This window comes from Monomorium pharaonis, chromosome 5 (genome assembly GCF_013373865.1).
Source record: "Monomorium pharaonis isolate MP-MQ-018 chromosome 5, ASM1337386v2, whole genome shotgun sequence".
In the NCBI taxonomy this organism is placed as follows: Eukaryota; Metazoa; Arthropoda; class Insecta; order Hymenoptera; family Formicidae; genus Monomorium; species Monomorium pharaonis.
The window spans coordinates 24,210,134-24,448,492 of record NC_050471.1 but is presented as its reverse complement, the minus strand read 5'-3'; the positions used below and the strand labels follow the sequence as shown (position 1 = coordinate 24,448,492).

General features: G+C 34.1%; 9 protein-coding genes across 15 annotated transcripts; 4 read left to right on the top strand and 5 right to left on the bottom strand.

Annotated features, from left to right (window-relative positions):
* Positions 1-3,135: 3,135 nt before the first annotated feature.
* LOC114254067 lies at positions 3,136-21,316 on the bottom strand. The gene is made up of 9 exons (XM_036287520.1): positions 19,202-21,316; positions 18,433-18,552; positions 18,202-18,319; positions 10,755-11,016; positions 8,622-8,735; positions 8,463-8,553; positions 6,238-6,383; positions 3,276-3,408; positions 3,136-3,189 (listed from the first exon to the last, which is right to left on the bottom strand). Exons 1-9 carry the CDS (start codon positions 19,343-19,345, stop codon positions 3,136-3,138), a joined length of 1,182 nt encoding a protein of 393 aa, XP_036143413.1. The 5' UTR covers positions 19,346-21,316.
* Positions 21,317-32,301: 10,985 nt separating this feature from the next.
* LOC105840656 (fatty acid synthase) lies at positions 32,302-54,611 on the bottom strand. 3 transcript variants are annotated; one of them, XM_028194842.2, is made up of 22 exons: positions 54,578-54,611; positions 54,306-54,493; positions 52,413-52,666; positions 52,071-52,302; positions 51,390-51,805; positions 49,506-49,799; positions 49,226-49,427; positions 48,994-49,151; positions 48,068-48,385; positions 47,427-47,926; positions 46,613-46,914; positions 46,141-46,536; positions 44,991-46,015; positions 44,486-44,730; positions 43,715-44,408; positions 42,772-43,603; positions 42,154-42,632; positions 41,791-42,057; positions 41,362-41,616; positions 37,095-41,275; positions 35,115-35,306; positions 32,302-33,179 (listed from the first exon to the last, which is right to left on the bottom strand). In XM_028194842.2, exons 2-20 carry the CDS (start codon positions 54,472-54,474, stop codon positions 41,165-41,167), a joined length of 7,149 nt encoding a protein of 2,382 aa, XP_028050643.2. In that variant the 5' UTR covers positions 54,475-54,493; positions 54,578-54,611; the 3' UTR covers positions 32,302-33,179; positions 35,115-35,306; positions 37,095-41,164. The 3 variants fall into 3 exon arrangements, with proteins under 3 accessions (XP_028050643.2, XP_012543113.2, XP_012543114.2); XM_012687659.3 differs by lacking the exon at positions 32,302-33,179 and having other exon boundaries at positions 37,193-41,275; XM_012687660.3 differs by lacking the exons at positions 32,302-33,179; positions 35,115-35,306; positions 37,095-41,275; positions 41,362-41,616 and having other exon boundaries at positions 42,043-42,057; positions 42,154-42,350; positions 42,457-42,632.
* Positions 54,612-62,316: 7,705 nt separating this feature from the next.
* On the bottom strand, positions 62,317-93,850 carry LOC105834668 (adenylosuccinate lyase). Of its 3 annotated transcripts, none has more exons than XM_012677327.3 (6): positions 92,395-92,647; positions 65,466-65,669; positions 64,697-64,979; positions 63,573-63,724; positions 63,022-63,420; positions 62,317-62,771 (listed from the first exon to the last, which is right to left on the bottom strand). In XM_012677327.3, the coding sequence occupies exons 1-6, from the start codon at positions 92,548-92,550 to the stop codon at positions 62,508-62,510; spliced, it is 1,458 nt and encodes a 485-aa protein (XP_012532781.1). In that variant the 5' UTR covers positions 92,551-92,647; the 3' UTR covers positions 62,317-62,507. The 3 variants fall into 3 exon arrangements, with proteins under 3 accessions (XP_012532781.1, XP_012532783.1, XP_012532782.1); XM_012677329.3 differs by lacking the exon at positions 92,395-92,647 and adding an exon at positions 75,010-75,144; XM_012677328.3 differs by lacking the exons at positions 62,317-62,771; positions 63,022-63,420; positions 63,573-63,724; positions 64,697-64,979; positions 65,466-65,669 and adding an exon at positions 87,806-90,386 and having other exon boundaries at positions 92,395-93,850.
* Positions 65,850-70,301, top strand: LOC105834670 (protein snakeskin). Its single transcript, XM_012677333.3, has 4 exons — positions 65,850-66,012; positions 68,395-68,601; positions 69,285-69,404; positions 69,653-70,301. Exons 1-4 carry the CDS (start codon positions 65,962-65,964, stop codon positions 69,752-69,754), a joined length of 480 nt encoding a protein of 159 aa, XP_012532787.1. The 5' UTR covers positions 65,850-65,961; the 3' UTR covers positions 69,755-70,301.
* On the top strand, positions 75,281-81,155 carry LOC105834669. 2 transcript variants are annotated; one of them, XM_012677331.3, is made up of 4 exons: positions 75,281-75,617; positions 76,346-76,552; positions 77,255-77,443; positions 80,010-81,155. In XM_012677331.3, the coding sequence occupies exons 2-4, from the start codon at positions 76,460-76,462 to the stop codon at positions 80,229-80,231; spliced, it is 504 nt and encodes a 167-aa protein (XP_012532785.2). In that variant the 5' UTR covers positions 75,281-75,617; positions 76,346-76,459; the 3' UTR covers positions 80,232-81,155. The 2 variants fall into 2 exon arrangements, with proteins under 2 accessions (XP_012532785.2, XP_012532786.2); XM_012677332.3 differs by lacking the exon at positions 75,281-75,617 and adding an exon at positions 75,634-75,725.
* Positions 83,354-87,471, top strand: LOC118645537. The gene is made up of 3 exons (XM_036286814.1): positions 83,354-83,714; positions 84,286-84,491; positions 84,555-87,471. Exons 1-3 carry the CDS (start codon positions 83,694-83,696, stop codon positions 84,793-84,795), a joined length of 468 nt encoding a protein of 155 aa, XP_036142707.1. The 5' UTR covers positions 83,354-83,693; the 3' UTR covers positions 84,796-87,471.
* A 123-nt stretch (positions 93,851-93,973) lies between the features above and the next one.
* Positions 93,974-96,568, bottom strand: LOC105834667 (RNA-binding protein 47). Its single transcript, XM_036287519.1, has 4 exons — positions 96,355-96,568; positions 95,848-95,881; positions 95,091-95,604; positions 93,974-94,255 (listed from the first exon to the last, which is right to left on the bottom strand). Exons 1-4 carry the CDS (start codon positions 96,566-96,568, stop codon positions 93,974-93,976), a joined length of 1,044 nt encoding a protein of 347 aa, XP_036143412.1.
* A 4,051-nt stretch (positions 96,569-100,619) lies between these two features.
* On the top strand, positions 100,620-111,115 carry LOC105832788. 2 transcript variants are annotated; one of them, XM_012674039.3, is made up of 7 exons: positions 100,620-100,865; positions 101,512-101,668; positions 103,269-103,395; positions 103,508-103,605; positions 106,073-106,292; positions 106,833-107,319; positions 109,180-111,115. In XM_012674039.3, exons 2-7 carry the CDS (start codon positions 101,630-101,632, stop codon positions 109,490-109,492), a joined length of 1,284 nt encoding a protein of 427 aa, XP_012529493.1. In that variant the 5' UTR covers positions 100,620-100,865; positions 101,512-101,629; the 3' UTR covers positions 109,493-111,115. The 2 variants fall into 2 exon arrangements, with proteins under 2 accessions (XP_012529493.1, XP_012529495.1); XM_012674041.3 differs by lacking the exons at positions 100,620-100,865; positions 101,512-101,668; positions 103,269-103,395; positions 103,508-103,605 and adding an exon at positions 103,906-105,201.
* On the bottom strand, positions 110,792-171,242 carry LOC105832786 (unconventional myosin-XV). Its single transcript, XM_036286925.1, has 33 exons — positions 170,793-171,242; positions 163,075-163,160; positions 156,348-156,458; positions 153,208-153,296; positions 153,068-153,131; positions 152,875-152,984; positions 151,232-151,516; positions 150,950-151,127; positions 150,570-150,848; positions 146,834-147,163; positions 146,451-146,738; positions 146,219-146,376; positions 145,585-145,962; positions 144,675-145,018; positions 144,080-144,548; positions 143,816-144,018; positions 143,449-143,720; positions 142,968-143,144; positions 142,124-142,571; positions 141,062-141,858; positions 139,723-140,198; positions 139,364-139,642; positions 139,034-139,245; positions 138,744-138,939; positions 137,591-138,572; positions 136,749-136,991; positions 122,889-123,259; positions 121,669-121,972; positions 113,340-113,920; positions 112,684-112,816; positions 112,399-112,603; positions 111,803-111,939; positions 110,792-111,714 (listed from the first exon to the last, which is right to left on the bottom strand). The coding sequence occupies exons 2-33, from the start codon at positions 163,093-163,095 to the stop codon at positions 111,487-111,489; spliced, it is 9,348 nt and encodes a 3,115-aa protein (XP_036142818.1). The 5' UTR covers positions 163,096-163,160; positions 170,793-171,242; the 3' UTR covers positions 110,792-111,486.
* Between the last annotated feature and the right edge of the window lie 67,117 nt (positions 171,243-238,359).

Sequence of the window (238,359 nt, the reverse complement as noted above, 5' to 3'; positions counted from 1 at the left end):
GACGTATAACCCTACAATAAATACTGCATTTTTATTTACGTTGCGACCCACAATTATGCTTTCTGCGTTTTCCATTATAAAAGCTCAAGGTGGTTCTTACAGTACTTTGAAGTCACAAAGTACAAGACAGCTATTGTTATTACTGAAAAATATAAATAATTTAGTATATAAAAATCAACATACATTTTAGTTAATTATTCCGTAAGGTTTTTTCTTATTTGGACTTATCTATTTTGTAAGTGTAAAAAATATTATTGCAAAGAATGCTTTTCCAAGATTCACTTAAACTGAATAAGTTTTTAAATATTTTGATTTAAAAATTTTGATATTAGTAAAAAATAAAAATTAAAAAATTTTTTTTAAATATTACAATAAAAAAATAAACATAAAAGCTCTCTATCCCACGTCCAGCTTCTCGCGGTGAGAGTCAAACAACGACAAATTTTGTTACTTGCTTTGTCGGCTAAGAGACATGATTTTTCAACACTCAATCAGATCTACAATGCTTAACTGTGGAATTCATCAAATTCAATGTTTATTTAATTTATTATTCTGGAATTAAAACGCCTTTTTTATAATTGTATTTGATATGTATATGAATGCTTGTAAATGCAAGTGTGCATGCGTGCGCGCGCGCGTGTGTGTGTGTATATGTGTGTGTATAAATGTTACACAATCACCAGTAGTCTGTTTTTATACATTAATTTTGGAGAAACTTCGAATTTCTATGAATTAAAGTTACGCGACGGAACCAAATCAATTGCCATATTGGATTTTTATTTTTTTATTAACCACACATGGTCTAAAAATGCATAATCTGACGCTTAGATATGCAAAAGATCAGTTTAATAAATATTGGAAAACATTCTTACCGCTTTTTAACGCTATAAAGAAAATTTTCATCTTTTGGCAGCCATTTTAGAGCCGCCATCTTAAATTTTTGATAAACTAAAATTACTATCTTAAAGTTCAGACATTTTTGACGCGATATTTTTACTTCTTAAAGCTTCTTTGAAGGTCTATCCGTTCAGAAATAACAGATTTACAAAATTTAAAACCAAAAAATTCGGTTTTTTTGCAAATATTTGCTCATATCTTTTTTTGATTAAATTTTTGATTAATTTACGCTACGGCATTTAAAAGAGCGACCTCAAAAACATAAGGAATGATCTTAGCAAAATTTTTAAAATTAATTTTTGATTTTGAGATACTGAGTTGAAGATAATGGAAAAGTGTCCATCCCAGCGTTAAAGGGTTAACGGCTCGTGTTTCTGGCTCTATTCCGAGCATATCACACTTTTAAGCTTCTGCAGCCTTGGGCTCCATCGGGAGGTTTTCCTGGCATTTCTTACCGTTTTTTCTGGGCAGTTGTTCTCAAAGCTGTCAACAAAAATCCTCTGCAGATGTTCAATGCTCTATTTTCTATAAGATCCAATGTCTTTTAAAAAATCCTCCGAGACTGACAGCCAGGTTTTCACGAAGTGAGTCCTAACTTATGCAGATATGTCAATATTATAGGAAAATGTTATAGATAAGGGTTATAAGAGCCATATTGTATTGAATTTATGTACTAGACAACTGTACAACATTTTTGAGAGCAATAACGTTTCTTAAATAAAAAATTCATATTTTGGACTTTGCATTATGATATTTTCCCTCGTAAGCATGTAAAGAAAAAATAAAAACAGTGTTTTTATACTGGTCAACAAAATTAGCGCATACGAAAATTTGTGTCGAAATTTTACATAATTTCAAATAAGTATAACATTTTAAAGCGTGAACTCTCTACTTTCAAATAAATTTTGGCGATATTAATTTTTTTTTTCACGAAATAACACAATGATAAAACTTAACGTCAAAATAAAAATTGCATATTATAGCGGAATTTTTTCCTTTATTTTGAGTAATCGTTCATTGTTGTGTGATTTTTTTCGACCAAGTTATCAATGTTTGAATAAAAAGTGGTCACTTTGACTTTGATCGCTTACAACTCGTAAAAAAATCAACGTACAGCATTCAACAAAAAAGCAATAGAAAGCTGAAAGTTTATACTTTCGAATATTATTATTGTTTTTTTCATAGATTTACTTTTTCTGACAACAAATCGCGTTCAAAGATTACATAAAAAATCGCGCATTTTACGGTTTTTATTTAATTCAATACATTGCTGCGAAGAAAGATCCATCACATCGCTAAAGCAAAGTTTTACAATACGATTACTCCCCAATAATAAACACTAACGTTCTTTGATTAATTACTGCTTGTAAACGTTCTCATATGTTTATGCAACTTTCAATAATGTTCTGTGGAATTTCGTGGCAAATTTGCCTAAAGGCTTTTCTCAACTTACAATTAACATTAGAAAGTGCAAACTTTTAGTTTTCTATTGTTTTTTTTTGCGGAGCGCTGTATGTTAATCTATTCACGAGTAATATGCGCTGAAAATCAAAATAACCTTTTTTTTTTTAATTTCAATAACTGGATTCAAAAAAGTCGCGATGAACAACCACTCAAAATAAAGGGAAAAGATACCGCTATAAGATGCAAATAACAAAAAATCTTTGCCATTTTTTCCACAGCAGATATAATGCAGCAAAGTTACATAAAAATTTGTATTTTGACGGGTCAAACTTTATCGTTGTGCCGTTTCGTGAAAAAAAAGATAATTAAAATAGCCAAAATTCATCCGAAAGTAGAGAGTTCAAGCTTTAAAATGTTCTTTTTTTTTTATGAAAATGTGATGATTTTTCGCGATATTATATTAACTTAAAATTATGCAAAATTTCGACACAAATTTTTGTATGCGCTAATTTTGTTGACTAGTATATACAAATCAAACCCACACTTTCGATTGAGTTAGATCTCGATTAATTTAATTGTTATTGATCTCTAATAATCTCGGGTGCTCGCAAATCGTGTAGTCGCGTATAATACACAGTGTGGTTTCGCGCTGTGCGTTCACTTGATGCAAGACACTACTGTTGATATATTACTGTTGATATACATTTGTATATTAATTTACATAATTATATATTTATTATATGTTTATTACATTCTATTTAATTAAACACAAAATATATTATTCTTTACCCACTTTACATTTTAATAATTTATATTAATTGATCGTAACTTCCATCAATTTTTAATAGAATTCATGGCAATAAAATAAGACAAAGACGCATTTGTTAACTATAACACAAAGCAACGGATTTATTTTCTTATCTTAAAATATCTTAAAATATATTATATTATGACATAAGTAAAATGTTTTATACCGTAGCAAAACATTGTAAGGACCCCTCGAACATTTTACCAACTTTCAAGCCAAAAGATTTGTTACCTCTTAATAACAAAAACTGTATCAATTTTTGGACACATAGAGGAGTTGTGTACCACCGGACTTCGTATCTACATGTAATAACATAGTATCAAATAATTTGAAAAAAAAAGAAATATTTATAAATAATTTTAATTTCTTATCAGGGACCCAGATCGAATCGAAACAGGAATTGATAACCAGTTTGTAACCGGTTTTTTAGCCGGACCAAAACCGTAATCGTGTTCTGCTAAATTTACAACACCATTAAATTATTTTTGTTTTACGGTTTTTTTTGGTATACTCTTTCGGTTCTTGCAATTTATTTTTACATAATATTTTTATATTTCTAATGCCAAAATTTCTTGCCAAACATAATTATTTTTTGCCAATAAACATCTATTACTGTAGTAAATTCATCCTTGAATAATTAAAGCAATAATAATTGTCAGACAATCAAATTATTAATGATTATATTCGACATCCTATGTGACCAAAATTAATAATTAAACTGTTACAATTAATCATAATAAAAAGAAAGAAAATATCGTACTATTAATAAGTAAATTTTTATTATTTTTATATTTTAAAGGACTCCTAGAGTCGTTTGTTTTACCGACATTCTGTTCAACCATTTAGTTTTGAATTGAATTTACAGAATTAAAAATCCTTTTACACGTTTAAAGTACATACACAAATAAACCCGAAGACGATTAGATCAAGTCCAAAAAGGCAAAAAAATTTTTTTAATTTATTTGTTTATAAAAATATTTGCTTCAAAATACAAGTTATGTAGCTTATACGTACAAATAAATCATCCGCAGTTTGAAATAGATTTAGGAATAAGACTATATTCGTCAAATTACAATTACGAGCCGTAAAAAAAAAATTACTTATTGGATCAAATTTTGTTCAATTAAGCCTAATTCAAATTGATTCCTTTCTCCATACTTAATTCTTTATAAATTATAATGATTATTATTAAACACTTAAATATTATTAAATACTAATAATTAATTACTATTACATAAATACTTATTAAATAACGGAATTAAATTAGAATCAAGAACCGAAACTGTAACCGGAAAAAATCGGAATTTAAGTGATTTTAGGTTCTTGTATTTGCGAAGTAACCAAAACTGAAACCGGAACTGATTTTCAAATACTTTTATTAAACCGTAATTGAAATCAAACAGTAATTTGATTCGATCCGAGTTCTTGGTCCATATATATAAACTGAGCAACAAAATTAACGCAACAAAAATTTTTATCAAAATTTTACTCAACTTTAAATAATCGTAACTTCGCGAAAACTTATCGTATTGGAAAGTTTTTTTTTTTCATTTTAAAGCTTAAAGTTTCTACTTCAAAGAGCATTTGTCAGATTTTGATCCTCTCCGTTTCCCTTTTCGGCATCTCTTCAAAAGTAAGAACGTGTTTTGTCTTCAAAAATTTTCATACTTTGACGCGCTCCACGGGATGCAGTAAATATTTTTGTAAATTTTATAAAAATTATCGTAAAATGAACTTTTCCCTACAAACTGAAAAAAAATTTGAAGTTTGTACGATTTTTTTGGCGGAATTATTAAGATTTTAAGAAAAAATGGTCATTTTGACTTTTATCGCTTGTTACTCGTGAACAGATCAATGTACATACAGCGCTCAGCAAAAAAGCATTGGAAAGCTAAAAGTTTGCACTTTCAAATGCTGTTATTAATTTTTTCATAGATTTATTTTTTCTAACAACAAATCGCGTTCAAAAATTACGTAAAAAATCGCATATTTTACGGTTTTTATTTAGTTCAATGTACTGTCGTGAAGAAAGATCCAATCACATCCCTAAAGCAAAGTTTTATAGTACAGTTACACCCCAGTAATAAACACTAAGGTTCTTTGATTAATTACTGCTTGTAAACGTTCTCATATGTTTATGCACCTCTCAATAATTTCCTGCGGAATTTTGTGCCAAATTTACCTAAACGCTTTTCCCAAGTTATCAATTAATATTTAAAAGTTTTCATTTTTCCATTGTTTTTTTGCGGAGCGCTGTACGTTGATCTATTCACGAGTAATAAGCAATGAAAATTAAAATGACCATTTTTTCTTAAAATCTTAATAATTCCGCCAAAAAAATCGTACAAACTTTAAATTTTTTTTCAATTTGTAGGGAAAAGTTCATTTTACGATAATTTTTATAAAATTTACAAAAAAAATTTACTGCACCCCGTGGAGCGCGTCAAAGTATGAAAATTTTTGAAGACAAAATACATTCTTACTTTTGAAAAGATGCCGAAAAGAGAAACGGAGAGGATCAAAATCTAACAAATGCTTTTTAAAGTATAGACTTCAAGCTTTAAAATGAAAAAAAAACCTTTCCAATACGGTAAGTTTTGCGAAGTTACAATTATTTGAAGTTGAGTGATTTTAGTAAAGTTGTTGTTGCGTTAATTTTGTTGCTCAGTGTTTATATATATAGACAGGGTGTTTGGTAAAGATTTATGCAATCTTTATAAATAGGTAGAGCGCATTAAACTAAACAGAAAAGTCCTTTACTGTTTTTCCATTTTTGCAATAGTTAATAAGTTGTTGATTACACAGGCACACAGTGGTTGGTTCGGCGGACCAAACTAATTAATCCTTATGTATTTTGACTCGCTGAATTCAAATCCAAGGTTAGAATTGCTGAATTGGCTTATTTTTTCCTAATTTCTAAAAGAAACACCACTTTTTGTGTACCTGTGTAATCAATAACTCGTTAACTATTGCAAAAATAGAAAAACGGTAAAGAACTTTTCTGTTTAATGCGCTCTACCTGCTTATAAAGATTGCATAAATCTTTACCAAACACCTTGTATATAATATTAATTTTTACATTTACTAAAGTCTATAAAACAATTATAGTAAACTACAATATTCCTTACGCAGTGGCAAATATAAGATTATAATGATCTGTAATTTCTTGTCCGATAAAATTTGAAAAGAACATGTATGTAAAAAAAGTTAATAATATTATAAAATGTATTAGAAGTTCCTCAGCGTTAAGTTTAGATGATAAGATCTGAAAAACCTAATGTACAAGTATGAATGTTAAAATCAGTTTTTAAATCATAATTTAAATTAGATAACTAAGATAGATAGAAATCTAACAATCTATTGTACAAAATATAGTTTTAAAATTTTCAATATTTAGAATTTTTAACTACATATTTTTAGAACTAAATAAATCCTTATTTATCTTAATTTTAAACACATCCGACACTATATAAGATTTGCTTCTAAATTGTAACTAGCAAATTGGTCTGTTCAGTTCTTTTCTTTAGAAAAAAATAAATAGAAGAAGGAATTCGAAAGGCGTTCTTATTATAACAAACCAAGATAAATGTCGCGTTAAATGCTGAATATGTAAACTTTTGCATGTGGTTTTTTTATATAAGTAAGTCTTTTCTATATAAGTTATATAAGTTTAATATAAATAATAATTTTTCGTGCGTCAAAAGTAGTCCCTTTTGTGTCACTTCTCTATAAAATCACAGATTTCAATACTTTAACATTATGCACAGTTTATGTTTTTTAATAGATGGCGTAAAAAAAAAATTCAGAACAACTTTTTCAGCACTTTTGATCATTATAACACATGTAGAAATGTCATCTCGTGACAAGCATATAATAATTTTTGCAGACATTCATCGACGCTTCGTCGTTTTCACGATTCTAATAACTTTGACTAAATTGTTAATTTATGAAAACCCAAGACACTTAAGGGATTATATCCATGCACAGGCAACAAAATATACGGTGTGAGCACCGGGTATAACGGTTTTTTGCATTCTTACAGGTAAACGTACTTGTGCAAAAAAGGCCGATTATACGCCTTTGTTACATAATGTAACTATTGCTAAATCTTTATTGCTGAATACCGGACAGTAGTCAAAATTTGTTACTTTAAAGTATATTAAAAATAAAATATTTATTAAACATTGTGTTAATAAAGTTTATTAACACAAAAAACTTGAAAAAGTCATAAAACATCTATTAATATTATTGTTTATTAAATAAACAGTAATATTGATAGATGTTTGGTAATTTTTTAAACTTTTTGATTACTTTAAAAAAAAGTAACATTAGACGCAACAGATTCATGTATTCAAGAAAAAAAAGTGTCAAAAAACCGTGTTAAAGTTAAGTTTATTGTAAGCTTAAATTATAAAAAAAAGAGAAAGATAATATCATCTATATCGGTCTACAGCGAATCTTGATACCAAATAATTTTTGTGTAATTTTTATTCTCTTCAACTCATAAACGCGCCGCATTTTTGTCGGTCTTAAAACACAGTCATTACATAAAGTCAGACTGTATAATTTCACAAATTAAATTGACAAATAATTTAATAATATTGATGTTCAAAAGCATCTTATATAAGGTTCCCTTACCACAAAAAATTGTAAACGATTTATTACAAAAAATAATACTTAACTCTCAGTAACTACACTTCAATTTAATATACATACTAACCATCACACTAATGCGATTTAGAATTTTGCATGTTTAAAGTTGAATATATGATAAAAAAAGAAAATTAAATTTATAACCTATGGTTTCTGGAGTAAAATTTCTTTATAAATGTAATAAATATATTTATTAAAGCAAAAAGTAATTATTTATTTAACTATAAACATAAACAAAGTCAAAATAAAATAGAAATTTTTTAAAATTCAAAAGGAAAAAGTTTTGGGCGATGCAAACTCGCACTAGTATGATTACTGCAGGCTAGAATTCTTGATCTCTATGTAGGCATTTTTTTAAATCGACTATCAAGTATGATATTACGTTTTACAATAACTGATATAAGTTAGAAACTTATTTTTTCAAGCAACGTAATATCAAAGATAACAATTAAAATAGAATTAATAAATAATTTAAAAAATCTAAATATAAATTTAAAATTTAGATAATTCGAAACATAGTCATCAATAACATTACAAAAGTAGAATAAAAAATTTTCTTCTATAAATGTCACTAAAATTTTTAATCTAAGTTGTCAAAATCATTATTCAAAATATCATAAAAATTATTAAACAAATATAAAACAACATAAAAACATGATGTAAAATATTTATTAAATATAAATTTATAAATAAAACTTACTTGGAAAATATTAAGACTTATAGCGAATATTCCAAATATTATTGAAAACATAAATGACATCTGAAAGTTAGATACTAAATATTCGGAAAACCTTTAAAAAATGAATTGTTATTACATATATAACAGAGATATTGTATTATAGAATGTAAATATACTCACATTATTGCCTTTCTATGAATAAGTACACCATAAATAAGACCATTATAAACCAAATTTTTGTTTTTGAGATTAATACTTTGAATGTAAATTTCTATTGCCTTCTTGATGCGATAACTGCAAATAATTTAGCGATGAATATTTAAAAATGTCGCTGTCTCGAAAACAGAAGTTGATAGCAACAAAATTAATATTAAAAATAGTACATTACGTAACAAGGACGGAAAATTGGTCTTTCCGGCATGAATTTCAAAGAACAATCTATATTACACACTATAGTTTTTGTAAAAACTATAGTGTGTAATAACTTTAAAAAACTTTATTATAATTTACAAATTAAAATTTTTTTTCGTTTTTTATATAAAATTCTTACGTGCATATTATGTTACCGTCTGTAATTTAATTGTGGAAAAAGATTTTTAATTCTGTAAATACAATTAAAAGATTAGTGAATTGAAAATAATCCAAATAATCAGGTAAAACAGGACAGCTTTAGCATTTCCTTTGCTGAACCTGTTCCGTTTTACCGATTATTTTGATTATTTCCAATTCATTAATCTTTTAATTGTATTTACAGAATTAAAAATCCTTTGGCTGTAATTCCGAAAACGACCAATCTCATAGTTCATTCATGGTTTATGCATATATAAATATGTGTATGGTAACGGTGTTAACACCTACTCATTTTACGAGTACACCCATAAAAAATGTAAACAAAGACATTTCTTTGCTATAGTTACACACACACACACACACACACACACACGCGCGCGCGCGCGCGCGCGCGCGCCAAATAATTTATATGCGTGTCGCCAAATAACGTGATTATGAACCAATGTTGAAATTATCAAACATGCTGAAAAAAGTCGTCTTACAATGTTTCACTACAACCGATGTCTATTAGAGAACAAGAATTATGTAATAATTTTAAAAGACTGAAATTGACTTCACCGACAAAAAAGTAACACAAAAAAGACCACTTTTGACGCACATGTAACAAAAAATATATTAGTTTTTAAGAAAGGGCATACTTTTATTAAACAGTTATTAACAAAAAGAAATATCTTTACGGGATCAATAACACGTGAATAAAAATAAAATATAAAAAAACATCAATAAAGCGATAAAATGAAAAATTTAGTAAAATCAAAATTGTAGTAAAAACTTCTGTTAAAAACAGTCAAAAAGAGTTTAAATTTAACAGTTTTTAACATAATCTTATCCGTTATATCTGCAAATTTAAAGAAAAGACTCAATTCCGATCCGTTTCTATAAGCAACATTATATATTGCATTTGCAAATGCAGACAGAAATTATAACAGTGTGTAACTGTATGTATGCAGGGTTGTTATGTTTTAAACATATATGTTTATAATGTATGTTTAAAACATAATTTTTTAAATGTGTGTTTTTTATAAATATATTTATAAATTTTAAAATATTTGATTAAAATATTCAATAATTTTTACTTGTGTATTAATGTATCGCCCTTATGGAATAGTGGAAGATCTGAACCTCGAGGTATTATTTTTCGCAACAAATTATTTTCGGGTAAAGAGGGGGGGATTCTAAAATGCCAATAAACATTTAACTGTGTTTTATGTTAACAAATTCGTCGGCGCGCAGTTTATATGACCTGTAATTATTAAATTAATATATTAAAAAATTATAATCACCAAGATTTAGCTGCTAACGTTTAGCCTTTCTCAACCGTTTTTACCGACATGTTAATATTATATAAATTTATATGTAAACAGTATAATTAATAAAGACTTAAAGTAATACGTAATATTTAATTATTAAATATGATTAAAAAGAAAAATGTAATCTTGTTGAATTAAAAAAAAAGTAATACTAAATAAGAATCCAATTAATGTCCAATATGAAAAATCAATTGGTTTAATATTGGACCAATGCTGAACTTTGCTTAGACAAATTGACTAAATAAGACATAGCGTCTACTTTACAATATTAGACCAATATTGGGAATATATTGTCTTTATATTACTTTCTAATATTGCATCAATGTTTTTTACTATTAGGATTAGAAAAAAAAACTAATTTATTTACTTAATTTTACTATTTTAATAATTTTGATTATTACACACATATATTTGAATATTTACAGTTTCTCACCTAGCAATTTTAAACATTCCGCATGCATGTTGATGACATGTAAAGTGCATTGATCCTGTTGTTGCAAATGCAATGAGTCCTATGCAAAAAGCTGCATTTATTTGGAATTGCTGTATATAGTAATATCTTTCTTGATCAATGAAGTATTCAGTAAAGATTTGCAGGCGACGTGATCGAGACTCATTTGTAGTTAAAATAATATTAATAAACTCTGGCCAGAATTGGATACTAACAAAAATAAGTATATCGCAAACGACAGCTACTAAACAACATTAAAACAAATAATTACTCATGTAAAGTAATCTTTTTATAATGTAAATTTAAGGGAATGTTGGAAACGTTTGTTTTACCGACAGAAAGACAGTATTTTTTGTACCGTAATATCTTTTTATTTCTTTTATAGATTTGAAAATCCTTCTCAAGAAAAAAAGTGTATATATTACTACCAGTCTATGGAGTGGAGTTTGAACTAAAAATTGAAAAAATTGTTAATTTATGATCACATCGTAACAATGTTTGCTTAATATAAAAGATCTACAGTTTGTACTTAAAAAATTTGTATTCATAGATTGGTAGATGACAGGAACAAAGTTTTGAAAATTAGATTTTGATTGAAAATTGTGCTACAAAAATTTAGGTTACATACGCGTGAAAAGTCGATAAATAGAACAATATGAAAAAAATTTTTTTTTGTTTTCAATATAAAGTTTAATTCACAAAGTGATATTAATATATGCATTTTAATTCTGGATTTCCAAGTCTATAAAAGAATACATATAAAAGCTTATTAATGATGTGCACGAATGACTCTACATTATCAACCCCGAGCAAGTTTAAGAGGCTGTCCAGCATTCCCTTAATTTATCTATAATTAAACACAGGACTACGATTTCTGACGCCAGAGCAGCATAAGTACACAAGTAACACACCGTGTTATATGTATACAATAAATGCACATATTAGATGTGATGCGTTACAGATACATCGCAAGCTGCTCGGGTGCCAAAATAGGCAATCCTATAGATAAACGCAATATTAATATATTATAACGCCTATGTAATCCTTCATTATAATTTATATCTGATAGCATATCAAAAATAAATGATTAAACTAGTAGACTTTCTAGAAAAAATGTTTCATATAAAAATATATAAAAACATATATGTTTTTATACGAAACATTTTTTCCCGGGTTGTCATGTACAAAACAGAAAAGAAAAATTCTAAATTAATAAGCAATAAATATTTAATTATTATAAACAATTACGGATAAATAATTACTTGAGAATAATAAATAGTAATTACATTAAATCTCAACTAGATAATAAACATAAAAAGTGTTTAATTGATATATATATATATATATATATATATATATATATATAATAGAGTAAAAAAAGTAGCAAAAAATTTAATGTAGGAAAAAGAGAGATTAAAAAGAGTAAAATAGATAGAAAATAATCGGATAGAAGTAGCAAAGATAGTCATTCTAAGGGAGTTGTAGTTACTGGAGTTTAAAAATAAGTTTAAACAAAAGAGTGATAAGGAAATGGATAAGATTAAGAGAATAATAATAGATAAAAAGGAAAGTGAGAAAAAAAATGTAGTAATTGAAGAAGCGAAATTAGAAGGAAAGCTCACTAGGAAATGGAAGAAATTTTGATGAAACATTAGGTACGTCTTTACTATTTAAACTTTAAAATAAGGCAATTTTTAAGTTTTTTATTACTTAATTCTGATACTTATATTGTAATATACTTATTTATATCGCTTCTACAACATTATTTTCTGTATTCGAACAGAATAATTTTTGGTTTATTGTCTGAATAAATAACGATTTTCTCGCTCACGTATGTATATTTTAAATTGTCTTATTTCTTATTATCTTTTTGTAAAGAAGAATAACTGTCAATGAGCGGGAAAATAGTTATTCAATAAGACAATAAAATTATTTAGTTCAAGTACAGAAAATAATGTTGTTTAAATTTTATAATTTTCAAAAATTGTAATTATAAGGTCAAATGTGCGCAAATTCAATATAACGCACGGGCAGCGAGCCGCATCGCTTTCTCCACTCCATCGCCATACGCCGTTTTGCTCGTACGTTGCAACTTTATAACATTGTATAAACAAAACTTTTAAAGATATTTACTTGAAAATTTAAAGACAGTAAATTCAACTCTTCTCCTAGACTTGGTGCAAGTTTCAAGTCTTAATGTTAACAATTAGAGCTACAATAAATTTTAATACGAAAAAGTTATTTCGATTATAAACTGAGATAAAGCAAATTTTCTTTTTTCTTAAATTTGTATAAAAATAAAAACTATTGATTAGTTTTTGCGCCTCTATGATAAAAATTAAAAGAATTACTCCATTTGTTAGCAAGAAAAGAACCTACTTTTTAGAGACATTTTTCGATAGTTTAAGTTATAAAATTCTTATAAAGTTTTAAATTGTAGTGATAGTGCAACTCTTAAAAAATAAAAAGCACCCAAGTTGGTTACTGTGTAACTTGCCAAAGCTGAAGAAATTGATTTTTTTGGAGACGATTTTGTAATAAACAAATAGTTTCTTGCAAAAACCAATAAAGATTTTGGGCTAAAATTTTACACACTTTTTTATCATATTGTACCACATTTTAAAGCCATATCTTCAAATCTTTATGAATAATAAGTAAGTGAAAGAAAGGCCTGTTTTAACGGTTTTAATTTTTTTGCAACTAAACGTGTGAATTTTAACTTGTTGCAGCTTATTTTGCAGGTCTTTTCAAAACTTAGATTTTTTTAAAACCTTTTTTTGTAAAATATTTATGTTTTGTTGCACATGCAAAAATCTGTTTTTCACACCTTTATGCCTTTTTTGTACAACTTTCCAAAACAAGTTATGCGAGTCTCAAACGCACACATTTTATTTCTAATTACCTTTCGAACATTTTGTTGAAGAGAAAGTGCCACTTAATTATTGTACAATTAGTTCATTTTCAAAATCTAATTTAACTGGATACTGGCCATATGAAGTTAATTGTATTCCAGAATTTCTATAGTGCATGTAACGTATTCTATATACAAATCGAAATATAGCTAACTTCATATATGGCTAGGCATTCCTGTCCGCGTGTGTACGTTTCATCTAAAGGATATTGCACGAACGTTACAATATCTCAACAATATCATATAGATTTTAGATATTCTGTTCTTGCAATGTCCTTCAGTAAGAGTGTGCTATATGAGATTTGATTACATACATTTTATTGTAATGACAATATAAAAATAAATAAGTATGTAACGCTCGTATAAATTATAAAAACAATATATCAAAAAAGGTCAGAGTAAGCAAATTAAATGTAGCGAGAGAATAGTTTTATTAGAAACAAAATAACAAAATAGTTTTGAAATCGTGAAACGTTTCGACTTTACAAAATCATCCTCAGTCGCTTATAAAACAATTTTAAGATAGTAAAAAACAGTTACTGAATAGTAGTACGTACTAAACTCTGAATAACATAATGTAGAAAGTTTAGAATATTAAAAAATATAAAAATAAAATTAACAAAGATTAAAAAGTAAACAAAAAAGCAAAGTAAAAGATAATTAGGATTACCATTCGAAATTAAAGTCTGATTCGGAAAAAAACATTGTTTTTGAAAAAATAAAAATAACGGATAGAGAAACAGTCCAAGAGTAGTCCGTTGTATCAAATGATCAGAAGAATGAACGGAAAAAAAATTATATCACATGTGCGTCGCAAAATGCCCCTTTTTTAACAGTTTTCCGTATCAAAAGTAACCAATCGCATACAGTAGGCTAATTTCGGCACGGAAATATTATTCGTACGCAACGTGACGTCATCAGTGCCGAAAGTGACGGTAAGGGCCGAAGCACAAAACGTGGCGTAATGATTAAGACAGTCGTAGTCGTAGACGTAGACAACGCACAAGCTTGTCGCACTACGACTGTTTTAATCATTACGCCATGTTTTGTGCTTTGGCCCTAAGGCTTTCAGCCCACCGAAAAAACGGTGTTGCACGGATTTTAATGCCATCTCTGAGCACAACAATATGCCATCAATCTCTTTCGCATTAGAGTCCCTAGAAATAAGAGTCTGAACAATGTGTGGTTTTGAAGCAAAATGGCGTCGATAGTATACAACAGCAGCTAGTTGTACACATTATATAAAATTGTATTATATCAAATATAAAACATTTGGTTTTTTTTATTTGTCTACTGCAAAAGTATGTCTATACATTATGATTCAAAATTATTTCTCAAATTTAAATCTTACCGCGCGCTTTGTACTCAAAGAAGGGATCTGATTGGTTCCGCCATTTTGCTTCAAGCCAATAAAAATCTAGACAAGACTGTCCAGACTCTTATTTCTAGGGACTCTATTTCGCATATGTGTTTAACGCCATCTCTCACCCAGTGAGAAATAGTACATCAAATCGACATCGATTCGACGTCGAAATCATCGAATCGACATCGATTCGACGTCGAAATCATCATTTCGATGTCGATTCGACGTCAAATTGATGTCGAATTCATTATCGTTTCTCACTGGGCAGAGCACATAAAAAAGTTGTTGGAAATACTTCAACACCTTCACAAAGCTAAACTTTCACAATAGTCTTTGTGAAATGTCAGTTTTCTTGGTAGAATAAAAAAACTTCTACGCACAAGTTTATTAAAGACCTTGAGAATTATAATAAACATATGGATCTGAACACTATATCTAACAATAAGATCAGAAGCGCAACTATCTCAAAGTTACATAAGTTTTTAACAAAAACTTCAAAGTTAGATCTAAATGATAGTTGCATTATCAACTTATACAATAATACTTCTGATTTCGTAAAAAAACATCCAGAGGTCATATTTACAAGAGTTGACGAAGGCAATGTCACTGTGGCCCTTGATAAAAATGATTACATAAAAAAATGACAGTAATATTAAATGATCAAACTACTTACATGCAAATAACAAAAAATCCCATTTCCTGCTTGGAAAAAAACCTCAACCAAATGTGTAAAAAAAATGGCTCAATAATAATTCTATCTCCAATAAAACTTACTTCCGATTACATTCAAGTGACTATTTTATCGAAAGCATATGGTTTACCCGAAATACATAAGGAAAACATTCCTCTAAGAGTTATTGTTTCCTCCATAAATACGGCCTTGTATTCGTTGGCTAATTTTTTGCACAACATCATTTATTAAGGATAGTTTACCTAAAAACAGCAAAGTAACTGATAATAGCTTTGAATTATATAAAGCACTCACAGGTACCACTATTCCATCTTCGCATTTACTTTTTTCTTTGGACGCAGTCTCTTGTTCACCGACGTTCCTCAGGATCTTGCAATACTCAGCATAATAGGCAGATAGACATACACAAAAAAAATACGCCTATCTCTCGTGATAAATTTATATCAGCAATAAAATTTGTCTTGTCTACATATTTTACATTTAACAACAAAATTTACAAGTAGATTTTTGGTACCCCCATGGGACCACCGTTATCTCCCATTATTGGTAATTTGGTGTTGCAGGATATTGAGAAAAAAGCTTTAAAAAAGATTAACTTAGAGATACCGTTTTACAGATATATCGATGATATTATTTTATGCGCTCCGTCGAACAAAATCAATGACATTATGAACATATTTATAATAGTTTCCATGAAAAATTGCAGTTCACCATTGAATTAGAAAATAAAAAAAAATTAGTTTCTTGGATCTTTTATTAATTGTACAGGACAACACAATCTATATTGATTGGTTTCAGAAAAGGACATGCTCAGGTAGATACTTGTCATTTTACTCTCATCATCTCTTATGTCAGAAAATTGGGACTATTTACAGCATGATTAACAGAGCTTTATTACTATCTCACCCTATATACCACCAAGAAAGTCTTGAATATTGTATTCAAACTCTCAGAAAGAATGGGTATATTCTGGACTTAATCTTTAAAGAAACGAATAAAAAAATTAAGAAAATCATTAATAATAAATCGTTACCGTTACAAGAAAAAGCTCTGGTTAATAATAATAATAATAATAATAAGAAAAATTTGCACAAAAAAAGAAATATTTTATATTGCCTTTTATTAAAAATATCTCTGAATTAACCTCATCAATGGTGAACAAAAATCTGTTTACAGTAGGATTTAGAATTATTAATAAATTAAGTATGTTCATAAAAGTTCAAAAAGATAAAACGAATCACAATTCTACTAATCATATTATATAATAATTTATAAAATTGATTGCTTGAATTGCGACGCCACATATGTAGAACAAACTACTAAAAAAAAAAACCGGCGACCAGAATTAAAGAACATGCCAATGATTTAAAACTTGAGCTCTCTAGACACTCTGTAATCACTAAACTAGAATAGAAACGTGTCATAATTTTGATTGGGGAAATGTTACAATTCTTGACTACGAACCCAATTACAACAAAAGATTGGTCTCTGAAATGATTTATATAAAGAAACAAAAAAAATAGTATTAATTTACAGACCGACACAGAATGTCTCGATGACTCATATGCTTGTTTATTTTATTATCTTTCAAACAATAATTATGTACATACATAGAGTCTCTCTTGTACCAGATACTCATTTTACTTTTGATTTCTGCTTCATACATATCTAGCACGTTTTTAAATTTAAACATTTTTTCTCTTTTTATCGGTTTTAACTTTAAGTCTAAAATCTAATATTTCAATAGTTTTGAATTTTTTTCAATACATCAAAAGGCATATGTAAGTTGTTTTTTAATTTATTAACATTAATTTTAAATTAATTCTCAACATTTACATATAACTTCAATCTTCCGTTTTTATTCAGATACTTGAATATTCATACTTTCACAATTTTACAACAATAACGGCTTTTGACTATTTTCTTTTCATTTTTACTCTCAAAAGAAAAATTTTTTTCCGTTTTTTTTTCTGACTATTTGATACACTCTTGGATTGCTTCTTTATCCGTTATTTTTTTTATTTTTTTTTTGACGAATGACGTTTTTTCCAAATCAGAATTGAATTTCAAATGTTAATCTTAATTATATATTTTATATCCTAATATCCTCACTATTTTACATTATTTTGTTTCTAATAAAACTCCGTATTCTCTTGCTACATCTTAAATTGTTCGTTTCTCCAACAACATATAAATATTTTTATCTTTTAATAACTTTACTTGTACGAATTTATTCATCGTAATTATTAAAACGTATTAAAAGATATATTTAAGAAACAAAATGTGTAAAATATTTTAATTTTGAGTATTTTTTAATTTTTTGTGCTTTTAATTTTTTTATTTTTTTAATATATCTAAATTTAAAGAATAAAACATTTTGCAATTCAAAACATTAAAAAAAATTATTAAAATTTCATACTTGTTAATATGTTATAAATACAATAAATAAAAAGTATTGCCTTACTTATAAACACAGCCGTATAACGTTTTGAAATGTTTCCATATTTTTCAAAGATGGCAATTTCCTGAATATCCTTTAAGTCATCATAAATAAGCTGAAGTTGTTCTATTGAATACCTTAACTATTTGTAAAAAAAATTTTCTTATTTTCTATATATTTTTAATAAAAAGAAAAGAACTCTAAACGTTGCAAAATTATTTTATGTGAATATTAAAATAAATTTAATTAACTTACTTTGTCGCTGTTAACATAAAACGAATTGTATATAACGGCTAAAGTAATAATACCAAATGACAAAGAACAAAACTTTGCAACATAATCTGCAGTACATTTTGAGGTCACAAAGGTTGCAAACTGTAATTAAAAATTTTTTTTTATGTTAAAAGGATGTTAGAAGCATTATATATGTCTTTATTATGTACCCTTTTAAACATAAACCTGATCATACATTATGTTAATGTTCTATTTACCAAAACTCAGTTCTTAAAACAATTTCTGGTGTTAAAATTTTTGGTTAATAATAAATTATTCTATTTTTTAATAATATTATACAAAAATAAATTGAACTTATTTAGAAATAGTGCTTTATTTAAAAATCAATCTAGACATATTAATATTATTTAAAAATTAAGCAAGATATCATTAAAACAATGATATTTTATAACGTGTAACGTTTTCAAATATGTAGTTCTTATTGTTGTATACAATGTTATTATAACAAAATATTTCAGTAAAACATTACAAATAATGTTCAAAAGAAACATATATTGAAAAGATTGTATGAGGCCTTAAAGTAAAAAATAGAAATTTGTTAATGTAAGAGCATACTCAAAATTGTCTTTTTGTGTGTAATACGAGATTCGCAACAAGTATTTGATTATTTTTAATTCATGAGACATAAATTTAATAAAACAGTTTTATTTTAAGTAAAATATATAAAACAAAAGTCCTTAAATATTAAAATAATGTTCTACATTATGTAATATAAATGTAGTCAACATACCTGAAATATAATGGTAGTTGCAATAATACTGTAGCAACAAAATAAATAAAAGCGAGAAAATTTCGAATATTGATAAGGCCATAGACCAACTATCAGCAAAAAAGTACGGTTAAGACTAAAATATTTGTCTACGATACTGGTCATCTTTTTTCTAACATTAAATGTGGTTAATGGGAGATAAAAGAAACGAAAGTCCGTTATTCCTAACTATTATGTATAAAAGAAATATAAATATCTTTATCTTTTACATTTTCTTTTTTTGTAAAAACAGTTAAGTGCTATAATGCATTTTCTATAATTTAATCTAATCGTGCAGTTATAAGATAATATAAAATATTTCTACATGCAATTGAAACACTCGCAATTGAACACTATGGCGTGTATGTGATAGTCGCTGCCGATTACATCGATCCAATGCCGAAAGAACATCAGATGTTTCTTTCTCATGGAATATTGAGAAAAATTTTGAAATAAAAGTTACGCATATACATATGTGTATATTGTTACGCGGGCCGCTCGGTATACTTCTCGACCGCGAGTCAGCTGTCCGATTATGATTATCGATCGGCGGCAGCGGTGCCAAGAACTAACTAGTGCCAAGAAAAATATACAACTATAGTTAAAGAGAAATCGCGCGCATCTTATTCAGATGCTTATCACAGCATTATTCTGTACTTATTCTGAATAAAACTCTTTGGTTCATTTAGAAAAGTAAATGTTTCTTCTTCAATTTAAAAATCGGCAGAAAATAATATTCAAAGTCAAGGCGAAGAGATATAGTCATCAAGCGTAAAGAGAAAAAAAGAGGAGCCGGATATACGCGATTGTGAGTAGAGAGAACGCGAACATATTCTGTAACATTTGGCAAATATAATAAATTCGAGAGTTTACTCATACAATCAAGAGTATTCCTTAAATTTTTTTTGTCCCAGAAGCTCTGATTACCAACACACTAAAGATATAAAAACAGCTTTTGACAATATAACAAAAAATTACGAAGTATTTTAAAAGAAATAGAAATAGAGATGCAAGTGATAGAAAAATAATTTACGAGAACATGATGAGGATGATAATATGAATAGAGGAAGGTTTGACAAAAGTTTTCAGGGATGTGTGATAAATTGTCTACTTTAATTTTAATCTGTATATAACGGACCTATAATAGATGGATACATGGGAGAAAGAGGAATAAAAGGTCTTTTAAAATTAGAAAATAAGAGGATTTAGTCATTAACGCAGATGATATGACTATTTTAGAAAAATAGAAAGGTTTAAAAAATACAATGGACATGTTTAGAAAATGTTTTAAAGAATAAAGAATTAGAGCTAAATTCCAAAAAAAGAAAAGTAACAGTATTCAATAGAAATGGGAAAAAGAAAAAAAAGTGGAAGTGGAAAAATAAGAAGTTAAAAGAAAGAACACTCGAATATCTTGACTTTATATCCAATAGGAAAGATGTAACAGCAAATTAACAATTTTTCCCGTTTTTAGTAGAAACTCTACTCCACAGACTGGTAGTAATGCGTATTCTTTTATTCTGGAGAAGGATTTCTAAATCTATATACCAATGTGTCGTGATTACTTTGCGAAAATATGTTGCAATTGCAGCATTACAAATTAAAAATTTTTTCTATAACAAATATAATTTTTTCTAATAAATATTTTTTGTATTAAGAATTATGATTTTGTGTATTAATAATTATGTTTTTTAAATAAATATTACTATGTTCTTTTACTATTGTGTTTGGACTACATACATTTTCTACTAAATTCACATTACGAAATTTTTTGAACAGAATAAAAAAACTTATCGTAAATTCTTAAAGTACAATTCTTCCCTTTTCCATTGATCACTATTTTAATTACTTTATCTTTTTTTTCTAATAAATACGTTGAAAAGAAAGCAAATTTTTACAAAAATTTTTTGTTCCTTTCTCATTTTTTTCAAAAAATCTTTTTTCTTTTAATATCTTCAACATTTTAGCGAAGACCACATTATTCTGAGATTTTTCCTTTCAATTAAAAAAAAGAAGTTAAAATTGATTAAATACATTTAAAAATATAAGTCAACGAAATTTTGGGGTTAGCGTAACTCCTACAAAAAAGTTAAAAACAAAATAATTTTAACAACTACAAATATTCTGAAAAATAAAATTAAAGATAAGATAACACTAAAAAATTGTTTTTAAATAAAGATATAAATTACCAAAGAAAATTAAAATAGTATAGAAATAAAAGCTCTAAAAAGTTTAAAATAATTAATATAAATAAATTAATTATTATATATTATAATATATAATAAATTATTATAATTACATAAAAATTATTTTTAATATAGTAAATAAAATATAATTAATAATAATAAAAGGTATTAATCAAAAATACATAAAATACTTTGAAATAATGTATAATAATTAAATTATTTATATTAATTATTTTAAAGTTTTTGATGCTTCTATTTCTATACTTTTTTATTTCTTTGATAATTTATATCTTTATTTAAAAAGATTTTTTCAGTATTATTTTAGCTTTAATTTTATTTTTCAGAATATTTGTACTTGTTAAAATTACTTTATTTTTAACTGTTTGGTAACTTTTTTATTTTGTGTTTAAATTTTATATTTTTTTACATACTATCTTTAATTTCATTTTCTTATCGTAATTTTTTAAGTGCATTTTTAAAAATATATTCTTTATTTTACTTTTTAAAATATTTTTTAACTTTTTTTAGACTAATTTTTAGCCACAGTCGAGAGTTTTTTTTAAACTTTTTTATTTCAAACTTTTAGAAGTTAAACAATGTAATACTATGGATAAATTATAATGTGTATTAAATCAACTTAAAATATTTATAAGATGTTTTAATAAATAAAATTAATGATTAAAGATGCATTTTTAAAGAGTCAACAGTCGAAGATTTATTTCTCGAGAGGCGGTTTGTTGCTAACAAATAAATACTTGGATAAGTTGAATTAATATAAATTTTTTTATTAAATTAAAATTAATAGTTTGTTAAAATTAGGTTATATTAAAAATTGCATAAATTATTAAATACTTACCATTAAAAATTGTATTAAAATTAAGTACCCATACAGCACATGTAGACTAAGAATGTTCTTTTTTATTTTAATAGTGCATTTTATATTAAAAAATTAATATTTTTTTACAATTTTAAAATAAAATTTAAAAAATTAATTGTTTTTAATCTTTACTTCTTTTTTCTTAAGACGTCGTTTTTTTTAATCTTTATTTGTCAAAATAATTGTACTTTTTAAACAATATTAAAAATACATTTTATCGAAGAATATTGCAGCAGTACATTGCGTATGTTCTGAGAACATTCGAGATACGTATTGAGAACATACTGAGTACATTTCTATTTCCGCTTTCTTCTGCTTCGTAGAATATACTGAGAATATTTTGCAGTAAATATCAAGAATATCATTAGTATCAACATAGAACCAATGATAAAATGTGCACGGTATATTATGTTAACTGGGCATCGGGTGATAACGACGATGACAATGACAATACCCGCGTGGAAATTTCGCCTTGCATATAGCTAGGTTTTGAAGTTTTTCTAGATTCTGTCTAGCATCTATCTAGAAAAAACGGCTAGTACCAAGCTGTATATGTAACTTTCTGAATCTTAGCCTCTAAACATATAATCTATCTAGAAAGTAGCTATAGTGTTTCTCGCTCCTTTCTGGCCACTGCATAAGACCAAAGATCAAGGGCTAAAATTTTATTTTTATATTTTCTCAATTCTCTGAAGCTCTATTCAAGGCCCAAGGGACTCTCTTCAAGTGGCAAAAATGATACTACACTTTGCTGTTAGATAAACCTATTGAGCTCACTATACACATCGAGAGATAACTTGTTGCTGTGGGTGGTTTTCTTTTATAAGCCTTTTGGTGTAAATTTTCTCACGAGAAGGAGAAGCGCCCTCGCCTAGCAGCGATCTCGCAAACTACTCGCGGCTGCTGCGGAATAATGATATACATATACATATATATAAAATAGAAGATCTTATTACAATATTCTCACTATATTATGTACGGTATATATATTTACAGTACAGTAATCAAAATAAAGAAATTATTTCGTCATTTTTGGTAACGTTACATTTTTTGACACTAAAAATAAACTTTAAACATTAAAAGATATTTAGATTGCAAAAGTAAATTCTAAGAATGTACGAGAAATAATATACTAATTTAGATATAACAGGTCCGTTCTAATAATATACGAATAATAATATATTATAGAAAATATTATAAGAATATTCTCAGTACATTATATACGGTACGTATGTTCATAGTATGAGTACAGGATATTCTAATGATATCATGTGCTATGTGGGTAAACATAATATTTTGAGTGGAATAAATAATTTACCTCAATAAATTACTTTTTTCTTTAATACGATGATTGTTCAAGTCAAGTAGGGATTGTTGAGTTTATAAAATAAAAAAACAAATATCAAAGAGTGGAAACTGCATTTATTGTTTGATATACTCTTTTACTACATTTACACATTTATCCCAGTGTTTAACTAATGTCTGGAAAACTTTGGCATAGAAAGATTTGTCATTACGTCTGAACCATTCTAGGACAGCCAACTTCTCTTCGTCATCAATGCTAAAATGGTGACCCCTGAGGAACTCCTTTAGAGGTCCAAACAGGTGGAAATCATTCGGAAAGGAGAAAAATACAAAATTTATAATAAGAAATCAGAGGAACATATAATTAATACAAAAGAACATCTCCCAAAAAGACAGAATATCCATATATCATCTGTTTGTTCTAGTTTTCTAGAAATGCAGTATTAAATTGTTTGATGGTATACATACACTTGTAAGTCCTTTTTTAGACAAAAAAGCACATTTTTGTCTTAAATATCTTTATTTTTTATTATTATAAAATTATATAACAAAGTATTTTTTAAGAGAATATAATATAATAGTTCTAAATCATTATTGTTACGTTAGTATTTAGTTTGACTCTATATAGTATAATATTTTTTTGTCGCATTTATTATTTCTATAAAATCTTTTGTAAAGAATTGGATAATTATACATAAATTTTAGCAAAATATTATATTTTTATTTTACGTATACGGAAAAGAATATTACATAAGATGAAAAAGTCAAAGGGGTCGAGATGAACAAAAAAGTCTTCTACCATTTTGCAATAAAATAGTTAGATCTGACTAAACTGTGCTACAACTTAGGCGGCCCGAGCTTGCCTCTCTGCGCGCTTTTATTAGTATGAGTTTAGCATTTTATAACTGAATAATTTTTGCAAATATCGCAAAATAGTAGATTTTTACTGTTTTGTTTATCTCGATCCCTTCTACCTTTTTACGAGCGTACCCACATGTTTTAAGACATCCTGTATAAAAAAGAAACTTACCAAATGTATGTATGCCATTAATTGACAATTTAATACTACATTTCTAGAAAATTAGAAAAAACAGATATCTTGTTTCTCTGGGAGACGTTCTTTTGTATTATATGTTTCTCAGATTTTTTATTCAAAATTGTATATATCTCTCTGTACATGATTTAAATTCTATAGGTTTATACTGCTGCTTCTTTTGATGAATTTGAGGTTTGGTAATCATTTTGATGGGTAATTCATGACATGCGTTATTAGAAGTACCACAACTGGTATCAATACCTTGGTATTTCTATCAAATGTAATCTTGTTCTGTTTCTACTTTGTAACATCATGATTGTTGCCAAGATCATTATTCATAGTTTCCTCTGATGAATTAAGACTTGCAATTTTACATTTTTGTACAGTTAACTTTTCTGTAAATGGATCAGCAACGTTTGAATAAAGTCTAGATTGCATAGTAAAAGATATTAGATTAAACTGGCAAAAATTTAAAAATTATTAAATTTTAATTTAGCCCTTTGATTTCTAAACAAAACAAGAACTGTAGTATTTAATATAATATAAATATACTAATAATAATATAATATAATTATAGTTTTAAACGATCTATATTAATGTAAATAAAATACATATAATGCTGTACTATATTTATGTATTCAGTTTATTTTAATATCATTTTTAATTTAAATGTATTAAAGAATAAAAAATTTATTGAAATGAATTATTTATTTCACTTAAAATATTATGTCTACTTAATTTTGATAAAATTTTTAAGAAAGAGTTTTTAAATTATATATTAATAATTAGCTATTATCAAAATAACTTAAAAATTATTAATTTTAATTTAATTAAAAAATATATATTAACTCACCCGGCTTTTCCAAGGGTTTATTTGTCATTGACAAACCGCCTCTCGATAAATAAATCTTTTCCTGTTAGCTCTTTAAAGATGTATCCAATAATTGACTATTATACTGCTTTGACATCGAGATTAATTTCAATACTTTCGAAACAACGAATCATCCACCGAAACATCAATTTCAGTCTCGCAAACATTTCTTTTCTTACTCTTACCGGAGGAATCGGTATTTTCCTCCAAATAAATGTTTAAGGATTACACATTAATGATAACAACACGTTGAACAGTATTTACCTGTGTTGGCTAATCATATAAGGGAGCTTTTCAGTAAGAGACACAAATTAACACAGCAGTAATTTTGTCCTTGTCTCTCACTGAATATCAAACAAAGACAGAAATACTGCTGTGTCAATTTGTGTCACTTGCTGAAAAGCTCTAAATATTAGCGCGCGTTGAAACATAAATACTAAGGTGCATTCCGTTTCACGCGTGATACGCATAAAGATAAAGCATTGTTCATTTTTGTTGCGTGTCAAACATTAAACGAGGATGAACAATACATTATGCGCATCACGCGTGAAATGGAGCATACCCCTACTCATTATAGTTGGACATGTCTTATAACTCTAAGGCCGGTATTCATTGTCGAGTCTTATTTGGTAATTATTTATATTAACGATTTCTCACCGATTTTGATGACCTTTACATATCATGTCAGGATCATTATTCTGAACAACTTTTCCTTATACATGTTACCGCCGCGCCGCTCGGCCTTAGTTTCCGAGTTATACATAACAAAAGTTTTTTTTAATTTCTTACTTCAATTTTATTAGTTTTAAAGCGAGAGGGAGGGTAGGGTGCAAAAAACGTGTGGACATGTGGTAAAATAATAAAATATAATAATAATAGTAAACATTGACAGTCTACGTCTACATGATCGAGAAATACACTTAACCGACACTTCTTTGCAGTGGTCACACACACACACACACACACACACACGCGCGCGCGCGCGCGCGCGCGCGCGCGTATAAATATCGGACTAACAATAAGTCACTAAAATTCCCCATACATATCATTGCTCTGCATAAAACATCGGATTAAAAAGAATTAAAAAATATTTACATTTTGCAAAAAGCAGAAAATTCAGAAGATATTTAATTGAATATCTTCTGAATTTTGCTTGAAAGGATACAATTCATTTTAAATATTAACTCTTGGATTTAAAAAAATTCACTTGACTCTAAATATTTATTCAATCGAAATAAGAGGCATTCAAATGAATACTTGTATTAAAAAAGATTCACTTCTTCTGCTAATTGTTATTAGATTCAGAGGCATACAAGATTTTATTGTTCTATTCTCAATGTCACACTGAAAGGTATTGGCCAATCCGAGATTTTGGAAAGCAGAATTCACTATAAAATTTCGTGAATGTGAAACACTATTATTAAATAAGACATTTTATGCAGAATGGTTAATTAAACTGTTATGTAACAGTGTAATATACAATACCTAATGAGATAACGTATAAACATACTAATATCATTTTTCCGCTTCTTATTTATAGAATAATTAATGATAATTATTTGCTTTAAACCTAGCTTAAGTTATAAAAAGCTAACGTGCAAAAGTTAATTTCAATTTATGTTGTTACTGAAAAGTAACAGTAACCTTTGGTTGGCAGCAGTCGGGAATAAAATTGAAGATAAGATGAGGATTTAGAGCAAGAAGATTTAGATAAGAACAAAATAAAAAGTTTGAAGGATAATAGATAGGTAAAGTAATGTTAAAAAGAAACAGAAAAGAAAGGATGGAGAAACCAGTATAAAATAGAAAGGAAGAAATACTATATTAGGAATGGTTGGAAGAGCAATAGAACTGTTAAAAAATATGTGGAAAGGAATATAATAAAAGAATTGGAAAAAGACACATACAAAACAAGAGAAGAAAAGTAAATTAAGAAATGCGAGATACAATATAAGATATAAAGAAATAAATACAGTAGTAATAAAATCCAGATATTTAAGTAGGAAGAGTTTAGAAAAAGAAATAAAAGATACAAAGAACAACGGTACGAGCGTTTATTGAGATGTGAGAATTTGGAAGAAAACAATAAATATTGATTGAAGGAAAAAAGAAAAGTACGTGTATTTTGTAGGAAAGGAGAAGATGAGTTAATGCATTTTATTTATTCAGAGATGTAAGAAAAATGGGATGAAAAAATTAAAAAAAGTATAGGATAGTAAGTCAGATAAAAGAGAAGAGAAAGTATTAAAGAATTTTAGAGAAAGGAGAAATGATTAGGACAAGAAAAAAAAGAAAGAAAAGAGAGAATACAGTAGTAGAAACTGTAAGGAAAGAGAAATAAGTAGGAAGTTTAATAAGTACAATAAATAACAGATAAGATTAAGTTTAGGTTAAAAAAAGAAGACTGTAAATAGAAAAGAAGACTACAAGAATATTTGTGCAACATAAAATATAGTAGTTATGTTTAGGTTATTGTGTTATTAGGTTTATTAAGTTCATATATTACAATGTAAGTATCTATAGGTATTCAAAAGATAATTAAGATTACTAGAGAAAATTAGAGAGAATTTGTAAAAAGCTTAGAAAAATAAAAAAAATTAAAATAGAGATATTAGATTAGATAGATAGAATAAAGAATTGGATAGATAAATGTGTTAGAAATTGTAAACTAAGTTCCCTTCTTGGCTATTGTAATGCTGAAGAAAATAAAGATTATTATATACAAACTTAATATTTATTGCTAATGTAATATTGAAACTAGAAAGATACTTCATACACCTAAGTATTAACAATACCATATTACATATTATTTATATATCTAATAATATAATATTTAATTGTATTCAAAATAGTACACACGCGGACAGGAATGCCTGGCCATATGAAATGGGTTGTATTTTAGAATTTCTATAATGCATGTAACGTATTCTATAAAAAAATCGAAACACAGCTAACTTCATATAGCCATTCCTGTATATGTTTCATCTGAAGGAGATTGCATGAACGTTACAATATCTCAACAATATCATATAAATTTTGTATGAGTATTCTGTTTTTGCAACGTCCATCAGTAAGAATGTGTTGTATAAGATTTAATTACATACATTTTATTATAATGATAAAATAAAAACATTTTTATACTTTAATAACTTTATTTGTATGAATTCGTTAATCATAATTATTAAAACGTATTGAAAAATATATTTAAGAAACAAAATGTATAAAATATTTTAATTTTTAGTATTGTGTAATTTTTTGTGTTTTTATTTTTTTTATTTTTTAATATATCTAAATTTAAAAATATAAAACATGTTGCAATTCAAGAAATTTAAAAAAATATTTTGTTATTGAAATTTCACTTGTTAATATGTTATAAATACAACGAATAAAAAGTATTGTCTTACTTATAAACGCAGCCGTATAACGTTTTGAAATGTTTCCATATCTTTCAAAGATGGCAATTTCATTATTATCCTTTAAGTCATCGTAAATGAGCTGAAGTTGTTCCATTAAATACCTTAACTATTTGTTTTAAAAATTTTATTTTAATTTTTATATATTTTTTATAAAAAGAGAAGAAAACTCAAAAAGTTGCAAAATTATACCATGTAAATATTTATGAAAATAGATATAGGGAGTTTTCCAGCAAGAGACACAAATCAACACAGCAGTAATTCTGTCTTTGTCTCTAACTGAATATCAAACAGAGACAGAAATACTGCTGTGTCGATTTGTGTCTCTTGCTGGAAAACTCCCATAATTAACTTACTTTGTCGCTGTTAACGTAAAACGATTTGTATATAACGGCTAAAGTAATGATACCAAATGACAAAGAACAAAACTTTGCAACATAATCTGCAGTACATTTTGAGGTCACAAGTGTTGCAAACTGTAATTAAAAACTTTTTTAAAGAAGTTAGAAGCATTATGTATGTCTTTAACATTTACCCTTTTAAACATAAACCTAATCATACATTATGTTAATGTTTTCTGAGAAAAAATGGACATTAATATGATCCGATGTAAATGTGCATAATTAGATATGAAAAGATCTAATAATATATGATCGTATAATCAAATTCGAAAATTGGTGTGATATAATCATATATAATCATAAAAATACATAATTAGGTATAAAATGATCTAATAATATGTATTTTATATGATCATATACATATAACACCTATTATATAATTGTATGATTATATAATAGATATTATATGTATATGATCATATAAAAAACATATATTATTAGATCTTTTCATATCTAATTATATCTTTTTATAATTATATGTGATCATATCGCGCCAAATTTCGGATTAGATTATATATAAATATATATTATTAGATCTTTTCGTATCTATAATAATTATATATTTTTACATCTGATCATACAAATATCCATTTTTTCTCGGGTTTATTTACTGAAACTCAGTTTTTGAAACAATTTCTGTTGTTAAAATATTGCTAATAATAAATTATTCATTTTTTATTATACAAAAATTGAATAATTTATTATAATTATTATAATTATTAATATTATAAGAGAATACTCAAAATTGTATTTGTGTGTAAATACTAAGATTAGCAACAAGTATTATTTAATTTGTAAGACATAAATTTAATAAAACAGTTTTATTTTAAGTGAAATATATAAAACAAAAGTCCTTAAATATTAAAATAATGTTCTACATTATGTAATATAAATGTAGTCAACATACCTAAAATATAATGGTAATTGCAATAATACTGTAGCAACAAAATAAATAAAAACGAGAAAATTTCGAATATTGATAAGGCTATAGACCAACTATCAGCAAAAAAATACAGTTAAAACTAAAATATTTGTCTACGATACTGGTCATCTTTCTTCTAACATTAAATGTGTTTAATGGGAGATAAAAGAAACGAAAGTCCGTTATTCCTAACTATTAAGTATAAAAGAAATATAAATATCTTCATTTTTTACATTTTCTTTTTTTGTAAAAAAAGTTAAGTTATAATGCATTTTCTATACTTTAGTCTAATCGTGCAGTTATAAGATAATACAAAATATTTCTACGTGCAATTGAAACACTCGCAATTGAACACTATGACGTGTATATGATAGTCGCTGCCGATTATATCGATCCAACGCCGAAAGAACATCAGATGTTTCTTTCTCATGGAATAATGAAAAAAATTTTGAAATAAAAGTTACGTATATATATGTGTGTGTATTGTTACGCGGGCCGCTCGGTATACTCCTCGACCGCGAGTCAGCTATCCGATTATGATTATCAATTGGCGGCAGCGAGTAACAAGTGCCAAGCAACAAAAATATATATACAACTAGTTAAAAAGAGATCGCATGCTTATTCAAACGTGTCACGACATTTTATTCTATATTTATTCTGAATAAAGTTCTTTGGTTAGTTCAGAAAAGTAAAAGTGTGTTTTCTTTCCGTCCGTGGACACGCGTAACATTTTGATGCTCGTTCGGAATTGTATGATCGGATTCCGCAAAACGCGTGCGCGCTCGTGCTCCTTGTGCGAAGTCTAGTATGTGAAAAAGTGAAAACATGAAGAATGGAAAAGGCGGCTTCCACGGTGTCTGCAACGGAGGAGACAGTGACATCGGAGAAGAGGAGACGCGCTAACTGTAAGAGGAGGATAACTGAGACACTCGAACCTACGTCGAAGGTGATAGTTTTATGTGCCGTTCTCGAGGAAATGCAGCTTTTTCGGGAGAAACAGGGGCAACGGGAGACGGAGTTTGCCGCCGTATTTCGCGGGTAGTATGAGAAGCTGCGCCTCCAAAAAAAAAGCTTTGCTACAGAAGAATAAAAAATTCGTTTTCGAAATCAATATTCTGAAATGGATAATATTAATTGTTGCATTAACTTTAAAATATATTCTAGAAAACCTAAACTTTTTGTCATATGAACAAATTAATGTTATTTAAAAAAGTTTAACATATACTTGGTACAAGAAAAAGTGCAAGTAATATTCATCTTCTTTGAAATTTATGAAAAAATCAAAAGAATCGTAATTTTTTTGTGTCGACAAACAGCGCTCGGGCCCCTAGTTCGTGCGCGCGACGAAACCCTTCTGATACGACGACTCGGGGGCGTAGGCAGCAGATGCACACGAACGCTTTTGCGTGAGCGGATATTTAAATAAAACTGTAATTTTAGAATAGATAGGGGGTCAGATGTGTCGGTTTGAGCGCCAAAATGGCCACTTTTCTTAACTCTGCGTCTGTACACTTATTTTCACCAACACACGCTCTGTACACTGACCCCTTTTTATCCTGTCCATTTTTTTATGTTAAAAACATGTAAAAAATCTGAAAAAAATTCTAATCACTCTTGAGTGACTACATTTTAAATTTCAATAGTTGTTTTAGTCATTTATTAAAGAGGAATCAAGCTCCGATTATCACTAGTCTTGTGACTATACAAATAAAAATTTCGCTTGTTCCCTTTTGAGGTCAGTGTACGGAGAACTAAATAGCAGAGTATTAAATCTTGCAATTTGAAATATCCTACTGGAGAAAATGTTCCTGTAGTTTCATATGTTTATGCCTCAATTTCTCTGAGCAAATTTTATGTTGTTTTGCTATTCTATGTCACAAATATTGGCGACGATTGCGTATTCGAAGAAGACGAGAATTTTAGATGAGTTATTTGAGAGCGCTCTTGGTTTGACGAGGAGCACGGGCTAATTTGTTCTCGAATAGAAAACTGTCCTCCGGCTCTCTTTCGTGGATTTTTTTTAGGAGAGTTTTTGCAAGCTAGAAACTTTTCAAAAACAAATTTTCTTTAATTTCTTGATTGAATTTGGTGATGTCTTTTCTGATAATATTATTGCTGGAAATTGGAATGTTTTATGGTATAATATACCCACATAGCACATGATATCATTAGAATATCTTGTACTCATACTGTGAACGTACGTATATAATGTACTGAGAATATTCTTATAATATCTTATATAATATATCATTATTCGTATATTATTAGAACGGACCTGTTATATCTAGATTAGTATATTATTTCTCGTACATTCTTAGAATTTACTTTGCAATCTAAATATTTTTTTATGTTTAAAGTTTATTTTTAGCGTCAAAAAATGTGACGTCACCAAAAATGATGAAACACAAGATCAAGAAAAACAGGATTGCAATCAGCGATGTAAAAAACCTCAAATCGCCATTTTAAGTTTGAATATTTTGATGCCAGATTCGTAATCAGCGACCTAAAAAAATCCCATACAGTAATTTTCATTAAATTTGATTAACTTCAAACATTTTCACCCGCCATATTAGATCTGCCATCTTAAATTCAAATATTATGCCAGATTTGTAATTAACAACCCAAAAAACCTTTATATAATAAATTTCAGTAAATTTGATTGACTTAAAACATTTTTGACCGCCGTATTAGATCCACCATCTTAAATTTGACATATCTGATAACAGAATTGCAATCAGTGATCTAAAATATCTCTAAAAACCAATTTGGATGATAAAGCAATTGAAATAAATATTTACAAAAGGAGAAATCAAAGATTTCATAAATTTTCTTTCTTCCACCATATTGAATGTCGCTATTTTGAATTGAAATATACTTACATGTACATTTAAAAGTTCATGGTTTATGGACGCAAGATTTTTATTTCTCACAGATATATCCATTTGTTTTCTGTGTAAATATTAATTAAAAAAAACTTTTAGTAAAAAATTAGCTTATTTACAAATAAATTAATATAACTTGTTCAAATCGCATTTTTGAAAAATTCTGACGACGGATTTTGAAAGTTCAAGAAATTTACATAAGAAAAAGTTGGTGTAAAATTTTTTAAGGATTAGCTTAATAGTGTAAAATACCACTAAAAGAAGTCACAGAAAACTGTCCGCTTGGAACTTAATAGTTTAAGAAACACGTATTCCTGACGTAATTTTAAGACACTTTCTTCTTTACCAAAATTTTATTTATAGCATAATTTTATGTTAAAAGATAAAATAGTTAGCAATTTACGCGGTGGTAATCACACGCCAAAATTGTGTCAAAAATACGTCATTTTACGGACATAAAGTTGTTCTAAATGACTCTGTATAATCATATATCCGGAATATATATGATTATATATAGACAATTATATATGAATTATATATGGATAATTTTTTATACTTAGCTTTTTTAAAAGATGCAATGCAAAAATTATTTTTTAAATTAGTTTTTATCTTTTTAGTATGACTATTATTTTTCTATATCAAACAGAAATTTTACAAAAGAAAGAAGACTGATATAAACATATATGAACATATTTTATATATACTTATATATGTTTTTATATGAAAGATTTTTTCCCGGATATGTAAAATTATTTACACATATTGTGTAAATACACATGTGATATTGGTAGTATATTAATATTTATTGTGTAATTAATATTCGATTTTTATTAAGAAATCTTGACCAATACATTTTGTATGTAAATGCAATACCATATAATTATTGGTATATAATATTGGAAGTTTAATATAATAAGAATACATTAGCATTTATTTATTGGTATATAATATTGGCAGTAAATTTGCATTTATTGTATGACCATGCAATATTGAAAATATATTGGGAAATCTTGGCCAAAACTGTTCCAATATAAACCCAATATTAAAATGCAATTAATGTACAATATTGACAATATATTTGTATTTATTGTATGACCAATATTAGCACTATTGGGAAAAGATTTAGTGCATTCCCAAGAAAACCAATATTTAACCAACATTTGCCAATATTCCGCCAATGTATTGTTACTAGAGTAATTAATAATAGTAATATGTTAAAAATAATACCAAGATTGGTAAATAGTGGATTAATAATTGGACTAAAACGTAGATTTGTGGTCCTAATTATCGCGTCTTTGCATACTCTTGACATAATACAATTATGACCAAGTACCATGGCATAAAGGCTCGAATTGCACGCTGTATCAACTACATGTGATGGTCCTTTTACATTCAAATAATATGAAATCATGTTTGCTGTTGTAGTTTTGCTACATTCAATAATATTCAGATCACTTAACTAATTATAAAATAACGCATTACAAAATACTAGCGCACACATAAAAATAAGTTTAATTTTTTCTTACTACATTTATGTATTAATCATAACTTTCTTCTCTACCTATTCTTTCTTATATAATATAAAGACTGTTTTGGCGTTTCAATAAAATATGTCCCTATAATTTCATTAGTGTTTTTTCCTCGTAATTGCTTTGAATTAATTCCCGCATCGACAATTGCTTCGTAATAATGTTCCATTAACAGTCTCGCTTCAAGCGAGAGTGTCTGAGTTTGATCGAAAGATAATTTGAAGAAATTAGTAACAAATTTTTTTATATTATAACTGTTCTCATACGACTTGACATATCCGAGATATCTAATAAAAAATAATTTGTAACAATAAAAATGTTACATATTTATCGTTTTTGTAAAATTGTAGTTTAGAATGTACTCGATATACAAATATATAATTATAATTATTACAGAAAAAGTAGTACATTTTATTAATTAATTAATGATAAATCTAAGGTTATAATAGAATTATGAATAATAAAATGATTACCTGTTTTCCATTGGTCATGATTTGCTCTAACAAGATCAATTTTATTAAATAAATTTTTTCATAACTGATTTATATTGTCCGAATCAGGAAATCTGCCAGCAATACCAGAAATAACGATTTCTTCGCCGGAGTCAATTCCACAATCCACTTGTTTTCTTATTATCCATGGTTTTAATTATTATTTTTGATAATCTAAGAAAAGAAGCTATGCTTACATTACATACTTTTTGTTTACAGTTAAAGTATTAACTATATCTGGTTTAAGGGGGGCGTCTTCATTAGGAGGCCGAAATTAAGCACTTCTTTATAATTTTTTTCTAACAAAAGTAAGCAATGAATATTTTTACGATTTTTATTACTTATTGTGCATGTCTTTAGGTACTCAAAACAATTTTTATTACAAAATTTTATTAATTTAATTATAAGTTGTAAGCAAACAGGCACAACTGCCTTGAAAAATTTCTTCTACACTGCGTACATGATAACATCCAGTATAAAGAAAAAAACCACAATTTTTTGTAAAGTTTATGAGTATAGCTTCTAAGCGAATCTAAGAAAGCTATACATTTATTATAAAAAATTTATAAAATGACGCTTTGAAAAAAAAATCGGTTTTTTGTAAAAAATTTTCAACTTTTTTTTTTAAATAACTTTTTTTACATAACTTTTAATTTAAATTTTGGTTCACACAGAAGCTATACTCATAAACTTTATAAAAAACTTTGGTTTTTTCCTTTTAGCCGATTTCACCGAATGTTATCATGCACGCAGTGTGGAAGAAATTTTTCCAGGCAGTTGTGCATTTTTGCTTACAACTTATAATTAAATGAATAAAATTTTGTAATAAAAATTGTTTTGAGTACCTGAAGACGTGCACAATAAGTGATAAAAATTGCAAAAAGATCCATTGCTTAGTTTCATTAAAAAAAAGATCATAAAAAAGTGCTTAATTTTGGCTTCCTAATGTAGACGCCCCCTTAATATAAAATTTGAAATTTTACCGTGATATTTTTAAGCCATAAACAAAAAATGATTCTGACCTCTTTTACTGTTTATGTAAACATCAGATCAAATAATTATTGTAATATATGCTGATGTTATGTACCTAAGCTCTAGACTTATAACTATTTTTAATGTTATGTATAAGTAACTTCTTTAAACTTTTACTTTTATAACTCAAAATATTTCTTTTTAAAAGGATGAATGAGGGAAAAGAAAAGAAAAGGAAAAAAAGAGTTTTTCAAATTTTATGTAAAAGAGACTAATTATGAAAAATAACAATAATATATATGTAAGATCGCGTATGTACATAACACAATTCAAATTGATACGTGAATAAATTATAATAGATCTTGATGCTTCTTATGTGATTTGTACACTTATATATAAAAAGATTTTAACATAATAATTTTAAATTCAAAATTTTTCTTAAAATGTATTCAGCAATATGATTGGTTTATGACATGTTAAAACTATATTTAAAATAGTTTTAAACGTAAGAATAAATTATAAATACTAACTAAAGATAATAACAATATTAGAGTTACTGTTAACCCTTTAAGGATCGACCGGACACTTTTTCAGAATTTTGAAAATTCCATTTGTTTAAAAATTACAGCACGCTTTTCAACAAAGAAATCGAAATTTTCACGAATTGTTTTTCATAAATCTTTAATTTATACTATTATTTATGGTTTTTAAAAATCACAAAAACGTGGATATATCGCATCCTATATGTCTAAGCTTTCGAAAGGCATGCAGTATTTTTTTCAGAAAACAAAATGGAGGCAAATGGACCTTTCTCGAATTTCTCTATTTTTGCTGAATTTTAATGCTATAAGTTATAAGTGAAAAATATAGAACTTTGTAGATTTCTTGAATCAAAATTATTTTTAAAAAATGGCTGATCCAAAATGGCGACTCAAAAGTCATATCATGGTAGTAAACAAGCAATATTTGCTTAGAAAACCTGACTAATACCGTTAAACGCAATCAAAAAGTAGTTGCTTTTTACAAATATATATATATATATATTGTTGCGTCGAGACGCTCCTTCTCTCACTCATACGCGCACTCACTCGCGAAAAAGAAGGCGAGATTTCACAGGAACACCAACTTTATTTCGAAAATGGAAACAAATTTACAGAGCGTCTTCCACGGCAGGAGTCCGGCACAAAACTGACTATCACATTTTAGTTTACCCGGCAATATTTCCCGGCAACCGGCCGATCGATATTATTGACCGGTTCCACAACTGACTGGCAGTGCGCAATATACCGAGCGACGCGCGGCGCGCAACACTATTTATGCAAGAATATTTCTATGTATACGTGCGTACAAATGCTTGTGCGTTTGCAATTATGCACTCACGGATACATCTATTTTTTTACGTTTCTTAGCCGTCTACTGGTTTTTTATTTTTTATTTGTTGGTTTTAAATTTTTATTTTTTTATTTATTGAATACTTATCTTTGTCTCACTTATATATTTATACTTCTTTCCTTTTTTTTCTTTATTTTAAGTTATGCAAATCGTCAAAACAAGTTTTGCAAAAATATTATTTAGTGCACCTATCATAGTATGCCTAAATTCGGATTTAACATTTTGTATTCGAACAATATCTCTTCTTATCAACTTTACTCAATTTGTGAAATCGTACATTATTTTCTTTAATTTTTTTTAGATAATAATCAGTTATATTTATAGTAAAATTCTTTGCAGTATGTTTTTCCCAAACTACGTATTTTATAAACAAAAACTAAGTATGCAATACATAAAAAGTACAAAAAAAATAAAAATTTAAATATAAAAAATACAAAGAATAAAAGAACAAAAACACAAGTGAATCTTATTCACGTTCACCTCTTCGTAGTAACCTGTACGGAAAAAAACTATTAAAAACTATTGAAAAATAACTATTCGAAACTATTGAGAGAACTATTTGAAATTTCAAGTAGTAAATTCGGACATTACTATTGGAATCGTCAATAGTTTATTATTGAAATGAATAGTAACTATAGGCATTTACTATTTATTACTAATGGAATCTTTAATAGTTTACTATTGGTGTGAATAGTAACTGTAGATATTTACTATTCGTTACTAATAGACATGAAATTATAAATGTATTTTTTACACGCATAAAAAAAGTCTTTAAAAAACCATTAATTCGATTTCTGTTTTATACGTTTTTTCTTGGGCATAAAAACTTAATTCTAAGACACATAGGTCACAAATGCGGATGCGATTACTTATATAATTATACCATTAATCGCTTGTATTTAATCCTTAAGTTATATAGCACCGATTATTGAGGAAAATTTTTAAAAAGATTTCAACTTTTTACAATTTTATGTACAATAATTCTAAAAAGATTTTACAAAATGTCATATAAAATATAATAAAATGTAACAAAAATGTTTTTAAAATTTTAATTTTAGGTAATGGGAAATATAAGTACAAGAGAACCTATACTTTATACAGATTTTATATCCAAGGAGAAAACGTATTCTATATAGATTCTTGTACTTATATTTCCAATTACTTAAAAATAGCAAATAAAATATTATGTGTGTGTGTCTCATACAAAGATGTAAATTTGACCGTGCAATCTTCACGCGGTATATTTTAGGTTAGGCTAATGCTAATGCCGGCGTAACTTTCATACATTATAACTTACAAAGAACTTAATAAAAAAACACTCAAAAAAACACTTTACTACAGTATTTTAAAAAGCTTTCAAAGTAAGCTGCAAGAATATTTCAATGAAAATAGAAATCTTTATTCAAAAAATTAAAGTTTTACTTGACTATGATATTTAAGGTCATAATAATATTGCTATGTAATGCGTCATATAAAAACGTACAACTTTTGTATAACATTTTTTTTTTTTTTCAAAATTTTATCTCTGAAAATTTAAACTTTTCATATAACTTGTATATAAAAAATTTGTACGCGAGTATTCACCTGCATTAATTGTGAAGATGGAAAAGAAAAAATTAATATATTACACTGTTGAATATTCCGCATGTAATTTTATTATTGTTTAACCTTTCCTTATTTACGAAACTTTATTTGACGTAATATGTATTAGTTAATATGAAAGTTTATTAAAAAATGCATATATTCCTAAGTTTGTGAAAAGAAATCACATGTTAAAATAATTTATTTTAACACATGTACTAAATTATCTATATAAGTAAACTCAATTACGTAAAAAACTTAAAAAAAATTAAACATGTGTTAACTCTTAATAATTTATTAAATTTGACATTTAAAGCACCAATGAGATTTATTCCTACAAAAAATTATTTATATTTAAATATTGAAATGCTTTTAGAGAAGACTTCTAATTATGTATATACATGTAAATATGTATCAAATCAATGCTAATAATATTTATTAAAGTAACAAAAAGCTACTTATTGCAACAAAAATAAATAAATTGCATGCATTATTTGCAGAAAGTATACAAATTGTAAAATACATATATTTGACCAAATTTTATCAATATCCTTTTGTTAAGTTACTAAACAAAATTTTAAATATTTCGAGAATTATTTCGATCGCGAATCACAATTATATCACAATAACTGTGCAAACAGTATTTATTGATAGCTGTAATAATATTAAATAATCCTTGTTTTAAAATTTCCAACGTTTTTTTCCATGATTGTTTAATATTAATTCGACATCAATTCGACATATGAGGTGAGAACTCATTTTAGATAAGTACGCTGTATAAGATGCTAATTTACATTTGCACAAAAATTAAACTTATAAATATTTGTACGCATGAGTATTTTGAACTCAATAATAGAATAGTGTCAGTATTTAATTTTTAATTATTGATTTTTTTAACATTGCTTTTAGACATTGTCTTCACACATGTACATTATAGCACAAAACGTAGAAGCAATCATTAAGAATTCTTTATCTTAAGTATTCAAGTGCGTTTGAATACTTTGGAATAAAACGAGTGCTTCCGGACTTCAACTGTTAATAATTTATTTTTTCTAACTTTATTTATCTTAGACATTGTTCTTACACTTACATTTTAGCACAAAACGCAGAAGCAGTTGTTAAATATTTTTTATTTTATATATTCATGTTTAGTCCTTTTCTCACATATCACTTTATACTCAAGGACCAACATTTCGATAACAAAAAATATTGTGTGCAACATGCAATAATTATTTTCTAATGTCATTGATCTCCTAAAGATTGTCCTTGTACTTGTACATTTTTGTATAAAACGCAGAAGCAGTCGGTAAAAAAGTTTTCATCCTGTTATATTCAGGTACGCATAGATATCTCAAAATAAACGGAGCGCTTTTACGATTTGATTGTTAATATATTTTCTTTTAACATTATTTGTCTTAAACATTATTTTTGCACTTGTACATTTTGACAGAAAAGTCAAAATTAGTTGTTAAAAATTCTTTATTTTACATATTTATGTTTGTGCAGGAAGTTTGGAGTTGCTTGCAATTGTGCATATTGACGCAAAACGTTGAATGAGTTGTTATAAATTTTTATTTTACTTATACAAGTACTTATACGCACGTGTATAAAATAAAAAATTTTACTTACTTAATACTCATATAATTAATATTATAAATTATTCTTTCTAATTGTTTTTTGTAATTATTCATCAAAATGTCACAATTGTCAAACTGATATATTAATAATAATCATAATTTATTTCTATGTTTAATTTTTAAACAGCTACTTTAACAATACGAAGTAAACCGAGCAAGAAAACTAATCAACATAGAGACTTTATTACATATCTTTTTTAAAAAATGATGATTGTATTACAGTAAGCTTTACAAAGTTACAGATATTTAACAGTTAAAAAAGATATTTAGGTATGCATAATTTAGGAATTTTCCATTAAAAAGCACCATTTATTTAATGTAATAAAATAATTATTATAATATTAATATGTAACACAATATATAACATAATATTTGTATTATATAAATTTATATTAAAATTATGATAATAAACTTAAATTTAAATTATAAAATTATAAATAAATTAAGATTTTAAATTATAAATGGTGGCTCGCCGTTAATTGCATCTAAAACTTTCATGTTCTTTAAGATCGTCACATGATTACCCTCTATGTAATGTACCTTTACTATATTTTGAGTTACCTTAAATAATTATAAACATTATTAACAAAAAATTTTTTTTTAATTTAAGTAACAAAATACATTAGTATAATATTGTTTTAAAATACCTTTTGCAAACCGTAATCCTCTTCAAGTGCAGGAATAGTAAATGAGTATGTAGACTTTAATAACATTATTGGAGACTGAATGGGCGGCGATGAAAAAAGATTATATTGTTGAAGAGAAGACAAAAGATTGTAAACCGTCGAGGACAACGTTTTTAAATTTACAGGCGAAAGTAACGTTGACAAAGCTAAGAATTGATTGGCAAAAATACTATATCTCTCTTCCCAGGTTTTACATTTTTTTAATTTTGTTACAATCTATTAAAAAAATTAAATATTTTTTTAATAAAAGATTTACTTTAAAACACAAATCTATTAAAATGCTAAACTATAAAAAAATTAATAATAATGATTTTTACTAAAAAAACAAAAACATATAAATATAGTAATATATTATAAATTAATTTTGATAGATAATCGAGAAAAAGTTACCTCTCCAATAGTTTCCTCTTTAATAGATAAATAAACTTTCATAATTATAGTTAAAACATTAATCTGAAGATCTGTATCATTGTTAAAATCTGATACAAAATGTTTACTTATCATTTGTATTTGTTCAGGAGCGCCGTCGATAAGAACCAAACGGCCTTTAAAATTCAAGGATTCCAATCTTCTTGTCAACTCAATTGCAATAATAGACCCAAAAGAGTATCCTACCATTACAAAGTCTTTTCCGTCTCTTAGTTTTGTTAATACATGCTGTAAAAATATTAAATATTAGTAAAATTGTATGTCTTATAAAATAATAAAAATTCTTTGTAAATATAATATAAAATTATTAGTATGTTTGCGTACATTGGTGAGACAATCAATTATCCCTAATATGAAGTTTGCAGCGTTGATGTTATTTGTATTATAATGTAAAGACGTTGCTGAAAAATTAATCTCTGATACCAAATGATCGAATACTGTCCCACATCCGTCAATTCCCGGTACAAGAAAAACTTCAGTCGTAGTATTCTGTCTTTTAGTCGAGAAATTAATATAATTTTCTGTAATGAAGTCTTTATCACTTACAAAACCAACAAAACCAAGTTTTGAGATATCTATATTTTCTATATCAAAATCTTTTTTATTTTTTATCTTATCGTCACTGACGTTCATATTGAATGCATTATTAAGCTTTGTAAAGTTGAGATTGCGGATTTCTTGAACAGTTAGAAAAATATCGAATTCTCGTTCCAAAGTTTGTTTAATTTCCATGGTCGTCATGGAATCCATTCCAAGTTCGGCCAGAGATGTATTTTGACTTACAACTTTCATATCTTTTATGTCTATAATATAAACAGAAAATTATTTTGACTTTTATTCAGCTATAATGTATTGATGTGTTAAGTAATAAATTAATATAAAATGTATAAAAAGAATAAAAAATATAGCAAGTATAAAGAAAAAATAAATATCTGTACCTACCTAAAATACTGGCGATAGTTTCTACTAGACTTCCTTGTCCAAAAGATCCTATTTCCTTTTCAGCTACCACCATACTACTCACAATAGGGTGGCTTTGAAGTAAGAACTTATCAAGTTCATTAAGGCAACAGGAAATTTTTTGTTGTAAGGTGCCACCAATAATCAATTCCTTATCGTTCTCCTGCATGTCAGCGACGAGACCCACATCACCAACAGCTCCCCACTGAATGGCCAATCCGGGTAATCCTTCTTCCGCCCTCTTTTCGCAAACCCTTTCCATAACAGAGTTAGCCATGCCATAATTCGTTTGTCCACCGTTGCCTCTGCCACAGGAAACGGAAGAGAACACTACAAAATGTCTCAGGTTAGAGCAAAATTTTCTGGAAAGTTTGTCCAAAATTTGCGTCGCTCGAGCCTTTGACTGAAATGACTCTGCAAATGTCTCCTCAGTTTGATTCTTTAGTACATTATCCTTCAATACCACACCGAGGTTGAATATCGCGTCTATTGGTGCTATGTTTTCAGCAGTTCGCAAGAGGTATGCACAATCATCGGGATCAGCAACATTGATGTTCTTGATAATTAGCACATTTACACCATACGATTTCCATAATCGAATCTTCATTCGCTGGTAACCGTTTTTCATTCCATTTCGTGAAACCAATGTTATGTTTCTGGCACCACGAAATATTAGCCAGTCTGTTAACTCTAATCCGAATCCACCCAAACCTCCCAATATAATATAACTTTTGTTTCTGAGACAATAATAGCGACGATATGCGATAATGGACTCATCTAAATCTTTATTTCTTTCCCGAATATTTATAATAATCTATAAACATTTATATATATTAAAAATAAATATAAATTATCTATGAAATATTTATGTGCAACATTATAACAAAAAATTAAATTTCTATGTTATTAATAATCACAAACTTACCTTTCCCATGTGTTTTCCACTCGCCATGTATCTAAAAGCTTCTTCAATATTTGTTTTCGGGAAAACTTTTACTTGAATAGGTTTGATGATTCCGTTCTTAAGACCATCGGTTATCATTTTGCGTAATATGGATTTATACTTGTGATCACCAATAAACATATTATCTAATAAAATTCCATGAAAGCTAATACCTTTCTGAAACGCAGAAATACAAAGAGGATTGTTAGAAACAAGATCAAACTTTCCGATCTCCAAAAAACGGCCGTTTTGAGCCAAACAACGAACGGAAGTGATTAGCTTTTCTTCTGCTAACGAATTCAGCACGATATCAACGCCTCGACCGTTTGTTTGTCGCATTATCATTTGTTCAAAGCTAGTATCTCGAGAATTTCCAATATGTTCATCCAAAATTGAAGGAAACATTTTTTTAATAAAATCTCGTTTCTCGCTCGTGCCTACAGTAGTGAACACTTCGCATCCTTCTTGGAGAGCGAGGTGAATAGCTGCCTGTCCAATGCCGCCAGTGCCAGAGTGTATAAGAACTTTATCGCCTTTTCTCATTTTTCCATAAATGTATAAGGCGAAATAAACTGTACTGTATACGCATGGGATTGTCGCAGCTTCTTCAAATGTCCACGCATCCGGTATACTCCAACATAAATCTTTATTCTTTACAACAACGTTTGCTATACAACTAAAAAAAATTATTTTAAGTTATTTTTAATTTTTTTTATATTAAAAAATATAACTGCTTTTAAAATAGTTATTTACTTAGTATCATTAATCCCCATTACTCTTTGACCGTTGACATCGAATCCAACGTATTCCAATCCAAGAGGAATATGCTCAAATAACCGTCCTCGAGAAAGTGCCATATTATGTACTAATTTACCAGTAGCAAGCATTACATCTCTAAAATTAAGGGATGAATATACAACATGTACTAAATCTTCACGACGATAGCGGACAGATATGTCACTCTCTGTCCAACAAAATGTACTCAGATCACCACAAATCTATCAAAAAAGAGTCAATTATTTTACATAACAGTACATCATACACACACACACACACACACACACACACACACACACACACACACACACACACACACACACACATATATATATATATATATATATATATATTGTATATATACTTACATTTTTAATAAAAAAATAATAAATGAAAATCAAAAAATTTAAAATATAAAAGTACATAATGTTATTGCGCATCAACACATTATCGATGTGCTTTAAAAAGATCTTGTACGTACCGTTTGGCTAACGTGAGCGGTAGGAACAGGTTCGGTTTCCCGTCGTGGTAATCGTAAATGTCTGTACGATCCCCAAATTTTATTAGTCCGTAATACATTAATAGTCATGTCTTTTTCCAATTGCTGTAAATAGAATGGGTCTTGAAGGGAAAATTTAGGAGCCTCTTTGTCTTGAATAAACACACCCCTAACAAGTTCTCCACCTGGTTCCTTTCTCAAGCAGTTAACAAAACCCAACAGACCACATTCAAAGTCTCCTTCTCCAACAATTATAATTCTACTATTCTCCTCGAGTTTGTTTTTGTCGCTTACAAGTGGCTTTAAATCATCTAACCAGTTAAAGTTATTATTACTTATATGAACAACAATTCGTTCTTTTATATAAACTTTTTTCTTTATAAGAACAATTATTTCGTTATCAGTGCGCTTTTTAAGAATAACATTTAATTCGTATTGTTGCTGATACTTGCTATAGTCATACATGTCGCACTTTTCACGCGTCAACAGATAGCCACCCTCTTTTAGAAATGGCAAAAGTCCCTCTAAAGAAGTTTGCTGTTTAGACAAAAGATTGAATCCGGCAACTATTAAAACTTTATCGTTTATGATTGGTTTGTTTATATCAGTAATTAAGATATTTTGTGATAAATCTACTGAACTGAATCGATTCGGCGATGTTAATAGAGTAACAGTCGTTTGTATCAATGGTACATCCTTAAAAGCTTCAATTAACAATGAAGATGAAAGGTATTCTAATGTAACATCATCGACGTCTTCTACCAGTTCAATAGCTTTTACTTTAGTAATTTGATTGTCTTCCAGCGCGAGTTGTGCTGATATCCGAATCGCTTCATTTAAAGAAATATAAGCACTATCTTGATGAGCTGTAAATATATGTTGCTCGATAACGGCCTCTTGGGTTAATTTCCGACGAGAAATCTGAATAGCTTTAAGGCCTTGTATCTCTATTCCGCCTGATATAATCGTGTCTATCTCTCTGTATATATGTACCGGTAATATAGTATCTAAAATGTACGCTTATATGTATAATTCCACACAGATTTTTTACTGTATTTTAGAAGCTATACTTGTATTGTAAATAAAACAGCATTTACTAATTGACACCTACGGTTAACCATGTTTGACATACCTTTCACGTAATCTGCATTATCTCGTAGCTTTGAAATATGAAGTTTAGGATTAATCAGCAGTTTTTGAATACTCGTAGGAATATACAAATCCCTAGTATCGTATCCAATAAGACGCATTTGTAGCATGGCATCCATAAACGTTACCCAATTTTTCCAAATAATATGTCCTTTATTGCCTGAAACAGATGCACTCTTTAATCCACGAAACCATCCACTGTATTGATAACCGCGGAGTTTCAACTCCTTGTAGATATCTCGGGTCATCATTTGTTCTTCTTCATCATAATTCTCTGATAATGAATCTGTCGAAGTCATTTCTTGTTCTGGATTCGGTGTACCGTACACTGTGCCTGTTACCACAACGCTATTATCTTCGGTTATTTCAAATTTTCCATCTATAATAATTTAATTTTTTTTATATTACATACATTCTCCACGACTATGTTTTAAAATTATTTATTCAATGAATACCTTTCTGTATTGCAATTTTTAATATTATAGTATTATTTTTTGTCAAATAAGTAGCACGATTAAACTTTACATCTCGAAATATTATTGGTACTGTTGGGTACATTAATCCTTTCATCATGCCAATAGTTTGCCATACAATTGTAAGATAACCTGTCGCGGGCAAAAAATTTCTTCCATCTATTACATGTCCGGCCATATAATCGTAATCTATATCATTGAGTGAAATTTCAATGTACATTTCTCTTTCTGTATGTTTTTCTATTTTATGGTCCATTATAAACCAATCTTCAGAATGATTCCATCTAAAATTACAAGCCTTATTCATATACTATAAAATCATATGTATACTAACTATTAAGCGTAATAGTAAACTATTAAACATTTTTAATGACTGACTCAATCTTCAAAGGTAATTCAAAAGGCGAGGAATTTTCGAAAAATTCGTGAGATTTTCCGCAAGTTTAGAAGTTACATTGGAATTGCCATCTTGTTTTCTTTAAAGTGCCAGGTGATTGTTAAAAATATTTGAAAAGACAATTTTTTTTATCCGTCACACATCTCTGTATGTAAAGTGATAAAATTATTTATATTAATAATAATTTTATCATTTTACTTTTTTTGTTTTTTCTTTACGTTTATAATAAACGTTTATCTAATTTTTATATTAACTTTAAAAAACTAATTTTTTTAACAACTGATATCTTCATTATATCTGCATATAACTTAGCTAAGAACAATTTTTCGAGCAATAAGTATTTTATATGTAGACAACATTTAGATCATAATATCTAAATTATTGTAATATATTTTGTACCTAATCGATGGAGAGATCATCGGAGTTCCTCGACTAACTGGAAATTCCACTGGTGGGTATAGATTGGCGATTTGCGGTTGTAAACCATAATTGTAGAGTCTCCCAATTCCTTGTAAAAATACTTCAATATTTTGTTCAATCCGTCTGTTTAGTACAATGTTTGCTACTTTCGGATGCAAGGATTCTTTCAAAACGTTTTGCAAAACGCTGTCTGGTGCAATTTCGACAATCACAGCGTTACTTGGAATTAGCTGCGTTGTTTGCTCAAAGAGAACGGTGCTCAATATACTACGCGTATGATAGTCCGCCGATGATAAACTTGATGCTGAAGTAAACCATTCCGTATAAGGTATTGAGGAACTGATCCATTTTGAACTCCGTTTCTTCGGCCGTGGTATTATATTGTTTAAATTTGACAGAAGTTGAATTTTTACGGATGCGAGATAAGAACTATGATATGGTACATTGCAGTAGATTTCTTTCACATGAATATTATTATTCTAATAACATAAAAATATAAAATTTATCAGTTTCAAGTGGAATAAATAATTGTACCTTAAATTGAAGAGTTTGACATTTTGAAAATTATTAGATTTAAGTTTTTTATTTCTTTATAAAATACAAGAACTATATAATGCTACCTGCAATTTTTTAATAAATTTTTGTATGGATTCTGTGGGACCACACACAACGCTGCTATTTCCGCTATTGCGGCATATTATTTCAATATCCGTTAAACACATATTTTTTAGGCTTTCATAATTAAGATTGACAAGTGCCATCGAGCTACGAATTACTTTTCCTTCGACACATGCCAAACCTATAAAGTATGCTGACAAAATGGTTTGTTCAGTGGTGAGACATTTATCAGCATAGGCGCAACCGAGTTCACCAGCAGAATGACTAATCATGTAATCCGGAATAATTCCTAAGGATGTCAAGAGATCCACTAAGCCAATCTACAAATATGTACAAATCATTCCACAACCGGACAATATATGTATTTATTATAAAATATTACTTAAATTTTTTATATATTCAATATTTATATATATTAATTATATATGTATATATATTAATTTAATCAATATTAATATATATTAATTATATATATATATATATATTTAATAATAATAAAATGTTTATTAATAACCTGAATTTTTTAATAATAAAATAAAAATTAAAGTTTACCAAATTAAAATTTTTTAAATTATATATTCTATTTTATTAAATAAATTATTTCATTTATAATTAAATAACATAATAATTAATAAGCATCATGTATTAATTTCTTTTAAAATTATTTTATTGTAAATAAAATAATTTAATTTTAACACCTTCCTATGTATTCTTATTTTTTCAATAAAAATATTTTTAATTAAATTTTAAATTACATTTTTTATTTATACTAATAATTTGAATTTTATAATATAAATAAAATTAATTATGAAAGAGTAAAATATAATTTAAGATATGTTCTTATAAATCGACATAAACTTTTATAAAATTAAAGTATAATTTTTATAGCTTTGTAATTATAGCTTTGTGACATAATATAATATCTTACCTGAATAGCGACGATACCAAGAAACACACATAAAGCATTTTCGCACATTTTTTCTGTTTTTGTTAAGATGTCAGTAACACTTATACCGTATGGTTTTAAAGTACTATCGCATATTTTTATTGTATTTGCAAAAACTTCAAATTTCAGTAAATTTTGTCCTGATTTTAATTTAAAAATTATATGTATTATTCTATTAATTCAATGTGTATAACATAAAATATGAAGTATATACCCATTTCTGGCCATTGAGTGCCCAGAGCAGAAAATATAAACCAAATAGGTCTTTTCATGCTTTCACAGTTTCGAATTTCCTTTGTTAATTCTTGCTTACTATTAAGTATAATAAATCCTCTCCATGGGTGACCCTCTATCTTGTCTGCATGGATGTCGTGTAGCAAACGCATGTATTCTACATCTTTTGAATAACTAATAACCTAAAATAATAAATTTCTTAAAACAAAAATTATAATATAAAATAAGATTAAAATTAATTTCAAAATATCTATACTAACGTCGTTTAAAAAAGACTTTACTGATTCTTCAGTACGTCCAGATAATGTCACAAGATTGGGCAAGTTATCATTGTTTGCTCCATTGCTAACTTTCTGTTTGTTATTCCACTTTAACAATATATGAGCATTAGCTCCTCCGAAACCAAAAGAATTGATACCTACGTAACCGTTTTTAAGTGGCATCGGTTTTTCGGTGACACAAACAGTTTTATTTATTAGGGCATCTATATCATTCCGTGGTGTTGTATAATTAATATTTGGAGGAACAAAACCGCTTTCAAATGCTATTATTGTCTTCGAAAATCAATAACAAATTTGAATTAACAGTAATATTTTGTAAGAACTTTTAATATAAAAAATCATAACAAGGCATTAAATTATTTCAATCTTCAGAATTTGCAAATTACAATTTGTGAATTACAAACATCACTGAGAATCATAAAACTAAAAAAAAATCTTATTTTAAACCTGTAAAATTACTATTAGATAAATTACCATATCAAGGGACAGAAATATATTTTTCCAAAAGATTGAAGAAGAACGTAGTATATATGATCTCGCAAGAATTGTAAAACTTCTTGATATGTTGGGAAATAAGTAGACGATTAAAAACAAATTTTTAAATTTATGTCATTATATTAATTGAAATATCAACACTCATTCAGTAATTAACAATAATCGAACGTAGTATAGAATCACAATCACGATTTCAAATGGGATAAAAAAAATGATTACGAAACAAACTTTAGAAAAAAGATTAATATCGGGAATAATCAAATTTGCAATCAGATATTACTGATTCGTTACATCACTCATAAATTTTGACTTTAAACAAATTATAATATCAAATGCTGTCCTTGTTTATTATTTAGTGTGCAAGAAAATTATGAGGAATTATTACAAAAGTGACAGTCGTAATAACAACTTGTATTTAAAATAAGGACAGTTTTGGATATTAATTATTACATTTATTATAGTATTACACGCAAATGTATTTCTTAAATTTGTAATATTCATTCTTAATGTTTTTCTTAATATTTATTCTATGATTTATTCTTTGGAATCTTCGACTATGATATCCATATTTCTCTTCATATTCTCATCATGACTTAACTTGGTGAGTTTAAGAGATTTTAATACTATTTGTATTTATAAAAAAGTACAAGCCTATTATAGCCATCACAGTATACTTTTCAATGCCATTTAGCTTTACAATCAAAGTGGACAATACACATAGTCTCCAGAATTTTTTGTTAGACTGGAGATATCGATTGGAGATCATAAATCAGTAACGATAAATACTCATACATGATACTGTACATGGAAAACGATTAATAAGAAATGAGTCAAAAGGTTTGTAATTCGTAAATGTATTACTCTGAAGTTTGAAGTAATTAAACGGTTTACAAGCAGCACTTGACAATATTTTCTCTTATAAGTTTTAAATTAAAAATTTGAATTAATTTATTAATAATAAGTTATTAATTAATTGTACATTACTTATGTCTTATTATCTTAATTGTAATAAATTTTATGAAAGTTTAATAAATCTTTATATTCTAACTTTCTAACAGATAAAGTGACTGATTAAACTATTTTCATTAAAATAAATTTCTTTGCACTGATGTGTATGCATATGTGCAAATAATTTTATATGTGTATATATATACATATACATGTAACTGCGCGCAAACGCACGCACGCACACACGCACACGCGCGCACACACACACACGCACACACGCACACGCGCGCACACACACACACACACACACACACACACACACACACGCGCGCGCACGCACGCACGCACGCACGCACATACACACACACAATAAAAATTATTTAAGAAATAATAAATAATAACAAAAATTATTTCTTTTACCTTAGCAATCTGAACCATGCCACTCGCTTGTTCAGAATGACCGAGATTAGATTTCACGGAACCAATCATTAAAGGAGTTTCTCTATTTTTATACAAAACATTCATTGCATTAATTTCCTGAGGATCACCAACTTTCGTACCGGTACCATGTGTTTCAATATAATCCAAGCAAGATGTCGGTATTCCGCACTCATTGTAAAATTCCGTTAATAGAGTACTCTGCATAAAAGACGATGGGAATGTTATTCCTTCTTCTTTATAACCATCGTTATTTACTTTAATATGTGGACATGTAGCATAAATCCTTTTTGCATTCTTTGCTTTTTGAAGATATATCACTGCTACTGTTTCGCTCCGTACAAAACCATTTGCAGCGCTGTCAAAAGGTCTGCAATGACCATTAGGTGATAAAACACCTGTAAGATAAAAATTTATTTAAAAAGGCGTGCTTTAGTTTATATTGGCTAAGCTTATTTACTTTAAAAAAATTAAAGACCTAACTGTTTCGTCCATTTTAAATGTTACCCAACTTAATCAGAAATCTTATTATAATTTTTACTTAAAACTTATAGAAGATATTTCATAGAATTTTATTTTTTTGTGAATAGAAAAATAAGACTTTAATTCCTATACATTGAGTTATTTATATATATAGTAACTAATAATAAATTTTAAAAATACCAAGTCGTGTAAATAAAAGATTAATAGTTGGACTAAAACATAGATTTGCAGTCCCAACTATCGCGTCTTCGCATAATCCTGACATAATGTAATTGCTACCAAGTGCCACGGCATAAAGGCTAGAACTGCAGGCTGTATCGATTATATGTGATGGTCCTTTCAGATCCAAGTAATATGATATCATGTTCGCTGTTGTAGATTTGCTACATCCAATAATATTCAGACCGCTTAACTAATGATAAAAATATTTCCATGTTACAAAATACTAATACACACATGATTGTAAGTTTAATCTTTTTTGTTATACATTTACATATTAATTAGAATACTTTTTTTCTTTACCTGAGCTTTCTCATATAAAAATTTGTTTTGCGTTTCAATTAAATATGACCCCATAATTACAGCAGTATTTTTTCCTCGTAATTGTTTTGGGTTAACTCCCGCATCGATAATTGCTTCATAAGAATGTTCCATTAACAATCTCACTTCAGGCGTAAGTATGTGAGCTTGATTGAAAGGTAATTGAAAAAAACGTGTATCAAATTTTTTGATGTTATTGATTGTTCCCATACGGCTTGTTATATCCGGAAGACAATCTAATAAGAGATAGAGTCCAATAAAGATATTAAGCGTCTTAATGTTTATCTTTTTTTTGTAAAATTTTAGTTTAAGATACACTTTCTCGATAAATGTGTATTTATAGTAATTGCCATAGGAGTAACATAATTTATTTATTAATCAGAAACACCTTGGTGGAAATTCATGTAGTTTGACCATAGAGCTTATATTAATGGAGGGGCCTTGGTGCATTGTGACGCGCGCGGGGATAACCGACAGAGAGGTGGATATATTCTGTCATTTTTCGTGTAGGAACAGGTCCAAATTATACAATCTGAGGCCCGATTTTCAAACTCGTACGAGAAAAAATTGCTTACAAAGATAACACTGTGCGTTCATCAAATGGTACATAATTTAAGATTTAAAAGATGCATGCCAATTAATAAATGCACAGTATGTAATTTTCAAAAATATTAAAGTAAATATTTAAGAAATATAAATTAAAACTAAAGAAAGGTTATAAAACTTTAGAAAGATGAAATTAAATAACACGTTTTATTAAATGTTTATTAAATTTATTAAATTAAATGTTTATTAAAACTTGGCAAAAGTTTTCCCCAGAATTTCCCGTTTTTTGAGCTTTATTTTTGCATTGTATATGGGTCTAAGAATCATATGGAATAGGTTTTTTCCATTTGCAAATGGGGCCGAAAATCGACGATTTCTAACATTGTCCTTTTTGAAAGATATGAATATACCATTGTAAAGAGTATAAAATGCTATAAAACTTTTGTATAGAACATTTTTTCATAAATCTTATATTTTCAAAGATATTTGCCAAAAACGAAAAAAATGCGTTATTTTCGAGGGGTGGTTTCAACTCTTAAACGTCGAGATACGCCGCTAAAAAAAATATGGGTGTAATATTTTTTTGTTTTACAACATATCGAAAGCGCATTAAAATTGGTGAGAGACACTTTCGTCAGTTCCCTTGTAAGACAACTAAAGGCCATCACACAATACCAGGCAATAGGCAATAGGAATAGGAAATAAAGAAAGAAAAAAAGAGAGAAGAAGATCCTTTCTCTCTTTCTCTCTTTCATTATTTCTCTTTCTATTGCCAGTTGCCTGGCATTGTGTTTAGGCCCTAAGGTTCGGGCAGACCAACGATTTTGCGATGCACGATATCTAATAAGAGCTCTGCTTTTTCGAAAAAACAGCTCTCATTGGATATCGCGCGTCGTACGTCACAAAATTGCACTAATCTGCCGGGCCCTCAAAGATGTCTAATATCAGACGTCTTTTAGTCATCGACAGCTGTCAAATTCGTATGAATGGTTATCTATACAATTATTATTGTAATTTATTTTTGAAAAATAAAAAGTTAAGTACTGCGCGCGAAGCGCGCGTCTGTGGTGTCTAGTACTATTAAATAACTATTTAGATGTATTATAGTTTTTCTACATTGTTCTACAGTTCTACACAATAGTGTACACAAAATTCTATATAATAACTACGAAAAAATTGTTATGTCTTGATTAACGTAAAAAATTTTACTGGTTAATTACTAAACAACTGATGTAACTGTCCAACAGCCAATCAAAAGTTGCACTAAATTTTTACGAGAGTAAATGCGTAAAAAACTATATAATAAAATTATGAATAATAAAATTTTACCTATTTCCCATCGATCATGATTTGCTCTAACAAGATCGACTTTATTAAATAGATTTTCTCGCAACTGATTCATGTTGTCTGAATCTGGAAATCTGCCACTAATACCAGAAATAACGATATCTTCGGGGTTAATACCGTCCAACAATTTATATGTTTTTTTATCATCCATGACTAATTAGTGTTTTAATCTTAAAAAAAGTATGATTATATGTATATTATATACAAATTTTTTTTTTTAATGTAAAGTCTACAGTAAAACTATTGATACTCACAATGTCACCGTGATTGTTGTTTAAGTCATACGCAAAAACGGACTCTGGTGTTATTTTCCCAAGCCTCTATTTATAAAACCGTGGTTTTATACATATATACCAGTGTCTATATTTATAAGAAAAAATGAGATGCAGTGGAATAATCCGCATTGTAAGTTAACATTGTTTGACATTTAAAATGTTAATGTTATATTTCAGGCATTTACGTTTAAATAAGATGTAAAACAATTCATTCTTTATTTACATTTTTATTGACTAAAGGTAGTTTGATGTTCTTTTCTTAGGTTCTATAATATTCTTCTCTTAAGATTTGTACCTCAAATAAATCTGTATAATTTTGTTCCTTCAAAATTTCATAATATTAAAATGTTATTAAAAAGTTGAATTTTTTATCTTTTAAGTCCTTATATGTAATATTTAATTATATCCTTGTTTATTTGTAACTTTTTTTTATATCCTTTTTATTTATATCCTTGTTTATTTATATCGAGTTATAATAATTAAAAATTTTTTTTTAAGTACGTAGAGATAACGCAGCGCAAAGACTATTTGAAATAAAACCGCTAAAAAAGCGTTTTTCAATAACGCTGTTAAAATGTATGTCTAACATAAGTCTACTATGTTTGTAATTGACTCTATTAATTAAAGAATACCAAATTATTACAACTTTTTGTTCATCTCCAATTTACAACTCTATTTTAATAATCTATAAAAGAAAATTTTACAACTGTGGTCGTTTTTCTTAAGCTTTATACTCAATAATAATTATACACTTTTTGAATGTGTTTCAATGTTCCGAATTCGATCGGAAGTGGTTGTCGGGGCTCGCGCTGTGTAGGGCGATGCCCTCGCCATATCACGATCCGCCAGGCATCATCGGATGCGAGATCAGGCGAAGCGAAACAACTTCGCCTCCGCCATCACGCGTTTGCCCATTCAGCCTCCACTCGAGGGACGCTGAGAAATCGAAGGGAACACGCGCGGATCGCCTGCCCTTCTTCTCCTTTCGGAGTCTTTCGGAGGAAGTGGGGAAAGGGACGAGGCGGGGAGACTCGGGCACGGCGCGTCTCTCTTCGCGACTTCGTGAAAAAGCCCCGAGCCGATCACACAGCCAGTTTCGCGCCTCCGTAGTTTTAGGACAATTGTTTAATTGAATAAATTGTGAAAGAAAATTTCGCACTGTGTCGAACGTCTTTATTTCCGACCCTTCCCGACTACAATATTCGCGGAGTGGAAAGGAAGTCGCGCGGTTCTGCTCTTGTCGTTAACATTCAACTCAATATAAAATAAAAAAGCAGTATCTATCTTAATGATATTTTAATGTAGAAACCGTAGTGCGTAACGTTACACGAAGCGTCGAATAATACTACGCGCATCAAATAGACACTTCTTTTTTAATGCAAGAATTTTATCTTATGCTGTAAAAATGTTATTAAACCCTTAAAAAAACCTTAAAAAGGTAAAAAAATACGCCAAGTTCATAAACGCGTGCTTTCCAAAATTAATTTGAGATCAATACAGTTAGTCAAGTATATTTTAAAAGACTTAAAAAAGTTTAATAAACATCTATTTAATTAAAAAATTGCTTAAACGGGATTGATGATTAAATGATTAAAATCAACCAACGGGATTATAGTAAAGCAAAAACTTAACGTGCTCGGCTCGTATTTTTTCTGAATTTCCAAGGCTTTATGTTATTGATATTGATAAATATATATACAAGAATGCAACTAATGTGACTCGGATATTGCTTTACTGTCAGTTTCTGCTTTATTATATGTTATCACTTATATTCCCATTTTTTAAATAATTTTTGAATAGAACCATTTTTGAATGCGTTTGTATACTTGACATATCTTTTTTAAGTTTGTGAAGTTTTTCATAAGTTATTATTTTTTTATTATTTTATTTGTACAAATAATTTTTATATTGTATAACATTGATGGATTATTTTAAGTCGGGCGTTTTAAGCCGGGCACGCCAAGTTTTTGCTTTACAATAATCCCATTGGTTGATTTTAATCATTTAATCATCAATCCCGTTTAAGCAATTTTTTAATTAAATAGATGTTTATTAAACTTCTTTAAGTCTTTTAAAATATACTTGACTAACTGTATTGATCTCAAATTTATTTTGGAAAGCACGCGTTTATGAACTTGGCGTATTTTTTTTACCTTTTTAAGGTTTTTTTAAGGGTATCAATGTACAACTGATAAAAGACGACGAAGAGACGTCTTTTTTAAGTTGCAGTCTTTTAGAAAAGATTAAAAGATAACTGTAAGACATCTTTTATAGTATTGTCGAAAAGACAACTTAAAAAAGACGTCTTTTCATTAACTTTTTATAGTTGTCTTTACGGCAAAGCAAAAAATAAACTAAAAGATATCTTTCCGCTCATCCACTTGGCAAAAGTACGTCATGTGCGGATTTGTCATGTAGTGGAATATTACAGTTGCCACGTCATTACTAATTAACCTTTTCTTGTGTCAAAAGCCACGCAAATATTGCATTGTAATAGCCTCATAAATTGATAAGAATTTCAAATAATTGCAATAAAAAATGATATACCATAACGCAACAGTTTTTTTAAATAAAATTTTTTAATCATATTTGTTTAAAATTATACAAATCTAAACTTAAGGTATTAATATTTCACAATTATTGAAAAAACCGAGGGATTCTTTACTTCTTAAATTTTTGGGTAATTATTTCATTTAGGGGAGGCAAACTTGACCTTGACATATGTTATCAAGATTACTCTCTTGAGTGACCTTCAAAAGATTTTAGCCGTCGCTCGTGATTCCTTAAAAAGTTATTAACAAAAAAAGTTTCATAAATACGACACGTGGCAATTATTCAGTATAGGAGTACATCACATGGGTTTGCGACCTATGCAACACAAAGTCCACCCCTCCTGCTTACAAAGGAAAACGACGTCCATGCTTGTACTTTATCACAAGAGTTTGCGACTTCAGATTTGAAATTGTGGTCAAATAGCGACTTTAAAATTTGGGTTAAGTTAGAAAGAATACCGGAAGAGGGTGCAGGGGGAGGGGCGGAGCTTCTCTCCCATTCACACGTTCTTTGCACCACACTTTGCATATGGATTAGCAAACTTGCAAATTACGCATTTCATATATTATTAAGTAATATAAAATATATATATTCTTGAAATTAGAATAGATAACAGTGATTGCGATTTAATTCTTTCTACATCAATAATGAAGACTTAATAATTATAAAAGTCAATTCATTCTTTGCATTCAAAAGACATTTATCCTCTATACCAGAGTATTTATGTGTTATAATTAAATGGATTCGTTGACCTTTGTACAGGATATTTTAAAATGCTGTCATATTCTTTTTACGGCAGATTCTTTAGAATTTTCTAAAATAAAAATTTTAATACAAAAATAAAGTTGTACAGTTTTTAAATAAGAAATATTTATAATATAAATGATTAATATAAACACGACATAAATCGATATAACACGATAATTGAAAACTATATAGATTAATGAAAATTTTACATATTAATTAAAAATAATCCGATTTGTGTAAGGTTTGGTGTCATAGTTTAATCGCAAAAATGTCATTAATCTATAAAAATTATTTTTAAATCGATAAAATATGAAATAAAAGTTTTAGATTTTATATTATTCGATTTTATAGATAAGGAAGTTCTTTAAATATCTTCGACTATTTGCTAGACAGTCGCCGAGAGCGTGAGCGAGAACGAGTAGTCCAGTTAAATTAGACTTTGAACTAATTGTAAGTGGCACTTTTTTTTCACAAAATGTTCGGAAGGTGATTAGAAATAAAATGTATGTGTTTGAGACTCGCAACTAGTTTTAGAAAATTGTAGAAAACAGGTATAAAGTGCGAAAAACAGGTTTTTTGCATGTGCAACGAAATGTAAACATTTTACAAAAAAAGTTTCAAATAAAAAATGTAGGTTTTAAAAAGACCTACAAAATGAGCCGCGACAAGTTAAAATTCATGCGTTTAATTGCAAAAAAATTAAAATTGTTGATATAGGCTTTTTTTTACTTATTTATTATTCATAAAGATTTGAAGATATGGCTTTAAAAATGTGGTACAATATGCCCCTCGTGATAAAAAAGTTTGTAAAATTTTAACCCGAAATCTTCATTAGTTTTTGCAAGAAGCTATTTATTTATTACAAACTCGTGTCCGAAGAAATTAATTTCTTCAGCTTTGGCAAGTCACACAACCACCATCTTGGGTGCTTTTTATTCTTTAAGAGTTGTACTATCATGTACAATTTGGAACAAAACGATTTTTATAATTTAAACTATCGAAAAATGGCTCCAAATAGTAGCTATGTTTTTTTTTTGCTAACAAATAACTCTTTTAATTTTTGTCATAGAAAATTGGTGCAAAAACTAGTCAATAATTTTCATTTTTATACTAATTTTAAAAAAAGAAAATTGACTATCTCAATTTACAACCAAAATAACTTTTTTTTAATTAAAATTCATTGTAACTCTAATTGTTAACATTAAGAGCCGAAACTTTCACCAAGTCTGGAAAAAAACTTGAATTTACTGTCTTTAAATTTTCAAATAAATATCTTTAAAAGTTTGGTTTATACGTTATAAAGTTGTAACGTACAAGCAAGACGGCGTATGACGATGGAGTGGAGGAAGCGACGCTCGACGCGGCCCGCTGCCCGTGCACGTGCGTGATATTGAATTTGCGCCTTCAAATTGCTGAAACTTATTGTATCTCAGCAATAAATTAACGTAGAGCAATGATTTTTTTTTAAATCTGGATAGCTTGTCGAACTCTTTACAAATAACACAATCATTTTTTTCTAAAACCACATAGAAGCTCCAAATAGAGCATAAATTATTGAGTACATGTGTAACAATATGTGGAAATATGTACAGCTTATTCTACAATATAGATGCAAAATGCAGATGGCAGATCGCGAGTGCAAATGCGGCAACCTGTTAAAAGTGTCAGTGCCATGACATTATTAACGCTTTTGTAACGCGCGCAGGTGTTACATATTGAGTCTACGCGAAACGTAAAACGCTAAGTCGCAACGCTACGCAATGCGTAGACCGCGGACGCAATGACGCAAAAAAACACTGTCTATATAGAGACGCAAAGCATATGTCAAACAACGCCCTTATGAAAAAAAACTATTGAGATCCAATAATAACTGTTCAGAAAAACTATTGGCAAATTTCCAGTAGTTTTTTGGCAGACTACTAAGGAAACTATTTGAAACTAAATAGTATTTTCCAATAGTAACTATTCATAAAACTATTAACAAATAGTTTTCTATGAAAAAATACTATTGAGATTCAATAGTAACTATTCGTGAAACTATTGACGAATAGTTACTATTCAGATGTGAATAGTTATTATTGAAAAATTATTGACTTGAAGAGTAATAACCTTAATCATAACTTTTGCCAGACTGTAAATGTCGACGAACAGTTTTGCCATTCAGTTCAAAATTAATTATTTAGCAATTGTACATTTTTACATCAATGTTTTTCACAAATGAATAATTATGAATATTTTAAGTACAGGAAACGTACGTATTTGTAAAAATAAATAATTACTGAATATATATAATATATAACTTGTCGTTTTCTAATAATTATCAAATCTCTATTGTTCAATAGTTCTATTGAAATTAATGTTTCATTAATATACTAATTATCAATAATAACACCAATAGTATGCTGTATAGTTTGTACAGCATACTATTCCTCCAATAGTAACACCAGTAGTAGTCACAGTTGTATGAAACTGATGGTCCAATAGTGTAGCATTTGTCAGTAATAACACCCACCACTAGTCAGACTTTATGAAACTATTGGGCCAATAGTATATTATTTGTCAATAGTAACACCACTAGTAGTCATATTTTATAAAACCAATGGATCAATAGTATACTATTTATCAGTGGTAACTCTCTCAATAGTTACAGTTTATGAAACTATTGGATCAATAGTATACTATTCGTCGTATAGCAACACCGCTAAAAGTGTACTCTTCGTTAGTAGTAAATTGTCAAAAGTTACTATTAATGTACTATTCAAATCTAATAGTTACTATTGAAAGCTCAATAGTTACTATTAGATTTCAATAGTTTTTTTTCATAAGGGCGTATTTACAATAAAGAAATGTGATCAAAAATTATTAATTTAGGTTCAATTTTAAATGCAGTGGCTGTGAAAACAAAATTACATTTACCTCAAAGAAATCGTTGAAACAGAGGAAAATTACAATGTACTCGTTTGATATAACCTTGCAATAATTTTTATCTACGTTTGCGATCTATGATTACTCTTTCTTTCTTTTTCATTGTAGAACAAGCTTAAATGAATTATATATGAGATGTGAAAACGGAAGAAAAAAAGAAATGATACATCGATTATTCCTCATTAAATTCACATTATACTTTATATGAATATTTCGCATGCTACTTTAATATTTAGCCTTCCTTGTTTCAAATATTTTTAATCTTTAACGTAACATGTCAATGTTATTGAAAAATTTATATATTCTTACAATTGTAGAAAAAATCACATTTTAAAAGTAATTCATTAACACATTATGTCAAATATGTCAAATCATCTACATAATTATTAAATTTAATTTCATAGAAAACTAAAAAAAAGCAAATATGTATTTTTTCAGCAGTTGCCAAAGATAAGTTTTTATTTCACTATATGTTATTATTAGTAACATGTCTATTTTTCAAATAATTTCAAACTAAGAAAAATCTAAGTAGTGAAATCTGTAGTAAAAACGCTTAAATAAACAAAATTTGATCCAATAAATAACTTTTTTTTACGGCTTGTAATCGTAATTTGACGAATATAGTTTTAGTCCTCAATTCTATTCCAAACTGCGGTGTATCGTTTATTTGTATGTATAAGCTTGTATGTACAGAACTTGTATTTTAAAGCAAATATTTTTATGAACAAGGATAAACGAATGACTCTACATTATCAACCTCGATCAAGTTTGACGAATTGTTTAGCATCTTCTTAATGCATCCTTTTTCTGTATATTTCTTTAATGAGCTTAACATTGTTAATATATTTTAAATTTTTCTTATGTTTTTTGCTATGCAATCTTCCTTTTTCGTAATATAATTTTTGCACTTATCTTGTGCCATTATCTCTTTGCTAGTTTCGTCTTTATTATTATTTTTATCATTTCTTTATCTGAATTAGAATTCTATATTCCTATTTCACATATTCCTCTCTTTGACAATTTTTGTTCGTTCTATTCTTTTTTATTCCTTTTAGAGTTATTTCTATTATTGTATCGATATTAAACTTTTACTTTGTCAACTTCTAATTGTCACTTCAACTCTTGCTTCGTTGTACCACGCTTTAATTATTTTCAAAAACATTTACGTCATTTTTGTTCTTATTATCTTCCTGTTATGCGTCTTATACTTTTATTCCTTCATTCAAATCTTTTTATGCTTTATCGAAGTTATACTGTCATTACATTTATAATAATTTTACCGTTTCTATTAATCTTATGTACTTATATAATTTTAAATACTTTTTACTTCATCATTTATGTCATTGTTTTCTTTCTTAAATTTATTATTTATTTATTAGTATTGTTCTACTTCTTTTACACTTCTTTTATACTTCTTCATTTTTGTAATTTCCTTTTTTTTCTAGAAAAAAAAGAGATAAATTGCGGTAATAAAATAAAACAGTAATGCAATGTACTTTTCTGTAACTTTATAAAATTTAATATAAGAATATAAGAAATGTTAACAAAATGCATAAAGTTATACGCATAAATATTTCTTATCGTTGACAAAATTTCGACTGAAAGTCAATCACATCCTGAATAGCCACCTACGATCACACACAGACTTCTTTGGAAAAAACATGAAAACATTTCTATAATTTAATCAAATGTCCAATTCGACTTTTCCGCTTTCTAAGCCTTTGTAGTTTTCGAGCACGGAATACACCTCCTCTTCGAGAAACTCGACAACTTGTTGGGGTGCTCTACCAATGAAGGTTGACGGGTTCAGCAGAGCATCTAATTGAGATAAAATCGGCGTGAAATACGGATCTTTCTTGATCCTGTCAACCAGATCGTTATCCAAGCCGTGTTGCTTCACTTGCGCTCCAGCTTCTTGCGATAACACACGAATTTTCTCATGGCACACCTAAAGAAGATGCATATTTTATATACATACACGCAAGATCAATTATCTCTACAACATTCAGTTTCTATATTTCTATTCTTTATATTATTAAACTTTTAAGTTACAGAGAATCACGTAATTAACTAATTAATTGCAAAATAAAAATTAATTAAGGAATTAGATTTTACTCTTTAATCATTTGAATTAATCGGTCTTGTTGAAAGAACAATAAAAATTATTCATAAAATATCTAATAAAAAGCATTTAGTACTTGTCTATCGCCACCGGCCTTCACCATGGCCATGATTACATTCTCCGCGGACATGAAGGGCAGTTCCTGTGCCACGTGTCTGGCAACAACCTTGGGATAAACGACTAATCCCTCCGTGATGTTCTGAAGAGTCATTAAAATCGAGTCGGCCGACAGATAAGCTTCCGCCAGGGTAAGCCGGCGGTTTGCTGAGTCGTCCAACGTTCGTTCCATCCACTGGGTCGCCGCGGTGTGGAGAGTGTTGTTGACGAGAACCATCAGATGACGTGCCACGCTACAACATCTCTCGGAGCGCATTGGGTTCCGCTTGTAGGGCATTGCGCTGGAACCTATCTGTGTGCTCTCAAAGGGCTCCTCGATCTCTTTCATGTTAGCGAGAAGACGAATGTCCGTGCAAATCTGGAGGAAGATTAGAAAAGAAATAATTAATTCGAAACCAAGTGACTTCTTAATGACTTAATTTCTCAAAGAAAAAAATGATGGATATTTAGAAATCCTTAAAAGAAAAGTGCATGCCTGCCATGGATACAAATGTATCAATTCGAACTTACTTTGTGAACGGTTGCACCAAGTGAACTCAAAACATTCAAACATTCAATGTCAACTTTTCTGCTATAGGTCTGTCCGGTGACGCCATAATACTTTTCGAAACCGGCCATCTTAGTTACGAGAGCGTCCAGTTGCTTCACCTTTTCTGCATCACCTGTTAATATAAATTTTAAGTTATTATTTAAAATCTAAATTACATCTATATGCATATACGCTAATTATGCTTATTTCTGATAATTTCTCATTATCTTATTTCACATCTAATTACCATATTTGCTTTATTTTTCTCTTAAAAGTCAAAATAAGACAACATAATTATAATTATTTTTTTAAATTATCCTAATAAAAACGTTCTTCTAATATCTCATAATATTTAAACATTTGTGATATTTTAAATTTATCAAAAATTTTTGAAAAAATACCTTAAACATTGTCAGAAGTTATAAGTTCTTCTAAATATGTTAGAAGGAGATATTTAAAACAAAACAAGAGAAGTTCGGTAGGACTCTAAAAAACGTGAAATAGATAAATGTGTGTGGAAATATTAGATAATTAAGTAAAGAGATAGGTGAATTTTTTTATGACTGTGTTAGTTAAACATGTTGAAGGCAACAAGTCTTAAGTAAGCATTTAGGCTTATTTAGCGACATAAGTTATTTAGTATTCTAATTAACATGGATGAATAAGTATGGTAGACTAATTGTAAACCAAGTTTTTTCTTGGTTTTGTATGCTGAAGTGAATAAAATTATTTTACTCTAATCTATATAAGTTTTTTTTTTTTTTTTTTTTTTTTTTTTTTTTTAATTAGAATAAAAAATAGTAGAAATTTTAGAATATGCTAGAATTCATATATATGGTATATAAAACTTTAGAAAAGATAGACTTTTTTTTAGTATTTCTGAAAAGTGTTCCAATTTATATTTAAAAATTTGAGAAGTTTTCTACAAAATTATAAAATTTTGAAAAATTTTGAAAAATTATACAAAGAATTCTCAGAAAAATTTTCACCAAAATAGATCACCTTTAATTAAAATTATCTAAAAAATTTTGACATTAAGCTTCATGAAACATTTTCCAATTTCTTTCTTGTAAAAGCCGAAGAATTGCAGATTGAATAGACCGACCATTAAAAAGCTGAAGAAAAGACGCTTGGGTGCCCGTTGTGCCTTTAACTCCGCGGAATCTCAGATCGTTCCTGGCACGACGAATAGCTCTTTCGTCCATCAGCAAGTCTTGCAGCCACAGCGTCGCTCTTTTACCGACTGTCGTCAGTTGTGCGGGTTGAAGATGAGTGAAACCCAAGGTGGGCAGATCACGGTTTTCGTAAGCAAATTTCGCGAGCCGTTTAATTACGCTGGCTAACTTTGGCAGCAGTATGTCGAAACCTTGGCGGAGTATCAAGAGGTCCTATAACAAGAAACAATATCAACAAGTTAATTTCAATAAGTTAGTTCCACCAAAACACGTAGAAAATCTAATGGCACAACCATTGATTATCAGTAACTGAAAATATAATTGTGTTTTATTACCAAGGTAAAAGATACATGATAAAATATACGTAATAAAATTTTTTTTTAAGTAATTGTACAGAAATTATTTTTTTACAAAAAGAATATATTGTTTTTAATCGACGCACTTTAAAGATTTCTTTTCTTCAAATATGTATTACTTTGATTGAGTGTCAGATAACATAATTTTGTGATATTCATAATTCGAATTAGGAGAATTAAAGCTGCTCAGATTGAAATAAGAAGACCTTTCAACATAAATAGAAAGATGCTTAGCGCTTTTTCGTATCTCGTTTTAAAAAGATAATAAGAAGTTTTATAATAACCTTTTATTTTTAAGATAAATAAAAAAAAACTTTTATAATACGGTTAACGGAAAATATACCGTGTTGTCGCCCACATAACAGCTGGTCGCACCAAGGTGGATGATAGGTGCAGCCAAAGGACACTGTTGACCGAATACATGAACATGCGCCATCACATCGTGCCTCGTCGCTTTTTCTTCCCTGGCGACAGCTTCGAAGTCGATGTCATTCACGTGAGCCTCCATTTCGGCGATCTGTTCTGGCTTGATCGCCAGACCGAGCTCCTATAAAAGAATACTTGTTAATAAATGCGCTATTTCAGTTGCAAAAATGAAGAAGTACGACATGATAATTTTACGATGTGCGGCTGAAGTTTAAATTATCGTTATTAGATAAGATCGCGCATGTGCGATTGTCCTCCCCAGTTCTTATCCCCATTTTAACGTACTCTCTGTATCATCTGATTAGATAAAGAGGGCTTGGTTCTACTTCGGCATCACCTGAATCTCGGCGCAAGTTTCATTTCGTTACGTACGTTTTCACGGTGAAAAGGCAGGTGCCTAAAAGTCTGCAAACATGGTGTCCTTGCAGACTATTGCGAGTATAGTGATCAAAGTGCTAAAGTTGGTGAGGAGATTGTATTTTAGTTCTCATATTATATATCGTGAAAAGTGTGAGAATATATAATACCTATAGAGAGAAAGAAGGAGAGAAGAAAGGACAATTCCACGGAATATCCCATAACAAGCATATCTTATCAATTTGAAATAAATTCTTTTTAAATACGCTCAATCAATGCATACAATTTTCAGCAAGATCTAAGAATTTTCAGTAATTATTTTGAGATAAATAACATTATCTCATTTTTTTTAATTAATTTTCAACAAAAAGAATTTCTTAACGGAATTATATCTCTTAATTTATTTGCAAGCATTCTTAAAATTATTAATCAGATAATTATTTTAAAAATTTTACGACTAATTTGACAAATTTCTTTTTGGCTACATGAAGTGTTTTTTTTCTTTTTTTCGTGTAATTTATATAAATAGTAACGATAATGGATTGAGCTTAAAAAGAGATTAAATTTAATAAAATATCAAAGAGAATATTAAAATACTAACAATATAATAAGACTTCAATATAGGAAAACTAATTCAAATCTAACGCTAGTCGTAAATAAATTAGTAAATTGCTTAATTAACGCAAATTCAATAAATTCAATGATTGTGGATGGTTATAAAAAGGCGTAGTCATTATCATTACACACTCATTCAAGGGACATTCTTATACGACATATGAATCATTTCTACTGCCCTTATCGGCCTGCGATAACGCACGTTGTTTAGCAAGCGATACGCTACGCTGCCGTCGCTTGTAATGCTACAAAACTATAGAATGTCCCAGAAAATCGCTCTATGATAGATAACAAAATTCTATCATACTTTGAAACCTTCTCAACTTTTCATAAAATTAAAAATTTTCAGTATTAATCTTTTTGTTTCAAAATAAAAGCTTTTTGTTCATATACAGATCAACGTTTCGATCTTGCGACATGGGTGTACCTATGTGTGAAATCAGTTCCATTAATAAATAATCTTACTTTATACGATTTACTTACATTTTTATCAGTGCTACTAACTTTTCTCCTACAAAAACTATAATAAAAAGTGGATAAACATATATTTTAATAAAAATAATTATTGTTCAACAATAGATTCCTAAAATAAATTTTAAAAAAATTTGTGCAAATGGTTGAATAACAATTTCTTTCTTTTTTTCACATAAACCCTTTCAAAGTAAAACCAATTTATTAAAGATAAGTTTTTACACAAAAAATTCGACATCATTGATTTACCAAAAATCATTATTAATTTCTTTCAAAAAGCATTTTAAATCTTGAGAAGCCTCTTCAAAATATTCTGTTAAACTTTGTTCAATAATATTTTATAAAATTGCAGCGCTTCAAAGTAAAACAAAAATATTGCAAAAATATTAATTTTGATCTTATATATAATAATCTAAGAACAAAATTTCACAAATTGAACTTTATTTTTGTTTTTTAAAATGCAGGGTCGAAAATTTTTCTACGATCTTTTCCATCAAGATATTTAACCTTTCATTAGATGCGAGAAAAATAAAAATTTTCAAACTCTTCACCAGCATTGTAAACATAAAATTACTTTCACTTAAGAAACGAATTTTTATTGCTCATTTATCTTCCTAAAATTTACCGTAAATATTTCAAAGTTTTTAACTTGTTCAAAAACGTTAATATTATTAAAAAAGAAACTTTATTCTAAATTTTAACATTGCTTCACTATCATTACATAAGATTCCAACCCAGAAAAAAATGTTTCATATAAAAACATATATAAATATACATATATAAAATATGTCCATGTAATGTCCATATAAAATATATTTATATTAGTTTCCTTTCTTTTGTAAAATTTCTGTTTAATATAAAAAATAATAGTCATACTAAAAAGATAGAAACTAATTAAAAAAATAATTTTCGCATTCTATATATATAATAAGATTTTTAAGTTTTTCAGAAATTTTTTAAAATTGTTATTAACAATTTTTAATTTCTTACATTTATTACATAAATTAGAACACTTTTCAAAAATATATACCAAGGACCATGTCTTTTCCAAATTCTTTGTATATATGGTTTCTGAAATATTCTAAGATTTATAAAATTTTTTAACTTATAAAATCTGAAAAGATTTAAGATATTCTTTTAGAAATCCTTCATAAATTTAAAATATTAAAAATCTTAAAAATATAAAAGATTTAAATATATAAGAATTTTTTTTGCCAGTAATTAATTTTCTACTTATCCATAAAATAGCAGAGATTTTAATCAATTTCTTTAATCTATTATTTAATTAATAAGTTCTGTTACTTTTACTGTCCTTAAAATGAGCAAAAGACACTTTGCAAAATTATTTTACGATAGATAAAATATATATGTAAGTACTTTTTAAATTTACTGATTTATTGCAGGTTATCAACCTCATTGTATTAATCCTGTATCGTACGGGATATGGTGGCGAGTTTCTAGGAGTTGGTGGCACTTGGAATTTGAACGAAGACAAGAATCCCGATGCCGAAATTGTTGCTTCCGGTGTATTTGTCGGATTCTTCATTTACACAAGCGTTGTCCTTATCAGCTACTGTTTTGGAAGTACTGACCATAAAAAAACTCTTGTAGTAAGTGTTTGTTCTTCTTATTTGACGGTCTTCGAGTGAATAGTTCAGGTTAAACATAGTAAAAATGAATAGAATTGCATCGTGTTCCGCAAAACGACATTTAATCTCAAAAGTTCAAATTGAATAATATTTAGTAATATTTTAAATATCCAAAACGTGTCAAAAATCAGTAATTTGTTTCTACAACTTACAAGTTTTTTGATAAATACTGTTAAAAGAAATATTGTTCTAAAATTATGATTTCTAAAAAAAATAGCTTAAAAACTGTTCTTTTAACTTTATCAACTTTCTTAAAAATTATAAAATGAGAATTTACTTAAAATTATTATATTTATTTAAAATTATATAATAAATTTTAGAAAAGATATAGACCTTCTCAGCACTTCTAAAAAATATTTTAATTCGTGTAAAATATTTGAAAAATGTTCTCAAATATAATATTATAAAATTATACAAAAATTGTAACAAAATTCTAAAATTTATATAAAAACTCTGAAAAATTATATATGAAAAACTTTGTAGAAAAGTTTCCAGAGGATGCACATTTCCTATTTAAAAAATATTTAAATAAAAACTGAAGACAAACAAATTAACAATCTTAAAAGATTTTGGAAGCATTAAAGATGCAGCTCAGCATTTAAGATTTGGAAGCATTTAATGAAAACTTATTATCCTTTTTAAAGGAAATCATCATGAATTTCGTTGGAACTTTTATGTTCGTGGCTGTGGGTGGAACAGCTCTACATTACTGGCATGGTTACCAACCTGAGCAAAAATTCCTATACGATGCGCCAGAGAGACAGGTAAGTCGAATCCTTAACTTAAAGTTAAAATAAAGTTACACAAAAACTACTGAAAAATTAAAAGCTATAGGTATAAGTTTCTAAATATTTATAGTAACTGCATTTTTTCTAAATATTTATTTAAAAAATAAAATATAAATGTTTAATTTATCAATAAAATATGTATAAATGTTCTACTTCAATTTTTATGCTGACAATAAACGCAATGATTAATCTCGTGTTAAACAAAAAAAAATTAACAATTTCAGATTGGACTGGCCGTGGGCTCGTTGTGCGTTTTGGAAGGCGCAGCGTACCTGATAGATTTAATATTAAGCTTTCTCCATTACGCCAAGGATGAATTTCAATAGAAGGGAAAGTATTACAAGATAAAATAGATAAACATTATTTTAATAGCGACAATATGCTCTCTAAATTTCCTAGAGTTCACTCTTATAGAGAGCATTTTTACTCTAATTAAAGTGACAAATCACTCGAACTTAGATATATTTGATTTTCACTCTTTTAGAGTAATGTTTCACTCTAGGAAATTTAGAGAGTGTACAAAAACTTCCGTTTGATTTCATCAAGATCAGCTCATGCTGTAACTAACAATACGTACTAATTCAAATTTCATATATTAAACTCTGTTACGATTACGTTCCATGGAGAGATTACGTTCAATGTGTCTCTGGGTATATTGTTAGTTTCTGCACGTTTCTTTATGTATAAAAGTTTCTCTCTTCGTGGAAAATGCAAGTAACCTTGTTCTTCTTTGAAGAGAGACAAAGTTTCCTCATTGTACGCGTTTTTATACATATTTATTTATACAAATGTGTACTTTCCATTTGAAAATATCTGTAATGTATATGAAATAAAGTTTATTAGAAAGTTTGTAATAAAACGGCTTCTAATATATTTCGTGCTTACTTAAATCGTCCTAGTAATGTTTACTTTACTTGTTATACAGAAAAATGCTATAAATTACTTGAGTTAAGTAAATATTACTTGCAACAAGTATTTCTCACGAGTTCATGTATTCGCAAAAATGTGTTACAAGTCATCACAAAAATATTAAGTTTATTCAAAACATATTATAAATTCTAGTATATTTAATTTTTCTATCAAAAATATTAAGACTAAAATTTAATTTACTCATCGTTATTCTGACTCTTGTTCAATAAAATATTATAATATTCCTTAAAACAGTACACATAAATTCTTTTTTGTACAATAATGAGTTCTTCTAAAATTTGTGACAAATATCTTTTAAGATTATTGTCAAGCAAATATTCTTTATTAAAGATAACCGTTATTGAAAAGAAGAAAGTAAATTGAGTAATCACTATTTTAGCAGTAGAATTGATATCTTTTTATATGTATCACTCATGTCTCCGTCTTTTTACAAATAAACATTTGCCAATTTTTTCTTTTTTTTTTTTAAGGAAAAATCAACATTTTTAGATATTTTTACGTCGCGGCGCCTATGAAAATTTATTTCTCCTTGACATGTCTGGGACTTTTTTCCGCGTCTAACGACCGATAACTCATATCGCGGTCGACAATTATGCGCGATGTCCCCTTTGTTTAACGAAGCTCAATTGTGAAAACTTAAAGAAAACTACACCAGGACGAATATGGAAAGTGCAACTATACAAAATATGACTCACGCCCTTTTTGAAACAAACGACTCCGTGACGTTCCACCGGATGATTTCATCATGGGCCCTTTAAGATCCAGTCGTGCGCACCAATTAATCTACTTGACCTGGCGATCGTCGCGGATGACCGGCACGATTACGCACCCACCCACGAGCCGAGTACGTAATCACGTTAATTACGGAGGTCACGCCTAATTTGACTAAGTTACAAACCAGTATGTAACAAGACAAATATCCCTTAAATAAATATAAATCATTTACATAGGAAGAGAAAAAGAGAAGAGGTGCTAAAAATTGACTGTAATTCAAGACTGGGACTTTCCCTTCATATTTTGCTCCCTGAAATTATGTTCCGCATAATTAATGGACGTAATAAACGTAAACATGCGTCTTAAACATTTTAAATAAAAGTTTACGATGACCCATGTCGAATTAAAATATATTAAATTATATATATAAATAGACACAAAAATCCAACAATTTGAAAAGAAAATGACAAGTAATTTTTATGCTAATTTTGCATAATTCTTTAGTGTACATAATGCAGCATTTCTCATGTAAATAGTCAGAATTCTTTAGTTGTCCTGCTGTTAATCTAAGACATAGGTCTATAGACTTTTTCCTTCTCTTCCGGTTTTCATATCCTATGCCACTGCAATTCTTATGTCTTAAAGAACAAGTTAATACGATAAAAAAGTAATATTTTACGTATCGTCGCCAAGTAAATTGCTACCTAAGCACTTGTACAACCATCGAAAAGTAACTACAATCGTATACGTTTTATAAATGTTTCATTGAGGACGAGTTGACATAGATACCCAATAATCGCGATATATGGAAAGTAAAAGATCGCAGTCTGCTCGTCGTGCAACTTGCGGATCGATATCACGACGATTCGTTTCTGGCAATGTTGCTAGAACGAGTATAGCCTATATAAAGGATAGCCTATAAGTCGCAGTTCGCTTATTCTCTTTGTAATAACTTTTTCTTTTGTAACAACGCAAAACCAAAGCCAGTTGAAGTAGAAGCCAGTTTACGAAAGTACGCGCAATAGTTTCTCAAATCTATAAAAATAAAAAGTTTTAATCATTGATTTAGATAAATTCTAAATTAATCATTTCCTTTGACATTTTTATCTTTATTAGCAAAAATTAATACAATCTTTTAAATAAATTAACTTTTTATATGCGAAAAGTTGATAAAATGTGACAATCAAATAATACAATAGTATCATGATCATTTGGATATTTGTTAATTTAAATATTTAATTAATCAAACTTTGACGTTATTAAACTGCACGTTATTAAACTGCACATTAAAAACTATAATAATATTATCGTTTCTTAAAAGTGTTTTAAGTATGCTAATTAAATATTAGCTAAAAGTTATCAAAATTGAAAAACTTGTATTTGTTGTTTTTTCCTAATTAACGACAAACTTTGTCATAAATATTCGAATGGCCTTGAAAAACAGCTGCAAAGATCAAAACAACAAGTAATTTTGCTTACAATGGATTATACAACGCAAATAATACCATAGTTTGCTGCAGTTAGGTAAATAACTTTTAAACAAGTAAATCCAAATAAACTTTTGCACAAATATTTATTAAAGTTTTGTTAGTACTTTCATTAGTAGTGTAAAAAAGTTTAATTTAATTCGTAATATTACTTTCTCATCAAACTTGCAAATAAATATTAAATACAGAATGCAATAAAACATGAGAATCAAGAGTAAACAGAAACTTGAATAATTTTTCAAGCAATCTGCAGAGAGAATCATACACAAATTTTATACAAATATTCTAATTCAATATTATATATTTTAATAATGTTTTGAGATATGACACGTATGTACGTCCTTAATTATCATATACAATTGAAACTCAGCGCTCGGAATTACGAGTCAATTACAATCTGGCGGAGCATCTAGTAATCCGGATATCTGGTAATCTGGTAATCTAATGAGTTAAAAATAACCGCGTCGCCATAATTAATACCGCGAGACGGTAATAAGCGCGCGTTTGCGTGTAATGCGATAGCGAGGCTTTTTTTCGATACGCACGCCAAGCAGCAGGCAGGCAGGTAGCCAGGCAGCCTGCAGAATTACGATGTGTGTCCTTGCACCGCTGCAACGTCAAAATAACGTCATGAAATAGGATCGAGTGCGTTTCCAGCGAGGGAAGTCGCTCTCGCGGAAATTCATTGTGAATTTCAATTTAATTCCCGCTGCATTTGCCGTCGCGTGCAGCAGCTTTTCGATAGCAGCGTATGGTCAGGCGAAGCAAAAAATATACGAGATAAAACTATAAAAAATTGAAAGTATTGATATGAAGAATACTTCGATAATCTAGCAAAAGAAGAAGCGAAGCAGAAGATCATTTAGAAATTGTTTCTTGCTTACTGGATATTTAAAGCTGCAGCAAAATATATTAAGGATATTATAAAGATATAATGTGGCAATTATGCTTCATAAAAACGATTCTACATAAGATACAAAACACGGGTCGCAGGTCGTAAACGTGAGTGTACCAGCCAAACAAAAACATTAATATACTATCATTGACGCTTGTGATAGGTAGTCGCTTCCGCATTCGTGATCTGCGATCTGTGTTCTGTAGAATGATTTTAAGTCAATGTAATATAAATTATTTATTATTTTAATCTTTACGACTAATTTTAGGAGCAAAATTCGAGCATTTACGACCAAAATATATTGTCGTAATGTTGATTAGGAAGAAAAAAATAAAACCTAAGAAACCTATATGGTTTTCAAATTTCGGTAATTTTTAGTTGATATTAAAATCAAAACAGCTTTAATTAAAGAGTTTATTCTTTATTTAGTTTTAATCCTATAAAAATGATACTTATATATTCTGGTAAAAAACTTCTATTCAAAGTTTTTATTTTGAAATACATTCTGGTCAACAAAGCAAGATCAGCTGAAGAATGGTTCGCTGGTTAGAGATTTGTCAAGAAATCACAAAAAAAAGTTTTTTCTTCTTTTTTAAAATATAAATTTGTAATAAAAAAATATGTTTTTATCGAAAAATCACCCAAAGTGGGTCTCAGACTCAAAAGTCATCTGATAGTCTTCAAATCTTACAACTTTTATTTCAAATATTTAGCAATTTTTTGTTTAAGATATTTGAGATATTCGAGATGTTTAAATTAAAATGGAATACTCTATATATTTGACTTCACATTTTATAATTTTTGAAGAAAATTTATAAAATTAAAAAAAGTTTAATATCAAGATATCTTTTTAAAATAATCATTTTAACTTAAATAATAATTTTTTTAGTAAAAAAACTTAAAAATATATAGACACAAAAACTTTATCAAGATGTACTCGAAAAAGTACTGATATAGTCTGTGGTCAGTGCCTATAATGTAACTCGTAACATTTCCATACTGAGCTTCACACTAAATGCGTTTTATCCTACAAGAGCTCCGTCTACTTCTAACAACTCAGAAGTTTATAACGTATTTTTGACATTTCTGTATGACACAAAGACTTATTTCAAGTCATTGAAGAGAATATAATCTTCGCCGTTTTTTGTGTCGTAATTAAGTCGGCTTACTAACAGGAAGCTGGAACGAAAGTTCCTTGTCGTGCGACGTACGTCTGACTTCTGATACATCGCCGTACGCACGGTCATTCGCAATCGGTGACGTAACAGGGCGTGCACAACAGAAGAAAATACTTCGCGCGCGCGTCCGTGACACATTCGTGATACAGTGCAAATATTTAGACAAGCAAAAACGCGGCCGGAAACCTGGCCTGGCGTTGCCAAACGCTACCATGCGTAAAAGAGCCCGACCTCGTTACGTTTCTTGTTGCCAAAACGCCTTTAAAGAGGTGTGACATTTTTTCTCTCTCTTTCTCTCTCTCTTTCTGAAATCTACTCCGCAATAAAACTCGGAATTAAAACCGAGCTAGGAGAGAAAGAGAAGAGAAAGGACCTACCGTTGACAGCAACGTGACGACATCTTTGCCGATTTCGCCGGCGCGGAGAGCAAGCGAAAGCTAAGCTGAGCCAAACTAAGCGCGCGCTACCGCCCGGTGCGGCTCTTTAGGCACCGAAACGTCGATTCTGTCGAAGCACCGCACGCCCAAGGCGCGTGCGACCTGCTCGTAAGCGTGGGACTCGTGAAGCGTGCGCATACTTCGCGCGCGCGCGCAGGGAGAACTCGTAAGCTCGTACGTAAAGTGTCGCGTATCGTGCCGCGTATACGTTCTCTGCGTTTCAGTTCGGGCTGCACCGCTGCACGGCGCGGATAAACATTTCTCTTCCTCCTCACGACGCACGCGTCGCGACGCGCAGCGTCGTAACTGCGCGCATTAAACTCGCCTCGGCAGTCGCGCTCGCGAGTAAGAGTGTCTCTCTGATAGCAGAGAGAAAAAAAGAAGAAGAAAAGAGAGGAAAGGAAGTAGCACTCCCTGACGAAGATCCGGGGCTTCGCTTTACGAGCTCGTCGCGTTTCTCCCGTGGCGAACTCGAGGAGCGAAGAACTCGGAGAGGTGAAATCGACGGTAGGAGAAGGTGACGGTACACGTGGACGGGCGCGTGTCAGGTGAATCAATGGATCGAGTATTTGTTATTCAGCGTGTATCGCTCGAGGCCTATTTAGATACAACCAGTTTCAGCCGCGACAGCACGGCCACAACTCTCGTGACGTAACGTACGCGTATTCAGTCCTGTAAAGAGAAAAAAAAATAGACGAGCGGAATTCATTTTCCGAAGTTACGAAACACGCGTCGAAAGGAATGAATGTACCGCATTAACGTGGTGCATTTGCTTCTTTACTTATTAGCAGAAGTAGTGATTAATTTAAGGAGAATTCCTTTCTCATCTTAATTAATTCAAGGAAGAGATCTCGTCGTTCTTCCTTTTTGTTTACACTCGTAAAACTTAAAATTATAAATTTGACCAGAAATATATATCTTACTGTTATCCTTGTCGCGTTCACTTCTAAAGATATTTCATGTTTGTTAATGTTTGTTCCTGCTGTAAACATATAATCAGTTACTTTAATTGAACTTTAACTAAAATTCCATCAGCGCCATCTAAGGCGCGAAATACTAAAGTAGCTTCAATGATTTACGACATTTAAATGTAATTTACGACGCATTTAGTCAAGGAAAATCGATGTAGAATGTACGGAAAGTACAGTGAAATATCTTATCGTTCGAATAATCCGCTCTATAGTCCTTTATTTGCGTCGTACACCTCGACTTCAACCCCTCCGATTTACGTGCGCGGCTCCCCTACAGGCGATGTATATCGCGTTTCTCGTTTTAGGGTCGCCAAGACTGAGCAAAGGGTGGCACGCACAGGGAACAATCGATCGTCATCAAGTAGAACTGAAAATCCTTCAAACTGGGCGACGGAAGAGGAAAACATCGACGGGTAAGAATGGCGGACGAAGCCCAGCAGAGTCAACAGCCGACTACTAAGAGACATAAGGTTCTAAGTCATCTGCCCATCGCCATCAAAGTGCTCGAAGTGGCGAGTATCTTTTTTAATTTAATCGAATGGAAGGTAGCGTGGGCTTCGTGTCGCGTTATCGAAATTTTCTTCCTGCAAACCTCATGAAAAAGGTTTTCAAATTTCTCTATCCTTGCGTCTTGCACTACTTAAAAAAAATTCCTTCAGTTATTGCACATAAATTATTATTTCTTACAGAATTTATATTTTTACATTTATGAAGATTTCTGAAAAGGATCTTAAAATTCTTCAAACTTTATAAGTTCTCTTTGAAACGGAAAATCGTAGAAATTTTAGAATGTTTCAGAATTTACATTTATAAAACATTCTAAAAAAGTTATAGATTTTTTCAAGATTTCTAAAAGGTGTTCCAATTTATATAAAAAAATCAAAAATCCTGAATTTTATCCAAAAAGTTATAAAATTATATTAAAATTCTAAAACATTTCGAAAAATTCTACAGAGAATTTTGAAAAATTATTAAAAAATATTTCAAGAAATATAATGCAATTGATTTAATAATTAAATAATCTTAATCTTCGATCAGTTTTTCCCATATTTTAATTTTGAATCTCGCGTTTCTTAATCTGCACAACGATGCATTTTCCATCCTTTACTCCCATCTTTATTTGCTACACTTTACTCGCTTTTCATTTGTTACGATTGTCATGCGTTCAGTTGTAGATAGCATACATTTAATTTTTAACACGTCCCGATATGCAGATACTATCTATCTTTGCAACTGGACTGGTGGTCGATCCGATGAACTCGTTCCAGCGCATCTTCAATAATAGGCCGCGATTTAAATTGGACGACGCTGCCACTATATACGTCACGATCGCCGGCTATATTCTCATCAATGCGCTCTTCATCATCAGCCACGCACTGGGCGATCGCGTGCCGAAAAGAACGGTAATGCTACTTTCTTCTATAAGACACATTAAAATTTAAACAACAGTTACCTTCGAGCCTCACTCTGGATGGCGCATTTATCATCCGTGGCCTCTTCACGAAGGAAGAGTATCCATGAACAAGTTTATACTCTGTACATCCCAGGGTATAAAAGTCAAAGAGACTATAAGATGATTCCAAGGGTAATCTTTACAATTCTGAATATTTCAACGGTTTTTTTTTTACGAGAAAAGCGGAGATTAATTTCGAATTAATTACGGAATTTCCGTAGATGAAATTTGGAAATTTTTCAACTGCTTCACATTTGTGTAATTTTGTTTCCTTCATAAAGAATAATTTTCGAAATAAGTTTCAACAGAGAAATATGTAACCATCAAAATGCTCAAGGCGACAAGTACCTTTTTGATTTAATCAAATAGAGAGTAGCGCGACTGCAGCGCACTTCGTATCCCGTTATCGAAACTTTCTTCTCGCGTGGTTATACTAAAAAAAAAATTCTCCCAGCATTTCATAATATTTTTACGAACGTCTTTAAAAAGAATTTATATATTTCAAATTTCTGAATATGAATTCTGAAGAGTACGTTAAACGCCAGACTTTGTAAGTCTTCTTTGAAAATTATAAAATGGGAAATCGCAAAAATCCTAAAATATTTCAAAATTTACGTATAAGAAGAATTTTAGAAAAGATGAAAAATTCCGAAAAATATGCCGAGCATATTTGTACAGAAGCAACATTTTCTCAATTCCCTCTCGTCAGGCGCATTTGCACTCGGAAATTGACGAGCAGCAATGTTGCAAACATATCCTTGTTGTATCACCACTCTAAACATGTCCTTGTTACGTTATGTCCATAGCGAAGAACGCCATAGGCTGCGACTAGATACACCTAGTTATTCATTTGTACAGCTGAGTCATTACGGCGGCGGCGTGCGACGACGGCGTGTGTGCGTTAATTAGCGGACGCATCAAGGCCTCGTTGCACGATGGCACGGTACACACACTTCGAATGTCTCTTTACACGCCGTTTACGAATGTGTCACCGAATGTGAAAAATCACGCGACACACGTCGGATCGGACACATCAGGGAGCGCGCGAGATATCATCGCTCGTGAATCATTAAAAACTTTTCAACTGTGCAAATCTCTTGAACTACGAGCGCCGCGCCGTGCCGGCGGCGATGTGTCGTGTTACGAAGCATGCATAATCGATGGCACATTTGCGACTGTGTTATCTCGATAAACAACGGAAAAATATCTTCGTAACCGAGTGTGAAAGCAAATATAATAACAAGACTTCTCGCACGTAATTCGATTTCAAGTAAACGATCAAATCGCGATATTATAAATCTTCAACGTATTAAGGAGGCTTCCAGTTTAAGAAAGATGGAAGAGGGTCACGTGACCTTTCGCTCATGTATAAGTGTATCTTTTAATAACGGGACTTTTAGCATTGCCATTTTCACAATAGTAAATTATAAATTAAACCATTTAAACGATAAAAACAATATTTTGTTGCGATATTGGTAAATGATGTGGAAAAACATTGTTTATAATAGGTAATCAGTTATCAACTAACTTTTAACTTAACTGAATTAATTTTAAGTGAGTTAATTTCAATTAGTTATTTTTAAAATACAAGAACATTAACTTATTCATTTTTTCTTGAGTTAAAAATTTATCTAAGAAAAATTTCCCAAAATTATTTCTTTGTTATTTCATACAAAATTCAATTTACAAATAAAATATCAATTCACAATTCATAATGTAATTGTTTGTTATTTAGATAGAATAATCTCATTTTGACAAATTACATTTTATTTATAAATAATGTTTTTTAGAATTAAATTAATTTAATGGTAATTTAAAATTAATTTAATATTAACCCAACTTTTTTATCCGTTCTTGATGATGATTTAATAAGGATGTACAATTGTCATATTTTCACTAATTGTACATATTTAGAATAGTATAATTCATAAACATTTTATACTCTTAGAAAAAAGTGATAGAAAAACTTAATTTTTTACTAATTTCAAAATGTTCTTTAAACTCCATTTTTCCGTGAAGACAATTTAAAAAAATTTTTATTTTTTGTTAGCGATTAAATTATATATATATATATTTAAAACACTTTTTTTCCATATAAGATTCAATATTATTTTAAATAATTAGTTAAAGGAAACTATTATACTGTCAAAGAAATTTGAAATATTCAGGAATACCAACATATTAATCATAAACTTAACGCAAGCGAAAAACATATTTAAAAAACTGACACGAAAAGTAATGTGTCTTCCAGAGTTTGACTAAGATAAAGTTTCTTGTCGAAAAGCTACTAAAAATAAAGTTTCCTAAACCGCCGAGAACCGTCAGGCTTCGTGATTGATTGCGAAATTGAACGTCAAGCGCCACGCCATGCTGGCGCGTCGTCTGCGTGCGTCCTCCGCCTTGTTTCCGTCGGTGATTAAAAATTAAACGTAAAGCCCCATCGTGAGTTTCTCATCACGCTAGCATCACCTAATGCCGAGTGTGTGTTTAACTCACGATCAATTGACATGTTACAGTTGCTGATGTTCGCGTCCGTGGGCGGATTTATGCACGTCGTGGCCGGAAGTCTAATAGTCCACAATTGGCGGCACATGAACGGCCATTACTATTACGTGCACAACAATGAGATCCATCCCAGCAAGATGTACATGGACATGCTTATATCGTCGGCCGTGTTTACATTCGTCAACGCAGTGGCATTTGTCGCGGAAATTATCGCCATTGTGAGATACTCGTGAATACCTGCGTTTTCGCAAGAAAGTCCGTCGATCCGTACGAGTCGAAGAACTCGCCGGTATCACCAAAGCTATGGATAGTTTGTTTAAAAGAAAGAAGGAAGAAACATACGAAAGATTTTAATCGTTAGACCTTATTATAAGCAGTTTCACCGAACTTTTTGAAATTTACGTTATAATTTGACACCTCAATATTTTATGAGTTAAGAAATTTGAGAAATTAAAAATAGAAAGAATATATTTGGTGATGTGAATCGTCACAATTTTAATATCTCTTTCCCGGAGGAAGAATTCGAGTTGTACAATCTTTTGTACAACTCGTAAATGAATTGTACAATCTTTTAAAAATATTAATTCTGTAAAATTATCAAACATATGCATATAAAGTCGTATTAGAAATAGTAAGAATATTATATAATATTTGTTATCACAACGTAGTAGCGTATAAGGCCGTACAATATATACATGTAATTATCGTTAGAAAAGATTTAGTAATTAGTAGAGTTAGCATAGTTATAGTAATTGTCTAATAACGAGACCAAACGCGAAATTACAATCTCCTCGCACAACAGCCGCGATTACCGAAATATTCTTTGCTATTCGGATGAAAGAAAGATATTCATTCGCGTACAAATCCGTCCATTTTTGTACCTAAAGCGTTTATTTCTACAGAATATTGCAAATAAACAAATTTTATGCTACTTTTAAGTGCAATGAAAAGATCTCTTTCTATTTTAGCTTATCTACTTGTCTTTATTCATCTTTTTAAATAAAAAGTATTCGCCAGATTGCAGCTGATAAATTTACAGCATTGATAAAGTACACAAAAATTTGTTCATTAATGTTTCATACTCTATATGTTTTTTTTTTTTCAGCTAATGCTTGTATTTTGTATAAAAAAATAAATGTAAAGATGCAAAAATTAAAGTATATACTTATTGAATATTTTATCGAAACTTGGCATAATTTTTCGAGGATCCTGAATTTTTTTTATATACGAGCGGTATAAAGAAATTGATAAAATCAAAAAACACAAAATATCACAATTTTCTAATAAAATATATATATATATATATACGTTTTAAAATATATAAAAAATTTTAAAAATTAAAATAAATTTGCGATTATTAATTTTAATTTTTCTCAAATTAAATTCAATAAATTAAATTCAATAAAAATGAAGAAAACAAATTTATATCATATTTTCTTTAATGTTCTTCTTGGAACAAATAATAATTTTTTTAGATATCCTAAATATTGCGTTTCATATGCGAGTGGTACACATAAAAAAAAATAAGTAAGACTAAAATATAAAATATTGTTTTGTAATAAAATATTCAAAAACGCTTTTTAATGAAAAATAAGCTTTAAAGAAAAATGTATTAAAATGTAAATTTGTGGCAAATAAAGATGGAAAATTAAATATACATGAAGTTAGTAATTTTACGACACGACGATGATTTCAAATCAGGGAAACAAAAATGCGCACATGTCCTTGCAAACGTCAAAAGTATCGAAAGGTTGCAGATAGAATTTTTTTACTGGTATGTGTGTTTTGCATTCGCTTTATGTTGTAATATGATGTATCACAATATTATACGTTACAACATTATCACATCAAATATTGGTAAATAGCACGAAGTAAAACAGTGAGGATAAAAATGCCGAAAATAAAGAAGCGTTCGGATCAGCAGAAACTGTTGCAGTCCAAAGCCAGCAAATGTGTATCGATACTAATCAAACCACTAAGAATATTTCAATTTGTGCGTATTAGACACTTTGTTATTTCGTTCGATTGCATCTTACAATATCAAAAAAAGAAATCAGTTAGAATAAACCTATCGTCTATAAAATTTTCTCCCGCGACAGCTTGCGATACTGCTACTATTTGCGTTTACGGTTTACATGATCATTATGGATCCTATGCCGATAAGCGCCCTCGCCTGCATTCTCTTGATTGTTCTGTCAGGCGTATACGTTTTCGTCTTGGCCGTCGAGCTGATCAGCCACTTTGCAGAGAGCGCCTTGCACATTATTCCGGTAATTTACGCCGCACTGTGTGCTCTACTGTTCAGTAAAATCAGAGTCACGTGAAAAAAACACCGAAATTTGATATCTTTAAAATTTTAAGCGTCTTTCACGACGCAATGCGGATCATTAACGTTGTTATATTAACAAACAAAAAGAAAGGAATAATCGTACACGTTGCACGCATTATTAACAAAATATTAATGACCGTCAAGTGCAAAGTGTTTCTTGGTTCCAGATAAAAAAATACGTATATTAATATTAATTACAAATATAAATATTTTTCTACACTAGGAATAAAGTAATTAATTTGATTCAATTTTTCAATTTGACTAAATTTCTTCAGCTAAAATATTTATGTATTCAATTTAAATACCAAAAATATTTGAAATTTAATTCAAATATTTATATATTAAATTTAAAAAATAGAAATAAAATTGAAAAGTTTAGTCAACTACTTTTTTCTCAGTGTATAAAAAATTATTACAGATGACCATATTCTCCTTTCTCGGTCTCATATTTTTCGGGGTTGCCGGAATTTTATTCATTTTGAATGTCTATATACAATTTGTGATACAAATAGTGGCGACGACGCTGTGTCTGGTGGTAGCGTTGTTATTCTTAATTGACATCACGATGGTACTCGCGTGAGTCTTGATCTCAAAATAAAGACGAGCAGATCCAATCAATGGAATTATAATAAAAATATCTGTTTCTCTAGATTTTGGAAAAGAAAATGTACGGTCTGTAAACGATGTTGCAATAATAGTGTGGCGGAACTTTTACCACACAAAGTCGAGGAACTGAATGTATCAGAATGTATCAGAGTGAGTACTGAATAGAGAAAGATTCCAGCAAACGCAAAATTATAGTATTCAGTTATACAAACCACTGAGATTTATAATTTAAATTTAATTTAATAAATTTTTTTATTAATTTCAAATAAGTTCATTTGATGCGCAAAAGTTATCTCTACAAATTTAAATTATTTCTTAATATTTTTTAAAAAATTATATGAAATTTAAGCAAATCGATATTAATTAAATTTTATTAACTAAACCAATAAAACGTATATTAATTTAATTCAATAATTTTGTATATGCGTAAAAAATATTAGGAAATAAGTTTATTTCTGAGAGAAAATAAAACTCGCGAATTTGATAAACTTATTTAAATTATACAGTATCCGTTTTAAAATCAATGTGTTTTACATTCTAATTTCATAACTCTCGAGCATAAACGCAGATAACGAGGCACGATGCAACAACTAGCTTGAGTGACATCAGAATACCCCGCGAATTGGAGGATGTTGCAGCTCCCGATCACTCCTATCGTAAGATCGAATACCCTCGACGACGGCAGTACGTCGATTGTCCTACCTGCGTACCATCGTTATGCAATCTTCACGTTGCCGAAATTCAAACGGAACCGAAAGAGATGTCCGTCGTAGAGAGTCAAGTGAGTCAGATTCAAGTCCAATTCTCGCCGACAGATCTATTTTAATTTATACTTATAAAAACAAATCTTCCTATGGATATTTTAATCAATACTAGAAGTATCGATGTTTTTTTTTATTGAAAGAACAAAATGAATAAATGGCTACGAAAATAAAGAATATAATTAAAACCAAATTTATTTAAAGTCTTAAATATTTGTACCTAAAAATTAACTTTAATATAAATAAAAGAAAACAAAAATTCAAAAAAAAACTTTTTAAATTGTAAATTTTATAAAATTTGGAGATTTAGATTTATAAAATATCTTGATAAAAAATTTGAGTTACAAAATATATAAATAACAGTAATGACATTGTTAAATAATTTGACTCAATATAAGTCTTAAAAAAAATTTAGCCAGATGACATTATATCTTATAAAAGAAATTTTCCGTCCATGGTCGCAAAATGCGTAAATTTACTTTATATTTGTTGTAATTCGGCGGGAAATCTGTGCGTTTGTTGTATACATTTTAAACTAAAAATGAAATTATTTTGAAATTCTTACATATACATATTTCCGGACGAAATTAGACTCCGAGGGCAATCAGAACAGAGACGCCAATGCAGACGTTGAGTAAATGCGAGTTTTGTTATCAACAAATACCCCTCGTGTCTCCCATCGAAAGAGCACGCGTATCCAATGCTCATTGTTTCCAACATACGCCACAATGGGGTTACCCCGCTATCGTGCAGTTCGTTCATGGAGAAGGGGTCGGCGGCGTGCCATGTTGCCCTGGGTAACTTTCTAGTTTTTGTATCTAGGAAATTTCCCAGAGAGTGACATGGTTTTTTTTCCGCAGGTGCAAATGCACAACGAATACGACGAAGACCCAAAAGCAACAATCACAGCAACAGCGATCTCGGCAATTGACGCAGCAACATACCGAACCGCTAAGTCCAAATAGAATGAAGTCGAATTCTAACGAAACGATGACGAGTGAGGCAACACAGCAGGTTGCGAGTAAATCTAATATTATACGGAATTGTGAAATTCTCTTATATTTCAGAGTCATAGATTGGAAATGTTGCTTCAAAGAATGAAGCGATTTTCTTTTCAGTAGATGTTTGTCTCGTCAGCGATTTCCAGCCCAGATTATTCTAAGCGTTTCATTCGCAATAACTCAGATCTGACTCTAAATTTCGCGCGATGACATTACCATCGTTTATGAGTAATAATAATTCCTCCCCAAAGGTACTAAAAGCGGAAACGACGTTACAAGAGTAACACAACCTATCACTACCGTCACAACATCTTATAAAACAGACCAGAGAAAGCACACTATACCGGATATTGCGTACGTATGTCATAAATTTATACAATCGTTAGAAAATGATTATTTCATTCCACAATAATTAATCTCTGGATATAATACATTTTTTAAACCTTTAATACTCTGAAAAAAGTATGCAATTATAATTGCATGGTAAAAATAATTACAGTTGGGAATATCATGTTTAGTCATTATTTTAGTACAACTTACTGTATTAAAATCTCCATTTTTGGCAACCATATCATATGTTACGTAGACCAATATTATGATTATGAGAACTTGAGTATAATTCACACAAATTATAATTTATATTATTCAATAACTGTAAAAATATAAGTATATAAAAAGTTAGGTCCAAAAATGACTATAAATTATGATATTACTGCAACTATTTTTTTCTTTCGGTGTAGATCTGTTTTTACTGCTGAATTAGTGTGAGTTTAAAATGAAATATTGGGTTGAAATCAAACGAAAGTGAGAAGAAAGTTTTAATATAGTAAAATTTTACAAAATTCTAATAAGTTTTATTAAATTTCTTTAAAATTTATTAAAATTTTACTAAATTGCATACTAAATTGTACTAAAATTATAAAGTTCTTCAAAGTCCAAGTATCTCACAATATACCATAATTTCTCACAATATACCATGAAAGTGGATCGCCTTCGAGAATGAACTCTAAGAAAAAAGAAACTCTCATACAGTCTTCTAATTATATTGTCTCAAATTAGAAGTTGAGAATTAGTTTATATATTGCGGTTCAATCATAGCAACAAACAAACAAAACTGATAAGCGAAGACGTCGATCAGAAGTTGACGAAAACCAAGAGGCCCGAAGTAGTCGGAGAAACGATCCTAGATCACGTCGCCAATGTAGAAAAAAGAAGAGATAATACGGAAGAAAGTGAGAAAGAGAAGACGATCAAAGAGAATACAATGGAAAGGGGTAGAGGAGGAGGAGAAGAACACTACACTAGAATCTATCAAGAAATTATACGCGCGACGGAACGAAGAAACATGACAGACCCGGAGGAGTCGACGCACATGCAAATGTAAGCGGTATCATTTTACATAACGCAATACGGATAATCGAGTTCAGCCACACGTCTCGTTTATGTATAGTTAAATCGACTGCTGCCGTTGCACGGTTCGATGAAACGGACGATTCAATATACCAAGAAATAAAATCCGTTTTAGGAGCGGAACGTTAACCACGCCATCGAGTAGCAGAACGATACCTCGAGCGTTGTTGCACTTGAAGTCAAACAAAGTGGATCCAATTAAAAATGTGTAAACAATCATAAATATACAATAAGTCAAATTGATAATCTTGACGAGAATTTATAATTATTTATAAATTCACGAACTTTGTTCATCATTTAGAAATGTGTTCAATGAAGAGCATGTCCCCGAAAGGATAGCATCGAAGACGAGACTTGATCATCCAGCTGCTCAAGAAGTAAGACGTTTTGCATTATCAACATCTTGGAAAATAAATTTCGTTGTTTCTTAAATGTTTGTTGCCGTTCTAGAACGAGCGTCCAGCAAGAATTAGCTCGCCGACTCCTGCAATTGAACAGCTGAATGAAGTTTGTTTGCTCTGCAAACAACAGAAGGTGACTCTATGGAATATCATGAATATCACATAAGACGATTGACCTGTTCTTTTTCGCTGCACTGCTGCACTAGTGCGATAAGTTAGAATGAGAAAAAATATATTTGTCTTAATCTAACTTGTTGTTATAGTGCAGCGAAAAAGAACAAGCCAAATGTCACAGGAATATCAGAATAGAGTATAACTCTAATAAAGTACTCTTTTAGATGAGAGAGAGTTGATCTGAGAGGTGTAGAAAAATCTCATTGTTAATATCGGTGGTCATATTGAACAATATGATATATATATATATATATATATATATATAAAACATGATAAAACAATCAGAAAATTCTCAGTGTTAAAAAGGAAATAACAAAATTCTTTCGCAAAGAGAGCGTCCCAGATGCGCTCATTGTAAAACAAACACCATCGATCAGATTGCCGAGTTAGTTAGGAGTAGGATGAATTTATAAAATTTGATTGGCGTCCATTTTACACTGTGTGCGCATCTAAACTTTCTTGATCAGTCTACTTTCGTCCTGCGTCTCGGGTCCATATTTATCCCACATATAACATATGTTCCATCCTGATATTCTTCATCCATAATGGTAATTTCGTTGTCTGAAAATCTAAAAATCTACTAAATCTCGGGCCTCCCCTTCTTCTTCTTGCCCGCTCATATTATTTCATGTTACTGCATGCTTTTCAGACTTTAACGCCAACCTCGGACAATTCCAGATGCTACACCATCTTCAAGGACACAAAAGGAAAATACTTCTGTAAATTTTGCGCTCCAGCGAATAGTGAAAAAGTAAATAATCTGTATGTCTATTATCTTTTACTTTATTAAATTATATATAATCCCTTTTCTATTTGTTTTAATATTCACCAATGAAAGAAGAGATTAAAATTTCACGGAGAAAATTTAGTTCTTTTAATGAGATTTATCGATTAGAAAACTTATCAAAATATAATTGTTTGATAATAATGCAAGAAACGAAAACTGATTCTAATCAGGGATTGATTTTACTCCTTTGCAGTAAATTTGGACAGCAAAATCTTACGTAGGAAGATTATTATAAACTATTTTTTTCGAGTAGGAATCTTTTCTTGATAGATTAAAATGATTACATGATCTGTTTTCGAAAATATACTTGTTAACGTGCAGTGTGAAAGAAAATCATATTTTTATCTAATAAAAACACACTTTTATTTAATTAATTTGTTAACAAAAAATACTGATTTCAGATAACGAGGCTCATAGGCACGGATATAAAAAAAGTACGGTGTACCGATTGTCAATTACTTCTTCGTGATCAAGTCAGAACTGTAAGTAATAAAATAACGATCCATAAATTGTTAGAATTAAGTAATGAAAAATGATTTCTATTCGCAGAATATTAAACGAAAATCGGACACTTGCCCGAAATGCGGTCGATCACAGGGACACACTTCTCCGTCTCCCACGTAAACAGTTGCGCTTACAATTGCAACAGATCCCTCGCGTCGATAGTGCGCGTATCAGCGTAAAAAACAAAACGGAAACGTCAATCGTAGATTGCCTCGTTAAAAATCTATATTCCTTACAATAATAGTCATTAGGAACAGCGATTAAAGGAACAACACACAGTCTCTTATACTCGTCTTCGCGCGGACATGATTAAAAAAAAAAAGAGAGTAGCGCCAATCACGGATTGTTAATTATATTATAGTTGTAACTTAGTATAAGATAAAACTATCGAAGGAACATGATTATTTCTTTGCGACATTCCAAAATAAAAAAAAAAAAAAAATTTTAATGCCGCCAAAAGTGTGATATGCGTCACGTAATCTGCTTGTAATAATAATCTAGCTTAATCTAACTTATTGTCGATTTTACATTTGACTTGTCGAGTCTTCAGTCTTGTAAAATTCTTGAAATATAGCGTGATTTCTGAAGAAGAGGTCGGCGCTTAATTTCCGTCGCAAATCTCTGAAGTTTCCGATCGGGCGACGATAACAAAAAATATAACGATAAAAAATCTAAAACCCGTTAAAAGCTGTACGATTAGAAAATATACGGGTGCGTGATTCACTTGGCCTTTAAAACAAATATAATAGTAAATAATGTCGGCGCGAGACTTAATTCAATATAAATTCGCGGTCCCGCCAATGTATCCTGCAAGCGAGCCGCTATTAACTATAGACAGTTAAAAAATACATGCCAACGATTACATACGCAGTTTTTTTTAAAAAACAGTAACATGGCATTTACTGATAAAATACTTAAAAAAAAAACGCAAATTACATTAAACTGTAAATCAAAGAAATCGCATTAGCCACGCTTTATCACTTAAAAAAAAATCTTTGTGCCACTTACATGCAAATCTTTGGCAACAACGTCAATAGTTAAAATAATAGTCTTAATGATCGTCCCATTAGAGCGAAAAATAAACGTAAAAATCGCCTCTAATCTGATATAAAATATCAAAAGAGAGAGGGGGGAGCAAGAGATAGGAGAGGAAGGAATAAGCGTCCACTAAACGCGGACGGTTTCCTGTTTCAAGATCGGTCTGGGGCGCTTGTCGTCGTAGTCGTTCACCAGGTCGGACAAAACAAAACCAGGTGCCGAGGCGGACGTGCGGATCGGCGTGAAATTCAATACGAGATTCGGCGCGTAATTCTGAACGTAGTACGATGACGACGGTGACGTGGTGATGGCGAACGGATCGGCCGGTGGACGCGGCATCCCATTGCCGTTTTCCATCACTTTCGTCAAAACTCCAGGACCGCCGCCGCGCCAAATCTCGTAGTCGCTGTAAAGTTTCTCACCATCGATCTGAACGGAACATGATGACGAGTAGGGTTCGCGGATCTCGATCTGCTCGTTGCATTGCCCGTACAATCGATAGTCGTGATGAGCGGCGAGCGACAACGGCTTCGACGGACAGGTGATGTCCTTCGCGGGGTAAAGACAGGCTGGCGACGATTGCACCAGCACGTAACACGCCGGATAATTCTGTTCACAGCGGACGGCGGCGATCGGTCGACTCTGATTGACGGTCTTTCTGGCGGAGAAACTACAATTTGCAGGATGAAGACTCGCGACATTGTTGCCGCTAGCGTATCCATTGACAAACGTGGATAGCCGCGACGGTCGACACTCGGCTCCCGTCTCCCAGCGTTCGCGCAGCGATTTCTTCGGCAGTTTATCCAGCGGCTCGTACCTCGTCACTCGTCGGCTGTCGGAATCCTTAGGGGGCGACTGAGGTAGCGCGGGCATCAGATTGGAGTTCCACATGTCGAAGTTGGGAAAAACGTCCGCGCCTTCTTTCTTCGGCTGCATCTTGTCCCGGAAGTGGCAATGCCCGTCGTGCAGCGGCTGCACGTTGTCGTTAATGTCTGTGAGCACCACCTGCGGAAGCAGTGGTGGTGGTGGTTTCGTGAACTCGCTACCATCCACGAACAGAACCTCGTCCATGGCCGACATGGCCAGCATGGTGGAATAACGAGTGGCGTTGCGGCTACGACTGGAGGATTTGACGACCGGTGGTGATGGATCGTTGACCTGACCGTTATCGGAGGATTTGCCACCATTCGGCGGGCAAATCGGTGGGATTTGCTTCCGGTCATCCTTAGAATCGTTTGGTGCGATCGGCGATTCTGGCATGGTGATGGAGGTATTGGAGGTGGTGGTAGTAGTCGTGGACGAGGTCTTCTTGGGCTGCAGATACCTTCGAGTGATCTGTACGTCACCTTTGTCGTCGACCGTACCACGATCTTCGTACTGACGACGCGAATATGCGAAGAGAAAATTAGATGTCGTACATATTGGCAGCATAGGCCTGATTACACCGATTCGTTGTGTGATCGACTTTTGAGAATTGATTCCAAAATAATAGAAAAATATCCTAAGGAGAATTTTCTGAATTTTCTATAGACGTTTGGAAGACTAGATTTATCCTTTTTCTTCCTCTTTTTAACAATTTCAGAATAACAGAAATAAGCACAATACAAAGAAAAGTACAAATCTTTAATTGATAGCTACTATCGGTACAATCCAGGCGTAATGTAAAATAGTATATCATCAGAATAACACGAAGAGAGATCAAGTGTCGTGAGAATTGTCTGTAAAATATTTTTATGTCTTTCTCATTAAAAAATATTTTGCAATAATTGTAAAATAACGTCATATTGGAACGTTGCTTGAATACTATTCAACGTATAATAAATTTTTTTTCAAGCACAAGATGAATAAAAAAAATTATTTCTCGTTTCAATTTTTTAAATACTGAATACAATTCCATTTATTGTACTATGTATTATAATTTTGCAGCCAAATTTTGCAAAAGAACTATTTTGACATATTATAATAATATTTAACGTTTTGGAAAAATTTTATTACAATCAAAATTAAGTATATCGTTAAGCCTTTCAAGTCAACTATGGTTAAAAAATCATTTACGATTATTATAGGGTTTATTACATTAACGTTTATCAAATATTTTTTAAATATTATTCATGCACAGAGGCTACATCTTTTAAAGGAATTGAGGTTTAATATAACTCCATCTGCTCTCTAAACTTGTAATTATCAATTTAATTGGTATATTCGTAAAAAGTAAGACCACATAAAGTGATACTAATACACATAATTCCAGAAGTTTTATATTATTAAAACTAAGGAGTTAGTTTTAAAAAGTAATTTTCCAACCCTGTAAAGATATCTCAAATAACCTTTGTGGATAACAACAAGATAATCATGTTTTTGAAATGTTACACATTGCACGTCAATCGATAAGATGTGTGGCAACATAAGTAATGCGTGTTAAAAATAGTTTCACAATCTTCGTAGAACTTATTGCTGTACACTTGTTTATCGTTCACAATCGAAACTTTTCCACCCAGAAATACTCTCGCGCAAATCTCTTATTCATAAAAGTTATAGGAGTTTCAAATGCAATCCCTAAACTACATTTTTCTTTCATAAAATGTAACCTAACATATCTAATTTCAATTCATTGCTCAATTAAATATAAATTCCATCATTTAATCATTCTAAAATACTATTCACACTTTTCTGATGTAATAGTGTAAAACTCAAATAACACTTCGAGTAAAAATTCACATAATTATAAAAATTCTTTCTAAAAGATTTTTTAAACTCTTAGATTTTAAATTCTCTATGGGTGTTCGAATAACTGAACTGGCATTATTTTAATGTAAAAATAATCTTATTTAAAATTACTTTAAACTATAAAAATTTGAATATCAAAAACTGTACTAAACTTGAATTAGCACTTGGATGAAAATTCACCCTCAGTGAGCACAAAGGCTTGACAATGATTTAATAAGGCTGAATTCCAACGCATAACATAACTGTTAAGATTCCAATACATGCCTCATTTTTTTACTATAAATTTTTTACTATAAAAAATATTGCGCCATATATATATTTCTTATACTTATTTGGTTAGAGGGCAACTCCTTGTCAAAACTGATCAATATAATCATAACGTGTGTGAAATGCAAATTATTAAAAGTTACTTCGATGTTGTATTCTTCACGACGCATGCGATGAAAAGTTAAGAAAAGTTCATTCGCGAATGTACTGTCAACAATATATGACTGACTGTGTAGTGACTAGCACACTCCGTTTGCTCTTAAGGTCATCACACAATGCCAGGCAACAGAATAGAAACAGGAAATAAAGAAAAAGAGAAGATCCTTTCTCTCTTTCATTATTTCTATTGCCTGTTATTGTGTTCAGGCCCTTATCGTTCGAAAGCACATACCATTTCGGCCTTGGCCAGGTAAATCCAGAGCTTGCGCCATGTGCTGAACTTATTCTGGTCGCTGAAATTGTAGCGCATCTCCTTCGAGGCATACCGGGTCGACAGAGGAGAACGGTAATCGCAATAATCGTTGCTTGGCACTTTCGAGACACTCATTGCTAATCGAGAATAGAAAATTTAAAGCGAAAGGAACCGTCCGACGCGACCGCTTAAACGAAACTACATGCAATCAGCTGATACCCGGTCGCCCGACGCCCTATCGAGAACCGCGTGATCAAGACCACGAGCGCCTCGCCTCGGAAAAAACCTGAATCTCTATTTCAAACGCTGCTCAACTCTGCTAATGCTACGAGCAAGTGAGCAAACATGGCGACGAATGAATACCAGACGAATAAACTGTTAAACATGGGGAGCTTTCAACTAGAAAATCGTTCAGTCTTCGTTTGATGTTCAGTGAGAGACAAAGAATGTCTTCTGTGTGAAATTGTGTTACTTATTTCCACGAAGAATATAAGAGCTTAGTATTATTGTAATTTACTATTATTGTTAAGAACATGGGAGCTTTTCAGCAAGTGACATAAATCAACATTTAATATCACTCAGTCTTTGTTTCATACTCGGAAACTGAGGCAAAAATGACTTCTATGTCGATTCATGTCACTTGCTAAACAACTTGTTCTTTGAAAATAACACAAATCCACACAGAAGAATTTTGTCTTTTTGTCTCTCATTGAATGTCAAACGAAGAATTTCTATGTCAATTTGTCTTTTTCTGAAAAGCTTCTCCTTAGAAACTTTCCAGTATAAGTGACACAATTTGACACAGGAGACTTTTATCTGTCTCTCACTGAATATCAAATAAAGACAAAATAATTTTCGTGTTGACTTGATTCTTGAGCTCTAGAAAGCTTCTTAGATGAACTTCTTGCACAGTTTACCTTTTTCCCTTTTCTTTTCCTGTTGAAGAGAAAAAGAAAAAAAGATAAGATGTTCAAAAAGTAAAAAGAATAAATCTAATGTCGTGAATAAACGCAGCAGTAAAGCAACAATAAAATTATACATAATATGTATATGTATATACATAATATATATTACAATGCCAATTTCTAAGTAAGAAATTTTTTATAATTTCTTTAATATAAATTTTTTTCTCCAAATAGCCCAGCAAAATAGTACAACACAAAAACTTACAGCAAAACAGAAATTTTATAGTATTTCATAGAATTATTTTTAATTTTTGCGTGTTAATTAATAAATCTTATTTTACTGCAATTTATAGTTTCTAATCCAATACTGTAACTAAATAAATAATAATAAGTTTATTCCAATATGACGTTTAATTTAATGAAAAAGTACAATTTCAAAAATCTTATAAATTTATTATATCTCTCTTCGTTCACACACATATTTTCAACTTAAATTGAAGCAATAAAATGTAAAAGAATTTAAATTATACTTTTAGAAATAATATTATTTGTTTAATTTTTAATAAATTACTTTAACTAAAATATTTTATTTAAATTTAAATAAAATTAAAAACTAATTGAAAAAGTGGAATTGGAGTAAAACAAAGTAAAATTTAGTGCTTCAATTGTTGAAATCCAATATTATTTTTGTTTTCTGAAAAAATAAAAGTAAAAATTATAATTTTGTTGCTCACCACGTTAGAAGGATTCCAATCAACACGTGCCCATTCAACGTGTACTTCATTACATTTAAAGAGCCTTTCTGGTCTCAATTTTCGTCTCGCCAAAGCTGCATTACGATGTGATTTGAAAGAAATTATAGCATAGGCTGCATCGTGATTCGGAAATCGATAAATGGACACGTACTCAATATCCCATGCTGATGCATAAATCACCTAAATGTGGACAAAAATGAACACTTTTTAGGATAGAATTAAGATAAGAATTAATATCGAATAAACATGAAATATGTATATTCATTTAGAAATTATGATATTACATAATAATATGCTAAAAAGGTATACAATAAAGCAATTAAAATGTTAATAAAATCCATTTTTCAAAACAATCTTTACTTATTTGGATTAATTAACAACTTAATTTGGAAAAATAAAAATGTTCAAGTTTCACAAAGACCTTCAATTACTTTTAAATCATTTTAGATTACCTATAATTTACATTAGATTGAATATTCTATTTATAATTTTATTGTATCAATCCTGTTTGTGAATGTTTTTAGAATTTTTTGCATATATTTTTCAAATTTTCAATATAAATTTAAGCATTTTTCAGAATTTCTCTACAATTTTATAACCTTTAAACAAATTTTCTTTAATTTTTTAATAAAAATTAAACTACTGTACAAATTTTGGAAATTCTATGAACGTTTACATCTTTTTTCATATATTCATGTACAATTATGTAAATTATAAAATATTTTAAGATTTCTAAGATTTCTTACTCTGTACGTAGATATATTTTGTCAGAAATCTTCATGATTTTAAGATATAAACAAAAATCTAAGCTATAAGAATTTCTTTCATCAGGGACACAATATAGAAAGCATTTGAAATAATAAAAATACACAATATACACGACATCAAAACAACATGTAAAATTATAAACAGAATTCTATTCTGACATTGATGTAAATTATAACAGATTTATCTGTTTAGGATTTTATAAGAGTATTTATAAGAGTATGTAGAAAATAAATAACCAAAGAATTACCCTGACGACTTCTTCTGACGCAATGTGACGCGGCAGAAGGCCAACATAGAGCTTGCACTTGTTCACACTCGCTAATACACGTATTTTCCTACCAGGTGAGATCTCGTACTGGTCCAATTGGACAATAGCGCGAGCCGCGTCTTCTGGATTTGTGTACATAATAAAACAATAACCCCGCGTGAGCTCCGCCATGTCTACCATTAGCCGAATCTGAAAGACCTCGCCGACCGTGTTGAACAGCGGGTACAGGACATCCTCGTAGATCGTTTTTGGGATGCGGCCTACGAAGATCTCACAATTTATGCCCGGGGTTGGCCCGCTCCAACGGACCGGCTGGATGCTGAGAATCCTCTGCCCATTGATTTGAGTGGAGGCCAGCTTATACTCGTGCAACATCCTAAGGACATTCTTGTGTGTTTGTAGTTGCCGACGTAGATTGGGACACATGAGCGATGACTTAATCTTCTCATTTCCTGCGCAAGTGTTAAAAATATAATAGCACTTATGAGATAAACTTTATTAAAAACAAAATTTATAGTTGAAAAAATTTGTTATAAATTCAGATTTCTTTTATGTAATATACTGTTATTTTTTAATATTAATTAGAAATTTCTATATTCTTTAATATTAAAATTTCAAGTAAATTTGAATATCTTAAAAATACATCATTAATAACAGCGTTATAAAAGAGATAAAGATGACAAAATTGTTTTTCATAACTCTATAGATTTAATTAGATAAGAAACAACTTGTATACAACATAAGAAACAGCAACTCTCTTGTATTACATGCTGGTGTTACATCCAATAACAAATACAAACAATAAATATTGGGCTACTGTGGAGACCTAATGTATACTATTTGTACTTGCTTATAAAATCTCTATTACAAAACATACATATAAATTCGATCCAGTTTGCAATGTAAAAGAGAAGAAATCGAAAACAATGTAAAGACAAGTATATCAAAAAGTTCATTACCTTTTCTATCCTTTTCATTACTTTTTGACTTTGCACTTGACAATTGCAATAGTTTTAAGATCGGTACTTGTAGATTAATTTATATAAAACACAGTTCGTTCGAGAAAATAATCCCTTTCATTAACGAACGCTAATAGCGATCATCGAAGCGTCGTGCGTTCAGATATTTCGTGCAAATAAAAAGTGCAAAAAAAAAGCACGCGTCTGTTCTCTTCCTCTCTCTCCTTCACCCCTCTTTCCCTCGCTTATTAAAATAAAGTGAAAGAAAAGCATCTTCGACTTACCGTTGTCGAAATTTTCCAGGTTCAAGGATTTTTCTTGTTCCACGATGCTCACAGTACTTTCGATATCGTCGGCGTCCAGAAATGGTGGCCAGGGGCTTGCGATTTCCTCACTCTTCGAGTTCTTCGTTCTTCGAAGTTCGCGCTTCTCCTCCTTCCTGCCGCCTCTTCGCCGATTATTCCCCTTGCGATTCTCCTTTGATTTATTACCTTCCATTATAACGTTCGCGCAGCGTTTTCGATCAACAAATCGATATCAGCTGATTCAATTTCGATCAATCGTGGAGAAAATAATGTATGTAATGCATATCATACGTGTACACACATCCTGTGAAATGTCTCACGTATAAACGCACATATGCATAATATATATTTCTCCGCGTTGACGCCGGAGAGCCGATTTCGTGATGATCGCAAACTAAATCGAATGCGACGAGGGACCGATCGGGACTGATCTAAATCCTGGAAACCGAGTGAGATCGGTACAGTACGGTACGGGGTATGGAGCGCGACGGAGATCGACGATAGGACAATGCAAATTCAGACGTATCAGGATTCAGGATTGGCGGATTTAGCATGGAAGGGATAATCCCTATTCCCTCCACCCGCGGCACCTCTTTCTTCCCAGACGGCGACAGCCACCGGCGACACCGGCTCGACTTTCGTCTGTCAATTTTGCCGCCGGGCGCCGATACATCCTTGCCGTCGGCGGCGGCGGGAGGGGGAGAAAGGGAGAAAGGGAGAAAAAGAGATATCGCTCGGGCACACGCACGATCGCCACGATCGGCTACTATTTTTTGCCCATCATGTGCCCGTGTGTATGTACATGCACGCGCATCGGCGACATGCACGTGCAAGCTATATACGCTTTTCAAAACAAATTTGAAAATTTTGTTATTCGCGGATGCGAAAGGTCAGGAAATTCTCATTTAGGACGAGATGTCACGTAATTGCGCCCTCCGATGGTTATTGCGTATGCGAAAAAAAAAGTTTTTGTATTCGAGGAAAATCGTACATGTGATTTGTGATCATCTGAAGTACCGAAGATTCTATTCATTTATTTATGAACTGTAAATGCTAATAAATATTTTTTATACGCTATTTATATGGAATATATTTCATTTAAAAAGAATTGCACATAATAAAGGAAGCAACTATTTTGTTATTAGATTAATAATTTTCTTTATTAATTATACGATTACATACACCGAGAGAAATATTTCTTTAGATTTAATAAACGTTAATAAAATGTTATTAAACAAAGAAGTGTACGTTTTGGAACAGGTGAGCAAAACTGTTTATTTGAAGAAACATATACGATTATTTAATTATTTGTTAATAATACGGTTTGATTTTCAATGAAACAATACTTTTTCCAATCAATAATGTTCCGTATAATATTATGTTGTTGAATAAAATAAATAAAATAAGTAAGTAAATAAGAAACAAATGGAGAAAAAGTTATTCAAAGTTGTTCTCTCTGTGTAATTATACAACATGTGTTATTTTCATATTTTATATATAAATTTTATTTAATTTTTAATTAATCTATTATTTATCAAAAATTAAAAAAAATAATATTATGACAGAAATGAAAGATTAAATAAAAAATGTTATAAAATTATATAAAAGAAATAAATTAAACTATATGTTATATAATCATTTTATTCATATTTCTTTATGCAAAATCTTATTTAATTTTTTATCTCTATTATAATTTTATTTATACTATTATATACCTTATATCGTTTACTTTATAGAAATTTGTGAATAAATCAACTTCTAATTATAAAGCGTATTGCATTTTAATTTACATATCTGTGTCCAAAATTATCACTTTTAGATATACATCTATATAAATAAAAATGTAAATGTTTGTTCCTCATCTAAGATCTCCGTAAGTTTTTCACCGATTGAAACAACGTTGCATTCGTAACCGGGAGTGTTGTTATGGGGTCTAATTTTGGATATAATTGGTGTTTCCAAAATGATGGCCATAATTTAATTTTAAACAATATTTTTTAAATATTTTTTTGTAATTTTGCCACAACGTTATATTGAATTTAATTAGAAGTACGTGAATAAATGAATATTAGATTTATTACTGGTCGTTTCATAAATGCAGGCCTTTAATTTGAGAATGTTTCTTTTAACGTGTATATGACAATTTAGAATTAATGGCAAGATTTGAAATTTCGACACAATGTTGCATTCGAAAACGGGAGTATTCTTATGGGGTTTGATTTTGGATATACCGGTGTTTTAAAAATAATGGCCATAATTTAAGTGTAAAAAATAGTTTTTCATTAATATTATTAAAATTTTGACACATTGAGACGGGGAGAAACGGGGAGAGACCGTGAGAGACGAGGAGAGACTGTGAGAGACGGGGAGAGACCAAGAGAGACGGGGAGAGACCGGGAGAGACGGGGAGAGACGGGAAGAGACGGGGAGAAACCGGGAGAGACCGGGAGAGACGGGGAGAGACTGAGAGAGACGAAGAGAGACCGGGAGAGACAGAGAGAAACGGGGAGAGACCGGGAGAGACGGGGAGAGACCGGGAGAGACCGGGAGAGACGGGGAGAGACGGGTAGAGATGGGGAGAGACGAGGAGAGACCGGGAGAGACGGGGAGAGACGGGGAGAGACGGGGAGAGGCGAAGAATGTTTCTATTGTGTTTAAATTAAGGTAATAAGAAAAATATAGATGGCTGTTATTTTATTGAAAAAATGGAACTTATTTAAAACAGTCTTTTGAATGGATTTCTAAATCCATGGCAGCTTTTAGAAAAAAAAGTTAGAAGTACGTGAATAAATAAATATTAGATTTATTAAAGATAGATAAATGCTTTTTCAAAAATAAAATAAAAAGAGCAACAGTAAAGCAAGGCTCTTGAAAGTTAAACAACGAAAGCAAAAAAAATTTGAAAAAAACATAGTATAAGAATAGAGAGCCACAGCAACGCGTGGCAGAGCATAACTAGTATATAAATAAAATTCAAGTTCGAATATCCGTGCTTACTTCGTTAATTCTGTTGAAACTGTTCAAATTAAAGTGAAACGCATATGCGCAAATTCCATGCTACGCTGTTTAGAAAACAGTCAATCTCGAACAATTCAATCGTGTCTTGTCGATTCTGAGTACCCGGGTTAGCGACGTTTTTCGAACGACTCTTTATTTGCCCAGATGGTGACACTCGAGGCTGTCAAAAAGATTTATACGACTACGATTTATGCGCGTGCATGTTTTGACATAAGAACAAAAAGAGGGATACTTTCTTACAAATTCTCCAAGACCGTTCGAGGGGGTCATCTCCCTGCCTGGGAAAAGGCAACGTCCCAAACAAAGCAGGTATCTTATTGGTCTTGGCCCTTCCGCGGTACTTACTGGTGACACCGAAGCTGCGTTCGAAAACATCACGTGATTGCTATCGGGTATCATTCTATCATTGTTATTCGTTGAATGTGAGACAAGGATAGAATGCCCAAGAGCACTCGGGTGACGTTCCCGAACTCAGCCCGAATCAGTTACGTCGCGCGAGATATCCCTTTGACCAATAAACTATTGGAAAGAGACGAGCATTAACGATTTGAGTGGGGACACCGGTCGCGAAAGGAAATTCGGCAGACAATTGCTACTATCCATTTTATCTGAAAGTGAAACTGAGTCACTCAGGGTCGGTTGTTCCAACTTCTTGGTAAACTTACCTATCAAATAAATATATATTTGTCTTTATTTATTTAAGAAAAGAAATGGAGATAGACCCCTGCTTACTTGGTAGGTAAAGTTTACCAAGAAGTTCGTAGAGATATACAAAAATTACTGAGATTTGTCGCCAGAATTGTCATAACTATCCAGCACGACACATTTTTTAGAATGTCGTGCTGATTTCGCACATTTAAAATTATGTGCACAATTTTAATCGCTAGAACTCTGTTTAAAAATAAAATTAAAGCAGAGGACTGTTCGAGAACTACCGAGATTTGTCGCCAGAATTGTCATAACTATCCAGCACGACACATTTTTTCGGGTGTCGTGCTGATTTTGTGCATTTATAATTATATATCTATTTCTTTTTGTTTTGCTAACTAATATATCCATAGTTATTTTCAAATTTGATACACATTTACACGGAATAGTAATCCAAAACAGAAACTATTGAGAATCGTCGAGAGATTCAAATCGCTTTTCTCGCGAGGTGTAAATTAAAGTGGTCGAAAGGAGTGCCGAAGACAGTAGCGAGATTTAGCGTGTTGCGAACGGGTTCAAGGTGCGCGGTGCGCGACGAGCCTTTCCGTGACACATATCCGCGGATTCGCATCGTCCTGCGCCATTGCACCGTGTGATAATAGCATTGTTACTTGTGTCGTTCGCATGCAGACAGTCCTTATTACATGACACACGGTGCCGCCAACCTGGACAACAACTGCGCCTTCGATATATCTTCTCAGTCGTCGCTCGAGCGCGTCGCGATGCGAAGCCTCGTTTTCCGTGTTACACAGTGACTCTTACAGGTGATAATATACTAGTTTCCATTATCGAACGGTCAACTAGAACGTTTAGCGATAGTGATAGAACATTCAAGACAACTATAACAATTTACTAAAAAAATATATTACTTTAATGCAAAACGCGATTACAGATAATTTCAAAATAAGTGAAAAAAAATTGAGTTTATATTTTTAAAGTGCAGCGTTTTTAATACATGGATTTTTTCCAACAAAATTAATTTTTCGGCAAAATATAGTCTTTGAGTTTCTGTTTCATTCGCATTAACTTCATGCGTGAAAAATGTTTTCCTTAAAGTTCGTATTTGTAATTAAAAGCATTTTACTTCATGCAAGAAGAGGCGATTTAAATAAACTTTTTTTTGTAAACAATTTTCTCTTTACAAATTTTTATTTATAATATTAACGGATTATACAAATGCTTAAAATAACTGTTTACTTTTTTCTTTGATCGTAAATTTTTTTATAGTAAGACTTTGAAATTAATTTATATACATACTTTATCATGAAATGTTTCGAAATTTTTATTCCGTTTCCACCAGGAAATTTCTTTTGATTTCTATATCAATGATATATCCTTTTGACAAACTATAGTTGTTAACGCGAATAGTGGCATTTCAAAAGAAAATGAGAACTGTTTGTGTGTTAATAGCCTGAGAAATCACGTAATGCTTCGCCGAAAAGAGACGACACTTTCGCAAACGGCTGCCGCTTGTTCCTCATTTCTTTAGTTTTTTGCCTGGTAGCGAGTCTTTAGAGATCGCGTTAGGATGTGGAATCGCAAAGTATTCATCAGAATCATCGAAGTGGTACGTAAATACATCTTCAATTTAATTTAAGTGCGAAAAAAAAGATTTCGTGATTGTAGCATTTGAGGTTTATTAATCAGCGTTTGCCAAGAGAGATCAATGAAAATTCAGTGTATGCGTTAAATTTCATTCATTTGTTGTAGAATCTTCGGTAAGTTAAAAAGCATTATTTTCATTAATTTTTTGTTTATTTTTACTTTTAGAAAGATAACTAAGTCTAAAGTTAGTTAAGTCTAATAATAACATTTGTATACATAATAATAACTATGCTAAGACAATCGACTTGTGCAATGATTCGTGACGATAATAAGACAGTAACAAGCATATTTTTAACACAGAAAAAAATATTAAGAAAATTTTTATTTGTGATATATAAATATTAAAATAAAATTATGTAGCATTAAACAAATATAACTTATATGATTGATAAAAATTGTATGCGGCTTTATAAAAAAATCCTTTATTTAACTTCATTTAACAATAATAACTTTTATGACAAAAGAGAAAGCAAAGAAATATCGGATAGAAAGTACAATATCTTTAATAATTTTAGGCTTATTTAATTATTATCAAAACAAATGTAGGTATTAGATCCCGTTTTAGATGACTATTATATTGAAATAAAAATTAATATTGTTGAAATTTACGATTATCAAATTCTTTAAAGAAGATATAATATATTATTACTTATGTATGTATAAAATCATTGTATAAGCATTTACTAAATAGAAAATAGCATTTGTGTCAAATTGAAACTAATATATAACTAATTATTATTAATAATATACTTAGTAATATTTCTATATCAATTATTATATATATTTTTTATTTTTATAAACTACATTGACTTTTTAAAATTAAAAAATGTATTTAATAATGGAAAAAAAATATTAAACACTAAGATCCTTTTTGATTAAATATGGCACTTTTTATTCTGCTATTATTCTTGTATTACATACTGATCTAAGTTTAACTTATTATACTAGAATCATTACTAAATAATAAGAATATTTTTCTTGATGTTATGATGAAACTATAAAAGTTTTCTTCGTGTAAGCAAATTATATTTGTTTAACGCTATATAATGTTATCTCAATATTTAACATTTTGACAATAAAGATATTCTCAAAACAAGAACATTTTTTTTATGTACTTATTTTTATAGTAAAGCTTAAGCTTTTTTATTGCTAAATAATTATTGAAACGTTATTGATTCAAAACCCTCAATGTCGGCTACATTTTTTTCCGATCCCGTTTGCGAAATTATAAAATTAGGCAGGTCTGTGCGTGCAGACGTTAAATATTCTGAACATAAAGTTAAGTTTGCCTATTTTATTTTGCCGCGAATTTTGGTGTGCTGAATATAACTTTTCTATTAATTCAATATTCTTAGCTCATACTAAACTGAGCTTAATATAACACGTATCAAACAATTAACTTAGTTTGTGTTAAGCTTAGTTAAATATTTTATTTCCTCGAAATGATATATAATATCTCGGTTCGAAATCCCCTCGATGTGCCGGGTAACACAATTCTCCGGTATCAATTGCCGAATTATAATAAGATTAGATGAAAACCGTGCGTTCCTCTCGGATTGCAGCTCCTGTGCGTCGCCTGCGTTGTGGCGCTTAGGGTGACGGACGATGAGAGCCGAAGGGTGTTCCATTACCTGAGAAATCGCAGCAGGGAGTGGTCGTTGTTGAACAACGTGACGTGGGGCAGCATAGGTAAAAACACTTTGATTCTTGAATGATTCAGACACCCGGCATCATGACTCTCTCGCGTGCCGCGCTGGTTTGTCTCGCACACTCATCTCCCCGTTTTTTCCGTGTATTTCAGGCGCTGCCCTCGCGACGGCGACCTGTGGCGGGTACACCATCGTAACGACAGGTCTCTTGATCGCCGCGGCTACCGGGGAGCTCCACGGCCGAAAGACGGTAATTGCTTTTCCTTTTCCTCTTTCCTTTTCTCATGCGGCGCGGCGTGCGGAATGCGTCGTAACCTGCGTTTCGTAACACCGACAATGGAACCATAGCGGCACGACAGCCTCTTGATTGTACGGAGAGATTGAAAGAATAATATTTTTTATTATTCAAATGATCGAAAAAAAAGTTGCATATTTTTAAAAAGACATACACCTATTTTATACGAAAAATTTCTTTAGATTTAGTAAACAGTTTTGTTCAACTATTCCAAAGCATTTATTTCTTTGGTTTTAATAAATTTCATACACATTTTTGCAGATTGAATAAAATTTATTAGAAACAAAGAAATATATGCTTTGGAGTAGTCGAACATAATTGTTTACTAAATTCAAAAAAATCTTTCTCTCTGTATAGAAAGTTGCAGGGGTATACTTGAGAAAATAGCAACAGAGATATTTATTTAAAGGATGTGTCTATAAAAATACTATTTAAAATAATTTTGTATAATAAATATAATAAAATAGTTACTATTTGACATATACAAGCGCGAAACAAAATATACATCCCTTGTAAAAATGTAATACTGAGCAGTATATTGACCAGTAATTATTACTTATTTTGAATATTAAAAGTACTAATACCAGTGATTTTAATACTTAAAATAAGTATTACTTACTGGTCAATTTAATACTGCTCAGTATTGTACGTTTTTATAAGAGATTTACATACAGAAAATTGAAAACATTAATATATATATATATATCTGTTCATCTCCATGAATTTTTACAAAATGAAAAATAAATATAAGTTTAAACGTCGACGAAAAAGAGAGCGAAGATACCAAGCGCAAAAAATGCAAGCAAGCACAGATTTAATATATCTCCCTCGATGTCACACAATCTTGAAAACAAAAAACAGAACTTCGATATAGTTTCGAAGAAATTCAAGTCGACTAAAATGGGACAAACTGAATATTCAATAAACATATATCTAAAAGAGAGGAAACGAAGATGTTGAATGCAATAATTGCAAGCAACGCAGACACATCATGACATATCGAAATGTAAAATATCTTATTTCAGGTAAATATATTACATAAATGTTAAATAGTATTTGCTTTTTCTCATGTTTATTACACCAAATACTTATTTTAAATAGTACTTTATATAAATACATCTTTTAAATAAATATTTCTGTTAAATTTATTCAAATTTTTTTCTCAGCTGTTTTTTTTGTATACTGATAGGACGTCAAAAAAAAAGAAGAATGTTGACGTAAGCGCTTCTGGAGACAAACTTTTCGCATTTGTACATTTTTAGCTTAGAAGTTGTGAATAAAGTGTAAAACTAAAGATATTTATGTAACTAAGATTCGAGATACGATTTCTTTCGCTTCCTCGTCAGTTTCTTTTTTATTATCGGTAATATGTACATGTGAGTTACGCGTCATCCGGTCGACAAGAGCAAAAACATTTCGTCACGAGGATAGCCCCGACAGAATCTCCTGCACGTGTAGCGCAGAAGAGCGAGCTACACGATGATGAAGGCAGGACTCGTTTGGATGGCGCACCGACGAGATCCTTCCCAGGCGTTTTTAATTTATTCCGAGGTTGGTGTGTGTGTATGTCGGCAAGTGAAAATATTCCGTATAAATCGCGGTGGGGCGATATGTATGTATAGCGTGGTGGCGTGAGAAAATCGGTAGCGCGACGCGAAGGTGCCATTGAGGAGGCCAAGGATAAGTCTCCTCCTAGTAGTGCGTCGCCATCGCCGTGTGCACGTAATCGCAGCCTTGGTCAATCACGACACGTAACGTAATTCATTTAATGACTCATAACTGAGGCTGGGGCTGGTCGATCTTGAGCGGACTGCACAATGCGTGGATTTCCTGTATGCCCTGCCTGTCTTCCAATAAATCCAGCGAAAACTGGCACGCGTACGCGGAGTGAATTTTCGCTTAAGATTCACTTTCGAAATCGTGATGAGTGAAACCTGGACTTTAAAATTATGACAGACCTTATACTATGATTTTAGTAAAATTGTAATAAAATTATATAATAAATGATATAAAATATAAAATTGATTTATTAAAATTTTACTACAATTTTATTAAAATCATAGGATATGGTCTATCATAATTTTAAAATCCAGGTTTTGTACTCATCATGATTTCAATTAAAATTTGTAAAATTGTAGTAAAATTCTTCCAAAACCACTACTACTATCCCATTACTACTGTAACTTTAAAGTTAAAATTCTAAGAGAAAATTCTCTCCGTGTGTCGAACAGCCATGAGTCCGCGATACACGCACTTTGCAATGATTATTTTCTTTTTTTCCTCTTTTTTTCCTTCGACTCCAAGGTTACTGGGGTAATAAGTTTTCATGCATAATTGATCGACCGCGCCGAGCGTAAGTAGATCGCGTCGCCGCTAAGCTCACGCAGGTGTAACGGATTTAACAAGCCCGATTGAATCACAGGAATTTTTCTTGCTCGGACTGGGTGTGATCCTCTTTGGAATAGTCGGCGCCTTGTCGCTCGCGTCCATCGACAGCGTCCCCGAGGATCTCGTCGACAATGCCGCGGTCTTGGGAGCGCTCTGCCTGTTCACGGCGTTGGTATTCATCGGGGACCTGCTGATGAGTCCACCCCGTAGGAAGGACAGGCAAGACGAGGCACGAATCCTCGAGAAAGATAAGGGTATGATTGTTAATTATATATTTCAATCAAATTTATATAGAAATATTAGTAAATTAGATTTATAGAGAATAGAATTATGGATGGATGGATGGAGGAATAAATGGATAGTTCCTTATGTAAGCTAAGTCGTCTTCTTGGCGATCTGTATTGCTGAAGTAAATAAAAAATTATATTATATTATTAAATTAGATTTTATGTATATAGTATGACAAAAAAATTTTTTTGCCAGTTAAGTTACACACGAAAATTATTTATTCTACTGCTAAGAAAGGCGATTATCAAATTTATTCTTTCCGTTGTAATAAGAACGATTGTCTTTAATAAAGAATATTTTCTTGATAATAATCTTAAAATACATTTATCACAAATTTTAGAAAATTTAATAAACATAAAATTTTTTTTACGATATTCTCATTTGTGATATATTAAATATTATTGCAATTACTTTGTTAATCCTCATTAACTTATCTACTTTACTTACACTTTTATCAGATTTTTTAATGAGTTCATCTTTAAAAAAAACGACGTGTTCCAAAATAGGGAAGCGCCAGGTGACGCCGGTGGTGACCGCCGAGGACACGAAAAAGCCGAAGCCAACCATTGTGAAGATCCCCGCCGAGGAGGAGAACGGTCGCGTGAACGATGCTTTCCAGAAGGCGGGCGACGATCGTCGCCACGATCCCGCGCAGGAGTCGCCGCGTACACGTCCGCGGGACGATCGGGACGATCGCGAGCTACGCGGCGATCAGGAGCCGAGGGAGAACCTGGAGAACGGCCGTGCCTTACGTGACTCGCAGCGGTACCGAGAGATCACGGTCGCGCGCGATCCCGATCGCAGGATCGACGAGTCCAGGATAATGTACAAGAGCCGGGACATCTATCAGCGGCCGATCGACGAGATCGACACGCCGCGCTTCCCGACGGAGTACGAGAAGGGCGATCCGATCTTCGCGAGGATTGTCAATCCGAGCGTGAAGATCATGAAGGTCGAGCGAGACGTGGAGGAGGCTATCGATAACTATAACAGGTGATTTCTTACGTCTCCGAAGACTTATTTCGTTGCGCGCGTACTCTGGAAATTTCATTTAATGGTCTATGTTAACCACCTTGTATCACAATATTAAGAACGCGTATTACGCGTTTTTTCAAATAGTGAAAAAAAATTGGAAATAATTATTGACTGGTTTACATTGCATTTGAAAGTAATATAAAGAATTTTGTGACAATTTTCTAGCTGGATTAAACATTATTTCTAATACAGAAAGTAGAAATGTGTTTTAATGGAAATGTAATTAAGAAATAATAGAAAAAAAATCTAAATTTGTATATAAGTATGTTAAGCATGTTTTTATGATGATTTATACAAAGTTTTATTGCGATGTAGATATTAGTAAATAAATAAAATTAATTAATCTCTGCATTGCAATAAAACTTATTTAAACTACGTTCACCAATGCATAAAGCATCAAAAGTATAAATAAAAGATAACAAGATCAAAAACAATAAAAGACGATGGCCAAGGAGTAATCAGTTGTAGGCAGAGCGACGAAAGAATAAAAATATAATTTGAGAGCATCTAATATATAGAATCCAATAAACTAAAAAAGTGTAAACTTTTGTATCTTTTATATTATACGAATTATTAAATTTATTTTATAAATTTGATACCGTGTGTTCTCAAGCATCTATGCCGACTAAACGAAATTAAAGTACAATGTCAGTCCCTAGAAACTGGCGCCGATCAAACGGAAAGTTCAGTGTCAGTCCCCAGGGACTGACACCGCACCCAATGTGTTAAGTAACATTGCCGGTGGCTGACAAAAGGATAGGTGATCGCTTTTCCGATTACGAAGTTAAACAATGCGATAATAGATGTAACTATGGTTTAAGTGACCGCGCTTACAAGGTTATCGCATAAATTAAGCGACACTAGATTTGTGAGTTTAGATGATCGCACGTAGGGAAACAGTGCAAAATTTTTTCAATTTTTTACTGGATTTATTGTCCTAAATAAATTAGATAAGTTTCGGATCGACTGACTGAACAACGTTTTTTGGTAGTAGACAATATTTAAACAATATGTAGGCAGATATTTAATTAAAAAAAAAAATAAAAATGAAACTAGTGGACGTGTTCTGACATCCAAAACGCATCGAAAACAAGTCTATAAATCAAATTTCTATCTATCGTTAGTCAAATTGAATCGTCAGGGTTTCGCCAATTATAAGTATGAATTTTCAAACTTTCAAACAAAGGAATTAAAAAATTATTATTACTAATTTTTAATTTCTTTAAATAATTCCTTTATTTGATTCCTTTAAATAAGGGAATTGAATAAAGAAATTAAAAGATCCTGAACTTTTGTTTTTATCATCTCAGGAAATCTCTATTGATCGAAAGTAATTTTCAAAAAAATAACTATTCACAAACTGTAAACAAAAACTTCTCTTTCATATATACTTTCTAAATTACGATCAGTGAAAAATCACTGACATTAGTGAAAATATACTGATTCCAGTGATATACTCATAATTTGTCAATTAGTGAAATAAATACATTGATATTTGATCCGTGGATACTCGCTAATTACCACAGTTATAAGTGTACCACTCCAAATCAACAAAAATACATTGATTGCAATTTAAACTGTGAAAGATACTTGTCTTTTTAGTTTCTCGTGCTATCTCTCCGATATTCACGAATTAATTAGAAACGGAAACCTCGAGATTATCTTACTCAGAATCGAGATACGTCAAAATGCAGAGTCACTTGCGCACACGGACATGAGTCGTTGGAATCGTTGGCTTCCGCGTTTCCGGTGTTATGATTCAAGATACATGACGCACCGAATGTGTCAGTTTTTAAATATAATTTTTTTTTCAAGTAGATATTCAGATAACAGCCAGTACGACAACGTGCCCATTAAGATGCGCGGTTCATCCGGGATTCTCAGGGGCCATCATCGCGACGTGTCCTTCAACGTGCCACCACCGCCCAAGGACTACCGATCCAGAAGGTCCAAGGATGACATCGAGATGCTGGAGGAGTACTTCGGCGTATTGAAAAGCACTGGCACGCAAACCGCGCGGTCACCGTCCTCACCGACCGATCCAGGATACGTTCGGCATACTGCAAGTAACTGGCCGCAGGACGTTAAGTCGAGCACACCGAGACCTAGCCCGGAACATTCGAGAATTTAACCCTTTCATGCGCTGGCATTTTCTCTCAGTCTCCTTTCTCTAATTACAAGATCATTGGTCAATTATAGTTCAGTAAGAACATCAATATAATTTTTTTCTTTAATTAGTATTATGAAATTAAGAATTGAAATTTTTCCGAGAGATTTTTTTTCTCTGCTAATCTTATAAATATTGTCTATATTCCGTTATTTCCCTGTAATGTTTCAGACTTGTTAAATATTTCCACAATTTAGCCATGAAAGGATTAAGGAAAAATGACGATCGTTGATATTATAGACTCTTCGATATTTTTTGTAAGATTTTTGTATATGGTAGAGATATAACAATTAGGAAACAAAATTCGTTAAGTCCAAAAATTCCTCTTTAAAAAAAGAAAAAGAAATAAGGAAATGTTTCACTTCAAATTGAAGTTGAATAGAAAATTTATGTGATTTTCCTAATTTTTCTATTATTCTATGTAATTAACTTAATTCGATTCAAATTTTATAACAATAAGACAGAGCATGGATTTTGGACTTAATTATTATTATTGCGCACCAGACACGCGCGCGAGATACCACAACGCATTTATACTTAAATAGTATTAGTTATAATAAATAAATTAAGAGGATAGAGAGAGCTACATACGTATATATCACAGGACTGTAATTTCTTAAGGCCCTTCACTGCAGCTATCTTGGATTGATGACAGAGGCGAGAAAATAAAACAGGAAAATTCTTGCAACGTACATTAAAATAGAAATTTTTCAAAACATTCATCATAACATAGCATTTTTAATCGATAGACTAAACTTGTAAAATATATCGAAAACTCAACCTTCGCATTTATATAAATGCAATAAATGTGTATCAAATTGAATTTCACGTAATCAAGGAAGAAAGCGAGCTATCGAATTTAAATAAATGTTTGCTTTTATATTATATATAATCTTATGACGAAATGGAAGTCGTCGGTATATTTTTTAGCACTACGATTAATTATTTTAAAATATTGCACTAAAATGAAAAATACATTGCAAGAATAATTTAGTTTTTTAACATGTCACTTTTCACGCATACACTATACTGAATGTATTTATATGTGTATATTTTATGTCGAGAGATATGGAATGTGAGTTTTTTTTCACCGCTTCGATTTAAACCAAGCTACCATCAACGCGAATTTGGCAAGCGGAAGTTTTAAACGCCTTTTAATGACTTTTTTTAGTTTATATGTCTATTGGTTTTGGAAGTTTTACTTTGCAGACCTGTGCGACAGTCGGGATAGATAAAGGGTCGGAAAGAAATAACACATCTTTCTTTTACTCGTAAAAATTTCAATATAAAGTTAATATCTTCGTTCACATCTCGTACTCCTATATGCATATACGTACAATTATTATTAATAATCTGATGATAACATATATAATCGCTGCATGGTTAGTCACACCTTCCACACTCATCAGGACGCGTGTTAACATTAATGTTAATATTACACTGCCATGATAGATGTAATTTCTATATTTGCGTTTATTCGTCACAGTCAATGTCAAAACCGTTAAAAGTACCAATTATATTCCTTGTCTGTTGTTTTCTTTATGAATGAATTTCTTAAAATGTATAAATAAATGCTATACAAGTCCATCAAGTTTAAAGTCATCCGATATGGACTATTTAGATACTTGAGCATTCGTGCTTCTGTTTCACGATTCCTCCTTCCAGCGAGCTATACGAATATTCCCGATGACGAATTAGCCGCGCCGTCGTCCGTTGGAATGCGAGCCGGTACGTTGGAGCGGACTTATCCTACTTGGTACCCGATGTAGCTCAAACCTCACAAGGTTGGTCATTACGCAGGTTATTAAGAATAATATCGTGATTTGTATTTGCCTATACTCGCGGTTTCGTGCTACATTAATTGAGTAGATTAATCGAGGGTTGATTGCCCTGCAGATTGATCAGTTGTGGATATTAAATATCGGTCGCGAAGGAGGAACATCGCGTCGCGAGGAAGCTTATCTCATGCCGAGCCCGATGCCGGCTTGACCGTTGGTCGTCCTCTGCTCCATAGTGATGTACTGCCTGATCAGGCGTGAGATTTCATGGGCCTGCTCCGTCTGCAGCCTAGTGATGCGCTGCTGCATCAGATTGCCGCACTTCATGTCGAGGTAGAGCGTGCCCTCTTCGGACTTGACCTTCCTGGTGGAGATCACTTCGGAGTAGGGGTAATGGTACAGTGTCTCCTGAAAGACCCGAGACGACATTAAGTTATGCATTAAAAGGAAGACATTACGTTACGGTGAAGAAGAAACAAGAAGCGGAGCTACTTACGTGCGTGATCAGATCTATGAAGTGCACTCCGTGTCGATTGAGAGCAAGAATGTGATCGGCGCCCTTCTCCTTGCCCTCGGGCACCCTCTTTACCGCGAAGAAACTCGAGCCGAAAAGCGGCCACTTAGACAATATTTCTTAAAAAAAAGAAAGAGGAACTAAACATGCTATACTTATTCGTTTAATCCATTTAGCGACAATTTTTTAAACTGTTATTGTTTGAATTTTTGCTTGTATATTAGACATATTACATACAGTTAATTTTTAGGAGAATACCTCCTTTCATCGTACAAGACAAAGATAATTTTTTCTTAGAATTTACTTTCAAAATCATGATAATCGTAGGAAAACATAGACTTCGAAGATTTTATTATAATTTTAGTAAAATTCTACTAAATTTATGATAAAATTCTTCAAAGTTCATGTTCCTGCCGAGATTTCTAAGAAAAAATGTTCTTCTCTTTATGTATAACAGAAACAGTTTTTAAAATGTAAAATAATGTTACTTTATTGGTATTATTTGTTACAATAAAATACGTTAAAGGAGATAGTTTCTTTACGAAATGTAGTCAATTTGCAGTGTCGAGTCAACTCACCGAGCACCTGCGCTTTGCAGAGAGCCGCCGAGGAGTGCTGAACGTTGTTCCAGGCTTGCTGGACCATGTTCGACCACTGTTGCGGCCTGGGCTCCCTCAGGCTGAGCGCTGGTTTCGGCAACAAATATTTAATCTCCTTCGTCGCGGGTTCGTGCGTCATATCAGCCGCTCTGTGCAACAGCGCCGCAATTTGCGCCATGTCATACTGCAAAGCACGCGTGCCGTTAATTGATCGTTCAGTTTTATTCGCTCGAGAGCTCCCGGGCACCACACGTTAGTACTCACAATTATTTCCTGAGGTAAATGTTCGCCAGGTAGGACTAGTAATAGTCCCTCCAGGTAATCGGGAGCAATTTGGTTAAATACGACTTCTATGTACAACGGTGCGTCCAACCGCAGAGGATAGTACCACACGGATCTAAAAAGATTTTAGAATGTGTTATTTTCATCGAAGTCACGTAAAAGATGACGCGTTAAAAATGTCTGTACTTTTTCAGAATGATTTCACAGCGATAAAGATTATTCAATTCAAATCGTATTTATATCATATTTTTATCAGATTTTCCTATAAATTCTCTGATTATTTAATTTACTTTATTTTTCTAAAAACGTTCTTTTCTAAAGAACTCTCTCTTTTTACTTTTAAAATATTAAGTAAACTTGTTGTTTAGTCCAAATACCTTATTTATTCCATAATGATACGATGCTATATGTCTAATATTATTCTCTATAATTTTATATTTTAGACACATTGTCTTGTATCACAATAAATTCATCTTTACTTTTTTCGTAGTGATAATTTTATCAGTTTGAAAAACTATTATTATATATATAGGTCAATCTAAATCCGGCAAAAAAAATTTTTATGAATTTTTGTTTATCACAAATACTCGACAGTTTTAAACTTGTAGCGGCTAAACGTACTATGGAATCTGCTGTACCTGCAAAATATCAGGTAGAACATTTGATGATTTTTTTGGAGCTCCGTAGTCACGTCCAGGACATACTCGTCCCTAGCCAGCGGCATGGTGAACGCGTCGCCGTCAACGATGCAGTACAACGAGAACTCGTCCATCTCGTGCGGATTTCTCACGGAGATGACGTTGCACATCTCCTCAATGACGTCCTGCACGACAGTCGTGCATTTCGTGTTAATGACCCGCTCGGTGCCGCCGGGCAGCCGGTAGATCTGCCTCTTCGCGTTCCTGCCCGCGCTGATCGCCATGATCTCCTCCACGCTGGGTACGTTCTTGCGCCCGCCGTATTTCACGGTCTTCCGCAGGTTCTGCAGGCACACCATCGCGGTGCCGTGGTAGGCGCGACGCTTGTCGTACGCCGCCGTTTCTAGGTACTTCATCAGGTAGGGCCTGAGGCCCTCGCTGCACGTGAAGTAGGCGGCGATGATGCTGAAGATCCGCCAACCGCGCTGGCAGCTCTCCGGATTCGGGCTCTTGTTGTTGGTAGTCTGTTTCATCAGCTGGCAGTAAACCTCGTCGCGCAGCTGTTCGTATTTGTGACAGTGCTGTAAACAGGCGCGAAGGCATGGCGTTCTGTTAGAAAAACCGCGTCCTTCAGAACGGAGGAAAGAATGGACGTGACGATCGCTAAAATTAGCTTGCGAGAAGACGGATTATAATTACAGATAATAGCAGATAATCGACACGTTCCGCTTCTTAGCCGAGATTTCGAAGGTAAATCCACGAGGAGACAACAATATGCAAAAGTGACACAACTCTCAGAAAAATACGGAATACTTTTCCTTTCGTATATTCACGTTTTTAAAGACAGTTATGAGGAAGCAGTATGATTGAAAAAATTCTATGGCAAATCAAATCCAGCTGATACAAGCTACAAGCAGAGATGCTTCGTGTCATATTGACAAATTGACATCTTACGGATGTAAATGATGTCCCGTTCTTCATGCATAGACGTCCATTTGACGTATTGAATATAACTGGAGACGTATTGAATATAAATGTCCGGCAGATATCTTTTTTTTATGTAGAATGTATCTCTTAAAGACATTCAATAGACATCTTTAGGATGTAGAAATGTAAAATCCAAAAATATCGTAAATAATGTAGCTGAAGCTAGCAGCCAAAGCCAGCAGCCAAACGCCAGGCAGCCAGAACCGAACGTTATATAGGCGTTTCCAGGATTCCAGGGGACACCATTCAGTCAAACGTTAAAAATTCCCTGGATATGAGATTTTCATTCGCGAACGTTATTAATTGTTCAGTTGTTTTTTAAATTGTTAATAACATTAGTCAGACAAATACAAGAAATGCTGTCCTCAAATTTCTACAAAAATATATTTTGAAGTCTAGAACGACTTAATTAACCGTACATAAGAAATTTTTATAAAAATACATTTTTGCTAAACACAGTTGATTATCAGAATAATGCAGCGATTTTTTTTTGTAAAGTACATTACCGCTTTTTGCCGCACCCAAAGCCAACGACGAAAACGTAGCAGTTTCACGGCTTCAAACAATAAAAATTAATTTAAATAAGATTTATAACAATTAAGAAAATGCACGTGCTCCCGCGAATGATCGATCAGTCGATTGTATGTTACGGAAAGATATTACCAAGCAAATTTGAAGAAAATCGTACATTGCGTTTAGGCGTGAGGGGCACAAAACGATAAAAATCATTTTTTTAATTATTTATAGCAATTAGGAAAATGCACGTCCTCTCGCGAATAATCGATCAGTTGATTATACGTTACGAAAAAATACTTCCAGCCAAATTTGGTGGAAATTGTATTCTGCGTTTAGGCGTGAGGCGCACAAAACGATAAAAATTAATTATTTAATTATTTATAACTATTAGGAAAATGCACGTCCTCTGGCGAATGATCGATCAGTTGATTGTGCGTTAAGACAAGATATTTTCAGCCAAATTTGGTGGAAATTGTATTCTGCGTTTAGGCGTGAGGCGCACAAAACGATAAAAATCAATTTTTTAATTATTTATAACAATTAGGAAAATGCACATCTTCTCGCGAATGATCGATCAGTCGATTCTATGTTACGGAAAGATATTTCCTGGCAAATTTGAAGAAAATCGTACATTGCGTTTAGGCGTGAGGCGCACAAAACGATAAAAATCAATTTTTTAATTATTTATAACAATTAGGAAAATGCACGTCCTCTCGCGAATGATCGATCAGTTGATTGTGCGTTAAGACAAGATACTTTCAGCCAAATTTGGTGGAAATCGTATTCTGCATTTAGGCTTGAGGCACACAAGAAAATACAAATTAATTTTTTAAATGTTTATAACAATTACGAAAATGCACGTCCTCTCGCGAATTATTGATCAGTCGATTGTGCGTTAAGACAAGATACTTTCAGCCAAATTTGGTGGAAATTGTATTCTGCGTTTAGGCGTGAGACGCACAAAACGATAAAAATCAATTTTTCAATTATTTATAACAATTAGGAAAATGCACATCTTCTCGCAAATGATTGATCAGTCGATTGTGCGTTAGGACAAGATATTTCCAGCCAAATTTGGTGGAAATCGTATTCTGCATTTAGGCTTGAGGCACACAAGAAAATACAAATTAATTTTTTAAATGTTTATAACAATTACGAAAATGCACGTCCTCTCGCGAATTATTGATCAGTCGATTGTACATTACGGAAAGATATTTCCAGGCAAATTTAAAAAAAATCGTACATTGCGTTTAGACGTGAGGTGCACAAAACAATAAAAATCAATTTTTTAATTATTTATAACAATTAGGAAAATGCACATCTTCTCGCGAATGATCGATCAGTCGATTGTATGTTACGGAAAGATATTTCCTGGCAAATTTGAAGAAAATTGTACATTGCGTTTAGGCGTGAGGCGCACAAAACGATAAAAATCAATTTTTTAATTATTTATAACAATTAGGAAAATGCACGTCCTCTCGCGAATGATCGATCAGTCGATTGTACGTTACGGAAAGATATTTCCAGGCAAATTTAAAGAAAATCGTACATTGCGTTTAGACGTGAAGCGCACAAAACGATAAAAATCAATTTTTTAATTATTTATAACAATTAGGAAAATGCACGTCCTCTCGCGAATGATCGATCAGTCGATTGTACGTTACGAAAAGATATTTCCTGGCAAATTTGAAGAAAATTGTACATTGCGTTTAGGCGTGAGGCGCACAAAACGATAAAAATCAATTTTTTAATTATTTATAACAATTAGGAAAATGCACGTCCTCTCGCGAATGATCGATCAGTTGATTGTGCGTTAAGACAAGATACTTTCAGCCAAATTTGGTGGAAATTGTATTCTGCGTTTAGGCGTGAAGCGCACAAAATAATAAAAATTAATTATTTAATTATTTATAACTATTAGGAAAATGCACGTCTTCTCACGAATGATCTATCAGTCGATTGTACGTTACGGAAAGATATTTCCAGCCAAATTTGGAGGAAATCGTACATTGCGTTTAGGCGTGAGGCGCACAAAACGATAAAAATCAATTTTTTAATTATTTATAACAATTAGGAAAATGCACATCTTCTCGCGAATGATCGATCAGTCGATTGTGCGTTAGGACAAGATATTTCCAGCCAAATTTGGTGGAAATCGTATTCTGCATTTAGGCTTGAGGCACACAAGAAAATACAAATTAATTTTTTAATTATTTATAACAATTAGGAAAATGCACATCTTCTCGCGAATGATCGATCAGTCGATTGTATGTTACGGAAAAATATTTCCAGGCAAATTTGAAGAAAATCGTACATTGCGTTTAGACGTGAAGCGCACAAAACAATAAAAATCAATTTTTTAATTATTTATAACAATTAGGAAAATGCACGTCCTCTCGCGAATGATCGATCAGTTGATTGTGCGTTAAGACAAGATACTTTCAGCCAAATTTGGTGGAAATTGTATTCTGCGTTTAGGCGTGAAGCGCACAAAATAATAAAAATTAATTATTTAATTATTTATAACTATTAGGAAAATGCACGTCTTCTCACGAATGATCTATCAGTCGATTGTACGTTACGGAAAGATATTTCCAGCCAAATTTGGAGGAAATCGTACATTGCGTTTAGGCGTGAGGCGCACAAAACGATAAAAATCAATTTTTTAATTATTTATAACAATTAGGAAAATGCACATCTTCTCGCGAATGATCGATCAGTCGATTGTGCGTTAGGACAAGATATTTCCAGCCAAATTTGGTGGAAATCGTATTCTGCATTTAGGCTTGAGGCACACAAGAAAATACAAATTAATTTTTTAATTATTTATAACAATTAGGAAAATGCACATCTTCTCGCGAATGATCGATCAGTCGATTGTATGTTACGGAAAAATATTTCCAGGCAAATTTGAAGAAAATCGTACATTGCGTTTAGACGTGAAGCGCACAAAACAATAAAAATCAATTTTTTAATTATTTATAACAATTAGGAAAATGCACGTCCTCTCGCGAATGATCAATCAGTCGATTGTACGTTACGGAAAGATATTTCCAGCAAAATTTGGAGAAAATCGTACATTGCGTTTAGGCGTGAGGCGCACAAAACGATAAAAATCAATTCTTTAATTATTTATAACAATTAGGAAAATGCACATCTTCTCGCGAATGATCGATCAGTCGATTGTGCGTTAGGACAAGATATTTCCAGCCAAATTTGGTGGAAATCGTATTCTGCATTTAGGCTTGAGGCACACAAAAAAATACAAATTAATTTTTTAAATGTTTATAACAATTACGAAAATGCACGTCCTCTCGCGAATTATTGATCAGTCGATTGTACGTTACGGAAAGATATTTCCAGGCAAATTTAAAGAAAATCGTACATTGCGTTTAGACGTGAGGCGCACAAAACGATAAAAATCAATTTTTTAATTATTTATAACAATTAGGGAAATGCACGTCCTCTCGCGAATGATCGATCAGTCGATTGTACGTTACGGAAAGATATTTCCAGCCAAATTTGGAAAAAATCGTACATTGCGTTTAGGCGTGAGGCGCACAAAACGATAAAAATCAATTTTTTAATTATTTATAACAATTAGGAAAATGCACATCTTCTCGCGAATGATCGATCAGTCGATTGTGCGTTAGGACAAGATATTTCCAGCCAAATTTGGTGGAAATCGTATTCTGCATTTAGGCTTGAGGCACACAAGAAAATACAAATTAATTTTTTAAATGTTTATAACAATTACGAAAATGCACGTCCTCTCGCGAATTATTGATCAGTCGATTGTACGTTACGGAAAGATATTTCCAGGCAAATTTAAAGAAAATCGTACATTGCGTTTAGACATGAGGTGCACAAAACAATAAAAATCAATTTTTTAATTATTTATAACAATTAGGAAAATGCACGTCCTCTCGCGAATGATCGATCAGTCGATTGTACGTTACGGAAAGATATTTCCAGCCAAATTTGGAAAAAATCGTACATTGCGTTTAGGCGTGAGGCGCACAAAACGATAAAAATCAATTTTTTAATTATTTATAACAATTAGGAAAATGCACATCTTCTCGCGAATGATCGATCAGTCGATTGTGCGTTAGGACAAGATATTTCCAGCCAAATTTGGTGGAAATCGTATTTTGCATTTAGGCTTGAGGCACACAAGAAAATACAAATTAATTTTTTAATTATTTATAACAATTAGGAAAATGCACGTCCTCTCGCGAATGATCGATCAGTCGATTGTACGTTACGGAAAGATATTTCCAGCCAAATTTGGAAAAAATCGTACATTGCGTTTAGGCGTGAGGCGCACAAAACGATAAAAATCAATTTTTTAATTATTTATAACAATTAGGAAAATGCACATCTTCTCGCGAATGATCGATCAGTCGATTGTGCGTTAGGACAAGATATTTCCAGCCAAATTTGGTGGAAATCGTATTCTGCATTTAGGCTTGAGGCACACAAGAAAATACAAATTAATTTTTTAAATGTTTATAACAATTACGAAAATGCACGTCCTCTCGCGAATTATTGATCAGTCGATTGTACGTTACGGAAAGATATTTCCAGGCAAATTTAAAGAAAATCGTACATTGCGTTTAGACATGAGGTGCACAAAACAATAAAAATCAATTTTTTAATTATTTATAACAATTAGGAAAATGCACGTCCTCTCGCGAATGATCGATCAGTCGATTGTACGTTACGGAAAGATATTTCCAGCCAAATTTGGAAAAAATCGTACATTGCGTTTAGGCGTGAGGCGCACAAAACGATAAAAATCAATTCTTTAATTATTTATAACAATTAGGAAAATGCACATCTTCTCGCGAATGATCGATCAGTCGATTGTGCGTTAGGACAAGATATTTCCAGCCAAATTTGGTGGAAATCGTATTCTGCATTTAGGCTTGAGGCACACAAGAAAATACAAATTAATTTTTTAAATGTTTATAACAATTACGAAAATGCACGTCCTCTCGCGAATTATTGATCAGTCGATTGTACGTTACGGAAAGATATTTCCAGGCAAATTTAAAGAAAATCGTACATTGCGTTTAGACGTGAGGCGCACAAAACGATAAAAATCAATTTTTTAATTATTTATAACAATTAGGAAAATGCACGTCCTCTTGCGAATGATCGATCAGTCGATTGTACGTTACGGAAAGATATTTCCAGCCAAATTTGGAAAAAATCGTACATTGCGTTTAGGCGTGAGGCGCACAAAACGATAAAAATCAATTTTTTAATTATTTATAACAATTAGGAAAATGCACATCTTCTCGCGAATGATCGATCAGTCGATTGTGCGTTAGGACAAGATATTTCCAGCCAAATTTGGTGGAAATCGTATTCTGCATTTAGGCTTGAGGCACACAAGAAAATACAAATTAATTTTTTAAATGTTTATAACAATTACGAAAATGCACGTCCTCTCGCGAATTATTGATCAGTCGATTGTACGTTACGGAAAGATATTTCCAGGCAAATTTAAAGAAAATCGTACATTGCGTTTAGACATGAGGTGCACAAAACAATAAAAATCAATTTTTTAATTATTTATAACAATTAGGAAAATGCACGTCCTCTCGCGAATGATCGATCAGTTGATTGTGCGTTAAGACAAGATACTTTCAGCCAAATTTGGTGGAAATTGTATTCTGAGTTTAGGCGTGAAGCGCACAAAATAATAAAAATTAATTATTTAATTATTTATAACTATTAGGAAAATGCACGTCTTCTCACGAATGATCTATCAGTCGATTGTACGTTACGGAAAGATATTTCCAGCCAAATTTGGAGGAAATCGTATTTTGCGTTTAGGCGTCAGGCACGGAAATCAATAAAAATCAGTTTAAAAAATTATAACAATTGATAAATTACAAGTCTTGTCGCAAATGATCGATTATGTATTATAATGACTAAACTCTATGCAAATTTTTCAAAGTTTGTTAAAAATCTCATAACCAGGGTATTTTTAACGTTCGATTGAATGGTGCCCTCTGGAAACGTCTATATGACGTTTGTCCCTGGCCCCTCGACGTTTGGCTGCTGCCTTTGACTGCTAGCTTCAGTTACATCCGTAAATATGTCTTTATGACATATCTTTTAGACATGTTTGTTGCCATTATTGCAGTAAAAAAGATGTTGACATATTTATCTTTAAGAATACTAATTTTCTGCATTAATTTTCCATACAAAAGTGAAAAATTACATATATATGAATTTTATTTACGAGAAATGCAACTACGCCGCAGTCTTCTCTTTCGTAGATCAAATATATAAACTAAGTTTATTTGTTGTTATTTGACAAAATTAAAATTAAAAAAAAATAAATTTAACGAGTTAAAAATCTGATATATTGATAATGTCCCTAAAACACGTCTATGTAAATGTCCTATTATAGGATCTATAATGACATTTATAGAATGTTATTACAGGACGTTCAAACAACGTCTTTAGGATGTGTTGGAGACGTTGAATTGTTTAATGTCATAAACAGGTTGTTTGGATAACACAATTTTTTATGCGACTCTTTTAGTTAAAAGGCTAGTGCGACAGGATTATTTCATATTTTGTAAAATCGGTGATAATGTTAATCTCTAAAGTTAAGGTAATTAATTTTAGAATTTATTTTTCTCATTTTTACAAAATGTATATATTAACTTATTGTTGCAGCAAGCTCTTTAATTAAACTTCTTATATTTTTCTAATATCCGATTGATAATAATCTACTTTTACTTATCAGTTAACATTCAACAGTAAACTAGAAATAATTTTGACTGTGTTTAAAGTATAATCTTACCATAAGGACGGTGTAGACGCATTTGACCTCGCTGGTCTCGGGTGGCAATGGCTGATCTCCCATGTATCTCATCAGGCACAGGAAGCACTCCACGGCTAGAAGACTCAGATCGGCGTCCAGCCTGAGCAAACTCTGCTCGATGGGGACGGTAGAGTACTTGACGAGGTCCACCTGTTCCTTCCAGGTCCACTCGGTGCCGTCCTGCTGGCCTTTGCCCTTCTTGTTCTTCTTCTTGTTCTTCAACGACTCGATCACCTTGAGGGACCCGCTGATCGATCCGTCCGCGGTCTTCAACATTTCGAATCTGTCGGATGTGAACGACATGTTTTTGTTAAATCCACCCATTTGTGCCGGTCGCAATAAACCGACTGTCAGTTTCCTCAGAAATACGGAACCCAAAACGATACAGGAACAAGAGACACCGCGGTGCACGATCGAAATGATATCGCACAGCGGGCTGCGTTATGCTTTCTCAACACGACTCGCTTGCGTAACACCGTAAATAGTTGCTTCGCATTAATTTCCATACGATCAACGAGTTTGCACATGCACTTGGTACCAGAATTTAGAAAGGAGAGATCCACATTTTTTATTGGATGCCTCGTTTCGTCGCGATTTTATTGGTATTAGATTTTTATCATTTTTCTCTTGATTAACAATTGTAATATGATTATAACAGTTTGAATTACAATATTAATTACGATATACAGGAAATGGATAAAATAATGTAAATACTTAGGAAATACACCATTTTTTATTAATTAAAGATTAATTTATCATTTGCATTTAATACTACAGGTTTTATCTTTGGAATAAAGTTTGAATGTAACGTTTGAATAATCACCAATAAAATATACTATTTTTTTAACTTTCTCTTCAACAAAAAAAGTTATGCATAAGTCTATATAGAGTCTACGCTAAATCTTCCTGAATTTCGTACCTCGCTTCCTATGCAATAGGAGCATCATTGAGGAAAATTTGGGACGTGAAAGACTTCAATCTCTAAAATAATTCAAGGAAGATAGTTGTACAACTTTTTTCACTAAATTATAACAGTTTAAAGTACAATTCTAAATTTATGCGTAACTTTCTTCTTTTGTCAACGAGTGTGTTTACAGATTTTATTTATTTAATTTTTTTACAACCTTTATTTCTTATGTCTGCTCATCACTTTACAAACGCGCCGCGATAAATATCACATTAAAGAAACATAGACTCACTTTTCTGTGCTTTGACGGAAGTTCAGCATGGCGTACTGCAGGAGGGAATGTTTGCCGTCGTTGATCACCGGTCCGGTCTCGTAGACGCCGTCCTCTTGGTGTCGAACATTGTCATCTGGCTGCCGCCACTCCTGGCTCGGGCTCAGCCGTTGGTTTTGCAGGTTCTTCTGATGGTTCGCCTGGTTGACGGCCGACACGTGGTTCGGCACCCGACCGATTGGTACATGATTCTCGTGGTCGGAGATTACGTGATTCGAATGATTGTGGGACTGAATATGATTCGTGTGATTTGCCTGCGACTGAATCGTCTTCGTGATTTGGGACACGTGATTCTCGTGATGATTGATCCTATGATGTGCTTTCTGATCAATCTGCAAATGAAACAACCAATTCGCACATTTTATTTTCAAAATCAGCGATGAAAAAATAACTATCCACATACCACGTAATATTACAGTAATACCACAGTAATATTGCAATTTTACAGTAATATTACGTAGGTATTGTGTTAAATCAATTTAAGAACAAAAATTAAAAATATTTTTGGTGATTTAAAAAGATTAGCGCATCGCTAAAAAATGCAATAAAGTAAAGGCTAATTATTTGGAAAAATTGCTTCATTTAATCAGCCTCTTTACATCGTTGAGAATCGGAAATTTTTTAAACTTACATTGCCTACGCTTATTTCTTCATATTTATTGTTTATCATTTATAAATATTTGTCATTAGCGGTGGATTACGTTCCTTTCCAAGTCTACGAGGGATGCAATTTTAAGCCTGTTCGGTCGCGGTGCATCAGATAATCGCGATGTTATTTACGAGCTGGCGAGGGAATACATTTTTTTTCCGCGCTTCTCTATTTCTCCGTTTCCTTCTTTTTCCTCCCAGATGCCATCGCGCGATAAACGTACGAAACGCGATCGAAACGGCGATCAACACGCGAGTAAACGGGTTCCTTTCCGTTTACTTGCGCAGCGTCGCACCCCGGTCGCGTTACCGCAACCTGGTACAGGAATGCGGCGCGACACGACCATCGAGTGTAGGCGTTTCTTTCCTTTCAAGTCGCACGAAAAGGTAGGGAAAAAGACGCTCGTGACGCCTGTGTGTAAATTAACGGCGCGCCGCGGCTTCCGCGCTACGCGTGATTTCTCTCATGCATTTTCCGCGAGGGAGGGATACGTACGGTCGACGACGCGACGCCTCGGCGAAAGAGGCGCCGGGCCGCTCTTTTTTAGCTCCTCTCGGCTTTCGTTGATTATTCAAAGATACGCGACGGAAAGTAGGTGATTGCATCCTGCGTTTCTTAATATCCTCGCGAGTGTAACAAGTAGATGACGGACGGCTCCTTCGATACCTCGGTAGAAACCCGACGCCTCGCGTGTTAGACGAGGTTTATTTCTTCCCCCCTCCTCGCTCAATCTTTCTTGTATAGGTAGAAAAGATCGATCATGCTGACGGATATTGAATGTAAATGGTCCACTAACGTGATAGCTAACGGATATAGAGTCACTCATATTATAATACGTATAGAAGAAAATGGAGAAATATCAATGCTAAACGGCTATCGCGAGAGAAATCAGGTTCGACAATTACGCGAAAAAAATGGTTCTTTGCTAAAGTGTCTGAAAATTTAGTTTTATACAGATCTGAGAAAATAATTTTATTAGGTCGTCAAAAATAATTAAGAGACGCTTGCCGAAATCATTTTTCACATAAAGACTTATGACTCATTGTGAAGAAAATTTTCAACCTCTTTACATCGTACGAAGTTTAATATTGTCCTTTTTTTTATATAATTTTTTTGCATTATAATTTTTTAGATAAGGAACTTTTATAAGCCCGTAAATAATGTGATTTAGGAAACGGATCTTTAAAATTGCACCACAGATTGCCAAATTGCACTATCATTTCTATCATGGTTTTCTACCAGTCCTCTACCATGAAGTCTACCACTAATTCGTTCCATTTGACCTAAAACTTCACTTCGATAATGTCACAAAAATGTTTTCTTTTTACAGAAATGCCGTATTTCCTTTCTACCTCAATTAATCTATTTTATAGGTTTTATATACTTTGAGAGCACAACTCACAGATGCCGGATGTTACACTATTTCATCTTTTTGGCCATTTCCTATTCATCGTAAAAGAACAATCATTTATATCACGATAGCCGAAATCTTGATCTAGGCAATATTGCGACTTAGGAAACAAGAACATTTTGTAAAACTATTTATTTTATAAAGTATCAAAAACTTAGGCTATTTATCTTATTTTTTTATAAATAAAAAATATCGCGCGAAAAATAGCTACAATAGATTTTCAGGATTTTTTAAGATTGTAGCAACAAAAATTCTTACACTGAAAAAAATGTTTGTTTGATTTAATTTAAATATTTAATTTAAATACATAAAATACCTTAATTTCAATTCAAGTATTTATACATACCTATATTTGATTAAAATAATTGAACTGAAGAAATTTAATCAAGTTGAAAAATTTAGTTAAGTTTACACATTTTTTTCTCAGTGCATTATGCCTAATTTTGCGTGTATACAAAATATGGTGGAAATAATATAATTTTCAAATAATTTCAAATAATAAATAATAGAAATTGTACAAGTATAAGTTGAATTCCCACGTGACAGTGCGATTTAGTCGGTGTGATTTCAGCAATGTTTTTCAATGTAGAACGCTTAAATTGGTTGTCAAAATGTCAAAACTTATTGCAGCATTGTTCATTATATTTGAACGTCCTATATAATTATTTTATTTGTCCAACAAAAACATTTCCAGATCTCTAGCTAACTAGAATTTTAAATACTTCAGCAAAAACCGTTCTTTTCTTGCAATAACTTGACAAGAGTTTGCGACAAGCCCTGAAATGTGTTAATTTTTGTGATGTACGTCACAATGTTTTAGGTATACGAAAGTATGTGAGCCAGCATTCGATAACATAATTTTAAAAGAAACGTCACAACGAAAGTCATTTTCTGTAACTGTTTGGACATTGAATACGAATCTGGTTTTCAAAGTGCTCCATCATAATTTGAAAAATTTGCAGTTAAAATTACAAAAAATTTTCACATATTTTGTCATATTACAATAACGATATGGATAACGTGCTGGAGAAGTTTTATTGTAAAATTAAGTATGTTTTGTCAAGTATGACTTTCTTAAAAGAAACTTATTGGCTATGATTAATAAAATATTTATGAAATATGAAGTTGAATGCAAAAAACTATGAATTAGTTTATTGATGATTTACCAAATAATTTCAAGTATGTTTTCAAAGTTAAGACTTTGAGCAGAGTATAAATCAAAATTAATAAATTCAAAATCAATTCAATATAACAAAAGTCAAAATTCAGAAAGTATTCAAACTTTTGAAAAAAATTATGTATAGAAATCTTTCATATTGAAAATGAATCTAATGCTAAAATTGATGAATTCAAAGTGGTGGAATTAGTATAGCCGATAAAAATTAAATCATTTTTAAATTTTAGCAAAACTATAGGATTTTTCACATATCTTATATTTAATCATAAATATTTTATTAATCAGCTAACGCAAAAATTTTTTTAAGGGCTGAAAATTCCAAAAACACTGTTTAAAAGTCTTTTTGCTTTACCTGTGTTAACCCTTCAATTTTATCTTGTATTTTATTTAAACGAGAAACAAAGTTAAAAGAATCCGACATATTAGAAGAGCTGATCGCGATTTCGTTGAACATGGTTTGTCATTGTACGATGACACCGAGTATATATCGATACTTTGGAATTGACGAAACCAGAATGCGCGCGAGCGGGATAAACAGACGTCGACCCTGACCCACATAATCGTTTAATGCACCGAGACGCGACGTAAGACGTGGATGCGGTCGCTGCGCGTCCAAGTAAGCCATATTGCGACAGATAATAAGCGCAACGGTCTAACGATTTCCGCGCGGCGGCTGCTGTTATTATCGAGGCATAACTGTGACGTAAAGAGGTGCAAAGTACGGTGCAAGCGGTGCGGTTTAGGTAGACGAGGAGGTACAAGTGACAAACGTTGCGCAAACGGACTGTCTACTGGATGACAATCGGGAAGTTGTTCAAACTAAATAGCTGTTATTTTCTAATAAGTGGTCAGAGCAAAGTGAATTAAACGCTACCTTGCAGAAGAAACTTGTCATTTTTATGAGTACGCAAATTAGTGCGAAACATGAATACGTATTTATGAACTTGTAAAAATAAACACTTGAAAAAATTGGGATAATTGCTCAGTAATTTATGTCATTGAAAAGATAACGACATCAGTAATCTTTTTTTTTATTTCTATGAAAAAATGCATGATTCTCACAATCTTCTCTTTTATATGATTGCAGTTATCAATAGGATGTATTCAATAAATGAAGCACATCGATGTGCGCTTAATGATTCTTTATTACGATTAGTTTCTACACTTAAATCCAGTGAAGAACTAAAGATAAGGACCAATTATAAAAAAATCATTCATCTGCTTTGTCTATTGAATGTATCCAATGTTGGAAAATATATTTTCTATAGTCTTTTTCAAAAACACTAAATCGTGGCAAAATCAAAAGATTATTTCAAAAATACTACCGTTTTCAACACGTTCTGATTTTTTTTCACGTTTTATGAAAAGTTTATGAAAATATCTCGGTAAAAATATTTTCAAAAAATTTTTTGCAATGTATTTTAAAAAGGAAAGATAAAACTGAATTTTTTAATTTCGTTTAGAATATTTTGTTTTTAAATTATTATATAAAATTGAAAATTAATCTTTTCTGAATATTTTTCATTTTAGAATTATTTTTTATTTTGAAATATTTACACAAGTTTAATATGCAAGAAATCATTGCATTTGAAAAGAAAGCATTTCAAAGCTCTTTCTAAGCTTTAAAATGTTTTTTAAAATGCGATTATTTCTTGCATGTTGAACTTTTGTAAATATTTATTTCTTATAAAACATTGTCTAATTTTAAAGTAAAAGAGTTTGCAAAAAAAAAGAAAAAAAGAAGAAATGTTTCTATAATGTATTTAATTTACACAATTTTTCCAAAACTTTAGACTTTTTTATGTTTAATCTTTCATCTAGCGAGAAAATCTTAAGCGTACTGAAATTTTTGAGCGGTTATGTATGTTATCAACGATGTACATAATTCAATTTTTATCTCTTGTAATATTTATTTGCACACATATGTATATTTTCTTTTACACTATGTGCTAATAAAAATGGCAAGCATCGTTTCTTCTATAGTATAATATTTAATTGATTTAATTCTGTCCTTTTATTACAAAATAAACTGTTTAATTCCAATAACTTCTCAACTATTATTCTTATTATACATCGACTTAGGAAGCGGCCTTGAAGCGCCGTCTCCTTGTGAAAAGTGAGAAAGATTTTTATTTTTCGCTTCTTAAGCATTAATCATAATGATTAATAACTTCTTCTCTTCATAGTCAAATAATAAAAATGTTGGAGACATCCTTGAGATGTTTACTAGAAATTTATGTGAACTGTCTCGATAAATAATCAAGCACCGTTACATCACCTGATTAATGTAAATTCTTTTTTTTACTTGTACCTCGCTGCACACACCTGGGCCTAACTATAGTACGAGATATTCGCGCTTCATTTGATTTCATTTAACAGTCCATTTATCCCCATGTCGGAGCCTTGAAGGCTCTCAGATTCCTAGATAATAATAAACGTGACGAATGAAATACGCGACCTGATAGCTCTTGACTTTCTCGTCTAATTTCTTCAAGGTCTCCTGTATGGTGTTGAGCGTCTTGTCGCTCGTTTTGTCTTCGTTCTGCGCTTCGCTGTCGTTGCAGGTTGTCGTCGCCGTCGTCGTTGTCGTCGTCGTCGTCGTTGCATCCTGAGTCTGCGTCCTGAGCTCTTCGAATCTCTTCAATATTTCTCGAACGCTCAGCTTGCTTCCGTCCGCGTTCTCCTCAGTGATAGTCTCCATCTTCGGTACTTTGCGTTCACCGTTAGTCCGCACGATGATCTGCTCACCGTCATAGACCTCCTGAATCAAATTATCGTTCGTCCTTGGCTGTTCATCCTTCGGCTTCTGCTGAACCGGCTTCTTCTCCCGAGTATTCTTCAAGGCTGCCGCATTCTTGGAATTTCTCAGCTGGCAACCTTCTTCGATCCTGAGTTGCTCGATAGTCGGCTGGCGATTGCTCACTCGCGTGGATGGATGTAGAAAGGTTTTCTGCTCTAACTTGGACATGTCTATCCTAGGAATGTTTTCGTACTCAAATTTCTGTTGACCAAATGAATCCTTCCGGAAGGGTTCTGAGGCCTGTCTAATGTTCTTGTTTACGTCCAGGTGTTCGGAGTCCAGCTTCTTCTTCTCTCTGCTGCCGTCTTTCGCGAAGAATTTGATGAAGCTGTTTCTTTTCGCCTTGGTTTGTCTGTCCGAATGTGACGCTTGTTCCAAAAATGCTCCAGAGTCATCGGTGTGTCCGTATTCGTCGCTGCTTAATTCCGACTCGGAAGACTTCATCAGAAGGCTATCGGGAGAGTTCGTCTTGCGGTCCTCGTCGGAGAGATTTCTCATTTCGTACCTGCCTATAAAATTACCTTTCTTTCGATAAGCCAATTTCGAGTCTTGGATCTCATAGGGTTTCCAGTAACCGTCATCTAAACGACTAAAGGGACTCTCGGGCGTCGGTCTGCGTTCCCTCGGTTCTTTTCGAGAATCTAAAACGTCTCTCCGAGCGACATCGTTGAATTCGAATTTGCGCAAGAATTCGGAACGACGGACAATTCGCTGCACGTTACTGAAAGATTTCGGTTCGTGCTTGTGAAACTCGTTCTCCGAAGACTCGGAGTAATCGGTGAATTGATTCAGGATATCCGGACGGTGCCTCTGTCGACGTCTCAGTGTCGTCGGCAGCTCGGCCCAGTTGCTGAGAAGCCGCTTGGAGAACACTCCTTCGGTATCGGACACTTCTCTCTCCATTATAGAATTAGGAGATAAACCTTTAATGGAAGGCATGTGTCGACGCGTAGAAAAGTGCCTGGCAGCTATCGCTACTCTTACGGTGCGTGTTGGTCGATGCCGTTTCACTGGCAAATTTTGTACATGGAGCTCTTCTAACTCTAAACAATCGTAATTTCACTCGGATCTTCCGAAGGATGTAGATCACGGATGAAGGACCGTCCGCGGAACATCGTGAGAAAACGCCCGGAAGAAGACTCTCGTGGGATCCGGCTGAACAATGCGCACTTTTAATTATAATTACCTCGCGCCAGCAGACTCTCCCCTGCCACGGCGGGCGAGAAAGCTTTCATGCTTTCTTGAAATCGTCACATCAATCGCGTGCTCGAATTTTTTTTTCCTCTTTAACGGAAGTCCGTTTGCGAATTTCACCTAATGTCGGTGTTTCCTCTCAAGTTTCAGATTAATAATTGGGGAAGCGACACATTCGCCCGATGGTAACGAGATAACAGACTTCCACCAATGAACGACCGGCGTCGCGCGATGGCCGTCGTTGGATCTTGAAACTGCGACGAGGAGGAAACAAACGGACGATCGATCGTGATTTCACTTACGCAAATGCGGGTCCTTCCGACCTTACTTGCGCGAGATCGTTAGTGATCGTGTGATCGCCGTTGCGTTCCGTTTATCATTATTCACTGCCGTTCTTAAGCCGCTGTTTTTACACGGTGGTGTGAAAGGCACGGTCTCATCCGCGGGAGAGAATAATCCCCGCTGATTAACTATACACTCGAAGCAAGGAGTCGTGCATTAACGATCGGCAGTCATTATCATTATGCTAACCTTGTCGGGAGCGTTGCGAATTATACAGATGCGCGACGCAGAGTCGAAAGTCTCTCGGCGAATGGTACAATCATCGAGTCGTTTTTACTATATGAGAGTTAATGTAGCTTAAGCTCTTAATGTTTGCCCGTCTTGTAAAGTCATGTACTACACCGAGAGGCGTAAGTCCTTCCGACACCTCCTTACTCCAAGAAGCTGTGCTTCCGTCGGACTTCTTCACAATTTTTTGGATAGCTTCCCGTTCCAGAAAGCTGTTCTTTCGTCGAATTTCTTCAAAATTTCTTCCGATAGCTTCTTGTTCTAAGAAACTGCATTCCTGCTAAGTTTCTTCAGTCAGCTTTAGTGTCAAAGGATGAATATAAAAAAGAATGCAACTTTGCTTTAGAAGTATACATCGAGTTTCCTTTGAGTCGAGCGCGAAACAGGAAGACACATGTTTCCTTTAATACCTTCGAACCACCACGAGTGTGTTTCTTCCCCGGAAAATTAGATTCGGAAGTCTGAGAGAGAGAAAGAGAGGGGGGAGAGAGAGAAAGACAGACAGAGAGAGAGAGAGAGAGAGAAAGAGCCGCTATTATTCCGAGCGTCTCGCTTCGCGTAGCGAGATCGGGTTCGCTTCTTCGCGAGCAATGTTCCTCGGATTCGCGGGTTCCATGCGGGTTTTGTGTGGATTGCGTGCGCGTGTGCGACGAAGGTATATACACGGACGAGACACACGTGAATGCCGCGCGCGACACGCTACACACCTGCACGGCGCGGCGGCAGTCGGTGAACTGAAGAGCCGCGGCCGCGAGGCTTCCGATTCCAAGGTACCGTCGTTCCCTGCCGGCTGTATACTGTTTGAAGCCGATGCCCCTTCGGGAGACGAATATCTGGGTCGGGCCCCACCACGTTCTCCTCGAGCGGTATGCCTGGCGCGCATACGCTAGGCGTATGGAAAATCATGCCTCGTCGTTCGTTCTTACCGTAGAGGCGCTCTTTATATCGCTTCAACCGATCTTGTTCGATCGGAACGAGAGTGCGTTTCCGATCGTCGATCGAGATATGCGTATCGAGGAACGAAGGCGAGACTTGTCCCCTTCATTTAATTGACAGGAGAACCACAAGGTCGCGGATAAAGCTTGTCTCGAGTGATTAAAAAGAAAGTATTTATCTAAATGCGGCGGCCTTTTTGCCTCCCGTCGGTGGAGCGAAATTAAAAAAAAAAAATGCTGATAAAGTGAAAACACTTGCACGATACGCGGAACGTACGTCCCAGTTTCGCACCTGTTATTATCCGCCTTTCTCGGGCGTGTTTTCTTAAATTCGACATTGAAGCGTTTTGTAATTAACTCCTCAATATTGAATTTAAATTGCATCGCCTCTAGAGCTCTCGCGGAATAAGTCCCCTAGCCAATGGCTAATTTAAAAACCATTGGCGTGTTACACGAGATATTCCTCCTACGACGATGATCTACTGTGCGAGTACAAAATCTTCCGCGAATAGAAGGAAATCCTTTGTACGGTATCTGCATGTATACCTGCGATTCCACGTGACGACAATGTGCGCCGCGAGCACGGCAATGAAATAGAAATCGGAACCGGAAGAGGGAGGAAAGGAGAGTCGGAAGCGATAGCTCATTACGCGGGGATTATTGTGATTTGCCGCTCAATGGGATCCGCCCGCAAGATTTTCAGTCCCACGCCTACCGTACGCGCAGTACGGTTTCAGTTTTTCTTTCCGTAAATCCATGTATTAAAAAAAAAAAGCAAAACCGGGGTTTTCGAACTCCTGTTGGAAACGTGGCTTTCGGAGTGTTACATGACTGTGCACAGGTCGATGCACCTGCCGCGCTAACGGAAACGACCGATTATCCGTAGGGTCCTCAAAATCCAGTCGCCCTTAGTCCTTAAGTACGTAACATCACGTGCATCCGGTCTTTTTAACTCTTTCATAATTCAATAATTCTTACGTCAATAGTTCAATTGCATTTATTTTGTATATTATAGTTATAATAGATTTAATTTTACAACGTTAATTCTGAATTTTCTTGCAATTTAGATAGATTTGTATTATAAACATATCTGTTTTTTTTTTCTTTATTAAAATCTTATCTAGATAACATTTTCTTTTTTTTTGACGCTCTGCAAAAGTGATTGCATTTTCATATCAGAAGACCGTTGAAGAAAGCTTTAGAATTTTGAACACTTTCGTTCATCGTGTCGAGAAACTCGAACCGATAATAGTCTCCGGAGAAATGGCACTTTCTCACTCTGCGTTCTTTCCGTTCTTACAGAGCGACATTTTTCTCGCACCGAGAAACAAAATATTTTCTGCGATCCGGATCATGTCGTGAGATTAGTTTTCTTCTCTTTTTTTCCTCCCTCCCTCCTTTCGCGCGGAATTAGAGAGACTCGTCGAGCGACAGCGAACGCGGGAAAATACTTTCCGCTCTTTATACGTTTTTTATTTACTTGCTCTTTCGTTCCGCAATTCTAGCCGCCAAGATGTCACGTGATGAACGCGCGGAATGCGCGCGAGACAGTGAAATTGAAATTGTTGTCCTCCACTTTGCGCGCTTGCAACACGATGCCTATTACTTTAATGAAAGGTGTTCGTTGGCTTCGGGATATTTGATTGGACGGCCGGCTTGGCAAAGACGGCACGATTATACTGAACCTTTATGCGTAAAGCTTCTTCACTTTGTATATGAATATTTTTATCTTAAGGTTCTCTCATCTTTTCACATAATGTAAGAACTTTATCAAATTTTTATAATACATTTAAGATTAAACTATAGGCATTGCTAAGTTTTTTTCAAACTTTTGACCGTGTAAGTTTTGTTATAACTTTATAAAATAGCATAAAAAAAAACTTATAGAAAAAAGATTTAAATAATTTAATTACTAGTAAAATAAAAAAAATTGTTTAATCTACATCCGTCATATAAAAGATTTTAATATTAAAAACTGATGCTTTATCATCAATCTATATTATTTATAGATAAAAGTATGAAATGTTCATGAATTATAAATACAATTCTCTTTAAATGTATATATTTTACTATAGTGAAACTAGTATAATGTTAAATTTAAAGAGAGTTGTATGTATAATTTATCGTCGTATTGTTACACTTAAATCATTAGTATAAACAATTTTTAAGAAAAATTTTTAGATGTTTATCAATATCATAAAAATGTTTAAAGAATTAATTAATATTTTTGTTGTTTCAATTTTGTTTATTATTTGTTATTTTGAAGGTGGCAATACATATCAATGAAAAGTTACATGACATTCCTACTTTTTTTTTAAATTTAAGGATTTCTTCAAACATTCACAAAATTGTATTACACAGATTTTAATAGCTACTTTTCTAATTTAAAAAAGTTAAAAAGGGATTTAAATTACAAAACAGCAATTTAAAGATTATTTCTTCTGAAATACAATTATTGCTGTTATACACAACAAAAGCAATGTGACAGTATCATTTTATCTTAAAAAAATCTTACCCTGAGTGGGTAGAAAATAACTCGTTCAAGAATAACATATAATAAGCTAACATGCTTTATCCGACAGGTCTCAATTAAATTTATATGTCTACCTACTAATTATACGTTTAATACGAATTGGAAACGTTTAAGTGTGCATAAGACCGGAAAAACGATATTATGAAACACGCTTTTCATAACAGTAATCGAAACTTTCTTAACAGGCTTTAAAAAGAGAACATCTCGTTCCAATAAAATTCAATTTGGCATATTTAAAAATGTCTCTATTTCTTGGGGGCAAAATGGCAAGAAAATAAAGGGCGCGAAGGAGATTTCGGTCAACGCGGCAGAAAGAAATAATGAGCACCGTTTCGCATTAGCAATTCAAACCACTTCCGGTGTCCGTGTTGGCGTGAGGAGAGCAAGCCGCGCCTGCGGTGAATACGAGTTGCTTGAACTCGAAATCGTTCAGAAGAAATCCAAGTATATCTGCGTTCGCTTCTTCTTTCATCGAAACTGTTCGCGGGTAGAAAAGTGAAGAAAATAGGGTAATTTAACGGAGTAGAATTGTTTAATGAATGCTTTCAGAAAGTATACGGCAGTTCAATTGAGAGTATCCGAGAGAACTATAAATAAGAAGTATTTAATTTAATTTATTTGTAGAAACTCTACTTCTAAAATTGTTAAAATATGTTGTATTTCCAGATCTTCATATATAAATAAAATTTTAAAAAATAAATAAAATAAATTGAATACTTTGGGAGATAAAATAGTCACTTTTATCGCGTACGAGATATAACGGTTTCGAGACATCAAGTGAGAATCTACGAGGTTACAATGTTTTACTCTTGATTTTACGTGAAAACTGCTCACCAATTAAAATTTGTAACAACAAAAGAGAAACAAAGTATAATGGAATTATTATCATTCCTTTGTAATGTAAAGACTCTCCTTCAGAAAACGCATTTGGACAATGGAGTCGCTACGCGACTAATTAAAACCGGCTTTCTACGACTGCTGGCTGGCTGGATCTCCACACGCCAGGCGATGTTTTCATAAATATTGAATCGCGTATTTTTCACGAACAGCATTCCTCCGTTCCGATCTTTTGACATCATTCCGTATCTTCGACTGCGAATCGCCGCGAAGGAAACACTCGTCTTCCAACGTTGCGCGAAACGTTGCACGTGCATTCGCGCGATTACGCGCGGCTCCTCTTCTATACCGTTACATAATCCGTAATGGAATTTGAAATTGCGCGCGTGCCTCAGTAAAGGTCGTTTATTCCGACAATTATCCCGATCGGAGGGAGGGGGGGGACTTCAATCGAGGATAATTGAGGAGGGAAATTACACGACTGTCAACGACAATGTGAAAGTAAGATATATTGCGTCGGAAGCTCCTCGGTTTCTAGACTACCATTTATGGGATATTACATTTTCAATTTTTAATACGTACTGAAAACGTAGCTGTGCACGCCACGTGCGACACACTCTGCAACAAATCACCAACGGATATCAAATTAACGAGCGTTGAAAATTCGATTCAACAATCGTCGTGCCCCGCTTTCTCTTTCCCCAAGGGAATAATGAAGACTCGCGTGATTTAAGAAAGGGGAAACCTTTAAATGTATATTAAAATATATCGAGGCACATTTCAAGCAGAGTTAATCCTTGGCAAGGTTTTTCGTCTGCATTCGGTCATTCGGTATATTTGGGAGAACGTTCGTCACGCTGAACGAATCGCTTCTTGAATCGCGTGCGCGGCGACGATGCATGCAGGTGTATCTGATGAACAGGCCTAGCGCGTGTTATAAGAAATCCGATCTCTCTCCGTTTGCACAAGACATAAAGACGGGTCTCCTTCTCTCTCTTTCTCTCGCGCTCTTTCGTACGCGCGCAAAAAATCATCGCTGCGTTCCGCGGCTCTTAATGATTCACTAAGGATAGACACGTTCAAAAGGCAGTTCTCGAGATAGTGGAGGAACTATTACCTTTAAAAGCAATTCTCCGCATACGTCGCCTTTGACAGCGTCAGAATGCGAAAGATCAAAGATATTCAAAAGATTAAAACTTTTTTCTATTTCTTTTTCTATTTTTTCTTGCGAAAGTTAGAAGAATCATTCGGCGAAAGAAGAACCGATTAATTCGTGGGGAATTCCCATCGGCGGCGGCATTTTCGCGAGATGTCGACATCGCGCGACTTCGATCGAAGGTGAAGAATAGAGCGTGTGGAAGAATAGCGAGGTATCCGTGTCTATCGAGCGCGGCACGTCGTTTCGGTCGGTGATGGATCGTTGGTGCCGCGCGGTACGTTCTCCGATGGCGGAAAAAGAAAAGAGATAAAACGAGGGGGGTAGGGGAGGAGGAGAGGAATAGAGACGGAGGAGGCATTGGCCAGCATATATGACCGCTCACTGGAAACGCAATTTACACTAGGCGTTACCCGCGGTTGCCTCGTTACAGGTGTTGCGTGGCACATCATGTGTGCCGTTATCATTTACGCGGTCGACCATCGCTAATTGGTCGTGGATGACAGGCGCGCGATTTTCGTCTACAGAAGAGATCACATACACACAAACACAGACTTACCAGTCTGATGTATTTGCCGATCATCTCCGCCAATTGAGGAGCGCGGTTCGTGTGCAGGGGTAGCCTAACTCCCGACGCAATTTGCAGCACGCACACGCCCGATCTGGAAGAATTCACGGAGACGATGTCCTCCAGCGGCAGGGTCTCCAGGATGATTAGATCGCCGTTCAGCGCGCGCTTGATCAGCCGAAGTCCATGATGCGATATCGCCACGTGTTGCGTCTCCGGATGCTGTGGGCCAATCTGAGACAAAGTATCAATCGAGATTATCGGATCGTGAAGTAATAAAGCAATTTTTCAGACCGTTTCTACTTTTTAATCAGCGTTCTTCGACCGACAAAATAAAGAATACTATTCAATTGTTACACAGTTAAAAAAATGATCTTGCCAACTTCAACAAAAATTATATTTGTGTAAAAATTAGCTTAGATAGATAAATAATTAGCAAATACCGTGATATGTATATGTATTGCACCTTATCAATCTAGCTGATAGAAGCAGAATTTTCAAATTCTATACGCCAAAATTCTAACAAATACAAAAATTAGCGATACATTTTGGTTGTGATATCAAGAAATCTGTCTATATCAGCAAAACATTTTTTTGGGTGCACGGAAAGAATTTTAATGATACACATATATATCTAAAAATAACTATGTTGAATACATTTAATTAATCGTTTAAGCTGATTGCTTGAATGTGAAAACTTTCTGCACTAATATTGTCATGCTTAAGCATCCTACATAATTATTTTTATAACCGGTGATAATTACTTTCTGATTTGTGTTTAACTAAATATTTAGATGCTGCAGAATAATTGTTCTTTTACAGAAGAGACTTACCGATACAGGAAATATTCGGGCAAAGTACAACGGCCATTGCTTTGCCATATCCACGATGTTCTTTTTGATCGTGATCTTGTGTTGCGTGCTTTGAAGATTATCTAGCGTGACGCCGTAATTGTCCAGCAGCTTCAGCATGTTTTGCCGGTCCTCCTTGGTGATTCTTATGCTGGAGGTCGCCAGCACGTCATACGCGACCTGGCAGAACACCAAGTGTAATGCCAAGGGGCTGTTCAGCGTCTCGTTAGGCGCAAATACCTCTTTCTTGACTCTCAGAGTCCACGTGACCCTGTTATACGTGAAATGCGCATTGGAAGTCTGCGGATAAAGTTTCGTATTTACCACCTCCTGGACCTTTTCGATCTCCGGCTTGTCCGCCGGCGGTAACACCGGTTTCAGAAATTCTGGCCACTCCTCAATCTCAATCCTCTCCATCTTGTCGGTGCGATGGGTCGACGCTACGCTCGACCGTCTATCTATATCCCGGTCCAGCTTGTTGAAGCTTTGCCGTGCGACGGTGAAGGACTCCCTTGTGTTCGGAACCACGCCGAAGTCACGCGGTGACGGCATTCCGAAGCTGTCCCGGGATTTGGGAGACACGTCCCGAGTCATGCCGAAGGGATCGCGCTTCCCGGTTGATCCGTCGAACGCGTACTTAGAGTCAAAGAGCTCGGAGTTGAGATCGCGGCGCGAGTCGAAGTCGGAGCTGCGATCGCGTATCGAACTTGCCAGATCAGTGCTGTCCTTGCCGTAGAAGTCTTTGGACTTGGCGTCCTGAGCGCGAGCTTTGTCAAAGTCGTTTCGATAGTCGTGACCGTCGCGCAAATGTTGCTGCGAAGCGAATATGTCACGACTTTGGCTGAACATCTGGTTCTTCGAGAAATGATCGTAGTTCTCAGAATCCGGAGACGTGCGGAAGGAGTCGCGTGTTTTCGGCTCAATCGGCGCTGGTGGAGATCGCGGCTGAGGTACGCCGGATTGGCTAGAAGCAATTATTTACCGACTTTATCATTTACTTATAACGCATTTGTTATATTTGGTAAAAAAATATTTTCATCAATCTCTTGAATTTTTTGTAACTAGGCTTTAAAGTAATTATTATTTTGACTTCAAGGTGATTTCCGACAATGTTTAATCTGCGTAATGTTATTACCTGTTGCTGTATACACTGCCGCCTCTTGGACTCGGCGGCTGCGGCGGCGTGACGGGCGGCGGTGGTGGTACAGGTCGTTCCATTCTCTCGATCTGTGTCCTTACTACTTGAGCTTGCGTCATCATGTCGGTAGTGCCCTTAGAAGTGACGCTTTGAGTATCGTCAACAGTGGAAGCATAATCGTCCCATCTGCCACCTTAAAATTCAAATTTTTCGAACGATTAAGTATACTATATTTTTACATTTAATTTTCGTACTTGCGGTTTTATGATGAGAAAAGATCTAATTACCCAATTGCTGTTCTAACAGAAGCTTTCTGTTATCTTCCAACCGTTTAACCTTTCCGTCTTCTCGCGGGAGAGCGGGTTTTTCAGTTGTCTTCGTGGATCTCACACTATGATTCGCCGTTACCTTTTCCAATCTCTGTCTCATTTCCGAGCTAAGCTTCAACTTCCCTATACTTCCAGGTGATGGCCTCTGAGCGCCTATTTCTAAAGCCGATCTGCAAAAGAATTTAACATTTGAATAATTGCTTCTATAAGTTTAATAGAAAGAGAGAGAGAGAGAGAGAGAGAGAGAGAGAGAGAGAGAGAGAGAGAGAGAACCGTGATGTCAATTACTTTGATTTCTTTTTCTTCTTCTCCCCTTCTTCTTTGTATCCGTTTTCGTGCTTCGCCACGGTCGTTGACCCGACTATAGGTCGATCTTCGTTAGTGACAATATTTTCAATCTCGAATTCTTCCCATTCGACGCCGCCTTCCGTCGTAGCTTCACCTTCGCCTTGGTCGTACTCTTGGTACTGTGGCGTTATCTTGCGTTGCTGTTGTTGCTGACGCATTTTGAATTCTATGAAACTATCCTGTCCTTGATTCTCATTCGAATCACTAGGTGGTGGCCATCTAAGCAATATTAGTATACGAGTTAATTGCCTGAATTATAGATATTCACTATTATTTAATTTGTTTAATGCTGAATTTACCTCCATTTCCCGATGCGCACTGTCTTTGCCCTGCCGTACGGATCGAGGAACGGTCTAGATTCGGAAGGATCATGAGACTCCAAAGGCGGTGGCATCGGCGGGGGCGGTGGAACACCTTTGTTATTGCTCATTGAAGGATTACTGTCCACGCTGCTCTTTCTATTTTTTAGTTCACTGAGTACGTTAGTAAAATTGTTCTGTATGTTACTTTTATTTGAATTAGATCTTTTTACGTCCGCCTGTGACGATGAGGCTTTTCTATCTACCATCTTTCGATCCACACTGATCTTTCGCGCATAATCGACGCTCGTTTTTCTATTGGCTTCAGCATTCTTTCTGGGCGGGCTCTGAGATCGATGAATTTGGGCCTTTATCGTCATTGTCTCCTGCCGTTGATTCGTTGGAGTAGACGTTAGCAAAGATCCCCGTTTCTCGGTTGACCATAATTCACCATCGTCAGGTTCTCTAAATGAGACCTAATCCAAGAAAGATTAGATAGAGTTCTCGATTAATTTCGATTTACAGATTACAGACAATTATTTACAGATATATACATGAGAATTGATATGAGATTAAAAAGAATTTATTCGGAAAAAAGCCGCAATGATTCGATGAAGGAGATTATCTGATCAGATTAGTCCTAATTCCAAATATCGTCCTCTGTTTCTGCTAGACAATATGTACACGATATTTTCGTAGCTGTAGGAAAGCCACAAGATACAGCGTAGCTTAGTTAAAATCAGTAGATACCTTGGAGTAGCGTCCAATAGAATCATTGGGCCCCATATGGGCACCGATTGGGGAGGCTGGGGAAACAAGATTCATGCTTGAGGGGCCAACGGGTAACACCATGCTCTGGAAACACACACCCCATGCCGCAACGCGGCTCAGAAACCCATAGGATCGTCCAGAACGACGACAGTTTGTTAAGACGTTAGCTTTTATTAAGTGCGCGCATCTCCAGTTGCGATTATCAATGATAGATCGTCGAATTAATGATAGTTAAGTGACTGTGAAACAACGTGATTAGACTGCGGTGATCTTTTTTTGATCGTGCTCGACATGCAACGTTTGCCTCTGATTTATTTATCGTGATTCAATGTTCAGGAATTCAATATTAGAAAAGTATAATATTAAAAAAAAAGTTTTAACAATTAAATATTTGAAAGTTAAACAATCTAAACACTTTTGAACAGATTGTATCCAGCAATTGTGGTTCAATTTAATTTGAATCACGATAAAAGATCAATTCATTAATCATTCTGTTAAATCACACGAACCTCGAATATTAGACTTTTTTGTACAGGTTTCTTGATTTCTAATTCTGTTAATTTCTTACCGGTTGCTGTGCTGAATTCTGTGGACTTTGAACCAACAATTGCTGTAGAGCCTGATTCTGTGCCAGCAGCTGCTGCTGTATTTGAATATTTTGCGCCATTGCGCTCTGCAGAAAGGCTCGCTGGAGATTCTGTTGATACGCCATTATGTCGCTGCTCTGACCGGGTGGTGAATTGGGATACTGCGGTAAGCTAAGTCCCTGCATGCTGTAGATCGGAATAGGCATAAAACTCGCGCCCATGTTCATGCTGTTATTCTGCGCGGACGAAACTTGCTGAGTAGGGCTGAACATGGGCATCATCATGGGCGGTGACATCATACTCTGCGCGATAGGGCTAAAGTTGAAGGCCGTGTTTTGATTAGGGATGTCCATATTGCCGCCTCCTTTGATTCTTTTTGACAATTCGCTCGCGGTGATGTTTGTTTCTTCGTTTCTTCCCATCATTCCTTCAATGAAGTCATCGACCGTGGCGTTTTCAGTAGATCGTTTATTGATTCTTTGTTGATTCTCAAGAACCGTTTGATCGTCAGATGGAGTAGTGTCGTATAAACCTTTTATCGAAGCAGCCAAACTGCGAGCATCCGATAATTCGTCGAGATTACCGTCCAATACAGGCATAAAAAGTTCGTCCAGGAACTGATCTACGTCGGAAGCTTGGCTGGGCACTCTCACCCGTCGCACGTGCGACGCTAAAGAAGGCGCCTCGCTAGTATCAGACATGGCAGACGATTTTACTCCGTATTCACTCTTCTCGATGTAAGCGCGACTAGATTGGCTTCCTGGCACTGCGCGTTTGCCTGAAAACGCGAGAGGAATAATCGATAGGCGGCCGATACGGAAAAATTGGGTTGCATAATTACCGACTTTCTCCGCGATAGAAATTCTCAAAGTAAAATACATCTTACGCAACAGCGAATTGAATAACAAGAGTAAAGGACAAAGTCGAGATTGTTGACATCGTGACGTAATGCGTATGAAGTTCACTAAGATCTTTGAAAATTCTTCGGAAAATGAATAAAAAGATAAGGTGATAAGAAGAATAATTTCTTCCCAATTATTTACCAGGATATTGCGACTTGATGAACCTGGTCTGCGACCTTATATAGCTCTTATCATCCTCCGATCTTCCAGTTTGACTAACGGACTGAATATCCGGGTATTCAAAATCAATCGTGAGATCCTCCTCTTCTATGTTAGGCTCCGTCGTTCTTGTGACCCTACTGTATTTCCTCTCTTGCGTGATCTCAGTACGCGTCATGTACTCAACGTTACTGACTGCCGGAGTCTCACCAATTCTTTCCAAACTGTGATACCGTTCATTCAACTTAGATGAAGAAAGCCCGAGATTGGCAAGTTTTACCGGTGAAGGCATGACTTCTGACTGAAGCAAGTTGTCCAAACTTCGACTACGCTGCTTTTCTTTCTCGAAATAGCGGTCGTTCAAGGCAGATTTCCTCGACAATCCCATTTCCGTCGTCTCCAAAATGACCTCGTGTGATTGCTTTCGCATCTGTATAATATATTATGTTTTCAGATACTCTTGTTAAACGCATGATTTATTAAATTATAAATAAAAGACTCAAAGAATGAGACAAAATAAATACAAAATCAAGACACATACTATAATATAAAATAAATGTTTTTCAAGACTTTCTTAAATTAGAAGTATTGTTATTTTTTAATATGACAATTTTTTCATTACTTTATATAATATTTTATTTATCAATCATTTATATGTATTTCACCACTAATTTTAAAATTTTATTTAACATTTTAAAATTTTACAAAAATCATAATTAATTAGCTGCTCTAATTTGATTTAACAATTTTCAGGAGCAAAAGAGTTTTCAATATAAACTAGATTCTTTACTTGCTTGTAAGAAATTACAATTAAACCAATACGTACGGGTTGTTTCGTAATGGGTGGCTGCGGCGGAGGAACTACCGGCCGCCTCGGTACCTGGATGTCCAGTTCGACAGGTTTATCAACTACTTTTGGCACTGATTTTCTTTCTAGAGGCTGGAAGGTTTTTAGAATAGGGATTTCCATTTCCTGTTCCAACTCCCGAATAACTTGAGCATGCTAAAAAGAAATTTTATAAATTTAAATACCAAAATTCAATAATTTAACAATTGTTTTAATATTAATATCGCTAATATAGAAAAATGAAAAAGCGAAAAATAATTGACTTGATTGTTGGATATATTGTTGAATATATGTTGGATATAAATTTAATAATAAACCTGTTAATTACTAAAATTTTATTTCTCACATTTGTTTTCTATACTTTATGCTTTTGCTATGTTGACAACAATGTTTCTGGATAAAGTTTTAAGTTTTCTCTATTATTTCTATTATATTAATTACATAGTTGAAATTTTCTTACCTCTCGCTTTTTTATAGGCGGCAGACTATTTTTGCGTTGTTCCAGGAACATATGTTTGGCGGCAGGGAAAGCTGGTGCCAATTCCATCTCCGAGATCAAATCTAATACATAATCGAAGCCATTGGTCTCCGTCACGATAGCATCCGGACCGTCTAGTTGATTCCAAAGTGTGATAGTCCAGCCGGCGTTCTCCACCCCATGGTTTCGAACCGCAAGATTGGCCAATTCTTCACACGTCGTCCAGGAATCTATTGCGCATGTGGTTGTTTCGCCTGTAAAGTGAAAAGTTATTGATGACAATAAAGTTTTCAGGGTGTTATATACATATACATATGTGTGTTATTTTTACGATTTTGAGGTAGTTTACCGTCGTAAAAGCCAACGTTGAGCGCCATATTTACGCGATTTCTATTGGCCCGCCACTCTAGAACGCATGGCGGATAATTTCTGGGTACCTGATGCACTGCTTGTTGATTATTACTCATCATACGATACACCGTTCTCTCGCCTTGTAACAGTTTGCGTTGGCAGTAAGCCTTATAGCCGTCGTAGGCGTGATCGGAGACATATCTAATTAAAGTACGTCAATTAGGGACTTTAACGATGTATTGCGCGTCTAATGTGAACTTACTTTAGAAGATACTTGAAGAGCGTGGCACTTGGCTGGAACGCGGACAAGCAATTGGACAGCAACAGCCATCCTCTTTCCTTGTTGGCGTCGTTCTCATTCTTCCAGGTTTGATTCGCTAACTGGCACAGTATTTCGTCCCTTAGTTTCTCATTCACAATTCCCTTGTTAACGATATAGTCGCCCAACGCTTGTTCGCGTTTGCCATTAAGATTACTCTCGTTCATAAAGCGCAATATCATCTTAAAGATCATCAAGGAATCAGTGTAATCCTGATCGCGAGCCTTCGCTAGGAATGGAGTCTTGATCGGCTCGCGTTTCATCCCAAAGATGTGACTCTTGAAATAAATGTTGGTGAACTTCGAGAACTGATACTGATCGATATCGGGCGGCAGATTGTAGGTATAGTTCATCGGGATGACTTGGCCAACAACCTTGAGAAGATTTCGCTCTGTGTGTGTGGGTTGCCAATCTGGAAAGTGGAAATTATGAAACAAATATTTTTAAAAAGGTAAGATTTGTGGAAGATATAAAATACGTGAAGGTTTGAATTTCACGACGTTGTTGTCATATTTATTCTAATAAAAACGTAACGTACCATCGAGTTTGCTGTAAATAAAGGCTAGTTCTGCGGGAATCTCCAAATGGTTTACACCAGCAACAGCTCGCGAGGTCCTCTCCTGCTCATCTCGCTGCTGCTTCGCCTTTGCCCGTTCCTTACTGGCCCTCTCGATTTCCGCTCTTTTCACCATTTCATCTTTTAACACCTTGAATCTCTCCCGTTCCTTTCTACCTCTATATAGCTTCTGCGCCATCATAACACCCTTTTTCATTGCGCGGAACTGCTTACGTTCACGGTAACCGCGATACACCGCCTGTATCAAAACTGTGCTTCGTGAAATGTTGAGGAATCTTCTGCGCGCCAAGAAGCCTCTTGTGTATCTGTAAGGGAAATTGTTATAGCAACATTCGGAAGAGATTCATACATTTATTGATATTAATTTCAATATGTAAAAGGTGCTGTAAAATAAATTGAGAGGAATAAATTTCTATGAGATATTTTAACGTCATAAAGTATTTCGTACATTAAACAAGTCAGAGAAACATAATTATAGTTTCTTCACAAATCAAAGGTTAGCAGTAAAAGTGTGTGTTAGAGTGGCAAGTGGAAGGTTAATTTTATAACAAAATATCGTGTCTTTTTATTAAAACCAATTTTTTAAATATATTCCAGTAGTGGACCATATTACTACCCCCTCCTTTTCGATTTATTATGCAATGCTGTTACATTTTTGTAAATTATATTTAATGTAATAAATATGTCATAATTTTTGAATCTAGAATTTATCGAAGAACATTTTGATAATTGTTAATTTTTCAATTAAAAATATAGATTATTAACAAAGTTATTAAATAAAGTGTAAATGGGGGTCATAATGTTATCTACTTTGTAATTATTAAATAATAATTAAAATTAAAATTTGCGTCGTTTTTGTATAATTTGATACCTCTGGACTGTGATGGCCGCTCTTTCCAGAATCAATGCTCTGTTATATTCCAAAGATCTCTCCAACGATTCGCGTAAGAACACTCGCGTGAGTCCGAGCTGATACTGCGACTGTGCTTCTTTCGGTGCTGCTTTGTCCAAAATTATTCTGCACAGTTCCTTGTTAGGCGCACTCCTGGGCAAATGGGTCGAGACGAGGTAGCGATACCGGTCCACAAAGTGTCCGAACAGAAGACGGACCGGGTAGCCGGTTTTTCTGATACGGATCGTCTCCAACATGCCCGTGTATCTTAATTGTTCAAGCACGCAAGGCATGTCAAACTTCATCGGTGCCTTCTCAGTATTCGGCTTGATGCAACGGACGAACCAAGGATTACATCTACACAGAAGAGAAAAAAACTTTAATTGTAACTATACAATTAAACAGGTAAGGACTATTGCAAAAATCCAACAGATCGATAAAAAGATCTATTAATATGTTTGATAGAACACATAAATTTTCAGAAATGTTATTAAAATTCTCTAAACTTGATTAAATTTATTAAAAAATTGCTTCCTACAATTTGCAGCGTCCATCAGTTTTTAAATTAAACAGAAAATTCAAATTGTGTTTTATCTTGTTTTGTAATGCTTACTGAGACATAGATTCCAAGAGTTGCTGGAGGCTGTCATGAAATCGGGCCGAAACAGTGGGAGTTCTCGGTTTCATAGTGACAAATCTGCCATTTGGTTTGTTCATAGTTTTATTAGCTTCATGAGTGGTTCTGACATGCTGGAACATCTTGCTAACCATCTGCAATCATCACAACTATCATGTATACTGTAAGATTCTTCCAGCTTAACAGCATGAACAAAATGGAAACTTACCGAAATCTTGCTGCTGATCAGTAACTCGACGACATCTGGTCTCAAGGTATCCCTATTTTTATCTAAGAAGCCCTCTACGTTGTACCAAACTTGTCCGGCATAGTGCCTGATCGCGAACTCGGCGGAGTTCATCCTAGGTCTGGAATACAGCTCACTCAACGCATGATTGTAATGGCATTTCTCCAAGAAGGAAAGATCCGTCGCTTTAGGAAAGTTGCTCTCGTCGTCCAGCAGGTGAAGAATCCCCACTGGCTTTTTCGCGATCAGATGGATAACCGGCAAGTTATCCTAAGACAAATAGACCGATAATAAAATTATTTCCGTGATCTACGCGTTTGTACTGACGTTCCACCAAACAATTGTATCAAATCAATCAATCTCACCGTGTAATTGATGGTAGTCCATTCGATCTTCTCCTTCGCGTACTCCTGTTGCTCGAGCTTGAATATGTGCTTGTTAAAGTAGAACTGAAGATTCTCGTTTGCGTAATTGATACATAACTGTTCAAAACTGTTCTCCGTGAAATTCTCAAAACCAAAGATGTCGAGGATCGAAATGGCAGCGGTCTGTTTCGTACCTTTGTAAACGATATGGTTGACTCGCGCGACTAGCCACGAAAAGAGCGAACTGTATAAAGCTTTTGCGAAAGCGTCCCTAGCATCGAGGGCTTGGTCGATATTCAAAGCTGTGAAAACTCTTTCGTTCCTTGCTTCCTGCAGCAATAAATGTACGGATTCACAGTTGGTTAATTGAATAATTTATGGTTGAAATAACAAGAATGCTCAAAATACCTATAAGAGATAATGTATAAAGAATGTAAACTTTCTTAAAAACGTTTTTATAATAACATTTCTTTGACGTGTATAGAATATTTAAGATAAGTCGCAAAGATGCCACTTTGATTGTAATTAATTATAGTTATTATAGTTGTTTTTCATTTCTTCATGAATCATTTCTTCATGAAATTAGTTAATCTAATTATAAATAAGTATGATAAACTGTTGGGAAGCAATAAAGAAGATTCAAGAGATTTCAGTATTAATAAGGATCAGCAGAAATTTATAAAATAAAGAATAAGTCGTGAAATATTGTTTATTCGATAATGTAATAACTAAGTTGTATGATTCAATTATTTTGAAAATAGATAACTGTTTCGAGCTGCATTTTATGTGACAGTATGATTAGTATAGATTATATTTATAAAATCATTATATGCATGCAAATTGCAATGACATCTTTTATCACTCAATCCCAGTTATATAAAATATGATTTTTTAACCTTGATATTTTTATTCAAATAATTTTGTATATTAAAATTTTGGATGATCGTCCTTTTTCTTTTCTTTTTATATAATTTTAAACATTTTAAATTTAATAAAATGTTGAAATCTGTAAAAGTATAAATATATAAAAAGTGCTTCCTGAATAATTCATTTAAGTTTTATCGCTTATTTTTCTCTTTGCTTAAACTAGACTGTCTATTGTAAATAAGCAAATTTCTATTATGTCATAATATTTAAATAGTAGTGGCATCTTATATTATACATACTAGAACATTACAGGCGCGCGCTGCGCGCGCGCTATTTGACTTTTCACTTTAAAAATAATAATAATTGCAATTTGATTTTCTCTATCTTTCGTTTACATTAATCTAACGTCTTCTGCAATTTTGAATAAAAAAATGTAAAGTTTAATTATACATACATACATACATACATACATACATACATACATACATACATACATACATACATACATACATACATACATACATACATACATACATACATACATACATACCTACCTACATACATACAGACCAACATACATACCTACTTGCAACTTACTGCTACCTAGCTACCTAGCTACCTAGCTACATATTTATCTAGTTACGCTCGCTCGTTTGCTCCCTCCCTCCCACCCTTTTTCACTCACTCACTCGCTCACTCCTCGCTTACTCCTCGCTCCCTCCTTGCTCACTCCTCGCTCACTCCTCGCTCCCTTCTCGCTCACTCCTCGCTCCCTCTTCGCTCCCTCCTGGCTCTCTCCTCGCTCCCTCCTTGCTCAATCTTCGCTCACTCCTCGCTCCCTCCTCGCTCACTCCTCGCTCACTCCTCGCTCACTCACTCGCTCACTCCTCGCTCCCTCCTCGCTCCCTCCTCGCTCACTCCTCGCTCACTCCTCGCTCACTCCTCGCTCACTCTTAGCTCACTCACTCGCTCCTTCTTCGCTCCCTCCTGGCTCCCTCCTCGCTCCCTCCTTGCTCACTCTTCGCTCACTCCTCGCTCCCTCCTCGCTCACTCCTCGCTCACTCCTCGCTCCCTCCTCGCTCCCTCCTCGCTCACTCCTTGTTCACTCCTCGCTCACTCCTCGCTCACTCCTCGCTCACTCCTCGCTCCCTCCTCGCTCCCTCCTCGCTCCCTCCTCGCTCACTCCTCGCTCACTCCTCGCTCACTCCTCGCTCACTCCTCGCTCACTTCTCGCTCCCTCCTCGCTCACTCCTTGTTCACTCCTCGCTCACTCCTCGCTCACTCCTCGCTCACTCCTCGCTCCCTCCTCGCTCACTCCTCGCTCACTCCTCGCTCACTCCTCGCTCACTCCTCGCTCCTTCTTCGCTCCCTCCTGGCTCCCTCCTCGCTCCCTCCTTGCTCACTCTTCGCTCACTCCTCGCTCCCTCCTCGCTCACTCCTTGTTCACTCCTCGCTCACTCCTCGTTCACTCCTCGCTCCCTCCTCGCTCACTCCTTGTTCACTCCTCGCTCACTCCTCGTTCACTCCTCGCTCACTCCTCGTTCACTCCTCGCTCACTCCTCGCTCACTCCTCGCTCCCTCCTCGCTCACTCTTTGCTCATTCACTCGCTTTCTCCTCGCTCCCTCCTCGCTCCCTCCTCGCTCACTTCTCGCTCCCTCCTCGCTCCCTCCTGGCTCCCTCCTCGCTCCCTCCTTGCTCACTCCTTGCTCACTCCTCGCTCCCTCTTTGCTCCCTCCTCGCTCACTTACTCGCTCACTCCTTGCTCCCTCCTCGCTCACTCCTCGTTTACTCCTCGCTCACTCCTCGCTCACTCCTCGCTCCCTCCTCGCTCACTCCTCGCTCACTCACTCGCTATCTCCTCGCTCCCTCCTCGCTCCCTCCTCGCTCACTCCTCGCTCACTCACTCGCTATCTCCTCGCTCCCTCCTCGCTTCCTTCTCGCTCACTCCTCGCTCCCTTCTCGCTCACTCCTCGCTTAATCACTCGCTCATTCCTCGCTCACTACTCGCTCACTCCTCACTCACTCGCTTACTCCTTGCTCACTCCTCCCTCACTCCTCGCTCACTCCTCGCTCCCTCCTCGCTCCCTCCTGGCTCCTTCCTCGCTCCCTCCTTGCTCACTCCTCGCTCACTCCTCGCTCCCTCCTCGCTTCCTCCTCGCTCACTCCTCGCTCACTCCTTGCTCACTCCTCGCTCAGTCACTCGCTCACTCCTCGCTCCCTCCTCGTTCCCTCCTCGCTCCCTCTTCGCTCACTCCTCGCTCACTCCTCGCTCCCTCCTCGCTCTCTCCTCGCTCCCTCCTGGCTCCCTCCTCGCTCCCTCCTTGCACACTCCTCGCTCCCTCCTCGCTCCCTCCTCGCTCCCTCCTCGCTCCCTCCTCGCTCACTTTTCGCTCACTCCTCGCTCCCTTCTCGCTTCGCGCGCGCTACTTAACTTTTTATTTTTTACTTTTTAAAAATAAATTACAACAATAAATGTATAGATAATATTTATACAAATTTAACAGCTGTCAAAATTGCAATGACAGCTACTCTTGCAACACGAAATATGCGCAGCGAGAGAACCAATCGGCATCGCGGAAAAGCGACAACAATAAACTTCGAGAAATGCGAGCAATCGACTTTACATGCTTTTTTTTAGATACGTTGAAGAAAATGTCAGTTTTGCAGAGTTTAATTAATTTTTCTCCTAAAAATCTGAAGTATCAATTTAAATTATTTTATTTGGATAAATACATAAAATTCACAGTAATATTACATAAATTGTTTCGCAGCTTAATTCCATGATATTCAAGAAAAGGGGTGGTTTTCTCCCAACTCATCTTACACCGATTGAATCGAAATGAGAGTAGTACCAAAGTGAAAACTTACCGTCGTTTTGGTGGTAAGAGCTCGGATGATGCCATCGGAATTCACTTGAAGAAGGTGCGCCGCCCAGCGTATTTCAGCGTCAGAACCGACTTCCACGCCTTCCTGGCCGTGCCTCATTTGCTTCCGGTGAAAGTATACGTTCCCCAGATGCAACACGCTGGCTAGGATCTTGAAGATAGTATCCTGCTCCTCGGACGAGAAGCCGAGAACCTGCATGGCCGACAAGAGCGCCTTAAAATCCTGCACGTCGCTCTTGCCATCGATCTCGCAGTTTCCACCCTGAAAACATTTTATTAACAATAATTGTGCGATACTATTCTCCTTTCTTTCTCTCTTTTCTCTAATTTAAAATGCGAGGATTTTGTCATACGCTAATGTACCTGGTTTAAATAAAAGTACTTGTCCGGTGTAAGCAGGCCGTATTTATCCCTGAGTTGCTGATCGAGTCCAGCTAGAAGTTCATAGAACACGTGGTAGTTCCTCTCCTCCGAGGCCTGAGTTACTATCCTACTCTTTTCTAGAAGATATTGCGTTATTCTACCGCCTATGATCGCGCCGCTGAGAAATAGAAAAATTGTTTGCGTGATGTGACACCAGCAGAACCAAAAAATTTTGTATTTCATTTATTTCATAAAATATATGTATCTTTTAATATTACTCACTCCCTGAAGTGAACCTCCAGGTATTTTCCGAAACGACTGCTGTTGTCGTTACGCGGCGTTTTGGCATTCCCAAAGCTCTCCAAAAGCGGCGTCGCCTCCAGGATTTGCTCGGTGACGAGATTGTTTGGCGCGCGATTGACGGCTGCGAGATATTGCATCACCAGCTTCGTAGACTCTGTCTTCCCCGAGCCAGACTCGCCGGAAATGACGACCACCTGATTGGCACTGGAGTTATTGGCTGCAGTCACCTGACTGTACGCGGAGGAGCCCACGGCGAATAAATGCCTGCGGAAAATAGTGAAGCAAAGTCATCTTCAGAAATAAGTTAATCGAGATACATGTCAAGCTTTACAACAATTATGTAAAATATTTATTACATAAAATAAGTTTAAATCGATGCCAAATTACTTGCTATCGACAAAAGTTTTCACTTATAGATGATGTTTTTTTTTAAACAGATAGTCCTTATTTAATTTAGTTTTATTAGCATATTATATAAAGTAGCTCAAAAAATAAAAGAAAAATTGTTTAAAAAAAGTATATTATTAACCATTTTTTACTTGACTTTCTACTCTCTAAATTTCATAGAGTGAAAGTACTGCCACTACAATTTTTGGAGTAATTTTCTACTCCAATAAGAATTAAAGTTTACTTTGTTCGAATAAATTCCTTGATATTCACTCACTAATAATGTAAACTCTTGAAATAGAAAATTACTCAAAAAACTGTAGTGATAGTATTTTCACTCTAAAAAAATTTAGTGAGTAGGAATAATATTTAATTCATGTCTTATTGAAAATTAATTAAGGTTGCTAATTATGAATCTGTAGTCAAAATTTTAAAATTCAAAATAACGGATACAATGTGACAAACCAAAACGTAAAATTTTCTCGGATTTGAATAAAATCCATATACCCGAAATTTTGAGGATTATTGAATGTTTCCACTAGTTGAATTATGCCATTAAAATAAAATTTATTTGATTGTTTCTTTAGTTCTACTACTTTCCTTGAAACATTTCGTTAAAAGGATACGACAGAAAGGTCTGGTTGCACCAAAGTTATTTGGCTTTAAACGAAACTTAAATATATCTCTGTCTTTATTTATTTAAAAAAAAAGATAAAGATAAGCGTATGTTTAAATCTTGCGTAAAATTAAAACAATGTTGGTGCAACCGGACCAACTAAATAGTGTCAATTATTCACAGATGTTAAAGGCCGAATTGAAACCAGCAATCGAGCAAATAAAACGACTTGTCAGGGAGTTATTTTGCTTCAAGATAATGTCAGGCTTCTCACTGTTCACACTACGGAAATACTGAAGGAACTCAAAATTGAAGCTTTGGAGTCTCCATCATATAGCCGCAATCTGTTACCACGTGACTATTACATTTTTAAATCGATAAAAGGACATTGAAGGGACAATGTTTTTTTTCTCATTTAATTAAAAAAATAAAAGATTAAAAAAATAAAAAGATTGATTGAAAGCACAATCAAATTAAAGAATTAATAAGACTATATTAAAGACTAATATTCTTTTTTTCTTATTTTAATATTACGTATTATACTTTTTTCTTCAAAAATTCCTTTTATTTCTTAAATTAAATTAGTAGAAAAAATAGGTAAAAAGGAATTAATACTGACGGTGGAAGTGTACCAAGGATTCGTCCCTCGTAAAGTTTCACTTGGTCCAGTCCGTAGATGTCGAACATTTTGTACGGATTCACCGCTACGAGGATACTTCCCGTGTACGTCTAAAAATTCATCATAAATGATTACTATTCAAGTCAGCTGCTAATTACTGGGAGATAAACGAGTTAACGTAAATGCGACGTACGTAAATTAGTTCCTTGTCGTAACGGATCTTCAAGTTCCATAATAACGACGCCTCGTTCAGATCCCTGCAATTTATTCAGCTTGTTTAACGCCGGCGTGTGACAATCACGCAAATAGACACGTGATAATTTCATGACTTACGTCAACTGAATCATATCCTCCACGCCATTTTGACCTAAGTCCTGCCTGGGCTTCACTCCGCTCAGGTTGGTGAGAGTAAAGATTTGCGGCTTAAACACATAATTGTATGCAATTATTCGTCGTTTTTCCGCACGAAGATCCAGAGTGGCCGCGGCGGTACAACAGCATGCATTTGTATAATTTTTATGACTGCTCGCGAGCCCGCAATCACCCGGCGACACTTTCTTTCCAATTTCTAACGGCGCTGGAGGGAAAATGCCTAAAGTCGCGACTTTCCAGCTGAAACGAATTTTGCGATCGTCCCCGCCTGCGTTTTCTCGACGCGGCTTCTAAGGAGAATGTCCGATAAAAAAGGAGGATTCATGCGAATTCACATAAGAAGCGAGAGAGCCACTCACGTGAGACTTAACCGGATACCAGCCCGTCTGCGTTTGCAGTTGCGTCTCCATTGGCGCCGCCGGTACTTATTTTCGACGGATCAACAAAATTTTATGAGATTAAAAAAAACCGAAAGGTTCTGTAAAATTTCTACTTAATTCTGGACGAAATTTTATTTGCGGAAAATAATCGCGATAAACTGGATAGTTTCTAAAAAAAAAAACTCTGAAATACTTTAAGACTGTAGTAATTGCAAACCGAAATAATAGAAAACAACGAAACATCTCTCAAAGTTTATAATTTTCACTAAACAAACCAGATTTTTCTGGTGTTACAAAATATCGAAGTTATTATCTCTACATTTTTTAATAAAAAAATGTTTGATATTTTTTACTATAATTGCATGAAAAAATAATTATGATTAGGAGCTCTATTTTTTTAATAATTATTACTGTTAATAACATTATGTTAATAGTGTTATCAATTATGAAAAAAATTTAATATAAATTATAATTTTAATTTTTAATAGATATAGTAATGTCAAGTTATGGAAAATTTAAATAAAATAAACATTTTCATGAAATTAGAATTATAGCGAGTATAACTATTCTTTTAATATTCGCTTACTATTTACATGGTAATAATTATAATTTGCACGGTTAAAACTATAAATATATAATTTGCACCAAAAATTTTTATAAATTAGTCAAGTTATAGTAATTATAATTACTTTTACCCTCAGCACATAAAAAAAATGTGGAACGTATTAAAAAAAATTGTTCAGGATACAGGACACGCTCGTTAATTTCAAAATTTATAATACAGATCAGTTTCTAACTGTTTTCAATCTACAAAGTCAAAGCAAGTACGAGATGTTGTATTATACGATCATTCCATTGACTGGAATTTTAAAACTATATGAGACTCCACCTAAGCCTTATATTTAAGATTTTTTTTAAGATTAAAGTCGCACGTACAAGATGTAGCACGATCATTCCATTGGATGAAATCACGAAACTATTTACGATCCCACTTGAGATTTACACTTAACATGTTTTTAAATATGAAATCGGATTGTGAATACCGTTAAGTTCGCGAGCCTACGCGCGTCAAGAGATATCCCAATACTTCTTTTTTCTTTCTAAACGATTGGCGTGCCTTACGCCAATGCATCGTCATCTATAATGGGACACCGGTGAAGTGCAGTGCCGCAACTAGTGCACGACAACGCGGAGAACACAAAGCTTCAGGAAAAATTGCTCGTTTTTAAACGTCCCGCGATGGGCGTCGGTGTTGCATAATGAAGTTGCCCCGTGTTAAATGGAAATAGCTACGAACAATCGCCCGCCAAGTTATTTTCACTTTGCCGCGTGTAGTTTCTCCTTTCAAAATTCTAGCGTCACCTACGACCGTGGAAGATCGATGACCGATAGTGCTGGTTCCAAGGCCCGGGAGCACGAACTTGAAAATCGCACGCGCGCGCGAAGGACGAAAAGATTGAATGAAAAAACGTGGAACCAGATTGACGCGGGCGCGAGCGCGCGACGTGAGAGTTGCCCCTCTCGTTCTCGTCTAATGAAACGAACTTAAACACGCGAGGGCCGCGCTAAAAAGTCAAGAACCGACCGTGCAGATCGCTCAGATATCATGCACATTTGCAGCTCTATTCCCGTTTGATCTGACAACGTTCTGATTGTCTTGAATCGTTTGTCAATCGAGTCAGCTTGAGGGGTAAGCTGTATTCAACTTTTTGCTCCGGCAACCAATTGAATCTTTAGGTTTTCAAAATGTTATTAAAAGAAAACTGTATAATTAATTTTAAATACACTTCTACAAAAAGAAGTTAGTATCAAATTAGTAATTATTTTCTCATATGTAAGGAGAAATGTAAAATCATTTTTAAAAGTTTGACAATCTTAAATTTTAATTTTATAAATATTACATTTTTTATTTCAATATTATAATAATCATCTAGAAAGAGAGCACAATATAATGATAATTGATGATAACATTATTGAAAATTCTCATTCTTGATTTGAAGATATTCTTATTTTCTGTCCGATATTTTTTCTCTCAACTTAAATAATTAATTTTCTATGATATCTTTTTCGAAAAATTAAATATATAAATAAATTTAAAATAAGTAACGTAATATTTCAATAAATACTTAAGTAAACATTTTGCCACAAATATATGAGTCAATGAGATTATTATATTTTCAAATCAGTAGTAATCAAACAATAAAAGTCTTTTAAATACATTTAAATATTTGTTTCAAAAAACGAAAAATACATATAAACTTACAACAAAAATTGTAACGTTTACATAAACATTTTGACCAAGATATGAGTCAGTTTAATTGACTTTCAAAATTAGTTATATTTCCAATATTTGTAATTAAACGGTAAAATCAACTTTAAATATGTTTAAATATCTTTTTGTGAAATTAAATATACATATATAGACAAATTTAAAGTAAAAAAGTTAGGTAAACGTTTTGGCAAAGATACGCAAATCGTACATGAATTAATGACTCGCTTGAATGACGTCGTTTATAGAAAATGCAAAGTGATCGGCTGCCAGGAGTTCAAGATAGCTGCGTATCGTCGATAGAAAGGCCTGTTTACTAACCGAAAGAGCACGTCTGTGCTATCTTTTCATAGCTATTGAATTCTTTCACATTCTATCATTCGTAATTATGCATGGTTAAATACAGGTTATACAGACGATTAGTAAGCGCTTTCTAGACGGCCTTATCTTACCTTGCCGGCGATCACCGCTTGGACCGAAAGTACATTGGCGGCTCTGTGATATTCCAGAACCTCGCCTGGCAGCACGTGGCCGACACCGGGGTCGAACCATACCAATTCACCCTGCAAATAACATTATTACTATTATACTTCAAATAAGCGATTTAATCACATAAACATTTCATATATCTTTGCTGTATATTTTAATATTTTAATAAACGAGAATTTATTATATTTTTCTTCTTTAAACACTGTGGCTTTTATTATCTATGACTAGTTAATTAAACTATTTCACATTTACAATAAAAAGATTTCTTGCTATCGAAATTTCAAAATAGAAGCTGGTTTCAAATTTTATGGTGCAATTTTACTTTATTAAAATTCACTTAAAGTAATAGACAATTTTTAGGGAAATACATTATTCCAACTTTTTTTGCCAATCAGTATGATCAATACAAAACTTGTGTTCACTGTGCATATATGCGTTTTAAATATTCGTGCATAGAGCAGATCCTTCGAAAATTTTATTAAGGCTTTGTTAGAATAATATTTCTTAATATTTCCTTCGAATCAAAACACCCATAAATAATCTCGAACCGTTTTCATGTTCCACGACGGGGATCTACGCGCCGTCGAGGACGCCGGCATCCGCCTCTTTCCGGTGCAGAAACCAAATATCGACGATGACATGTCCGGGGAGTTGGAACGGACACTGTTCGCGTCGCTGAGCGCTCTGACGTGCGTCGTCGGGCCGTACGTCGCCGTCTTTCTCACATAATTCGATCTCTCTTTACTCTGCTTCGTCAACACTCCGCTAGCCGAGACTCTTGTCTGCTCGTCCGCATTTCGCGCCGGTGGATTCCCCGTCGACGTCTTCCGTGCGATCTTCATGTAGCTCGGCAACGTCGTCGATCTTATTCCCGTCCTCGAGTCCCCCGTTTGCGTCTTCAGCAATTCGACCTGCGATTTCCGTCGGTAGCTCGCTTGCCTTTCGCTGCTCCACGTGGAATCTCTATGAGGACACTTACCGCGGGAGGACCACGAGTCCGCTTTTGAATCTTTACGCGCGGAACAGGCGGTGTCCTGCACCTGACGAGACGTCTTCGTGTTTTCGAGATCGTTTCTCCCCGTTTTAAAATTACGCAACCGATCGATATCCGCTTTGGAGACCAGTATGGCGTCATGCTTAATCTTGACCACGTCCTGATCTCGATCTTGGTGCATCCTTCGCCCCAAGGAACCCTTTTGGATTTCCACGTTGGTGATTATCCTGCGCCTGGACATCGCTCGGTCGACCGGCTCTGATCTCTCCTCATGAGGAGTCTGCCTGGAGCCTTTGCACGCGACCTTGACATAAATATCGTCACGAGTGACGTCATCCGTGCATCTGGACCGATCGGGTAGGTCGGGAACGGGATCTCGCAGATGCCTTACGGTCTTCGTCGACGCTTCGGCGCGCTCTCCGCTCGCCCTTGTCCTGGAGAACCTCGTCAGGGTGCTCGAGGGAGTCGCGGAGTCGCGCAAAGTCGCGGCACCGGTCGGCAGCGACATTTTCCGTCGCCGAATCCTTCCGTAGATGGGAGCCTCCCTGCCACCGGCGGTTTCCCTCGTCCTCGAGGAGGAGTACTCTTCCAAACGGGATGTCCTCGAGGTGTGCACGACCTTCGGCAAAGTTGACGGCCGCGAGATATCGCGATCTTCCTTAGTGATCCTCGAGCGACCGGAACTCGGGTAACCCGAAGACGTTCTCGCGACATCTTTCAGCTGCGAGTTCGCTTCGATGCTCTCGCGACGCCGCAAAATGTCCTGTCTGGAGACCCTCCTCACGAGCGAGGAAGTAGCGCGCTCGGAAGTGTCCTGATGAGCTCTCCTACCGATCGACGGCAACGTTCTTGGTCTTCTGTCGACCTGTTCCCTCTCCGGCTGGAACGTCTCGACATCGTCATCCTTGACGCACCTCCGTCGCAGGATCTCCTTCCGGGAGATCGTCAGGCTGCGCGGCACCGTGTAATAGGTGTTCTCGCGGTTGTTCCTCGCGACGCTCGCACGTCGATCCGTACCCGCGTCCTGGGACGGCCGGCACTGCTGCCGGCCATCCGTTTCCGGCGCGCAGGAATCCAGGACGGAATTCGAATCTGGGTCTGGGCCGCCGCCACTCGCATTATGCAATGCGCGTCCGCCGCGGCCGCCGGATAACGGTTCCGCGCTCGAAGAAGCGTAGAAAGCACCTTCCGAGGAGTGCAGCGAAAAGTGATTTCGCGGGGTCGACGATCGACCCACGGACCAGCGTCGCCGTCTATGCTGCTGCTGCTTCGCAGTGCTTGAGCCCGGCTCCACGTTGGCCATCGCTGCCGGGAATATTGGCGATCGACCGGGCACCTCATGTGCGGACTGATCGCGCAACCACCCTTCTCCTCGTGTAATCGCGGAAGTCCTTATATCACTTATATCGGCTCCTCCACTAGATTTCATTAACTTTCGAACGTTTATTCATAGTTGCCTCGAGCGCGTGCAGCGTAGCAAAAGTCAAACACAACCCGTGCGTTCCTTTCGCAAACTTTTCCAAGAAAATAATGCACACATATCTTCATCTGTTCATCTTTCTCTTTCTGTCGCGTGATTACAGATCAGCGTCATCTGGATTTCTAACAAGGATGCAATCTTCGAAGACGGTTGCGTACGAGAGTCTTTAGAGAATGATGCGTTTTGTTTTCGACGTGTGTTCCGGCTATTTCCATAGTTCACGATATTAGGCACACAAACGTACTTACTCTTTCTTACTTACTTACGTCTTACTCTTTCCTCTTTCCTCGTTTTTCTTAAAAACATCGCGTGCGCTATGATTGCGTTTTTCTTCGGTTATAGCGACGTCGAGTTTCTCGATCGCATCTCTCCCTCTTTCCTTCGAGTTCGCTCAATTTAAATAACAACCTCGTCGTAGACGCGTATAGCGTTTCGAGTCAATGTCCGCTGCGCAACTCTCACGGATGTGACCGAGGTATCGAACACACGCGACACGCGCGTCTTTCACCCGCAAGATCGTCGGGAGATCCGATGCCTCGTTTGAGATTGACGTGACGTGACGGTCAATAGTTCAAGAAATGTGTTCAAAACTTCACGCGAGTCACTCTGTCGAGTCAAATATCAACTGGGTTTACACATTCACGCACATTTATGTTAGTATTATTTGTTATCTACTGGCTTATTTATTTAAATACACGGATTTATTAATTGAAGTGAACAGCGTGTCTACACATTTATATTATTTATCATGATCTTCGTTTAAAATATATATAAATTTATGTTATATTTTTCTATTCTCTTATTTGTGAAATTTAATCACCCGTGCGTAACACGCGCGATTTTAACACTGATTACGCGAAAGAAGGAAAAAAAAAGAGACAAATCAAAAAACGGGTCAAGCACGTCGCGATTGCGCCCGAACGAGTTTTCAGTTAGATACTAGTCGCCCGGTTGCGTCAAGAAAACCGCTTCGTCCGCGGAGAGTATTTACGACCGATGGAACATGTCGCATAAACATGTTTTTCTTATTTCCGATTGAAACCCGTATGCAACGTCTCAGGCTGAGCTGCCGCCGATTCGGGTCAAGATTTCACATTCTTCCGTGCGACGTGCATTTCCGCATCCGACTGTTTTCCGCCTTCCTTGCCTTTTTCCCATTTTCGCATTTCGGGAGCTCATTCACAGGGTGTCTCATCGCGGACTCCCGTCACGTTCGACGAGCGCGACCCAAGCCGTTCGACGAGGTCCGCGTTGTCGCGCGCATGTTAAATTCGAATTTTAAAGAAGTCAGGAGGCCACGCCGTCTCTTCTATCGGGCGCATTGGGTCAGTCGGCAAAAGTCCACGGCCTCACACGCGCGGGGGGGAAGGGGGGAAGAATTCGTTAACGGTGCCGTTTCGACGCGCGCGGTGTCATCCCATATTCGGTCCCACCGTTCGTCAACCCTTTCGCGAGAAGGGCAAGGGGGCCCCCTTTCCCTCGCCGCCGAGGCCGATGACGATGATGATCGCCGCGACGCGGACACTAGGATGTTCGACGCAGCACTGGAAGTTGCGGGGGCCTTCGTTCCCTCTCTGCAACAATTGCCTCCGCGCACTGCACGCAGTGGCGTATATGTGCAATTTTAATTGAGACGCTGGCTAATTAGGCCGTGCCCGAAAGCGGCCTCATATTCCTCGATCGGACGCGTCCGTCTCTAATCACGACGCCGCGATCGCACTTTCCCCGTTTCCCGCGAAGTCCCCCTCTGTCTCACCAGTCGGGTGGCCGCCGCCTCTTCCTAATCACGACGGAAATTCTCCTTTTTTTTTTTTAGCCGCGATGAAATCATAAGCTGCCGGCGCCAGTGGATCGAAGCGCTTTGGGGTGGAACCAAGCGTGCCTCTCTTCTTATATAAATTACGCGCTAAATACGCGCGCGCGCGCAGCCGCATACATGCACGTGTGCGGATATTACGCTGCTACACACAGGTGGCTACGCGGAGGAGAGGCCGCGAGGAACGTACGCGCGCGCGCGCGCGCGAAGGGAAGGAGCTATTCTGCCTAGCGGCCGTGGCGAGTTGCAGAAGAGGCGATAGAAATTGTCGATTGCCGAGCGCGGCGCACTACAACCGCAAGAGATAAGACACGATTTCTTCTTCTTCTTCTTTTTCTTCTTACAGTGGACTGTCTTATACACACGCCGAGTTGATTTATCGACGCTAAACAGATTTGCATAACTCTTCTGAATTACTCCGTTCTTTTAAATTGAAGGGGGGGGGAAGAGAGAAAATAGACTTGCAACACCGTTTCGTTTGAAAATTGTCTTTACTGGTCTTTACGGACAGAAGATAAAGTATCCGAGCTGTTGGAAAGAAGTATGGCACAGCTCATTAAGTTCTTCCCCCGGCGGCTTCGCGTCTTCATTTTCGATAGTGCCGGTTATTTAATATCCATTTCAATTTCGTTAATGCCCTTCTGCACTTCGACGCGCAAGGAATGCTTCCTTAATTATTCCGCCGCTCATTATTCGCGATTGGATGCGCGGGGAGCGAAGTAAAAGTGAGAAGCCGCCATTGCGCCAGCAATCGCGCTCGCGATGCATTCCGAACGCATTCGCGTGGCAAGACTCCTTTTGAATTTGCTTCGGCATTTGCCGCCCCTGTCGTTCGCGTACGGTTACAACTAAATTCGAAGGTACAGCCGAGCGGGATGCAAATCGGACTTTGAACACAGTCAAATTGAATTCACTAGTGAAAGTGCATTTCAGTCGCTTATAATTTCAGAATCCTTGCCAATATCTCGTGGTGCTCGTATTACGTTAAAAAAGTCGGTTTCTCCAATTTTGCAAGGCTTGCCATCCAATCTCTTTTACTTAAAAAAGTTTTACGAAATTGCACACACTTAAACCGCCGCGATAGACGTGTATATATTTTCAAATGCGTCACTCATGATCTTTCGAGCGCAACCTTGAAAACTCATTTCTTAAGCCAAAGTGCGTTTTTTTTTCTTCTAATCCTGCAAAGTCGAAGACGATCGGCGCGCGGATCGATCGTTAACTAAGCGTCGAAAGGCCGCGTCGGACGAGGCGTTGGAAAGTGGCTGCTGCGAACGAGCGGCGATGCAATTGCGTGTGCGCAGATCATTGACTCCGACCACGCAACGAGATCCCACTGCGGTCGTGACCACGTAAACATTGTGCAACGGTCGTGACAATCCAAAAATGACTGTCTTACGAGTCTACTGGTCTAGTAAGTCCACGAGTGGGAATCGTAACGCCCTATCGAATGATTAACAAGCTTTAGGAGCGATCGTTTTTCTATCATGACGTCAATTCCTTCGCCCCGTCGGTTCCTTCGATTATAAACTTTCTCGGTAAAATTGTTTTACTTTTATATAAAAAAAAGTTTTAAAAACAATACTTAAGAATGTATGTAACGCAAAGTGTTACGAAAAGCTTATAAATTTTATGGATTGTCCCATGTTTATATATCTGTTAAGTAAAATTGAAACATAATTTTCTCTCATTAATTTAAAAGTTATTTAATTTTCTTTACTTCTGATTCTGATGCAAAATTATATTTTGTAGTGTTTATTTGCAAATTTGATGAAGAAACATTATAAATTAAATTACGAAGTAAAATTTTGTTACATATACTAATGAAACTTTAATAAATATGTAAAGATGTAAAAGTTTATTTAGATCTACTTATTCTTTTAAAAATTATTTAAACTGCAATAAAGTAAGACCATTTTCACTTTTTTACATAAAAAAAGAAACGCAAAAAAGAAAATTGGGACATTCACGATCAAAACCTTTTGTCGTTTTCGAAAAAAGAGAATAAATTTAAAAAGCCTGTATTTTTTAAATTTCTAAGAGCTAAATTAAAAGTTATTAACTTCTTAATTCTATTATTTAACTTTCAACTAATTTTAACTAATTACTCTGTTATCCGACCCTGTTATCAATCTTATAAAAAAAATATTTTTAAATAACAAATTATCATATTTATTGCTAAAAATTTGTTCATTATATTTGAAATTCGTTATGCTAAAGCTCCTGTGTTAAAAGATATACATAAACGATAAGTCCCCTAACTTTCGTTCACTGTATTAAGCCGAAAAATACATTTATAATTTACGCAATACTCGCAAACGTGTTTAATATTATTATAACTACGTAAAAACAACTTACAACGAGCCTTTCAAGATACATAGCACGAAAATATCAACTCACCTTTTGCCACTCGGCGTACATCTTGGAACGGCGTTAAGTCGACCTCTGTGTGAAAGTATCCGTCATTTTGCGTCAATTGACCAGTGCTGAAACAAAACAAATAAACAAATTATTTGAAGAAAAGATTGCAAGAATTAATATTGATCTCGTTCTTATAGCTGACTGTAAGATGCGATACCGTTCATCTATCAATTTTCAATGTCAGATCTTACGCACGTGCCAAGAAATATTACGCCAATCACGGTTGTAACGGAAGCATTGCTCCGTCTTGCCATTCAATTATCCCTTCCAATCATCACCGTAACTTCCGGCACAGATCGAAGAATATTAATGTTCTTTATTTATAACACACACACACACACACACACACACACACACACACACACACACACACACACACTTACGCGCGCGCACATACACATGTGTATATTTATAAAAAGTTCTAAAGTTAAAATTATATCATTTTAAAGAATAAAGATTTTATTTATCGACTATATATATATATATATATATTGAAATAATTTTTCAATATTAATGATACATTGTAGTAAATGCATGTTAACATATTGATTATCAATGTAATATTACGATATTACTTCACTGGTTCCATTTAAAAATTACGTTCAAGTTCGAAAGTAGCATTATATAAAAAATTAGAAGAATATGTATAAAATCACATAAGAAATATTAATAAACATTTAATATTAAATACTAAAATCTTATTGTGACTGTTCGTTAGCGTTTTTTTTATTTTAATTGTGTTATACATGGAAAAAACGGTTTTATTGGAATATCTAAAAATTTATATATTATATACTTCAGCTAAAATTTTAGCTACATATAAGTCTAAAAATAATTTGTTGGATCCTCAAGCTGAAGGTCTAAAATTTGTGTAGCATTTATCATGCTTAAGCATTTCCGTATAATTATTCTGCTAATGTAACAAATTTTTTTTTCAGATCTATCTTTACCTAAATTTTAGATACTTTAACAAAATTGTTCTTTCTACGTACATATCATGGTCCTTTTTATCTTAATTATTGAAATAATTTTCTTTAAAATTAAAATAATCCTCGCAACGTTGCAGCTGCGGACTATGTCCGAAGGAAACATTAGACCGAAGCGTGAGCACGCTTGATATCGATCATAATTACACGTTCAGAAATATGGGAAGTGTCGCAATGAACTCTGTAAGATTGAGATACACACGACCACGCACGTATCTACATGCGACGCGTATAAGATGTATAAATATCGTTTATGTCTTCCATTGCATATGATATCATATGCTGCTGTAAATTGCACAAAAATGAGCCTGTTTTCTTTTTGACACACATTAAAGTGGTTGTAGAGCGGAAAGATACAAAGAGATTATGAAACCAAGTCGTATCACTTTCTCTCTCAGTTCCGTCAATTATATTGTCTCATAGAAATTGACGTGGTACATCCTGCATACCTTTACTTCGTCAGCTATTTTCACAACTCTTCTTAACAATAATTTTCATTTTTTATCTTCTTAATTGTTACTTCCATATTTTTCAGATACTTATTTTGAAATGAAATTTCCAGGCAGCGAAATCATTATTTTCAGCGGAGGTAGCCTTGTGAACCAACGCGTTCAAGTCACCTTGTTCAATCCTTTACATTATTTTTTATTAATTGGATGTAAAACATTCTATGTATCTTCATTTTAAAGTTAACAATTGTACTTTTACAATATATTATAGATTGTTTTAACAATTGTCATAACTGTTAATTCTTAATTGTCTATTTTGTAAACAGTTATGTTTAAAATTGAATTATCAGACTGTGAAATTATTATTTTCAGAATAGTCTCGTAAACCAACAGTTCAAATCATTTTCATTTCTATCATTTACAATATTTTCTTATAATGTATTAATGTGGCACATCCTCCATACTTTTATTTTACCAGCCATTGTATCTTTTAACGATTGTCACAATTCTTCTCGTTACATCAAAAGTGTACAAAGATTCTTCTGAGAATCCTAAATTCTCGTCAATTTATTCCTCTCAACTCGCAATTTTTCAAACATTTATATTCGAAGTTAAATATTCAAGCTGCAAAATTGTTATTCTCAAGGCTACTCTCGAGGCAGTAACCTCGTAAAACCTACCGTGCCTGCGCCACTCGACCCTGCTTGCGCTTCATACCCGCGACTTGTGTGCGCGAGCGCACGCTCGAGCGCGGAGCTAAAGCTTCCAGTAAAAGTAGCGAACGGCCGGCGTCCTTCTCCCGCGTGCTCACCGCGGAATACATTTCGCAATTTTATGCTAATTTGGTTAGTCACCCTCGATCAACGGCGGCGAGCCCGCGAGAAGACGCGTGGGTTACATTCACGATGGAACGTGATACGCGCCGAAGACAATGGCGACGACGCTCGGCGATTTGCCCTTTCGACACCGTTGCTCATTGTCCGCTGCGCCGCGACTTCTTCCATCTATCATCGGCTCTTTCGGCGACCGACCCTGGCGGCTTCACCGGAAAATGGCTAAACGGCTGACCGGTTTCGCAAAGCATACATATTCGTGTCTCGCGTCAGTCTCTTCTTCGGTCAACACAAGTGTATTTGGCGCCGAGATCAAGTGAGTACAGGAATCTCTAAACGTTCGTAACGGGAATCGGAGAGAAATCGGAATTTAGAAAATTAAAATTAAATATATATATATATATACATATAGACTTTACACACTTTTCTTAAAGTTAAGAAAAAATGAAGATCTATGGACGAGTAAAAACTGTTACTTCCGGCTGTAGTACGAAAGTTGAAATATAATATAATAAAGTGTAAACAATTTAGTTGCCAGCTGTATCAAAAATCATCAATTTCAACGTGACAAATTTGGACAAATACCTACTTATTTTTATTTCAATACTTACAAAAAATTGTGATTATAACATGAAATGCATACATATCTATAAACGTATCTTTGATAACATAAAGATTATTTTAAATTTAATTTTATTTAGATAAAATATATAATTATCTATTGTGTTATGTAGATAATTTCAATATTTTTGAACAAAATAAAATAATTTAGGATATAAAAAACAATATTTTCATATTGTTTTTTGTAAACCCTTGTTTCTTTGAAGCAAATGTTCTTTAACAATTTAATTTGACAAAATATTTTTCTCTTTTGATTTGGATCAATATGCAAATAAAAATCAAAGTTGAGAAATATAAAGGAAATATATAACTCACATTATAAAAATTAACAAAGTTTTTTTTGTGCTCACTACATTACTATTTTCTATCCAGTGCTATCTGTTATCACATCAAAAAATTCTTGCATTAAAAAAAATAACTTGAAGGTTGAAATTAAGAACAATACTTCACATTTATTAAAAAAAAAAAACAATTCTTTTATCCAAGAAAAACCTAATATATATTCTAATATTTAAAATATTAGAAAATAAATATAAAATAGAGTCGTTTCTTTATCGAGAGAATTGTCTGGATAATTTTATACAGATAATGACAAACACGCTGTGTACAACATTAATTAAAAGATACATTTAATTAGAGTTCTGAAATTCATACATGAAATTCATACGTAATCATACATGACTCTCCTCGGTCAATTTCAAGCTTTACTTAAATTCTCTCACAAAGTTCTCTTAAGGTTAACGTATGCACACATATTGCTTCACTGCGTTCGAGTTAAAGAGTTAAAATCTCGAGGGATAATAAATCTTTCTCTCTCTCTCTCTCTCTCTCTCTCTCTCTCTCTCTCTCTCTCTCTCTCTCTCTCGCTCTCTCCGGTGACAATTTTACAACGAGCGCTAATGGCGGCGAGAGAATAGGAACTTTGCGTTGCAAGTTATTCAGGTCAGACAGAGAAAGCAGCAGCCTGGCTGCGCGGTGATACAAGGATCTTACGTAATTCATAATCGCGCGCCTCTTTCGCGGTTCTATCGAGGCACGAGTCAGAACCGGGGAGATCAATCGTGCGTGATCTGGTTGTTCGCATGCTTATACAGCCGGCTCGTTTCAAAGTCACAGAGTTGCGTCCAAGCCGAAGTTATTCGACCGAAACCGCGCGCCGCCGTCGCTGCTGTGTCTCAAATGGGGGGGCATGTCTCTCTTGAACGGAATTCAACCCGTGAGCGACCTGACCGATAAGAAAGCTTTTAGGAAGCACTTTCTCTCTCTCTCTCTCTCTCTCTCTCTCTCTCTCTCTCTCTCTCTCTCTATTTGCGGTTTTTTATTATTCGCTTCGTATCATTCACAATCGGACTTTCGTGCTACGCCATGGCGAACCGTTCGCGTGCAATCGCGCCGCGTATCCTCGACGTCAATCATTTCCGCCTATCCATAAAGAGAGCACTTTACGAGTCTTTTAGAATTAAGTGAAATTTATAGCATAATTTCTAACAATTGATCGTGCAGACTTTTCTAGTATCATTTCAATGTTATGATTATATCCGATGAGAGATAAAGCTTAGGAAAGTTGTTGCCATGAAAATATCAAGATATTAAAAAACAGATATAAAAAAATAATAGAAAATATTCGAGTATATAAAGAATATAATGTTTTAAAAAAAAGTATGCATTTATGTGATAAATAGCATAGAATTCTCTAGCATAGAATTTTAATTATTTTTTATTTATTTATTTACATTATTCATTATTCACGTTATTTATTTGCATTATTCTATATTCTTTATTTCTATTATCCATTGCTGTATCTGCATTATTTTTTTTGCACCATTATAATTATTTACAAGAATCTTGAAAATATAAAAATTACACCCTTTCGCAATGCATAAACAACATATGTATAACAATAAAAAATGTTTTTGCTGTCCAAATTCACTCTGAAAAGGTCAGAGTTGAACAATTTTTCAATAAGGAATAACAAATAAAAAATAAAGTTTTATGCATAATAATAAATAATTTACGTATACATTTATCTTGAGTAATATTTTATTTAAACAGAAATTCAATTTAAATAAAATGTTATTCGTCAAATATGGGAACCTGAATTTTATTTGAATAAAATTATATTTGAAATAGACCAACAAATTTTTATTCAAATAAAAAATTATTTTTATTTATAAAACTTTTTTCTTAATTCAATTAAGTAGATTTATTTATATGTCATAGATAGTACTGACAAGAAAAAAGCTCCTAATAAACAATGGGCTTAAAATTCATTTTTTTTAAGTTTGAAAAAAATACAGATTTTGCAAGTGCTATAAATTTTGTCTACAAAACTGCCAGTTGAAATATATATAACAGAATCTGTAAATAAAACATGCTAAAAGCATGATTGCAAACACGTGAAATTTTGCAAAAGTAATTTCACTTAAATGTTTACGAAATGACAGATTTCATTCGGCTTCTGCTGACAATTTGCCGTCAGAGTACGTCAGACATTTACTAGTAGAACACGAGTTTAATGCAGACGCAGTTGACGTCAGTCTGCCACGATATTCCGCTCGAATCTGCTGGCACGCCGCCAGCCTTTTGCTTACTGCGATTATATAGCACTTAATTAATCTATTAAAATTCCAATTTGGTATGTGCCTTCATTTAATGCTGTATATCTGATTCACACACACACACATACACATCGCACGTTATGTCATATCTTCAGATTAAGAACTTCCTTTCACTCCCCTGCCTATCAGAAGATATATTTTAAGAAATATAAGTTGTTTAAATCAACGCAAATACGGTACGAAATTTCTCAAATCTTCAGCGAGCGTTATTAATATTATTTACCTAAGAATTACTATATTTAAACCAAAAAACATATTATAAAATCCACGCGTGGATTTTATAATATGTGCACAACAAAAATCTTTCTTAACAACGTCTTAAGGCCGGTATTTCGGATCTTATATTTAAGATCATCTTAAGTATTGTCTTAAGATGCCATCAACCAATCACAGAGCCGTATTAGCATCTTAAGACATTGCTTGAGACGATCTTGAAATAAGATTTGACTATGAATACCGGCCCATGTAACTGCATTAATTTAGTGGTCGGGGCGCATTGTCCTTGAATACTTTCGCCTAATCGTGCGTTGGCCAGAATGTCGCGCGCCACGGCACGCCATTTTACAAGCCAACCGCATGAACTTTGTTCCGACATTCCGCGAGGTAGACGGGGAATACCGTCGCGGTATTCTGAGTACCCTCAATTAAACCCGAGTCATTTCTCCGCGCAGAAGATCTACGAGATCGATTTATATTTGTTTTCTGGTATTAACCTAACTGTTTCTCGTTTATTCTATTTATTCTCATTACCCTGCTCACATGATTACACGGTCAACAACAAACACGAGAAACAAAACTGCACACGTATACAAGCATGCATGCATACATACATGCACGTGCCAAGGCTAGGCCAGGACTCGGGCTAAATTTCTCGATTTTCGACTGGCCTGGGTGAGCTCCCGATGCATAAGAACTGCCTGTTAATTTAACCTTCGCTCGTTCCTCAGAACAGGTAGACAGATCAGGAATTGAAGTTTTTCAAACACACACACACACACACATACACAACACATTGCACATATATTTACTTAGGATCACATGCACCTGAAGTTTAACAAGACACGTCTGGTAACAGATATTTAAAAACTTGTATCATTGATGATTTTAGCAGGTAGTTTAAGGAAACCTTTTGCTTTCTTTAGAACTGACAAATGGAGATTGAAAATGTATCTAGAAGTTTTGTTTGTGAAGGTTAGAATTAAAAAGTACAAGATTTTTACAGAAGTACGATTATATTATACTTACAAAAAATATGTGATTTATTTTTCCTGTTTCCTTTTTTAAATATTTAAAAAATGTTTCAAATGATATTTATAGATCTAAAGCACTGAAGCATTTAAAGATATTTCATCAGCTATAAACATTATTAATATTTAAAAGATGAAAACAAAGAGATAAACGTTTTAATACTAAAATTAAATATTTCTTCTATAAGTATGTATTTATGTCAATTTTTATTAACGTATTGCCATTTCAAGTAAAGTTGAAATAAAATTATGTAGAAAAAAACGTTGGCAAATAATTTACTTCTTAATTTTCTCTGCATATAATTTACAATTAACTGCAGTTTTTTTATTTTTAAATGTTTGTAATTTTACTTTTTACTTGTAACACAAACAAATAATCTGCTACATACAATTTCTCTTTTAAAAAATGTACAAACAAAAAATTAAAAGAAATAAAAAGAAAACTCCATCAATAATTAAATATATCTGATCATTGATACAGAATTCTTTATAATTTTTAATTTTTAATTTTACTTTTTTAATTATCTACAATTTTTACATCTGATAATACAAATTTTTTAAAAATATGACAAAACATATAATAATAAATATGTATTACTGTATTGTATTAAGTGCAGTTTTTACAATAATAATAACTTCAATCTGCAAATTGTACTGAAGTATTGTTGCATCGATGCTGATTCCAATGAGATGAGTTAATAATCTCGTGTCACCACCCGCGATATATCGATTACGAACGCGATGATGTGAGACACACTGCGTGTGCGGAACACTCGTCGGACTCCGCGAGCCGATATCGCCGCGACGGGCATCGATGTCTCCGGCGAGCGGCGCGCGGAGATTCTCCGATACTCGCTCGCGCGAAGAGAGATCGATCGCGACGACGCCGCCGCCGCCGATCGCGAAACTACTCTTTCTCTCGTGCTCGCGATCGAGAACTCACCTCTGGATGTCGCTGTGCTATCCCTTTGATAGAAGCAGGGTCGGGCCAGTTGTGTTACGGGCAACCGGAAGGAGGAGCGCGACGAATTTCCAGTGACGTGACTGTAATTCCGCGCGGAGGATTCACGCGGTTCCGGGAGGAATCCAAGGAGCGCGGAATGAAGGCGGCGAGATCGATCGCGCGCGTTATTTCGCGGGGCGTATGGCTTCGAAACTGCGCGCGAACTCACGGGCCCGCCCCGTTGTCGCAATTTCCTTTGAGATTCTTTTTTCCCCCCTATCTGAGCGTCGCGGACGATCGAGCAACGACTGGCTTCCACGACGCGATTCCGGATCGTGGTATGCGGCCGCTCGACCTCGCCTAAGAGGAAAGTAGCTCGCACCACCGCCACGAGGAGCCACCGTACGCCGTGTTTGTACCGTTACGCACGCGGTCCCAAGATACAGGTAGATCCAGGGATCCAGGGAGAGTAGAACCTGAAGAGCGGACCGGTTTACCTGTGACGATCGGCCGCGGGTTCCGAACGTTTGTGAAACGTTCTGTAAATCGCCGACGGGACAGCGGCGTACATACCGGTCTCGGAATCCCTGCGCTTCGCGCTTTCACCTGATTATGACTGAAAATTATAAGTACTATAGTAGCACAATACATTGGCAATACATTGGCTAGTATTGGCTAAACATTGGTTATACTGGGAGTGCATTGGCCAATGTTTCCCCAATGTAACGCCAATATTGGTCATAAAATATTGGTTCCAAATTAGAATGCAATTAGTATCTAATATAAAAAATTGATTGGTTCAACATTGGTCCAATGTTGAACCAATATTGCTACTTAGACACATTGGCTAAATAAGTGAAGCGTTTATTTTACAATATTGTACCAATATTAAGAATATTGCTTTTACGTTTTGCGCTAATGTTTTGTGCTACTAGGATAAATAAACAGTCAAAAAAGAGAGAAGGAAGAGAGAGAGAGAGAGAGAGAGAGAGAGAGAGAGAGAGAGAGAGAGAGAGAGAGAGTTCTAGAAAGAGCGCGTATGTAACTTTATACTTTTGATTTTCTTCGTTATACTATTAAATATCAAGGCTTGCGTTGTTTTACGTTTAATATTTAACGATCCAATTGTAAGATATGCACTCATGATGTGATTACGCACGCGCGCGCGCGCGTGTGTGTGTGTGTGAGACGTAATGCATATTAATAATGTCAATTTATTCGTGGGTAAACGTGAATAGGGTGCGGAGGAAGTGGATGCGAGAGATCTCACGTTTCGTGGTCCAGTGAGGATTCCTCGAAGTATGTACATAACGCCGCGCGTTTGGGTCCGCGCGCACGTCACATTGCGTGCGCCACGTTGCAGGTGCGTGCAGGTGTGTGCATTTTCCCTCTCCATCCCTTTCCCCGTGTTTTCCAAATACGATTGCACACGGATAGGATTCGTGCTGGCCGCCATAGAGTTCCTCAAAGAGATCATCTAATCTAGAGGAGGGCCGTTGTTCCCGCGGCCTGACGGGTGGTGGGGGAAGATCCTTTCTAAAGACCTCAGCAACTTCGACGTCACTTTCGTTATAATCGTCAACTTCGGTCTGATTACGCGCCAACGAAACCGATGGAATTCCTAATTGATTGGAGCAAAAGAAAATTTGGCCTTGCAAGGATTCGATAATGAAGACCCTTCGATAAATATTAGGCACAGGGATACTATCAAACATTTTGAGTCAGAGATAAGGAAAGAAGTCAGTCTATATTAAGTGGGTTTTATTTACAAAAAGTACTTAAATAAATTTAAAAAATATTATAAGATAAAGACGATTAAATAATTAAGAAACAAAACAAAATTTCGATAATTAATAAACATAAATTTGTATAAATTATATAAACAATAATAGAAGAATAATATGGATTCAAAAGTGAAAATACAACTAATTAAAAATGAGTCTTTATGCGATCATAACTAATTTTTAATATTGAAATTTTATGTATGATTTTAGAAGATACAGAAAAAGGTTTTCAATATTAGCATAGCTCTTTTAAAAAGGCACCATTTTATTTCTTAGAAATTATAAATGTTACGCTATATTAATATTGATAAAAACATATTCTGTTTAGATAATTAAATAAAAATAAAAATCTATAATTTATATATTTAGAGCTTTCTTCTAAAAAAATCTATTACAAACAAATATAATCTAAATGTAAAGATATTAACATATATAATTATACTATATGATGTGTCTAACAAACAGTAGTATTTATATAATCGACAAACAATGTTTTACAACAAAGTAAAAGGTTTCTAAAAATCTTTATATTTCTATTTTTTAGTTAACGTATTTGGTACTGCTGTTCAATTACTGAAAGACATTAATTAAACTTAACACCACTAAGTTAAAGCAAGGTAACAAAAAATATTATACACCGGTTTTTCCAGATATTCTTGCGTTATTTTTTTAATAGGAAAAACTGTACTCGCATCGATAGATATATAAGTAAAAATAGATTATCAAAGACAGCGCTTTGCCTCCTGAAATCCCGCTACGTTAACGGGCTGAAACGGAATTGATTTTTTTCCCTTTTGTGGCTTTTGCGTGTTTCACTTCATTTTATCATCGCTCGCAAGGTACCTGCTTATCCTCGATTTAGCTAACTTCTATCTTGGCGAATGTAATGAACAACGACGCCGTTATTTTTGCAGCAGGCATTCCTGATCACGTGGCAAGTAAATTAAACCAAGTCCACAACGTGGACGTGATGGGAATGGGGGAAATAGGTAATGGGACACGCGTTCCACTAATTTCATCGCTACAGTGTAACAAAATGCGACATTATTTACACACTTATTTAGAGCGTCACGTTTTAATTACCGTTAAAATTCTTCAATCTGTAAAAGATCTTTGACAATAAACTCAAATTATAGTAATGAATTGAATTATTAAAGAAAGAGTATCTTAATTCTAAATGCTCGTTGTTTTAATTGCTGAACGTAATTAGAAATCAAGTAAATCTAACATTAAATAGAAGACGAACAATTGTTACAATTATTTGTTAGAACAACGTAAGCGAACTCTAATTCTCTTTTTATTTATTGTAACCTTTGATTATTACAAATATTAACAAATAAATTAAAAGTTTAACAAATAAGCATTCGAGTCGTAATTACGATTGCCAATTTAGCTATCCCAAAATCAAATTAGCTGCCGCCGATCGATCTCTCGGATTCCTTCCTCGCCGTTCAGCAATGCGACCGCATGCACCGTAATATCGCAAGTATGCGAGCAATGCTCCGTAGGTTTCCATTCACCGTTCCTTTGATTTCACGAGCGAAGGATACGCGGCAGCCTTCGGCAATCGGAGGAATTCCTTAATGATAGTGATCAGCGATGCGTTTCTATATCTTCGGCAAAAAAAAAGAACAATTTAACTCGCTTCTTTTCTTTCGTTTACGCGACGATTTAGAATGTCTGCCGCATTGAATGCCGTGTTCAAACAGAGAAATATAACGGGTACAAAATTTCTAATGAAAGTATTATAGAAGGTATGTAAGGAGAACCGCACACATAAATTATCTGTCACAGAAGGTCAACGAGGATTAACATAGCTGCAGTTTTCAGCCTCGACTGAAGACGGTTAATTTTATGTTGATACCTTTTTGCATTATAGAATAACTTAAATAAAAAGAAATGTAAAGAGAAAGTGAAATGAGCTATTCTGTAATGTTGTAAAGAGAATTTTATCGCTGCTGCATAAAGAAGTGTGCGGATGGAACTTAACAGTAGTAGATAAAGCAGAGCAAAGTTATATTGCCAGTAGGTAAAGTAAATAACGCAGTAGATAAAGTAAATAACCATGTACGTGATCTTTATTAGCAGAAGGTAATTTGGAGCTTTTATTGAATGTTGGAAACGTCACACAAGTGCGTAACGCTCGAAGATAAGTTGTTTATTGCTATCGAGAGTCAATAAAGTGTACGTCCTAGAGCGCACTTCAATGTAATAACTCGTTCTTCATTTTGAATATCGCTGAAAACCCGCTTGTATATTACTATTATTATTTTTATTGTGTGTGTGTGTGTGTGTGTGTGTGTGTAACATATGCATTATTTAAAAATTAAAATAAATTTGCTTTTTTATTATTTTATAATTTTGGATATATTTTAATAAAATATGTAATGTATAATATATTTTGTTTTCTTAAATTATACATCAGAACTGAATGGCGATATATTCTTTTATTTTTATTATTATAGATCTTTATTTTTTATTTCTCTTAAATTTAGTTTTGTTAATTGTTATATAATTCTTTTTATATCATGAAATATTTTTTGCTTTATCAAAAATTATCAATAATAGTTGATACTTTCTTCTGCTAACCCTTTTTTTTAATAAATCGTAAGTGTAATCGTGACAAAACGTAACGGAACTCTTGACAGGACTCATCAGCCACGATAAAAGGTGAGATATGATTTTTTTATCGGTGGCTTTTCAAGCGTTACGTAAACGGTCGCGACGGACGAGCATATGTCACTCGAGTGTGCGATAAAATCAACACCGAATTACACTCAGCCGCTAAATGATACGAATAAAGTCGGCAAACAAAAACATTCGCGTTTGAAGATGTCAAGCCGCCGCGTGTATTAACTGTGTGCTAATGTAACAGAGCTGCATAGCGAGAATCAGCTGAAAATAAGAACCGACAGAAACTAGGAGTAAATACGTAATAAAATCTTGCTTGCAGTTATTCCAATCTTGGTTTTGTCTTTGTGAGAATTTAGCAGCCTTTGTTTCTTTTCAATGCAATATTCAACATTAAATATTTCCGATGAGGAACGAGCGTTTTGATTGATGAACAACCAACATTGAATTTACGATAAAGCTTAAACATTTTTCTAGAATCTCCAATGACTCTAGTAAAACGTCAAAAGAGATTTCTTACATAGTAAGAAAATATTACACGTGTGTTAGAACCAGTTTTTGTTAAAATTTATATATTGAATTATTTGAGTATTTTAACAAAACGTTATATTAATATATTTGATAATTTTTTGTATTAAAATAACACAACTTAAGGGTAAGTAAACATATAACGACAAAATAATATAGCTTTAAAATGGAAATCCTAAGATAAATAAATGAAATATGTTAATTTATTGTGTTAATTAATTAATTGTATTTAGTACTGCAAATGTTAATTTTAATGGAAATAATATTTATATATTATATATTTTATTTTTTAACATATTTATCGTGTCTTAAATTAACACGAAAATTTGACTGAATTGAAACGTGCGAAATGAGTTAACATCGAACTTTTGTGCATAGCGATTATTTGCTATTTAACATCGCGTACAAGAACCGAGACGTACAATAATAAAGTTCTAAGACTATAAACAAAGGGACGCTAAGTATACATATGTGCTTAGGATATCGAGTGAGGATTTTTCTATGGGCGCTTCGTAATTCAAAGAGCGACCCGGCGCTCTCCTTCGATTGATATGGATGAAGCGGCCTGACTTTTGATATACGCTCGATTTCAAATGGAAAATCATGCCTGGATTGGATTCGCACGTGAGCTGAAATAAAGTTACATTGTCGGGCCGCCGCCGCCGCACCGCCATACTCAGCGTCGCCTTCTGTCGCGCAATATGCGCGCCGGAATATGTGTCGCGACCATATTCCGGCGACTCACGCGAAATGTCGTGCGCGTTTCTACTAGACTTAGGCGTAACTTGCTTTATTAAGTGCAACTCCATTCCCGTCAGTTCGAGAAACGATACAGTTTCAGCGGAAACTTGCGCCATCGAACGTTTCAATTGTACAGTGGGTCGCCGAAAGTTTGCGACACTTTATTTTTCGATGAATTTTAGAACGCAAATCTCGTCGAGTGATAGAACGTAATTGATCGGAGTCACAAATGAAAACCAATTGGAACGTTCGGTAGATAAAACAGATCGGTAAGCGCACAGATTCTTTATTATGATTAGCTTCTATTTTCTTCTAGATCCAGCGAAGAACTAAAGGCGACAAGAAATCTTATTAAAGAATTACCGAGCGCTCACTGATCTGCTTTGCCTGCTGAACGCGCCCAATCACATTGAATCGTTCAAAAAGCGAATTCTGCGTGCATTTCAAAATTTAATAGAAAATAAAGCGTTGCACCTTTTTGCGACATAGAATTATCGTTTATTATCGATTGGCTGAACGAGGCGCAAATGCGAGTGCATCGATTTTTGTTACGGAATTTTGTACGAAAATTACGCAAGATTTCCGCAAGTTTTTAAAAATCTTGTCGGATCGCTCCGAGGGTGGGGCAAAACCAATTTACTCATCTGCCTCTTTTATCTACTTTTCGCTGCGCTCTCACGCGGCCGCTCTCACTTTATCTTAATTCTCCGTCCCGCGACTCGCAGGATTCCTTTGGAATGAATATGCACGGCAAGTTTGGGCGAGGAGGGGAAAGGGGGGGCAGAAAAAGGAAGAGCGAAAAGATTCCGACAGAAAGAGAAAAGAGGGTCGAAGGGATGGCGGGAAGCGGGGGCGGCTTGGCCCTCCTGCAAACACTGTAGCCCCTCGCCGCAACTTAAATTGACTCGATAAAAGTTCGCGGAATAAAGCGCCACTATATCAGAAACATCTGCCAAACGTTATTACAACTTTGAATAAAGAACGTCGGCCGAGAGGGTGGCCAAGGGAAAGGGGTGGGAGGAGAACTATCTCCTTGTCGTCCTCGTGACGACGGTGAGGAGCGCGAGGGAAAAAGTTCTAAGTTCGCGTACGCCGAAGACCGTGGGAAAGTTCGCCCGTAAATCAAGTCGTTATTTTAATTTCGCGCCGGCCTCGTATTAGCCTCACTGTTTCCGCTATTCGTTTTCATTTCGACGATTCGTGTGCCGATCTTCGACAGTAATCTCGTGAAAGAGGGTGTAGTATCTAATACGATCGCAGGGTGAGGTATACCTTGATCGGAAGAATTTTATTGCGGCGGGAATAATATGGATATCCCAAATATGGTGTTTGTATCGTTAACCCTTATGTACTATCGAAATCAGTACTTTTCCTGTTTTTTCGCTGATTATTTAGAACCTAGATTCTGCAATTAAGAAATCGCGATGCGGTACTTTAGGGTATAATATTTAAATTCATAACGTTGAATTGTTATTTTTTAAGAATTGTTTTTTAATTATTTCTTTGCTACTATTGATCTTATTTAATATTGTTAATTTACTAAAACAATAAGGTTGAACAATTTAACTGAAGAAATATATTAAATTTGACACAAATTTAGTTCAAATATAATTAATTATTTACTGGCACGGATTAATATAAGCATTGCTTACTTTGAAGCTAAACAGTCTAACTGCTGAAATTGGTTGATTACATATATAATTATTTAAACCACGTATTTTTTTAAAATAAATAAGTTTTGACACACTTAAATTAAAAATAATAAAATGTCTTTTAATCCTTTATTGCTTTTGTTCGACAAATACACATTTTCAAAGCCTTTAATCAAAAATTGTATTAAACGAAATTGAGAAAATGATCATAAAAATATAATTTAAAAAGTTGTAAGTAAAGTGTCAGAAAGTTTCAGAGTAAAAACTTTTATCCCACATTTATGCAATTAAAAAAAAGCAAATGTGAATTAAGCGTTTGTCTTATATGAGAATAATGGACAGTTACCTCATGAAATTAATTCAAATGAGATATTTTAATGTTTAAAAATAAAGAACAATATATTATATAAATAAGTGACAAAGTGGTACTTAATTAACACATTTTACTGCATTTCGATATTAACACGCAAGATCTTTATTGCTTGCCGATTAGTTTTCGGCCGAATTGCCGAATATCTGAAAAATTTGTTCTCAAGCTCATGCGAAATTAGCCCTCTCAGTGCAATCTAATCCCGTCTTACGACGACCGTTCTTTACGGTTTCTCTCCCGATACTCTCTTATCCCGGTAATTGAGGTGATCTCCATCCTGACAGTTTTGTTCTTTCTTCGCGGCTCGGCTGCTCCCTTACTGAGTCCGAGGCCTGCTTTCATTTCGGCGTCTCGCGGATGCTGTGAAGAATCGATTAGCATCGTGCGAGAACACCGTGACGCATCCGAGGAAACACGGTGAAGCCGAAAAGTCCGTTCCGAAAGGAGTCAAAGATGCTAAAAATTATAGGGCTAAGCGGATTCGCACGCAATCTCCTTCTCTCTTTCTCTTCTTTCCGCCTTCTCTTCTCTTATCGTTGCACGACAGGGCAATTACGACCGGATCAGTGATTGTCTCAAAAAATTAAAAATATGTATCTGTAAATGTTACATTTAAAAGAAAGTATAAAGGAACTTTATAGTATTAACAGATACAGCGCACAGAGAACTTTCTTTCAGAATTTATCTTTTAAATTATAAATAATCGCGGGATAACATGGACGTCGAAGAATCTTATTATACTTTTAGTAAACTTTGGTAAAGTTTTACTAAATTAAAATAAACAAATTACAACAATCCATACAACACGTAAAGATTGCAACATTCCAGAAATGTTGCTGCAATATTGTTATAACATTATAGTAATAATAAAACGTTCTTCAGAAATATTTCAGTCCAATATTGCATCAATATCAATATTTTTGATAATATGTCAAGTGTCATATTGATACATTTTGACACATTAAGGAATTATATTTTCAAATTCATTTTTAAAATAATACATAAAAAATAAAAAAAATTGTATCTGTCAAAATTGTCGTCTTGGTTTTGGAGGCTTATTTTTTGATTTTTTTCATTAAAATGTAGATGGAAAATCTTAATTCCGCTTATTCTATAAAAAATCTTTTAATTACGAGAAGTAGACCTCCGCCGCTTCCATTTAGTGGCGATCACATGTATTGGTCGTCAGTGAAGTATACAGAGCATTACTTTTCGTAACATTTTTGAATATTACCGTAACATCGCTAAAGTACAGTAATATTGCAAAAAATTTTTGCAATACTTCTGCAAGTTTTTGCGTTGTGCGAGAAGACACAAGCGTTTTATACAACACAATAATATAATATATGTAAATCAGTCCTGGGAATCTGAGAAATATGTCTTGTGGAGGGAAGACATTACTCGACCTGAACGGTTGGGGTTGGAAACCAATATTCAAGATGAATCGAAAACGATCGATATCGAAAGCGTGGTATCTGCTACCGACGCCGTTTCAGCGTCCAAGTATCACGAGCGTACCGCGATAATTACGGCGTGCGGAACGGCGTCGCGGATTAATTGTAACTGCATTGCAGCCGCTACCGATTCGCCTAATTAATTCGGTTACTAATGGCCGCCGCGGCGTCCTCGACTTACCCGGGATTCGAACGTGCCCAGCAGCGACCGACCGGTGCAGCGGGCAGAACCAAATGGGAGATTCTACGGCTGTTGGGCGCGTGACGATGGAAACTCGTCCTGGAATTAAATCGTCAGAAATCTCAATCTACGCGGCATCCCTCCGCCTCTTCGTTCTCCCACCCCTGTGCGTGCGAGCCCGATTAATTCCGATCGATCCAAAGCGAGGCGGCGGCTTCTCGCGATCCGCTTCCGAGCCCTTCGGTATCTTCGTCCCGGAACGATCACCGATCCATTTCGATCGGGATCGTATTTCGCGCGCACCTTCATCCCGTAATGCATTCATATTTATAGCATAATATCTTTAGCTAGGGTATGTCTCTTATTTCGAGATGTCCCTATGCATTCTTGAATGTCCCTCTAGCATTTCTCGGTTTATATTATAGTTTAATATTAACAAATTATAAAAATTATTTTTCATAATTAAAATTCTGCATTTTTCCTTGAATTAATTTTGTTTTAACTACATACTCTGTCCAATTACAATTTTATATCGATAAAATTTTAAATGTCTTTAAATTGATTATCGCTGTTAATAATGTCCTTTATGTTAGACTTATAAAAGTTTACTTTAACAATGTTATTACGGAGATGAGATGTTATACGTTTATATTTTTCAAAACATTCCGATTTAAATTTTTATTTTTACAGCTAAACTGCATAACATAATAAATAAAATTATGATACATAAAGATTATTTGTCCTTGTTTCTTACTTTATTATTTTTATCGATTATTTGAACTACTGTTAAAACTTTTTACAAAAAGTCAGATAAACTATGAATAGAATGTAAATATATGCAATATTTTCAATACAACGAGAAAATGCATTGACATATTTAATGCTTTTATTGTGAAGCGTTTTCAGTTTTATTTTACATTTTTTGGCTCGTCAAGTTTTAAAAGGCGAAATTTACTTACAAAGCAGTGCGTGTTATTTTATGTTTCACGCTCTTCATACGTTACTTTAGCAAGTACTTATAATTCCCGTTCACTCGGATGGTTTATAGCGTGAAAGAAGGACGAGGATCACTAACGTGGCACTCGTAATTCTTGCTTAAGCGTGTGCCGGAAATGTGCGACGAAATAACGTTGAAGTAACGACGGAAGTGTCGGCGATGACGCCGGCGAGATAAATGCCCGCTTAATGCGCGGACAAGCAATAAATCTAATAATCTAATAATTCAAGACCTTTCGACGAATCCTCTAAACATTGTACTGTAGATATGAGTTCAAGAAGAAACTCGATCAACCTAGGAAGATTCCAATTCCACTTTATGTATCTTCAATGGAATTTAGAGTTGTAATTTATATCTTTATTTTTTATTAAAACATAAATGTATTATTGAATTAATTATAAAGTAAATAAAACTTTATAGGTCGATTGTTCCAACTTCTTGGTAAACTTACCTATCAGATAAATATATATTTGTCTTTATTTATTTAAGGAAAGAAATGAAGATAGACACATGCTTACCTGGTAGGTAAGTTTACCAAGAAGTTGGAACAGCCGACTCATACTCTACTAAACTCTATGGAGAATTTTATTTGCACTATCTGCTCAATACCTCGCTTGGTTTACATGTATACATGTATATGTACGTACGAATGTATGTATATGTTGCTAGCGCACTGTTTGAACATTCTCTTATCTTCAACTATTAACTATTATCTGTTTATCTTTCTATCTTGCAAGCATTGCAAAGCAGCAGCTTGTTGGAGTTTCATTTGCGTATTTGCATATACAATTTTTCTTTCTCTTTCTCTCTTCTTTCTTTATGTAAATCTTTATGTAAATCTTATTACATATATGCTATATACATAAATTATTATTACCGTTATTATTGTTGTTTGTATTGTTATTGTAGGACATAAATAAAATAAAGCCCGCTATTGCTGCGTTGCTTATAATTAAATAATTCACAAGATGTTATAAAAAAAGTTTAGGCTGAAACGGCAAAAGAAATTGGCGATTAATAATTACGCGAAATAATTGTTTTATTTTAAACAAACGTCTTTCCATTCCACGCGTTATTGTCTCTATATCGCGAGAGATACCAAACTTTTATCACTATGAAGTATCTATCGACGGTTCACCGAAATTCACGGGCGAAGAAATCCTGCGGGAATTCCCCGTTTTCGCGCGGAGTGGTATTCGGAATGATTTAGTTAACTCATTGGCGTTCGCCGTGCAGATCTCGCGACATCAATAACATCTAATCACCTCGGCGCGGAGTCGATTCTGCTCGGTCGCGCGGCGCGTAATTTCGTCCTCTAAACGTTCGCCACAAATCACACGCCACCGTGTCCGTCGAGCGCGCGCGCGCGCTTGCGCGATTCGGGGAGCTCCCCCGATTCGACATTTAAACTCGGTTGGATTACGGTCGACCAATAATTAATCGCCATTCGCGTATCGCGTACGAAACGGCCCGCGTAAGTGTTTAACATCGTCGAAACGGCTGATCGATCGGCCGATCGTTCGGAAACTTAATAACGAGCAACTCTACTCGCATCCCATTGACACATCTCGTTCGGCTATATCGAAAGATATGATACGTCCGCGAGAGTTTTCCCGGAATAAAAATCTACATTATCTTGAAGCTTCAGGAATTATCCGGTGCAATCGTATAAAACGAAAAATATGATAAATTCATAGGATTTCTGTACCAGTTACTGAGCAGACAGATAGTTATTTAAGACAAATATTAAAATAATAATATCATGAAATAAATTAAAAATTAATTGATATTTTTGTGTCAAATTTTTTATACAAAATATTGTGTAATTTTAGTTCACAAATTGGATTAAATTATCATGTTTCACTTGTAAATGTACCATATTAAGCTTTATTTGTTTATTGACTAATTCGATTTCTTATTTGTCCAATGCAATAACCCTATATTTTTTAAATTTAGTTGTTAATTATAGTTTATAGCTGTTCCTATTAAAAAATATAAACAATTGTTTGTTACACGTTGTTTAAAAATAATAAATTAACTCTTATAAAAATCTTACATCTGTAAGTTTTTATTGTTTATATAATATTATAACTACTGGTGAAAATTATTAGAAAAAGAGATTATGTTTATATTTCTATTTATATAGAATTTTATCGATAATTAATAATCATCTCTACAACATGGAGCTCTCTAGCGAGTAGTGCACGACATCGCCGTCAGATGGACGTAAAGCGTAGTTTATTTCTCATAAATATAAATCCGCCACGAATATAAGAGTCAATATCACGAAACTTTTGTCGATATACTGATAAAATGACTTTTTGATCCGAGAATTAGTATTTAAAATTAGACTTGAAGATATAAATTAATGTATTTTAACAGTACAATTTTTAATTTTATACAAAAGTTAATAGAAATCTGACGATACTTAGACTCCTAGTGAAAATAATCTTACGAGTATATTGAAAATTAAGCGTTCGGGGAATGTATTGTTATGTTCATGGAATGTTACAAATTTAAAGGATATTTTAATCAAACCGACACTAAGCACATAAACACATTTGTAACATTCTGAAAATATTACACAACACTTCAACTTTTCAAACGTAGTCGTGAACATCTCATAAACACACAATTCCATGTTTAAATTTCCATCTCATAAACACTTCAATAAATATTTTAAAACTCCAATTAAACATCCGCGCACTATTTCAGCGAACATCTTACAAACTTTTAATAAGCATACTATTATCGCCGATACTATTGTTATCGTGTAATAATAACTTCGACCGGTTGAGCCGTTTCGTAGACTGAAAATTGTTTGTGCCCCGCAGTGCCTCGCCTTATACTCTTGCCTACGCATCGTAATCGAGGGCGTAGTTCCTGCAAACATTTTCGCCACCCACTCTTCGTCGGATACCCGATACGATGCTTCCAGGATCATTGCTCTTTGATCGGTTGGCTAGAAACGATAAGGAGTACATATTTATTTCCAGGTGAACCGAAGCGAATAGCAGAGACGTGATGCGGAAACGATGTCTGGATGTACGCGAAAATAACCGAGGCAATGTACAGTTCCGGTAGAAAACTCGCCGGAAACACAATTTTTGTCTCCCCTTTTTATATATATGCGCCTCAAGAAGGGACTTAAAATATAAATAAAATTTAGAAAAAATTGTTTCACAATTGTAGAATCTTTTTACTCAAACATATTTTAGGTAAGTTTGATATTTCTTTATTTAAAAAAAAACTTTTAAGTTTAAATAACATTTAGAGAAATTTAACACTGCAATTATAGGATTTTTAAATTTTGTTTCAATTTTAATATTCCTTGTTGTTGGTTTTACTTTATACACGTAATATTTTTTTGTACAGAAAATAGTATTTTTTAAATATATTTGAATATAAAATTCTTTTATTCGATCTTTGTCTTACCATATTAGTGACTGATGTAATGTCTAATTCGTCACGACGATATCATCTCGAAAATAAGAAGCTCGTGAAAAATTCTGCGGCGAGTGTACGGAATTTTTTATTTCGGTTGTATGCACGGTTTTATATATTCGGAAGAGGCAGTCGTGCCGCCGCACATCTTTCTCATCTCCAATCGAGCCGTCGCTTAGCGGAGCGTGAAACACATTTGCCCGAATCGCGGTGCCTTAACCACGCGAGCTCTTACATATGATCTGGATCTGCTCCTCGTTCCTTTAGCTTTCGCTTGAAAAGGGGGAAACATCGCATCTCGATGGCAGTAGTCCGCGAAAAAAGAATGATGAAAAAGTATACAAATGATGAAATGTCTTTGTATATCTCTAACCAAGTTTTATTAATAATATAAAACCTAATTTTATTTTTTTATATAAACATCACACTCTTTAGCTTGTCATTTTTTAAATAACAAGAAGAATATTATTTATGTAAAATATATATAAAATTTATTTTGCATTGAAACACTTTTCGGTTGGTTTTCTTCACAAATTTCACATAAGAAATGTTAATAAATTATGTGTATTAAAATAAAAGATATTATTTTAACTTATTCAAAAATTATTCAAAAAGTTCTAAAATTTAGAGATTTACTCTACATTTCTATTTATAAATCTTTATATCTTGTCCATACATTTCATCTATAGACAAACAATGCGGTATAATTTTTAGAAGAAACTTGTAAGTTTTCAAATCGTTATAATTTAAATTGCCTAAATTGCCAGAGCATTAGAGAAAGTTTCCAGTTTGGAATAAATTATAATTATCACGCATATGTTTCAGACATATTTGTCGACAAATTATGTTGTGAAACGTTTGACAATATAATTTCCATTTAATTTCCACATAAAGAAAAAGAATGGTATTATGGCCCTCTTATTTTGTACAATAACTTGTAATAATTATAATACTTTAAATTAAAAATTTAATACACACACATTTCCATCTGCTAATATGCAATGTGTAATTCAATGCTAAAATATACTTAGAAAAAGTTTTGAAATGTTCAAAAGTAAAAAGTTTTATAATAAATATCAATTGTGTATTAGTGCATGACTACGAGTTACTAAATGATTCCATAAGTGGCATAAGTAATCACCAGAATAATGATCTCACCTGAATAACGGTGAGTGGCTAATGTTACGAGTGGCCATAATATCTACAACAGAATCATAATAACATCATATTAGTTTCTTCCGTATAAAAATTAAATTGATTAGTTTCATTATATCGCTCATTATCTATTCACATAAATTATTTTTGAAATTTTGAATAATACATGAAAACTAGTAAATTTATGTACACTACAAAAAAATGTTTGATAGTTGCAGTTGTAATTGAATTTTAAATAAAATTATTATAGTTAGAAGCTCCATCCTTATTGTTATAATTGCTGTAATGTTAGTAATAATAACATACCATGTGTTACATTGATGAAATAGTGGCAATTACCATAATTTAAATATAATTAGCACCGAACATGTGTTATAAATTACAGTCATTTTAGGTCCCAACATATTAAAATTGGTAATTGCAACCATTTCTTTTGTCAGTCTAACACATTGTATGTTATATTAATAACATTATTACTGACATTATAACAGTAATAGCTATAAAAATTGTTAACTATAATTATTTTAATATTAAATTGTAAAATTAAATAAGTGTTAGGCGATTCTCTCAGTAACACTAAATATCGTAATCTTGAAAATAATACAAATTATATCTAAAATGTTCACATAATGCGAAGCATACAAATCTGTCTTAGAAACAATTTGCTATCGACAACGACGCCATTCTCGGCGTCGTCGTCGTCGTCGTCGTCGTCGGGGAATTTTTATCCGCGTAAACGATTTGCGAGCCGCCACGTCGCGTTCGTGAGAAAGAGAGGAAATACGCAGCGCGCGACTACGAGCGGAATTGAGCGCCGGATAATTGTTTCGAACAATCCCGGGCGACGCTTTTCGTCGGTTCCCATGGCAACGTGAACCACCGCTCGCCTCCTCGTCGGCTGGCAATCGAAACTGTCCTCCGCCGAGCGGCAGAAAGGAAGGAAGGGGAGGGGGATTAGCTACCCCTACTTCGTCCCGCGCTCGATAGGGGTGGGGGTGGCGGGAACTGTGGTAGGGAAAGAGGCGTAGGCGGGGCGAAAGTAGCTCCAAGAAGTTCTCGCGCTCGCAGGATCCGCCTCTTCCGCTCGCCCGTGCGGACGTCGCGACGCTTCGCTCTGCTCGAAAACGTTTTTATTAACGCTCTCCTGAAAGAGAAGCCGCGACGTCGGCGGGGCGCATCGATCCGATATTAGTTGCTAATTTCACGTTATTACCCCCGCCGCGCGGCCGGCCGGTCGGTCGGCCCGGGTTGATTTTTCAGTTTTGTATCCTTCCGTCTCGCGACCCACTTCCGGTGCTCGAGCTCGACCAGGGACGTTCAAACTTACTGATTTCCTGATCAAAATTACCTGCTATTCATCTTACCCCTCTTCTTTTCTTTCTACTACATTTAATCACGTGTAACTTATCTACGTCTATTTTTAAGAATCTATATTGTCTATATTATTGTCTGTCTTAAATCTTGTCACTTTCTTCTTTTATTATTAGTAGACGTTTATCAAAGTATAAATTAGCAAAATACCGTAATTAACAGTGAAAATGGTAGAAAATTTTTTTTCCAAAATACTACAGAACAGAACCAGATGAAGATTATGTCGATTAACTTGTGGCGACTGTGAGTTTCGATAGCTCAATTACGAGCGTACGTCTCTGGCGTTGGAAAATAAAGCAAATAATAAAGCAAATAATTAATTTGCGGGGACAAAACCGGTAACGAGTTTGGCGCATGCAACCAAGCCGCTGAGCTTCTCTCACGCGATATCTCGAGTATTTATGCAAAGGCGGTGTGCATACTGGTACAGGATTGGCGTTTGGCCCAAACAAGCTTTCGCTACCTACTGATCAGTTGTTTCGCTGTACGAATTGATAATTGAAGTTGGAAGAATATTAAGTATTTTTTAAATTTGGTGCTCTCATATCTTAGGAATAATGATATAATTATTAGACTAAGGAATTTTTGGACTAGGATTAATTTTAAAGAAGAAGAAAAAGAAGAAGAAGAAGAATGCAAACAACATATTTTTATGAGGCAGATTGAAATTAATCTATTTTATATTTTATGAATTGCAAGAAATCTTTTAATTTATCCTGTAAATAAAATATTCGGTCTACGTGTAAATTTCGTTGGATTAATTAAATTAATATTTATTCGAAAGCTAACAAAACAAAATCAACTAAATATGCTGCAAGGAAGACATGAAAAGTAGATCAATTTATATACACGTTTCTCTTTTTTTCTTTAAAGCGTATAATTTTAAAAGTTTTTGTTTATGTAATTATACATGTTTTTTAAACTAATTACAGTTTCTTCGGGAAATTTGAGTGCTTCGTATAATAAGTTCCATAAACATTGTTTTAAATATAATTTATATTGTAACTGTATCACACAAATCTATAATAAAAACATTTTACTATATATTTCTGTTAAAATCAGCTTTTGTTATTTTACGATGAATTTTTATAGTAAAGTACTCAAATATTAATTTAACATAATGTAATTGTAATATTTAAATACTTTGTACTAAGTTAATATTCAACAGTTTTTACTGCTAAGATAACAATTTATGTGTAATTAATCAACGTAAAAATATTTTGTAAATATTAAGATAAACTAATGAAACGTATGTATTAATTTAAAATTCATATATAATAAATATTTTTTTTTTTTTTAGAAATATGCTCTTACAATTTGCTTTTAAATTGTGTCACATTTTCTTGTGTTAACTTTTTAACCTGTATTACTTTCTAGCATATCTCGTATTATTTAAATTAGTACTAAAAATTGACTGGACCGTTTAGAACAAGTAAAATGTGTTAAACTTAACATAATACCTTTGTCGTTGATGTTTCCTATTATATTTTGTATATAATAAAAAAATTATACTTATATATTTTGTATAAATTCAATTAATATTATCACTTTAATATAATTATTTTCGATATTACAATATAGTGCTAATTCTACGCATTAAATACATGCATAAATTTATTGATTTGATGGAATATACACGTTTTATGTCTTATGCAAGCAGGCAGCGGGCAAAAGATGCACTTAAATCAAATGTATAACGTATAAACGTGCGTACGGGATGAGAAAAATCCTGGGTACGATCTACATAATGCAACATAACGGATCCATTTACAGTTAACGCAAGAATATCAACCGTTTGCACAACAAGCTTCATTAACAGTTCTAATTGGGTAGAACCGCGGTGCTGGATGATCGATGGATTGTAGCCTCGATTCTGGTCCTAGAGAGACACACAGTCTTGCCGTGTGTGTCCCGCCACCTTCCTGTCCGCCGAGCGGTTTCTGCAAACGCGCGCGCGGCCGGGGTTGCGATGTACGCTATGAGCGCCATAAACCATACGCGCTTCGTGATTTATGGTGGTAGGCAGTGGTGTAATTAGCGGCGTTCGTTTTGCCGCGATATAATTTGCGATGAAATCGGTGGCAACAACATAAACAACTGTACGCCAGGCGTACTCGCGGAGGAGCGAGAGGGGTGGACGCTTCTCGCTCCTCTCTCGTTGAGATGACTCGCGAGAGGATGCGTTGCGAGAGGACAGCGCTTCTTCAACGTCGCTCCATTTCGCTTCGACGGCTCGCGCACGGTGGGAGAACGATCGTACGCATTGCAGATGAATTATAATTATAATATGGCGTATGAGGCTCGACTGAAAACAGCTTTATCGCCGTAATTATTTTGACAAATTGCTCGAAAGCAACCTGTATCGGCGTTTCTTTCATTCTGACAAATCTAGGCAATAAATTATTTAACGACGCGGGGTTAATAATTTCTTTACTCATATGTATGTCCTTTAGTTTTTACTAGACCATATACATGTCTTTGTCGGACGATGTACGATAGTCAAAATATGTGTTTATATATCGCTAATAAATTATTGCATGGATTTACGTAAAGATAACATTGATATGATACTGTCATTTTTAAGTAGTAATTATAATAAAATTATTTTTAATGTAAAATACACCTAGCAGAATAAGATTTATTTAATTTATTCTTTTTCTTAAAAATCTTATTTAATAGTTTTTTAAAATAAAATTTTTTAAAAATTATTAATTTTATTTGTTAACAACTTGATTAAATAGAGCTTTTAAAAAATATTATAAATTGAGTGGGTTTTGGCAGAATAATTATACATGTTGCAACATAGTTATAACACAAATTGAACATTGTTTATTCTTAATTGCCTTTTGTATTCAAGAACGGCGGAACTGTTTTCTGTATTTGCACAGGAAATACAAAGGTATTTATGTTGTATTTAATAAATTATATCGCACGGATTTGCATAAAGAAAACCGGCATAATGTTTACCGCCATCTTGAGGCAATTTAACGAGATAATGCCGCACATGTGAAATTATAACACAAACACAAATAATTAAACGTATTCTTACTTGGCTCCTTGCGTTTAGAAGCGGCGGAACAGTTTCCCGCGTGTAAATAAGAAGCACGTGCGGAAAGAAACATCTCCACTATATAATTCTAAGTATCGCATTCTTCGCTTCACTTCGCAATTTGAAATAGCCGATGCGCGTGAGTAGTGGGGCGATCTAGGGAATATGGGCGTGTCTTTGCTCTATCAATGCGCGCATTGGCGTGAAACGGAAGGATTCTTTGTCGCTTCTTGTGCATGGTGCGTGAAGCGGAATACATCTTAAATAACATGGCATTACGAGCAATGCAGGATTTGGATTTTTGCGTACCTAAATCTTCCCGCGAGATTTTTAAAACCATGAATTGCTGGAACTGATGGGGAATCGCGTAACCCTTTTTCTTTCAAATCCTCTGATTCTACTATTTACTTATCCAAAGAATAGATATCTTTCAGATTCTAAAAGATATTTTGTTGAAATATCTTATATTCTTCGAAAAGATATCTTTTAGCGATCTAAAAGATATTTTGTGCAACATTTTGAGATATTATTTGCATATATCTGAAGATGTTTTAAAGGTACTTTTTAGAAACTTCAAATATCTTACGTAACAAATATCTTAAAAAAATTTCAAATTCAAAATCCATTTGAAGAATAAAAGATAGCGACTTTTTTTCTTAAATCTTTAATTTCTACAATTTATGTGTTCGTTTTTTCGTTAGGATTCATAAAATGCCAGATTCTCGAAATTTGGTACCCACAAACTCTCCTTTGAAATTTGTGAGTTCTGATCCTCAAATTTTGAAATTAATAGCCACTACGATTTTACAATATTACATCAATTAGTCTTGACCGATGATCTAAAATTGGAGATCTAGCTCGTTCTGAAAAATTTTGAAATCAAGATGTGGAACGTCCTTAAACTTCGTTCCACGATACAAGAAATCGCTCCGCAGATCCTCGGACGGAGAAAAAGAAATTGATCAATCGCATTTGAACGACTCGGCCAACCAGCTGATACGTCGGTTGGTCAATTCCCCGTCCATCCGAGATCTCGTAGCGATTTCTAGTATCATGGACACATCGCGCCGAGCTAGAATTCCTGTCGGCTGTGACAGGATGCGATCCGACAATGTAAACAGTATCGCGGTTAATTAACTTGCCGCGGAGAAACTCCTTGCCCTGCGAGTATCGAAGAAGTATCGGGCGACCGTACGATGATTATCGGCCGACCGAAATTGCAGGCTTCGCTGTAATTCACGGACACCGTGACTAATGGTTGTAATTAATACCACGCAATACAACCGGATCGTGCCATACCTCGGTAATAGGCCGCGCAGATACGTGCGCGGTATACCTAAAGTGCTCTCCTTCGTAAGGTGTCATTGATACGCCCGGGATTAAGATCGCGTCTTGGGTGTAATATTGATATACGGACACAATCCCCGTCCTCCCCTCCCTCTCACGTCAGGCATAAATCGATGGTGTGTCGCGCGCGCAAGTGCGGCGAACAAATCGAAAAATTGCCGCGGGGAAATGTAAATCGAATCCTAAGCGAGAATTTAATATTTCCAAAAGCGAAACGTAACAAAACATGTTTCTCGTATCAACTTTTTATCAATAATGAAATAAATTGAAGAAGGCATGAGATTCGTGTTTGTGTAAATGAAAAGATTGAAATGGAGAAAGCATACGAAATTTTGAAGGAAACATTGTAGTGTTTGTTACGATTTGCGGAAATTAAAAAATTTAAAAACCGAGAGCTTTGCAAAAATAAAATGTTTATTATGACTGTTACTATTATTACTATTAATATTATTATAATGATTATTATTATTACGTGATTCATTTTATGTAATAATTGTATAAATAATTTTGCAATTTTTAAATGAGTTTTAAATGGATTTTACTATTGGTATTTAAACTTTTCATACCTCTATCAATAACATTTTAGAAACTCTATTATAAGAAAAAATATTAAATATAAAAATTTAAAGTTTTTCATAGTTTATTATGTTAAAATAATACTATTTTAGGAGTTTAAATGTTTTATTTATCAAGAAGATTCCTTAATCAAGAAGATTAAACATCTAAAGACATTAAAGTATTGTTTAATCTTTAGTACATCAATATATTTGAGGAGCATTGAGGAAAATACTTAAAATATTTTGTAATTTGTTTATCATATTGTTGCAGGACAGGAGGAAACTATGAATCTTTATATTTAATTTTTTTTTCTACATTTTTTACAGTTTCTGAGATATTTACAGAAATATGGAGAATCAGATTGCCTTTGAAAGGATATCTTTACTCTTAGAACTTTTATTAACTAAAATAGAAATTCCTCTGTAATTAGATTCATGTGTATCTTATATTCTAAATTTAAAAAAATTTCCAGTTATTGAACCTTTCTTGAGAATAAAAGCGATAAAAATTAATAGAACAAAGCATCGCGTATATCGGATATACGAGATTCGCGCGCGGGAAAGCGGACGTATTAATTCACCGCGGAAAGACAGGCTGAATCTCTATCACAGCGTTCTGGATATTCCATTTCCACGTGGTTGCGGTGCCGCGGTGATATAAATGCTAATTCGTGACGGGCATCTCCGATCGACGCTGGCGGATTCCGCACCTAATTTTCCTCCTGCCAAGAGATCCGCCGTGGCCAGAGACTGCAGCTGATCCGTGGCGTCTGCGGGGAGCGCGAGAGGAACGCGACGTCCCGCTTTTTGCACGGAGCTCCACGCGCAGCCAACGCCGCGCCGCCGGCCGTCTACCACGAGAGGAGAGTACTGTCGTTAGCGATTAATTCTCGCGGCGGTGCGCAGCTTAAATTAACGTGGCCTGATTTTCACTCCGCTTCCCGTATATCCCTTGGAGGAAGAGATGAGCAATGAAATAAGACAAATTCGAATTGGCGTCCGCCCAATGAAGCGCGTAACTTCTGGTTCCATTGTGACATTTCTATATATTTTATGAATTTAACCACAAAGAATCACATTTTGTTTTTGATTTTGAGGAAACATCTAACATATCGTTATACAATCAACTTTTAAGGCAAACTGTTTCGCAAAACAACGCGAAATCTTGTGTCGATCTTGTCCGATTGAAATTAACGGATTGCTAGCCGGGTTTCGGTTCGAGTGTCCCTCTCTCTGGGGGGAGATGGAATTATTACGCAAGAACCGCCATGTGAGGAACTCCATCGGATCTACCAGAAGCGACAAAGGGCTGACGCGCGAACATCGCTTTGTCAGCGCGGGATCCCGGGAGTATTCGGGGACCGATTGGTGTCACCAAGCGCCCGTCAGTCTTCTGGGGAGAGGGTGGTTGTGGCGGACAAAAGAGGGAAGAGCTCGGTTCCGCTTGGCAGACGAAACGATAATCTGTCGTTGAGCGGAGATTTCCGTCAATTTATTTCCCTAGGACCTTATATAAGTATGTGAAAATCTAGAAATGCCGTAATACTTGTGACAGGATACACCAAACTGGGACTTTTTATTATCATAGTTGAAGTGGCCCAGATTGTACAGTAAGTGTGTATCCAGCAAACACCGAGAAGGCAGAGACGTCAAAAGATTTTTTTCGAAAGATTCGTTAGTTGCACATGCTCTCTCTTAGAAACTGTAATATACTTACATAAAGGAACTACTAAATAGACCCTAAGTGAGGTCTGTTGAACAATAAGTTCGCACCCACAGCACGCGCAGGGGTCCTGTCGGATTGGGACACGTCAGCTAACCCAACAAATCCCCTTTTGCAGTCCCGTGGGACTTGTCCCGACCAAGTCAAGTCGAAAGATCGATGGAAACGATAAGACTGTTTTTGATCAGTCGCCACGTCGCGTTACAAGACGCCTGCGGTGATCAGATGTTAATTATACTATATCTCTGAGTTTGGTTCCCCGTCTTTTTGTTCTTCATAGAACGAGACAGTACCTGACGATGGCTAATCCAGCAAAAGTTCAATCTCGTACTTCCTAAGAGAAACACATCCCTATTGGTTTTCCATAGATTCTTGATTCGCGCGGTTCTCTTTGAAGGTTACCACTCAACCGAAGCTTCTCTCTCGTCCACCTCTTTCCATTATCACTCGAGTCAGGATCGCGCGTTCCATTCGAGTGAGACGTAAACACCTGAGAACGAAGCCGGCACCTAACAAGACGCAAAAATAAATTGAGAGACGCGAGATTAATGAAACGCCCGCCGGCGGCGGCAAGCACGAAAGGGCGGAGTGTAAAAAAGGGCCCGTAGAAGAAGCGGATGAAGAAGAGAGAGGAGGAAGATCGGAGAACCGATAGCCAGATGAAGAGAAAGCGGGAGGGGGAGGGAAGAAAGAGAGAGAAACTAACGTGAGTCTACTAATGCGAGCTTCGTCGTTTCGCAGAAACAGCTGTTCGTTCTAATTTATTTAGTGTTAATCAATTTAATCGGGTGCGCGCGCGCGCGCACACACACATATACACACTCACTCTAAATGCAGTAAATGTAATCTTATTAATCCTTAATTCTGCATCTCATGCATTCATGCCTCGGTAGGGTGCATTTGTATGTAAAAATTTCACGAAAGTGATATATATACGTATACCATATATATAATTTCTTATTTATATTGTATGAATACACGGAGAGTATTTGTTTGCGTATAAGCCACATTGTAAGGATTCGGCAAGCCATGAGTATTCTCGATAGCCGTAGAAGAATTAAGTAAGTAACTACATAATATAGGAAAATTTTAAGAGAGAGAGAGAGAAAAAAATATATTTTTGGAAAGTATCATATTTTGAAAGAAATAAATATATACTGATAATTTTCCTAAAATCTGCATCAAACTGCAGGAATTAGAAATTGCAAATTGAAGATTTGAATTCGACCAATCAAATACTTTTAATTTTAATCTATGTTGCTCTGATTGAATTATAATTGCCAATTTACAATCTTCAATTTCAAATGCATACTTACATAGCACGAAATTTTGCAGCAACATTTTTGTAGTGTTGCAATACGAAATATTGCAGTGGTAAACTTTGCAATGTCACAAAAATATCGCAAAGATTTTTTTGCAATATTACTTTAGCAGTATTTTAAAAATATATTGTAAACTCGCATTGTTGCAATATTGCAATAATATTATATTTTGCAACATTATTGCAATGTTGAAATCTTACGATAAAATATTCCTGTTATATTGTTGCAACTTTTTGTGCTGTATGCTAATTAGACGAAGTTATGTGGTATAATTAAATGATTTTAAAAAACTCGAAATTTTGGTATCAAAACTATGTAAAGTCTTAAAACTTTGAAAAAAAATCTGTTTACTGCCTTCCAAGAGTTTTGGAAACTGTTGAAACTTTCTTGTCTCCGTCTTCTGTCTCCATTGGCGCTTTAATCGTTGAGGATGTGGCTAATGAATTTATGAGCAAATATTAAAATGTCTAAAACAGTCTGCGGATAAATTTTTCACTTGAAACACTGTCGCTCGCTTTCGACTACCTTTCCCTTGAGGAGGGGAGGGGGCGACTCGACAATGGTCCATGAACGTTAAGGTTTTAGCAGATTTAAGGCGAAGACACATCTCGAAACCCCTTAACGAGGAAACTTTTGTCGAAACGAGCCACTTGGAAATTTTCGGAGGTAGCTTTAAATATTTGAAACTTCGTGTTCTCTTTTCTTCCCACTTTACTCTTTCCCTCTCTCCCTTTTTCTCCTTGTACTCTTTGCTGATGTAGCCGTTCTAATTTAACGCTACGTAATACGAGGTATCAAGCTCACCCTTGTTTCACCCCTATACCCTGTACCTATCGATAGATTATTTCAAGGTTCAACAAATGAACAAACAAGACACGAATTCTCTATCACTTTAATTAGTAGCTCGTCGTATAGCACGGTCTTCCGAAATCGTTGTTTAATTATTATAAACTTTTTTATACATAAAAGTTAATATTTATTTAATATTATTATTAATTAATATATATTAATAGTAAATCAATGTAAGTTATATAAAAATTTATTGCTTCTATTTAAGCAAACAATTATTAGAAACTCACTAAGTGATAATGACTATATTTTTCTTTAAGTACATATATTTTTTAAGTTATATGAGAAATTATTTTTTACAAAATTAATTTTTAATAGATGTTTTAAAAGTCTGTAAGATTTCTTGAATTAATGAAAATAAAGAATAATTATTAAATAAATAATGATAATGGGAATATTTGGTTGTTGCGTGAGGATAAATATTAGGGACATGTAAGAATCGGTGGTACCAGTCGGCGACGAAATATCGTTTAACGTAGACACGCCACTTGTCATCGTCAGCATTAACTCATTAAACCGAGCACGTTACAGCGGTCTGCGCACGCAGCGGCGAGCAGTATTCGAAATTCCATTTCGCGCTTAGTCAGGCGGAAGTTAACGTGTCCGGCAATAATGAAAATTTTCAAATTTCACGCTCGATTATCCGACGGTGTGCCATTTGGCGCGTTTAGAATCGCAGTGTCTCCGATCTGTTCAGCATCCCCTTTGCTCCAGCTGCTCGTTGTTGCAACTTTTCGAACTGTTTAAAGAAATTTTAACTTCTAGCAGTTGTTATAATTTCTTTCTTTGATAAAAAAAGGTTTTTTCGATTTGTTTCCAGTAAAGAAATATAAACTAAAAACTTATTAACTTGATTAAAATTTTCAAAAGTTGATTAAATTTTTTCAGTTCAAGTATTTATGCATTTCCATAAAATATGTAAACTTAAGCGCGCGTCCAACATGCCAGCGAACAAATTTGGCACATTGTTGTGACGATAGAGGCTTATTCCTCACACCACATTTCTTGTCGCATTAAAATAACAAAATAACACTGGGTGACAATAAGAGAGACGCGAATACATGAAATTGCCTCGTATGGGGGATGCGGCCGGCCGCCTCTCCGTCTGCGGCACCGCGCATTTCGCACGCATCGTTTTCCATCGCATTAGCCTTAACTCCCTCAATCCGCGCTTTATTTATCACGCGCGGCGCGCCGCGTTCCTTCGTCCTTTCGCACCGCGCGCGCAGGATCGGCGCCGTAAATCACGGTTGGTCTCTGAGGTGTCGCGCGCAGCTCGTCTCGTTAAAAAATCATCACCGAATTAAATCGACTCGCCCTTCCGTCGTGTAAACAACCCCCTCACGTTCCGTGTATAGATTTTCGAGCAACCCCTGTACGCTCCCCTGTCCGTCCTCTTCCCCCCCTTCCCCCGGGTTTCCGTTCTCTTTCGGGACGGGGGGAAAACCGACTTTGGCCGCGCGCGTCGGCTCGACCCTCGATAATAGATGGCACCCCTGGGTACCGCAAATGAACCACGAAATGCTGCTGGTGTCCTGGACCAACCTGTCATTGGTCCTTGCCGGGACCGGCGGCCATCTGTCCATCCTGCGCGATCGCGGCGATCCTGTGCAAGAGATAACAAGCGGACGGACTTCAAGCGGGATAACGGGATTTCTGCGACGTCAATCGCGCTCGGTTGAAGTTTCCCAATCGATTAATTTGAATTGAGTTTTCACCCGACGGACGCGCTTCTCGAAAGACGCGTCTAAGGAGAACCGTGCAAACTGATAATTACGTAATGCTTAGAAAGCAGACAGCGCACGACGCCTTGAAAAGGCAAAGGTGCATCGATTGACGCTGAACGTAAATTAAAACTGGAGTAAGCCCGAGATTCATTGTATAGATACGACTTTGCACATCAGGATAAATGTAAAATTCTCGTGCAGCTTTGAATGCTCGCAACTTTCATTCTAAATATGATGAAATTAATTTGTGGAAAAGTAATATAAGGTAAATAAAGAGATTTATTTCAATTTTATATATATTCATTCTTAAACTGTTATTTTTTAAAATGTTCACCGCCGTTATGCATATAAAATAAAATACAAATACGTTTTACAACTAATTTACAGCGATGTCTCAAATTACGTTAATTATTCTAGTTAACAAATCATTTAAAGAGTAAGGTCTTTAAATAAATGATAGACATTCTGATTATAGTAGCTAAGAAATCGTATATCTCTGTTAGAAAAATTATTTTAAATAAATTAATCTTAATACAATACAAAAGTATTCAGCGATTATTACATTAACCTAATTAATTGGGCTAATTACATTAATAATCTAAACAATAGAGATAATATTACTATTTTTATGTTTTTAGGTCATATTATATATTATTTTTTTCGTGTAAAAGAAAATTATCTAAAATTCTGAATATTCTATAATTTTGTATCCTGATAAAATATTCGACTCTTAATAACATCCTTAATTATTTTCTTATTTTATTCGCTTGGCTCTTCTATATAGTGAGTGAAAAGCGTTGGTACTTTTAATGTTATACATTGCATACCTAGATTGCATTTTCTACAGATTAATTTTATGATACAACTAAAGTTACAAAACACTTTAAAATTGCACAGTACAATTATTCTGCATTTAAAATTATTTTACAAATCGTGCATTTTTTACACCACTCCTTTCCGTTTTGGAATTAAGAAAGCAAGAAGAAATACACGAGATATTTCGCAGCGCAAGAGGAGTAATCTTTCAGTTGGACCCATGACGTCCGCGCGCATTACTCGCGGGTTAAATACATATATCACTAAACGGTATCGTTATGGCGTAAGCAGCGTAAGCGCGGCTCGTTGTTCGATCAGCGGCGGCTTAAAATTCCGTAGAAAAGAGCACAAATCATCGGGGGCGGCTCTCCCGGGAAATATCGAACGCGGCCATAAATTGCAGATCAAAACGTGTCAAACGGTCCGGTCGCGAAATTAAAAGTGACGGGCGTAGCGGCCGGCCGCCCGCTCCCGGCCGGCCGCACTATCGGTACGGGCGTGAAAACCGAGCCGCCATAATTGTGAGTTACGGTGATCACGCCGGCGTTTATTTATTCGCCGTTGCGCCCGTTATTTATGATGAAAATGCATCAGCGGACACTCTGTGTATCCGGCCCCGGCCGATGTATATTACGTGTATCGATGACGCGTCGATAATTCATCGAAAAGTCCCAAAACGTGCGCCGGCCAGCCTCTTCCCTCCTCCCTCTCCTCTCCCCCCATCTCTCTCTCTCACTACTCACAAATCCACTGCCTTCAAATTTGTCACCGGGAAAATTAGAAGCGATGTGCCGCACTTTTCACACTCGTCGCTCGATTCTGTCGGTATTAGATTGAGGTATCGAGAAATTTTGACGAAAGGGGGAGGGGAGGACGTCGTTGCGCGTTGCGATTTACTACTTGTGCTCTAAGGGGATGATCAAAATATACTTTAAACATGGTTAACCGTAGTTTATAGGCTCGAATCGAATCGGAGTCGAACTTTTGGGAATTAGAATTTTTCGCTGTACCCAATCTGGTTTTATATTTTGTTAATCTCAAATGACTTAGAGTTTAAAATGTAATTTTATTTAAAGTTATTGCACCAGTCGCTGAAAGATCACCAGTAGAGAAATGACTGTTTAATATATGTATATTAAATATTAAAATATTAAAATAATAAGACTCAGAATGATAAAGTGCAAATTAAATTATATTTTTACATCTAATTTGTATATAGATTTGTTTAAAACGGTTTTATATTAAAAATATAACTATATTAAGAGATTATTTAAATCTTAGCAAATTGGAAAGTAAGATATTTCTTAAAATGTAAAACTTTTATTTAAATCGATTGATAAATGATATAATTTTGTCTAAAATATATGCATTTTTATTAAATAAGTGAGAGGCACAGTTAGAATAAATGTCAAAATAGATAAATAATAATAGCGTTTAAAATAAGTAAGCTACGATTCGATAAATTATAAGAAATTAAAAAATAAACAATTTTTTCTCTTTATACTCTCTCTTGTCATGCATAAATTATGAAAAAAGTTTTTTACAATTTTATTCTTCACGAAACTACACATTTAAATTTGAAAATTGCGTTTCTCTGACAAATTTCTTAACCACTTTTTTTTCGTTATAACTTTAAAAAACGGAAAAAATGATCTTTATAGTATCCGATATGAAATGTTTTTAAATGTTGTACTGCGTTAAAATTTGAAATTGTTTGAATGAACTATTTATTGTTATTATGATATCTATTTTACAAAATAGTATTTGAGAAAAATGCGTAAAGTTTAGCAACACTTTGCAATATAATTTTTTATTGTACTTGTTTTTAAACAAACGTACATATTTTTAAAACAAAGACGTATCCAAAAAGTACTCTATTTTCAAATTCTCAAGTGCTTTATTAATTCATTAAATAATTATACTTCTTATTTGTTTATTGACTAATGCAGCTTACGTTAAAATTTTTTTACTCCGTATACATCATTATTCTTTTTATCTTAAACATACACATACGCGCGGCAATAATTTCAGACAATTGTTCAGACAATTGTTCAGAATTATGCGTTTGTAGAAAGCGTTTTGCAATTCTTATTTCCGGAAAATTCCAATTCCGAAATGTCTCCGAGGTCATGCGAGGAACCGCGAAATGCAAGGGAATAGAAAGTGTCGACGATAGGGGGTGAAACGACGAGGAGGAGAAGGGTAGGAAGCATTACAGGCGCACAGGTGCCACCAGGGTGCCGTTACTTAGCCGCGCACAGCGCCGGAAAATTGTTTACCGGATTGTTTAAACGAAATTTACTAAAGCTTACTGATTTTATATCACGCCGACGCAGCCCCAGGGAGTCGCGCGGGATTATACATTAACGAAGTTAGCCATGCGCGGGAAGAGGGGGCGGAGGGGAAAGCGTGGAGGCGGTGAGGGGCGTAGAGGGGAGCGGAGGGAGGTGAAGGGTGGTTTCGAGCTCGTTGGAAATTAGCCGCGCGCTATAATCGTCACGAAATAAACGCGCTGTTTCACGCCTCGCGTAAATAAATTGATAAAAGAAAAGAAAGAAAACGAAACAAGGGGGGCAGGAGGGGGTTACAACAAATTTGCGAATCGCCGAAGGTGAACTCTCGCGCATCCGAATCTCGGAATTTACTCCTCGGCGAGGTACGCAAAAATACGGCCTTTCTTGCCTTTCTTTTTCCCGCGCTAATCGCTCGCTCGCGAAGCGCATTCGCGCGCTTAACATTCATACATTTGTAATATTTACGAGCTCCACGCGCACGTTCTCTCTCTCCGCATTTGTCGCGCGTGAAAATTTCACGCCTCGCTCCTAAGTGGACGCACGCACGACACTGCGCGAAAACATTTTTCCTCCCTCCCCCCTTCCCACGATTCGCGCGGAAATGCACGCTTCGGGAGAACCACCGCGAAGCACAATAAATACTAATAAGAAGCGGCGTTCAGCGCGAGATCGAGAAGAGGCTGCGGAATATTTATAGAGCGAGACCCATATGCTGCGAATACGTGGCGGCGGATCGCCACCGAGAACCGATCGGCTGGCCGACCCATCTGGCCAAAGTGGCGACCGTAATGTCCCGCCGGTTATCACCTATAATTTGGGGTAATATATTACCTGGTAATTCGTTGCTCATTGGCGCAAGATGCAATTACGAGCAGCGTAAACGGGCAGCGCAGCGGGCCGCGGCCACGTCCGCCATATGTCCCGCGGACGATCCCGGGGTTCGGGGCGATTGCTGATTTCGATCTCGCGATGCCTAAATCATTTAAGGACGTTACGTCACGCCCTAAATAACTTAATCCGGCAGGTGAGCGATATCCGACGACGACAACGGTGCGCGCTCGGCTTTCGAGAACGGCCGGGTGGTTCTTTACTTACGGCTTTCGCGACGTGTAAGGGTAGATCTCGCCAACTGAAGATTGCGGCGCGCGATTAATCTTATTTTGGTCTGCGTTTTTAATTTATATATGTTCCGTAATGTATGTATTGTATAAGAGTATTAAATATAATTTAATTAATATAAAGGAATGAGAAGGAAAAAGGGCCAATGCAAGATCTTCGTGTAATATTTGTGTATTTTAATAAAACATGAAATAAAGTAGAATAGACGTTTTGGTCTGCTATCGGACCATTTTTAATATTCGAGAGAACGATTAACAATAAATACTAATTGCGGTTATAATACAATAATTAAAAAATTAAACGCAAGTTACAATGCGAAAGATAATATCGTGAAAAAGCGCAAGTTTGTTAAGAGACAATTTGATGTTGTCATACGAAGGCCCATGTTTCTTAAATGTCGAATTCATACAAAATTTTGTGATGATGGAATCTTTAACAAAAACATTAAAAAAAAAAAACGTTTTTGATACAAATGATGAATAAATAAGTACGAAGTACGTCAGTATATGTTGTGAGCGATAATACGAGAGCCATCATTAATTTAATTAATGTTTGTGTAATTAATGTTTCTGTTAACATAAGGTCGCTGCAATAGCTAAATAATCGCTAGTAAATAATTGTTCAAAAAGAAAAATTAAAACAACAAGATTTTAAAATAATAAAGTGCAAATTAACTAATTTTTTTAAATTTTTAAACAGATTTAATTTAAATATTATTTCTTACTTGAAAATGTAATTACATTAAAACGTTTTCATTTATTTATTAATTGGTACAGTGACTCTGATGATCAAATAAGCAAATAATTTCTTGCATATTGTATTATTGAAATTTTCATTTTATTAAATTTTGACTTCTGCTCAGTTTATCTTAAATTTGAATACAGCTATAATATTAAAATAATATATTATAATAATATCCTTAAAATAATATTATAATATAGTAATATTGTAATAATATTATTTGATTTTAATTGGCTTAGGTTTAATTTAAGATTTAATTATATGAACTTGATTAACACAATGATCTTTGAGTTGCAGATCTACACTCTTTTGAAATATCTTGGAAGATCTCTGTTTATTTACTATTTTACTATCTTACATTTTTACAGTACTGTCCGTTTTATTAATTAATTAATTAATTAGTTTTAATTATTTTTTTATTTCTGAACTCTTTGCACTCTTCATACTACTATTGGTTTATGTCATGTCTGATTGATCGCACGCATAAATAGAAAGTGAAGAAGGACCATCTGTAAGTTCATGAATCGCGCGGCGAATAGCGACGATGGGAAGGGGTGAGGTCTCTTTGAGCTCAGTTTGCCGTCAACATCTTTAAGACGGTCCGTCCGCGCTTTCCCGAGGAACTCGAGAGCAGGCAATTAGCTCCGAGGTTAAATACCTGCCTCCGCACGAGACGCTGCTGCCTCGCGCGCCGAGACAGATTAGACTCGTAATAAAGTGCTGGGGGTGTAGTCACGGCGGAAACGGTGCACGAGGGAGTCACTAAGGCGCCCGCTCTCGTTGGAAGCTACTCTGAAACAGATTTAAACTCGTTTCCTCGGCGCGTCGCCGCCGCATGCGCCGCGAAACTTTCTCGCGTTTTAATTAGCCGACCGCTTCACCCACACCCGCTCCGTACTGCAGGTCGAGATCTCAGCTTGTAACGTTGACGCTAATGTTCCGCCTGAATTTCGCGATTTGGCTCAAATATCCCTCGATCCTCTCTCTCTCTCTCTCATATTTAACAATTGTCGAAATATGACGCAAATTATGGAAATAATAGAAAGTAAAAAAGATATTTTATGAGATAGTTGCAAGGAGTAATATAAAGGATAAAGTAATAATATTATTTGGTAAATATTAGATAGACATTAGAGAATATTATTATATTGTAATTTAAAAATAGAAAATATCATTGATTACATTTTTTTATAATAAAAATACATAAGAATACAGCTATTATTTCATTATAAGTTTTTTCATTAGGATATAATTACATGCAATTATGAAAAAGACACGTATGCGTGTATAATGACTCTGATGGGTTTGTAGAATAAAAGTTTTGTTTAATAATATGTTAATTTCAAGAAAATTTAAGATTTAATATTTAGATAGCAAATTTTATTTCCGTCTTTTCTAATAATTGCCAAGTCTTCATAAATTTCAATCACAGAATGTAGATTTCTGCGTCTAATAATTGTAGAACTCAATAATAATTTAAGTTGAATATTAGATTGGTATACGAATACATAGTATTTTTGCAACAAGATCTTAATCTTTTGAGAACCTTATAACGTTATTATTAAATTTGACAATCACAAATTAATTTGATTTATTCTGTATAGTATTTTAGAGATACCTTTTCTAGTTTTAGTTTACAAATTCAAGTTTGACAAATTATATCGGCACGCTTTTTTAAAAGGGTTTGATTGGCTTCGTTAAATAATTAACTAATTAGCCGAGAAGTCATTATTGGCGATTTATAAAAACGTAATACTGGCGGCAGTATCAAACTGGCCAGTAATTAATACTTATTTTGAGCATTAAAAGCACTTGTTGTACGTTATTTAGCATGTATAATGTTCAAAACAAATAATAATTATTGGCTAATTTAATACTGCCCGTATTACATTTATAGGATCTAAGCATAGTGTTCCTTTTCTTCTCGAAATTTCACCTCACGTCGACCATAGGAAAGAGAAACTCGTTCAGTCAGCAGGACCGAGGTAATTCGTGAGGAGAAATTACTTAACTCTCGGATGATACATAAATTAAGTCGGAATCGTAAAGGGGCCCGTACCACAGTCGCAGCCAGTTAGCGTGAGGGTGCCCCAGAGGGCAGTACCACCCCGCCATTGCTTCTGCCGGCTTCTCTTTCTGCTCTCTCTCCTTGCTTCCACCTACCCCCTCCCCTCCTCCCGGTCATGCTCCTTCTATTTCGCTCTCAACCCTTTACGCCGCTGCCTAATAGAATTACCCTCGGAGCTGAAGTTAGCTGGATTGAAATTGCCGTGTCACATTTTTATATCAAATCTCATTAATTAAGCCTTCAGCCCGATGGAATAGTTCGGAATTTCTATCGCGTAGACTCGATCACGCTCGAAATTATTTCCCGGGGTAATAAATTGTGAAGGAGAGAAACGTCAAGTCTAATTTCTATTATCTTTGATGTTTACTTTAATGTTTAGACTCAAATGAATTCTCGACTTCTTAATCAAATCTGGATGCAGCCTTTTAACTCAATTATCTTTTTTTCTAATTTAGAGATGATTATTGTCGATATTGTCGGGAGATTATTATCGGGAGAAGTTCTAGAGATAGCTATGAGAAGAGTTAGAAATTTTCGACGCAGACAATTCGGGAAAATTCAAAGCCCAGCGCGTTTCACGCTCCTTATTTATTCCCGTCTAAAATCTCATTTCAACTGAAATATCTGCTTTATACCCGGCGGTACGTGCATTCGCGGTATGATTTTTCATTAAAGTGTCTCCCGCAGCTGAGATATGGCCGGCACATTGAATGTAGCTACTCCCTAGGAGCGAGCGAGAGAAAAGGGGGGAGGGGGAGGAAACGAGGAGAGAGAGAAGGAAGGGGGGGAGCGAGCACAGGAGCGCGAGAGCTTATAAAGCGCTCTCGTGAGCGGGTAGGAGAGAACGAGCGGAAGAAGGAGCGTTAAGCGAAACGTATGCGCGCGTTTTGCGGAATATTGCGGCGGTGATGTACATCCGGCCGCGATGCTCCCATGAGTGCGATAAAGATGCCGCCGCCGCGGCGAAGTTATGCGGCGGCGAAGAGAAATAGCGGGTTTCGCTTCTTCTTCAATTTGACATCGGCGGTGTTGCTCGAGTACGCCGCGGAGTGAGATTAAGGCCCGGTGTCAGCGTTCAAACTTATTCTAGGACTAGGATTTTGTATTAATAGCGCAAAAGTCTCTATGTTCGACCCAAGTTGATAAAAACCCTAATGTTGTTAAATATAGAAGTCGTCGATATGTGAAATGGACCGCTGATTGCAGTTGAAGGAGAAGCAAGACGTGAGAGGCACAAATAAGTTAATGTCACGTTTCGTCTGTTTTCGAGACTGCAGCAACCAATTAGACGTTTAGCCTCTATACTAGAAAGATGAAGCGTTATATATAAACTTATCTCACCTTCGACTTTATACACTTTGCTTTTCCCCTTTCACTGCAATCAGCGGTCCATTAAAATTACTGAACGGTTATTGAACGTGAGGTTAAAAGGGGAAGTAGCCAATAAGAATACGCGGTTGTTGACACCGCTCGGACAAAATAGGTCTAATTCTAAACACAAATCATCTATCATTAAAGGGATGCTAAAGCGACGGTTGAATTTGAATCGAGGTTGTTAAGGTAAAATCATTAGTATACATTATTAAAAAGATTTCGTATGTATTTCTTTTATAGATTTAGAAATCTTTTCCCAGAATTAAAGTGCACGTATTAAAATCAGTCTGTAAATAGGATTTTACATCAAGAACGAAAAAATTTTGAGAATATCATTCTTATTAACTTTTTACGCATGTACAAAGTTTTTGTAAAACAATTATGTCTCAATTAGGCATCAAGGTCTAACTCTAAGAACTCGACATTGTTTGCCTCTACGTGTCTGGAATGTTGAATTTCGTGAATACAAATTGCAGATCTTTCATGTCAAGCAAATTGTTAGACGTGACAGCGCTACACATCATATTTAACTAAGAAATGGTAAAAGTATCGTGAGTTAAGACTTTTTTTCGTTTTCAGCATAAACTCTACATAACAATCCAGACTGTTAGTAATGTAAATGCTTTCACTATAAAGAAGGATTTTTTAATCTATAAAAGTAATAAGATAAATTTCTTTAATGAAAATTGCGTTTAATCGGCAAAACAAATTTGTCTCCGGCATCGTTTAACACTTGGCAGACATTAATAGCGTCTATCGTAAGGTCGAATAAAAGATAACCAGGTCCGAGATAATCGATACCGAGACGATACTCTATATAGGTTGGACCAGCGAGGAACGTAAACTGTTTGCGTGACTCACGACGGACGAAGACGATTCGCCAACGGTATATTCGCCCTTCTTCTCATTACCATCGTTATTGGTGCTCGGTGTTACCGGTCGGCGTTACCGTGTCGCGACGTCCGATTTCCAATTTTCCCCGGCGAGGCTGAAAAATTAGCTTATCGCGGGCGATAATCCCGATTCCCCTAGGGATCACGACGGCGGAGCGCGTGTGCGCGCGCCCGCGGATTATAAGCCGGAGAACATATTTCGTAATCCGCAGAGAGATATATGCGTTGAACCATCCCCAACTCCTCTTCCTTCCCCTTCTATCTCTCTCTCTCTCTCTCTCCCTTCTCGGTTCGATGTCGGTAGTGAACTCACTGTATCGAGAGCTACGAATTATTATTACGAAGATTCATATGTATCTCAATGACGCATCGCTTCGCACGGGACTTAAGCTTTAATGGAGTCCCACTCTTTCTGTCTCTGCGACCCCTGCACTTTTGCGGGTCTTACCGGCTAGGCGATATCAGGGCGGCGCGAATCGACTTTCGGGGGTCGAGGAAACCCGGGGTGCGCGTGATGAGAGATAAGTGACACGTGGACGACGCTCGTGGTATTCTTGTCTGATGTTGATGTAAAGTCCGGGCTCGAATACTTTTTTTTACAAATACTTTGATACGATCAAAATGCTTTGGAGATAAACGCGCAATTTTACAGGTTTCTCGAAGAGATTTTAAGACTTACGTTCTCATCGCGTACTTGGTGTTAAATGTAGCGTTCTTCTTCTGTTTGCTCAGGTTCATATTCAACATAGACAGAACATGAAGTAAGGTACCTGTACCCAATATGCTTCCCCTAAGCTTTGGAGATTTTTGTAATTTTTTAATGAATACGAAATTAAAAAATAAAGGTTGGATTTGAAATAGGAAACATTTCTAGAACAAAAAAAAATATATAAAATATTTTTAATTATTTATATGAGTATAGTAAAGAGCAAAAGAAAAAAGATAGCACTTGGGACATATTGATTATATGTATATATACTCAATGTAGCCGAGCTATTTTCTTCTTTTTCGTAAATATTTTTGAAAAATGCGAAATAACAAAGTTAACATGTTAAATTAAGCATTTATTAACATGAAAAAAATTACACATGCAGCAAAAAATTAAACTGTGTTTACTATAAGGGGTTTTATCTTAACTTTTACCTATCAAAAAACTTCAATTAACAAAACAGAGAAAAACAAGAAATACTAATAAAAAAATTAAAAAAAACATTAAATAAAAAACAGAAATTTTAACTTTCTTGTATATTAATAAAATATATTGTGTCTTTATTAGTAGTGTTTTTGGTCATAATGGTTTCACAATACAAAGAGTTATCTTTTTTAAATTAGAAACAAGATTTTAATAAAATTCTAAAATAGATACAGTGTTAAAAAGCATAAAGAATGAGCTACAATAATATGAATTGCGGATATTTATAATTGTTAGATGATAGTTACACAAAGCAAAAACTTACCTCTGAAATTTTAGATTCAGAAAAACACAATTTTGATAAAGTGTGATTACAAGCCATAGAAAAAAGATATTGAGCAGTTAACTAGCACAGATACATCATATCGATTTCCTGAGGGATATATGTATTAGCGTTATCTGTGAAATTCAATGTGTAACTATTTGAAAATGGGGGTGAGCCAAATTGAATACATAGCCATATTGGGTACAGGTATCTTATATTTAACTGGCACTCTATAAATGGCTAATCAAGTTATATTTTTTTTATGGAATATTGAACTAATATTGGATATTAGTAAGGTAGCAATTTTGTATCGAAAAATGTGTTTTATATTTTAATACAGGTCCTGAGTAACATTAAAATAACAATGCTACAGTAGCCCAATATGTGAATTGGCAATAAATAGTAATGCTGGACCATTATTTTGTTGGTAGATTTTTGATACCATGTTTATACTGAAATTGACAAAAAGAATATGTCGAGCACCAGAATCAGTATACTGCCAGTGGATTTTCGCTATCATGTTTGCACTGAAATTGGAAGATTATCTCCTAGCGCCAGTGCGAGTTGCCAGAGGGACACTCTCGGTTAAACTCTCTCCCATAAGAAGAACACCACACACGCACGCTGTGCATTATAATTAACGTACCCATGTAAGGTTCGACACCTCTTTCCTTGTGTTAAAGCGAGCTCTCAAGGTTTCTCGATTAGAAAATCATTGCAATACTGAGAATCAATGCTCATACTATTGCAATATAAAAACTCGAGATCGATTTTCAGTATTACTACTTTTTATTGAACTACTATGTTATTATTATTACACTATTAAGATTCAGTATCGATATTTGGTACTGTTATGACACTGTAATCTCGTGCCATAACGGTATTGTATTTCATGTTCATTGCTGTCATCCTTCTATTTTATCAGTACTACATCAATATTGGTATATAATAAATGCTCAATATTAAAAGTTGATACTGAACCAATATCTCGACATTCAATTTCTTAGACCGTCAATTCTTTGCTGCTAAAAATAAATTTTTAATGTGTGAAAGTGTTTTGTAGCAAAAAAATTTGATATAATAAATCATGCGATATTTGCAATATTTCTAAAATACACTTCTTAGGACGATTAAATATTTAACGTTAAGGTTTACAAAATTGCTCATTACTTCTTAGCAATTAATTTTTAACCTGCCTCAAAAATTATCCCATTGATAGATTTTTTATTCCAACAATTTTTATTCTTCAAATTTTTTTTTTAAATTAACAATTATTATAATACCAGTAAGAAGCTGCGCATAATTTGCAAAGATGTTAAATGCTTTGATCAATAAAGTTTGACATCGACGCATTAATTCTCGCGGAAGACGGCAATGGTTCGCGACTTCCGCTCGCATCCCGTCGACGCGAGAAGAGCCAAACGGATATCGATTATGCGCTAACGAGACTCGGTCGAGGTTCCGCCGGATCGTCCTGATCAAACACATTAGCCGCGACTTCCGGTAGTAGGAGGCCTGAGTGGCCTCCATTGTCAGTGAACTCGATGACGACCCATTGTCACCTCGCGCGGCTTCACGACGTCGTTCGTTTGTCGAGGAAATGGGAAAGTCGAGTGGCTCTCTCGACCCTCCATTGTGGCGAGTAGGTTGCCACAAAATAAGCACAATCATTCACGAATATTTCCTGCGAGAAGAATCGCCCGCCGATGACATAGCAATGACGAGGCCCACGTTTTCATCTGCTAACCCGCATTAGAATGTATTTCACGCTCCGTATTTACTTTTCCTACCTTCACTTACCCAGCGACTTCAAGAGTCACAAGGAAGCTTGGAAAATCCCTACAGTTGGAAGTCAACTATTTCTTTCTACGTCTATAATCGGGACTAAAGAAAAAGATACAAGGTTTCAGTAGACCTGTCTGTTTGTCTAATTTTCTTCAAATATTTAACTCTAAAAATATCCGAGTGAATTTTGAGAAAAGGTTTCCTTCAAACAACGGAGCAGAATTTTTGCTGTGTAACAAGAGACACTGTACACGAATCACGGTGCCGTGCTCGCGAATCGTTGAGGATCCCGAGACCTTCCGTAGCGGTTTTACGGCCGCTGATAAAAATTGATGAACCCGCCAAATTGGTGGCGAGCCTCGGTACGATCGATCTTGAAAATTCCGAGCGGTTCTCACGCGTAGCCCGCACTGCCACCCTGGAAGTCCATTGATTCGCGTATCATCGTAATTTCACGGCGCGTTACCTACGCGAAATAACTCGGGGGACCGACGCGCACGGCGTTTCTGCCTTCGGCTTCAAACAAGCCACGAAATTGGTTTACTTTTCGGTGCGGCCCCCTCGCGGCCCTACCGTGTCGCCCGGATCACGCCACCCTCGCGAGGCGGCTAAAAAAGCAGCCAGCCTAATTTCCTACACCTCCCTCAAGGCCTTATCTCCTCCTTCGATTCCCCTCCCCTCCCTCTCCGTTGCACCCTGCCGCGCCGTTTTCGCAGTCCCGTTGACTTCCGTCCGGGAATTAGCCTTTTAAATTGGCTTACCTACAGTCCCATCGAGTGGCCGCAGCTTTCCCGAAATGGATGGCAGAATTCTCTTTTTTCTTCTCAAAAAGCCACCCCGGGTACTTGAAGGAAGTAATTAGGTGCAGAAATTATTAAGGCGTCGTTAACCCCTTAACGACGAGAAACTAACAATCGTCGCCGAGGAGTAATATAATAAATGTACTTAATAATTAAAATAATAGAAATTTGACATACAGATTTGCTTGTTGCCCGAAACTTTATAGAAATTACACATAAAGTTAGGACACTTTTTTCAATTTAATATATTAATCTATAACAAATAAGATAGAAGAGATGGTGGTAATATTAGTCACTTATTTATATTTTATACCATAACTTTGTTAACAATTAATATTTTAAATTGAAATTTAACGATTATATTCATTAAAATATTGTTCATTAGATTTTAGATTCAAAGTTCTCAAATATTCACCATATTACATATTATTTATAAAAATGTAACGAAACTGCATAATGAGTCAAAAAGAAGAAGGAATAATAATATAGCCACCACAAAAATAAATGTAAAAAATTAGTTTTGTTTAAAAAAGTCACAGTATTTTGTTATAAATTTATATAAAATAATTAGGTTAAAAAATTGTAGCTTAATTAATTGTAAAGAGAAATATAGGTAGATAGACTTACTTATTTAACTGAGTGAGTGGGACTTACTTGGTTTTACTTTGTGCTGTCTGTTTTCACGCGGCCGGAGTCCGTGCGAGATCACATGGATAACATCTGCGTGGACGTCCCCGTCCACGGAGAGGGTGACCGCAATGGCGATACTCCGCGAGGAGGAGTCAGACAATTTGCTAACCTGGCGAAAATATGTCCGGGATTCGTAGTCCCTTTCCCGAACGGCGCTGCCGGGTATCCGTTTTACGATTATCGTAAAACAGCGGCAGAACGGATCATTTTCCAGAGCACGCCGTTTTCCCCCGTTTTTCCCTTTCGACACTACTCGGGGAAGGACTCGAAGTCGTCCCGAATCTCCTTGCCTTGCGAGATGGCCGTATTATCGTATATCTGTAACTTCTCGTTGTCGTTTATCGCGGAAGATTACACAATCGTGTCTTGCTTTGACTTCAGGCATCAATAATAATCGAATAAAAGAGTTAAGAAATCCGCTGAAATTTCTAATTGCGAGAATCGAAGCAGTTGATTGTAAAATAAGATATCGTTATTAATTTACGCTCTTACATGTAAAAATCCCCCCTTTGTGTAAATAGTTTTTTCTTTTTTACGACTACTTTTGAATATAGAATTAAGCATAACATCATAAAAATTTATGATTGTTACAGTTATAATGTGCTTTTATTTATAAAGTAAAATTCGATTTTTGAAATATTTTGCCCTTCCGAATCTTTCTCGTCCACACTGAGAACTCGACATTCCATCCCGTCGTGGACGAGCTTTAGTTCAAGAAAATACATGCGTCGCTCGTGCAACGACATCCTTTAACGCGTAACCACTCGTGCATATGGCAGCGAGGCATCGGTACGCGATAACAGCGAAGGATATCCCCGGCTTTGTATCCCCCAACTGCGTTATGGGACCCGTGGGACTTCGGCCGCAGGCTACGCAGCTAGCTCGACCCCACGACCGCGCGGTTGCGTAGACACACGCATTACAGGCTCTTCGGGGTTGAATTTGCTGCGGCGAATCTCTCTCTCTCTCTCTCTCTCTCTCTCTCTCTGTCTCTCTCGCTCCCTCACTCGCTCTCCGCGACAATTATCTTCCACGAATACCAACGAGAGCGAAATAAACCCGGCAGAATAGGATGAATAAACAAGATGATACATGATACGTTTTTGGAGGTAATTTTCAGTAAACAGGATTATATAAATTGTAAACAGAGAGAGAAAGAGAGAGAGAGAGAGAGAGAGGGAGAAAGAGAGAGAGAGAGAGGCAAAAAGGAAGAAAGAACAAATTCTAGGAAAGCGGCTTAGAACAAGCGGAAATATATTACCACGGAGATTAGTCAGAGATTCGGCCGTGTAGAAAAGAGGGGAATCCCGGAATCTAAGGTATGTTGAGACTTTGAAGATTAAAGTGTGTTGCAGTGCTCGCTGTGTTAAAAGTCCGTCGATGCTGAACCCGATAGAGTAGAAGAATCACCGATGAAAAAGTAGACGCGATTATCGTTAAGTCCCGACACGCCCCGGGCATGCCGACCAAGAGAATTCAACTTGTGGAAATCCCAACAGATTGCTACGGGGTTTGTCGAGCTGCGGCGACGGCGGTAGCGGCGAGTCCCTTTTCATGGTGGTTTCCTCATAAATAAAAATAACCATCGCACCCCCCGAGGGATACGTATACGCGATATCGCTTTCGTGTCTCCCTGGCGCAGGAAATCAGTAAGAATAGGGTCCGCTTGTTCTCTCCTTTCTTTTCACGTGTACGTCTCGATAGATTTACTTCCGATGCCATATATTCTTATCGTATCATCGACATTATAAATTGTTCTGTATACAGTAGTTTAGTAATTTAAAGTTATAGCACTAAACTCTAAAGTCTTGTCAACTTATTTCAATATTCTCATAAAGTCTATTTATCTACATTAATCTATTATCTACATACACATACTAAAGTACATTAATCTAATTAAAATTTTCATGATATTAAGTATAAGGCATATGGATTCAATAAGATCTGAGCTACAATAATATGAATTGCGGGTATTTATAATTGTACGTTAGATAATAGTTACACAAAGCAAAAACTTACCTCTGAAATTTCAGATTCAGAAGAACACAATTTAAATAAAGTGTTATTACAAGCCGTAGAAAGGACATATTAAGCAGTTAACTAGCATAAATACATCATATCGACTTTCTAAGCGATATATTAGCGTTATCTGTGAAATTCATTGTGTAACTATTTGAAAATTGGAGGTGAGCCAAATTGTGTACTTGGCCATATTGTGTAAAGGTACCTTATATAAAAACTTTAAATACTTAATAGATACTAAACAATTAAATTAAATGAGTATTTAGTCCAAACATATCATAAATAATTATTACAACTAATTTAAATAGATTTCAAAATTAAAGATATAATTAAATTATAATGTATTCATATGCAATTAATTTATATGCCAAAAAACTTGATCTGAGGTTAAAATAAGTTTTACATAAAAATTCCGTCGTACGAGACAATTTGACGAGTAAGTTGCTCACAAGTTGCGGACTAAAGTGACTCGTGAGGCAACCGTTTCTACGGGATGTTTCTTCGTTACGTACTCGAACATGTGAAATCCCACGAGTGGTACGTCAGAATTCTAACGTTCAAGGATTGCAACCACGCGATCCTCGACGATGGTAGTCGGCATTAAATTATTCTCGCGCATATGTGTATAATCGTCGGCGCATAATGGCGGGTAGTGAAACGCAAATAGAGCGGATCATCAGCCGTGCGAGCTGTGCGTTGTGCGAGCGGAATCGCGAGAGAGGATCGTTCGCCCGCAGAAATCTCGTTATCGGTTCGCAACTCTGAGGAGAGGCGTCCGACAAGGCGTCAATTACGAGCACGCGAGCCTGCGGACAGTCATGCGCGAGAACTCTCGTCAAGTTCTCGCGAATGTTTGAAGACTTGACATAGAAAAAAATGGAGAGAACATCTGTGTGGCAAAAAAAGGAAGCTAAAGGAGCTGATTGGAAGAAGCAGATGGGCGCGCGCGCGCGCGCGAGAGAGAGAGAGAGAGAGGGAGATATCTTCTAAAAGAGACTTCAAGAAATCTGTCGAGGATCTGAAAAAGGTCCGGTGGTGAAAGGAGGGATGATAGAAATGGCACGAAACGTATGTACGAACTTGCGTTCGAGATTATTGTATTTACATTGTGGTACGTCGGTTCAGTTCTCATCTCGTGGCCTTTAATCCCGAATTAGCGTCGATATCACGAAGGTGGCGTTTCACGCGGGCCGACGCGCAAAAGGCAGGGGCTTAACACCCCCCGTCCCAAGTACCCGCTAAGCTCGTTGGGATGATTTGCTAAGCCCGCTAACAAATAGAACGATAGATGGCAACGCTCCAACCCCTGGCCGCCCTCGTGCCGCGGCTCCCTCGACTCGCCCGGCCGAATTACACGCGGATCACAGCTTCTTGAGCTCCGATTCGACGCACCTCACTTTGCCATTACCGAGATAAATTATCGCCGTTATCTCGATAAGCCGGATCCGCTGTATAATAGCGAATGACGCCCCGGGATAATTCAAACAGTTAAAAAATTGCTTCGTCCTTTCTCATGCATATACGATCCTCTTGGTGACTGTAATACAAACAAAAGTTTATATATAAAATACAAATATCTAAACATTTTTCAATGTTGAAAGGATAGAAAGAGGAAAAAATGGAAAAATTAGATTTGTAAAACAGAAGTGTATCATTTCCGAAAAACATCGATGAAAGGAAAGAAAAAGAAAGAAGAAGACGTCTGCGTGTGCGAGAGAAAAAAGGAAAAAGCGAGAAATTAATTTTACTCTGGGGTGGAATTCCTCAGAAGCACACGGAGAAAAATTGCAAATTTTTTTCTTATACAGAGTGTTCCATAAGTGCCATACAATGATATAATAGCGTGTTTGTAGGTTGAATCGAGAGATTAATCTGAATGAAAAAGTGTAAAAATAAGATATCGAAGTTATAGAAATTATGGCAAGCGATATTAACAGATGATATCGTGGAAACAAATAAAAATGCGTCAGACGTGTAGAACGTGTAAAGAAACGGCGGAGAGACCAAGAGAAGAAGGGCAGAAGGGGGACGGGGCAGGAGAGGCAGACGCAATTGGGGTGGCTCGAAAAAAAAAGAGAAATCGTGTAGTCGTGCCTGTTACATGAAAAATCAAGAAGAACTGGAAGCGACCGTTGGCGACGCGCGATATCGTGCGAGCGAAAGGGACTCGGCCGAATTTCCACCCTCGCGACAATCGCGCCCGTATATTCCGATTAGAGGGTGGCATTCACTTATAAGCCATATCATAACACTTGTCCGCGGCGCGTTACGATCCCTCGCAGGCTACGCTCGTAGGGGGTGGATGGGTAGCGGGAGGGGGCGGCTGCTTGGCCCGCGGGGGCGAGACGACAGGGGGTGGTGGCTGGCTTTTCCTCTGCCGGGCTTGCCTCTGGGGGACAGATTTACGGCCACCTTGGGTACTGATTCACCGGTCGCCGCCGCCGCTGCCGCCGCCGCCAGGAGGTTGCTCCTGTCCGAATGGACCGGCGCCGCACCCCCGGGTGCGCGCGGGCGCGAAACAACCCCGGGCGACGCCACATGTTCGTTCGTTTTCGAGGGCGGACTCTCGCGAGTTGTAATGGCCTGCGCTGAATTCCGTGCTTGTAATTATTACTTTATGAGCAACGCAGAGCGCCGAGATTGTATCGCTCAACGCGCCCGGATGTACCGCAGGAGACGTCGGTGTCGTTTTATCGAAGGGCGAAAGGGAGAGAGCTGATAAAGACGCATAGATTTTAATAAAACTACGCGATGCACTGAATATAGGTATTGATTGCTATCGTATATACCGTTGGATTGTACAAACAGCAGTAATTATCAATGATTAATAAACGGTAACAGTTAATAACAGAGTATACACTGGATTAATAATTGGGTCGTATAATTAGTAATAAGCAAACTTGGCAATAAGCGCACTAAGTGTAGGAGAATAATAAAAAAGGCCGTTACGTGTTGTTCCTTCATTTAGACATCTCAGCACGACACGTGTTCGTTATTTTAACTCGATCTTACATCTCGTGTCTGTTTGGACAGCTAGCGGCAATTATACTTCTCTTTATATTTATTATTTTAATTTTCTCCACACACACACACACACACACACACGCACGCACACCTCATGTATCTCACTTTCATCGCGCGTACATTGTGTCATGCGTACATCTTTGTGTTTCGAAGGATCCTTCCCAAAATACAATACATCTCCCTCTCGGTTTCCCCGCTTGATCTCTTACGTTTTTTCACTCTCGCCACTCTCGCCCTCTTCCTGCCTTTCGCTATGCCTCGTTTTTTAAAACCGGCGGGCCGCTTTCACGGCACTCCTTTTACGGCCGAATTTGTAACTTTAAATTGACGGGCTCGCGCGCCGCGCCGCGATGCTCCGACGTCGGTCGCCCTTTAGCGCGGCTCGCGCACCGTGAAATTTCGTGGTCTTTTTTATTGTCCGCTTTACGACGCCCGTTACGCAGACAGAGATAGAGACAGGGAAGGAGAGAAAAACAGAGAGAAGAGATGATGGAAGCTTCCCCCGATCGCCATTAAGACCATCATCGTCGGAGTCCCGCGAAATTTAGAACCACCGAATATCGGAAAGCACCGACCATTAATCACATGTTTTATCGGTTATTATCGCGCCTTTTTTCTCTAAAATAATTACGAGAACACTCGGATATATTATACGCGAAATCACACTTCTATTATGTTTCATTATATGTTAATGTATCGTAATATTACTTAGTAATAACAGCCAGGTCGTCCTTTATATGGTAATCTATGCGACATTACATGAATCACATTAAATATAGGAAACTTTGGGTATAATTTTACCAAACGCATGCCAAGTACGTTCGCCAAACTGCTTGAGAATATTGGTCAGGGCTTTACGTGACGAATATAGCGAAATAATAAAATATCTTCACAATCACTTTCTTTTTTCGAGAATCTCATTACCGATAGGGGAAAAAAAACCCAGATTCTTATACCTTTTTACACACCGCGGGTGTGTATTTGAAGCATTGGTATAAAGGAACCTTTGCTGGCTTTTGTGCCAGCCAAAGGACGCCGACGACTCCGCGAGTATGAGTCGTGGCAAAACACAGCGTGCTTCCTCCGAGACGTTATTTGCGCGGCGCAAATCAGCCCCGTTCAATTAAAACATCCTTGCCCACGGCCGTCAGGCGATCTCCTAAAGCACGTAATGTCTTCATCCCGCGATCGTTACGCTGACGCATAACGAACCGCGTACATACACAACATCCCGACAGCGCGGCGTCCTCCCCCTTCAACCGCTCACACCTTCTGACTGATCCTCCCTCGACCACTGTGAGTCGGGCGTAATTAGAGTCCCTCTAGAAGACGGGGCCTGGTCATCGCTTAGGTCCCTTTTAATTGGTTCAAGTTGACATGCCCACACAATAACGGCACGAATCAAAATACACGTTAAAGCCTTTAATGTACGTCTGTTTCATTCTAAGTGCGAAAAGCAAAAAGAGTGTAAAGAGTGCAAGCATCACAAATATTTATCTCTATTATCTAGATAACACATCCATTGGATGTCAAGTGGATGTTTGAGCTTAGACATTGGAACGTCCATCAAGTAACTAAATAAAGTCTAAACTAATAAAGCTACAAATGTCCAATAAATGCTCTTTAAATATTCACAATATTCATTAAATATTAAATAAAGGATAAAGTAATTATAATTATTACTGAAATAGACATTTAAAAATATTTAAAACAGAATTTCATATTTATTATAAACTATCTTGCCAAAAATTCTTGCATGAAATGCAAGAATGCTTTTTATAAGATTAGAGTTGTATGAAATTAACCTTAAAGTTATTATTTATTTTTATGTGATTTTATACATTTTACATGTTTTAAATATTCTGTGAGATGTTTTAATAAGATTATATAAGATCTTGTTACAATTCAATAAAAGTACGTTATTTTACTTAAACTGATGATGGACCGAAGATCACGGTGCGAGGATACATACTTTAAGGGACAATCTCTACTGACGGAACTGCGCTCTCTCAAACAATGGGATACTTCAAGGAATACGAGACGTTTAACGCGTATTTTCCTATCCCACGCAACTGTGAAAAGATAAAAGGTACATTTTTGTTAGCAGGTATACCGCGGGGCCTGTCGAGGGATGAGGATCTTAAGCTCGAGTTTCATTAGTTCCTACACAGACTGGCCGTTGAACCCCGCTGTTGGTCCCGACGCGAACGCCGGAGATCGTCCTTAAAACCTGGTTGTGACGGGAGGAGGGGCCCTACAAGAGGGAAATAGAGCGAGTGGAAGGAACAACGAGAGATTGCGCCTCGCGCGTACCATAAAAGCTACCGTAGTGGTGTCGAGATATAACGTTTAACATTTAAGCCCTTAGAAGGTTGTAAGGTTGGCTCCCTGTAATTATCACCGAGGCGCGGCGCCTTGAGGTCTTCATTATGGCGCGAGTATCCTTGTTATTTTTCTGTACCGAAGCGTGCACGCATATACGTACGTAAGCGTGCACGTCCGTTCGCCGCGAAGGGCGCTCAGGAAAAAAAGGGTTCGGCTCGACGTCGTAAAAAGATGGCCGGAGTCAGAAGGGGGCATTCACCATAGTATCCGCATAATCGAGGATTTTGCGCCAGAGAAGGAGCAAGATGTAAAGACGACAGCGGAGGTCCTTTGAACTTGTCCGGTTTATCGTGCAATCAATTTTAATCTTATTTCTGCTTTTACTTTGTATAAAATTTAGACTCTTAAATTTTTAACTTCAAAAATGTCGGAAATTTTGATTAAAAATTTCGCAAAATTGGACAGAATCTCAAAGGTGTAAATAAGAAAATATTTTCATTAAAATCTGAAATTAAACTTTTAAGATTTGATATTAGGATATGAGTTGTTACATAAAATAGCTCTTAGTATTGTAATCAATAATATTGTAAAATATTTTTGCAATTTAAAATGAACTCAATATAACTACCAAATAATCAGTAATATTGTGTAATATTTAAATACTTAATAATTATATACACCATTTCTCAAGGCAATTCAAAACGAACTTAGTGTAATCTTCAGATAATCAATATCCTAGCAAAGTATAAAGTTAACTGCTATATAAGAGATGTAAAATTATTACATTTATTTATATGTTATACAATAATAACATCTATTTTATGAAATAATGTATTAATACAGCATACTGTTCTCCTAGATAATTCAAAACAAACTTATTATAATTTCAGACAATCAATAATATTGTACAAAAGTATTAAGAGTCTGAGAGTCGTTTCACACAATTTTACCAACTTTAAATCTTATTATTTTTTATCTATATTTCATAAAAAGTAAAATACCGGGTTAGCGAGTCTCGGTGGATAGCATTTTGAAGATTTTCAAAGTAAATTAATTAAAAAAAGAAATGCAACTACGACAATATGGCCGATCTCACATCGCTGTCGCCATAAAAACGCTTAAATGCTGCAATAAAATCTATGCGGTGCAGTGCACGTAAAACAAATGATAGCATGAAGAGGAGCAAAGCGAAAAGGAGAGAGAGAGAGAGAGAGAGAGAGAGAGAGAGAGAGAGAGAGAGAGAGAGAGAGAGAGCAAGCTAAAGCGCGATTTCTTGCCACCGTTTATTTTAATTTCGCGTCTGCGCCAGCGATCCCTTTGTTCTGCCCGAATGTGCCGTTCTCATTCCTCCTCGCCTTTTTATCTGCCAATCGTTGGCACTCCAATTGTGTAACTATTTATTGTCGGAGATGAGAACTAATCGCGTTCGCGGCGGTACAGAATCTCCTCGTTCCTTAACGCATTTTCTTGGCGTTCTTTAATCCTTTGAGGACGTCCGTTGAGCAAGTCCGTTTTGACACGTATTTTTTATATTTTAACTTCTTGCTTGATTTTTATGAAACCCGGCCCATAGAAAACTTAACTTTATTTGATAATACTTTATTCAAATCAAGGATTAAAAATAAAAGAATTAAAATCCTGGAACTAATATAACAGAATTTCAGAAATTATCTGATTACATAGTGAAGCTCGGTATGAGAGTTATTAATTTTTAATTTTTGTTTAATGTGTCACATAATACTATATTTCCAGTTTTGTTTTATTTGAAGTTCGCTGAGTGGCACGGATGCCTGTAAGCTTATCAAAATCCGAATTCTGAGCCTTACGACACTTTTTAAATTTTGATATTTTTAGATTACATTTAAACTCAGTGACTCTATAACTCATTAAAACTGAGTTTTATGATAATCAGATTATTTAAAAAAATTCCAGTGTAATAAATTTTAAATTTTAAAATTTTTAGTTTCGAATCAAATTTAGTGATCTCAGAAGTCTTTTGAAAACAATGCTTTCCACAAGTTACTTTGTTAGGAAATTCTAGTTTTTGAAGAGTTAGCGACACAGAAATGTGTTACAGTAATAAGAAGTACTTCTTAACTTTATTTCCTTGTAAACATTAAATCAGACGTCACATCCGAACATTACATCAATGTTTAAAATGTTTTCCATGCGCGTAATAATATGGAGATTACGTGAAAAAAAATTATGCAACCCTGAGGACGGTCAATTAAGTGTGATTAGTCGAAAGCACAGTATCCGACAGTGATATCAATTCGAATACGTGACTCACTCGCGGGATTCGCGGGCGTGAGCCTCGCCGTCGAGATGAAGATAAAGTTGATCCTCGGTCGCGGTCGAGATGAAAGCGTCGCGTTCCGGGACGTCCGACACCTTGTTAAACGAGTTGGGGCACGCGGCGCCCCTCAGAGAAAACGACTATTTGTTAGAAGAGCGTTCTTTCTGCCGCGGACTTTTCCCCCCACGGTGACGCCGTCAACCCGCAGATCTTCCTTACCTCTAACAGAGTCGATCGATTTAGTCTCCGCGCCGGTTGCTTGAGCAGCTTCAAATAGACTTGCATCATTCCTTTTACAAATAAAGTAGATTCCGTAGTTTGATCGAATTTTTATTTTGCTTGAAAAAAGATTGAAATATTTTAAGTAATAAATCATTAATAAAAACAGAATATTTACAAACATTTAAAAAACACAAAAATTATGTTCACTGAGAAAAATATCTGATGAAATTATCCAGAACTTTGGATAAAGTGAGAAAAAAATCTGGTGAGATTAATCAGAATTCTGGTTACACGATTATTCACCATATGGTTTAGTAGGCTAAATCTGAATTCTGGTGAGATTATCCAGAATTCTGGATAAACTGAGAAAAATATTTGGTGAAATTAACTAGAATTCTGGTTATACGATTATTCACCAGAATTCTGATTAATCTCATCAGATATTTTTCTCTGTGTTTTATTATTTTAAGTGTCAAATAAGAAATTGAAATGTTTGTATGCTAATTTCAATACTGGCTTTAATATAATTTTATTTATAATTATTTTTATAGAAAGAAATTGTAACTATAGCGTTTTTTTACGTCCCGCAAATTGATTTACGGTTTTGTTTGCCGGTTGGTTATATAAGTGTACTTTAGTACCAATAATACATAGTTACAAGGAAGTTGACGAAATAAATAGAAATGTCGTGTATATGTCAACCGAAATCAGGGCTGGAACGGAGGGGAAACGAATTCCGGGATTTCGAGACCGCCCTATCACAGCACTCGAAAGATCCGGTGGCGCGAGAGGAATTCGAACGCTCTCGGTGTTGCCATGGCAATTAATTACCTTTATCCCTCCTAGGCCGTAGGTGTGATTATAACGGGTGTGCCAATCGAAAGATATCGAGAATCCGTCTGCTCTGGGGAACGCGCAATAAATACGATAATTACATAGAGATTATCATTCGATGCAAATTGGCTCGTTTCACGTGACGATAAGTTTGGCACGCACCTAAATTCACCCCGAAACGGGTCTCATTTCCATGTAATATATGATTTCATTTTATTTTTTATACTTTATATGATAAATATATATTGAATATAATACAATTAAAATTGATATATTGAATATAATTTATAGTATTTAGATAGTTTTATAATGCATATAAAATTACATAAGAAATATCAGTATTAAGATCCAGTTATGACAAATAAAATTCCATTTTTTTTTGTGTTTAATTAGTTGTAGTTTTGTTTATTTATGTTTTCTTCTTATTATTTATATTTTTGATTAGTTGTAGTTTTGTTTATTTATGTTTTCTTCTTATTATTTATATTTTTACAATCATTATACTATGATAATATGTAAATGTAAACATCAATAGAAATTTTGCATATTTTTATATAATTTTTTGAATTATAATAGTTATAAAAAAAAACTGTGTTAATAAGTTAAAAAAATATCTATGTAACTTTTGAATTTATTTGAATTATAAACTGATAAACAAATTTAAGAAACAAAAAGGTATTTATTATTAAGGAATATTTAAATTTTTACTAAGATTGAAACTAATAACAAAAATTAAGTAATATGGCAATAAGTGTTTTAAATTTTTTATTTAAAAAATAGGATAGAAAATATTATAGCAATATATTTATTTATTTATAAATAGAAGAAATAGTAACTTGTATTTTTTGCAATTTATTTAACAAAATAATTTTATGTAAGAACAAAGAAAGTATGGGACGACACTAACGAAAACTTGTCTGCGCGAAACAAATAGAACAGTTTACGGGAGAACTATTTAGGGTTGAAAGCAGTATTTCCTTGGTCGACGATGATAGCTCTGGCAAACCGAAAATTAGGCGAGAAGAAGGGACAAAAGCGAAAATGGTAAGAGAAATAGCTAGCGTTCTAGTTGGATGTTGTTATCAGTTGCATTATTATCCGAACGTATTTTTCTTGCGTTTCTGCATGTTTGAATTCACTAGTCAAAACAGATAAATTCAGAGCAATACAGAGATGAGATAAGAAAAGAGAGAGATTTATTTTAATCTAAAATCACAATGTCGTAAAGACATATAAAATACGTAATTATTATACGTATATCAAAATTTTCATAAAATTAATATGTGATAAAACTTTTATGTCTTTTATAAAATAAAATTAAACATACATTGTCATAAATAGTAATCAGTTTTGTTTTTTATATTCAACTTGCTGAAGTATTAAACAAAAAATATAAAAATATAATTTTAAAAATGTATATACGATGAAGTATTGCATGACTTTTCAGAATATATAAAATTCTATTAATTTTCATCCAAATTTGCTTGATATATTTTCAATTATAATGTTTTTCTGCGTATAGCAAATTAATGCAAAGAATTGCAAAGAATAGAACATTCGACGTGACTTTATTATATATAAAATATTTAATATCTGGAGGTTAATAATTTGATTAGTACGCGTACTTGCTTCTACCTTATTGTTATTATTAATTCGAAAAGTAAAAAATATATATAAAGTGTAACTAGAAACAATAGCGTTGTCATGGCAGATAGCGCTTGAAATTGGTTGCAATTAATCGAATCCTTTCGTTCATTGTGCTAATTTGCCAGATGCCACAGGTCTCGAAAAGATCTTAACTTTTATCACGAGTAAGTGCGCGTACAGTTAATCGGAAATGCTGTGTAAAGCACCGCGCAATAATCATAATTAACTATCTTTTCGCGAGAAATGTGTTCGACTGATTGTGAATGTGTCATGAAAGTGCCACGAAGGAACTGAGAAGAGGACGAGCTCTAGGAAAGGCATCAGACACCACATAGTGTACCACTTGTCTAAGGTAAACAAAAGTATTTCTATTTATTATTTGGTGTATGCAAATATTTTGTACTATTTTTCAGTTTTTTATTAACTTTATTATTTAATATTAATTAATATTTTTAAATCTATAAGAATTTAAAATGCAGAAATAATCGAATCTTGTTTTATCTCGTGTTTATCTGCTTATCAATAATCGAGAAACAAAAATATTCTACTTGGTTGTATGCAAACATTTTGCATTGTTAGTTTTACAATTATGTATATTATTATATCTTCTAAAGTGTGGATTCTGAGGAAAAATGTACGTATTTACATGTGTAAGAAACCTGACAATAAAGAATACAATTTATTATATATAACATAAATGTATATAACATAGATGTGTATACACAATATAAAAATTAATAAAGATTGATGCAGAACGTTTGCACATATTTTAAATAGAAATACTTTTGTACAGTTAAATTGTACAAATGATATACTTATATGCAATGACGGTACAACTATGCAGTTAAATATATGTATACATGTATGTATATAATAAAATTTGTTTATTACATGGTATAAATTATTAGTGCAGTAAATAATTATACATCTATTATTATGAGATAATAATAATAAATAATATACAATAATAATAACAGATTTATTTAACATACGTTTTTATTTTTATATTGTATTTATATTATTTTATCTTATTTTATCTTATATTTGTACAATATAATTATTTACATTATTTTTAACATACCTTGTAAGTTAAATTATTTATTCTCTAATTTAATACTGAATTGTTTAGAATTATGTAAGAATTATCAAAGATTTTTACTAATAAAATTTACTTAATTTGAAGAAAGTTTAAATCTAAAAGCAAAGTTTTTTGAGAAAACTGTACAAATTTACTTAAAAGTTGAATAAAAAATTTAACGCGCGCAATTATAATATTCCCTAAAAATCAATAATTTCGGGCGCTTCCATAATTTTGTTCGTTTATTCGTATTTTACTAATCATAATGTAGCGACGATGCAATTACAACTCTGTTGCGTGTTGATGAGCCATCTCTTATTTTAACTAGAAGTAATAGATTTGTTATTACTTACAAAATAATTACATTTTATAAAGCGTCATTGCCCTACGTCTCTGGATATAAATCTATCCATTACAATCGCCAGTTACAAAAGTCTCTTTCGCTAATAATTATCATGACGCGAGGAACGTCGAGGAAAACTTTTGTTTGACACGCGTAACGCGTCTCACCTGCGCCTCTCTTCTCTGTGCGATCGGCAATCAGCGCAGTTCGTTCACGATAGTTGTGGCGCGCGGCATAAAATCATAATCCAATTTGTCCGAGGAGACCGCGATGGATGCGGGTAGGTCAATGAAGTCGTCGCACCTCCGGTTGGACCGAACGTTTAATCATCATAAATTTCGCGAGAAACCGCAAACCGGCTTCTCCCCGCGGCGCGAAGGAATGGAATCGAGGGACGTATCACGCCGCAGCCACCTGCGAGAATCTCTTGGGACTTGTGTGAACTTTCAGGTATTAAAATCCGAAAGCTGGGGAACTAAGCTGTTTCGTACTTACAGGATTTTTTTCTAAGATGTTCTTTTATTCAAATCGAGAAAATAGCAGAATCTAACAAATCAAGAGAAATGGACTTGCGCTCCTCTAAGTATATTTTTCTTAAAGTATTCTGTAAAGAAGGGACATTACAATGTTTTGTAACTGACCTTTCTTGTTTTTTAAATAAGTTGATGTTATTGAGAAATGCAGAAATTGAATTAAGAAGGCAAATTATTTTCTGGAAAAAAAATCAATTTTTAAAGAATTGTCTTTTTAATATCTATATCTTAAGAAAAATAATATTTGTAACTATATTGTTCATTAACAATAAATTTTAGAAAATCTTTATTGTAAAACTTTAAACGTATTTTTCTCAATGTCTACTGTCTCATTAAGATTTGCACGCGCGATAACTTAGCTAATACATTTTAATATTTTTAAATAAAATGTTATGTTGATATTATTGGATACAGATAATATTAATTTTGGAATAGAATATTATTCTCTGTAATGTCTCAAGCCACTTTTTAAATTTTTGGTTTAATTTTATTTTTATAAAACAAAGAATATATTTTAACAATGTCAATTTTTTATAACAAATATTTTGTTACATTTTAAATAGAAAATTCTAATATAAAATCGTCGAAGCTATAATAGTTTTAAATGGAGTGTTTAATAAATATAAATAAAAAAATTTTATACGTAAAATAATCAATGATAACAATACTTTCATAAAACTTTCTTGACAATAATAAAATTTTTATACAATACACAGTAAGGATTTTATTAAAAAAAATATTTTTCTGTTTTTGTAAGCGAATTTGTTATAGAAACTATTTAAAACATTCTTATTCAACAGCTTAATATTACGCGTCAGCGTTAATATGTGCCAGCTGTCACTTTATTGACAAATTCAATCTAAAGATTAGAGAAAAATATTTTTATCGACAATATCTCCACGAAGGTCTGTTATATCAACCAAATAAATATGGTAATCGAACAAAATTCCAGCTCTGTCATTTTATTCGTAATCTTTAAACGCTCTCCATTTGAAAAAAAGCTGTAATAACCTTGACATTTTTGTATTACAATTTTTATATTAAAACGTTTGTCATTAAAATCTTAATCGTCAATTTAGGGACATTTTACATACGCTGATGTGGAAAAATGTGTTGTATTTGTGACTATAATTGCATAGTAAAATAATCCTAGTCAGGAATATCATTTTTATAATAATTATTATTTGTAATAATACTTGTAGTAATTACCATATGCTATATTTTAAAGCTGTATAATTTATAGTACAGTTTTTAAATAATTGGTATTATTATAAGTATATGGTTATTATAATCATATAGTAATATTATTGTAATTGTTACTATAAAATAATATTCCTAACTATAATTATTTTACTATGCAATTATATTATATAGTCGCAAATATTATATAATTTTCTACTAGTGTAGACAGAAATACATACATATATGTAGTATTGTGATGGTCCAGATCGATTATTGACAAGAGAGAAATTGGTTTATTGAAATTGTAATATATTATACAGTCAGAGATACGTGGTGATGATCTTTGCCTATTTATTTATTTCTCGTTTCTCGTACTTTCCTTATCGTCTCGCGCCTCGGACGCATCGGTTCGCCGCTGATTTTATCCAAGGCGCTTATATTCGCCTATTGCGCACGTAAAGAGCTCGTTGACTTTATTGGAACGCGTTCTCCGAAGCGTTTCGCCATCACCATCGCGGTGTCATAAATTTCGCGGGCCGCGACGAATTATTTGCGGCCTGGCGCGATGGCGACGGCGGCGGGTTTCGCGCGGGACGATTTCTCGAAAGCGCCGTTGCCCGCCTGTCCAGAGGATCGGAGAGTCGGGGGCCCCGGTATCAATCTAAATTACAAATTCCATCGAACAATGGCGTGAGCGGAGGGAGGACCTCCGGCCGTTAATGCGAGCGGCCGAGAGGGAGATTGCGCTCGCTGGCCGAGTGTGGAGCGCATTAACTTAATTTATTTGCCCTTTATTCGGCCGTCAGTCGCGCCGCCAGACGTCGACCGGCGGTGCCACTTAACAGCAGAACGATTGGGAACTTTGTGGACTATTCAAAAAGAACTGTTATTTACGAGTAGCGCGAATTGTACGGGACGCACATAACTCGAAAGCCGTGGAAATTATTGATTGAAATTAATTCCCATTGAAAAATAATATGACGTTTGAAATGGATTCAGATTAATCCCCCGAAATATTAATTTCAATTGCATTTATACAAAGTTGAATTGTTACTTTGATCACTTTGGATATTTATTTCGAAGACAATCGCAGAGTCAAATGAAATTATTATAATTCATGCATTGTATAAATTGATATTATGCACTAGCTAAAATCACAGGAAAAGGTAGTTAGTACTGGCATTTAAAGCGGCACCCTTTATTAAAAGAAAAACTATTGCATTCCTCAAGAGAATAAAAGTTACATGATTTTTTTGTAAGTTTTTTGCGTAATTTTTTCAATAATAGTGAATATATTATTAATAACATCAAGTTATTTTGTTTCCTATAAAACTGTTATATATTTTTATATATTTTTTTCTTTTGTATTTTTTCATAATAACATAAAACATAAAATTGTAAAGCGTAAACCGATGCAATTCTGTTACTGAGAACAAACCATAGATGTGCATTCTTTTTTATATTATAATTTTATTTTAAATAAATCTTTTATTTTTCTATTTTTATCTTTTTAGTTTTTAAATTGCTTTTATTTTTAAAATGAACTGTGAATGAATTTATTTTTAATTTGAACTGTTTTATCTTATAATCTTTATCATTAATAATTTATTAATTTATTTAATAGTTAATTTTTATACACTACAGAGCCATGTCTGAATTTAGCCATTACTGCCTACTATGTCAGTTTTAGGGTTCAATTTTTCACGTGTTTATCTTTGATTAAATTGTGAAACATTTATTATTACAAAATAGAAAATATATTGTGAAAACTTACATCATCTCAGAAGATATTTTCTACATTTATGTTTTCAAAATTTTATCTTTAGTTTTTGTTTAAGAAATATTATTGAAAAACAAAGTGGTATACCAGTGATTGTGATGTTCGTCTGTACCCATATGAATGGCGTAGCTAAGGAGCTTAAATGAAGATATCGATGAGCAAACGCAAAGTTTTCCAAAAGAAGCTGAGAAAGTTTAGCTGTACAATTCCAGAAAACATAGAGCCGATGGGGTAATAAATTCTAGGCAGGACAAAGTTCATGGTAACCGCGATAGACCGACCCTAAGTACGGGGTGTAGTCCGGGCCGAGTTCGTATTAAGTTTTGGGGAGGAAGGGGGGATGTAAAGCACGGTCGTAACGAGGGGTGGCTTTCCTATGATTTCGAAACAAGACTACTAACACCAGCGACCATTCTGTCCATGAAATGGGGTGCAGGTTTCAACCGCTTGCACCCCGCCGACAAAAATTATATTTGGATTACAAGCATTATCGCCCCGGACTAAACTTGACTTTTATGGCAGCGATATCGTTTCGGGGGTTTGCGCTCCACCAATTTTTCATTTATTCAATCGGAAATTAGGCCAACAGTTGTTACAGATTTTCAGATAAACAATGTTACGTTTTAGTTCTTTTTATAACAAATATTTTATTAATATAAATCCCTGATGTGTTTTTTATTATAACTGACAATCAATTTAAAATAGTATCAAAATTTATATCCGTAAGCTGTATAAAAATTCGTATTTTTGACTTCTAGTTTTATTTAAAACAACAATTTTCAATTACACTTTTATATAAATCTTTATTAATTTTACGTATATATAAAAAAGAAAAATTGCATACCTGTAATCTCTTTTTAAAAATATTGTTATTGTCATTCATATATTTTCTTTCGGACGAATTTGACATGTGATTAACTTATTAAGTCTCTGGTCCTTGGATCATTACCTGTCTTTTCCAGACATTTTCCTAATTTAAATCTTTGTAATTCTAGTTAATTTTATTGACTACAATAGACATTTAAGAGTTAAAAGACCCGTCTTGCCTTTTCCAAAAATTTAATTGATAATAACGCCTGGAAAAAGATGTAAAGATTTAAAGTGGAGTTAAAAAAATAAGTGACTCACTTTTTACTAACAAAGGTACAATTAATAAATAATTTATGTTTTATTAAGTGAGATAAATTAACATAATTAATATGAATTACTTAGATAATAATTATCTTAATTAATTTTATTTAAAACGATAATTATCAAACGATAATTATCAGTCAAATATTTATCCAAAAAGACAGTGGAAACATTGATTTCTTTATTTACTTTTCCAATTTTTAATTTTCAATTTTTTCTTTCCAAATCTTCCATTTCATCACTGACTCGATTTTCGGAAGAAATAACTTTTTATCCGTAGATATTGAGATTTAACCCTGAAAACAAATAATTTTGGTATACGTGGAATTCTCTAAATCTTAGAGGATTTTACTCTTATTTAAACCCCCAAAAATTTTCCTCTCAAAATCAAGAGAAAGATAGTATAAACTTATTCTTTTATTATTATTATTTCTATATATTATAAAAATATAATATTCTTACAAATAGAAAAATCCACTACTTTGTTGCTTCTTTTATGCTGCACGTAAGAGGCCACTCTGCTTTAAATCAACATACAAATATTTCTTAATAAGACATTTCTCTTAATATAAGAAGAAAACAGTTAGAATAACATATTCCAAATTTGCAATGAATGCTTTACTTTATTCAAAGAATAATATGTTCGTTGTAAAACATTAAGCTTAAAATATGAGATTATGGAAAAAATCACTTTGAACATGAAATACTTTTTTTAGGGTGAAAAATTTTCATTACATGACATTAGGATTTACAAACATTTAAAACAGAAAAGCGGATATATAACATTAAGAATTTAAGAAGAACACAGGAAACATGTTTATGATAAGAGAAGGATGAAACGTAAAAGAATTTGGTATTAATTATCTACAAATCTCCTGGGAGACCTGCTAATGAAAATGATACTGCGACTCTTATACTGATGACGCCGAGTTCACGTAATACCGAACGTCGATTAGGTCGGCGATTTCCATCCTTCGCGCGAATTCATTTCCCTATTATTTCGCGACGTCGCCCAGGTGATATATGAATTGTTTGGTACGAGAACGCACGCGCGAATTGTCCTAAATATCCATCGAGCCTCTCCTTGGGGTGTTGAAGCGAGTCGCGTGCCGGGCATCCATCATCCCTTTAAAAGGTCCGCCGAAGGGAGGGAAAGCCGGTCCGCTAAACGTTGTCAAAACGTTGACGAAGTCACGTGCGAGGTCGAAGAAACGCCCGTTGATCGACGAGCACGCCTTCGGAAATTTTGCCTTGCAATTTTATCCTACGAGGATGCATCGCGCTCTTCTAGAATTTCCGTTTGAGGACCGAGGGTTACTGGAAGAATGAAGATTTAATCGTGTGTGACATTGACACAGTGTAGCTATTGATATTTTTGGAAACTTGAAACTATAGTTGATAGATGTTTCTTAATCGGTTACGAGAGTCAGAAGGTCTGGTGAGAAATTAATTGGAAAATTTTAACAGACGATACGTTCCATAATTTCGTCATCCATAGAAAGATTGCAGGAACATTGCAGAAATATTTTATCGTAAGATTACCATATTGTGGAAAACTTTTTGAAATATTGTTGCAGCATTGCTGCATCATTGTGGCGTTTGATAAAATATCCGCTTTTGAGACTATTGAAATGCAATATTGCAGCAATATTATATAATATTATTATAGACATTATTTTAATGTTCTTAATAATATTTAATATGCAATCTCAACAAACACCAACTAAAGTCAGATAACTGTCAACTATAATTTTCTACTCAAGAATATAACTGTTATAAAATTATAACAGTTATATGACTATATATTAACATATTTTGACACGTAACTTACAGAATTATCATACGTCCCTTAATTTTTGCATAAAAAAATAAAAAATTTTAGTGTCACCTTATTTATTTTTGTCTTACATATATTATATTTCAAACTCAATTTTAAAAACGCATTTCTTTGAAGGAATTATTCTATTAAAATATCAACAAAAAATCTTAAAAGCTTTACTTCTTATTCTAAGTAGTGTGGCCTTTTATTTATTATGAGAAGTAATAAAATCCACCGCGTTTATCTAGTAGTGATAGGGCGTACTGCTCTTAAGACGACATTACATTTTACAATATTTTTGAAACATTGCGACAAAATTACTGAAGTAATAAATCTTTGCAACGCCTTTGCAACACTGCTCTGCAATATAACAACGTTGCAACGTTGCAGCAATGTTGCTGCAAACTTCTATGATGTACGGCAAACTCTAGCCGGAGATAATAAACTAGAATTTAATTCAGGCGACTTCAGGTGGTTGTCCGAGGGTCGACCCAGACAGACTCTCTCGTTCGGCACGTTGGCAGTGATTTAAAATGATACGCGCTAGCGTGCCCGCCCGGCACGCTCGGGGTCATCCCAAGAGTGCAGTACCTCACAGTCAGCCTCCTCCGCCGGTTTCATGCGACGCGATTAAAAAGCTCCCGCTCCGGGCGCTGCGGATGGCGTTCGCCCTGCGAATTTATCAGCCCGCGAGACAGGCCGTCCCGAAAACGATCGTTTCACCCCGCGCCGCAGAGCCGAGTTATACTCGTACGAAGGCATCGTGGAAAGGCATGTCCCACGCCCGTGGACGATCATTAATACGATTTCCGAGGTCGACCTCACTTCCTCTGATAGCGGCGTCTTAAAGTCTGTCACGGTCACACGGAGCCAGTTGCGCTCTCGCTGGTATCTCGGCTTTCATCCCTCCGTCACCGCCGCTCCCTCGCCGAGGAATATTAATTATGCCCGGCGATAATGACCGCGCGCGCGAGCAACAAATCCGTTAATTGACCGCGCAGATAGCCGGCGCTCTTCCTAGGGTGAGAGACAAGTGTGCCGATTGATAGGACGGAAATAGATCGGCGGCGGAACTTTAAATCGGAACGGCGAATTCACGACTCTCCTCCATGCGGGTGATTTATGTTTCCTCCTAGAGCGCGGAGAGTCGCGGCCTAGTTTGCATCGCTGGAGCGATGCACCGCACGCTAATCAATATCGTTCTGTAATTTTCCGACAAGCCATCTCTCTCTCTCGTCGAAAAACCACGAAGCGATTTGCAGAGAAGCCAAATATGATCGTCGCTGAATCTCGGTGCCTAGCAATATTTTATATCTAAAGTTTTTCAATACATTTTCAAACTAGAAAGTAAGAACTTGTGGAATCAAAGTTTAAACGAGTGAAACAAATATGAGTCTAGCGCGACCGACTGTGTAGGCAGGTATACATCATAAATTAAAAATTTTAAGAACATTGCATTCACTTGGTTCAACTTTAATTCATTATTTAATGAAATTAATTTATGCAAAAAGAAAACACATATGTATAATAACTTAATCTTATGAGTATCTCGTGCTTTGTTGATAAGTCCTGGGTGAAGATTACTAGTCGAAATCTAATGAAATTTGGATCCCTAAGCTAAATGGCATGGGGCTACAAATGGGTAAAGTTTTGAGAGATCTTGTGTGTTAACTCACTTCAAGAGTTAGTAGAACATAAGAACTTGTTGTCGGTCTGAACGCAGGAGTAAAAAGTTAAAAATTGTTTAAAATCAAATGCAAACAAAGACTTTTGTATTATTTTACTTGATGATAAATCGTGAATGAAAATACAGATATGTATTTAAAGTGTCAGAGATAAAATAAGTGATATTTTATTTTTGACAATTTTATTGTTCTACCATATAAATATAATAATCATAATTATAAGAAAAATGTGAAGGCATTATTTTATATTAATTTATTTATAATAATGTATACTTAGTTTAAAAATTCTGTCTGTTCGTTAAAACACTTCATTATATAAAACAAATGCTCAGTTCATATTTGTTTTTTTTTAATTGCACGGGTAGCATAAAACTTGATTCTAAAATTTTTTAAAAAGTCAGAAAATATCAGAATCAACTTTTATGTCACATTTCTCTACAATTTAAAAAAAAAGAAATTCAATGTAAATTCAGCTTTCGTTTTGTACAAGAAATATGGAGAGTCATTTGATTTTCTTTGATTTCTTAATGATTATAAATTGTTATACATAATGTAAACTTGAAAATTTTTGACTTTTTAAAATTTGAATTATTTATGTATCTTGATGCTATTTCATAATCTACATAGAGATTAATTGATCCCGATAATTTCAAATAAGAAAACAAGCTTGGCATTTTTATTGTTAATATATATCTTAGTAACACAAATCAAGTTAAAATATGTAATATATGAAGCAAGTTTAATACATTTTCAGTATTGTAATTTGTACGCCGATTTTAGTAGTTCTGTAACAAATTAATTTTTTAAATTTAAAATAATTTAAGAAATACTTAATTGCAATTAAATTTTAATGTTATAAAAACAATTAAAAACACTATTAGTAACAATAAGCTTCCGACAGAGTGTCCGAAAATGGGGACATGTTCGGTCATTGGCACATTTACCTTATCCTTTGCCATGTTCTAAAATGCATACATTATTTCCAACTTCAGTTTGTAATTGCGTTTTAAGTCCAACAGTAATCGGCGCACAGTTTATAGAATTGAAAAAGATGTATTTAAAAAAAGTAATATAAATATTATATGCACCCAAAGATGTAGTATTGACCATTTTTTATGATTTTCTAAATATATGTGTTGATTATTTATGAGGTCTAGTTTATTAAAAAGATTTCTTGATGTCCGGAATGGGATTTCTCGAAGCGGAACGTTGATGATTTAATACAAGATAGATTTAAATACAAGATAAATAATATGTATGAGAAACGTGGAAAATACTTGTGAAGTGAATTCCTAGAGTTTAATACGTATTGCAATGTTACGGAGGGATTGTAGTAATTGATCGATTGGTTTTCGGAAAACGGATCTAATTTATCTGACGAAGAAGACGCATGCATTAATCACCCGGCAATCGCCGCGTAATGATTTCACAACAGTTGTGTTCGCTGAAAGCAGCCATAAATCGAAGGAGCTCGCGAGAGAAAGACAGTCAGACTAATGCCGAGTATTTCTCATGATTAGAAAACCAGCGAATTAAAATGTAATCATGAATCGAAAATAACAACGTATCATCTTGTAGATTATAATTTCAACCTGCCTTTGCTTCTTGTATCTTCATACCTTTACGACGTCGTTATTTTCAGAGACAGAATAATACAAAATTTTGGCATAGTCGGATTATTCTGTCAGAGAAGGACAGAGGAAAGGGAGAGAATTGGCGAGATAGGGAAGAAGGTGATAAAGAGGATGTCGGATGGCAGGAGAGGAGGAGGTAGGGAGAAAGAGAAAGAGAGAGAGAGAGAGAGAGAGAGAGAGAGAGAGAGAGAGATCGAGAGAGAGAGAGAGATCAGATAGAGTGGCGTACAGTGTTGTAGTGGGATCTCGAAAAGAGCAACAAATCCAGTGGCTTTATCGGCCATCGCCGGTGTAATCCTATAGGTGCTTAGCGTGAAATCCCATAATCGATAGTTTGCTTAACCCGATGCCACGTGGCGCCGCGTGCAGGCCTCCATTAAGAGCGAACTTACGCACACCTTTAATGCAAAATGCGCACGTTACGTTACGCCAAGTGGGAGAGAGAGAGAACGGAGGGCTCGAGGGGTGACCGTATCTCTATGTTAATATGGGAATGTGGACCCAACGGTGGCCCATAGGGGAATTCGATACGCCCCGCGCGACGCATCTGGACGCGGCTTTCCCGCGGCCGACTTAATTACCGGGGTCTAACGAGCTTCCCTTGCGGAAAATTTTCTTCTCCGCGAGAGTATTGAGAGACAAACTGACGTTTATGAAAGTACTACGACGACATCATGCGACGATTAGCTGAGCCAGAAAATCGAAGTTGAAGTGATTCAAGCAAAGAGGATCCGTAAAATGAATCTTTTTATGTCCATGGCATCGATCATAGTAGTTTTTGAAAAGATTTCAGTATTTCCCATTTCATGTATAATTTAAAAAGAAAAATGTTGCAACGGAAATGTGTTTAAAATCTAGTATATTGCAATAAATTTAAAATTATGTCCAAGTAGCAAGTAAAAAGTCATGACATCAAAATAACATCAAAATGGTTTCAAAATTATTATTAAGAGTTACTTTTCAATTAATCACAATTCTTTATTTATATAAAATTATTATTAAGATTTTTCATTTTTCGATTAATCACACTTCTTTTATACAAACTTTTCTTCACATTTTTATTTATTATGTGTTTTATATATAAAATATGAATATAGAATATATTACGTAAATAAAATTATTATATATATATGTATTTTAAGTATTTTTAAATTAAACATACTTAGATATTACAGCTGTAATTATATTGTATTAATCAAAGAATAAATACTGAATAAAAATATAATAACCTTTCAAGTACATTTTATATATAATTTTTATCGTGATTTTTTAATATTTACAATTTACTAAATATAATAGATTTAAATGTAATTTCAGAAGAACTTTAAATATGTAATATGTAAAATGTTAATATGTTTTTTTGATAATATTTTAAAAGAGAAAGATTTTTTAGTAACTTTTCAGCAACTTTTTTTTTTTAATGCAAAGATCGTAGACATTTTGTTAATTCGAAAATATTACAGATATGCAGTTGCAATTTTTATGAAATGTTTCACTTTTCAATTAAAATACTTACTTATTTCTGAAAAATTGAAATGCCAAGTATGGATTAAAATATAAAAGAATAAAAAATGAAAATAGAAACAAAAGACAATATAATAAAGAAAATAAGAAATAAAAAGAGAGATGGGAACCTACTCATATCATCATTAACAGATTAAGCGGTCTCAAAAGGAAGTAATAAATTAGAGCGGCTATCAATCATGATGGTCCTGCCATCACACAAAAACTTATAATATCTTTGATTTATTACGTCTGTAACCCATTTTCAGTAAAACTGGATTTATACCTTTTTTTCGAAGCAGTAACTTTTTTCATAAGTGTTTCAAATGCTTAATGGAGGCGGTGGTTCCCGAACAATTCAACTAGAGCAGGATGTTCCCAAATAATTTAGCCATCTTCGTATAGCCCCGACCACGTCGAATTGCTGGTACACACGATTACGTACGCCTCGTTTCCCCGTCATGGGAACAAGCCCCCGTCGCTGTTTCGGCGGGGTCGGTCGTTCTAATTCCGATCGCCGTGAAAATGGTTTCAATACGCGGCACGTCGATTGGCTACAGTTAATTAAGCCGACGCGCGTAGTATCACGCGACTTTTCTAACATCTCGCTCCTCCGCATCGATATAATCCGGGTACGGAGAAAGAGAGAAAGAGAGAGAGAGAGAGAGAAAGAGAGGGACGGAGAGAGGGAGGAAAAGAGACAGAGGAAGATACGATAAATTCACCATCGCTGTATCGCAAACTATTTCTTTATTTGCGATCGGGTCACGTTGCAGGCTGTCCCGTGCGCGCACAAACGTGCCGGACCTAATCGATTCTCGATGTTCGATTGCTCGAAACCGCCGCTTCATAAATAGAAGCTTAGCAATTTCCTCCTCCATGCGGCAGCGGCGGCGACGGCGCGCCGCCTCTTTGCTCTTATTGGCGACGATAGAGGCGGGATTCAATAGTTATTCATTAAACTCGAATTCAGTCGGGCAGGATGCTGGGGTCACATCCACGGCTGACCTTGCGGCTATCTTCAAAGGCCTTATCTCCCGCCGCGCGCTCTCGCTCCGTCGTTCTTCTGCTCGTTTTCTTCGCCGGCCTCGCTGTCGAGCCATCGAAAGGCCGGCCGGTCGATATGTTCGGCTGGTGAACGATTGGAAATCGACCGTCTTCTATCGTCAACGAACCGCTTCCTGCTTTGGTATTTCTGTCGCGCGTCTGCACGCGGCCTTTTCTGGGCTCGAGCCTCCCGCGCGGACGTCAACGACCGCGCGAGCGGAGTCAGAGTGGACAACGGAGAAACATCTCTTTGATGCTAGACATTTGATACACATCGTTATGCAGAAATAATATTAATATGAATTATATTTTAATCCCTATGTTCCAACTTTATTTTTTTTTTCTTATCATTCGGTCTTGTAAAATTAATACAGTTAGCTTCATTGAAATCTATCAGAAGATACCTCTAAAAAAGAGTAATTTCAAGTTTTAGTGACCATATCCGCGCAAGTACCCAAGATCGTAGATAATCGATCGTAAGTATTCTCGATTACGGTCTCGCTTGCGATTATCATATTCTTCGTGAGAAGAATTTCCAATTTC

Bases quoted from the DNA above. Each gene is read 5' to 3' on its own strand.
- LOC105840656 (XM_028194842.2), bottom strand. From the start codon at position 54,474: ATGGATGATAAAAAAACATATAAATTGTTGGACGGTATTAACCCCGAA. The intron at 51,806-52,070 runs GTATTTTTAAAA...TTTATCTTACAG, and splicing joins TCTTTTATTTACACGACTTG to GTGTTTTATCACCTAATGGT. The intron at 48,386-48,993 runs GTAAGATATTAT...ACATATTTGTAG, and splicing joins TTGGTATCGTCGCTATTCAG to ATTGGCTTAGTGGATCTCTT.
- LOC118645537 (XM_036286814.1), top strand. From the start codon at position 83,694: ATGTCCGTCGTAGAGAGTCAA. The intron at 83,715-84,285 runs GTGAGTCAGATT...GGACGAAATTAG, and splicing joins TGTCCGTCGTAGAGAGTCAA to ACTCCGAGGGCAATCAGAAC. The intron at 84,492-84,554 runs GTAACTTTCTAG...TTTTTTCCGCAG, and splicing joins GGCGTGCCATGTTGCCCTGG to GTGCAAATGCACAACGAATA.
- LOC105834670 (XM_012677333.3), top strand. From the start codon at position 65,962: ATGGTGTCCTTGCAGACTATTGCGAGTATAGTGATCAAAGTGCTAAAG. The intron at 68,602-69,284 runs GTAAGTGTTTGT...TCCTTTTTAAAG, and splicing joins ACCATAAAAAAACTCTTGTA to GAAATCATCATGAATTTCGT. The intron at 69,405-69,652 runs GTAAGTCGAATC...TAACAATTTCAG, and splicing joins ACGATGCGCCAGAGAGACAG to ATTGGACTGGCCGTGGGCTC.
- LOC105834669 (XM_012677331.3), top strand. From the start codon at position 76,460: ATGGCGGACGAAGCCCAGCAGAGTCAACAGCCGACTACTAAGAGACAT. The intron at 76,553-77,254 runs GCGAGTATCTTT...CCCGATATGCAG, and splicing joins CCATCAAAGTGCTCGAAGTG to ATACTATCTATCTTTGCAAC. The intron at 77,444-80,009 runs GTAATGCTACTT...GACATGTTACAG, and splicing joins ATCGCGTGCCGAAAAGAACG to TTGCTGATGTTCGCGTCCGT.
- LOC105832786 (XM_036286925.1), bottom strand. From the start codon at position 163,095: ATGTACGCCGAGTGGCAAAAG. The intron at 152,985-153,067 runs GTACGTCGCATT...ATGAATTTTTAG, and splicing joins ACGACAAGGAACTAATTTAC to ACGTACACGGGAAGTATCCT. The intron at 143,145-143,448 runs GTAAGAAAATTT...ATTTCTTTTTAG, and splicing joins CGCCTATAAAAAAGCGAGAG to CATGCTCAAGTTATTCGGGA.
- LOC114254067 (XM_036287520.1), bottom strand. From the start codon at position 19,345: ATGACCAGTATCGTAGACAAATATTTTAGTCTTAACCGTACTTTTTTG. The intron at 18,320-18,432 runs GTAAGTTAATTA...TTTTACAAATAG, and splicing joins TTTATGTTAACAGCGACAAA to TTAAGGTATTCAATAGAACA. The intron at 8,554-8,621 runs GTGAGTATATTT...CATTTTTTAAAG, and splicing joins ATTCATAGAAAGGCAATAAT to GTTTTCCGAATATTTAGTAT.
- LOC105832788 (XM_012674039.3), top strand. From the start codon at position 101,630: ATGTGGAATCGCAAAGTATTCATCAGAATCATCGAAGTG. The intron at 101,669-103,268 runs GTACGTAAATAC...CTCGGATTGCAG, and splicing joins TCATCAGAATCATCGAAGTG to CTCCTGTGCGTCGCCTGCGT. The intron at 107,320-109,179 runs GTGATTTCTTAC...TTTTTCAAGTAG, and splicing joins GCTATCGATAACTATAACAG to ATATTCAGATAACAGCCAGT.
- LOC105834667 (XM_036287519.1), bottom strand. From the start codon at position 96,568: ATGGAAGGTAATAAATCAAAGGAGAATCGCAAGGGGAATAATCGGCGA. The intron at 95,882-96,354 runs GTAAGTCGAAGA...ATGTAACACCAG, and splicing joins CCTGGAAAATTTCGACAACG to CATGTAATACAAGAGAGTTG. The intron at 94,256-95,090 runs GTAATTCTTTGG...GTCCACATTTAG, and splicing joins CGTCAGAAGAAGTCGTCAGG to GTGATTTATGCATCAGCATG.
- LOC105834668 (XM_012677327.3), bottom strand. From the start codon at position 92,550: ATGAGTGTCTCGAAAGTGCCAAGCAACGATTATTGCGATTACCGTTCT. The intron at 64,980-65,465 runs GTATATTTTCCG...TTCTTGTTATAG, and splicing joins GTTATGTGGGCGACAACACG to GACCTCTTGATACTCCGCCA. The intron at 63,725-64,696 runs GTCGGTCTATTC...TTATATTAACAG, and splicing joins TTTTCTTCAGCTTTTTAATG to GTGATGCAGAAAAGGTGAAG.